The sequence below is a fragment of the Heloderma suspectum genome, chromosome Z, assembly GCF_057233095.1.
Source record: "Heloderma suspectum isolate Gila_16-S chromosome Z, 16-S_ref, whole genome shotgun sequence".
In the NCBI taxonomy this organism is placed as follows: Eukaryota; Metazoa; Chordata; class Lepidosauria; order Squamata; family Helodermatidae; genus Heloderma; species Heloderma suspectum.
The window spans coordinates 8,896,009-9,099,963 of NC_139476.1; the positions used below are offsets into that span (position 1 = coordinate 8,896,009).

Genomic DNA, 203,955 nt, shown 5'->3' on the forward strand with positions numbered 1-203,955 from the left:
ACTGTTTTAACTGTTTTATTTTTCTAGATTTTTAAATTAATGTTTAATGGTTTAATATGCTTTTAGCTGTTTAAATTATTTATTGTTTTATACTGTTTAAATGGATTTTTTCTGGACTGAGATATAGGGCAGGATACAAATGTAATCAATAAATACATAAATAAATAAATGTCTTCTGGGGAACCTCAGAGGCCTCTGGTATAGCCAATAAAGTAAGGAAGAATGTGTCATGTGACTGAGTTTGTGTCTGATGGAACCAGCATAGCAGCCAGCTGATATGTTTCGTAATTAGCTTTACTTTGAATATTTATTTAATTTGTGTCTGTAGCGATCCTGGGGATGGGGAGAGTGCTCCAGGAGCCCCCAAACCCTGCTATTGTTTTTCAATTTTTCCCCTTCTAAAAAAACCTTATTTTCCTATTTTGTTTCCAACTCCCCCCCCCCTTTTTTAACTTGGTGTCCTTAGGGGTCCAGGACTGATTGTGGGGAGTATCTCAGGACCCCCAACCACTTTATTTTTGTTTTATGAGTTCCAATTTATTCAATTTCCCCCTTCATTTTTAGAACATAAGAACAGCCCTGCTGGATCAGGCCCAGGGTCCATCTAGTCCAGCATTCTGTTCACACAGTGGCCAACCAGCTGTCGACCAGGAACCTTCAAGCAGGACATGAGTGCCACAGCACCCTCCCACCCATGTTCCCCAGCAACTGGTATTGGTAATGAAGGTAGCTCATAGCCATCAAGACTAGTGGCCTTGATAGCCTTTTCCTCCAAGAATTTATCTAACCCCCTTTAAAAGCCATTTTTCTATGTGGATCTCTCCCCCCCCCACCCTCAATTGGCACACAGGATCTTGTTCCATTTACTGGTCTGTTTGCCATTTCTGTAAAATCTGTATAGGGGTTGCTGCTGGAGCAGAAAACTTAGAGCCTTTCTACACAAGGCTTTTATTGTGCACTTGTAATTCCTCACTCGAGGGCCGCGGTGGCTTAGCGGTTAAGATGCTGAACTGCAGACTGGAAGGTCGGCAGGTCAGCAGTTCGAGACCCCAGTGCCGCGTGACGGAGTGAGCTCCCATCTTCAGTCCCAGCTCCTGCCAACCGAGCAGTTCGAAAGCAAGAAATTGCAAGCAGATAAATAGGCACCGCCTCGGCGGGGAAGGTAACCGCGTTCCGTGCACCTCGGTGTTCAGTCACGCCGGCCACATGGCCACGGAAGCGTCTTCGGACAGCGCTGGCTCTTCGGCTTAGAAACGGGGATGAGCGCCGCACCCTAGAGTCGGACACGACTGGTTGGGGACACCTTTACCTTTTAATTCCTCACTTACCATAGTTTGAGGGTCCTTTACACGATGTCGTTATCCTCCAGGGCCTTTCGCGTGCTTTGCACCCATTATTGCGTTTTCTTTTTAGCAAGAGAAGTCTGGTAATATTTGTGAACAGCAAGATAAAGCCTAGTGTAATTGAGAATTCTGCTGTACCACAGCGCCCCCTATGTAATGGAACATAAGGAAAGGAGGTGAAAGAAATCCCCCGGGGAAAAAAAAACACATGTAAGGATCTTAATCCTGCAAAGAATCCAGAAACAGAAGCTTTGGTAAAGTGGTGGGTTAAGTCTGTAGTGTAGATATGCGCTTGGTTCAAAGTAGTGCTTTTGCGTGTTGCTGTGTGGATCTGTCGATCCCCATATCCATTTGCTTTGCACTCCTGAAGTTGATGTTAATGCCAATTGGTTTGCCTTTTCTGTCCAATGGATTGTTGCTGTTTCAGAGAAATGTGGGCTCAAAGGATTGCTTTTGTTTTGTTTTATAGGTCAGAGACATTCCCTCCAACCCTCTGTTTTTGATCATGATCTTACAGTTAACTTGTATGCCACGGTATGCCCTTTCTGTGGAATTGGTTGCTGGTGGAACAGACAAATGTGGGCTCAAGGACTGCTTTTGTACAGTTGTATGGCTTAGAGACACCTCTTCCCAACCTTCTGTTTGGCACCCGTGATCTTCAACTTAACGTGCATGCTTTAGTTTGCCCTGATATGGAGCATACTCCTTGACTCTGTGTACTGATAGCTCATACTGATAGCTCTGCTGTCCTCCACACCACGGGACACTTGCTGTCATGGCCTGCTGCCCTCAGGTGTGGTGAAGGGCACTCCTTTTGCCACCTGCCAGTCTCGTCTGCTTCTCTACAAGTTCCTTTGCCTCAGCAGTCATCTGTGCCACGTGGCACAGAGCTTCATCTGTGTCACGTCCCATTTCTACAGAGTTCATTTCAGGAGTGTTGTCTGCTGTTTGTGATCAGGCTGACCTGTCTGCTAAGCAAACTCAAGTGCTTTTGAGGTGAAGGCTTTGTGAGCAATTACCGCAATGCTGGAGAATGATTAAACCATTCCCTGAAAGTCAAGCGATGTACAGATTCTTCAGCAGCCTTGGTGGCACGAGTCAGCAAGGGCTTATTTTCCACAACACATTAGTAACGTGTCCAAACAAGCTCTTGAAGCTTCCTATCTTAGGTGTATAGAGAGGAGCCCCTGTGAATGATCAAGGGCAAAGATGTCAAAGCCCTTTCAGGGCCAAATTCAATTTCAGAGAAGCTCTCGGAGGCTGTGTTCCCAGCGTGGATGGAGCTGAAATGGGCGAGGGCAAAACACCAGCATATTTTACCTTAAAGCTGTTCTTGCCAGTAACTAATTAAAGGCAGCCGCCGGCAAGATCACATCACTCCGCTGCTGAAGGAGTTGCACTGGTTACCAGTTGTTTTCCAGGCCAGATTCAAAGTGTTGGTTCTGACCTTTAAAACCCTATATGGTTCTGGCCCAGCCTATCTTAAGGAGCGCCTCCAGCAACACCAGACAGGCTGCTTAACAAGATCAGCCTCGGATGGCCTTCTCTCTGTCCCATCAGCCAGGGCAGCTAGGCTGGTGGGGACAAGGGAGAGGGCCTTCTCTGTGGTGGCCCCCACTCTGTGGAACTCCCTCCCTAGGGAACTCCGCCATGCCCCCTCTTTTATGAGCTTCCGCCATGCACTGAAAACTTAGTTGTTCAGGCAGGCATTTGGGGTGGGCTAGGGTATTTTTAGAAATATGATGTTTTAATGTAGAATTTTATTGTTTTAAAACTATTTGTATTGTTGTACATTGCCCAGAGTGGCCAGGTGACCCACCAGATGGGTGATTAAGACATTTAATTAATAAATAAACTAACTAACTAAGAGCGCAATCCTATGCATGTTTAGACAGAGAAAAGGCCTACAGCTGTGCTGGCTGGGGCATGCTGGGAGTTGTAGGCCTTTTCTCTGTCTAAACATGCATAGGATTGCACCCTAAGCCTTCAGAGAGCATTTCAACCTTTTAGAAGGGGTGGGGGAGCATACAAAAGCCAGGAAACTACCAAATGATTGGTGATTGGGGAAAGAAAGGGGGTGGTATCTGGGGAAGGGGTGTGGCCATCTGAGAAACCCTGGAGGGCTGGATTTGGCCCAGTGTTCTGAGGTTCTGCACCACTGATTAAGAGGCTGGGGCAGTTTTCCTATGAAGAAAGGTGAAATTGTTTCAGGGCTTTTGTGTTGAGAGAAAGAGAGAGAGAGGGGACTAATGGGGACATGATTGTGGTTAACACATGTTGTGGAGAAAGTGAGGAGAGATTATTTCCCACCCACCTCCATTTCAAAATAATATAAGTTGAGATCCTCCAATAACACCAGTTAGTAGTAGATTCAGGATAGACAGACAGTCTCCATCACACATTGTAGAATCAATGTACGGAACTCCCGCTCAAGATGTAGTGATGGCCACTGCCTTAGATGTAAGGTGTCTCAAACAAGATCAAAAGGTGCAATAATGCCATTTATAAGGTGATTATTGTTGCACAGAGCAGAGCATAAATATGAAATACACAAGATTTGTTCCAAGGTTTTATACAAACTCAAAAAAAGATTCCAAGGTTTACTATTATATCACGCTGTCTCAAGTTAATGATTTCTGGCAAGGATAAAGGCAATTAGGCCTAGTAAAGTCAAAACAATTAATGGTTCAACCAAAATAGTCTAAAGGTGCAATCCCATGGCTGCTAGTCAGCGGCTGGACAGCCATAGGATTGGTCGGTCCCCGGGAACCGACCTCGGAGCCCATGCTCGAAGTTCAGTTCTTGGAGAACTGCCCTCCACCCCCTCCCATGCCGCCTCGTAAGCATCTCAGATTGGCCCTATACTTCACACTCGGAAGAGCAGCACAGAGTGGGGGAAACGGGGCATTCCCAGGGGCGGGGCGGTCGGAAATGCTGGTACAACACTTCTTATGTGTCGTCCGGCTGCCCCTCCCCGCGCTCTGAGGTCCCACAGTGACCTCATCGCCATCGATGACCTCATCAATGGCCTGATGGCGATGTGCTCCCTCCAGTACCAGAGGCAGTGAGCCTGTGTACACCAGTTGCTGGGGAACATGGGCAGGAGTGTGCTGTTGCGCTCATGTCCTGCTTCTGGGTTCCTGGTCGACAGCTGGTTGGCCACTGTGTGAACAGAATGCTGGACTAGATGGACCCTTGATCTGGCCCAGCAGGGCTGCTCTTATAGTACTCAACTAGATTCCCAAATGGGAAACGCATGAGCAAGACATGAAGGCAATAGCCCTTCTCCGTTACATGGTTCCCCAGGTGATGGTAATTCAGTGGCATTCGGAGTAAGGATACTTCATATAGTTATTTCCTTAACTACCTCTTGTGTTCTTGGTAACCTTAAGCGCTGTTGGCCAAATGGTTGCTTAGCTTTGAGGAGAGAGCCACAATAGATGAATTGTTTGGCTTCTTTTCTGTAGGTGATTTAATCCTTTGAGCCGTTAAGAAGAACTTTGGGTATGGCTGTGTCATAAATCTAAACTTGGACTGTTAATGCTTCACTGGGAGATCCTTCACTCTGCTTGAAAGTAAGGAGCACCCTTGGCCTGAGATCGCCAGTATATGAATCCCCTTGCTGACTCCACCTGGCATCCATCTAATCTGGCTTCCCAAAGCTCTCTTGCACCCAAGAACAGCAGGGAGAGTGATTCAGGATTTGTAGCAGATCTACAGGTCCATAAATCCATTCCCATACATCTTCCCAACATTGACAGATTTGGACTGGACAGTCAGGTGTTGTCTTTGGACACACCACACACACACACACACACACCTTTTGAACACACCCACACACTTTTCTAGGTCCCATAGTATGTATTGCTATACTTGTGTCTTTGATTCTTTGTAACTAAATGCAAGACTTCACATTTATCTCTATTGAATCTCGTCCTCTTAGATTCAGCCCAGTGTTCCAACCTGTCTAGATCTTTTTGTATCTTAATCCTATTTTCTATGGTTTTGGCTATCTCACCCAGCTTTGTGACATCTTCAGATTTGATAAGCAACCCTCTACACCCCCATCCAAATCATTTTTAAAAACGTTGAACAGCTTCTCAAAATTTGGGATGGAATTTCTTATGCTTACATGTTCAAGTAGCATCACCTTGGAACAGTCTTAATCCCAACCACCTCCCCTGCCCCATCTTTTTCTAAGAAAAAGAAATTAACCATGTTCGCAAAAAGCCAGAGCTTCCTTCTCCTGCAGGGGCATTAAGATCTGCATCTCAGTGCTCTTTGCTTTTCACTAGATGCTGCTGCTTCCCACCAGGAGGAGGGCCTTTTCTGCTGTGGCACCCAGCTGTAGAATGAGCTCCCTAGAGAGGTTCACCTGGCACCTATGTTGTACTTCTTCCGGCACCAGGTGAAGACCTTTTCATTCTCCAAGTATTTTAGCATTTTAGCTTCCTAGTCTTTTAGCTTTGGGGTTTTAAATCTGTGTTTTAAATCTCTGCATTGCTGCTGGGTTTTTATTCTGGTTGTACTGTTATTTTGTGGTTTTAAGCTTTCATATTTTATATGGTTTTATGCTGCACTCCATGTTTTTTATTTTTGTGAACCGCCCAGAGGGCTTCGGCTATTGTATAGAAATGAAATAAAATAAAAATTCCTGCTGCTAGTTGAGTTGATCATTTGTTGATAATGATGCCGTTTTCCCAAAATATGATTTGTTAACAAGTTCAGATATATACCTCTTCGGAAACAGTCTTGATTTTAAAATGTGCTAGAAATAATTGAAATTAAATAAACTGGTACCCAGAAAGGCCTCTGGGATGTTTTCTGTGGCCAGATTTAAACATGCAGCGATCTGGCTTCATATTTTAAGGTACATCCTTGGCCAGTATGACATATGCCGGGGGAGTATGACCTCAGTCTTTTCCTGGGGTACCAATCCAGCCCTCAGAGGCTCCCCAGATATTTATGCCCCCTTCCCCCAACCACCAATTGTTTGGTGGTTTCCTGGCTTTTCTGCATTTTTTCCTCATTCTAAAGCCTTGAAATGCCTCTCCTAAAGCTTAGTAACTAGTACCAAGGGCTTTCTAGAACTAACACCAAAAGAAGATGTCCTCTTCATCGTAGGGGATTGGGATGCTAAAGTAGGAAGTCAAGAAATCACCGGGATAGCAGGCAGGCATGGCTTTGGTGTACAAAATGAGGCAGGACAAAGGCTAATAGAGCTTTGCCAAGAGAACACGCTGATCATAGCAAACACTCTTTTCCAACAGCGCAAGAGGCGACTCTACACATGGACATCTCCAGATGGTCAATATCGAAATCAGATTGATTATGTCCTTTGCAGCCAAAGATGGAGAAGCTCTATACAGTCAGTAAAAACAAGACCTGGAGCTGACTGTGACCCAGATCATGAGCTGCTTCTTGCAAAATTTCGGGTTAAATTGAAGAACGTAGGGGAAACCACTAAACCATTCAGGTATGACCTAAATCATATCCCTTATGAATATACAGTGGAGGTGAGGAATAGATTTCAGGGATTAGACCTGATAGACAGAGTGCCTGAGGAACTATGGACGGAGGTCCGTAACATTGTTCAAGAGGCAGCAACGAAATCCGTCCCAAAGAAAAAGAAATGCAAGAAAGCAAAGTGGCTGTCTGATGAGGCTTTACAAGTCGCTGAGGAAAGAAGGGAAGCGAAAAGCAAGGGAGAAAGGGGAAGATGTATCCAACTGAATGCAGAGCTCCAGAGAATAGCAAGGAGAGACAAGAAGGCCTTCTTAAATGAACAATGCAAGGAAATCGAGGAAAACAACAGAATGGGAAAGACTAGAGATCTCTTCAAGAAAATCGGAGATCTCAAGGGAACGTTTTGTGCAAAGACGGGCATGATAAAGGACAAAGAAGGCAGGGACCTAACAGAAGCAGATGAGATTAAGAAGTGGTGGAAAGAATACACAGAAGAACTATACAGGAAAGATCTGAATGTCGCTGATAGCCATGATAGTGCGGTCACTGAACTTGAGCCGGACATCCTTGACAGTGAAGTCAAGTGGGTCTTAGGAAGCATTAGTAACAACAAAGCTAGCAGAGATGACAGTATTCCAGCTGAGCTATTTACAATCCTAAAAGATGATGCTGTTAAAGTGCTGCATTCAATATGCCAACAAATCTGGAACACTCAACAGTGGCCACAAGACTGGAAAAGGTCAGTTTACATTCCAATTCCAAAGAAGGGCAACGCCAAAGAGTGTTCAAACTACCGCACAATTGCGCTCATTTCACATGCCAGCAAGGTGATGCTCAAAATCCTACAAGCTAGGCTTCAGCAGTATGCGAACCGAGAACTACCGGAAATACAAGCTGGGTTTCGAAGAGGCAGAGGAACTAGAGATCAAATCCCCAATATTCGCTGCATCATGGAGAAAGCAAGAGAATTCCAGAAAAACGTCTATTTCTGCTTCATTGACTAGGCTAAAGCCTTTGATTATGTGGATCACAACAAACTGTGGCAAATTCTTAAAGTGATGGGAGTACCAGACCACCTTACCTGTCTCCTGAGAAACCTGCACGAGGGTCAAGAAGCAACAGTAAGAACCAGACATGGAACAACCGACTGGTTCAAAATTGGGAAAGGAGTATGACAAGGCTGCATATTGTTGCCCTGCTTATTTAACTTATATGCAGAGTACATCATGAGAAACGCCGGGTTGGATGAATCACAGGTCGGAGTTAAGATTGCTGGGAGAATTATCAACAGCCTCCGATATGCAGACGATACCACCCTAATGGCAGAAAGCGAAGAGGATCTAAAGAGCCTCTTGTTGAGAGTGAAAGTGGAGAGTGCAAAAGCTGGTTTGAAACTCAACATTAAAAAAACTAAGATCATGGCATGTGGCCCCATCACTTCCTGGCATATAGAAGGGGAAGAAATGGAAGCAGTGACAGATTTTATTTTCTTGGGCTCCAAGAAAATAAAATTTGCTCCTTGGGAGGAAAGCTATGGCAAACCTAGGCAGCATAGTAAGAAGCAGAGACATCACCTTGCCGACAAAGGTCCATCTAATCAAAGCTATGGTTTTCCCAGTAGTAATGTACGGCTGTGAGAGCTGGACTATGAGGAAGGCTGAGCGCCGAAGAATTGATGCTTTCGAACTGTGGTGCTGGAGAAGACTCTTACGAGTGCCCTGGACTGCGAGGAGGTCAAATCAGTCCATCCTAAAGGAAATCAACCCTGAGTGCTCATTAGAAGGACAGATACTGAAGCTGAAGCTCAAATATTTTGGCCACCTAATGCGAAGAGAAAACTCTCTGGAAAAGACCCTGATGCTGGGAAAGACTGAAGGCAAAAGGAGAAGGGGACGGCAGAGGATGAGATGGCTAGATAGCATCACCGATGCAATGAATATGAACTTGAGCACACTCCGGGAGGGAGCGCAGGACAGGAAGGCCTGGCGTGCTATGGTCCATGGGGTCACGAAGAGTCGGACACGACTGAACGACTGAACAACAACAACAACAACAACAAAGCAAGGGCTTTAAGCTAAAATATGTTGGTGTGTTTTGTATTTTTGGCTCCATCCTCTTTGCCTTTTGTTCTGCCACCTTTGCCTTGGGCCCTGTTACCTCTGCAATGCGGCCCCCAAGAGCTTCTTCAAGCTTCTTCCCACCGATGTTAGAGGCTATCAAGGGCTACTAGTCCTGATGGCTATGTGCTACCAGTTGCTGGGGAACACACTGGAGGGGCAGTGTGGTGTAGTGGCTAGAGCGCTGGACTGGGAGTCAGGAGATCCGGGTTCTAGTCCCCACTCGGCCGTGGAAGCTCACTGGGTGACTTTGGGCCAGTCACAGACTCTCAGCCCAACCTACCTCACAGGGCTGTTGTTGTGAGGATAAAATGGAGAGGAGGAGGATTATGTAAGCCGCCTTGGGTTCCTTGCAAGAGGAGAAAAGGCGGGGTATAAATGCAATAAAAATAAATAAATAAAACTGCGGGGGGGGGGTGCTGTTGCATTTGTGCCCTGCTTGTGGCCTTCCCACAAAATTATGCTGTTTTCCCCATATGTTATTCTGCCTCTGTATACCAGTTGCTGGGGAACATGGGCGGGAGGGTGCTGTTGCACTCCTGTCCTGCTTCTGGGTTCCTGGTCGACAGCTGGTTGGCCACTGTGTGAACAGAACGCTGGACTAGATGGACCCTTGGCCTGATCCAGCAGGGCTCTTCTGATGTTCTGATGTTCTTTAAAAAAAAACCACCCAAACACAAACACAAACCTGTTTGCCAGTCCTGATTTTAAAAGGAAGAACTATTCTGAGCATGTACAGTTTCGCATTTTAAACTCTCTGAAATCAAAACACAGTCATGATTACAGAAATAAAACAGCATTTGTTTCTGCTGCCATGATTCTGAAGAGATACGCACCAATTTATTGGAAAAGACAAAAAGCTCATATATTTTAAAGTTAAAGAATAATAAAGTGAGCATCGGTAGCTTTGTACACGTCCAGCAGGCTGCCCACAAATATAAAATGTTTTTGAAAATAAGAAATAAGAAGCAAGAGTGCTGATGCTTGCATTAGCTAGCATTCTCTGGGTGGTCATTTGGGGTGGGGTTGGGGGGCTGTGGAGCCCGGGACTTCGAAGTCCAGCCTGAGTTGCGCTGTGGCACAAGGTATATTTTGCATGAGCTCACAGAGGTGTATTTCGAGAAGGCTGACAGAAAGCATGGGCAGCTGGTGCTAAGCCTTGAATGGCAAAAGGAAAAACAAGATTCGTAGCTCACCACTGTTACAATTCCCCCCACCCCAATGTGTTCTTGTACAAATATGTGTGCATATCTTTGCATGGCATGGGAGTGAGAACAGGGCTACGTAAAGAGAATCGAAGGCACCGCTGGTAATGCAGCAGTGGTGTTTTGCAACCACCTCGGAAGTAGAGAAAGTCGCCTGCTGTCACTGTGGGAACTGTTTGAAGGATGTAAATCTCCAAGCAACTTCAGCTGTGAAGGAACAACCTTGTTTGCTCTCCAGCGGGCCTCTCCAGAAATCCCTGAGCTACTGCTGGCTTCCTGGTGTTCTTGCAGCACGTGAAATTCCAGCGGTGTTGAGCTTTGGACTTTTCCCACCCCGCATGTTGATAAAATAGCTGCTAACAAAAGCCGGAGGCCAACGCAGAAAGCTGGTCAGACTGCTGACAGAAAAACTTCCCCAGCAAACAATGGACCAGGACAAACTCTCCGGCGATGCCTCATTGGGAGAACCGACTGAGCCGTAAGTGATTTTGTCTTTGAAGGGCTCTTGATACACATGGTTCTTCACATGGTGCTTAAGGGCATTCGAAGCTGCCTTAGACCAGGTCGGGCTATTGGTCCAGCAAACCCAGGACTGTCTGCTCCGACCAGCCAGAGTCTCTGGAAAGATCCTTCTCTGCCCATCACCTGCTAACAGAGATCCTTTCAACTGGGGATTGAACCTGGGACTTCCTGCACGCAAAGCAGGTGCTCCCACTCAACTGTGGAGGCTCCTGTTGAACACAGGAAGCTGCCTTACGCTGATTCCCACCCATGGTCTATTTAGTCCCAATATTGCCTCCTTTAACTGGTGGGGGCTCTCTCTATCTGGTTTTCTCCAGGCCTGCATAACAAAGATGATTGGGCCATCTGTCCCAGTATTATCTGCTTTGAATGGCAGCCGCTCTCTGGGGCCTCATGCAGAGAAGGACCATCCCATTACTGCTTCGTAAGGTCCTTCTAACTGGAGATATGAGGTTGAACCTGGACCCCTTCTACACAGCAGCGCAGCAAGGTAATTTTAGATCCCGGACTTAACAGTCTGGTGCTGGGAAGCTTTAGATGGCCATGTGTCACGGCTTCAGTTGTGGTGCATGCAATTCATATGTCTCTTTTCTCCCCCTGGCCCCCTGCACCCAGTTCCATGCTTTACAACTGCTTCTACATTCCAGATATATTCGAACGACAACAAAGCAGTTTGCTAGCCCTGTTTAAAAAGGGATTCGCTGGGCATGTGCAGTTTTGCCTTTTAAGCTCCCTTGAATCATAGCACCACAGTGACCAGACAGATAAAATGGAGTCTGTTCCTGCACCTGCCACTCTGGGTAGTCACTGAGGGGTGGGGGTGGATAAGCTGGGGGCCCTGGACTTTGGGGCAGAGCATTCTGTGCCCCACCCCCAGGTATGCTACCCATCAGGGGATGCTCTCTAGAGTTTAGGCAGAGAAGCAGTCTTTCCCATTACCAGGCACTATTTTTAAAAAAGAACTAGAGATGCCAGGGATCAAACTGGAGTCCTTATTTATTTATTTATTTACTTACTTACTTATTTATTTCTATACCGTCCAATAGCTGAAGCTCTCTGTTTATTTTCATTTTTATACTGCCCAATAGCTGAAGGTCTGTGGGTGGTTCACAAAATTAAAACCACAAAGTATTATTATTTTTTTATTTCATTTCTATACCACCCAATAGCTGAAGCTGTCTGGGCAATTCACAAAAATTAAAACCGCAAGGTGCGGCATAAAACCGTGTGAAATATGAAAGCTTAAAACCCCAATATAGAAAGTACAACCAGAATGAAAACCCAGCAGCAAGCAATGCAGAGATTTAAAAAACAGATTTAAAATATCGGAGCCAAAAGACTAGGAAGCTAAAATGCTAAAACACTGAGAGAATAAAAAGGTGTTCACCTGGTGCCAGAATACATGAGAAAATACAATATAAAATATAATAGATTAAAACTACGGAATAAAAATGCAACCAGAGTAAACCTTGCAGCAGTGCAGATATTTAAAACAGAACAGGAGATTTAAGACAGCAAAGCTAAAAAGAACTGGAATGCTAAAAATGCATTTAAATGCCCTTCTGCATTTCAAAAATGCTTTGCCATCTACAATGAGTTGTTTTTTATGTATTCACATGTTATTAAGGTTTTTTCCTCCCAGTGTACTAATGGTTATACACTTCCCACCCACCCCCATACTGCAATGATTATTTATTACCTTTGGGTTGAAAAAGATGTATCAATGTAATGTCACAAAACTGTCAAACACACACACACACACACACACACACACACACAGATAAAACAGGGAGAGAGAAATCGTGCTTCTATTGGAAACAAAGGCCGGGAAAACCCATAAGAGGGGATTTCACATCACAACAGGTAAACCTGTTCACACCTCTAGAATTTGGTCTGTTCCATCAATCTAATGGTGATGCTAATTGGGATAATGGAAGCTGTAGTTCGCCACATCTGAGGGTTCAGGAAGACTGATTCAATCCAATAATGTCAGCCTTTAACTGCAGAAAAATACATAAAATAAGTTCACTTAAAGCTTGATTCTATGAGCCAGTGTCTACTCAGAAGTAAGTTCCACTGAGTTCACTCCTAGGCAAATGAGCATAGCGTTGCAACTTTAATTCTTTTGGACTGCAAACCTAAACACGCTGGACTGGCTCCAAGTTTAGGACTTGCCCATCCGCTCCATCCCACGGCAGCTGCTCTAGCCCCCTGAAAATGCGACGCAGAGACTTGGGGGCTCTTGTTGAATGGGATGCACTCTGGTGTCCGGGAGCGGAGAGTGGCGGGAAGATCAGGCAGAGGTACCTCCCATGCATAGCCCCTTTCTGTCCATTCAGGCAGATCCTGGATCCATCCCACTTACAGAAAGAACTGGGCATGTTCAGCCTTGAGCAGAGAAGACTGAGGGGAGATAGGATAGCGCTCTTCAAGGACTTGAAATGTGGTCTCAGAGAGGAAGGCCAGCATCTCTTCTCGATCATCCCGGAGTGCAGGACACGGAATCATGGGCTCAAGTGACAGGAAGCCAGATTCCGGCTGAACATCAAGAGAAGCTTCCTGACTGTTAGAGCGATACGACAATGGAACCCATGACCTGGGGAGGTGGTGGGCTCTCCCATGCCAGAGGCATTCAAGACGAGGCTGGACAGCCATCTGTCAGGGATGCTCTGACTTGGATTCCTGCATTGAGCAGGGGGTTGGGCTCGATGGTGTTATTGGTCCCTTCCAACCCTACTATTCTATGATTCTATAAAAGCCAAATTTGTTTTCAGCAGTGGTCAGGTAGATGCCTTTGGAAAGTGCACAAGCAGGGCACGAAGGCTATAACCCAAGCATCCAGAAGTAGGTTGCCTTCAAACATGGAGGCTCCATCTATAATAATGCAGATAATTATCATCTTTGACTTTGTGTTCTTTTCGGTGCCAAATTAAAACATTCCCTTTTCCCCAGGCATTTTAGCATTTAAAATTTAATTAATGTTTTGCATTTTTGTTTGTTTTGCTGGTTGAGGAGCTGTTGTTCTTTCGCCTTTCACCTGTATGGTTTTTATATTGGACGTATTTTTTAAATGTTGTGGGATCCCTAATTGTGGCTTATACGCTTCAAAAATAAATAAAACACTACACCACTGTGGTGTAGTGGCTAGAGTGTTCTAGTCCCCGCTCGGCCATTGAAGCTCACTGGGTGACTTTGGGCCAGTCACAGATTCTCAGCTCAGCCTACCTCACAGGGTTGTTGTTGTGAGGCTAAAATGGAGAGGAGGAGGGTAATATATGCCACCTTGGGTTCTCTAAGGAGGAAAAAAGGCAGAATATAAATGTAATAAAATAATAAAATAAATATCAATAAAAACATAAGAACTGCCCTGCTAGATCTGTCCCAAAGTCTATCTAGTTCAGCATCCTGTTTTGTTTAATTTAATTTAAATAAGTTTATATGCTGCCCTTCAGTATAAAATATTCTCAGGACTAAAATAATTAGAAAGTAAAAATAATAACAACACAACACTACAATACAACTACAAGTCACACATGAAAATAATTAAGTCTGATTTCTTTAATCAAGGGAAAGCACTAATTGATCTGTCCTTTTCATTTATTCCTAATGGACATGACTCTGTTCCCTGGTTAACAATGCAGTTTGCTGGTTGACCTTGGGAACGGCACACACGCACACACACACATCACCTTCCTTTGCGCATGCATATATATCAAGGTTCTCTTGAGCTGTAACCACTGTTTTATAGCAGTTAGAAGCAAATCTTTATCTTGGTTGGTCCAGGGATCAAGGTGGAAGAAGTGCAAAAGTGTTAAGGAAGATTGTAAAGAACAATTGCATGAATTGCAGAAAGTGGAGGTTACTTTCTTGCACCTCTTTGCGTGGTGACTGAAAATGAAAACCTTCCATGGGCCATCTCTGAAAAACCACTTTACCCTTTTCTTTTAGCGTGGAAGAGTTAGCTATAGAGGAAACCTGTTGGCGAGTGCCACATCTCCATGCCCCAAGCAAAGCAAATATTCTTGTAAAAAAAAAAACACATGTTCAATAAGGTGAATGATTTTTATTCTATTTTCAGTCCACGCTTCCTCCAAAGTCTTCATACATCCACCTCCCATATTATCCTCATGTGAAGCAGGTTAGGCTCAGATAGTGACAGGCTCAAAGTCACCCAGACAGCCTTGTAGACAAAAAAGGATTTTGAAATGATTTATCTGCTATACTTCACTGCTGCTTCTCAAGGACGTGTGTGTGTGTGTGTATACACCCCAGTTTTTAAAGGCAGAAAAAAACTAGGCAAAGAAGATGTTCAGGAGATAAATGGTCTCATCTGAAACATCAGGTCTGCAGCTTGGGAGTACTCTTGAACTGGGCATTGCTCCTTGGAAGGTCAGATGGGGGCAGCTCCCAGGACTGCCTTTGCCCAGTTTTGTCTGGTGTCCCAGCAGAGCCTTTTCTTGCCTAAATTGCCACTCGTTTAGATTATTGTCATGTGCTTTATTGTCATGCGCTCTACTGGGGACTGCCCTTGAAAAGTTTCCAAACGCAAAATGCAGCGGATAGGTTTTTGTCATTCTATGATTCTATGACCACATTCAGGGCCGGCCCTACCATTAGGCAGAGTGAACCAGTGGCTTCTGATGGCAGAGGGTGGGAGGCAGCAGAAAGGTGTTGAAGGAGAGAGGTGTGTGCTGTGCGGCCGGCCCTGTGCCCCCAAAGCTAACATGCCACCTTCAGGTATGGTGGAGGATGTTATCCGATTGTCACTGTTGAAGAAAGATTCCGCTGCCAGTCCAGTTGGCTTTTGTACATGGAATAGGAGCGTATGCCATCTTGTTCTTCGCCTCAGTGAGCAAAATGCCTTGGGCTGGTCCTAACCACATTTCACCAGTCATGGAACAACTTCACTGGCTTTCAGTTTGTTTTCAAGCCAGGATATCTCAAGGATGGCCTCCTTCCATATGAACCTGCTATAACTTGCTGTCATGCTTGGAGGCCCTGTTAAGCAGGCTAGGTTGGCGCATACTTGAGACAGGGCCTTTCCTGTAGCAGCACCCTGATTGTAGAACTCCCTCTTGAGGCATTTGAGCTTGGCTTCTTCCTTGCCCTGCTTTAGACAGGCAGTAAAAACTGTTCCATGAGGATTTTAATGTTTTACCATGCTTTGATTTTAATGCTGCTTGCAAATTTTATCGTATGGCTTTGTTCCTTTGTTCTTTGGGCTTTCTGTGGAGTTGTAATGTTTGTTTGTACACCGCCCAGGGCTCCTGCTAAGTGGAGGGTGTGACTTGTAGATCTAACACATCATCATCATCTCTAGAGCCAGGAATTCAGAAGTATTTTTAAATTATTGGTTTCACATCGTGCCATATCCTGGCTAAAATTATGACGCCGGATTAGGTGGTTGTGTTTACAGAGAATTTTCTGGGCAGAGTTCAGAATTGTGGGCAGAGTTCTCTCCAGATCAGAGAGGGCCTTTTTTGAGGGAAGGGGAGGAGGAAGAGCACGTGGACTTTGGCTCCAGGACTTCTGGTAGCAATGGGACAATCATCCTTCATCGTATAACATTTTGACCCCGATTATTCTCCACCCAGCATCTCTGAGCATTTCTACACAAGTGATTTAATGCATACTTGTGACCGGCCATTCACAGAAGTTTGCGGGTCCATTATACGACGTGCCAACATCCAGGGCCCCTCTTGTGCTTTTTCCAGTTTACTCTATTGTTTAAAAAAAAAAAAAAAAACACCCTCAAATAATCAGCTTTTAAAAAATACAGTTTAATACAGGGCATACTGCTATTTTTCAGCTGCTGGACAGTGCAGTTTTCATTGAAAAATATAGAACGCCCCGGGAAGCTTGCTAAGAAAGGGAGTTTTGTCACGTTCTTCATCTAAGGAGCCAGTCCTCATTATGCCACGGAAATGGAAGCAAAATGCTCTGGGGGCCCCCGGATTTTCCTTTAATGTAGAGGCACCATGTGTTGTGCTCACATCCTATCCCACAGCACTGGAAGGAGATGTTCTTGTAGAAAAGGTTTGGATCCACACAAAGCTGCAATAGAGAAGGCAGGGATGCTGTCAGTGGGCAGAAAACAGAAGACTTGCAGTAGGGGTTGTGCGGACGTTATGGAGCCACCCCAGCTGCATGCTGGGTTCGGACGACACGGCAACCCGTGCTGCATCGTGGGTAATAATGTAAATCGCAATTGCGCGTCCAGCATGCACTGAGGCGGGGAAAGAATCACGATAGTTTTTTTCACCCCTGCAATCGTGCGAACCCTACCACAGAAAAAGCTCAAAGCTTTGTACTGTCTCCTACAATGTGGCTTGACATAGCTTACCTGCCAAAGTTTTACAGATGAAAATAGGGAGGGGGTCAGATACAGCAAGGGTTACGTTATCATACCTCACTAAAGGCACTCAGTTATGCATCACTAAATTATCATACATTGCTAAAGGTATTTATGGCAAGCAAAATTATCAAGGGACTGGAGCAACTCCCCTATGAGAAAAGGTTATCATATTTTTGGCTTTTTCGCTTAGAAAAAAGACAAGTACGGGGAGATGTGATAGAGGTGTACAAGATTATGCATGGTGTGGAGAAAGTGGATAGGGAGACATTTTTCTCCCTCTCTCATAATGCTGGAACCCAATGGAGTCATCCCATAAAGCTAAAAGGTGGGAGATTCAGGACAGATAAATGGAAGGACTTCTTCACACAGCACATAAACTGTGGAATGTGCTACCAGGAGATTTAGCGATGGACACTAATTTGGGTGGCTTTAGAAGGAGACTAGACAAATTCCTGGAGGAGAAGGCTATCGATGGCTGCTAGTCCTGATGGATATATATAATTTCCAGCATAGGAGGCAGTATGCTTCTCAATACCAGTTGCTGGGGAACATAGGCAGGAGGATGCTATTGCACTCATGTCCTGCTTGTGGGCTTCCCACAGACATCTGTTTGGCTACTGCGTGAATGGAATGCTGGACTAGATGGACTTTTGGTTTGATCCTGCAGGGCTCTTCTTATGTTTTTTTATGTACTCTGCCTGCTGGGTGCTGTGTTCATTTACTCTGGAACAGTCATCCCTCCATTAATTTTAAAGCAAAGATGGCATTTTTATTTGCTTAAAAATAGACTAGAGAAACACAACTGTTCCACAGTACATTATCGACAGTTCAGAATAGACCCCAGCACCTGCAGTGTGACAAGCTGCAGACTGCATGGTGCCTTAGCATTCATGCGCACATATTTAACTATGCTTGCTCTAGAGACAGGATGTATCCACATATCTACTCCTCGAAGATTTAGCTCCTGGGGGTCTTGGAGAAAGAACATGAACCCTGAAGAATGACAAGTTGAGGAACTCTTTTATTATTATTATTATTATTATTATTTTAACCAGGCATTGCCAGAAGGTAAAAATAGAAACAAAACCAGGGCGATTTCCCCAGACAGGAAATTATTCCTGTTAAACTGGGACAGCTAGAGTATATCATATTTTTAAGTGTTTTGTGTACATTGTAAAAACTGGAGCAATGCTCAGATTTATGGCAGTTAAAGTAGGGTGCCCAAGCCACTTTCCCTGACTCTCCCCAGTTTTAGCCAAATATTATCTACCCTTGCTTTCTAAAAACAGTAGTTAAAGGAGCTATCAGAACCAGTGGGGCAAGTTCAGTTCTAAGTGTGGCAAGCCAGACGGGCTGGTGCGTTTGTGGGTTCCCCTGCTGATTTTGCGGAGCGGGGCCCTGGAAGTCCACAGATCAGAACAGGTAAGAAGCCTCAGAAACAGAGAATTTAAGGATAGTTAGATGCCCACCCCCACCCCCACCCCCACCGCACAGGCAAAATAACTTGTGTCTTTTGAAAATATAAGCAGTGAATTACAGATGCTGGGCTGGGATAATGGGCATTGTTGTCCAACGCGTTGGAGATGCCGACTGCTTTGAGTGCTTTCTGGCCAGCGAGCCACAAGGGGGCGCTGCGTTACTGCCTTCTGCTAATCCGGAGTCACTCGCGTTGGATGTAGTGACTCTAACACCTCCAGGTGTTGCCCGGTAAAGCCGATTCGGCTTGTCGGAGAGGACAGAAGGCAGGTCTCCTCCGCTTTCGAGACCCAGCAGCGGCCCAAAAGTCCTCCCCGCCGCACACATCCTTTTGGTCTTTCCCCACGTTGGAGCTGAATCGATTTGCAAAGGAGGGTAAAGGGGAGGAGATGGGATGCGGTGGAGGGCGGGCCAGATGTTGCAGAAGGCTTCTCTCCTTCCCCGCCCATCACCCGGGCATCGGATCTGGCCACTGCCTCCGGGATGGCGAAGGTGGGAGTCGCCACGGGACCCGACAGCCTCACCTTGGCCAAAATCAGGTAGTGCCCCCCCTCCCCCAAAGCTGGAGGGGTCAAGAGAACCCAGGTGTCTTGGTTCCAGACCTCAGAGAGGACTCACGCCTATGGGCTCCTAGACAGATTTTCCGACACCCCCACTTTCTCATTTTCAACACACCCAAAATAAACCAGGGAATAAATGAATCCAGGTGTCCTGGTCTTCAGACCGATTCCCCTCTCCCCTTCCACCAAGAATCCAAACATATCTATTCAGCTCCCCTTCAAGGAAGAGCCCTGGTGACCTAGCTGCACCTCCCCCTCCTCTTTTTATCTCACCCCCACAAAGAGCCCACGCATCCTGGTTGCTCTTTAATAATATCCCTGTTGTTATCCCTTTTATTTCTGCTTCCAGAAGAAACCCAGACGTCCGAGCTCTCAGCCAAAACTTTCCCCCTCTTCCCAAGCCACCCAGTTATTCCAGCAATTTTGTCCTAGTCCCATTCTTGGCTCTCAGGCATACGGTCAGTTGCTACTGAAGAAAATGCACTCTGCATGTGACCAGAGAAGCTAGTAGTAGTAGTAATATTGCTAATACTACTGCATATTTATTTCAGTAAATATGTATATCCCACATTTCTGCCCAGCTACAGTGCCTCTAAGGCAGCTAACAATTCAGGTTTAGAGAGAAACCTGAAATATATGTAAAATTAAATTGATTGTCAATCTAAATGTGGTGGTGCCTGCTGGAATCAGTGGTAGTAATAATAATAATCACAACAACAACAACAACAGCAACATGTTACATTTGTGATGTGTTACATTATGCCTGGTGTGGAGAAAGCTCATAGGGAGACATTTTTCTCCCTCTCTCAAAATACTAGAACCCAGTGGGGTCCTCCCATGAAGCTGATAGGTGGGAGATTCAGGACGGATAAAAGGAAGGACTTCACACAGCACAGAGTTGAACTACGGAACTCACTTCCACAGGACGCCATGATGGCCACCAACTTGGATGGCTTTATAAAAGGGGATGGACAAATTCATGGAGGATGAAGTTATCAATGCCTAGTAGTCCTGATGGCTCTGTGCTACCTCCAGTACCAGAGGCTATGTACACCAGTTGCTGGGGAACATGGCCTCTGTACACCAGTTGCTGGGGAACATGGCCTCTGTACACCAGTTGCTGGGGAACATGGGCAGGAGGGTGCTGTTAGCTCATGTCCTGTTTGTGGGTCTCCCGTGGGCAGCTGGTTGGCCACAGTGTGAACAGAATTTTGGACTAGAGGGACCCTGGGCCTGATCCAGCAGGGCTCTTCTTATCTTCTTATGGTCTTAACTGTTCTTAGCTATTTCTGTACATGTAGATCGTACAATTCAATTGTAAATAGCGGAATGCCTTGATACAAATCTACAGTTGTGGCCACATTTGGAAAAACAGTGTATGGCTCTGAGATTTCTAGCTAAAAAGGATATTATTGAGCTGGAAAAGGTATTGTATTTGTTTTTATTATGTATGTCGCCTTGAAGCCTTCTGCTACAGGGCGACACAGAAATCAAATAAATGAATAAATAAAATAAAAAGTGTAATAAAAGCAACCAAAATGATCAAGGGGCTGGAGCAAATCTCCCATGAGGAAAGGTTGTAACAGCTGCAGCTCTTTAGCCTAGAAAAAAGGTGAGTACTGGGGGATATGACAGACACACGAAAGTATGCATGGTGTGGAGAAAATGGATCAGGAACTGTTTTTCTCCCTCTCTAATAGAAGTCATCCCATAGTAGAAGTTGGGATGACCCAGTGTAATTGATCGGCAGTTGATTAGGACAGATAAAAACGTAATGTGTAATTAACTTATAGAAGTCTCCATCACAAGATGTGTTGATTGCTTCAAAGACAAATTCATGGCAGAGGGGAGGTCGTCTATCAAAGGCTGTTAGCCATGGTGATATGAGGTCTCCATGTCCAAGGGATCAGCCCTTAGTCCTATCTAGCAGAGCTGCTGTTGCAGATCACAGCATTATCTACAGCTGGACAGCTAAATAAAACTTCCATCTGCCAGTGCAGTCTACCTCAGAATACCAGGTTCTAGGGATGAACAGAAGGGGAGCATGTTGCCTTCATGCCCTGTTCATGGGCTTCTTGACACATTTGGCTGTCATCTGTTGGAAATAGGGTGCTGGGTTATTTGGACCTCTGACCTGGCCCAGCAGGGCTCTTCTTATGTTCTCCTCGGAGCCTGGGCTGATGCTTGCTGTGTGCAATTAGGGTGGCCATGTGTCCTACTTTGCAGAGGGCAGTCCTCTATTTGCTGCAAAGAATATATGAGTGGAGAGGCCAGGCCTTGAAGCTGCCCATCAACACAGAGGTCTCCTCACCACAGTTTTCCCCACTATGGTAAGATGTTTCTATTTAAATTATAGTTATTATTTCTTCATTTCCAGCTCTACATCTTAAATAGCATAAGCAAATTTCATGCGGATCTGTGTGCTCTTTTGTCATCAATTTTGATGATGCATTTCCTCTTTTTTTAGCAATGTTTAAGTGGCCACCCTGGGTGGAGTGGAAGTACAGTTCAGACCTAGCACTTGTGTCTATAGAATGTACAAAATCCTTTCGGGACACCACTGAAAAGGAACAAACTGCAAGCAAGCATTCAATGAAACATATTGGAATCCTATTACCCATAAGATTTTGCAGACTGGTCGTCACAAAGCAATCCGTCCAAGAAGCAGCAGTGGGCAAAACCAATATAGTTCTTACAGAGGCACTCATTTGAGATCATAAGAAGCGGTGGACCAAAAACAAGCTAAAAATCACCTTCCTAAGAGGTCCATCCAAAAAGCCACAACTGCAATCAACTGAGAGAAAATGGAGCACCTGGCTGGGGGGTGGGGGGGAGGCTTAAAGAAGTATGGCATCAGTTTTGTCTAGTTTCACTCTTATTTCTTGTTGGTAGTTTTAGGCTGCAATCCTGTGCACGCTTATCCAGAAGTAAGTACCATTGAGCTCAATGGGGCTTACTTCTAAGTGTAGCGTGAAGGTTTGAGGCCTACAGAGGCAAAGGGGAAAAAGGGTCAGGCTTAGAAGCCTGGGTTTGTTTTGTTGGGAGGGGCTATCCTGAGAGGAGCAGTTTCATTTCCTTGTTTAAATTTCAGTTTCATTTCCCCAGTTAAGGTTCCGTTTCATTTCCCCAGTTAAGGTTCCATTTCTTCAGGTTTGCAGTAGTACTTTCAGTTTTGCAGGAGGAGGGAAAACAGAGTCGGAAAGACCAGATCAGGAAGAAGCAGCCTAGAGGGGTCTAAGTGCAGCTAGGGTAAAGAAATTTGCATTTTGCAACTTTTATATTCTCTCAATGCCCTTTATATCACTCAGCTCTACTGTGTAAATACTTTTAAGTTGTGACTGGCTTGCTGTAATTTACCAGTAAACTGTTGTGGTTAAACCCCATGAGTGTCAATCACCCCACACCTACAGCCTCAACCCCACCTTACTAGAAAGGGGAAGTTAAAAGAAGGAAGGTGGGACTCTTAAGGAGGCAAGAGAACCTTAAGGAGCTGCTCAGGGCATCCAAGTCATAAGGGGAACCCTGACAGTACGATTGCACTGTTAGTATTGCAATAGCAGGAGGAAGGATCCAGAAATCATGCTTCATATTTTTGCAATTATTTGATGACTGACTTCATAAATATTACCACACAGTAAAACAGCAATCCTATACATGCTTACTTGAGAGTATGTCCCATTGAATTCAGCAGGCTTGCTTCTGAGTAGACTTATGTAGGATTGTACTGTAAGAGTTTTAAAAACCAATAGATGCCAAACAGAGACCAGGGGCAAAAAGGGTTGGATATTTTTTTTTTAATGCAACACTTACTGTACTTGCAGACTAGTTAGCTGTGTTTTGTGTCCTGCTGTCAGCGCCGCCACCACCCCACTGCCACTTCCTCGTCCTCCTTGGTTCCTCATTTGGGCACACACAGCTGGATGATGTTGGAGGTAGCATAGCCATCAGGACTAGTAGTCACATTGCTGAGAGGTGAGAGAGAGCAATCGTCTCTTGCTTTTATTGCAGGCTGAGCTCAGTCTGGGAGAGAAAGGCCAGATCTACACTATTGCTTTATAGCAGTATTGAAGTGCAACGATAACCGGTGGGGCACATTCCACATTCAGTATACTGCTATTGCCGTGTTCTCTCCTGCTTTTTATTCCACATTATCCAAAATACCAAATGTCGCTGTGTGTCCTACGAGGTATAAATGCACAAAAGGGATATAGCGTTACCGGGATGGGATTGTAACGATACGATGCAAGATTTGAGAGGGAGGCAGCCTTGACAAACTGACAACAGTGACCTTTCCCGCCGGCCCTGGCCCAGGATCAATTGGCAGAAAAAACTAGACTGGTCTGAACATGGAGGTTTCTGCCAGGACCGTGGAAGCGGCCTGACTGAATCAGCCTACACCTGGCATCCTGTCAGGCGAAGAGCCTCGTGAAAAGCTCACCCCAGGTCCTGCCGCTTCCACCAGGGAACCTTCCCGGAGAGAAGCCAGGTCTTTTCCTTTGGATTTCTCCTGCTCCGTTCCTTTAGCACCACTTGCACGTTTATGCATTTATCAATTAATTGGGCACTTACCTTATTTATTGGGCGGGGAAGACTCTCAAGCCATCTTTTTTCTTTTGCGGGTGAAGTTGCACATTTGTGCCCGGGAGGTAGGAGCTATGCTAACATCTGTTTCCCATTGGATTCCCCACCTCTCCTTTGTTGCTTGCTACCCCAGCAGCTGGTATTTAGATGCCAGGTTGGATCCGAGAGATCGGCCTTCCCAGAGATCCCTCCACCCAATTTCAGGTCATCCCCCCACCCCTCATCACAGCTCACCCCATTCAGCAGGTAGCATTTTCAGGGGGCTGCCTTGGGAACATGTGCGTGTGGGAATCCACTTCCATGAGCACAGTTGATCTCCCTGTAGACTGCCCCTGTGCATGGAAGTTCTATTTAGCTAGCTTGGTTAGTAGCCACCCTCCATAGAAAAACATAACAACAGTATTGCTGGATCACACCAAAAGTCAAGTCCCTAATCTTGTTTTCGAGGCCAGATATCCCCACAAGCAGGGCTTGAAGGCCCACAGCGCCCCCCCCCCAGTTCTTTCCTCCCCAAAAGTTGGAATTCGGAGATCATAGAATCATAGAATAGTAGGTTTGGAAGGGGACCACAAGGCCATCGAGTCCAACCCCCTGCTCAATGCAGGAATCCAAGTCAGAGCATCCCTGACAGATGGCTGTCAGGATCCTGGCCAAGATCCTGGCCTTCCTCTCTGAGACCACATTTCAAGTCCTTGAAGAGTGCTATCCCATCTCCCCTCAGTCTTCTCTTCTCAAGGCTAAACATGCCCAGTTCCTTCAGTCTCTCCTCACAGGGCTTTGTTTCCAGTCCCCTGATCATCTTTGTTGCCCTCCTCTGAACCCTCTCCAGTTTGTCTGCGTCCTTCCTAAAGTGTGGTGCCCAGAACTGGACACAGTACTCCAGATGAGGCCTAACCAGTGCTGAGTAGAGGGGAACTTGTACTTCCCGGGATTTGGAAGCTATGCTTCTATTAATGCAGCCCAAAAGAGCATTTGCCTTTTTTGCAGCCATATCACATGGCTGGCTCATATTCAGCTTGTAACCTATAACAATTCCAAGATCTTTCTCGCTTGTAGTGTTGTTGAGCCACGTATCCCTCATCTTGTAACTGTGCATTTGGTTTCTTTTTCCTAGGTGCAGAACTTAGATAGGCTGCTTCAGAAAATGGAGGTTCTCTTATTGAGGGTAGAGGTCACACCAACTGTCCCTAGGACTGTTTTCCCTCCCATGTCACCTGAGCTGTTACATAAAGTGATAGCGATCTCTGGGTTTGTATCTGGGCAGGACTGCTTATTAACAGCAGAAGCTCATTATATTTTGCTAATGACAGGCTGACAGGAGGTTGCTTGGTGCAGCGGATTAGAAAGAACTGAAACCAAGTGGAAAGAAAAGCTATTTCTTCACTCTCCAGGGTTTCTTTCCACATCTGTATTTCAGACACGTGACAAGGTCATTTAATTTTGAACATATCCAAGAGAGGGGGTCTTCGAAAACATAAGTGAGACTCTTACCCTTCTCCCCCTCCCCCCGCTTCCCTGAACCGCTTCACACTGAAATTGTTATTGTACCCTGTGAAGGTTTGACACCCACAGAGGCAAGGAGAAAGGTCAGGCCTAAAGGCCTGGGTTTTTTTGTTGGGGGTGGTGGTGGTATCCCTGTTTCATTTCCCTGGTTAAGTTTCAGTTTCAGTTTCCCAGTTAAGTTTCATTTCTTAAGGTTTGAAACAGTACTTTCAGTTTTGAGGGAAGAGGGTATATAAAAAGAGCAAGATAGCCAGCAAGAGCAGAGTCAGGGAGACCAGATCCTGAGAGTGCAGGAAGAAGCAGCCTGGAGAAGTCTAAGTGCAGCTAGGATAAAGGAACTTGCGTTTTGCAACCTTTCTTTTTAAGGCCTTTTAAAAGACCCAGGTCTATTGTGTAAATATCTTCAGTTGTGATTGCTTGCTTTAATTTACCAGTAAACTGTTGTGGTTAAGCCCTGTGTCTAGAGTGTTAATCACTCTACACCTACTGCCTAAACCCCACATTACTGGGAAGGGGAGGTAAAAGAAGGAAGGTGGGACTCTTAAGGAGGCAAGAGATCCTGAAGGAGTTCCTCAGAGGATCCAGGTCATAAAGGGAACCCTGACACACCCCATTCTCTTCCTTCAGTAAAAGGGGTGTGATGATAATGGCTTTCCTCATTATGGTAATGATGGACTGCTACTTGCCAGAAGGACTGTGTTTGAGGGAGTGCTGGTATCCACCCTGAGGCTTGGGATGAGGGAGGGCAACATGGCATAATTGACCAAGTCTCTCTTCTCCCCAGCTGTGTGTCTGATGTATCAGGAAAACACGGGAAGAGCAAGAAGAAGATGGCAGAGCAGAAAAAATCCCAGAGCTTGGAGGAACCTGCTGTGGGATCCCGCAATTCACACAACCCAGCCTTGTGCCGGTAAGTTTCTGCAAAGGTGGGCTTTCCCCAACCCGGTGCCCTACTATGTATTCCAGCGCTGGCCATGCTGGCTGTGGGTGATGGGAATTGTAGTCCAACACACCGGCATTTACATTTGCCTGTAGGATTCAGATTTCCGTTGTGTTCCTCATCTCTTTTTAGATCCAAAACCTATGATCCGTCTTTCGCCAGAGAGACAGAGAAAGAAGCTGTCTCTGCCCAGCATAGGAACTCTGTCCCCAATGTATCCAATGTAAGTTTGAGGGTGGGGTGGGGGGTAACGTATACTCCCACTGTCCCAATTGACCAAAGCTAGTCCTGATGTTTTTGTCCCTATCTGATCTTTGCTCGATTTGGGAAGCCTTGTTAACATTTTGCTAACGTTATCATTCTTCAGGGTTCAAGTCCCATCCCCGAAGCTAAATCTTTTCAGTTGAAGGTGGATGCATCTTGTCTAAACTGTCTGTTGGCATGTATACTAATACTGCATTCTCTGATTGCCAGTCCTTCCGTAGTTGAAAAGGCACCATCCAAGCACAAGAACCTAGGGCGTTGCAGGCAAAGGTTGCAGAAGTACGAAAAACGTTTGCAGAAATCCAAAAACCTTTAGAGGACAAAACCCCTATGGGAGCATCCCCTCCTCCCCCAAAGCTTGAGAGCTGAGCATACTTGGTGCCCACAGAACTCTGTTTGTCACTGGCGGGGAGAGGGGAATGGGGTGGAACTGCCCAGAAGAGGGCATGGCTGGCCAGCTGGAACCTTGAACAAGAGCACACCATAAGGCAAAATTTTGTTTCAGGTCCAAGTTAAAAGTAGAAAACGTATAAAATGTGACATTTACACCATCAGGGTGTTTACCTTTGCAACTCAGTGCTTCAGCTTATTTGGTTGTGATTTTTGAATTCTGCAATATTTATGAAACTTTTGATAAAACAAGTTCACCTTTGCATCTCAGTGCTTCGTATTATTTGACTGTTATTTTTGAATTCTGCAGTATTTATGACACTTTTGATCAAGCGAGCTCACCTTTGCATCTCAGTGCTTCATCTTATTTGTTATTTTTGAATTCTGCAGTATTTGACACTTAACAAAACGAGCTCACCTTTGCAACTCAGTGCTTCGTCTTATTTGATTGTTATTTTTGAATTCTGCAATATTTATGAAACTTTTGATTAAAAAAATACATTAAAAAATAAATTAAGCACCCCGAGTTTCTCCCCCCGCCCCCAGGCCACTGGCTAATCAGTCTCTTCCTTTCCCCCTTGACAAGCTGATGAAACATGCTGTCAACTTCCACCGAGTGTTTAAAGATCTTCCTGAAGAGGAGGAACTCTTGGAGAGTAAGTAGTTGGCTGCCCACCCCCACGCTCCATCTTCATGCTTTGTTATGCCCCTTCCAGCGGGAGGAGCTGTAATTCAGTTGCAGAGCATCTCTCTGCATGCAGGATTCAATCCCTGCCAACTCCAGTTAAAGATAGTATTAGGGAGCAGGCAGTGAAACAGATACCCTCTCCTGGAGTCACTTGAGACCATCCCATACTGCAGGGGTGCAGAACCTCTTTCCGCATGAGGCCTGAATTCCATTTCTGAGAAGCTCTTGGGCACCACGTTCCAGGGGTGGGCAGGGGCAAATGGCCGAGGCCAAAATACTGAAAAGACTGGCCCATTGTCTCTTAAAGCGCTTTCTGCCAAGCCTTAGGAAAGGCATTTCAACCTTTTAGAATGAGGAAAACCCACACAAAAGCTGGGAAAACTCAAAATGGTTGATGCATGGGGAAAGGGGCATGGGCCAGCAGAAGAGGGGGGGCCATCTGGAGAAGCTCAGAGGGTCAAGTTTCACCCCCGGACCTGAGATTCTGTAACCCTGACATAGTGGACATCTGTCCAGCTAGAGAACTGGGTTTGATTACCCAAAGGAGAGCCCTACTTAGGAGAAGGACTCAGTGGCTGAGCACATGGCTTGCATGGAGAAGGCCCCAGGTTCAGCCCCCATCTAGCCTCTCCCTCTCCAGTTAAAGGACCAGGTAGCACAGCATGGGAAAGACCCTTCTCTGCCCAAGACCCTGGAGAGCCACTGCAAGTGAGGGCAGACCATGGACCTGGCAGAAGGCACCTTCCTATGTTCCTAGGCTTCTCCATCTCCCCCACTCACCCCCATTTCCCTATTTTGTTCCACAGCATTCTCATGTGCCTGGCAACGAGAGGTGCCTTATCATGGCCGCCTGTACATCTCACACAGTCACGTCTGCTTCTACTGCAGTATGCTACGGCGGGAGGTTAAGGTAGGGGGCTCTGGGCTGTGGCAGCTGAACATGGGTCTGCTGCAAATTCGGACTGGGCTTCCTGGGAGAAGGGATGAGCACATGTTGAGCTTTCCGTCCCTTTTTTGTTTCAGAATTTTGCCCTGCCCTGCATTCTCCTAATTCCAGTTTGACTAGGAGAACTGAGATTAATTTCAGGATTGCAGCATATGCAACTTGCCACAGCTTGCAGTTTATTTGCCTCTCTTCCTCCTGCATGCACGTTACTGATCCAAATCAGGCTGAATGTGCTTGTAAGCATGATTGCATTGCAATTCTATTTTGTGCAGAATTGTATTGATGCTACACGCATGTGCTCCTGCGTGTCTGTAAAGCACTGCACGAAAAGGATCTCGATGCAACCGTACGTACCATCACCTCAAGAATTATTTTGGGCGGGCGGTGTTTTTATTCATTCTCATGTGGACGTTGGTAATGTAGAGGACAGGAAAAGACATGAAGAAACTGATAGATATGGCAAGCCACACATGAGCACGGCTCTGTGAAAACTTTGGAACCAAAAAATAAAAAAAGCATGGAACAATGGAATATTTGGGATGCATTGTCTCCTCTTGGGCAGGAGTGCACAATTGGTTTGCCCCCAAGGGCACGTCCAGTGCGAGGGCTTCACATACAGACATGGGCACACAGCACCCACATATGTACACAAATGCACAAAAACACATATGCACTCTCTTCCCTCTATACTCATACACACTCTTCCCCCCCCCCCCGACACACACACAACATAAGAACATAAAAGAGCCCTGCTGGATCAGATCAAGGGTCCATCTAGTCCAGTATTCTGTTCACACAGCTGCCCATGGGAAACCCACAAGCAGGAAACAACTGCAACTGCACCCTCCTGCCCAAATTCCCCAGCAACTGCTGAACACAGGCTCACTGCCTCTGGTACTGGAGGTAGCACAGAGCCATCAGGACTAGTAGCCATTGATAGCCTTCTCCTCCTGGAATTTATCTAACCCCCTTCTAAAGCCATCCAAGTTGGTGGCCATCACTATGTCTTGAGGGAGCGAATTCCATAGTTTAACTCTGCGCTGTGTGTAGAAGTCCTTACTTTGATCTGTCCTGAATCTCCTACCAAGCAGCTTCATGGGGAGACCCCATTGGGTTCTAGTATTTTTAGAGAGGGAGAAAATGTCTCCCTATCCACATTCTCCACACCTGGCATTTTTGTAGACTTCTGTCATGTCTCCCCTTACTCACCTTGCTTCCAAGCTCAACAATCCTAGCTGCTGTAACCTTCTCTCTTAGGGGAGAGGCTCCAGCCCCTTGATCATTTGAGTTGCCCTTTTCTGCACCTTTTCCAGCTGTACAATATCTTTTTTGAGGTGCTAGTGACCAGAACGGTACACAGTATTCGAAGTGTGGTCGCACCATAGATTTATATACGGGCAGTATGATATTGGCAGGTTTATTCTCAATTCCTTTTCTATTCCAAACACACGCACTCTCCCCACAGACATACAGACACACACACTTCCTCCACTCTTCGCACTGTCCCCACATGCACGTGAGACGTCAAACATTTGTTCTCTGCTGCCCCAGAGGGCAAAGGAATCAGTCTATTGGGCTTAAGTTATAGGAGGGTAGATTTCAGCTAGACACTGGGAGAAACTTCTTAAATGTAAGAGCAGTTCAACATTGGAACCGATTATCTGAGCTGGGGACAGTGGAGGAGGGACCCTTTCTCAGTGGAGGTCTTCAAGCAGAGGCTGGGGTTGTTTGAGATGCTCAAGCTCAAGTTTTCCTACTTCAAGCAGGCACAGGGACCAGATGGCCTACTGGGTCCCCTAAATCGGGTCCCAGACAGAGGAGGTAATCCTGTTGTGCCACATCACCCCTGTGACTGACAGACAGTAGAAGCCAGTATGAACACAGGCTTAGACCCACAGACACATTTTCCCGTGGCCTGTCTGACGAAGATCTAGAAGCAGCAATGAGTCCCTAACTTTCTCCTGCCTCCCGTGTTCTTGGATCAGGTCGTCATTCCAGTACCATCCATCAGTGTCCTGAAGAAGGCCAATACAGCCTTGTTGGTACCGAATGCCATCTGCATCCGTACAGCTGAAGGAGAAAAGGTGGGAAGTCCAGAGTGATGTGAAGGGGGAAAGTGTGTGTGTGTGTGTGTGTGTGTGTGTTTGCACAATGGAAACTCAGAATGATTTACTATCCTGAGAAACCCATTTTTAAATTTTAAAAAAAAGCTTCTTGTCTTTAAGGATACAAAGATTACGTTTTGAAAGTGTGTGAGCCAACTCAAGCCAGGTGATGTTTCTGAAGGTGGGGAGAAGGTGGGGTTGGATGCTGGGCGAGATTTCCACTGGCTTAGGGGCTCTGATTCCATGTCGTAGGCTTTTTGTAACATTGAATCTGCTTCTTTTAGTCTTGGGGAGGAGTACATATGTACACATTTGCATAATTTCTATAGATCCTGGAATTCAGCTGTTCTAATTCCTTTTGAAGGAAAAAAAATAAGCTGATCCTACAGCTGAAGCTCAAATATTTTGGCCACCTAATGCGAAGAGAAAAGTCACTGGAAAAGACCCTGATGCTGGGAAAGACTGAAGGCAAACGGAGAAGGGGACGGCAGAGGATGAGATGGCTGGATAGCATCACCGATGCAATGAATATGGACTTGAGCACGCTCCGGGAGAGAGCGCAGGACAGGAAGGCCTGGCGTGCTATGGTCCACGGGGTCATGAAGAGTCGGACACGACTGAACGATTGAACAACAACAGGATTTGGGTCACCAGATATACTAGGCACAGCACAAGAAATTAAAACAGCAATACAGTCCTTGTTTACAGTGTTATAAACAAATAGATATGGCATTAAAGGAAAATGGGCTTGGCAGGGGGAAGGAAAACAAGCAGATTTAGTAGCAGTAGTATTATGGAAATATTGTTGTAAGGGTCATCTGTTTAACCACATTCATCCAATCCCACAGATATTCCTATGAGCCCTGTAGAGCTTGAAAGATTCTGGTTGAGCCCTTAGGGAATGTACTTGGAAGACTGTCTTTTTTGGTGGCAGTAATTTATTTATTTCATTTATATATCACCCCATAGCTGAAGCTCTCTGGGCAGTTCACAGAAATTAAAACCACAAAAGCGCAGCATAAAACAATGTAAAATATCAAAGCTTAACCCTTTTATGTTGTTCAGTCGTTAAGTCGTGTCTGACTCTTCGTGACCCCGTGGACCATAGCACACCAGGCCTTCCTGTCCTCCACTCTCTCCCGGAGTGTGCTCAAGTTCATATTCATTGCATCGGTGATGCTATCTAGCCATCTCATCCTCTGCCATCCCCTTCTCCTTTTGCCTTCGATCTTTCCCAGCATCAGGGTCTTTTCCAGAGAGTTTTCTCTTCGCATTAGGTGGCCAAAATATTTGAGCTTCAGCTTCAGTATCTGTCCTTCCAATGAGCACTCAGGGTTGATTTCCTTTAGGATGGACTGATTTGACCTCCTTGCAGTCCAGGGGACTCGTAAGAGTTTTCTCCAGCACCACAGTTCAAAAGCATCGATTCTTCGGCGCTCAGCCTTCCTTATAGTCCAGCTCTCACAGCCATGCGTTGCTACTGGGAAAACCATAGCTTTGATTATATGAACCTTTGCCGGCAAGGTGATGTCTCTGCTTCTTACTATGCTGTCTAGGTTTGCCATAGCTTTCCTCCCAAGGAGCAAGCATCTTTTAATTTCATGGCTGCAGTCACCATCTGCGGTGATCTTGGAGCCCAAGAAAGTAAAATCTGTCACTGCTTCCATTTCTTCCCCTTCCATATGCCAGGAAGTGATGGGGCCAGATGCCATGATCTTAGTTTTTTAATGTTGAGTTTCAAACCAGCTTTTGCACTCTCCACTAGCTGAGGAAAGAAGGGAAGCGAAAAGGAAGGGAGAAAGGGGAAGATATATCCAACTGAATGCAGAGTTCCAGAGAACAGGAAGGAGAGACAAGAAGGCCTTCTTAAATGAACAATATAACCCTACAACCAGAATAAAATCTAGCAGCAATGCAGAGATTTAAGATGCAGATTTAGAACAGCAGAGCTAAAAGATGAGGAAGCTAAAATGCTAGAATACTGGGAGAATAAAACTTCAGCTAGACAGGTGTCGGTGCTGGGAGCATGGTCCTCAAACCCTGAACTTCATGTGTGTGTGCTTTTTTATAAGAATAAAATCCTGACCAGGCTTTTTTGTCTAAGGTGAATTCCATTTTTCATAGCGCGTGGGTTATCCTGCCTTCATTTTGCCTGGATTCACTGCATGCTCAGGAGAAAGCGTGGTACAGATGAGATGTATGGAGGGTGCTTTGTTTTCATCTGGACGGCCTTGTCCAGAAAGGTGGAATCTCTTTGTTTCTTTTCAGGAAGGATCTTTGGTAAAAGAAGCTTTGTACACCAAGTTGGTCTAGGAGGCTACAACAATGCATTGCAGAGGCAAATAAGGCATGTTGCTTCCTCAGGGGATCATGGCCCATTTGATTAGGGCAACGTCGCTATCTACAGCATTTTGGGGAAGTGCTCCCCAAAAGAAACGTGTCAGGCTGCTACCTGGGCATCAGTCCATCCTTTTACCCACCATTCAGGGGCGTTGCTAGGAACTTAAATAATTTGGGGCCTAGTGCCATAGGAAATAAATCTGCATAAAATTTACATATGCAAATTTAAATCTATGTATAAAAATTAGAAATGGTTGCCAGGATGTATTTAAATCTCAGAGATGACAAAGCTCATTCATTTCTCATCTATCTCCTGCTGAGGGGAGGGGCAGTCCCAAAGTTCTTTGGATGCCCTCCTTACTGATTTATTATAGCGTCGTCCTCAGCTCCCCAGACAGTTTTCAAGAACTGTCTCTTCTGAAAGACAGGTGGACTCCCAGAAGTGCTTCTCTCCTATGGCTTAGTTGCTGGAACTAAGAGCTTTAAGGCACAATCCTGCGCAGGTTTAGACAGAAAAATGCCCTGGCTGGAGCATGCTGGGAGTTGTAGGACGTTTTTCTGTCTCAACCTGCACAGGGTTGCTCTTTAAAGTGGTGAAGTGCGCTGTTTTGTGGCTCAGCACTGCCTTGAAGAGAAAAGGCTCCAGTGTTCTCTGCTCTTGTGTCAAAGGCTGGTGGGCCATCAGAGAAGCCGTCTGAAACCGGGTCAAGACTCGGTGTCCACAGGATCACCTGCTCTGAGCGGGCACAGCTCTCTGTCCTCTGAGGCAGAGAATGGTCCTTTCCAACCCTGGATATCAATTTAACTGCAAAGCTTGAGGGCTCTCTAGAGCAGGCATGCCTCAGGCCTGGAGGCCAAACCTGGAGTTCCCCAGATAAGAACCTCAGAAGAGCCCTGCTGGATCAGACCAAGGGTCCGTCTAGTCCAGCATTCTGTTCACACAGTGGCCAACCAGCTGCCCCAGTGGGAAGCCCACGAGCAGGACATCAGATAGCCAAACCCCCTTCCTTTGGCTCCACCCACATTCCTCCAAACACACATCATTTGGGGGTCTCCCAGCTGTTGTGCCGTTTCTTCCCCATTCCAAAAGGTTGCAATGCTTTTCTTACGGCTTAGTTATTGGCAGTAACAGCTTTAAGCAAAATTATGCTGGTATGTTGGCCGCACCTCTTTGCTTTCGTCCCGCACCCACCATTGGAAACCCCCCCGCTCCCACGCAGCTTCTCCAGAACAGAATTTGGCCGTCGGGCTGAAAGAGGTTCAGCATCTCTGCTCCAGTGGGGTCCATTTCATATCATAGGGTGATGCCACAGTGTGATTTCTGCCCTCTTCTCTCCACCGCAGTTCCTTTTTGGATCGCTACGTTCACGGGAAAGTGCTTACCAGCTGCTGCGTTCGATTTGTAAACACCTACAGGTAATGATGCTATCAGCTGTCCTGATTTGCCCTGGATTACCTGTTACAATGCAAGTCTCCTGGCTTTTCTACCCCAGTGGCTCTCACTTGTACATTCGGTCCTCTTTAACCTCAGAACCTGCACCAAATGGGTCCAAAGCACCCTGGTGGGTAACCAAGCTAATCCCAACAGACAAACATCACTACAGACAAAATTGCAAATTGATATCTATTTCAGGCTTTATTTCAGGAAAATAAAAAATATTTAAAAAGTGGCATGGTGGTGATATGAGCATTAGAAGCTTTATAATTACAGGGGAAGAGAATGCAACAAAAATAGAAGATTAATTAAAAGAATTGCAATTGCCAAAGCTAGTATTATGAGTCTGGGTGATAGGATAACAGTTTGAGTTTCTAACATTGTTATGACTCCTCCTTCCAACTTTCTCCTGTTTACTACTCTGCTGCTGAGACTTCCTTTCCTCCTCCTCCTTGTCCTAGGATAGCAGTCGGAACAGCAGCCCAATCACACCTTATGCCAGCTCGGACCATCTCCTGAAGATATCCTTGGTAAGGGGGGGGGAGGTGCACGCGCTCTGAGATGGGAGGGTGGCAAGTCAACAAACTTCCATTTCCGTGCATTTTTATTCTCGGGGATTATTGAGAAAGTGAATGAAAATAAAGTAGCCAGAATCATAATTAACATCTTTGATGTACTCTATGGTGCATCCACATTTGGAATACAGTGTACAGTTCTGGTGTCTCCATCTCGAAAGAGAATATTGCAGATCTGCAAAAAGATGCAGAAAAGGGCAACCAAAATTATACTGGGGGTGGTGCTTGGAGCACCTTCCCTATGAGACATTATCATTTAAGGGAGAAAAGCTATGAAGGGAGCATGGTAGAAGTTTGCAAAATGATGCATGGGTGGAGAAAATGGGTAAGGGTTGTTATCTACCCCTTTTCATAATAGTAGAACTTGCAGAACAGCCAATAAAATGGTTTGGTAATGCTAATTTATGGAAGTAGTTACTGGAATTGTATTCAAGGCTTGATGGTGACCATTGAGCTGAAATTTGCTAAGGTACCAAAGGGCATTTCTACACCAGCCTAAAATCCTGCATTTGAAACGGGGCTTTCTGCTTCCGTTTTAAATGCAGGATCACAACTGACTCCACTTTACATGCACTTCCTTCCTCCCCCCCGCCCCCCGTATCTGAGCCTTCCACTCTCTTTCATGGATCTCGCTCCTCTTCTTGCTGCTTTTCCTCTTTTCACGGAGGAAACTCAAGCGGAACACAGCGGGGTAATTAGATAGCTCATGATCTGTGATCTATTTAAAGATGGAACAAAGGGCATTTAGTGTAGGAGATGCCCTGGAGGGTCACGGCATCCCGTAAAGAGTCCACAAACTTCCGTGAAGGAGCCGTCTCAATCGCAGGATATAAGCTGCGTGTGAAGGAGCCCACATAGCTCCCCCTTGGCCAAGCAGGTTGTGAGATAAAAACTCACACCTTTAGGGGCACAAACCTAGAGAGAATACCCCTGATCAACATGTTCAACCTCAGCACGATTGTCTTAATGAAGACAAAGGCAGCTATAATTAGTGCAATGCAATCTATGTGAGGTTGCTGTCAGGAATAGCTTAAAGAAGTTGTTTAAAGCTGATTTTAAAGGAACTGGCTGCCAGTACACTTCCAGTCCATATTGAAGGTGTTACTGATGATATTTAAAACCCTCAGCATCTTGGGACTTTGATATTTGTGCCTGTAAAGTATTGCCCAAGTGCTGGGATCTCCCAAGTGACATGTTATGAAGAGATGTGACAACCCTCAAATAACCCACAACACCCAGGTTCGCACGACACAGCAAGCTGCAGCATGCATATTCAAAATTGTGGCCAGCATACGTTTCGGAGCACCGTGGGTTAATTATCCCATGGTGGGTTATCCTAACATGCGAACCAAATCAATAATAAAATGGGGCTGTTCACACAGCACGGCAGCCCACGGTGGGTTATTTAATGTGGGGTGGGGTGAATATGCCACTCCCACTTGGGAGTTGTCGTGTCATGTGAACCCATGCATAACCCATGGTTGCCGGGTTCACACACCACCATGACCGCCCCAGAGTGTGCCTGCATTTGGGGTTGACGGCAGCGAGGGCGCTTCCAGAAGGGCTGTGTGTTTGGTCAAAATGCTTCCAATTGGTGCTGATTGCTCTAAAAACAACACACCCATCTGTCGCGGGCACTGAGGGTCCATACCCCAGCAGGGGCCCTGAGGCTCCTCCTCTTCCCCATTGCAGCCTGCTTGTTCACCTGCCTCAAAATCTGGCCCAGACAACAGTGGTGGTGAAAAGGAGGATGCAACACAGCACCAGGAGAAATGGTACCCAGGTTTTGCATGCCTGGGTACCTGACAGCCCCATCAAGCTGATGTTGGCTTTATGTACACCACAAAGATGATCAGGGGACTGGAAACAAAGCCCTGTGAGGAGAGACTGAAAGAACTGGGCATGTTTAGCCTTGAGGAGAGAAGACTGAGGGGAGATAGGATAGCCCTCTTCAAGGACTTGAAAGGCCGTCTCAGAGAGGAAGGCCAGGATCTCTTCTCGATCATCCCAGAATGCAGGACACGGAATAATGGGCTCAAGTGACAGGAAGCCAGATTCTGGCTGAACATCAGGAAAAACTTCCTGACTGTTAGAGCAATATGACAATGGAACCCATTATCCGGGGAGTTGGTGGGCTCTCCCATGCTGGAGGCATTCAAGATGAAGCTGGACAGCCATCTGTCAGGGATGCTCTGACTTGGATTCCTGCATTGAGCAGGGGGTTGGACTTGATAGCCTACTAGGCCCCTTCCGACCCTACTATTCTATGATTCTATAATGGCAGTGAGAAGGGGGACTCACTGAGGGAGGGGGCCCATGGAGGGGTGTCTTGCCCAAGGACCCTCCAAATCCTGGAGCCAGTATTGTACCCATCTTCACCCTGGCTCAGAAGGTATCGGCATATATAGTCTGTGGCGGTATCGAAAAAATGACGCATTATTTATTTTTGATTCAAGGAAAGACAAAACCGTTAACACTTTATGCAATATGGTGGAGTTTTATTCAACATACAACTCAACCAGATTTACAACAACATATGCCCTTTTCTGCTTTGAGCAGCTGGACATTATAACAACTAAATGAAGATTACACAGCACGTTTACTATTTCTTAAAATTGTATTACTTTTTTGTAACAACTTATGGTAAGATTACCATAAGAAAATAATAAAACCTAAAAAAAATAAAAATCTTCACCCTTTCTCTTTCCTTGTAGCTCTCAAAGGAGTTGGGTTCAAATCATACTCCGCCAGAGCATGAAATCCTTCCAGAGGAGCCAGGTGAGAACTGAGTGGGTTTTTGCTTTTTGCTTTATTTGCAACATTTGCATGCTGCACGATAACATAAACATGAGAATGATTTAAAAAAATTAAAAATAGAACATAAAACTGAAAATCAAAGGCAACATAAAATGTAAGCAACAAAACTCACAGCGACCCCAGAATTAAAAGCAGAGATTTTATAAGAAAGACACCTAAACTCCTTAAGTTATTTCAGGCCTGGGTTAATAGAAAGAATTTCGCCTGGGACGAGAAAGACCACAGGCTTGGCCTGGCTCTGGCTCTCCCCTGCAACATGGCATCTTGTCTCTAAGAACTCTGTCTGTATATATTTGCTCCCAGTGCCAGCCCAAGACCCTTGTCCTGTCCCCCCCAGTCCAGCCCTCATCTGTGTGCTGAATTTAAACTCTCTTCCTTCTGCATGTTGATGCAGCTGCACCAGGCAGGGGAAGAAGTATTAGCAGCAGGGAGCAGTGGTGCAACTGGGTCATCTTAGACCCTGGATGCAATGGTCTTATGCCTCCCTGCTTGAGATAGCTCTATGTATTACTTCAGTTGAGAAACATTTCTCCCCTCCCCGCCATTCCATGCTTCACAACTGCTTCTACATTCCTGACATGTTAGAGCAAAGAAACAAAACAAAGCTATTTGCCAACCCTGATTAAAAAAAAGAAATACTCTGACCATGTGCAGTTTTGCATTTTAAACTCCCTTAAGCCATGGCTCCATCATTACTATAGGAATACAGTGGTATTTGCTTCTGCTGCTCATTTGCTTAGGAACAAGCATGATTTTCTCATAGAAAAGGATAATGCATTTTTTAAAAAGTAAAAATAATAAAGTGAGTATGTGTACCCATGTACGTGCCCAGTTGGCTGCCCACAAACTCTGACATGTTTTTAAAAATAAGAAAAGCAGTGTCAGGCCCGGCAGGCCCCTTCCTTCCCACGCTGATCCAGATGCTGCTGTGGGGCCTGTTCGCCACAACCCCATCCCCTGCCACTCCCTGGAGAGCCAGTTGGGCCATGAGGACCTTGTACCTCATCCCCAAGGTACAGCCTTAATTGCACCTCTGTCAAAGAGCAGGCAGGCACTGAGAGTTTGGGGACCCCCTAATCTGTGATCAAAATGGAAGCATCTTGATAGGTAGATGTTGCCCTGGGAAGAACCACAAACAACCTCAGTATGGTATTGCCCATCAAGAACAGCTGCGCTGAAGCACAAGAGGTGAAGGTTTTTAGCTTGGCAATTGTGACTGGAAAAGAACGGATTCCCCCCACCTCTGCTTCTGTTGATGATCTGCAGATCACCAAATCTCTTCTGGAGTACAGCTTTTTCACACCATGCCGACGACTGTGTGTGTGTCTCATTTCACAGGTGACATGGACGGGGCACAGAAGCTACCCAGAGCGCCATGTGAACAGCCGCAAATGGCAAGAAGCAGAGGTGAGTCGGAATCTTGCGACTTGGACCAGGGGTAGGTTCAAAGGCAGGCTGGATACCTGGGCCCATGGGGATTCCTAACCCAGCCCCCACTCAGTGGGCTACCAAGGGCTTGGGGAAGAGGAGACGAGGGAGAGGGATGCCCTTGTTATCTGCAGTCTGTGATAACAAGAGGATTCTATGCACGCTGCTGCCCTTCCATGTGGACCCCTTGCAAGCACCAGCCAGGTGCACTTCTGTTTCTCGTCCCGAGCAGGAGGGGAGCAGGAACGAATCTGGCAAAGGACGTGCCTGACCCGCTCAACAACAGTGAAATAACAGTAGATCCCCCAGGCCCAAAGTTTGCCCCTGCCACTTGTCAGCTGCCCTGGAATCTCATGTTGAAAGTTGGTATAACTTTTTTTTTTTTAACATCAATCAGTCATGACAGAAATAACTCCAACCTTCCAAGCCTGGCTAAATGACTTGATGCTTTTGAACTGTGGTGCTGGAGGAAAATTCTGAGAGTGCCTCGGACTGCAAGAAAATCAAACCAGTCCATGCTCCAGGAAATCAAGCCAGACTGCTCGCTTGAGGGAATGACATTAAAGGCAAAACTGAAGTACTTTGGCCACATAATGAGAAGACAGGACACCCTGGGGAAGATGCTGATGCTAGGGAAAGTGGAAGGCCAAAGGAAGAGGGGCCGACCAAGGGCAAGGTGGACGGATGATATTCTGGAGGTGACGGACTCGGCCTTGGGGGAGCCGGGGGTTGCCACGGCCAACAGGAAGCTCTGGTGCGGGCTGGTCCATGAAGTCACGAAGAGTCGGAAGCGACTGAGTGAATAAACAACATCCCCTAGGAAATGTTCCATCTTTCCCCACAGCCAGTGCTCTGTCAGGCTCTGGAATAATGGTGCATGTGAATAGTGACTCTTGCTAGCCAAAAGTCTCCCTCTAGCTTTTCAAATGCAATACCCAGCAGAGTTTGGGAAGGTGACCCCCCACATCTAGCTACACATGAAGGTCTCAAATGGACATGGAATTGCAACAGGGTAGCTAAATCAAGGTATGGGAAAGGATGTGTTTGGGGTTTAGGTTTTTAGTTCGGAATATCATTGTGATATTGCTTTTTAAAATTTGTTTTGTTTGCATGAGAGAGCACTTGGAGCCCTATAATGTGTTTTGGGTATTTGCTGTGTGTGTGTGTGTGTGTGTGTGTGTGTGTTGGTGTGTACACACGCACACAAAAACAGCATAGGTAGAGGAAGAACCACAGCTTACAAGGACGCACAGCTTCAAGCCCACAGAGAGCAACTTGTGCATCACCACCACTTCCCAAGGCAACTCCTCCATTTCTTGTTCGTATCAGAGCGAAACTCCCAGCTCTCGCACTTAGATTCAAACAGCAGGACTGATTTTGTGCTCTTTCTCTACCCCATCCTTCTGACTAACTGGTGTCAGCTTGTCAAGCTCTGCTGGGTGTTGCATTCCAAAAGGCAGGAGAGAGATTCCCAGCAATCAGGAGACCTTCCTTTCATTGAAGCCAGCCATTTGACAAAACATCAACCAGTCATCCTGGGTTTACCATCACCTTAACTATGTCAGGACTCTTTCTCTACCCCATTCCCACTGACTAACAGGTATCAGCTTCCCAAGTTCTGCTGGGTGTTGTATTCCAAAAGCTCAAAAAAAGATTGCCAGCAATGAAAGGAAGGTCTCCTGATTGCTGGGAATCTCTCTCCTGCCTTTTGGAATGCTTCTTCAACAGTATTGACATGTTTGGCGTTCAAAAATCAGTTAAACACCTAGGACGCAGTGAATTCTCCAAAATGTAAATCTCTCAGCTCCTCCTTTCAGTCATTGTCAAAACACTTGAATGACTTTCCCTTCTCTTTGCAGGCAGGGAGCAGGCTACAAAGTCATTGAGAAGCTGGGAGGTTCAGCTCTGCCCTCTCAACACAGTCATCCTTATCTATCTCTTCTTGTGAGTGGATCAGTGTTTTATTGGGTGGTGGGGAGACATGCATCGAGGGACTGGGATACATATCTAGTCAGTCCCAAAACTCACTGGGGGAGCCCTGGAGCCAGTGGCCAGCTCTCAGCCTAACAGTGGGTACCTCACAGGGTTGTTGTAGGGATCAAATGGGAAAAAAGAAGCCTATCTGTAAACACCCTAAACTCTGCCAATGAAAGGCAGGATTGAAACATAATATAGCAATGAACAACCCCAACAAAAATGATAGGCAGACTTGGTATACTCAATTTTCTAAATTTTTTAAATAAATTTGAATTCTGGGGTATCTTAAGATATGCGACTATATGGAAAGGTTTGTAAACTGTAAACAAGTTTCCAAAATGTACTTTGATTCTCCTAGCCTTGACAGGCTGCTGAAGCCACCCACCCCCAACACCTGCTGTCATAGTGGTTGTGGGAAAGGCACTGTGCATGCTTAGGGGCACAACTGACATTATCAAAACTCCAGTGTCGAGCTTTGACGCTAACAGTAACTTCTGGGGCTGAACTAAGGGTGGCCTGAAATGTTATCCCTTCCTCTGTGCCAATTATTTTTTAACTTTACATCTTTGTCCATCACTCAGGGTTGTCGTCTTGCTTCTTTCTTCGGGCTACATCGGTTTGCGTATTGTCCAGCTGGAGGAAGAGCTGATTTCCATGGGGGCATGGCCTGAGCTGGACCTACAGCATCGGTGAGTGCTGTTTCCCCACCCAGCTTTGCACAGGTTGTTGCAGCCCTTCATTCGATACAGCGAAGTCTTCAAGCTCATTGATGCAGCTGTCAAGAGTTGGACAGATTTTGCATGTCCCGTCTGAGTGAAGCCAAGGCTCCTGGCACCCCTAGGCACAGACCCTGCCATAGTGCACCCCCAGAGGGAGGGCGCCTAGGTTTCATGTATGTGGTCCTATGGTACTGACAGAAAGACAGGTGTGCAGACATCCTCTTTTATTATTACAGAAGGTATCTACGCATTTCTTCTTTTCCACTGCGAAACAACATATATTAAATCACTGAACCAGAAACCACAGCCTACAGCAGAATGATCTCCCCTTCCCATCAATCCATCAAAGGCTGAATCGTTATAAACCTAGGGGGCTTGTGTGGTTTGAACCTCGTGCATGGTTTGCAACAGGCGTGACGACCTTTTCCAGCCTGCAGGCCAAATTCTGTTTTGGAGAAGCTCTTGGGGCCTGCGTTCTTGTGGTGGGTGGGGATGACAAAGTCCAACCCCCTTCCCCCAAATTCCATGGTTACCCATTTATAGGACGAGGCATGTCTACTCAGAAGGAAGCAGGTGAGCTTTTCCCTCCATAGTGCTGGGTGGTCTCAGGAAGATGAGCTGCCAGGTCCAATGGGGAATCCACGTGAGACAGCGATTCCCCATCTCTAGTCTACAGTTTGGGGTTACCAACACACTCCCTGTCTCCCAGATTGATTTGGGAGACAGCTCTGTCTCCCAAATCATGCTCTGATTTCTCTTTTCAGTTCAGGGGTTCCCCTCCTTCTCCTTTCTATTTTCTTTCCTCAAGGACAATGAGATCTAGCAACTTCACTCTCCTTAAAATAAATTTCAGATCCCCAGTAAGTTGTTAGCATAGTCATACTGATATCAGAACAGTCTCTCATCCCCTCTCTCAACGTTTTGGTTGTTATATAACTGGATGTGCCAGAGCCGGTCTTTCCGCCTGACCTGCATGCCATGGATGCTCTAGGATATTATCTGAGTATCAATTAAACTTGGCTGATGTGCTGAAAACATTGTGCCTCTCTGTCTGCCAGCATCTCTATCCTACACAGACCCATCCTTAATCTTAGGTCAAGAATTCATCTCACATTGCTAAAGGCACTTTTCTCTGACTTACTCCCAGGCAAGTAAGTGTACTAAAACCTTAACCTGCAATAGCATGGCAAAGGCAGGATGAATTAGTAAATTAATCATTACAGGTTTTTAAAACACACCAAAACTTAAAAGAATGTTTAACAGAATGAATGCTTACAGCCATTGGTATTTTGCAGGTTTACTCACAAATGTGCATCAGTTTAAGAGCATGTAAGAGGTGCCCCAGGTATGCTGTTTCTGGCATTCATTCGTAGAATCAGAATTGGAAGATGTCTTGGAGATTATCTAGTCCAACCCCCTGCTCAGTGCAGGAATCTACAAGTATCCCTGAGAGATGACCATCAAGCCTCCAAGCAAAAGGGAGCTCCCTCCCTCCCAAAACCAACAGTTCCATTATTGAAAAGCTCATACAGTTACAAGGTTTCTCCTACCATTTAGCTGAAATCTGCTTCCCTGCCATTTCCACCCATTGGTTCTCAACCTGCCCTTGGGAGGAATGTCTTCTGTGTGATTGCAGTGGTAGACTGCCTCTGAACAGGGAGGTTCCATTGTGCAGAGCCGGGGGACCTGTGGCTGTAAAGATGTTGGACTACAGTCCCCCATCGTCCTTGACCATTGGCCATTCTGGCTGGGATTGACGTGAGTTGGAGGGCCACAGTTCTTGAGGGCCACAGTTTCCCCTGCCCTCCGAGGTAGCCAGCATGGCTGATAGATTTCATTTCCTCTACTACAGATTGGCCGAATCCCTTTTTAAAACCATCCTCTTGGCCAGAGAATTTCATTAATGAATTCTGTGCCATGGGAATAAACTTTTCCTTTTGTCTTTCCTGAATCTCCTGGCAGTCAGCTGTATATAAATACTAAACCCACTGCGGTTTAGTATTTATGCACGGCTACTATTTTAATATAGCTGTTATATCGTTTTACTGACTACTGTAAATTGCTGCTGTGGGAGGATAATTTATGCTGAAAGGTGGCTCAAAAATCCATATAATAATAAAATAATAATCATTATGTACAAAAGGGGCCGCGGTGGCTTAGTGGTTAAGATGCTGAACTGCAGACCGGAACGGACAGCAGTTCGAGACCCGAGTGCCGCGTGACGGAGTGAGCTCCCGTCTTCAGCCCCAGCTCCTGCCAACCTAGCAGTTCGAAAGCAAGAAATTGCAAGTAGATAAATAGGTACCGCCTCTGCGGGAAAGGTAACAGTGCTCCGTGCACCTCGGTGTTCAGTCACGCCGGCCACATGGCCACGGAAGTGTCTTCGGACAGCGCTGGCTCTTCGGCTTAGAAACGGGGATGAGCACCGCACCCTAGAGTCGGACACGACTGGCTGGGGACACCTTTAATAATCATTATGATATGAGACAATCGCTATTAACGTCTGCCTCTCCTCTCTTTCATCCCACAATAGGTAACCGTAGTGGTAAATAGCTCATCTTACTACATTTTTAAACTGTTTCTTCCAAGGAGCTCAAGGTGATGCAGAGTTCTCTTCCCATCCTCACAATAATCTGTGAGGTAGGTTAGACTGAGAGGTAAATGCCTGCTCGTAGGTCATGTAATGACCTTCGTGGTTCATCGTGGCTTTGAACCTGGGTTTCCTCTTTCCTAGTCTGACATGCTAACTCTGCCTTCCCCAACCATGCTGGGGATGATGGGAGATGTAGGCCAACACAACCGGAGGGCACTGCTAATCACTGTGGCCACTTGCCTCTTTTTCTTTGACACAAATCCCACTGAACACAGCAGATGCTTCCCACAAGGTTCAGAAAAAAGGGGTGGTTGGGAATATCCTGTCCTGTTCAGATCCACAAGACAGAATCTCATCCCTAAGGAAGAATTCCAGACATGCATCTTACACAATCTGGCTTTTGTCTTTGCTGCAAAGGTATCTGTTGGCACACACATCACTGTCTTGTTTTGTTCAGGTTCTCGCCAATACTTTAGGACGGCCACACCAAGAAAGAAAGGGCAGGCAATGATTTTAAGCAGGCAGCAGGGTTTGTTTTAGAAAATTCACGCATGCTCGTCCAGCTATATCCACCTTACTGAGGGATCTTTTTCACTCTCTCTGTCTCCCCATCCCCATGGAAATGAATGGAGCAATTTCTCCAGTTGAGAAAAAGAAAAAAAAACCTGCTGAAGACAGGCTGGGGGGCGCAAAGTCAATCCCCGACCAAGGACCCTGTTGCCCCAGGGGTCCTTGGTGTGGGGTGGACTTAACCTACCCCTCCACCCGTTTTTCAGAGAGGATTTCCCCCCTTCCCTATTTAAATGAATGGAGAAACTGCTCCGATGCCTTGTTGAGTGGGGAAGGAAAAAGCCTCCCTGCTGGAAATTGGCTAGTGATGGGGTGATGGTCACATGCACCCATACATACCAAGACCCCGTTGCCTCAAGGGTCCTTGGTGGGGGGTGGACTTCGCCAAGCCCTCCAGCCGTTTTTTGGCATGGAGGCCTTTCTCCCCCGCCCACGCGAGTGAGTGGAGGAATCACTCCATTCCCTTGCAGATGGGGAAAATAGCTTGGTGGGCACCTCATTGGTGGTGTTATGTTGGAGACCTCTGCTGTAAGGTTTAGAGCAGCCTTCTCCAATTGAGTACCCTCCAGATGTTCTGGACCTGAGCTCCCCCATCAGCCTTAGCCAGCATGGCTGATGGTCAGGAGCCCTGGGGGTTGTGGCTGAAAATATCCGGAGGGAACCAGGTTGGGGAAGGCTGCTGGCTTAGAGGCAGCACCAGAATTACTTGGGAGCAGGGACATTACAGCTCTCCTTGCTCCCTCCTGCAAGCCTGATCAAGGTTTGTATTTAAGCAGCATGGATACAGCTACATCGGCTAGAGCTGTGCATAAATGGCTTCTCAACATTCTCCAGCCTATCTGTAGGCAGAGAAATTGGGGGGGGGGGGCAATTTCACCGGATTTCCCCTAGGGAGGAGAAGTTCTCCAACAGCTTCTCACAGATAGGGCTCAGTACTGACAGGGTTGTAACACAGCCCATTTGTGGCTAAGTAGCTTGGTGTGATGTACAGGGTTCTCTCCCTCCTGAATTAATATCCTCACAGCAGCCCTGTTAGGTAGGATAGGCTGGGAGTGCACCAGTGATCCAGACAGCTTTATGGGTAAAGCAGGGCATTTGAACCTGAGGCTGCTGTTTCTACACCCATACTCTTAATCCCTGCATTATGCCTCTGCAACTCTGTTGGTCCACGAGATTCCACACTATCGCCTTTTCTCCTTGGCTAAGTTTACTTTTTACTTTTCTTTCCTGACAGGTAAAAGGCAACCTGAGAGACAGATGGGATCCGGGCCTTAATCAGAGGTGCAGACCAATCCGGCATGGCCTTCTTCATTCCTGCTGGTCAGAAATTTTAAGAGAGACAGAGCAGCTTGGGTTTTCTGTCTCCAAGCATTAGCCTTGTGTGACCAGCCACAGGAGTTCTATTAGAGGCCAGATTTTTAGCATCCTAGTAAAGAGATGTTTTGGTTTTTTGGAGAAGCACTTAACACACACACAGACACACACACACAGACACACATATATCCTAAACTGGTACATGAATCATCCTTCTTGTTATTCATAAATCTTCTCTACAAAAAAAGGCCGGGAGGTGGGGAGAGAGAGAGAGAAATCCTTTTCTCCAATCCTGTTTATGTGTGTGTATGTTTAATCAACTATCATCTTGCACATATGTATTAATTTTTAATTAGAAACTCCTGCGTTTGTTTTCACACATTCTACCTGCCATGTTAATTTTTGTAAATCGCCCAGAGAGCTTTGGCTATGGGGCGGTACAGAAATGCAGATGATGATAATGATGATGATAGAATAGGAAGCCTGGGTGTTTCATTAGATTTTTTAAAGGTATTAAAACAATAATGGCCTCCATGTTGAGAAGTAATTTACCACTGAGTACCAGATGCTGTGGACAAATGGGGGGGGGGGCGCGTGGGGAGGATGAAGCTGGAATCTCCTCCCTGCTTGAGAGATTGTCGAAGCACCGAGGAAAGAACCCATTGGGGGAGAGCAGATGTACTCCTAATGCAGCTTTTGAGTCCAAGATTTGAAATCTGCTGAAAAATCTGTTGCAGACCATTTTTGAAACGCTACACATTTCGCTCCAGTCAGCAGAGGGTCTCCTGACTGTGTAGCATTTTCAGGGGGTTGGAGAGGCTGTCATGGGAAGGAGGGAGCGGGGAGGTCCACTTTTACCGAGGCAGTTGATCCAGCTTCAATCTGGAGCCATTTATTGGGGCTATGGAGCCATTTAAACCTTGCTCTAGTCTACATTAGTAAATATTTTTCAACATGCAGGCCTGATTATCTGCCCAGGGAACTTTTGTTATTAGGCAGATTTGAAATAGAACTTAAGTAAATAAATCACTTAAAGCAAAATAGAAGGGGCAAGTGAGGGTGCTTAGACTTAAGATTCCTCTTGAAACAAATATTTCCATCTAACACATTGGTGGAAGGTTGTCAGTGATCCAAACCTGCATTTCTTAATTCCTGTCCTAGCTTGTATACAATTTCATGCAGACGCTTGTTTGCTTGACATAATTTACTCAGAATGGGGACAGGTATCAACGTGCAGGGTGTTGGCCTATTTCCAGCCCCCACTAAAATGCTCAGACATGGCCTCCTAAGCTTCTCTGAAAGCCCTTAAAGGACTGACTCGCCCCGCCAGGAATTTGTCTAGACCCCTTTGAAAGGCCACCTAAACCAGTGCTCATCATCTCATTGGGTCACAGTGCGTTCTAACAGCCAATCCTGCGCTGTAAAGCAGCACGTGAAGAATCGACGGCCCATCCATTCCCTCAGAGTAAGAACATGCCGCGAAAAGGCTGAAGCTCTCTTTGCTCTCGCTTCCTGGTACAATCACACAACATTATCACACTGGCATGCGACAGGCCTGCACCGCCGCCCGCTGCCACAACACTCCACGCCACAGGGCCCGCCACACTGGCCGTGCAAAGGCCAGCTATCCCACTTTGCACCACGAAGGAGGATTCTCACATCACGCCAAGCAGCAGGAAGAGGTTTTACTGGTTGGTTGAGGGCTGGCGGCTGAACATTCTCCAGGTGCAGTAGTCCTTTGCGGTGAAGATGGGTGTGTGGAAAGACAAGTGGGGCACGTAGCCCGGTTTCCCCTTGAGTTCCTCAGCACAGCGGTTGCGGTTGACAACTGGAGGGGGGGAGAGAGAGAGAGAGATTGATTAAGGGAAGGTCCCAGGTTCAATTCCTCACCAGCATACCCAGTTAAAAGAATCAGGGAGCAGGTAATGGGAAACAGCCTTCATTGCCTGAGACTGGCTGGTTAGCGCTGATAATTCTAAGCAGCTTCCTAGATTCCTTATGTCCTAGTGAAGGTGTATTTATTTATCCAAAGCATTCTGTCCCAGTCTTCAGTCTGAAGACTTCCAGAGCTGCTTACAAGAATCAACGATCAGGTCTCTGCCCTCAGGCTCACAATCTAAAATGACAGCAGAGGCAAGAGGGAGGGAGGGAGGGAGGGGGAACTAGAAAAGCATTGATGGTGATGCTTTATTCAGTTACCCAAATGGATGGGAGTGTATCAGTTTAATTTGGGTTTGCACTGCATCTATTGTGCGGCTGGAGTTGTTCCTCTTCTCTTCTGAAGTTTCTCTTCTTTTAAGGTTCTAATCTGTTTCTTCTCCTCTCCCCTCAGGGCAAGATGTTCCTCAGGACCCCTTCTGGTGGAAGTTGGGAAAGGAAGGGGCCACCTCTGGGAGCGAGATGGGATAGGACAGCCTAGTGCAAAGGGAAAATCCCCCCCTGGCTTTAGCAGGTCTAGCAAAGGCAGAGACGTGCAGCTGGGCCCCTTGTGCCATAAAGGCAACCCAAAATTAAATACAAAAGTATATGCCGACTGGGTTGTGCCTCCAACTGGGCGTGGAGCTATGCAGATAAGGGTCCCCCCTTTAGGGTGCTGACGAGAGCTTAAACAAGCTCCCCATTTGGACTGCCAACTGCCATGTTGGCTTGGGCTGTTGACCAACGGACAGTCAGCATTCAACCTGTCTTTCTGCCAAAGGTGCCTCAGCTCATTTTGGAAAAGCTCTGCTGGACCACAGCAGGGCTTCTGGGCACCACACTTGAAGAAGGATGCAAACAAGCTGGAGAGGGTTCAGAGGAGGGCAACAAACACGATCAGGGGACTGGAAACAAAGCCCTGTGAGGAGAGATGGAAGGAACTGGGCATGTTTAGCCTTGAGGAGAGAAGGCTGAGGGGAGACAGGATTGCGCTCTTCAAGTACTTGGAAGGTTGTCACAGAGAGGAAGGCCAGGATCACTTCTCGATCATCCCAGAGTGCAGGACACGGAATAATGGGCTCAAGCTACAGGAAGCCAGATTCCGGCTGAACATCAGGAAAAACCTCCTGACTGTTAGAGCAATACGACAATGGAACCGATTCTCTAGGGAGGCAGTGGGCTCTCCCACACTGGGAGGCGTTCAAGATGAGGCTGGACAGCCACCTGTCAGGGATGCTCTGACCGGGATTCCTGCATTGAGCAGGGGGTTGGACTCGATGGCCTTGTAGGCCCCTTCCAACTCTACTATTCTATGATTCTATGACTAAACCTAAGCTTGTCCCATCGAGCTCAGCATGCTGCTTCCTACACTAGCCAACCAGAGGCCTGCAGAATGCTCATAAGTAGGGCATAATGGCAACAGTGTTCTCTTGCTGCTGTCCCTCAGCTGCTGGTGTAGAGGTAAACTGCCTTTGAACCTGGAAATTCCATTTATCCATCACAGCTAAGGCTGGTGGATAGACCTGAACTCTCCTCCTCTTCCTCTGTGAATTATTATTTATTTCACTGCAGCTAATCCCCTTCTAAACCCATCTAAACCCGTGGCAATAGGCCATATCTTGTAGCAGCCAGTTCCATAAACCGATTCTGCATGGTGGGAGGAAGTCCTTTCATTTATTTGTCCTGAATCTACTGCTGACCAATTTCACTGGGTGCCCACAAGAGGGGAAAACATCTCTATCCACTTTCTCAACATTACACGTAACTTCATAAGCCTGCTGCCTCGCAAATCCTTCCCTTAGCAGTCTTTAAAGCAGGGGGTGGAACCTGAGGCCTGGGGGTCCCAATCCAGCCCTTCAGGGGTTTCCAGAAGGCCACATCCCCTTCCCTGGTGGTTTCGCTAGGCCTGGCCCATGAGGGCAAAGGCCAGGGCTTTGGGGGCCCCCAGAGTGGCAAGTCCAGAAGCAAACTCCATTTTATTCCTGTAGCCATTGTGATTTAAGGAAGATTTAAGAAACTTGATTTAAGGAAGTTTAAAATGCAAAACTGAATTCCTTTTTTAGTCAGCGTTGGCAAACAGTTTTGTGGTTCTAATGTATCAGGAATGCAGAAGCAGTTTGAAAGCATGGAATGGCAGTGGAGGGGAGAAATGTTGGCTCCGTGCTTCACAACTGAAATAATACACATGGCTGTCTAAAGAGCCTCCCCACGCACATACATTGCCCAAGGTCTAATATTTTGGTGGTGTCCTGGCTTTTGTGCAGTTTCCCTCCACTCTAAAAGGTTGAAATGCCTCTCTTAAGGCTTAGTTACTGGCAGGGAGAGCTTTTAGCTAAAATGTATTGGTATTTTGGAAGAGGTTCTTTAAAGGTTCCCCTGCTTTAAAGCCTCAACAATTTTAGCCTTTCCTCACAGGGATGGTGCTCCAACCTCCCACTTATCTCCTTTCCTCCCCCCACCCCCGACCCCGTCTTCCTCCTTACCGTATTCTTTGCCAGAAATAGGCTTGTCTTTCCAAAGAAATGCACCCCATCGCGTACTAGGTTCCAAGTACTGAGCAGGGACAATAGGATCGTACCAGCTGCTCTCTCGCAAATGCTGGGCATAAGCTGAAGGAAGAAGAGAGAGAATGCAGAGCACAAATGGATGTTGGCCAACTTGGTACTGCTACAGCCAAAAAGGCCAATACATTCCTTAGTTATGTGACTAAAAAATGACCTAGCAGAGTGGGTTTTCAAACTTTTTACCGCCATGTTAGTGCATTACCAAGGAATCCCTGCGCGTCTGTCACAGAACCCCGATGCAACTGCAGAGGGATTCTGGGAGATTTCTAGTGCCACATCAAGTGGGCCAACAGTCCAGGCTGGTCATTCATCACTGTCGCCTTGCCTAATTCAAGCATATGACACAGCCAACGTTCTACGCGCAGCACTGGCAAAAGGACTTTCAAAGAAGCTTCCAGAAAAAACTTGAGTTTCCCCCTAGAAATACTATTTGAAAAACCACTTATGCTAGCAAACAACTAATCTTTTGAGATGGGGCAGAAGGGCTGAAACAGCCAGTGTGTCCAGGCAGCTTAGCTCCCTCACTGTAGGATTCAACGACATTGGTTTATTGGTGTGGACTGGGTGACACAAACCACACTTGAGAGGTCACAGCACTTAACCTTAGAAGTTATAAATCAGTTAACTGGAGAGCACGTGGCTTGAATGTAGGAACAATATAAAGCAGGTGCATAATCATAGAATCATAGAAGAGTAGGGTTGGAAGGGGCCTATAAGACCATCGAGTCCAACCCGCTGCTCAATGCAGGAGTCCAAGTCCAAGCATCCCTGACAGGTGGCTGTCCAACTTCATCTTGGATGCCTCTAGCATGGGAGAGCCCAACACCTTCCTAGGTAATGGGCTCCATTGTCGTATTGCTCTAATATCTACAGCCATGTTAGAGATCAACAAAAGTTTCCAAGTTTGGATTTTTTGTACAAGGCAAGGTCACACACAGCCCAGGCAGGAAAATGAGGGTTTAAATACAAGGTTCACAATAGCCCAGGCAAGAAAACATTCCAGGCAATTCAAGACGTGGTCCAGGAAACTGGTTCAAGGCTAGAAAGTTACACACAGGCAGGGATCAGTCCAAACCACAGATTCTATCCTGGAATCTCTACTGTATGCATGTCAAGGCAAACATCAGTTCAAGACACAGGTTTAAAGAGACAAGGGGCCACTTTTGAAAGAGAAACCAGAAGGTGTTCCACAAGGAAAGACCAGACAAATAATGTCCCGGAGTGGCAGAGGGGTTTCTTTGTGGGACCTCTATGATCAGGAGCTCAGGCAAACACAGTCTTGGCTTAAGGTGAGTCCAGGGTTAATATGCTCCAGGGTAGCAGAGGATGCACAACTGAAGGCAAGAGAAAGAGCTCTAGGCCATAAAAGATGCTGACACCGGCTAGCTTATAAACAGGAGTGGTTTCTAAGCTCATTAATAATTACCCTGTTCCGACCCATAAATACTCATTACGTCAAACCCGGGTGTTTCTGCTCTACCCTCTTGGGCTGATGGTGTGAGCGGAAATACACCTCCTTCCCTCGTGCTTGTTTCCCATGAAAGATTTCTCAGGTAATAAACCAGATCTCGCAGCTGTGTTGGTTAAGACACTTCACTCTTTCAAATCCTACCCTTCCTTTTGCCTGTAATTAGCTGAGACATTGAGCAGAGACGAGCTCCCATGGCTGCGAACTCCCCTGGCTATACTGGATTCTACATTATGCTTATTACATCTGAAGCAGATTTGGGTTCACAGGCTGCAAGGTCTAGAGCAAATCCCAACACAGTGTATTAGAACTGAGCCAATTACAAGGCCTTTAATTGACTAAAAGGCTCCTCAGTTAAACTGGGGAGCACATTTTAATATTTTAACACACGTGTTTATAAAAACCAAAGCCACTAACAACCACCATCTTAAATGAAGCATCATCCACCCCCTTTCCTCTCACATCGGAGACCATGACACATGTATGCATTGTCTAAAAACGGTGGGCAGGTTCCAAGAGGGGTCTTGAACACGTGGCCAGCCCTGCTGGTTGCGGTCCACTTGTGCATGACTCCTACCCCTTGCAGCTGCAATCTCTGTAGATGGAGATGGAGGTCCACAGGCAAAGGCCTCCCTGCTGCTGTGGGGCTTTCCAGTGTCAGTGTCAGGCCTTGGATCCACCAAATGCAAAGCCCCCTTGATCACCCAGAAAGGCAAAAAACATATGCCAGCTTCCATTTTATTTTTCATTAGTGTCAAGGCATGGGGGGAGTCTGAATGGGCAGGGGATAAGAAACTCCTATCCCCCAAGCTTCTGCCCTGTCCATTCTTTGCCATGGAATCTTCCCAAGTCTTATTTATTAAAGAAATCTTAAACCAATTAATGGGTTACCTTGGCAGGAGGCACAGCCCTAAATACAGCAAGGATCCCCTGGACATCAGTGTCTAGGCAGGGGAACATTTTTGTCGTGATCAAGAGAGAGCCGTGGGGAATGGTGAAGAGAACCACAGCTCAGCAGCACCACATCAAACCTTACCAGGCGGTAGAGTCCTCTCCCGTTTAGCATGGGATCTTTGCCAGCGGTGGTAAGCCTCTCGGCCGATGCTGTTGGTGAGGGTGTACCAGGCATCACGGTTGTGGCTGTTGGTCAGCCCTGTGTACCAGGTCTGAGGGATAGCGTCATAGCCCATGGGGGTGAATTTCCAGCGAACTGCCTCCTTTATAATGGGGGCATTCACCGGCCCCCTCAACGACAGGTACTCATCACTGCAGAGATGAAAGAAGCTGTATTAACCAGATGCCACAAGATAAAAGATTAACCAAATAAATAATGGTGCGATCCTATGGCTAGACGGCCATAGGATTTGTCTGTTTCTGGGAACCGACCTTGAAGCCCGTGCTCCGAGGCCAGTTCCCAGAGAGCCATCTCATAGGCGGCACAGATGGTCCCCGCGCTCTGAAGAGCAGCACAGAGCAGGGCAAAAGGGAGTGTTCCCGGGGACGGGAATGTCTCGTGGCTAGACAACCGAAACCGGCCATCTAGCTGCGAATGCAGGGCAGCCGACGCGCGGAGGAGAGGATCCCCTCTGCGCTCCTCCCCCTGTGCATTGGATTGGTGGTCACCTCAGAGTTCGGAGACAGCCGCCTGTCCGCATAGGATTGCTCCCTAAAAGGTTAATACTTATTAACCAAGACACCCTAAGATCCATTACAATGGAGCAGGAAAAGTGAAGTGACTTGAGGGTGAGCTCTACGCCCTGAAACTCAGTTTGACTTTGGGTGAATTGCTCTTTCAAAAGCCTGGCCTGTCACAACAGGGTTGTTGCACGTGGTCCTGAACTCCTCAGAGCAGGGCTGCTGAACCTCTTTCAGCCTGAAGTCCAAATTCATTTTCTGAGAAGCCCAGGGGTGTGGGGCTGCATTCCAGGGATGCACAGGACCAATGGCAAGAGGGTGGGGCTGAAAATGCAAAACAAAAAAATACCAGCACGCTGTAGCTTCAAGCTCTTACTGCCAGGAGCTAAAGCCTTTGGAGAGGCATTTCAACCATTTAGAATGGGGAGAAAACTGCACAAAAGGTGGGAAACCGCCACATGATTGGTGGTTGAAGGAAAGGGGTGGGCCATCTGGGAACCCTGGAGGGCCAGATTGGGAGACCGGGTGGGCTGGACTGGTTCCCTGGGTCTGGGGTTCCACATCCCTGTCTTACAGAAAGTGTAGGAGGTAAAATGAAAACGCTGGGGTGCCAAGGTATGAATGATCCACTTGGGTCAAGAACAAACGAGACAGCAGTTTTCACCTCCATCAGGAACGCACCTTTTGGAAACGTAATGGGTCTTCTTAATTGCCCATTCAAGATTAAGCCACCCCAAAATACTTTACATTAAAACAGGGGTAGCTCACAACAATATACCATTGCTGGGAAAATCCATTTCCCTGTAGCTGCTTGTGAAGATTACAGCTAAACTCAGACGGAGCAGGGAAACACTAGGTGGCAGATATTGACCTGGTTCACACAATCGCAGCACAGTTCACAAGCCACGGTGGCTTGTTAACCCCGGTTTGCATGATCGCAGCATGGTTGACAAGTCATGGTGGCTTGTTAACCCTGGTTCACACAATCGCAGCACAGTTCACAAGCGACGGTGGCTTGTTAACCTTGGTTCGCACGATCTCAGCACAGTTTACAAGCCATGGTGGCTTGTTAACCCTGCTGCACATGCTGGTTATGTGCTGACCAGATTTGCTTAATTACCTTCGCTAGCGCAGCTTGCTGTGTCATCCAAACCCAGGCGGCATGGCTCATCTTGAGCGGGAAACAACCCTCAAATAACCCATGGCCTGTTGCTGGGTTATTTGAGGGTTGTTGCCTACGTCAAACAAGACACCTGGGTTCGGACCCAGCAAGCAGCACAAGCGTGGGTAATTAGGCAAATCCGGCTGGCACTTGCTTGGCAGACACAGCAGGTGCAGTGTGTATCAGCTGCAGCAATTGTGCAAACAAGGGCAATATCATTGTCCCTGGTGATCGAAAAGTCCCACGCTTTGACCCTGTGAGCCCTAGCTCCACTAGAAAAGTGGAGTCGGCAGGGCTCTGGGTACAGTTGTTCCGCTCATAACGTTTCCACAGCTTATGTAATGTAGTAACTCAGGTACAATACAGTAAAACACAAATATAAGGTGTTTTGCAAAACACGAACACATCGTAAGGCGGGAGTTGAAAGTGTGGACGTGCCGAAGTAAGAAAAACGTAAGTGAGCACTAAGTTCAAATACTCCAAGCACAATGGTAATTTTACATCATTCACTGTACCCCAAGTTTGCAGTCTAGGATTAAGTAGAGATTCAAATAAAATTCTCGAAATTTCTGCCAAACGTTTAAAGCCATAGTGACTTGAGACTTCCAGGAGTTAAAACTTGGTTCATTTAGATGGGGCAGGCCGGGGGACAGGCTGGGACATGAGAGAAAACCCCGAACCCATCCCCATCCCCATGACAAATCATGGAAATTGGATTTGGGCGACCATCGAAAATATGCAGATAAAATAAAGTTAGACACTCACCTGTACAATGGAGTGGGGAAGTCGGTCTCTAAGGTGCTTTGAGGAACATACGGACGATTTAACACCAGATCCTGATAATTCAGACCGTGGAAATCCATTGCCCCCCCAGCTCCCAGCACAGGCCACCTTAGGAGACGGAGCTTACCTTGTGCTATCAGGTAAGCGTGGGAAAAGCTGCAAGCATTGTTTGCCATACACCTCTTGGCAACCATCCCCTTAGCAACGAAAGAGGCACCCTGGATAAATGGAGGAGAGAATAAAAGATGGTGCCCTCAAGACACCAAAGATCTTGGGGGATGATGGCATGGAAAGGGGCATGGAGAAGAGATCCCCATTTTCCTAGGAAAGCCACAAAGTGGGTAAGGAGAGGCTCTGGCTGGACTTTTTCAGCGTGAGGCCTTGCAACTTGCCACGTTTTAAAATTTAAGGTCACCTCGGATTTTGTAAGCTGCCTTGAACAGAGGGAGGCATGTACGTGTGTGTATGTAACATAGAAAGACTAACAATGAAATATTAAAAATATATTTTAAGCTGAAACATTGAGCTTACAATATATTTAATACTCTGTTGTATAAGAATGATAGAAAGATTAACATTTTACCGTAAGACAGAGTGCATCCACAGTGCCTCCTTGTTGCTTTGCTGTTGTGCCACTTTACACCAACCTGTGTGCGCGCGCACGTGTAATAAAATTTAAAATTAAGAGGAAAAAAAGAGAAAAGGCTCAATTCGGCCTCATCTTAGCATACAATTTGCCATATAGACAGACCTATCAGTGTCTAGTTTGTTTAGATACTAGCACAGAAAAAAAGGTATGAAAATGTTACACAAGATTATGGAATTGTGCCTAACTTCTGGCACCTTGTTTTGCTACAAGGTTTTGGTTTCTCCAATTGCTTTCCAGTTTTTCAGTAGTGTAGGACACAGCTTCCCATGAAAATATGACAGAAAATATGGCCCGTTTGTCCTGGGTAGCTTGATATGCTCTCTTCTAGTCTTGACAGGCAGTAGCTCAAGGCTTTTGCACCCAGTGGTGCAGCTCGGGCCAGACCTTGGGGCCAAAGTCCAGGGCCACACAGCTCAGCACCCCGCCCCCCAACATACAACCACCCAGAGAGTGGCAGGAGCAGACTTTGTTTTGTCCCTCTAATGGTGCTATGATTTAAGGGAGTATAAAATGCAGAACTGCACATGCTCAGCAAATTCCTTTTTAAACCGGGGCTGGGAAAACAGCTTTGTTGTTGTTCTAACATATCAGGAACACAGAAGCCGTTTTAAAAGAATGGAAGGGAGGGGAAGAGGAATGTTCATTGTTTGCTTCACAACTGAACACATGGCCATTAAAGTGGCTTCCTGTAAGACCATTTAAGTCCAGAGTCTAAAATTTAGCATTCGTGTGCTCCCACCGCTGGCATGGCCATGAAGCGTTCAGAAACTTTTGCTTAGATTAACCGTGGCTTGCTGTGCCATCCAAACCTGGACAAACCGTGGTTAATCTTAACTATGGTTGGTGAAAACAAGCCAACTTCAAACAACTGTTTATGAAGCTGGCTAGATGTCAGGAGTCCTTTAGCCCCCACTTTATTTCAACGCTGAAGACAAACACAGACACAGAGAGGCTTCAGTCTACAGCTTTTAATCCAATTACTTCACAGGGTCATACAGATGCAAATTCTCAGTGATTCTCAGTCTACAAAGGAACGCCTTCAGGGGGATTCAAAAGGTAGTTAAGAGCCCAATTTTAGGGGGGGAGGATCCTCTCTCCCATGAGGCTTCTGAGCACAGCTTCTCACCCAAGGCCAATCGGGTAGACCATCTAAGTTCTGCCCCAGCCTTCTCTCTTTGCTCTGCGCCTGGTGTCTATTAGATCAGACTCTCCAACCTCCCCTCTTCTGTTTCCTGTCTCACGGGGGTGTGTGAAGATGAACCCTCAGCCAGCTGGGTGTTTGTGACCTGAGAAGCCGGGCCAGTCATGTCTGGACTCGCCTGGGAAAACACCTCCCCCATGTCTGGCAGTTCTCCTTTGGAATCTAAACTGCTATCCCACTCCCTGCGCTCAGAAACAACCCTGACACTAGGTTTCACTAACCATAGTTAAGATTAACCACAGTTTAGGGTTTGGACAGCATGCTAAACTGCAATTAAAATAGAAGCAGAAACTGTAATTAAAATTTTGAGCTCCTCAGATTTATAACTAGTGAATTCCTTGGGGGGGGGGTTCGGTGATGAAGATGATGCAGCATGTTCTTTGTGTTGTCTTTATTGTGTTAACCTTGTTTCAAAGCAAAATAAAATGTCACGATTAAGAAGCAGAAGCTTCCTATCTCTTCCTTGCAGCCTCACTGGAGGAGGGGAAGGGGGAGCACACAGGTCCCGCTAGGCTCATTCTCATAATGCTAAGCGACAGGATAGTGCTGTGTGCAAAGAGAAGTGGATCTATATTACAGGTAGCCAACCTGAGCTGCAACTGGCACAAGGTATTGGGAACCAATTCCCTAGGGAGGCGGTGGGCTCTCCCACATTGGAGGCCTTCAAGACGAGGCTGGGCAGACATCTGTCAGGGATGCTTTGACTTGGACTCCTGCATTGAGCAGGGGGTTGGATTCGATGGTCTTATAGGCCCCTCCCAACCCTACTATTCCATGATTCTATGACCAGAGATGTAAAGACCCAGCATTTTTCCCCACCTCCCCTTTTGGACTCCCCGCCCCTCAAATCTTTCCAATTGGATATCCTCTCTTTCAGAATGAACTAAGTGCTTTTTAAGACAAGTTTTTACTCACTAAAATGTCTAGTTCGAAAATTCTTATGCAAGACAGCATTAGAGAATAATTATAGCGTTAGAGAAGAATTCCCATGCGTACTGTAGAGTCCAATGTTGTTAAACATATCCAAAAATAATAGCAGTATTTAATAATGTGACCGAATGAGATGGTTTTTGTCTAAATACACCTCCTTTTGTTTACTACAAAATCTGTGGTTTCTATTTTCAACATTTAATCCCTTTAATTCCCAGATGGCAAAAACTAATATACATATACTTAGGTAGTGCAGCGATTTGAAACTCTCTCTCTAGTATTGGGTATAATTGGCAACTTTGCTTGTAAAAACTAAGCAAAATACTTTTGTGGCTGAATATTCTGTGCACTTATCTGAGAGTAGACTCTACTAAACAGCAGACTAGGTCATACGTCTGAGTAAACATATATAGAATTATTTTATGTAAGCTGCTTTGGGAGGATTTTTACCTGAAAAGGCAGCCTACAAACATTTGGATAAATAAAGCAAATTAAATTACTCTGGAAATTTCATAAATACATGAAATCGTTAGCATGTAAAATTGTACTGATGCATTTTTATGATGTTAAAAGATCAGAATCAAGTTGAGGTTTTTATAAGTAAGTATTGCATATATTTCTCTTTTCCCCCAGATTTGGGGGGGTTTCTCAAGGGGGCGGAAAACTGCTTTTTTCCACGGCTTCAAAATTTCCAGATGTTTTACACTTCTATCGGGACTTTATGGCATCGCTGGAACTAGAATGCAAAGGTGCAGAGACGTGGCCATAGCACAGTTAGGGTTACATGTGGCCAGCATTATGGTGTTTCTCCCCCTGCCTGCTCCCCCCACATTCTACGCCCAGACAATCTAAAATTCTGCAACCTGGATAAGCTTATCCAACTGCACTTATCTATTTCCTGCCTCTCCAGCAGAATATTGATCAAGGCAGCTAAAACAAAATTAATTACAAAATTAAATTAAAAGGTAGTAGATAGCAGAAAACGGATTTTGTTGTCCACTACCACTGGGAAGGGGGCAAAATCTTAAATCTAACAGTTTATCTCGTTTTCTGAAAACCTGCTCTGTAAATTTTAAAAATATCCCAAATAGAACAAGGTTTATAGTGCTCATAAAGCTTTCATTAAGGGTTTGAAACTTGCTTTTTTCTTTAGCTAAAATTTTAAAAATCCTTTGATATAAGCAACTTTCAGTCCTCTAAATCAGGGATGAGGAACTAGATAAGGTTGGGGAGCTGGATGATCCAGCCCTCCATTGGCCAAGTGATTTCAGGGGGCACAGCTATGGTGACCTCGTTTGTTCCCAGCCGACATGCCGGAACCTGGCTTAGGGGGCGCTCACATACAGCCCAGTTGTCCCGACTGAGCTGGCGGCTGGAGGAGTGGTCCAGCTGTCAGCTCAGCACCATAATTAAATTGGCAGCTGGAGGACTGCTTGGCCTGCGCAGCATCTTCCCCCCGTCAAAACGTGCCGCATGGCCAAGTACCTGGGCTTGGCGGCAGCACGCGAAGAGGCTCAGCTGGCACTAGAAACAGCTGTTCCACGCGGTGGACGAGTCCTCCGTCGACTACATCCCCCCCACTACCTTTGATCTGTGACTGGGGTGGGGACTCAAGCAAGGGAACCCCCACCCCCTGGAGGAATCACCAACAGCTCTGCAGGCCGGATGAGCAACTTTTGGGGGCCAGAGGTTCCCCATCCATGCTCTTAATCAAGAAGGTAAGGCAGAGCACAAATGCTTTCTTTTGTTTATGCTGTGCCTTGTTGAATCACAGAGCGTGCACGCACATATACACGCAGGTAATGCATCTCCCCTCCCCCCCAAATGGAGCGGGGCAAATTTCTGGAGCCCAGGAATTTGGAAAACAACAAAACTTAAAATTCATCCCAGCTTTGAAAACACCACACGCTTGCCAAGGTAAAGTTGACATTTACAAGTCCTTTTAATACCAGATACATTGACTTTACATACCAAGTTACAAGGGTTTTTGTATCATACCCCTCCCTCCCTCCCCTTCTGCCTCTTAGAAAACGCACTGCGCACAGAAGAATGCCACACACAGGCATACTGTCCCCCCCAAAAAAAGAACACCCAACCCAAATATACTTAGAATTTTCATAAACATCTGGCCGGAAAGTAACATGTACTCAAATACAAACTTCCAATGATACCCCATCATTTCACCGGCACCCAATTACTCGTTTCTTTGTTTTTGCACAAAGCTAGCCAACAAGCTCTTGTCAACCCCCCTATGAGAACAGGGGAGACAAGACACATGTACACACACATCAAATACTTATTTGGAGGCAGCCACCCACCTCCTTAAGAAGGCCCCTTTCCGCAGGAACTGCTCCACAGAAAGCAGGAGAGGGAGATTCAAATCACTTTTTTTGGGCCGAGGACATGATCTCAAGCTGGAAACCCATAATCGAAGTCAAGACATGGTAGGTCACTTGGCATGTGACAGTCCTTGGGTTACACAAACCATGGGCTGTCATGCATGAGCAGGAAAGAGCGGCCGTGCTGCCTGCCATGCGCCATCCACTTCCATTTTTAATCAACAAGCTATGATGGGCCCATTCGAGGGTTGTTGGGTATGATGTGTGAAGCTGGACTGAGAGGTTGTTTAGGGGCGAAACAACCCAGCAGTTAACCCAACAACAAAACACGGGTTAAGTGCTAGGTTGTTTAGCCCCTAAACAACCCATTGTTCTGGGTTGTCATGTCATGATCCACGATCTACAAAGGAACGGATCATGGCTTACTGAATAAAAGTGGAAGTGGTGGGCTCTCTGGAGGCAGCACGCCCTCTCCCCCCTGCTCCTGCATGATAACCCATGGGTTGTTTAAAGCATGGGCTGTCATTATGTACGAACCAGGTCACGGGGTTTTTAGGCTTGGAGGCAGTCAGTTGACAGCTCTTCTTGTAAAGTGCTGGATGGAGCATGTCAAGGATCACATCACATGGAAACTGTTGGCAGTTCCTGGCAAGGGAATTTCCCCAATTGAGTTCCCTGCCCCGAGATGAAAATACCTGGGTTTTTTAAAAGCAGAAAGGGACTTGGGTAGATCTGGGGGGAAAAAATCCAAGGCCACACTCCCCGTTCTATGAAGATGTGGCTGCTTCCAGCCAAGAATGTTCCAGTCAGTTCAATACCACCCTGCTCTCAAATAGGGTGGGCAACTTATGGCCCTCTAGAATGGCCTACAACCCACATTTTCCCTTGCCACTGACTATGCTGGGTGGGGCTGATGGAAGTTGTAAGCCAAAACATCTGGAGCTGCCCACACCCGATCTAACAGCACCAGGTGATTGTACTTCCACACCAATCTTTCCCAACCTGGTGCCCTCCACCAACTTGTAGGCCAACACAGGGCACCTGGTGCCCTGTGTTGGACTACAACTTCCATCCCCCTCAGCCAGCATGGTCATGTAGCTAAGCAGATCTGGAGGACGACAGGTTGAGGAAGGCTGGTCCACACACAATGCACAAGACAAAAGGTGTGCACGAACAGCCCTGGGTTTCCCCAAACACGTTACCAAGAGCAAAGACACTGCAAATCAAGAAGCCAAAAAATGTACAGCTGGGGCAACTACTCACATACAGAACAGACTGAGACTGGGTGCAGAAAGACAGAGATCTTCAACTTCGAAAGCAACACACAGAACACAAGTGCTTTGGTCTCTCTCTCTCACACACACACACACACACACACACACACACAGTTCAACAAAACAGGCTGCACTCTGACCTGTTCTGCAAAAAGAACTTGAAAAAAGTCCGCTCTGGATCTAATTAAAGCTCTTTAAATGAAAGCAGAAAACCTTCTGTAGCCATTTTTTCCCCTTTTCTAAGACCAAACACAATGAGAACGAAAACATGTATGGCTCACAAGGGCTGAACCACTGCTTGGCCAGCCAGTCCGAGTGTCCTTCTGTATGCTTCCAGTTCTCTCCCTTGCATCTTAGTTTGGAGAAACCATCGTTTGCCAGGACACCCGACTCCTGGAGGCAGAGGAAGGGTGTGCACAAGCCTGACATTCATACGAGATGACCAAATCATGGCTTGGCCTGCTTTGTGTGAAACAAGCCTACTTTTTCTCTCATTTTTGAAAGCATAAACATTCTCCCCACACCCCTAAAAAGGCTGCCCGCCTTTACTTCTGAGACTCTTGAATGCCAGGGCCCCCCGACTCCTTCCAATTTTCAGCCATGATTTTGAGATGACCTCAAATACTTGCTCTCTCTCCTTTTTTCTTTTCCTGTCTGTGCCCCTGCACTTATTTACATTAGAAGGAAATTCCACCCAAATCAACAGAACTTCATCCTTCCCCCACAAGCATGCTCAGGATTTAAGTCTTAAATGTCAAGCTGTTTGGGGACAAGAAGCATCATTCATTTCTGCTTTCCCACAAGAGCTGAAGGATTAAGTCAACTATACCGCAGCCTGGAGGCCTCCGGGGGTGCCGGACTACAACTCCCAGCCACCCCAGCCACCAGGCCCAAATGGACCGGCTGGCTGGGGATGATGGAGGTTGTTGTTCAACATATTTGGAGGGCACCCTGTTGGGGAGGGCTGGCTTCAATAAAAGACTTTCCTCCCTTGCTCCCAACAAGCTGATTCACCCTTCATCTGGTAGTCATCAACTCTCCAATAAAGCTACGCTTGGAGTCAAAAGGAGAAGTGCAGCTTTGCAATGCTTCAGTCGGATCTGGCTTCCTTCTTACACTGCATGCAATTTTTCTTTTCCCCCACTTCTCCCCACAGACTGAAACAATCCCAGTACTGTCATTCTTAGTGGCCCAGCATGCATACCCTCAAGTGTGTGTTCGTTCTCTCTCTCTCTCTCTCTCTCTCTCACTCACACACACACACACACACACACCAGACACTCTCCTCTCTTTGAAGCCCTTCCCCCTTGTTCCCTGGCCTGAAGGATGAGAGTAGAGTCATTTGGCAGTTTCCCATCCCACCCACCCCCTAAATAATGTCCAATAACATTCATACTCGGATATTTAATAAGGATCTCTGAGGCTCCTCTGAAGAGATTGACAGGCCGTGCTCCCATCCACCCACCCCGGTTCCCAAGATCATGGCCTCCGGTTCCATGCATGCAGGTTAGTGGTTCTTGACCCCAAAACACAGTCTTTTGATGGGTTTTACCGTATCCGGGTGAAGAGGTTAAGGACTGAAACGGACTCCTAGGATCAAAAAGAAAGGCGAGGAATTGTTAGCTCTCTTTCATTCCCACTGGCTGGTTACCAAGCATTTGTTCACACAACTGGATGCACCCGTATCATTGATGCACCCGTATCATTGTAAGGGTAGCCCATCTAGCTCAAAACAGACCAATGTCCTGTTTCCAGCAGAGGCCAGCCACATGCCTCCAACAAACCCAAAACCAGGATGCGATGGCAAACCTCTTTCTTTGCTCTTGGCCCCGAACATTTTGTATTCAGAGGTAGACTGAATGGGGCCATTTAGCACCATCCGCCTGTAGGAAGGATCCCAGCATGCTCTCCAGAGGACTACCCCCTAACAGGGCCTTCTATCACCCCCTGCCCTATGGGAAGGATACTTATCTTGTGGTTCCCCCACCCTATCTCACGCCAGTCAAGCCCGCACACGCACAACCATTTTTACCTTGGTGGAGCGCGTTTTGCTGAAGACGTTCCAAAACCTGAGCGTCTCATCTCCTGCTCCCGTTACAATAGCCTCCCCGTCAGGTGACATTGCCTGCAGAAGGGAAGAATGTGAACAGAAGCTGCCAGGGAATGTTTCCTGGGAGAAGGGTGCTGCTGCAAGGGAGACGTGCACCCCCCACCCCCATAGAACATAGTTTTCTACTGCTCTCTCACACACACACACGGTGCATACCGATAAGACGAGGCAGGCCACAGAGGGTGAGGGGAAATGCTCACCAGGTAGAGGACTCTGTATGAATGCCCGGTTAGCTTTGCCACCTGAGTCAAGGACGGGTATTTCCAGACAAGAATCTGGTTCTGCGAGTATCCGTGAGTGCTCACCTGCAGAGAGAAGGCGCTTCAGATCAGAGCTAGGAAAAAAGAGATCTAGCACAGATGTTGTGGTGGGGACCAGCAACAGGCAGCCCACTGGTAGGATCTGGCCCTCCTTAGAGGCCTGACGTATCCCCTTCCAGTTGCAAGTGGATAGGAAGGGGGCTCCAACGATGGATGGAGCTTGCTGCAGTCTACTCGAGAAGAGGGACTTGCAATGCCACCTCCTCAAAACAGCCCTCCTGTACAGGCAGTAGCCAACCTAAGAACACAAGAAGAGCCCTGCTGGATCAGAACAAGGGTCCATCTAGTCTAGCATTCCGTTTACACAGGGGCCAACCAGCTGTCGACCAGGAACCCACAAGTAGGGCATGAGCACAACAGCACCCTCCTGCCCATGTTCCCCAGTAGCTGGTGTACGTAGGCAGACCACCTCTGGTACTGGAGGTAGCACAACCAGGAGAAGGTTAAGCACCATGACCTAGCTCAGCTGAGGGACTCATTTGGAAGGCCATCTATCTGTACAGGGTTGTTGTTGTTGTGAGGATTACAGAATATTAAGTATTTTAAACACCTGAATTATGCTGTATAAATGCTAAATCATGAGGATAAAACCACAACAGCAGAACGGCATTTTTATTCAATGGCGTTTTTACCCAGCCATCCCTGCAAGGAATTCAGGATGTACAAGTACGGTTCTCCCATGATCCTGTTTTACCCTCACAACACCCCAGCAAGGTAGGTCGGGCTGAGGGTGTGTGTGTTCAAATATCGCGGGGGAACGGTAGACAAGCCCATAACGAAATCCACAAGTCTCAGCCCCCTCCAGGCTGATGAAACCAAAGCACGCCCTACTTCCCCTCCAGGACTGCTGGAGTCAACCCATCCAGCTGTGCTCAAATGACTGGGGGAGGGGGTGTTTGTGCACCTGGTTCCCTTAACCTCTGTGATGCCCCACCTTAGCTGGCTTGCAGCATCTGGCTGGCCACTGTGGAAAGCAGGATGCTGGACTAGAGAGTTCTTTATTTATAGATTTGTACCTGCCTTTCTATTAAAAAATGGCACTCAAGGTAGCTGCTTAACTGTTCCAGGTGGCCTACTCTTTCTGTTTTAGAGCAAGAGTAGGCAATCTAGTGCATCCATGAGTTTTGGACTACAACTTGTATCACTCAGCTCTGTTGTGTAAAATACCTTAGTTGTACTTTGCTAGCTTTAAATTTACCAGTAAACTGTTGTGGTTAAACCCTGTTTCTAGAGTGACAGTCACCCCACGTGTACAACCGAAACCCCACGTTATTGGGAAGGGAAGTTTAAAAGAAGGAAGGTGGAGCTCTTAAGGAGGCAAGAGATCCTTAAGGGGTTGCTCAGGGCGTCCAGGTCATAAGGGGAACCCTGACAGTCCCCAAGTTCAATACTTTCTCCATTCTATTACCCTAGTGCTCAGCTGAAAAAAACCACCACCACCACCAGCACACAGGGCCCCCTCTTGGAGGCAGGGTAGCCTAATTTGCTCCGGCCAGAAGTCCTTACCAGCTCATTGGCGTGCTTAGACCAGGCGAGATTGCACACCTGCGACCCAGTGTCAATGCACTGCAAGGGCTGTCCGGTTAACGTGTTCCAGAAACGTATGCAGCGGTCCGCCGTTCCGCCCCCGGAGGCCAGCAGTCCGTGCTGGTGGGGAGACCAAGCAATAGCTTTGACTGCTGCGAGGTGCTCCGTGTATTGCTGGACGGGGCTGAGGCTGGAGTGGTTCCAGACGAGGAGCTGGGGAGGCAGGACAGACTCGTGAGTACCTGGCTTTCAGAGTACAGGGGCTGCAGGAGAAGCAGGTGAGCCAAATGAGTTGCTACTCCAGCATGCCCCTCTCTAACACTGCAAGTTGTGGGCCAGTCCACCTCCCATATTTGAGGGGAGGTGGCTGGGAAGTGAACCTCCTCAGTTCCAGCAGTGCCCCCGCCCCTCCCACCACCCCTGCCCATGGAATGCTCTGCCCAGGCAAACTAGCCTGATGTCTCCCCCCCGCAATACTTTTTATTCTACTTTTATTTTTATAAATGAAATAAAGAAAACCAACAACATAATCACCATCTACAGTTTCCATATTACAGTATTCTTTGGAGGACACAGCAACAACCAAACAACAAAACAAAAAAGGAAATATAAAAAGGAAAGAGAAGGAAAACAGAGAAAGAACAGGAAAACAAAGGGAACAAGAAAAAGTATTTTTTTTAAAAAAGTTACATAAAAGGGTTAAATTTAAACTCCCTTACACATAAACTTCAAGTATCACTCTACTTAAAAGATTATACCATTACCAGTATTACAATTCAGTACAGCCTAGGTAATCCATCTGATTTCAGTAACATATCCGCAGACTTATAGCAAGGAAGCAGGCATATAATTTTTTTCCCCTAGCCATACAGTGCTTTTCAACTAACATATAATGGTAAAGCTTTCTTTTAGCCTCACTAGTTTTGCCTTTTGGGAAGCCTGATGTCTTATTTGATGCCTTTCCAACACCAGGTAAAAAATTCTATATTAACCCAGGATTTTGCATCTGGCTTTAACTATGCTGGATTTTTTAACTGCTTTATTCTAACGGTGGCAATGTACTGTGCTTAAAATTGCATTTTTACCCTGCTTTTCAATTAACAACGATTCAAGGCAACTTTGAACTGTTCACTAATTTTACAGACTGTTTGATATTAGCATAGGCCATCCTCCAGAGTGGAAAGACTGGATGGTGTCCTATACCGCAACTGCACCTCCACTAGTTCTTTTGCACTAGTGGAACGGACCGTTGGCGCAACAGGAACCAGCCGTTCCTAAAATGAGCACTGAAATGAGCGGCGGTGCTCGTTTCCAGAACTGAGCAGGTGAGCAGAACTCCCTTCCGCGAGTTCCTCTGACCTGCCCCATTCCAGAAATCTGCTGATCGTTTCTGGTTTTTCAGGATCTGCGAGTTCCTGTTGTGCTAGCAGTCTATTCCACTAGCATGGGGACAGGATAGGATACTGCCCAAATGAAGGACGGGGTACAATAAAACAAAACACACACAAGATTGGGCTAAGCGTGGCTCCATTATTAATGGAATTCATGCTGTTTTTGCTCTTTCCTTTACTCCAGTGTTTTCTGTACATTTTTTTTGAATGGGTTCTAGTTTCTCTGTTGTTGTTCAGTTGTTAAGTCGTGTTCGACTCTTCGTGACCCCATGGACCATAGCACGCCAGGCCTTCCTGTCTTCATCATGGGTTATTTATTGCATTTAGCATAATATCTGCAAGCTGCTTTTCCCCCCCAAAGCGCCCTCTAAGCAGCATACAACAGTGAACACCATGCTAGAAATAAGCATTAAAACAATACCCTAATCCTTCTCCGAAGAGCAACAGGACGCACAAATGCGTCATCCGCAACAGAGTCAACCTAAAACAACACTGACGGTCCTCTGGAAGGCTTGAGAAATGGCCCGAGCAGCCTCCTAGTTGAGACAGTTCTACAGCCTTAAGCAAGAAAGCCCCATCTCCCGTTCCTCCCAGCCACACTTCTGATGACAGCGGGCGCAGAGCTGAGCCAGATCTCAATGGAGGAACAGGAGCACACGGTATTCGACATTTTGCGTAGATATTGTTTTAAGCAACAACCCGTCAGCTGCCCTGGGTGCCATGCGGTCAAAAGGCAGGGTGGAAATATTTTCAAACAAACGAGATGGAAACAACACATGCACAAACCTCTTGCTTTAGCTCAGCGTGTATTTTTTGCCGCTGCCGCCACCCCCACCCCCCGTTCCGGCTACCCACGCGCCTTACAGCACGGGTGCAGCAGCAGCAGCACCACCAGACCGGGGCCCGCCTGGGGGTCCCAATCCTGCCCTCAGGGCCATACCAGATGCCCCAATAAATTCCCCCTGAACGCTTGGTGCTTTCCTGGTTTTTGCGCAGGGTTTTCCCCCCATTCTAGAAGGTTGAAATGCCTCTCCCAGGGCTTAGTTACTGGCAGTAGGAGCTGCAAGTTAGCTAGCTGGGAGAGGCATATCTAGCTATCTCTCTAGCTATCTATTTATTGCATTTATGCCCCGCCTTTTTTCCTCTTGCACAGAACCCAAGGCGGCTTACATGATCCTCCTCCTCTCCCTTTTATCCTCACAACAACAACCCTGTGAGGTGGGCTGGACTGGCCCAAAGTCGCCCAGTGAGCTTTCATGGCTGAGTGGGGACTAGAACCCGGATCTCTGGGCTCCCAGTCCAACACTCTCACCACTATGCCACACTGGCTAAAACATGCTGGTATTTCCTGGCCTTGTGCATCACTGGAACGTGACCCCTGAGAAGGGCTCTTGGGCTGAAAGAGGTTCAGCGCCCCTACTTTACAGTATTGTGCATGCACAGCACTACGGAGAGGAGATGCCCTGTACAGGCGCGCCTCTAGCCTCTCTGAAGCAGCAGGGGACGGATCAGGTGTCAGCCGCTGTACCTTGTTGTCATTCCCGCCAGATGCCAGGAGCTGGTGGTCTGTGGACCACTTCAGCCCGCACACTTCCTGCCTGTGGCCTTGGAGGCGCCGCTCGGACTGCAAGGGAGGGGTCCGGACGTCTCGCTGGAGGATCATCCGGTCCCGACTGCCTGAGGACAACTGGTCCGCGTTCCACGCCAGGGCACCTGAAACATGGAGTTCAACGCGCATTAGCGTGTGTGTAAAAATGACGCTCCTATGAACAGGGATCCCGCAGAAGTGCCCCTGCTGCCACCGCTGGCCGAGCTGCCGTGAGAGCAGCCTTCCCACACCTGCTGCCCTCTGGATGTGTTGGACTACAGCTCCCAGCATGCCCCAGCCAGGGCTAGAATCATAGAATAGTAAGGCTGGAAGGGGCCTGCAAGGCCATCGAGTCCAACCCCCTGCTCAGTGCAGGAATCCAGGTCAGAGCATCCCTGACAGGTGGCTGTCCAGCCTCGTCTTGAATGCCTCAGGTGTGGGAGAGCCCACCGCCTCCCTCGGTCATAGGTCCCATTGTTGTATTGCTCTAGAGAAGGCTGTCTGAGAGGGAAGCCACCAGTTCTGTGAAGGAAGCGATGTTAGTTTGACGGGTGGAAGGATTCACAGAGGGCTTTTTAGGGACGGCTGTTCTGCTTGGTAAAACAATTCCCTTCCCAGTTAAGAGGGTGGGGCATATGTGTGTGGTGCTGGGAAGATATGTGGCATCCAGTCTGTGAGGACAGCCAGCTCCTAACAGTTAGCAAAAGGAGAAACCTCAGCAAACAGGAGTTGGCTAATGACCATAACGCCGCGCAAAGGTTTTTTATTTATTGTATTTTTATCTCGCTCCTCAGCCAAAACAAGGCTCCTGGAGCGGCTTACAATCAATGAACAAAGAAGACAGTCCCTGCCTGCAGGCTTACAATCTAAAAAAGACACGACAGACAAGGAAAAGGCAATGCGGAGGGAAGAGAGAGAAATTACCAAGGGAGCTGTTCGGCGACTATGAAGATACCAAAATGGAACAACTGGATGCTTGAAAGGCTGAGAACCCCTGCTCCTCAGAACCCACAATCACCAACTAGACTGTGCATCTGTCACAGCTGCTTGAACGCTCTCCAGAAGCCTGGGTGGAACTTTTGCAACTTCATACATCCTACAGCCTTAATTACATAGGAAGCTGCCTTGTACCAGCTCAGAGTCTTTGTCAATCCAGCCCGATAACATCTAATCTGATCAACCTGGAAGCAGCTCTCCAGGGTTGGGGGCAGGAAAGGGTCTTTCCCCTGATCCTTTGAACTGGAGCTATCAGGGACTGGACCTGAGACCTTCCGCATACAGAGCAGATGCTCTACCACTGAGCTACAGCCTCTCTCCCTGGTCTTTTTCATGCTTACTGTCATTATAATCACAATTCTTTGTGGTTCTCTTTTACTCATGGGGTGGACTTGTGTTTCTGTGCAGAATCCACCCTTTCTCCCTGATATAAGACTAACATTTCAGGTTGCTGTGTGGGTCTAGTAGGGGGAAAAACCCCAAAAGCAACGGTAGTGCTAACTGACAGCAGCGCTTTTTCTTTTCTTTCTGTTTAAACAAAACATAGGACCAACTAAAACATCACAAAGCAACGAGCAAGCTTTTCAGTTCCTAACATCCAGCCTGACAGGATTCAACAACACCCTTATTATTTTAATGGGTCCTAATTAAAAAACACCCGCAACAGTTTGTATCCTGCTTTTCAAACCAAAAAACAAAAGCTTAACAAGAATAAAACCATCAACATTCAGAGCATGAAAAAATAATTGAGAAGAACCAACAAAATTGCCAGCAGTTAAACACAAAATAATTCAAATCCTAACAGCCCTGGAATAGAACTATTTTCACGTGACACCTAAAAACTAATAAAGACGGAGAAGGACAGGAGAACCCCCTGAGGGAATGCATTCAATTACCACAGGAGTTTCCACCGAGGTGCCCCTTTTTCAGGTCACCCCATGCTGCTCTTCCAACAGAAGCACAGCATGGAGTGGGGCTGCCATAGATTATCTCAGCATGTGGACAAGTTCATAAACAGGATAATTTATTTATTATTTATTATTAAATTTATTAATCGCCCATCCAGCTGGTCACCCAGCCACTCTGGGCGATGTACAACATACAATAAAAACAATAAAACATTTTTTTAAAAATACCCTAACCCACCCCAAATGCCTGCCTGAACAGCCACGTTTTTAATGCATGACGGAAGCTCATTAAAGAGGGGGCATGACGGAGTTCCCTAGGGAAGGAGTTCCACAGAGCGGAGGCCACCACAGAAAAGGCCCTCTCCCTCGTCCCCACCAGTCTAGCTGTCCTGGCTGATGGGACAGAGAGAAGGCCATCCGAGGCTGATCTTGTTAAGCGGCCTGTCTGGTGCTGCTGGAGGCGCTCCTTAAGATAGGCTGGGCCGGAACCATATAGGGTTTTAAAGGTCAAAACCAACACCTTGAATTTGGCCCGGAAAACAACTGGTAACCAGTGCAACTCCTTCAGCACTGGAGTGATGTGATCTCGCCGGCGGCTGCCTTTAATCAGGCGAGCCACCGCGTTCTGTACCAGCTGCAGCTTCCGAACCGTCTTCAAGGGTAACCCCACGTAGAGCGCATTACAGTAGTCTAAACGAGAGGAGACCAGGGCATGTACTACCGATGGGAGCAGTTGGTCGGGAAGGAAGGGGCGCAGCCGCCGTATCAGATGGAGTTGATACAGCGCTGTCCGGCTCACAGCTGACACCTGAGCCTCCATGGACAGCTGGGAGTCCAAAATGACCCCCGGGCTGCAGACCTGGTCTTTCAAGGGTAGCTGTACCCCATTCAACACCAGGTCAACATCCCCTAGCCTCCTCTTGTCTCCCACCAAAAGTACCTCCATCTTGTCAGGGTTCAGCTTCAGCTTATTCCTCCCCATCCAGCCACTCACCACCTCCAGACATTTGGACAGGGATTCTACGGCCAACCTTGGTGAAGATTTGAATGAGAGGTAGAGCTGCGTGTCATCCGCATATTAATGACACTGCACCCCAAACCTCCTGATGATAGCCCCCAGCGGCTTCACATAGATGTTAAATAGCATTGGGGAGAGGATGGAACCCTGTGGCACCCCACAAGTGGCCATGGGTCCGAAACCTCCTCTCCCAGTGCTACCCTCTGGTACCTGCCGGAGGGGAAGGACCGGAACCACCGCAATACGGTGTCCCCAATGCCCAACCCCTCCAGGCGGTCCAGGAGGATACCGTGGTCAACGGTATCAAAAGCCGCTGAGAGGTCGAAGAGAACAAGGAAGGAGCATTCGCCCCTATCCAGAGCCCTCCTCATATCATCTACCAAGGCGACCAAGGCCGTTTCTGTCCCATGCCCAAGCCTGAAGCCCGACTGAATACGACCTAAGAGGTATTCCAGACAGTTTAACCCAGTATTATGGGAGGATGGGATTTGGAAGTTTGCCGCCATAGTGACATCACATGTGGACGCTGACCAATAGATGCTTGTAATGCCAGCAAAAGAAGAACCCATTACCACATGAAGAAAAACTAGTATTCACGATGGAAAAGGGCCCATGACATCCCTAGAGAGAAGATAGTTTAAGGCTACAGTTTACACTACTGTTGCTTCTGCATTTCCACCCTCCTAGCATTTCATTGCAAACAGCAGTCTGTCCATCTCACCCAGTTTTCCTTACCCACTCTGGCCGTATGACCCTCCAGCATAGAGAGCTTCTTTCCTGCTGCGGCATCCCAGATCTGTACGAAACCTTTGTGGGTCCCAACTGCAACCAAATTGCCCTAAAAAGAAACAGGACGCAAAGTAGAGTTCACAGATAAAGATGCAGTCACAGCCGCAGCATCTGGAACATTCATCTCTGGAATCCACAGCACCACTCCAAACAACCCTGAAGATTTTATTTATATGTATGTATGTATGTATGTATGCATGTTTTCACTCTCCTCTCACCTACCGAGCACTTAAGGTGTTAGAGAACATACGACAGGAATGCATTCACTCTGCGTAATGTTTATGCAGGTCACCAGATCCCGCATTTCTTGACATAGCTTTTTTGTATGCTCAAAATAAAGAAAAAAATAACACATGGTATTTCTTTTAGCAAATTGAGCATCCACAGAAAGTGGGCTTGTGCCAGGTCAGGTGATATTAGTCCACCTGGCCCAGCATCCTCTACTCAAGGCGGAACATGTGAGTTAATATCCTTTAACAGGAGACTGAATTTAACTAGGATTGGAGCTGGGACTTTCTGCTGTCAAAGCATGTGCTCTACAACTGAGCTATGGCCCCAAGAGCAATATACTGCGTCAGCCCAGGGGGTCCATCTGGCAGAGATGTCCAGGAGCAGTGAGAGGACATTCCCAGCCCCGTTACACAAGATCCCTCCAACTAGAAATGCTGGGGCCTGAACCTGGGACCTTCTGCATACAAAAACTTTATTTGGGGAGAGAGCACATATCTGAACCCTCTCCAAATGTAATTGTTTTTGAATACCCCACCTTTCACTCCTAAAGGCACCGTTTCCCCCGTAGCCCTTTTTTTAAAAAACAGATTAAAACAGATTTACTCAGTCTCTCCTTTAGCATAAGTTTAGCCATGAGGAACACGGAGGAATATGAAGGGCGCTGAAAATGTTGCCAAGCTCCTTCTCTGACTGGCGGGTTTTCAGCACCACGTGCTTTCAAGCATACGGTGACAATCATGAGTACGAGCTGTTTGCCTTTTGGTTCTTGTATTAATTTAAAGAAAGAACAGAACTTTGGTCACTGACTGAGAAGGTTCCTTCCAGTTTGGTGTGACAGAGTCATCCAACAATGGGAAGTGACAGATCATTGCTGTAGTTGTGATCCAAAGCTCCTCCTCCCTCCAGCATCAACATAGCCCAATGCCTCTACTCAGCACTTCAAACCATGGAGGACCTCAAGGTGCCAGATGTCCCCATGACAGCTGTCCTTTCTGGGGCCATCATGCCTAAGGGTAGGGAAAAGAAGGGAAAAGATATATGCAGGAAGGAAGATGGGGATCCTTGTTCCTCTCTGAGGAGCATGGCAGCACAGCTTCATCAACCAGCGAGCCAGGGAAGGCTGTAATAGTTAAATCAGCAACTAAGGTGCGGTTTGGATGCCTGTCACACCAAACCACAAGGAACCTTTGCAGCAATTGACCAATGTTCCATTCCCAGTCTGGTGCGAAGAGGCATTCAACACTGGGATATATTTAAGGGATATAGTTAAAAGCAATTAGGGCAGGTAATTTGAAGGCTGAATTGTAACCCAAGGGAACCACCTGTTGTAGTACCCTCCTGTCAAATATCATCTGTGCAGATGCGTAGGCAGCAATCTTATGTCGAATGCTGGGTCTCCAACCTGGTGACGGTGGGTACCAGTGTGCCCATGGACATCTCTCTTTGCACCCACCAGGCTCCCTGCCTGTTCTGATTTCTATTTATTTCTTTAAGGAACACCTAACCGAGAGCCTGGCATGCTGCAAAATGAAGTGCTGCCCTCCAAGGCCATCTTTAATTGGGCTCAAAAGAGTGGTTTTGCATTTTGGAGCTCAGGCCCCACCTCTTCCTTGTACTTGGCTTCTTGGGCAGATGACTTCTCTTTCAGCCTCACTAGTTTTGCCTTTTGGGAAGCAAGTATTTTGTAGCCAGCTGAATGGTAGCCATTTTAGGAACAGGCAAGCCCCTCTACAGCAGCCATTTTGTGGCTAACACTCAATGTTCCAAATGTGCCCACTGACCTAGAAAGGCTGGGGACCCCTGCCTAACCTCACCCCCACTCCGAAGTGCTGGGGAAGGGGTGCAGCCACAAGACTATCATCTGCAGTCCAGTATTAGGAAAGTGGATCCCCACTGGCCCATTCAGAAGAGGTGACTTCTGAGGAGGAAGAGGGAGAACCATCAGACCAGGGCCCAGTCGAGGACGCATTGTGACACCAGATTGTTTTAGCAACAAGGATTTCTCCCCGATGCCAAAAGCCATTGCTAGCCTAGCCTTATGAGCAACAACTCCAGAGAAACTTCAGCCAGCATCCAGAGCAGCCGCAATGTTTCTAGAACCAAAACCAGCTAACAGGGAGGGGCCTTTTCCTTCTTGTATGAAGCTCATGAAAGCGAAGTGACCGTACCGCTCCAGACCATAAGCGGCATCAACACAGGGCGAGGCTAGAAGAAAAGTAACTTGTACAAGAACTTATGTACAAGGCAGAGCTGGAGACTGAGTTCCAAACACAAAACCACGCATTTGGACCCAGGTTTTTGCTCCACAATGCATTTCACAGAAGGCAAAGCGATTGGGCTCAGAGACAAGTAACTTTGCCAAGGAATTCGGTACAAGGCAGAGGCAGCGTCTGAGCTCCAAATGAAAGGTAACACTTTTGCCCCCACAAGATACCCATGAAACAGAATTCAAGCTGGTGATTCTCGGAGATAACCACACACCCAAATTTTCACCAAGCGCACACACACACCACACACAAAACTGAGGCAAAGCACACACCATGCCAACCTCTCGCCCCATAAACCCAGGGAAAACATACATCACACAAATACACACACAGAAACACACCAGTTTGCACACAAACCAGGTAACGAGGCAAAACACATACACCTCTGGCGAAAGACCCCCGTCCCTCGCTTTAGCTGCCTGGATTCTTCCGGCTTACCTTTTCCTTTTTTCTGGGTGGCTGGACAGGTTTCAAGACAAAGTCCTGGGCTGAGGTGACCCACCGTTTTTATTTTCTAAGAACGCCTCAGGTGCCCACTTGGGACCCAGAGACATTTTTGGAAATAAAGATGGTGCTGGAGGCCAGGGCTTTGTAGCATGCCAGCTTCCCATTCAAACAAAGAAACAAAAGGAGGGACAGGAAGCCTGCTGGGTGCCAAGGGAGATATCTCAAAACACAGTGATGCCTACAGTTACCAAATTGGGGACCTCAAGGTTAGTGTGCTTATGGCCCAGCTTGACTCAGTGGCCCTGTTCAGACACACATTAGGCTAACCACGGTGCATGGTGGTTACCGCTAACCAACTGCAAGTGCTACTGCCAAATGTGCAGGTAACCATGTTCCACAATGTGGTTAAACTAAGCATTCTCTAACTGCCCTTCCTCCTGCAGGAGCCTGCAGTTCTCCGGATGGGTGGCCATGCATCCCAGCGGCTTCTGTGCGGTCGCCCATTTTGGTGCTTGTCGTGTTACTCCTTCTTTGGCCATTCTTGCCACGGAGCTCTGTGGCAGCTGACAATGAACCACAGAGGTTGTTCAGACATCACGCTAAGCCATGGTAGAGCCCACTAACCACCTTGCAGCAAGTAGTCAGTGAATGTGGTTAGTCCATGGTTAATAAGCCACCGTGGTTGGGGCAGACGACTGTTCAGACATCATGTTAAGCTAACATGGTTAGCTCAAAACTCCTAACCACCACGGCTTAGCGTGATGTCTGAACAGGGCCATTATGTCTTCTGTCTAGGTCTGGGAACAAGCAAGACGGAGGCAGCTGAAGATGGCACCCATCCAATCCTTTCCCAGGGTTTCCTTGCTCTGCCCTCTTCCTGCTCCTGCTGAAGCTGGCCCGTGAGCTCAGTGAGGACCGCCTGTTTAATCCGTATGCAAGTCATTTCTTCAGCAACTGAATAACTTGGCAGTCTTGGGGAAATGCTGTAGAGTTCTGGGTGCCTGAACTGCAAATGTGAGAATCAGCAAGGCCTGAGCTTCTCCAATTTACACCTCATGAGCATTATTTCTTTCTTTGTTTCCCCTGAACAGGAGAAGTGCACTTTTTTCTTCTTTTTAACAGTGCACCCATACAGATTAATGTGTGAAAATGCATATCCCCCCCCCGCCCCCGTTTTTTAAGTGCCCAATTTTCTAGCAAACGTATCCATCGAAATCGATCACAAAGCTCAGGAATGTGCAAGCTTTGGCTGAGAAATGTGCTCCCATTTGGGGTTGTGAATGGGGCAAGTTTTGACACTGAATGAACGGAAGTGAATTTCTCATACATCCCTAACCTAAACTGCCTTTGGGCTCAAGTAATATTTATTTATTTATTGCATTTATATCCCACCTTTTTTCCTCCAAGGAACTCAAGGCAGTGTACATAATCCTCCTCCTCTCCATTTTATCCTCACAACCACCACCCTGTGAGGTGGGTTGGGCTGAGAGTCTGTGACTGGCCCAAAGTCACCCAGTCAGCTTCCATGGCCAAGTGGGGACTAGAACCCGGCTCTCCGAGCTCCCAGTCCAACACTCTAGCCAACACTCTAAAATATTAATTTTAACATGATGTTTTTATCCTATTATCCTGTCTGCTGTTCACCGCTCCAAGATCTAAATAAATAATCTAGAATAGTGTAGGTCACTAAAGATGGTGCCTGATTTGGGGACAAAAAACGGGAAGAGCTGGGGGGGCTGGCTGAGATGGCTTCCTTGTTCCTGGTCTGACGAGACTGCATCTCCACCTGGGATCTTACGTAGCGGATCGGGAAGATCTTGGGCCTGGGAGGTATTCTGGCAGCTGTGCCAGCGCTGGAGGGGTCTGAAGTCAAAACTTTCCTGGTGCCGGGAGTTGGAAAGCACAATGTCGTCCAACAACTCCAATGCAGTATTGGCCACATAATCTGTAAATAGGCCCTCAGAGCATCTGCATCCAGTGTGATGGTGAGTGGCAAAACTGCCATGAACATGTCCCAGCTCACCAAAGGTTTCCTCTAGAATCTCCCCCTCCGTAGCTGCGTTGTCCACAATAGCGCTACAAGCGAGGTTTTTTTGAGATGTCTGGGAGCGGTTTGGACTCCTCACGACTCTAGTAAGCCTAGCTGCCTGTGTTGTCTACTTGCACATTGCCTTCTGTCCTGTTGGTGCCACATGGATGAAGAGAGGGGGATGGAAGACAGAAAGATGGAGAAGAGGACAAGCTGAAAGAGGTAAATTGTATTTTAAAATAAATGAGGAAAGAACAAGGTTCAGAGGAGATCTAGGTCAAAGTAGGGTATGAAGTTGTAGAGGTTGTGCTGCTAAAAAGCCTGAGCTGCTAGAGGAAGAGACAGCACAGGAGAGGCAGCTTTGTCTTGGGCGATAGGCCAGGACAACCTAAAGGAGGAGCCATGGATCATAACTGCTAGGCAGAAGATCTGTCACGTAATCCCCTGCCGTTCCTGGGCTGTGTGAAGACCCAGTGTGAAGACGTAACCTTCTCACACCGAACTGGGAAACTCTATTTCATGTCTAGCGTTGCAGTATGCACTTTTCCTGTGCTTGGGCAGAACTGAAGAGCTCCAAGCACACTTCTTACAAAGAGTTGGTTCGACCATTACAACGTGGCCCGGAATGTTTTGTCATGTGTCTCAAATAGCAGGATACTGACCCGCTCTGACCATCCCACGGAGGTAACTGAATCGCCTTCCACAGAGAGGTCGCAGAGCCGAGTCACCTTGAGGGAAAAAATGGAGAGACCAGAGAAACAGGAATCAGCAAGGGAGTCCTACAACGGCACTGCTAAAAGGGCACTCGGTATTAACTCGGGAACCTCCCTCATGTAACCTCATGTGCAGCACAAATTCCTTGAGAAGAAGGGGAGATACTTTAAGAAGAAATTCATATCCCTCTCCCCATCCCTGCCCCCACCCCTTTACCTGGCTTGTGCAGGCACTCCAGAGGTAGACGCAAGTCCCAAGGCCGACACTGAGGACATTGAGAGATGACCAGTCCACCAGATTCAAGTAGAAGTCGTCCTGCAGCTCTGGGGCATCCAGAACTTTAAATGGGATCTTGGAGATCTTCCTTGTTGGCTTTCGAGGGGACCGTAGCAACTTTTGGCTGTTGTTTGGGGGTGGGGGGGAGAAGGAGATGTGAAAAAGGAAACGCTGTTCTTTCCACAAACATATCCCAGAGCATGGTAATATCACTTCCTACAGATACAGAGAAAGTGAAAATCATCTTTAAAAAGGTCAAAGGGCCAAAATGTAGGAATACTTTCTGAAACCAGTGTTAAGTGGCATTACTGAAAACAGTTAAATGTTTTGGCATACCTTCTCTCTCTCCCCTCTTGCTCTAGACACACACAGAATAAACACTGCTGGTTAGCTGCAAGTGGTTACATGGAGAGAGGGTTTTCCTCTGTGGCGCAGCTAGGGATGAACCTTGGGGGGCAACGTTCAGGGCCCCATAGCTCAGCCCCCCCCCACCTCCAAATGACCACCCAGAGTGGCAAGTGCAGATGAAACTCCATTTTATTCCTGTAGTCACTGTGGTGTTATTATTTGAGTTTAAAATGCAAAACCGCATGTTCTGGGATAAATCCTTTTTTAATCATTTGGCAAACAGTTTAGTCATTCTAACAGACCAGGAATGTAGAAGCAGCTTGAAAGCATGGAATGGCGGGGGGGGGGGGGGACACGCTTGTTGTATGCTTCAAAAATTAATACATGGCCACCCCCCACACACACACACACACACACCACATCCAGCTCCTAAAATTACCTAGCGGCACCACTGGTTTCCCAGCAATATTCCTAGAAATTTTGTTTCCTGGCTCCCCAAAACACTGCCCTGATTCATAAGTCATATACACCTCCCATGCCAACAAGCCAGCAAGCAACATTTGAAGGGATTTGTGGGGAGGGGAGAGAGAGCAGGCAACCTCTGGCCACCCAACACACCTTGCTAGCACATCCAGCCACTTTTGTCCCATTTCCCCCCTCTTCTGCATTGCCCAAGACAGTGGGGGGGGGGGGGAAGAGAAGACAACAAAATAAAAGACAAAGGTGCACCTCCAAAACCCCAAATATGAATCATGTTTCTGTTTTAGTTTCTTCTCCCTCCAGTCGCCAAGCGAACAGGAAAAAGATGAGGAGAGAATCCCCCCACTTTCTGCTCCCTCAGGTCAATGGGAGGGAGGTGGAACAGGGAGGGGGAATCACAGCATCTCTCAAGGGGGTAGATTTCACTCCAGCCCCTCCTCCACCACCAACCCCCATCTTACAAACACTGGCAGAACTGTAATTCCGATTAGCCTTCCAGTTCCTAATCTGAGGTACAAAAATAGCTCCAGAGAACCCTCGCCCCATATTCTCCCTCTCACTCTCACACACACTCTCACACACACACACACACACACTCTCTCTCTCACACACACTCTCTCTCTCTCTCACACACACACCCCACCCCCCCACCCCCCCCACCCACACCCACAATCACCAGAAGGGTAGCCAACCTTTTGTTGCTGACTGGGGAGAGAGAATATGGCGAGACTTCATTGCTGTCATCTGGGCTGGAGCGTTTCGTGGTGAGGGAGTACTAGACAGACAATGAGGAGGAAAGTAAATCCCCCAAATTAGCAACTAAATTAGTATCACCCCCAAATTCAGGAATTATGTGCTGAACCTCTTGCCCCTCCTCCAAGAAAATATCGGCAAACCCCACCCATCATTTTGGCGACGTGATCCATCCAGTCTGTCTTCCCACCTTTGTAATCCCTATCTCCTGCTGGCCAATCTAGGCTCTTCTAGGGAGTGTCTAGAGAGAAGATAGGGTGTGATCTCAGCATACAGGGGCTGGGTAACTTAACAGTGAGACAAGGGTTGGGTAACTAAATTGGGGTAATGGACCAGATGAAGCCCTAGCCTGCCCTCTACGAGTCAAATGACATCAGACGTTGAAGTTCCGCCCCCTGAACTCACTGGATTCCCAGCCGATGAGCCAGATGGACGATCCACTTGATGCATCGGCCAGGGGAAAGCACCGTGCAGGTAAAGCGGCACCGAGCAAGCTGGTGTCTGGAGGAGTGCTCCAAGCGCCAATTTGGCCAGAACACTCCGCCTGTGCAGCATCCTCCCCAATCAGGAGGTGCCATGTGGGCGAGTCCCTAGGATCCTCTGGAGGGATCCATGAAGGCGCCATGGCCTGGACGGGAAATCTCTCTGGGCTAAATGAGGCCCATAGAACAGAGGCATCTATCTATCTATCTATCTATCTATCTATCTATCTAATTTTTATACCGCCCAATAAGGGCGGTATAAATGACATCAGCGGTTGAGGTTCCCTCAGCTAGACAGATTGACTGACAACGCAGACACCCAAGGTTCTCATTTATCCACACTACTGGGTTCAGTTTACGGGAGTCATTTTAAGCGCTTAAGTCCTGAACGGCCTGGGGATGGAATTAATAGCTTAAGAAGCATCTTCTTCCAGCCTGCTTGACAGCTTTGCTTCTCCAGTGTATGAATGTGGAGTTTGCATGCTTCCTATGCTTTTAAAATTGGACTGGGCACTCTATGGTACCATCAAAAGCTGCATGTGCTGTTTGTGCCATATGTGAATGTTGCAAAATTCCTTAAGGAATGCCTGCTCCTGCATTTTGTTTCTCATCCTTTGATGGGTGCTGCCAAACTCCAGGTTCCCTTAATTACTGTGGTGAGATCTCTGCAGGCATGGAGGAGGGCTTTTTTCTTGGGATGACAGACACATCCTGCTTCCTTCTGCCTCCCCTTTGTCTGTGTTTCCACTGTGCCAAAGTTTAGATTGTAAGCTCCTTGAGGCAGGGACCTCTCCTCTTCTACTCTGTAAAGCACTCTATGCATGTTTTTACTATAACCTGCTAGAAGACATCTTTAGTTTCCATCATTCCATTACTTTTTTTCATTTTACATGCATTCTTATCCCCTGACTAACATGATGTGGTGTTTTTTTGGGGGGGGGGGAGGGGAGCTCCTTTTATCTGATTCAGGGCACAGTACAATATCAGAAGTATGGTGGATGATCCTCAAAGATAAGCCTGTCTTTAGCTTTTGGACATCATAGCTGAATAGGCCCTCAGTTTGCCTGGTTTTCCTATTTTATGTTCCTACTGCTGTGTGGGGTTTGGGTTTTTTTTTTGGTTTTTAAGATTATCTCTGTGGTTGTACGGTTTATTTTTTTGGTCTATTGTGGGTTTTTTAAATATATTTTTGTTCCTTTTTATTATTGTCTATTGCTTTCATTTTACTGTCTTGTCTATTGCTTTCATTTTAATGTAATTTTAATTGTACAATTTCAAAATGGTATTGTATTGTTTTATAGGAAGTCAGAATATAAATCATGAAAATAAATATTACTGTGAAGAGGCTCTTCTTCTCAGGTGTGGAGGGCTGCAGCCTCCTGTCCTCTGTCTGGGGGTCTTGCACTTTCTCAATTCCAGCTCCCAAGAGCTCGTTCTTTAGCAAGGCTGAATAAGCTAGTCCATCTGCATGGTCAAGAAACGTGAAGAAGCCTTATGAAAGATGTTTAATTTTTTTAAACAGAAGTAATAAATTACAAATGAGAAAACATGACATAATATAGATGCAGAATATATACTCATAGGAAGTTTGTAAGACACAGAATAGGTGACGGTAATAAAATGTAAGGTACGGTTAGTAATACAATAATCTAGTCATGAAACATGCCATGTTTTAAAACTTTAAATGTGTAATATTATTAGGAATATTAACATCTTACCAATATTAGAGTTAATATTCTTGGGCTGCAATTCTTCACATTTACTTTGGATTAAGTTTCACTGAACTCAATGGGGCTTACTTCTAAGTAGAGATGTATACAACTCCACTGTTAAGGACCTAACAATATATTCCTCAAGCCGACCAGTAGACAATATTATTTGGAAAACTGTATGCAATATCTGTAAAACCAATATTTCCTATGCAATATTTCACAGAAGAATGCTTATCCTAATAATTGATAAATTGATTCTACCTCTGGTAGAACTTATTAATCTTCCTGCCCTTCTCTAAACAAGGTGTATGGCAAATAATATTAAGATCCTGCTTAGCTATCTCAAGATGATAAACACTGGGAGACCTTCCTCCAAGATAGCACCTTCCACAGGAAACTAGAAGCACCGCGGCTTAACACAAAATAAGAGATGCCTGGATGCAACCTACCAGAATTCACCCTGAGAGAATACAGACATGCAAACAAGAGGCAGGAGTTGATGTCTACCTTTGCCATTGTCCGAGGTGACATCTTTTGCTTTCCTATTTTGACTTGGAGACTTTTCATTTTCCTGAAAGCACAGATAACAGGGACAGATGCATCTGTTTTCAGAATCCCCAGCCTGTTCTGGGCACCCTTTCTTCTTTAGTTCATCTGCCAAAAGCAGGGTGGGCAACTTCCAGGGGTCATTTTTGTCCCCTGAATCCCTGCTGCAGGCTGCATTCCACAGGGCTCCCTTCCCGATATATGGATTGGGAAGACTGTTTCCTTCTGGTACATTTTTATAGGGATTGTTATCTGAATCAACAAGGGAAATACAAGCTCAAACTTGTCTGCCATCATTACCTGGCTACCTATTTGCTACCAGACCAGGTTTAAGGTTCTAGTACTAGTGTACAAAGCCCTAAACAACTTGGAACCAGGATACCTGAGAGAGCACCTTCTCCCTTACCAACCTGCCTGGTCACTGAGGTCATCGGAGGGCATGTTCCTGGTGGTTCCACATGGATCCATGCCCCAGCTGGAGTCCCCCAGGAAAAGAGCCTTCAGTGTGGTGGCACCCTTCCTGAGGAACTCCCTGCCCCTGAAGATCAGGCAGGTGCCAACCCCGTGTTGTTTCCAGCGCCTCCTGAAAACAGCACTGTTCCAGGAGGCATTCTTTAACTGATCAGCCACATTTTTTATTGGCATTCTGTTTTTAAAAAGCCTAAGTTTAATCTGGCATTTTAATCTTTTTATTCCTTTACTATTTTACCTTTTATGTTCATTGCTCTGAAACCTACTTTAGATATGGAGTGGTGTATAAATACTGTAAATAAAATAAATAGTAACTGCTAATTTTGTGACTAGTTGTATTTATAAATATAAATATATAAAATAGGGAATATCTATAATAGAGATATTTTGGACCCTATAGTGGGCTCTCCCACACTGAAGGCATCCAATATGAGGCTGGACAGCCACCTGTCAGGGATGCTCTGACTTGGATTCCTGCACTGAGCAGGGGGTTGGACTCGGTGGTCTTGTAGGCCCCTTCCAACCCTACTATTCTATGATTCTATGATCATTACCAACTTAAGCTTACTTTTGTCTTTAATATTGCTGGATCTCAGTCAGTTTATCATCAGAATTGTAATGGAACGCTCTTTGGGAATCAGAGAGAAATTCTATGGTCTCTGGCCGGGCAAGTGTCCAAGGGACCATACGATGGCTCGGAAAACCCCTTCGAGACCGCAGACAGCACTCCGAACTTGGAAGGGGGAGTCAGAGATCTGACCTCTGCCTGCAAGCCCTTGCAGCCATTATGGAGTGAATTGTGCTGGCTGCCTCTCCAGCCTCAGAAAGTCGGGGGAAAGGGTGTGTTCGCTAGCCCGTCTAGCAAAAATAAAGGATACCAGAGGATAGGGAGGCAAAGTCTGCCTCCTCTGCTTCTCCCGCCCTGTTGGCTTCAGCCAGGTGGGGCATATGAGTCTCAGAAGCTTCCGAGCAATTGCACCTCAAGATGACCTTTCCCATACTTTGATTAATCTTACGCGGTCTACAGAATAGATGTTACTCCGTTCTTATTGACCCTTAGGAAAATATTCCCCTTCAATTATGTACCAGTAGATATTCTGAAATTTTCTTTCACTACCCCTGGGACTTCATATTAGAACCCTGGCTCAACTTTTTGTGCTGCGACAAATTGCCAGATCGCTAAGAAAATTCTGGCTACACTTTCTAGACAACATTCTAAATTGAAAACAGAAGTAGCACCTCTACTAGTTATTAAATTTAGATCCTTCTATAAATGCCTTATTCTTTTTTTAAAAATTAGAATACAGTGGAACCCAGCGGGAGGCCTTGGGTTCAGCTACCACTGAAATTAATGAGTGCACTTTTGGGGATGTTGCTGCCTATGGTTTGACCAAGGTAAAAGGGATTACTGAGACTCAGATTTCTATTGATGATTGGACTAATTATTTTAGTCAGTTACATAGCTCTTCAACACTTTCTTCTCCCTTTGTAGAGCAAGGAGTCGGGATCCAGTAATTTCATCTACGGTCAAATGTTTGATTGGTCTGAAAAGGTCAAAAAAGGCTTTTGCCCCCAGAATGGTTTAAAATGTATTCCAACTGGTGAGGCTCTGTCCTTGCTAAATTATTCACCTACGTTAATTCAACAGACTTCGTTCCTCCAGGATGGAACCTGTCTGTGGTTTACTCTATTTTTTTAAAAAAGGTAATCCCTTTCTTCCTCAGAATTATAGACAATTCAAGCATGCCACAGCAAGCAATGCTGGGGCATGCTGGCAGTGTAGGCCTTTTCTCTGTCTAAACATGCATAGGATTGCGCCCTTAGTCTGTTGGATATGCCTTCCAAAATATATACTACCTATCTTCTTAATAGGTTACAGGAGTGGGTCTATCTTAAGAGTATTTGGTATGAACAGCAAGCTGGCTTTAGGAACTCCTATTCCCCTATTGATCATTGCTACAAGATCTCGTATGGGAGAAGGCAGTTCTGTCCTTCTATTATGCTTCCAAACTTTGGATTTTAGAGTCTGTCTCTAGGCATCTTTCCCTCCCTCTACCCTTACAAGCCAAGTTGTTTTGCGGCAATGCTCACATTTATCCTGTGGAAGCTGATGCTCCAATTTGCTCCAGCTCGGGAGGGAATGAATCTGTCACCATGTTTACTGGGGGAGGAGACAGGGGAGTTCGAAGGCGTCAGAGTTCTCCTCATATCTGCAACCTGGAATTTTGAAAGGGGGCAGGTGGGAGAAAGCAGCCATCACAAACACATAAAGATGACCCACAAAATATCGGGGGGGGGGATGGTTTTTCCACTGGGACAGTATTTTACTTATGCTTAGTGATGTGCAGAAACGAACACAAAGTTCTGTAGCCAGAGAAGAAAAGCTGGATTCCAGAACCTGTATAACAGGATGTCAGCTGGGCACATTTGCATAGTTTTTCTTATTTCGCAGAATTTATCTTTCGTATTATAATTTATATAGCACCATTAACATGATGTTTTACAGAGAAAGGATGCAATCCTATATGCACTGACTGACTTCTGTATAAATGTATGATTGTGCAAAACTATGAGCAAGGGTCCCTTACAGACTGAATGTCAATAGATGAGAGAAAAAACGCAGGGCTGTGCAATAGAGATTTCTCTTACATCTCATATTGCACATTTAATAGTATCATTCCATTAAGCAGCTCACCATTGGAGCACATTTTTTTGTTCCTATGTAAAGCATTTTGTTCTAAAAACCTGTTTAAAGATTCACATTTCCCAGGCTGCTCTTTCTGTAGATAGGATTAACTGAGCCTGAACCTTGTTCATTTTGTACCGATTCATTAAAATGTGTGGATTTGTTAAAGGAAATCCAAGAAATCTACCATTTGTAGATACCTGCATGAAAGCATCTTTCTTCACTGGCGAGAAAGATGACATAGGAGTGGAGATGAGGGACTGCAAAGGCAGTATTAGAGCTGGTTTTGTAACTCAAGTTCACCCACCCCAAATCACCCTCTTATATGGTGCTGCTTATATGGGGAAAATAATTTTGGTTTTATTTGTCTCCCTCTTTTAAAAAATGAGCAACTGCACAGAGAAAGAGAGGGCAAACAACAGCTGGTCAGTACCCCCAACCTTTGGAAACAGCTGAGAAGGGCTTCTGTCAGGGCTGGTGAAATCTGCCCCCCACCCTCCTCTGGAAGGAGAAATGTCTTGAAAATACAGGGCTGTCATTATACTTGAATTATGTAACTCACACATCTGCAGTAGATTAGACCTGTTCTCCACATAAGCAGTAATTTCTACGCAGTGGCAGCGTGACTGCTTCTATCCAGGGATGTGGGGTTTCCGGAAAAATTTGAACTGGAAAAATTTCCAGAAAGTCTTCCAATGCAAATGAAGTTTATTTGCATAGGAAAATTTTCAGTTCACGTCAGAAAATGTTCCGATGCCTTAGAGCAGGTATGAGCAACTTGCGGCCCTCCAGAGGTTTGGTCCTGTAACTCCCATCATCCTTCGCCATTGGTTATGTTGGCTAAAGACTGAGGGGAGATAAGATAACGCTGTTCAAGTACTTGAAAGGTTGTCCCAGAGAGGAAGGCCAGGATCTCTTCTCGATCCTCCCAGCGTGCAGGACACAGAATAATGGGCTCAAGTGACAGGAAGCCAGATACCGGCTGAACATCAGGAGAAGCTTCCTGACTTTTAGAGCAATCCAACAATGGAACCAATTACCTAGGGAGGTGGTGGGCTCTCCCACATGGGAGGCATTCAAGATGAGGCTGGACAGCTGTCAGGGATGCTGTGACTTGGACTCTTGCACTGAGCAGGGGATTGGACTCGATGGTCTTATGGGCCCCTTCCAACCCTACTGTTCTATGATTCTAAAGCTGGGAGTCACAGGTGAGTCACAAGTTACCCATTCCTGCACTAGACAGATCTAATTTAACATGTTTATTTTACTTGTATTCAGTAAACAAAGCTAAAAAAGGGTAAGATGGAGAGGCCAAAATTGCTTCTAATGCTACTCCCGCCCTGCTGGCAGCAGCCTGGCAGGGCATGGGATACTTAGAAGCCTCCGAGATCGCAGGCTTCTGTATAGTGGGTGGCAATCCCATAGAGCTGTACCCTAATGTTAGCTACCCAAACAAATGTGCATGGTATGCTGACAACCACTCCTATTTCAACAGAATTCAACTCTCTTCCACTTCCACTAAGGTTGTTGGAATGCCTTCAGTTTCGCTGTCACTATTTATTAGTTCCATTTCACTCGGAGACATGTATGTACTTCACTGACATATATGTATTGTCTGACATACTTGCTGAGGATGATCACCTGAAAAACGTTAATTGCAACTTTAAAACAGCCAGGCTTGCCTAATACCGTATTTGCAATTGGCACACATTGTTACTAATGAACTTCTGAAATGGAATGCTTTCCAGAGAAATATAAAGCCCTGGAAAATTTTCTGCCCCACATCATTGACTATGGTATCATTTCTGAGATGGGCTACCAGAACAGTGGTGATTCCACCTGGCCATTTGTAAAGCAAACATACATCCAACCCCAAATTGCTAATTTCCTTGCTCCCTCCACTGTCTCTTCCTTCTGCGTCATGCTCCTCTTTTAAAGTTATAAACCATTCTAGAAGGTCACAGTCTTATTTTATTCCTCGTGCAGCACTGTGTACGGTTTCAAATGCTTAAAAATAATAATACACTTACAGAAGGCATCATGTTTTCATTCTGGATATTTATCTGGCGGAGAAGGCGCCTTTCGTAATCTTGATCCATGGCGGATACGTAGGGACAAAGGGAGGAAAAGTCAAGGTGTCTTATAAGTCTCAGGACCTTCTGTTCAGAGATGAGGGTGTAACCAGTATGCTACAACAAAGGGAGAACCAACACATCAAGTACTGAGCAGCTGCTTTTGAAAGACTAAAACAACCACAAGCAATTATTGTGCATTCTCCATCCAACTCCTCTTCAAGAGTTAGGTGACAATCTTTGTAAACTGAGAGAGCCAGCACGGTGTAGTGGTGAGAGTGTTGGACTGGGAGCCGGGAGATCTGGGTTCTAGTCCCCACTTGGCCATGGAAGCTCACTGGGTGACTTTGGGCCAGTCCCAGACTCTCAGCCCAACCTACCTCACAGGGTTGCTGTTGTTAGGATAAAATGGAGGAGGATCACATAAGCCACCTTGGGTTCCTTGCAAGAGGGAAAAAAGGCAGAATATAAATGTGATGTCACACATATATATGTTATGAATCTGTGGTCACATATGTGTATTAATGTTATGATTCGATGTTTTATGGTAAGTAGATCTACAATGAAAGTGGGATGAGTGATAGGAGGTAGAATGTATTTGCATATTGAGATGATTGAGTGGGGGGGAGGTGAAATGGTATGTGATATATAAACAGGGAGCTGTGCTTATATAATTTAGATAGAGATAGGGAATGAACAGGGTTTCGTTACGGTCTGTGAAAAGACAGAGTGTGAAGAGATAGTGCCTAGGATGTGTGCGTATAGGATTAAAGCGGTAGTTAAGTGTGCATGTGTGGGAAAGGAGATAGACAGACAGATAGGCTTTTAAAGTGACTTATTTACTGTTTAACATCTTAATGCTGTAAATAATAAATATTTCTTTGTTTTATAAAAGCCTACAGCTCTTTATTACTTTACAAAAGGGTAAAGTAATAAAGAGAATAATACAGGTCAGAATAAAAGCCAGCGTGTCCTCACATGGACCTGAGCTAAAGGTCCTGGTGGCAGCGTTCCTGTGTGTAGTGAAAGGTGTTGCCTGCTACGGGAAAGGCCTTATTGAAAAGTTATTCTCACTAGTAAATGTGCAGGAACACTAGACCGTACTAGCTGAGGTTATGGGAGTCGTAGTTCAAAACATCTGGAGGGTACCAGGTTACTACCCCTGCTCTGGAAGTAGATTTAGGCAATGTGCAAACTGCAATTTCATATATGTGATTAGCACTGGAGGTCTAGTTATCCCGATGTCTAAGAACGGGAAAGATTTTTTCCCCCACAAGACTGTTGCGCAATCAAACTCCTATAGGAATTAGAGCTGGATCCTGTAGCCCATGAGCAGGCAGAAGGCAGATTTCCAGATGTTTTGATCTTGAACTCCCAGAAGCCCCTGCCAGCACAGCCAATGGTCAGGAATGCTGGGAGCTCAAGTCAAAACATCTGGAGATCGACTTTCTGCCCACTCTTGCCTGGTCCTGCTGTAGGCTTCTTAAAACAAAACTAAACCTTATTTTGCATCATTTATTCCTCTTCTGCTAGATGTGGGGAGGGACAACGAGCTAGGACCAAAAGACCCTGCAAATCTTCCTCAGCAACCCCTTTCTTGTTTCTGAAATGTCAACGTGCCATGTAAAGCTACGCTTACGTACCTTTACTGAAACAGTTGCATATCCACTCCACATTTACCTGTCTCCACTTCCCTTCTTTTGTTGTTTTTCCAATGCTGAATTTTAGATTGTAATTTCAGCAGAGCAGGGATCTGTACTTGTATTTTGTAAAGCTCCATGCACATTGATGGTGCCATAACCACCACCAACATTTCAAGCATGGCCTTACAGCCACAAGGGCCAGACGCTTGGTGTTGCTTTTTAAAAATGAGAACTAAGATTCGTTAAGCCGTGTTCTGCACCCAAACCAGGTTCTGTGGCTGTTGGTGCAAAACCCTCAACACCATCTGCCCCTCTCAGCACACCTCTCCATTTGTGAATGCACTAAGTTACCACAGACCAGCTTGGAAAGTGAGGGAATGAAAAATGTATTTTTTTCCCCTATTACACCCCCACCCCACAGAGGACTTTTTTCATCTTTGCCAATGGAAAACCCAGAAATTTGGGGAAACACTCCAATACTATCTCTTTCAGAATGAGTAAAGCACTTTCCCCTCGCTCAATACATGTAGTATGAAGATTTTTATGCAAAGCAATCTACAGCATTAGAGAATAATAATTCCTTTGTATACCGGAGGCCAGCCTTCCTCAGCCATGTGCTTTCCAGATGTGTTGGACTACAACTCCCAGCATCCTCTAGTCAGCGACTGGTTGAGACATATACAATCTTAAATTCAAGATGCATTTCTGCACCTCGAGGATGCTGCCATCTCCACTCTACCTTGTGACCTGAACGGATGATGCCTGATCTAGCTGGGAGGTCCTGGATGTATTCAGCATCTGCTATTCTTCCCACCTGACCCCGTCATGTAGTTGGTCTTTTCACCTCTCCCCTCAAAGATGATGACACACTATGCATGCTTTCCTGGGAGCGGTGATGTGGGTTTTCTGGAACATTTTGAATTGGAAAAGTCAATTCAATTCTGGGGGGGGAATCCAGAAAAAATTCCCAGGGCAAATTATGTTGATTTGCCTATGGTCATTGGCTTAGGGGGGGCCATAGCTCAGTTTGACAGAGCACATGCTTTGTATGCAGAAGACCCCAGGTTCGATCCTCGGCTTCTCCAGGTAGGGCAGGGAAAGAATCCTGCCTGAAACCCTGGAGAGCCGCTCTCAGTCAGTGTGACAATACTGGGCTAGACGGTCCAATGGTCTGACTCAGTATAAAGCAGCTTCCTATAGAGAAATGTTCAGTTTGTAAAAAAGACTCCATTCCAAAGTACGGTCATCTGCATAGGAAAATGCCCATCCCTGCCCTTTGTTGTTCAGTCGTTCAGTCGTCTCCGACTCTTCGTGACCCCATGGACCATAGCACGCCAGGCCTTCCTGTCCTGCGCTCTCTCCCGGAGCGTGCTCAAGTTCATATTCATTGCGTCGGCGATGCTATCTAGCCATCTCATACTCTTATATTCCAGGTTCCTAAACAATATTGTTCTTTACAGCATCAGATTTTCTTTTCACCACCAGACACATCCACAGCTGAGTGTCCTTTCGGCTTTGGCCCAGCCGCTTCACTCTTTCTGGCGCTACTTGGAAATACCCTCTGCTCTTCCCCAGTAGTATATTGGACACCTTCCGACCTGAGGGGCTCATCTTCCGGCGTCATCTCTTTTAGCCTTGTGATACGTTCCATGGGGTTTTCTTGGCAAGAATACTGGAGTGGATTGCCATTTCCTTCTCCAGTGGACCACATTTTGTCAGATCTCTGCCATGACCTGTCCGTCTTGGGTGGCCCTGCACGGCATAGCTTATGGCTTCAATGAGTTACGCAAGCCCCTTCGCCACAACAAGGCAGTGATCCATGAAGGGGCAGTGATCCATGAAGGGGAAAGGAAAGGTTTCTCCTGTGCAAGCACCGGGTCATTACTGACCCCTAGAGGGACACTGCTTGCGCTAGTGTTTTTGTGGCAGACTATAGCGGGGTGGTTTGCCATGGCCTTCCCCAGTCGTGACTACCTTTCCCCCAGCAAGCTGGGTCCTCACTTTACCGACCTCGGAAGGATGGAAGGCTGAGTCGACCTGAGCCAGCTACCCGCGGCTTCTGCTGGGATCGAACTCAGGTCGTGGGGAGAGCTTCGGTTGCTATATAGCCGCCTACCACTCTGTGCCACATGAGGCTCTAATTCAGCATGTTGTATTTAGTAAACAAAGCTTAAAAAAGGAACCCGTGTTAATTTTTTTGTCCCAATACAAGTATTGGACCTGAAATACTCAAAAAAATGAAAGATATTATATATACATTTTTACTGGAATAATTGTAAAAAAAATTAAAGACAATAACATACACTTCTCTTACACTGTGTAAATTTTAGGGGAAAAAAACAAAGGCACTGAAAACTTATGACACATTAATTTTAGAACCCCCCAAAATGTGCATGATATGCTGACAACCACTGATCTATTTCAATAGAATTCATCTCTCTTCCACTAAGGTTGCCAGGGCACCTTTAGTTTCACTGTCACTATTTATTCATTCCATTTCACTCTGAGCCATACGTGCATTTCAGTGGCATATATATATGCATTGTCTCAAATACATGCTGAGGATAATCATGTGAAAAGCATCAATTACAACTTTGAAACGGCCTAGCTTGCCTGATGCTGTGCTTGCAATTGGCATACATTCATTTTTATTAATGAACTTATGAAATAGAAAAATTTCTCTGGGAAAAGATGAAGTACCAAAAAATTTCCCAGAAAGTTTTCTGCCCCCGCCACAGCCTGGGAGTAAGGTCTGCTAACCAGGGTGTGTTTTACTTCTGAGTAAACATGCACAGAATTGCTCTTCATAAACATGCCAAATAATACAGTTTTATATGCTAAGTTAGAAACGCTGTTAAAGCTTAGGTTTAATAAGAAATTAAGTGCTGCATGGGTTGGACCCAGCATCTGCCCCCTTGAGATCAAAGACTCTGTTCAGAGAAGGTCCCTTCACCTGAATTTTAGGGAATCCACCACACCCCATTCAGCAGGGTCTCCTGAGTTTATGAAGCATTTGAGGCTGCCATGGGAAGGAGGGGTTGAGGAAGTCCTACCAGCTTAAACTGGATCCAGTTTAGATTCAGATGGATCCAGATCTAAGCTGATCCAGCTTAGATCTGGATCCAACCCCACATCTTTCCATTTCCCTCCAAATTCTCTTTTTTTCCCTGAAAAAAGCTGAATAAGAAAAGTCCCATTCCCCTGCCACCCTGGCTTCAAAACTTCCAGAAATATTTCATCTATATCTTGAGAACCCTAATCAACCATCCTTCAAATACACCCCAAGCCAAAAGAATGATCTCCTCTCTTAATACCTCCCATCTTCAGTTGCGGCAATGCCTCACCGTCCTCCGCCCCAGCCACCCTTGCTTTCAAATATAGTTCCCATGAAATTATACATTTCTCAACCATATAAAATCCCCGAGAACAGATTCAAAATGTAATTCAATGAAAACTACATCCCATAATCTACCCACGAAAACAAACACCCACAGCTGACTGCCTACCCACAAAAATGAGGTATACGGTTCCTCCAACCCACACTAAAAAGAATTCCACATACACACACTACACTCTTCAAATGTATTCGAGAACCTACGCATTAATCAATATCCCTAAGCTTATATCTGCCAACTCAGGTAGCCACCAAGTATCAACCTTTCCACATCTATTCAGTTGTAAATACCCCCATAACTAGGCTGACCATATTTCCTTGAGACAAAAATGGGATATTGGGATGACAAAAACGAGACAGGGTTTTTATTACAGCAGAGTGTTCCGCCGTAATAAAAAAATAGCTAACAGCCTGTTGAACCGAAATACGAGTCTGAAAAGTCCGAATCAAACTGAATGTAGGGCAGAAAGAATCTCTATGGGCGGAATGATGGTAGAAATAACAGCAAGACTCGCCCTCCTGGCTCCCACACGCTGAAGGGGGCTTAGCGACCGCCTCTCGAATTCCCCACCACTGCAGACAAGCAAGGGGGCGGCGTCTGATCGTCACTAGCTCAAGAAGCCTGGCCCTGACTGGATAAAGTAAATTGACCTTCCTCTTTCGTCAGGCTAGTAGTTTTACTGCATGCATTGATTAGCATAGACTCTTGTGATAAACGCGTTCAGGTTTTTTTTTTACAAAAAATTAAAAATGGGACAAAATTGACATTTATATTAAAACGACGGGACGGTCGGGAAATATGAAAAACCGGTACTGTCCCATTTAAAACTGTATGTATGGTAAGCCTACCCATAACCCACCCTTCCAGTAGCGCATTTCTTCAATTCGACAATCCCCCCCTTACTACCCACTTATTCAATTGCAACACACACACCCACATACAAATTTTCACTCTTACAACCAAGAAGTCACTTTGCTATGAATAAGCAGCCCTCCCTTATAACTTGTTCCCCCCTCAAAAAAGTCAAAATAAAATCCATGTCTCCAAATTAAGGGCTCCCCTATGCTTCATCCATTCCAATTGTCCAGCCCCGCAGTTTGGGGTCCCATAACCTATCCCTTCCCACCTAAAGTTCCCTTTCTATAAGAGCACACTGGTCCCTGACTCCTGTCTCTGCCAATACATACCTGCCTCCTGCAATGTGCATCTCCCTGACCCCTCACTGAAACAGGGGTCAACTCAGCTGACCCAGGGCAAAAAAAGCCGTCTCCATAACCTGCTCCCAGTAACTAAGATCTCAAAATGAGAAGCACTGCTCTTCTCATTACAATTACTCACCCAATTGCAGTACAATTTCACATCCCAAAATGCTGCCCCAATAGTCCTCACTGCATTAAAGCAATGCTACATACCTCCAAATTCCTCACAATTTGATTTTCTCAAATTTAGGAAGGGGTCCCCTCCTGGTCACCCCCTCCCAGAATTCCTACTTTCACCTGCACTAGGAGGAGGATAAATGGGAACACCAACCTCTTACCCACCCAAATACTGTTTACATGTTCTGTTGCCCCCAAATATTGTCTCTTCTCCAATGAGCACCCTAATCATTCAAACACCAACTGCTCCCTCCCCATAGCACCCTCTCCCTTGAAGATCTCCCCCAAAAGGGAAGATTCCCCCTCCCCCAGCCTCCTCTAAAACCCAAACCCCACCTTCACCTGGATGGTGGGGAGAAACAGAGAGGGGTCATCTCCCCACCTCCCTCTCAACCATCCAATTCCGTCCTGCGTTAGCCACCCTTGCGCCTTCCCACTGCAGTAAAGCAAGGGTCTCTCTCTCTACAGCCCCTCTGTTACAGGAAAGGAAGGACCCCTCCCTCAACCCCCACTCCTGCTTGCTCCTTCTCCTAATTTGGTCCCCCTCCAAATGAACACCTCCAGAGAACTCTCTCCCACTGCGTTAACGCATGGATGGGGGACATGAGGCCCTCCTCCAGATGTTGCTGGACTGCAACTCCCATCATGCCTTGCGATTTGCTATGCTGACAAGGGCTGATGGGAGTTGCAGTCCAACACCATCCGGAGGAGGGCCACATGCTCCCCGTCCATGCATGAAAGCACAGATCCCCCTGCTTTGTTGCAGGATGGGGAGGGGCTCTCCTTCCGCCCCCCCCAATGCCCTGTTGCAAGACGGGGGGGCTCTCCTTCCGCCCCCCCAATGCCCTGTTGCAAGACGGGGGGGGCTCTCCTTCCGCCCGCCCCCATGCCCTGTTGCAAGACGGGGGGGGGGCTCTCCTTCCGCCCGCCCCCAATGCCCTGTTGCAAGACGGGGGGGGGCTCTCCTTCCGCCCGCCCCCATGCCCTGTTGCAAGACGGGGGGGGGCTCCCCTTCCGCCCGCCCCCATGCCCTGTTGCAAGACGGGGGGGGGCTCCCCTTCCGCCCGCCCCCATGCCCTGTTGCAAGACGGGGGGGGGCTCCCCTTCCGCCCGCCCCCATGCCCTGTTGCAAGACGGGGGGGGGCTCCCCTTCCGCCCGCCCCCATGCCCTGTTGCAAGACGGGGGGGGGGCCTCCCCTTCCGCCCGCCCCCATGCCCTGTTGCAAGACGGGGGGGGGCCTCCCCTTCCGCCCGCCCCCATGCCCTGTTGCAAGACGGGGGGGGCCTCCCCTTCCGCCCGCCCCCATGCCCTGTTGCAAGATGGGGGGGGGGCCTCCCCTTCCGCCCGCCCCCATGCCCTGTTGCAAGACGGGGGGGGCCTCCCCTTCCGCCCGCCCCCATGCCCTGTTGCAAGACGGGGGGGGGCCTCCCCTTCCGCCCGCCCCCATGCCCTGTTGCAAGACGGGGGGGGCTCCCCTTCCGCCCGCCCCCATGCCCTGTTGCAAGACGGGGGGGGCTCCCCTTCCGCCCGCCCCCATGCCCTGTTGCAAGACGGGGGGGGCTCCCCTTCCGCCCGCCCCCATGCCCTGTTGCAAGACGGGGGGGCTCCCCTTCCGCCCGCTCCCATGCCCTGTTGCAAGACGGGGGGGGCTCCCCTTCCGCCCGCCCCCATGCCCTGTTGCAAGACGGGGGGGGCTCCCCTTCCGCCCACCCCCATGCCCTGTTGCAAGACGGGGGGGGCTCCCCTTCCGCCCGCCCCCATGCCCTGTTGCAAGACGGGGGGGGCTCCCCTTCAGCCCACCCCCATGCCCTGTTGCAAGACGGGGGGGCTCCCCTTCAGCCCGCCCCCATGCCCTGTTGCAAGACGGGGGGGCTCCCCTTCAGCCCCCCCAATGCCCTGTTGCAAGACGGGGGGGCTCCCCTTCAGCCCCCCCAATGCCCTGTTGCAAGACGGGGGGGCTCCCCTTCAGTCCCCCCAATGCCCTGTTGCAAGACGGGGGGGCTCCCCTTCAGCCCCCCCAATGCCCTGTTGCAAGACAGGGGGGCTCCCCTTCAGCCCCCCCAATGCCCTGTTGCAAGATGCAGAGGGTCCCTCAACCTTCCCTATGCCTTGTTGCAGGACAGAGGGCTCCTTCAACCCTCCCTATGCCCTGCTGCAGGATTGGGGGTCTCCTTCAACCCTCCCCATGTCAAAAACAGAGTCCCTGCTTCCTACCCTGTAAGTGGCCTATGGCTGGGTAAATAAATGGGAAGGGGGCATTTCCTTCTTCCCCTCCCTCCCCCCCTCCTCTCCACTTCCCAATTTTTCTGTCCCACGTCTGCTTCCCTCCCATACAACGACCCCTCCCCACTACAGTAAAGCAAGCCACCCCCGCCACCCCCATAGGAAACAGGGCCTTCCCATCCCCCTCCCTCCCTCCCTCCCTCCCTCCCTCCCTCCCTCCCTCCACTGCAGGGTGTTCCAAGACCCCCACCCAGAAGACCCCTCCTTTGGGCCTGAAAAGCGGAGGGGGAGGGAGAAGAAAAAACGCTGCTCTCTCTCACCTGCCCTGAGCCACAGCCATCCAATATGGCGCCGGCCCCACGCCCCGCCCACTCCCCACGCCCCGCCCACTCCCCACGCCCCGCCCACTACCCCAGTCTCTCTCACGCTCGCTCTCACACACACACATTTATATACACCCACCAACCCCACCCGCGCGCGGGGCATCACGGGAGGAGCCCCGCAGCCCCTCCCTCCTCGCGCTCTGATTCGTCCCGTTCGAAACAATACAACCCGAGGGAGGGAGGCAGCGACCGTGGCCGTTGCCCCTAGCAACCGCCCGGGGCCTAGCAGCGCCCGTGAAGCCTGCCTGGGAAAGCCAAACAAATAACACGGAAACCCGAACGCGAACAAGGGCATGGAGAGCGGGGACGTAGGTCGTGGGAGCGCGGAGGCCTCCCCTTCTCCTCCCAGGCGCTCTTCCCCCCATAAATAGAAGTTTATTTATTTTATTTCTATACCCCCCCCGCCCCCAGCAGCCGAAGCCCTCTGGGCGGCTCTCAGAAATTAAAAGCCGAGAAGCACACAGTAAAACAATATAAAAGCATTACAGCCCCCCTGTAACGCTACAACCAGGGTGAAGCCAGAGTGAAATAGGGGTGTGTGTGTGGGGGGGCGATAGCTAATGAATATGGGAGGCTGCTGGGGAGAGTGCCGGGGAAAAAATATTTATTTGTTTATTCACAGGATGCTTATCCCTTCTTTCAGGCGATGATGGTCCTCAAAAGCAAAGAAATGAGAGGCAGGCTTTGAAAATGGGGCCACCTGCAAGGGAAGAGGACTGGAGGAGAATGGAAGAAAGCATGCAACACAATGAATAATAATAATCATAATGATATAAATAGAAGTTAAATAAATAAAATGCAAATGAAGTAAATACATGGAGAGATGGCGACAGCTTTTAATATTGGGGGCTGTTGGGGAGAGTGCTGGAAAAAAAATATTTGTTTATTTACAGGATTTTTATCCCTTCTTTCAGGTGATGAAGATGTTCAAAAGCGATGATGATGGTGATGATGATGCAAATAGAAGTAAATAAATGGAGAGATGGCGATAGCTTTCAATACTGGGGGGCTGTTGGGGAAGAGTGCCGATTTATTTATTTACAGGATTTTTATCCCTTCTTTCAGGCGATGATGGTCCTCAAAAGCAAAGAAATGAGAGGCAGGCTTTGAAAATGGGGCCACCGGCAAGGGAAGAGGACTGGAGGGGCAAGGAAGAAAGCATGCAACACAATGAATAATAATAATCATAATGTAAATAGAAGGTAAATAAATAAAATGCAAATGAAGTAGATAAATGGAGAGATGGCGACAGCTTTCAATATTGGGGGCTGTTGGGGAAGAGTGCCGTTTTATTTATATATATATATATATATATATATATATATATGATTTTTATCCCTTCTTTCAGGCGATGAAGGTCCTCAAAAGCATGAAAAAGAGAGGCAGGCTTTGAAAATGGGGCCACCTGCAAGGGAAGAGGACTGGAGGAGAAAGGAAGAAAGCATGCAACACAATGAATAATAATAATCATAATGTAAATAGAAGGTAAATAAATAAAATGCAGATAGAAGTAAATAAATGGAGAGATGGCGACAGCTTTTAATATTGGGGGCTGTTGGGGAGAGTGCCGGGGGGAAAATATTTATTTATTTACAGGATTTTTATCCCTTTCAGGCGATGACGATCTTCAAAAGCAATGATGCAAATAGAAGTAAATAAATGGAGAGATGGCGATAGCTTTCAATACTGGGGGGCTGTTGGGGAAGAGTGCCGATTTATTTATTTACAGGATTTTTATCCCTTCTTTCAGGCGATGATGGTCCTCAAAAGCAATGAAATGAGAGGCAGGCTTTGAAAATGGGGCCACCGGCAAGGGAAGAGGACTGGAGGAGAAAGGAAGAAAGCATGCAACACAATGAATAATAATAATCATAATGTAAATAGAAGGTAAATAAATAAAATGCAGATAGAAGTAAATAAATGGAGAGATGGCGACAGCTTTTAATATTGGGGGCTGTTGGGGAGAGTGCCGGGGGGAAAATATTTATTTATTTACAGGATTTTTATCCCTTTCAGGCGATGACGATCTTCAAAAGCAATGATGATGATGCAAATAGAAGTAAATAAAGGGAGAGATGGCGACAGCTTTCAGTACTGGGGGGGCTGTTGGGGAAGAGTGCCGATTTATTTATTTATTTACAGGATTTTTATCCCTTCTTTCAGGCGATGAAGGTCCTCAAAAGCAATGAAGAGAGGCAGGCTTTTAAAATGGGACTACATGCAAGGGAAGAGGACTGGAGGAGAAAGGAAGTAAATAAATGGAGAGATGGCAATAGCTTTCAATACTGGTGGGCTGTTGGGAAGAGTGCCGATTTATTTATTTACAGGATTTTTATCCCTTCTTTCAGGTGATGATGGTCTTCAAAAGCAATGAAAAAGAGAGGCAGGCTTTGACATCAGGCTGAGAAATTAAAAGGAACTGCATACGAGGGGAAGGAAGAAACCATGCAACATAAAAATAATAATAAAAATACAAACAAGTTAAATAAATAAAATGTAAATAGAAGTAAATAAATGGAGAGATGACGATAGCTTTCAGTACTGGGGGCTGCTGGGAAGAGTGCTGGAAAAAATATTTATTTATTTACAGGATTTTTATCCCTTCTTTCAGGTGATGAAGGTCCTCAAAAGCAATGAAAAAGAGAGGCAGGCTTTGACATCAGGCTGAGAAATTAAAAGGAACTGCATATGAGGGAAAGGAAGAAACCATGCAACATAAAAATAATAATAAAAATACAAACAAGTTAAATAAATAAAATGTAAATAGAAGTAAATAAATGGAGAGATGACGATAGCTTTCAATACTGGGGGCTGTTGGGAAGAGTGCTGGAAAAAATATTTATTTATTTACAGGATTTTTATCCCGCTTTTCAGGGGATGATGGTCTTCAAAAGCAATGAAGAGAGGCAGGATTTGAAAATGGGACTACATACAAGGGAAGAGGACTGGAGGAGAAAGGAAGAAAGCATGCAACATTAATAATAATAATAATGTAAATAGAAGTTAAATAACTAAAATGTAAATCAAAGTAAATAAATGGGGAGATGGCGATAGCTTTTAATACTGGGGGCTGTTGGGGAGAGTGCTGGAAAATTTATTTACAGGATTTTTATCCTGCTTTTCAGGCGATGATGGTCTTCAAAAGCAATGAAGAGAGGCAGGCTTTGAAAATGGAACTACATACAAGGGAAGAGGACTTGGAGGAGAAAGGAAGAAACAATGCAACATAATAAATAAATAATACAAATGTAAATAGAAGTAAATAAATGGACGTGGAGGGGGCTCCAAGGTCGGTTCCTGAAAAATTAAAAATCCTATGGCCGTCTAGCTGCATCTAGTGGCCATGGGATTGCACCCTTAGCCTCTGTGGAAGGATAATATCTGATGACCAGGATATAAATCTCTTAAAATAAAATAAACTTAAATTTAAAAAAAAAACCACAAAGAGTCTTCTAGCACCTGAGAGACTAACAAATTTATTATGGCTTGAGCTTTTGTGAGGCTTCTGCCACAATAAATTTGTTAGTCTTTAAGGTGCTTTTGCTGCAAAGGACCAACGTGGCTACCCACCCACCCCGTGCTGCCAAAAATTATTTAAATAAAAGTTCCTCTGAGCCAGTGCAGAGTGTTTCTCACATACCACCAAGCAGCACAGCCTGTCTTCACACAAGTGTTAGGAACAGGTTCTCCTTCCAAGGCAAAAGGCATGAATCCCACACAAGCCTAAGCCCCTTATTTTTGAAAACATTAAGTACCTGCCCCCATCTCCCTGGCCACATTCTGGGAATGCAGCCAAATTTTGATTTTGATTTTTTTAAAAGCTTCATAATGCCATATCATATTTACCATGTTCACTTATTTCACAACTGCTTATTAATTCAAGAAAATGTACACCGCATGCTTCCAAAACGTGGAAGGAAATGCCAAGTAGGCTGCTCCGGAAGCTGGAGTTGGTGCAAAATGCCCCTTTCCATCATGCATCTCCTTTGGTGAGGGAACTGCACTGGCTGCCTGTTCGCTACCAGGCCAGGTTTAAGGTTCTAGTACTCATGTACAAAGCCCTAAACAACTTGGGACCAGGATACCTGAGAGAGCGCCTCCTCCCTTACCAACCTGCCTGGTCACTGAGGTCATGCTCCTGGTGATTCCACCTGGACTCATTGCCCTGCTGGAGTCCACAAGGAGCAGAGCCTTCAGTGTGGTGGCCCCCTTCCTGTGGAACTCCCTGCCTCTGGAGGTCAGGCAGGCAGGCACCAACACTGGATTGTTTTCAGCACCTCCCGAAAACAGCTCTTTTCCAGGAAGCCTTCCTTGGTTAACCAGCCTTGGTTTTATTGGCACTCTGTTTTTTTAAAGAATAATCTTAGTATCATGTTTCTTCTTTTTATCTTTTGTTCATTTAATCTCTTGTTGTTCATCGCTCTGTAATCTGTTTAGATGTGGAGCAGTATAAAAATGTTGTAAATAAATATAATATTTTTAAATTACCAAGTGTGAAACCTGTTTTTTCACTCAATACAAAATCTTTTTAGGCCACAATCTTAAAAACACCTAGAAGGGCCCTCAGATTTCCCATTTTGATAACTTTTGCAGGCCAAGGTTCTCCAGCTTCTGTGACTCCAAAATTTGGGGGCATGATATATATTCCTGACCATTTAAGAGCAATACTAGGGTACACCCAAAACACCAGATGGAGTCTAGTTTAATGTATTCCACTATAGTGATGGCAATTTGCTGAAGATTAAGCAAATGACAAATTCCCAAAACTATGCAAGGTGGAAGAAAAGAACAGTCCAGGGTTGTCTGGGATTGCTTCCAGACAGTCAAATGGCATTGTGCAGCTATTTTTGTCTTTTCCTCCTCAACAGATTTTCTGTGGTACGAAAAAAAAAAGCAACGGTGAGAAAACATGGGAGAGTTATAAATGGAAGACAACATCTGGACCCTCCATCAAATTCCATGTTTGAGGCAGGGAATTGCAGAATAAAAGCCTTATTCTAACTTGGAGGAACTAGTTAATCAATTTGGCTTATTTTAGGGATCACCCTATAGAAGATCTCCCTTTAAATAAAGGGCCCAACATATACTCAAGACAGAATTTGAAATGGCAGCTGAATATTCAACATTGCTCCAATATGTCAGACTTAAAATGATTGGGAATCCTATTTAACCTTGGCACATTTTCTCTGAGCAATTCAACAGGCATGACAGCCATTTTTAAAAAGTAGGTAAGAGAAAGTCCCTTATGTTAGTCATAAGTTTATTTCTTGAAGTGAGGAAATAAAGGATTATTTTATTGTTCTGTCATGAAGGACAGCGGACTGTCCTTTTAAAAGGAAAAATCAGTTTCTCAGAAACTTAAAAAAAACACCTCTGATCAAAGCTTAATCATTTGCAAGGTGGCACCTTTAATATACATGATTTGTTTGCAAGAAAAAGTTTTTTAAGGATCATACTGTGAATTGTCAAGGCAATATTAATCTATATTCACCACAATTCCTTTTAATTTTCAATTATAAATTTAAAATAACTTTTTTGTTTAATCTATTTAATGGATATTATCTAATTTCATCCAATTTGTAATCAGATTCATTTTATTAAATTGATGCAATTTGTTTTATATAAGTGTTTAATCATTTCATATTGTTACACTCTGTGGTCCCATAATAAAAATTATTCTATACCAGTGTATGAACTTGCTAGTGACTAAGCATCACGGAATGCAGCGCAACATCCAAGTAACTTGTATGGGATTCTGCTGTTAGCCCATAACAGATATAACTCACCCACCATTCCCTCAGGTTTTCTCCATACCAGGTAAACCTCATCCCCATGTCAAAAAGACAGCCAGTTATTCAAGTAAGATGGTGTATTTTTGAAGTATTTTATTTTGTTGTTTTAAAAAGAATTCCTGCATCCACAGAAGCAACATAACCACTTCCCTCATTGCTAAAATAACCTTTCCCCCCGTTTAGTACACAACACTAAGAAAATAAAGAGATTCTCAAAGTCTATGAGTCAGAACTAATTCACCATGAGGCAAAAGACAGACAGACTGGATTTTCTAAATCATGAGAAAGGAGACTGGAGTATGCTAATAAATAGAGAAATCCATATTTTATGCCAAGTGAGCTCAGATTGTCCACTGACAAACTGGGTCTTGCAGCCAACAATCATTACGCAAATATCAGTTTCCCCATATGTTGTTCTGCCTATGTATACCACTTGCTGGGGAACATGGGTGGGAGAGTGTGATTGCACTCATGTCCTGCTTGTGGCCTTCCCACAGGCAACTGGTTGGCCACTGTGTGAACAGAATACTGGACTAGATGGACCTCGTGGTCTGATCCGGCATGGCTATGTTGTTCTCTTCTTTCCATGGGAAAGGGTAAGAAGCTTTGAAATCCTCTCCTTCACTTCCTCTTCTGGCTTTGGCAGTTGCACCAACTGCAGTCTTGAGGGCTGGAAACTTTATTTTTCAAAAAGCACAAAGCCTGGATTCTCAGGCCATTGAATTCAGCATCCCAACTAGAGATGTGAAGGCCTAGAAAAAAAACTGGAAAAATTGTGGGGGACGACACTCCCCCCCCCCCGAGGACCATTTTTGTTTTTTTCTGTAAAATTTAACAGTTTAGGATTATGAAATAGTTCCTTTTAGAATGTAAGACAGAGTATTTATATATTGTTACCCAGCCTTTACTAACCCCAAAATGATTTCTTAAAAACTATGTAATAAAAACAGTTTTACATACTAGAGATGTAAAATGTCTGGAAATAATGAAGCCATGGGGGAAAATGTTTTTTTTAATCCTCTCTGTAACATTCCCAGCATAGTTAGTTCTTTCATTCCTTATTAAAATTATTAATCTAAAGTGTATTTTACTGACAGATATTTATACTCAGTTTCCCAACATGTGAGTCGTGATTGTGCATTCTTGACCACTTGGGTTTTCTTCTATAGAGTCCTGTGTTTCTGATGCTGTAGCAGTCATTTAATGTAGTTCTAATCTATTCAGACAATAATTACTCATTTACTAAGTTTACTTTTAAAAGTTCTAAAATATAATGATTTTATGAGCAAACTAAGTCATACATAAAATAACTTTAGGAACAGAAAGGCTGCTTTCTGTTCCTAAAGCAGCCTTGCTCAACCTGGTGCCCTCCGGATGTCTTGGACTAGAGTGCCCAGCATTCCTGACCATTGGCCATGCTGCCTGAGGCTGATGGGAGCTGGAGTCCAAACTATCTGGAGGGCACCAGATTGAGGGAGGCTGTCTTAAAGCAACAAAGTGACTTTAGATCTGTAAAGAGTGCTAAAAAAGTAAGTATTGCTTATTTTTCCATTTTTTCAAAATTTCCAAGTCCCCGTCCCCCCCCAAACCACCCCCAGGGAAAAAACTTTTTCCCCCATGGCCTCAAAATTTCCAGACATTTGACATCTCTAGTCCTAACTGCCAGATTTTTCACCATACACAGTGCAACTGTGGACATACTACATCTAGATATAGATATAAAGAAAATAGAAAGACTAGCAACAAAGTATTCAAAAATATATATTTAAGCTAAACATTTTGGCTTCCGCCCTCATCAGTAGCGCCTGAGTATCCCCATCCACTTCATCTGTAATCTTAGGAGGTTTATTTTCTTCCTAGTCTTTTCTTTGCTGCTCATCTGTGTGTTTAGATCTCTCTAAACATAGACGTACTAGTACCAAAACCCTATCTCTTTCTTTATCTTTTAATCTCTCCGTTTCTAAAATGTGTTGGAATTCTCTATCCTTTCCTATTTAATTCCCTCCAGTTTCAGAACTTTTTGTTGTTGTCATTTTAAAAGCTCTATTTCTCTGTCCTTTTCTCTTTATAGCACCTCAGCCTGCCATTTCTCACACTGAAAGGATAAGAATTATTATTCTTATAATAACAGGGCAATTATTCCAGTTGTTACTTCACCAGCCCCGCTAAATTTTGGATGCTTTATCAACAAAATCTGTAGTTCATTCACAGTCTTCCCCCTCAGGGAGGATTCCCAGTAACTGGCAGTACTCCGCTAAAGCCTCTTTCCCCATAGCAAGGACTTTCATCTTCATGAGGTCACTTTGTAACACGTCTCGTTGGGCTAGAGAACAAAATGTCAGATGTCAACCTGCTCACAACACACACTCAAAGCATTTTCTCTATTGAGTTTTCTTTCATTATTGTTTATTTTGTTCAGCTCTCTCTTACTGCAGCTCCAACTGTTTGAGGCACGCACCGCGCACTTTTAGGCACGCATCCCGCCACTGAGGCCGGAAGCCGAAACGTTTAGCTTAAAATAAATTTTTTCAAAAACCCTGTAGGTAGTCTTTCGATCTTGCTTATACATTTTGCCTTCAGACTGACTGCATCCACAGTGGGTCCAGAGCCTCCGTGTTGTTTTGCTGTTACACCACTTTACATCAACCTCTCTCTGGCTCTCTCCCTCTGGGTTAACCTTAATTAACCTTAAAAGGGCTGGACATGTAGATCAGTGCAAGGCATAGTGCATGCCTTTGCATGCAGAAGGTCCCAGCTTCAATTCTTGGCATCTCCAGTTAAAATGATGTAAAGCAGCAGTGCTGGTCGCCTACTACTCCATCTACTCGCCTACTATAGCATCGCCTACTACTCCAACAATTCTCGACTGAATGGACCAATCTACTCGCCTACTATAGCATCGCCTACTACTCCAACAATTCTCGACTGAATATCTGTTGGGTCTGTTCAGCTTTGCAGGCAAGTCCCAGGTCTAATCTAGGCATCTCCAGTTAAAAAGGAAACTTCTCTGGCCCACAGACTTGGGGCACCTGCCATCAGTTCTGAGCTAGCTGGACCTTCAAAATGACTTGCTGTAAAGCAGCTTGCTAGAGATGCTTGAGGAATTCTTTATGGATTGTGATGCAAATTCATTTGATCCACATCTCCCAGACTAGCGTGTAGATTGGGACATAATTATCAGTTGAACTTTGCACTTCTCTCAATTTTCCAGTGCACTTTTCGGCTCAAAAAACACCAAAGTGCATTTAAAAATACATATTTTAGGGTAAAATACGTTTCGATAGATGTGCTCAAATAAGTTTAGGAACTCATATTTTGTGCGAATATGCATTCAAATATACAGATTCTAAGTGAGGTTTTTGTGCAGATTTTTTAAAATTGCAAGTTAATGTGGAATGGGATGGAACTGACTTATGAATGGACCCATATGAAATGGATACAGGCTGAAAATAAGTCTAATCTATCCATCCTTAAGATATTCTTGTGTGATCTGGTTGATTGAAAGACAGCATTCCATCCCTCCAACATTGGCTAGCCACATATGCAGTGGCAGTGATACCCATCTGATGGCAAAGGAATCCACTGTCTCTCTTCTATGAGGCTGTTTGGCTACTATGGCTAATAGCCGCTAGCATCCTGTTATTTGTAGGCAGCTGCTCCCCTCCCCTTGCAAAAAAATTCGGTGGCAAAACTGGATTCTCTCACCACTACCACCCCTGTCCCAGATCTCCAGAATCCAGCAACCTTAGAATAAACACACTGATTTTGTAGCGTTCTACCATCTACTGTCCTACCAGGCAACTTTGGGGTGTAGGGCAGGGAACAAAGAAGGAAAAGGATAGAGTTGTTCCTACAAGTTGCAGGAACAGAGAAGGTAAGGCCCTTTGACGAGAAGAAGCACAGAAAGAAGATCTGGAAGATTAAGGCAGCTGCGTGAGGAGGCGCATCCAGTGACACAGCAGATCTTAGTCGAGACATTTTCAAGTTGCACCAGGGGATCCACAGCGGCTCACAAGTGCTCACTAGATGCAAGGAAGAGAGAGTACAATCAACCCATTATGTGCTTAATTGTCATGCTAAGATTTCTAATGCCCTGGGTGTGACATACTGAAAGTCCTCCTCTTTCCCTAAACACCTGTGCAGTCCCTCACTCTTCATTTACATGCGCGCGCACACACAAAGCTGGCTATCCTTTGCTTCTGTTCGCACACACACGAAGCCTTAGTGCATGTGTGTAAACAGAAGAGAAGCTAAGCATAGCCAGATAACAAGGGGACTCCCTTTTGGGCTGCTCACGTGTGCAGGGGAATCTCCTTGTTATCCCTGAGATAACATGGGGATTCCTTATTTTATATTTATTTATTTAAAACATTACTTGGCCACCTTTCAGGGCACAAGCCCTCCCAAGGTGGCTTACAGCAATAAAATACATAAAAACAGTTAAAACATTAAAAGCGATAAAAACACAAACAACAATAAAACCAGCAACAACGGCAATAACAGCAACAACAGCACTCATATCAAGAAAAGGCCATGGTAAATTAATATATTTTCAAGGCCTTCTTAAAAGCCTGCATGGTGGACCTCCAATGGCAACTCATTCCAAAGGTGTGGGGCCACTGCAGAGAAGGCCCTATCACGTGTGATCACCCACTGACTCCTGCCCAAACCCGCAGGAGCATCCAGGCCAGGGGATGACGTGATAGGGTGGGGGCCGGGGAGGGCGCCCAATGCTCCAAAAGCTAGACTGGGAACCTCCATGGGCTAGATTAGGCCTGCAGGCCAAAGGTTTCCTGCCACTGCACGAAGGAGTACGTGCTACTTGTCCTGATTAACACGACCCATTAATTTCAATGGGTCTGCTCTAAGTAGGACTAACGTTGGATACTACCCAATGTACTAAGGAAAAATGACAATCTGTGTATAAATCTTGATTATAATTATTTGCTGAACTATCATTAAAGGAATGATAAGAATGATAAGAAGCTTTGAAGAAGAATGTTGAATGTTCATAAGAAGAATGTTGAGAAGAAGGCCAGGATCTCTTCTTGATCATCCCAGAGTGCAGGACACGGAATAATGGGCTCAAGTTACAGGAAGCCAGATTCCGGCTGAACATCAGGAAAAACTTCCTGAGTGTCAGAGCAATACGGCAATGGAACCAATTACCTGGGGAGGTGGTGGGCTCTCCCACACTGGAGGCCTTTAAGACGAGGCTGGACAGCCATTTGTCAGGGATGCTCTGACTTGGATTCCTGCATTGAGCAGGGGGTTGGACTCGATGGCCTTGTAGGCCCCTTCCAACCCTACTATTCTATGATTCTATGATTCTATGAATATTTAAAATGCTATCATCGCTCCACATGCTTTGCAGAAACAGTGGATCCCATCTGACCCATGGAGGAAACATGGGCACAGGGGAACCGCCACCCCTCGACACAATAGCCCTTTTTTGCAAAAGTCCTGCCTCCCAAGGCCACAGCAGCTCCCTCCCCCGTTTCATCATGGGACACATGCTCACACTCACCTGGCAATGCGGGACAGGATCTCCTTGACACGGATAACCAGCCTCTCGTGTTGCACAGGGTTGCTCTCGATGGCGCTGTGTAGCTTTGCCATGTAAAAATCCAGGGTGGTCAGTGTGGGAGTCTCACCTGTGCCTGTCAGAGTGATACATATTAGCTACCCACCTGTCTCCATCATGCTATGTGAATTTAACAGCTCTTATTTATTTATTGCATTTATATCCTGCCTTTTTTCCTCTTGCAAGGAACCCAAAGCGGCGTACATTATCCTCCTCCTCCTCTCCATTTTATCCTCACAACAACAACCTTGTGAGGTAGGCTGGGCTGAGAGTCTATGACTGGCCCAAAGTCACCCTGTGAGCTTCCATGGCCGAGCAGGGACTAGAATGTGCCCAGAGTCATATGCAGTATTTAATGCAGCGTTTAATAGCAAAAGTACACTAATTTGCTAGAGTCATCGGCAATTTTCATGATCTTAGAGCGGGTTCTCATAGCTTTATTCACACACAGTGAAGGCCACACTTTTTGCTACTAACAGAAGCTAAAACAATGCACAGTCATTGCTTTGCACAGTAGCTGTTTGGTTTGTAGCTTCTAGATGATAAGGATGCGTTTTCTGTAGTGTGAGAAACTTATTTTGCTGCCAAGAGAGAACACCCCCCCGCCCGCCTTTCTTTTCTCCTTTTGGGTGAAAGAAGGGGTGAGTGTGTGTGTTTTTTGGCAGTTTGAACTAAATGATGGGACCGGGCCCTATAAAACCCTGAGCAGGTTGGCCTGCTACCTCTTCTTGTCTGAGGGAGAAGGCACTCCACCTGCTCAGATAACCAGCCCCTTCGGACAATGCATGTTACTTTCAAGGGAACTGGAGAACCTGTAGCTGATCGCTGAGTCAGGCGCGCGTGTGTGTAAGCTTATATTTTATGATCTGCATCCGTTTTCCATCAATAAACTATAATGTTCTTTCACACAAGTGGACTTGAGTCATACTGGTACCTTCAAATCTGGTTAGCGTCCTAAGCGCACCAGGCCCTAGTTTAAGGCAGCATAATTCATGCTACTTCCAGGAGTGGCAAAGAACAAATCCCCACTCTCTGGCAGCCTGGAAATCTTCTGCCACACAGTTTCAAGCTTGCCTTAAGGGCTAGAAACTTGCTTCTTTAAAAAAAAGAAAACAAAGAAAACAAAGTGGAGATGCGGAATTCTGTCCTGAACAGTGAGTTCTGTATTCACGCAGTACAGATACAGAATATGCACAGACACATTCTCCCTCTCTGTCTTGGTTCTGGAATATGTTGATAGATGTATGAGGCTGTTTTAAATTTTTATTGTTAGGTTTGCAATTTATAACCTGACACAGGACAATACCTAGTTTTATCTTCGCTGCTTTTCAATTAGAAAAGCGTTTTAAGCGTTTCTTTTTTTTTTATGTTAGCTACCCATAACAGTGTTTCTATTACAAGGCAGGGCAGGGGGAGCTAATTCCATTACTTTTTGGGATGGCTTGCTTAACTATTATTTTTAGAAAGCTTTGGAGGAGCATGAATTGGCTAAAATTGGCAGGAATAAAGGTGGGGCTTGGGGACTTCATTAAAGGCCTCCCTGTTTATCTCTCCTCCATAATCTGAGCACGGTCTAACAGCCCTCAGGCTGACGGTAAACACAAGTTCAGTTTTTAAAATTGTGTTAATGCATTTTTAGATCTTTTCGCGGCTGCTGGTTTTTATTTTGGTTTTATTCTGCTTTTAACGTAAGGTTTTTAGATTATGTTTTACTACATTCTTGCATCGTATAGTTTTTAACCAACTCTTTGTTTTGTGAACCGACTCTTATAAAATGTAATCTATAATAATAAAGAAGGATGTGTCTGCCTGTCTATCCATCAGCACCATAGCACAAAGACCGTGGGACATAGACACCTGAACCTTGGCATGCATGTTAAGGAAACCGCAGGTGCGCGCACCTTGAGATTATTTTTTAAAATAATGTCTTATGCTTATGTTTTTTTGTTTTTGAGATTGTTTGTTTGAAGTTGGTTTAGATACAGGTTTCTTTTGTGTATATTGTCTGTGCATGTGTTTTTTATGTAAGTGGTTTTTAATCTCTGTATATTGTATTTTTAATGTTTTTAATCTTTGTAAACCACCCAGACAGCTCCGGCTATTGGGTGGTATAGAAATGTAAATAATAATACTAATAATAACAATAATACTAATAATAAATATAATAAATATAATAAATATAATAATAATAATAATAATAATAATAACAACAACAACAACAATTTGAATGCGTTCATGTTTCTGAAGCCATCTTCAGTCACTAAGCGGGAGGCTTCCATAACCAGCACACAGCTTTGCAGTCAATACAGTCTGAAGCCAGGAGGGAGTGTTTCAAGTTATATGGCTTCCCCCTCTCCCCTGCTGTGGGGCAGCCCCACCCTACCCCCAGGAGAATGGAGTAGACAGACTCCTCGCTCTGGGGGCTACAGGGGTACACCATGGCAGGGGCTGTGCCTAGGGGTGCCAGCAGGTGTGGCTTCACACAGGAGGGGCGGGAAAGTTGCATAACTTTGCTGGAAGGCTTCACTGCATCAAACTAATGGCTATTCCAACCTGTGCAAAGCCAGGTCCGGTCACTCGTAAATAAATGAAATAAACGTGAATCGACAATCTCCAAGCAAAGAACACACACTCCCGCTGAGCGACAGCCCCTCTAAGATTAAAGGCCACGTTGGCAAGGGTTGCTATGCCACCACACCTCAGCCAAAGTCCTCCAGTTTCGGACAGTCTCTGCCTGTCAGGGTTGGATCTGAGCCTATAGAGTCCCAAAGCAGCTCTAATTCTGAGGAAGAGACACAATCCGTGGGAGAGGAACCTACTTGTTTTTCAGAGGCGCAGCTGGAGGGAGAGCCCCCCCGCCCCGCTCACATTCCTGGGAGCGACAGTGACCCTGGTGTGGAGAGGGAGGGACAACCTGAGCTTCTAGACACGAGGCGCAGGCGAAGAGACAAGCGAGAGGTGGCGGACGCCGAGAGGAGGTGCTCAGCCGGATTGGCGTGACGACAACAGCTGCGCCCCGAGGCCCCACAGGAAAGGGGGAGAAGTTCCCCTCCTACTCCTTAAGTTCAGAGAGTTGCCGCGCTTTTCTCCAAATGGAGACCAACTGATGTCCTAATTCTTAGAATCCCCTGCTAGGCTGCTCCTTTGTATTTCCACTTAGTCTCAGGCAATTAGCATCTGTAAGCGTCATTAGGTTGAATGGAAATAAAGCCTTGGAAAGGAGCCCTTTTGTCTGCGTGCTGATTCTGGCTACTTGAGGATTTCAGAAGGTAGCAGGGGCATTCCTGACACTGCCTCCTCATTGTACCTGGAACGGGGAGGCTGGCAAAACTGGCCGTGAGGGCCTGGCGCACGGTCTGGAGCTGCTGCTGGAGCGCCATCGTCTGCCTCTCCTCCAGCGCGAGCTCCTGCTCCAAGCGGTCCTTGGCACAGCTCATGCTCTCCGTGTGCTTCTGCAAGATGGCGTTCTGCTCCTCGAACTCCGTGTTCACCTTCCGCAGGCGCCGCAGCTCAGCTTCCCGTGCTACTCCAGGAAAAAAAGAAGAGGGCAGGATGAAAGCAAAGTGTAGGGCCGTCGGTGCGGCATCCATGCTGTCCTGCCCAGCGGCGTACCAGAGCTGGGGCTCACAGGGACACAGCACCAGCACGTTTCCGTTCACGGGGACGCTGCCATCCTGTGCCCCCTACCCCTGGATTCCCTGTTCCCTCTGAGCTTAGCTATAATCCTCACAATAGCTGGAGGGAAACATATTGTCCCAGCAACAATATATCATTCCTCATTGTAATGTGAAGTATTTACCAGTGCAGCATACTGGCGAGAGTGTTGGACTGGGAGTCGGGAGATCCGGCTTCTAGTCCCCACTCGGCCATGCAAGCTCACTGGGTGAGTTTGGGCCCGTCGCAGACTCTCAGCCCAACCTACCTCACAGGGTTGTTGTTGTGAGGCTAAAATGGAGAGGAGGAGGATAATGTATGCCGCCTTGGGTTCCTTGCAAGAGGACAAAGATGGGATATAAATGCAACAAATAAATAAATAAATATTTTGGAGTGGCTTGGTCCCATTAGCTTTACAAGGGACCTGATCCCGGTATCGATCCACAATGCAGAGTTAAATTATGGAACTCACTACCACATGGATGTAGTGATAGCCACCCATTTGGATGGCTTTAAAAGGGGCTTAGACAAATTCATGAAGGCCATCAATGGCTACTAGTCCTGATGGTACGTGTTTCCACACCCGTGCTATATGGTCTGAGATGCAGGACCAGAGTTTCTAGGCAAACTTGAGCACTGCGACTTTTCTGTAGAAATGAATTGCTGGTTTGAGGTGCCCAATATGAGGCCATCCTCTCTCAATACTGGTTACATTTCACTGGCCTGGTTTGTACCTTTATTCTGGTCCAAGAATTCCTCTGTAAATATGGGGACATCAAATGTCGAGAAGCCGTCACTGCAGCCCTCTCCAGCCTGGTGGGAAAGGAAATAGGAAAACTAAGGAAACAATGGGGAATGAACAAAGGGCGACATCTTTTCCCCTAGTCCAGTATGGAAAAATGGGAAATTTGGGAAGAAACTGTGTGCGTATCTGTGTAGAGTCTGAGAAAACAATTTCATTTCCCTTTTGGAATCATCAGTGAAATTCTGTTTATTGCAATATAGTTATGCTCAATAAACTACACTTTCTCGCGACACACGTTTGTTATAAATGTTTACACTGTATTTCTGCTATCAAGACAGAATAATGGGCTCAAGTTACAGGAAGTCAGATTCTGGCTGAACGTCAGGAAAAACTTCCTGACTGTTAGAGCAAGATGACAGTGGAACCCATGACCTAGGGAGGTGGTGGGCTCTCCGACACTGGAGGCGTTCAAGATGAGGCTGGACAGCCGCCTGTCAGGGATGCTTTGACTTGGACTCCTGCACTGAGCAGGGGGTTGGACTCAATGGTCTTATAGGCCCCTTCCAACCCTACTGTTCTGATTCTATAATTCTATGACTTCAAAGCAGGACTGACAAAGGATAAAACAGAACAGAGCAATCCTACCTCCAAGATTCAGAGTGCTCCAACATCAAAGTCTCCAACACATCCTAAATTACATCTTTTTCCCTAAAAAGCGGTCCCCTCCCCACCTTCTTCCTTCTTTGTTAAACCATTTTCCCATGTCAGGGCCAGGTCTGGAGATCTCCTGGTATATCCAGGGACTGTCCATCAATCCATCCCTGTTCCCCTGCTCTCCAGCATCGGACCTTTGCCGTTGAAGGGGTACAGGGTGCAGAATTTCTGCAGGAGCTGGGGGAGGGGTTTTTTCCAAGGTCAGATCTCCCCTCTCTGGGGTCAGTCCCCCTTGGAGGGGGAGATCCAATCTATTCTATGGCCCAAAGGACATCATCCCAGAGACCAGAGGATTGCACTGTAAAAGCTAGACAATTCAATTACACTTCCTAAAAAAACCCAACTAAACAAAAATATAACATTTATTATTTAAAAAGAAGAGATTAGCAGCACCAGGCAATCACAAGGAGCAAGAAAACGACCCTCCATTAAATGTTCAAAAGACTAAGGATGCAATCCTATGCTTGTCTAGACAGAAAAAAAAAGTCCTACAACTGCTGGGGAATGCTCAAAGTTGTAGGACTTTTTCCTGTCCAAACAGGCATTAGATTGCACCCTAAAATGGTTTTAACTTGGCACCTAAAAGACTAAAAACAAAAAGAGGCAGCGTAAAATGGGTATTTCTGATGAAGGCTCTTACCTTAATTTCTGCATGATCAATTTTGACATCTACAGGAATTTCCGAAGCCTAAACAGAGCTCTGCTTTTTGGAGGCCTATGTGTGATTTCTAGGCCCAAATTACAGAGCCATCCTTTTTTCCCCGTTACCAGAGCGTTGGTGACTTTTTACCCTCCAATGTTCCTCCCCAGACTCATTTGCCAGCTGCCAAAAAGATATACAGAGGAACTTTCTGGTACTGCAACTCGCTAACATTTGCAATTGTCACCTGAATAAACACTTAAATAAATACTATATCACGCATACTTTTTTTGCTTCATAATGTAGACCACATTTTATGCGCTAAGTGAAAATGCAGGCTGATTGGAGTGGGGAAGGTCTTAAGTGGAGGACTCTGGCAGCTGGACACATCCACCCACCCACTCCAGCCCATTTCCCACTCCCATATGAGGGAAGTCTTCCTAAGCCAATATCTAAGAGGTGTTTCCTCAAACCCTGTCAAGCCGCTCACCTTGTACCCATTCAGTAGTATATTCACTGCTCCAGAACCAGCATCCTCTAGAGGAAATGATAAGAAAGTCAGCCAAAGTGGAAAGACCAAACTTGACCAAAGTCACATCGTGCGTGATGTGGTGCAGGTAGGACTCAAATGCAGGCCCTCCACATTGGAGCCTAGCTCTCTATCCCCCCTGATTTCCAAACTTTTGATTCCTACGGTACATTTTTTTTTTTTTTTTACTCATTTAAAATCGGAGGCAAGGCTTCATCCTTGCACTCCCCCACACACAGAAAGTTTAATTTTCGAGCGTTATAATGGTGAGAACGGCCTGCCCTTGAAGCAGGCCAGACCTGCTTCCTCGGCATGCTGCTGTTTCAGGACATGCTTCCTGAATGGAAAGAGGCAATCCCAGAGCAGAGATAGAACAGCCAGCCTCCTTTAGCTCTTGCTGTGTTTGTGCACAGAAGAAGTGACTGGATCTTTCCGTCCTCCCCAACACAGCAGGTGCACCCACCCGTAGAGATGGCCGATCAGGAGAAGAGACCACAGCAGAGAATCATCCAGAGGTATGGCAGGCAGCCTGCCACCTACATGAAACTCACCTGTGGAATATGGCTGGATTCTCAGCCATCCTCTCAGCCCTTTGCCAACCATCTACCTCCCCAGTTACATTACCCTCTTCCTCTTGCCCCAAAGACAAGGAGCTGGTATTAACCTCATGGGTGCAGAACGTCAGGCCTGGGGGCCAAATCTGAGCTACCCAGATGGCCCTGGCCCTTCCCCTCAACTAACTATCGTTTGGTGTTATCTAGGTTGCCCTCATGACCTGGACCCCCTGAGCAACTCCTTCAGGATCTCTTCTTGCCTCCTTAAGAGTCCCACCTTCCTTCTTTTAAACTTCCCCTTCCCAGTAATGTAGGGTTTAGGCTGTAGACGTGGGGTGATCGACACTCCAGACACAGAGTTTAACCACAACAGTTTACTGGTAAATTGATAGCAAGCAAATTCCACATAAAGGTATTTACACAATAGAGCTGAGTGATACAAAAGGGCTTCAGAGAAAATAAAAGTTGCAAAACCTAAGTTCCTTTACCCTAGCTGTACTTAAGACTTCTCCAGGCTGCTTCTTCCTGCTCCCTGTTCAGGCTCTGCTCTTCCTGGCTCTCTTGCTCTCTTTATAAACCCTCCTCCCCCAAAACCGAAAGTACTGCTTCAAACTTGAAGAAATGAAACCTAACTGGGGAAATGAAACTGAAACTTAACCAGGGAAATGAACTACTCCTCTCGGGGATACCCGCTCCCAACAAAAAAAATCTCAGGCCTCTAAGCCTGACCGTTTTTCCCTTTGCCTCTGTAGGCCTCAAACCATTACAAGTAGGATTTTGTGCAGTCCCCCCCCACACACACATTCTAAAAGGTTGAAGTGCCTCTCCTAAGGCTTAGTTACTGGCAGTAGAAGCTTTAAGCTAAAACATGGTGCTATTTTGGCCCCACTTCCATTTGCCTTTGACCCTGCTCACCACTGGAATTCAGCCCTCAGGCTGAAAAAGATTCTGCACCCATGCCCTACAATAGCCCCATGTCTACTGGATGCTCTCCTCAAGGAAGGTCACCTGGCATCAATACTGCCATCTTTCCAGCATCAAGGAAAGACATACTTATTTCCCCAGGCATTTGGGCAGTAGTTATGGCCCAGTTGTTGTGGGTTGCTTTCGTGGTGCTCGTTCTAGGCTGTGGGAATAGGGGTGGGGGGAGACTGCATATTGTGGATCAACATTTTAAATCGTATTATTTTTAGATTATGCCTTTATGGTGTTTATTTATTTATTGTGCTGATTATGGATTTATTGTAGTTGCTTGTGCAAGTTGCTTCCGGAACAGCTCAGAGAAGCAACAGATATAGCATACCTTTCTTGATTTTTTTTTCCTGCATCTTCTCGGCACACATCTTGTAGGCTTCTGACTGCTGATACTCCCTCAGCTCCTTCATATATTGCTGTTTCTCCCGTTCAGCCTCATCCAGATAGCGCTGAAATCAGAGGGTTACCACTTCCAGCCTTAGCTCTTCTTTCTCTTCTTATGTAGATGGTAGTGTCAGGGTACACTACACTCTAACAGAACTTGACACTCACAAAAAATATCTAACTGGTCCCTGACCTCAAGGAGCTTCCAATCTAGTCTCATAGATAACGGGGGAGATAGCAGAGAGAGAGAGAGAGAGAGAAGGGAAGGGAAGGGAGAGTGCACAGAAAAGGAAGGTTTCACATTCACTCGGACCAGTGCTGCATACATTAATAGTGCTGTGAAAATAATAATTTATAGGGAGAAACTGAAACACACACACACCATTTTTGTCAGGAACTATGCAAGAAAAGATGAAGGAGCCTCTGGGCATACACAGAGTGCCTTCACATCTTTGCAAAATGGCAGCCACACTGAGGGTCAGAGGAGAAAGAGGTCAGAGGGTGAGCAGGCAGGTGATCTCCCTTTCCCTTCTCCTGCCACTGCCTTACCTAAAAATAATTGTTTCTGCCTCACCTGCTTGTCTGTGGGCTGCAGTTTACTCCATTCCGCTCCCAACATCTTTGTGATCTCTGGAAAGGGCAAGTCTGGGTGTTGCATCCGAATTTGCTCCCGCCGTTCATTCAGAAAACGGACGTAGCCCGTCACTGGGGCCTTGGGACCATTGGGGAGAACCTTCTTCCTCTTCTTGCCTTTTGGCCAGCCCCTTTTCTTCACTGGCTGCCCGGTCCAGGACAGACAGAAATAAGAGGTGACTAAACAACCCAGACTAAAGCTCATTGGATTTCTCCTTATTGTGTTCAGTGCTACGGTCTCCGGCAATTCAGCACAAGCTCACACACAGAATGTGACCCTGGGCGCAGCATTCAGCTCCCTGAGAAACTCCAGTTAAAAATGAAACCAAGTTCCTAGCCTTCATGGATGTGAAGACATGCTTGAAAGGCTGTGGGTAACACCTGCTGAGCTTTCCCAAGCCAGAGGGGTAGCTGAATAAGAGCCCCAGTGGCTGGGTGAAACGGCGGAGGCAAGTTTTAATCAAATAACCTGGCCTCGCCCCATGATTCGCCAACCCAGAACGATGCAAAATAGTAAAAACAAATGGCAGAATTATGCAAAATAGGAAAATAGTCCTGATTTAGAATAATTTGTAAGGGTCACCGAATCCAGCTTTGCTCGATGTAGTTTGAATTGCCTGGGCACAAAATCTGGGCATAGTTTTGTTTTGTTTTTTAAGTGCAGAGCACACTCTGATTACGTCAAGAAATGCACCCGTCCCAAGTCATCAGCCTTTCCTGCGGTTGCTCCCTTTCCTTGCAACACTTCCCACTAGGTCTAATCAGACCTTTGCAACAGAACCAGGAGTGGAGACAGAAGATTCTATTTTTGAACCACCAAGGACGACTTTGGTGAGAGGAAGGCACACAGCCTGGCCATACAAATGCACCAAAGGGCTCACCTCCTCTTCGTTGTGGGGCTTCTCCCCAATTAACCGAGGGGTCTCGCCCTTCTCTTGCTTAATAGCCACCAGGAAACTTCCATGTTGAGTTTTACCAGCAGGATTCCTGCAGTCAAAGATTACAAACAAAGATTCCAGCGGCAGCAAAGTCAAACCCCAAACCACCCCAAACTTCCGTTGTTTTGTTTTTGAAAAAGGAATATACCTAAATTGACATAGACAGGAGAGAAAAGGGCGCAAAAATTCGTAAGATTTAGGCTGCTCTCCTATACACACTTACATGGGAGTAAGCCCTATAGAACTCAAGGGGACTTACCTCCCTGGCTGTTTCCGGGTAGGCTGCTTCTAGCATTATTAGTAAAAAGGCATTGTGTAGCTACGCCACCTTTCCCTCCTCAATGGATTTTTTGTGGCAAGAAAAAGAAGACACAAGTGGTGGGAAAATATGGGTGATGATGTCTAGATGCCCTGTGAAATCCCGTGAAATAAGCAATACCATTGCAGGATAAAAGCCTCATCTAGAAACCCTTTGTGTAGCCTTGTATAAGGTTGCACTGTTATTTATTTAAAACATTTTTGTTTTAAAGATTGGGAATAGCTTCATATTATTTTGGGTAGGCAGTCAGAAGTTAAAAACAAGTCCCCATAGTGGTTTTTTTTTTTAAGTGCTTTAACACGAATAGGACATTGTGCTCATTCACACATAAGCAGCCAGGAATCCTGGTTTACTAAACCACAATAAATGCGTGGTGTGCATGTGCAGCCAGCTTGTTCCTCCCACTTGTGTGAGCTGGTAAACAAACTAGGCAAGGATAAGCTTTGTGTGATGTCCGAACCAAGCATTATGGTTTAACTGTGGCCAAACAAGACAGGATTGTAAACCAGCTTTAAACCAGAGCTGCTTGTTGACTTCTGAATATTGGCTTGAGTGCAATGAACCATAATCTCAGGTTCAGACATCACGCTATGGTGTGGTTTAATAAACTGGGATTCCTGGCTTAAAGTGGCATGCAAATGCAGCTGATACCTGGTGAACCTCAGATGCCAAAGGGGAGGCTGAATAAGATATTCAGAGACTAGAAAAATGTGTTTCATCTGTTCTTCTGGATGCAAAGCTTGGATTACCCTGATGCAGACTTTTAATTTAATTCAAAATGCCTTCAGCAATACACTATTTCAGGTGAAAGCATCTAAAATACAGATTGGAATAATAAAGGGTAGGCTGTGTGTGTGTGTGTGTGTGTGTGTGTGAAGCCCACTGAAGACCCCCTATTCTTAAGACATTCAACACTTACAGGAGCCCAGTAGATTGCGGTTTGGAACTGTGTGACATTGAGCTTTCCTGCCAACAAAACCATAGACAGCTGCTTACGCCGAGGGACCTAGAAAGGACAATTCGGAAAGTATTACAAACCACGCAGAGCCTTGCATGTGTGAATATGCAATCCTCCCATACCATGCCGCCATTCAACAAAGCGGAACAAGGAGTCCACGTAGCCCAGAGTCCTGTTTCCAACACATCATCAGATGCCTCCGGGAACCTCGCAAGGAAGGCATGAGGGTGGCAGCAGCTGTCCCGTCTCATTTGCTCAGGAGTAACACATCTTCACAGGTCGACTGGCCTACTACAAGCAGGCTCCATTTAGCTAGAAGAACATAATAGACGGACAGGGAATCTGTGGCCCCGCAGATGCTGCTGGTCAACACCCATCATCCCTGATAATTGACCACGCTGTCCAGGGCTGATGAGAGGTGAAGCCCAAGAACACCTGCAGGGTCACAGGTCCCCCCACCCCTTGATGTCATGGGACAAGAACAGAAGAAGAATCCCGCTGAATCAGACCAAGGTCCGACTAGTCCAGGTTGCTGCGTCACACTGTGGCATGATACATGCTTCTGGTGCGCTTAGAAGCACACAGCCAGGGTGTGAAGGCCACAGCCCTGTCCTGGTGTTACCCCCAAGCAGCAGAGGTAGATTTGCCCTATACAGGGGGCCGCCATTTGCCCTATACATTTAGCTAACATTCCATGGATTTGTTTGAGCCTTTGGGAAGCTGTGTATTATTTATTTATTTTTATTCGTTCAAGTCATAACCCGCTGATATACAAATACTCTGGGCAACATACCAAGTTAAAAACAATTTAACAAAAAATCCAACGATAAAAAGAATACAAGCATCAAAACTGTATATAACAGTCAACAAAGAGGAGTGGGAGTTCTCAAAAGGGAAGGCCTGCCAGAATAACAGGGTCTTTAATTCCCACTTTAAAACCTTCAAAGAGGTCAGCAGGTGCATTTCAACTGGCAGGTCATCCGACAACTGAGGGGCGGCAAAGGAAAAGGTCCTCTTATTTTACTATTTATTTAAAACATGTATCCCGCCCTATATTATTAAGATCTCAGGGTGGCATACAGATAAAATCATTTTTTAAAGTATAAAACAATAAATAACATAAACGGCTAAACACGTATTAACCCACTAAAGCTAATACCAATTTTTAAAAATAACACAGTTAAACTGTGTGCGACTTTAGGGAATTCATTTGGCCCTCAAAGGCATTGGTGAAAAGCCATGTTTTAACTTGGCACCGAAATGAAACCAGCGTCTGCGCCAATTGGGCCTCCAAGGGGAGGGCATTCCACAGCCAGGGGGCCACAGCAGAGGAGGTGTGTGGCTGCTAATCTCACATGAGACAGCTGCAGCACATAGCCCTCGGGGGACCTTAAGTGGAGGACTGGGACGTAGGGGAGAAGGTGCTCCCTGAGGTACCTCGGACCTAGACCATGCACGGCCTTAAAGGTAAGAACCAGCACTTTATATTTTGCCCGGAAACCAACTGGCTGCCAGTGTAAGGATTTTGAACCCGGTTTAATATGGTCTGCACAGGGTGCCCCGGAGACCGACCTGGCTGCTGTATTTTGTGCCAGTCGGAGTTTCCGAACAAGATATACAGGCTGCCCCAAGTACAGCGCATTGTAGAAATCAGGCCTAGAGGTTACCAGCACGTGCGCCACTATTACCACGTCCACATCTGTCGGGGATGCTCTGACTTGGATTCCTGCATTGAGCAGGGGGTTGGACTCGATGGCCTTGTAGGCCCCTTCCAGCCCTACTATTCCATGATTCTATGATCTATGGGAGCATCCACCACCACACCTTGTGCAGTGACTTCCGTAAGCAGCTGTTACTATTCAAGCCATTTCAAAACCACCAGCACCCTCCTTAGCCAGGGAAGCAGGAGACACCTCAGAACAGAGGTGGAGAACCTTGGCCCTCCAGATCCAACTCCAGGCAGCAGAGGGCCCTCGGTGAAGGAGGACGGGACAATGCTGTTGGCCATTTGGGGGGCTGCCGCTTGCCTGCTCTGCCGTGAAGGATTCCGACGGATGTGAGAAAGACCCTCGCAAGAGGAGGGAACCACAAATGCCTTTTGCGCAAAAGGCGGACAGAGATAATTTTTGCTCTCCCTCTCTCATGATATTTCGGTAACTTTCCCGTTATTTGGGGTAGGTAGTCTGAAGTTAAAACGCTATACAGCCATCATGAAATGGGTTCGCAGCAGATTCAGGGCAGACCACAGAAAATCCCGCTTCAAATTAAAAATGCCTTAAGGAATTCGCTGCATGGGATGCAGTGATGGCTGCTGGGTTAGGCCGCTTTTGAAAAGGGATTAGAACCATTCCTAGAGGACGGAGGGAAGTCTAGAGAGGCCCATTAGCCAAGACAGGGGAAATGGAACCTCCATGTTCAAGAGCAGCCTACTAGTTCGTTGCTGAAGGAGCTGGCAATGGGTGGGTGCTGCCTTCACACCTTACTGGTGGGCTTCCCAGAGGCCCCTAGCCAGGCACAGGACGAGGGGAGGAATGCCCCTCTCTTGGTCTGATCTTGCAGAACTTGTTATGTTCTCATGCTCTGAAATCGAGAGCAGGAACGGATCCTTAAAAAGAGTTTGGAGATCGGAATGCAGATCTGGGGAACCCCCTTCCATTCGCATTTATCGCCTTCTTGATAAAAGGAGAGGGGAGAGGTTCGAATTGGAGGCTAATTCCCACCCCTCCCTCCCAGGCACTTCCCCAAAATGTTGGGATTCTTCCTGTATCACCCTGCCTTGCAGATCCGGATCTCGCCCCAGCCCCCCAGCCCCCCAGCCCCCCAGCCCCCCAGCCCCCCAGCCCCCCACATCTCGCCCCTGCCCAACAGCAGAGCAAACCATCCAGAATCCTCTCCAAAACTTTCCTGCTCTTTTTCTTTGGCTCTTTTCTTTTCTTTTCTTTTCTTTCTCGTCTCTCTCGCCAGCAGAAGCGCCGCCCCCTTTCCTTTCTCCCCCCCACCTCCCAGCTGTATCATTATACTAATAAGCTTCTTCTCTGAAGGTACTGATTGGATGAGAACCGCCCCCTCCCTCACTGGGCAGCTCCCCCGCCCCACCTACATCCCTACCACCGCGCGTAATGGCGCATCACGACTCGGAGGCGCGCGGGTTGGCTACAGGTGTGACGAATCAGCGGCGGGGTTTGAGGCTGTTGGGGTTTTTTAATAGGATTAATACAAAGGGACTTAAAAGGGCTAGGGACAAATTTCTTAGCCCTCCCCATATGCAAGACCAGGATTGGGTTTTATTGTCTTAATTGCTGGTCTATCCATTGTTGTAAATGCGTTTGGGCAGAAATTAGTTAATTGCGTTGCGCAGAAATCAGCCGGGGACTCCAGAAGATCAACAGCAAGTATGGAAAGCAGGGGTGGGCCCCACCACCCCTTCCAGAAAATGGGGCTCAAGCCCCCTCTGGGGCTCCAGCGGCAAGGAATTGCCTTCTCGGGAAGATATTATCTCGTCTCCTTTTCGTCCCCTGTCAGGGCCGTTTTGGCAATCATCTGACAGGAAGAAATCCAACAGGAGAAGTGGAACTCTGCCACCAGCCAGCCAGTTGTGATGGCACAGGAAGCTGCCTCCTCTTGAATCAGGCCATTGGTGTATCTAAGGCAGTGCTCTGCTAGATCGACCTTCCTCAACCTGGTGACCTCCAGATGTGTGGGTTGACACCTCCCTATGCTGGCTGGGGGGCGCTGGGAGTCCAACACATCTAGGAGGCACCAGGTTGGGGAAGGTGGATCTAGACTGGCAGCTGCCATCCAGGGTTTCAGCATTCAGATGGGAGCCTTTTCCAGCCTTACCTGTCCTGGACACACCAGGGCGTGAACCTGAAGACGTTATGCATGCAAATCATCGTCCACTAAGCTACAGCCCCTGTCTTAACGCTTTGCTGAACTGAGCGATTATCCATCATGCAGTCAGTTAATCTGTTTGCTGCCTCTTCACAGAAGTTTGCCCAAGGCACCTCAGAGCAAATAAATTCAAAATTAATTCAATTTTTAAAAACCCAAACCCAAGGATACACAGCAAAGAAGAAATGACATCAGCATCAGTTTATCAAGCTGTGCATTATTTCCTTTCATTTATGTCTTGATATTTTATACCAAACATTCATAGTAGGTTACAACCAGAATAAAAATAAAATAATTTTTAAAACAGTATAAGTGAAATCAACAAAAACAGCCCAAAAACTAATAGGGGGAAATACAGCAACAACATGTTTTCAGTTCAACTGTATAAACAAAAATCTTTTTGATGCCAGCTAAGACTGCCCTCTTCTCTCAGGCATCTGGCAGCATATAAGGAGTCTCTTTGATTGTCTCTGGATGATTGTTTTAAATTGTTTTAGATATATGTTGTTGTGTGTGCTATTTGTTCTGTGTCATTATGTGAATGGTTTTATACTTTATAGAAAGTATTTTAATGTTTGTTTTTAAAATTGTGAACCACACAAAGAGCTTCCGCTATGGGGCAGAATAGAAATGTAATGAAAAAAAAAAAGATGTCAAAAGTAGCAATAGTTCTCACCCCAACATCTCATACACCATTCTGCTTATTTTGCATAATTTATTCTGCTTTTGAACAATTAATTCAAGTTTTGCATATGAATAGACGGTCAAAGGCACAAAAAACAACCCTACACCCAGCTGGTGGAAATCTCATTCTGAAACCTCTTTGGCTTCTGAGATTTCAGAAGGTGGTTGTTGTTCAGTCGTGTCCGACTCTTCGTGACCCTGTGGACCATAGCACGCCAGGCCTTCCTGTCCTGCGCTCTCTCCCGGAGCGTGCTCAAGTCCATATTCATTGCATCCGTGATGCTATCCAGCCATCTCATCCTCTGCCGCCCCCTTCTCCTGTTGCCTTCAGTCTTTCCCAGCATCAGGGTCTTTTCCAGGGAGTTTTCTCTTCGCACTAGGTGGCCAAAATATTGGAGCTTCAGCTTCAGTATCTGTCCTTCCAATGAGCACTCAGGGTTGATTTCCTTTAGGATGGACTGATTTGACCTCCTTGCAGTCCAGGGGACTCGTAAGAGTCTTCTCCAGCACCACAGTTCGAAAGCATCAATTCTTCGGCTCTCAGCCTTCCTTATAGTCCAGCTCTCACAGCCATAAATTACTACTGGGAAATTTCAGAAGGTACTGCCTGCATATTTTGAGGCCATATTAAGAACTAGAAACTTGACTTTTAAAAAAGTGAACAGAGATTCTCAGGACTTAAAACTGCAGGCAACAGCCTTCCCTGCTTCTGAGGACTTGGGTAACTGTTCGAGGTAGTCAGGAAGGAAAATCCAGCCTTTGGAAAAGCCCAACCGTTCCCATCCCGCACAGCTATAAACAGGCAAAGGGCAAAGACAACCACTGCAGACAGCTGGTATGGTGTCGTAGTTAAAGTGTCAGGCCAAAAGCAGAGAGTTCAGATTTCAAAACCCTATTCAGCCATGAAGCTCACCGGAAATGTTAGGCCTCGGAGGCCTAAGATTTCCAGTGAGAGAGAGATCAGCCTAACCTACCTCGCAGGGTTGTTGTAAGGTAAAGGGTGAGGAAGGACAACCTGTGTTGCCCTGATCTCCTTGCAGGAAGGTCAGGATAAAAAATGTTTTAAATTGTAAGTTCCTCAGGGCAGGGACTTCTACCCTGTCAAGTGCCATGCCCATGTGGCATGTACATGGCCTTTATAAAGAGCAAGGGTTGGCAGGTTCTGACCCCAAGGGGCTTACAATCTAAAAATCATAAACAAGGTCCTGAATTTTTATTTTTAAATTACAAAAGATACAAAAACTACCTAGAAATTGAGAGAGAGAGTAGTACATTTAACATTCCTCCCTTTACAGAGAAAAATACTGGTGGAACCCATTTGCTGCTTGGGGGCTTTCTTTCTCGTTCAGCATTATAACAAACTGTATTTACAGACCCATCTTCTGCATGTCTACTCAGAAGTAAGCTCCACTGAGTTCAATGGGACTTACTTCCAGGTAAATGGGTATAGGATCGCAGCCTTATAGCGCAATCCTATATATGTCCACTCAGACACAAGCCCCGTTTTCAGTGGGACTTACTCCCAGGTAAGCAGCGATAGAACTGCAGCCTTAGTCTCATGCCATATTTTATTTAAAAAATCCGTTATTTTGACTTTGCATTCAGTTGGTATGTCAATTTTTCTGCCATGGCTATTCGCAACCATGGCCTGAATTTGATGGCACCATCCTGGTTCTGATGTTAGGTTGTGCTGGCGTTGAGATTTTGTATTAACGGTCTATTGCTGCTTTTAAAAAATCTTGATTGATATATATTTTGCTGACATCTTATTTCATATATACACTGTTTGGTTGTGGTTCTGTTATTTAGCTATACTTGATGAAATGTTCGTATCAATTGTTATGCAATGTCTTAATATTTAAATATGAACTCCTCGTTATATACTATTTTGTTTACTGTTATTATTCACTATATATTGAAGGAACATGCTGATAGATTCATTACTGTATTAGCTACACTTTGATGAGAAGTTGTAATGAAATTGCTTTTTTAAATGACTTGATATTATTTAGTGCTGCTGGATCCCATCAGTTCGTTTCGAGCCATTTTATCTTGATATTTGTGGCTTGTGCTGTACAGCTCTGAATCTACTTATCATAATAGATGTTTTCCCATTGTTAAAAAAATATAAACCACTTTGAACATGATACATATGGAAAGGCAGCCTATAAATAAAATGACAATAACAACGAAGCTGAGAAAGCCAGGTCGAAATAAATGTTTTTCCAAAATAAAATAGCAAGTAACCAGGTCTCATGTGCGCCAGATACAGCAGCAAAACATCCACATTCCCAGGAGACGCTGGCAGCATCTAGAAAAGAATCTGAGGCACAGATCCTTTGCAGGCTTGTATGCCGTTGGCCTGCCCATCCTTCCACCACACCCTCCTGCATCTGTGACCTGTTAGGCCGTGGTACCTTGGGAAGACAAGTGCAGTTCACCTAATTGAATTATCCTGTGGCAGATTGGGTTTCTGGGTACTGTGCCAGGCCTGGGATCACCTTACGCCTCTGCCTTTCTACCTACCAGCAGCATCAATAATTCAACAGGGGCCCTGGTTGCCCATTGTTCGAAAGCTGGGCAGCCCGATGCTGCGCAGCTCTGGACAGCAGTGCAGGAAACGAGACATAGGGCAGCAGAAGGGGACGCCCATGGAGAACGGTGTGTCCCAGGAGGCGGAAGGCTCCCAGGCATCTTCAGAAGGGGGCCCCAGGACTGCCCCAGGACAGGGCAATGCTGGACCAGCACAAGCCCCTGGCCCGGTCCGCGTGCGTCCCCGGCTCGTCTTCCACACCCAGCTGGCCCACGGGAGCCCCACCGGCAAGATCGAGGGGTTCACCAACGTTAAAGAGCTGTACACCAAAATTGCAGAGGTTTTTGACATCTCCCCGACAGAGGTGAGAAGACTGGGAAGTTTGGTCAGCTTAAGCTATTTGAGGAAGGGCTTAACTCCCAGGGCTTTGGTCCCGTGGAGACTTGGCAGTATGGATGGAGAACTGGGAGGGGGTTATTCCCTTGAAACCATTTAAATACTTCACTGAAGTAGCAGTTAGAAGGGCAGGCTAGGACAGCCGGGTTCAAATTCTCACACTCAGCTGTTAAGCTTTTGAGGCGGCCTTGGTCCTAATCTACCTCAAAAGGTTGTTGTGAGGATGAAAAGCGAGGGGAGCGGGAGAGAGAGAGCCATATACACACCACTCTGAGGTCCTCGGAGGAAGGGCGGAATAAAGACTTAATTGGAAAATAAAAATAAACTCAGCATCATGCCAGGAGAGAGGCAACATCACACAGCTGTTCTGGAAGATGGCTCCAGGCATAAGAGGCAGCAAGGGAGAAAGGGCAGAGAAAGGAGATCTTCAGGGGGACTGGAGGAGAAAAGGTCACAGGAAAGGATGTATCAGGATCTAAGAGCAGAGAGATGGTGGGGGTGGGGAGCAGCTTGAAGGTAAGGCCAAGGTGCTTGTACTGGGTCCAGGAGGAGACAGGAAGCCAGTGCAGGGATTTAAGGGGGGACTGCTGGGACAAAGGGGAACTCCAGCATTGACTGAAATTGGGTTATGGGGAAGGAAGGATTTAAAAGGGACCTTGAAAAATGATCTAATTTTTGGAAGGAGCGAGTGCCAGGGCTGTGCATGGAACATTAAAGAGTGACCTAAGCATTGTCAGCAATGGCTCTTCAGGGTCATTTCCAACCCTACCTGGAGATCGCAGAGACTGAACCTGGGGCTTCCTGCACGCAAAGCAGATGCTCTTCTGTCAAGACACAACACTTTTCTATGTTGTCCGTTATTCGGTGAAAAACTGCATAACTATGGTATCCACATGCTCAGAGGCTCTCTGTGCTTGATAAAGACCTCATGTAGGGAATCCATAACAGAATACTGGGTGGATTCTGGGAACACATTATGCCCTCTCTGCTCAAATTGTGTGTGTGTGTGAGAGAGAGAGAGAGCGGGGGTGGGGTAAGCAGGGAGGCCTTTAATTAAATCCATATGCCCCAAGCTCTGATCCACCCTTGAGAGGGATCTACCCCTCAAGGCAGCCTTGAAACAATTGTAGATAGATCCTCCCTCCACACCCCAGTTTTAGTGAAAACGACTCCTGCTGTAGGCTTCTAAAAACAGCAGCTATAGGGGCCCTCACAAAAGATAAATAGGGGCCCTCACAAAAGCTCACAAAAGCTATAGGGGCCCTCACAAAAGCTATAGGGGCCCTCACAAAAGATAAATAGGTCATACCCCCCGCTCCATAATTCCCACGCTGCCCTCCCCACAACCATCAGCATCAGCTTTCCTGTGGCTGACTTCTCAGCTCAGCATGCCAAAAAGGAGACAGGCTCTTTCCCCCAAATTCTTCCTGCGCTACTGGGTAAGAAGCCCGTAATAACACTGTTGATGTCTCATGTGCTCAGATCCTGTTCTGCACCCTGAACACTCACAAAGTGGACATGCAGAAGCTTCTCGGAGGCCAGATCGGTTTGGAAGATTTCATCTTTGCTCACATCCGCGGCGAGACCAAGGAGGTGGAGGTGACCAAGACGGAGGATGCTCTGGGGTTGACGATCACAGATAACGGGGCTGGATATGCCTTCATCAAGGTAGGGGAGGACCAGTAAATGTTGACATGCAAGTGTTCATCATGGCAGCCCCTCGTAACCACGCCCCCAAGGAGAATCCAAAATGGAGACAGCAGCGTTCGTTTATAGCTAGCTATGTATATATGTATACAAAGAGAGCCAGTGTGGTGTAGTGGTGAGACGGTTGGACTGGGAGCCAGGAGATCTGGGTTCTAGTCCCTACTCAGCCATGGAAGCTCACTGGGTGCCTCTGGGCCAGTCACAGACTCTCAGCCCAACCTACCTCACAGGGTTGTTGTTTTGAGGATAAAATGGAGAGGAGGAGGATAATGTCAGCTGCCTTGGGTTCCTTGCAAGAGGAAAAAAGGCGAGATATAAATGCAATCAATCAATCAATAATAGAAAGAGCAGCAGTACATACCATGATAGCAAATTTAGTAGGATGAGCTGACAGTCCTAAGACCGTGAGCTGGCAAAGAGCATCGTAGTGCATGTTCAGCAGGAGAGATCCGAGATTGCATGAGAAAGGGAAAGAGAGGGATACAACGTGTCTCCCAACAACATAAGACTCCAAACAGCTCAAGATTTTCCAGGAGTTTCTTTTCTCAGCCACAGGAACAAATCCATTTCCTTCCAGCTACTATGAGCATTACAGCTAAACTCAGGGCTTCTCCACACGGGGCTTTTATCCCGCTCTTGGGATTGGTCACTCGCAGAAATTTGTGGGTCCTTTACATGATGTCATCAGCCTCCAGGGCATCTCCTGGGCTAAATGGCCTTTACTCCGTTTTTTAAAAGATCGCAGATAATGAGCTCTCAAATTACAGGGAGGTGAGTTCACTCCTAAAAAGAGGGAAATCCCACAATAACAGCTAGACCACAGCGCCATCTAGTGGCTGTATAATGAAACATATGGAACATGTAGATAAGGGGGAAAAGGAGGGGAGTGAAGTGTGTGTAAAGGGAGCCCGTTGTGATCTTGCATTTAAAACGGAAGCAGAAAGCCCCAGTAAAGTTGTGGGATTTTAGGCTGCGTAGAAATGCTCTCAGAGAGAACAGGGAAGTCTGGGGGGTGGGGGTGGATGACGTCAGCATCTCTGCTAATCAAAAACTCCCATGCTTGGACCCTGTGAGTTTTGGCCCCATTGGGGAGCAGGCTTGCAACATTATATGGGCCCAGAGGTAAAAAGAAACGTAGGGGTGCTGCCAGAATTCTCATCATCTGAATTTCTCCCTGGATTTTGGAACAGGGATAGCTGGAATGGCCTCTTAGTCCCACAGCCAATGCTCCTCTCCTATGCTCATGTTTGAGCTCAGAACAGTTGCTTTCATTTCAGAAATGGGACCAAATCAGGCACTTGAAAAAGTTTTGGTATACCCTACAACATTTAACAGCCTCAGCTTCCTGGCAGGGGGAAGGTATTAGAGGTTTGGGGAATATCTCTTCCCCCACCCTGCCATATACAAGTTGCGCAAGGATGCAGCAGTGCTAACCTTTGAAGCAGGGATCGTTCCTCACCCCCACACCACAAAGTGACAGCATATCCGTGAAGCTCCTATTTGCCAGGCAGCGTAAAACACACACACACATACATGCTTGTACCTCAGACTTGACTCTCCTTAGCCAACTGCATTGGACTTGCTGATCAGCTCCTCTCTATCCCCCACCCAAACAAGTAGGGTGTGGGCAAAAGCTAGTAGCCACCAGCCATCAAAGGCCATTCAACAGCAACCTTCAATTATCCGAAAGCACTTTGCATAACTAAAGAGGAAGCTTGCAATATTCTCTGGGCACAGAGGTTAAAACTGGGGATGGTTCCAAAAGTCTGTTCTTATGTTTTCTAATATTTGGTCATTTCTCTGGCTTCCTCTAAGAATAGACAGTATCATAGGAATTAAATTAAACTATTCATGTGAGTATAAAACACAACAAAAGCCTAGAATCTGTAAGCACAATTGATCATCTTGTCAGCATCAGCCAACAAAGCTTCCACCCCCGCCCCTCTGCCCCCACATTGCCTCTGGGAAGAAGATGACCCACACGTATTAACTCTTTATTCATCACAGTTTTTTTCATGCACTACACCACATTATGAATTCCTCCCGGGATTTTGAATTGCTCGCTCTTCTTTTTTGACATGAAAACGCCGTATTAGGCGTATTCCCACCCACTCACAAATTTTGTATTAAGTGCTGTGTGTGTGTGCAGTTTACCACCACTTTCCGTTCATGTGTTCGCGTTTTCCGTAGCAATGCTCATGTAGCACTGATAGAACACTAACCAAAAAATGTGAATACAGATGCATCAACTTTCTTTTTGGGTGGTAGATCATAGAATCCTAGGGTTGGAAGGGGCCTACAAGGCCACTGAGTCCAACCCCCTGCTCCATGCAGGAAGCCTGATTCGCAGGCGGTCTCCCATCCAAGTACTAACCAGGGCCGACCCAGCTTGGCTTCCGAGATCAGATGAGATCGGACACATCCAGCCCTGTTTTATCAGTGTGCACATATGTAAACTATATGTAAATTTCAGCCAGCAATTTTTTGACCATTCATTGGTTGCTTGGAGGCTCCACGCACCCACCCACCCACCCCAAATCATGCATGGAGAAAAAGAAATTTCCCCGAAATTCTTTTGAGGAGTGGTTCCCACTTACCTTCACCTTACAAGGTGGCCAAGTGTTTTTTTCTTTTTCTAGCTGGGAAAAGGAGCCCTGCACCACCGCTCAAAGCATCACATCACATTGCTTCCAAGGAATTCCCAGGAAGTACTGGCAGAAAGCAGCAGAAAAAGCATTGCACCACTGTGATCTGCTCGGGGGGGGGGGGGGGCTTTCTCCAGTTAAAAAGGCAAGAAAGAAATGCCACTGGGAACATTTCTACATGAGGCTTTTATTGCACGCTCATGATTGGTCATTCACGGAAGTTTGCAGGTCCTTTACATGGCATCATCAACCTCCAGGGCATCTCCTGCACTAAATGGCCTTTATCCCACTTTTAAAAAGATCGGAGATAACCCAATGAAGAACGTTAATCTGATATATTGGCAGTGTGTAACGACAGAGTTGCGCCATAACAACAGTACCATCTAGTGGCTGTAAAATGAAACATATAGAACTTGTCGAGAAAGACAGCCCCCCGCCCCACACTCACACAGCACGGGTCAGCCCATGAAAGGAGCCGATCTTAATCCCACAAAGAATCCAGAACCAGAAGCCCCAGTAAATTGCAAGATAAAAAGCCTGGTGTGGGGAAGCCTGGGTAAGGTTAAGGTAAACAGCATCTCCACCCCTGAAGATGTCAATGAAAATTATTTCCCCCCCCAAGGAAAGCAACAAAATATTTCACCTTGTTTTTGGAGGGTGCATGAGATATTTCCTGGAAACTTGTGGGAAGATTTTGGCTTACTATCATACTGATCCCCACCCCACAAGCAGGAGCCCAGAGGGAAGCTTGAGGGTGGCCCATTCAGGCAGCTGAGTTCGGGCCTGACTGCAAGACCTTGATGTTGTGGGAGCGCAGCCTCTGGCTTTTGAGTCTAATCCGGCCTATGGAGGCCTGGGTTCCCTCTGTGGGCTCTGTCCCCTCCCCTCCACAAGCAGTGCCCCCTCCCAAACTCTGCCCCCTGCCCTGGAGGCCACTAAAGTCTTTGTGAGGAGGTGGGGAGAGGAATTCCCTTCTTACCTCCAATCTGTGATCTGACTACCAAGGGGATTCCAGCCGTGCGTTGCTTCCCTCTCCCAATAGGTTGGAGATAAGAAGGGGGCTGGGGGGACTGCCGGCTGTGCACTGCACCAGACGAATGGCCTTTGCTTGTCCTTTGTCGCTTTGCCTCCTCAAGAGGCAGGCAAAGCGACTGCGCTTGGATGGAGCTTCTCCAATTTCTGGCGAATGCACTAAGAGAATCGGCCTTCCGGCATGCCCACCAAGGACCAAATTCAACTTATGCCAGTGGCCTTCCTCTGTTGGAGACATGACACAGCATAAAAGGAACCTCTGTGCGATTGTATCTGCAGTCAAGATTACATTTGGGAGGAGGCAATGTTTTATCCATGCGTACATGTGCATCAGTAACATGAGATTTGGGAGAGAGATGGCAGACATGCCGATTAGCTAAAAGCTGTGGGCAACTCTAGCTCCAAATATGGAATTTGGAACTCCTTTTAGAACATTTCCAAGTGCAACCAGAGGAGAAGCGGTTCATAGCAGAGAGTGAAATCCCTGAACAGTAAAAGGGACGGAATCTGGGAAATCCATTCATCCCGAATAAAAATGGGATTGTTTTATGGTTACATGAACCCTGAGGGCTGCAGGGAGGGATAGAGCTTTGCCTTATGTGTTCCTTACATTCCCCTCCCCGCATACACGCACGTACACATCACCTTACAGCGCATCAAGGAAGGCAGCATCATCAACCGTATCCCAATTGTGTGCGTTGGCGACAGCATCGAGGCCATCAACGACCAAACGATCGTGGGATGCCGCCACTACGAAGTTGCCAAGATGTTGCGCGAGATGCCCAAGGCTCAGCCATTCACCTTGCGCCTGGTGCAGCCCAAACGAGCCTTCGGTGAGTGGACACCAGCGTAGGAGAAAGAGGCAGGAACATGAGTTAGAAGTGTACAAAATTATGCATGGTGTGGAGAATGTGGATAGGGAGACATTTTTCTCCTTCTCTCAAAATAACCCAAAGGGGTCCTCCCATGGAGCTGATTGGTGGGAGATTCAGGACAGATAAAAGGACACCCTTCTTCACACAGCGCATAGTTAAACTATGGAATTCACTACCACAGGGTGTAGTGATGGCCACCCATTTGGATGGCTTTAAAAAGGGGTTGGACAAATTCCTGGAGGAAAAGGCTATCCATGGCTACTAGTCCTGATGTCTCTGTTCTGCCTCCAGGGTCAGAGGCACTGAGCCTCTCTACACCAGTTGCTGGGGAACATGGGTGGGAGAGTGCTGTTGCGCTCATGCCCTGCTTGTGGGCTCCCGGCTGACAGCTGGTTGGCCACTGTGTGGACAGGATGCTGGACAAGATGGACCCCTGGTCTGATCCAGCAGGGCTCTTCTTGTGTTCTTAGGTTCTTATGAGTCAGTCCTTTGGGAGGATCCAGTTTGGGCTGCTGCAGCAACTGCTAATACACTTCCTGGTGGACAGCATCCACCAGTACTGCTCCTGCTGCAGGCTGGGAAGGCCTGGCAGCAGTGGTGCTGAGCAGAGTTCCAAGCCCACAGGCCTACATTCACTGGCACTGCTGTGTTAGTTCTACTGGGCCAACTCCAACATGCAGACATTGGAGGCGGGGCTGGAGGAGTTAAAATGGTGGCACTAGGCATGCGGGTCCGTCACGCCTTCAGCGTTACGCCTGGGCTGCTACTGATGAACGCATCACCATCTCAGGGCCAGCATCAAGGGTTGGCATACTCAGGCACCTGCTCAGGGCTCACACCCTCACAGGAGCCCACTAACAAGAGCCCCCTGGACGTCCCCCTCTTCACCCTTGCAAGCCGCTTGTTCACCTGCCCTTTGCTCTGGCCCAGACAACCGTGGCGATGTGAAGGAGAACATGTGGAAGGCACTAAGCTTGGGGAAGGATCTTCTGGAGGTATCAGAGCAATGGTGCACAGGATTGCTCCCTGAGATCACCTGGTTCCCAGGAAAAGGCAGATCTTGGGTAATGGTGCTAGTGCCCAGGGACTTAAACATAGATTATTATTTTTTTTTAAGATTAGCATGTGTCAGGGTTCCCCTTATGACCTGGACCCCCTAAAGGTATTTACACAACAGAGATGAGTGATACAAAAGGCCTTAGGAGAAAATAAAAGTGGCAAAATACAAGTTCCTCTACCCTAGCTGCATTTAGCCTTCTCCAGGCTGCTTCTTCCTGCTCCCTCTTCAGGCTCTGGTTTCCTCAACTCTTACTAGCTCTTACTAGCTCTCTTTATATACCCTCCTCCCTCAAAACCAAAAGTACTGTTCCAAATCTGAAGAACTGAAACTTAACTGGGGAAATGAAAATGAACCTTAACCAGGGAAATGAAACTACTCCTTTGAGGGATACCTCCTCCCAACAAAAAAACCTCCAGACCTCACTAGGCCTGACCTTTTTCTTTTCCTTGTCTCTGTAGGCCTCAAACTTTCACAGCATGACACACTGTCCAGCGTTTGGGCTGATGAAATTTTCATTAAATGAATTCTGGCTGCAACCCAGCTGCTTGCAAGTCAACAGTGCATGAGCCTTCTTCATGCAACTAAGTGCTGCATTTGTGCTGTGAGGTGGTGGTGGGGGTTTCAGCGGGCAACTTTAAATAGATCAATCTTGTCTTCAACATGAAATATGTTTTCTGTGCAGGCGTGTGGGTGGATGTGAGTTAATTTTTGCCCACGAACTCCACCTCGCCTCTGACTTGCGATATTAGCAGTAGAGTACTCGTGAGGGCTATTGTGGCCATGGCCAAGAAAGGAAAGCTTACTTCAGAGGTGTTTTGTTTGTCCTGGGATTTGGGGATGGGAATCCTGCATGATGGCTACATTTCTGCATGGGGCTTTTTCTGTGTTCCTTCTCCCCCCTCCCTGCATTTCTATTTTAAGGTGCTGGCTACTTCAAAAGTTTGAAGCCATATGGCTTTCTTATATAGTAACTCGATGGCCTTGTAGGCCCCTTCCAACCCTACTATTCTATGATTCTTCTATGATTCTATAACTCCATCACTCGAGGACACCCCCCACCCCAAATGTGGATTGTGTTGTTAAAGCCTGTTCTACAATACCCCTTTTCCTCCTCCCTTTGTTTATATGTATCATTGCTCAAAATGTCAAATCAAGGGAATATATCATATGTCACGGATTCCCTGCTCTTTCCACTGTTTTACAAGCCAGTATGCTGTGTCTTGGAAATTCTGAATTGTACCAACTCTCATGAGATCTAGCCCAAGCAGCAGCTGATTCACATTGCGGCCATATAGGAAGAAATAGTGATAAAAAGAAGGACTCCAAGATAATGTAATTGGGGACATTCTATAACCCAGGAATTCCCTAACTATGTCCCAGGACACATTGCAGAATGGTTTATGTCCCACAAGAAAGAAAGAAATTAAATTTAGGGGCAGGAAGAATATAGACTGGGATCTTCCGGTCGATTGCCAGTTGATAATGGATCAGCAAAGTTTTTTCAATTCCCCATAGCAACAACAAAAAAATATTGGTTTTGTTTGTAATGTAGGTTGCTGAAATGAAGAAAGCCTGGGAGAACTATGAATAAGCCAGACGTGGGTTTATTGGGCAATTGCCTCATTCACAGAATTTTATTGGGATCGGGTGGTCCAGATGACGTCATTGTCTTCCATTTGTTTGTTTGTTTATTTTCCCACCACTTCTTCCATTTTTTTCCTTACCCCAGAAAATCTGTTAAGGAGGGGAAGGTGGAATAACTGCGCCATGCCTTTAGATTTGTAGAATTAGCAGCAGTCTGTGAGGAAGCAGCCTTTCTCTGAGATCAGTGAGACTGGATGCTTTGGTGCGAGCGCTGACACAAAAGGAATTGGTGCTCCTTTTTAAAAAAATGGCATTTAAAAACAACAACAACACCTTGGCATAGCAGGCCTTTTACTGCTTGTTGCTTCTCTCTCTCTGCTCATTCATTGATTGCATTCAACCAGGCAGTGGAAGCTGCAAAAAAATGGGGGGGGGGCATGTGTCACCCACCCCTGCATGGACCTCAGGGGGTTCTAGCAAAAAACATGATTCGAAAAGCCTGAAGTCTACTTGCTAAAATGTACAACTCAGTTGAGTCCAAACTACAGCTTTCCCTCAAAGGAGGTTTTCCACTACATCTCAGTATGAGTCACAGTTCAGTCCTTACGTCCTGCCAATCAGCATCCACTGGGAAGTATGTAAATCTGGACATTCAATCTCTCCCACTGCAGAGGTGAAGCAGAATTATCTGCTCTCACAGGTGGGGGTCCGGTGTAACTGCATAATTAATTGCTCTGGACATACCCAGGGTTGAATCCAGATTTAAGATGGATTAAGCGCACTGGTGGAAATAATCAGGAGGAATTTTTTGAGCCCTAACGAATGTGGGAACATGTCTGCAAACTTTGTTTTTCATTCTCCCCCCCCCTAGGGTCTTGCACTCTTGCGCAAGACCACAAGGGTGCCTGTCCCCTATCTAGCTAAGCATACCCCTATCCCTTTCTTGTCAATGTCCTCCGCTTCAGTGCTTCTCTCGCTAGAGAACACTTTTAAACAAAAAAAGGCTGCTTCACTTTACACTGAAGCAATAATACCCACCTCTACAGCTCATTCTCTCCTGCGGCCGCCAACCACTTTTGGCTCCGTGGCCCCATTCCATGCTTGTCTCTTCCTTCCACTGTTCTCCATTGCTAGCTGTCAGATATACATGAGGGTTACAGAGTAGTGAGTGAGATTGCAAAAATTATGCGAAATGTATGGCTGAACTGTAGGACAGAGGGAAATTGCACAAATCTTTTGTTTTTTCCCCCTGTTGTTCGCACTTGCTGTGACAGCTGAACCCGATGGAGCTATGGGGGTGGGGGGAAGGTGTAATTACTGTGCAAATGAATTCATTTTTTCTTTCTTTCTGTTGTTCGCACTTGCAAACAACAGAAAGAAAGAAAAAATGAACTCATTTGCGCAGTAATTACACCTTCCCCTCACCCCCATAGTTCCATCAGGTTCAGCTGTCACTTTCGGAGTTTGTCTTAAGGGAAGCCCTGAAGTGGGGGAGGAAACTGACAAGTGTCAATTCAAGAGGTAATAAGGTGAGAGGATGAAATTGACAAGTGGGATTTCAACACATACCGAAGGGATATTGATCTGCACCGCTGAAGAAATAGCAAACTAATGTGTGCAACTGTGCACTTGCGAATGACAGAAAACAAAGGGAAAAAACCCCAAACCCACTGATGTACTTCCAAAGCACCATATATATATATATATATATATGTACGTATGTATGTATATATATATGTGTGTGTATATATATATATATATGTGTGTGTATATATATATATATATATATATGTGTGTGTGTGTGTGTATATATATATGTATGTCATATATATATATATATATATATATATATGAATTATATATATATATGAATTATATATATATATATATATCATATCATATATATATATATATATATATTGTTGTTGTTGTTCAGTCGTGTCCAACTCTTCGTGACCCCATGGACCATAGCACGCCAGGCCTTCCTGTCCTCGGCTCTCTCCCGGAGTGTGCTCAAGTCCATATTCATTGCATCGGTGATGCTATCCAGCCATCTCATCCTCTGCCGTCCCCTTCTCCTTTTGCCTTCAGTCTTTCCCAGCATCAGGGTCTTTTCCAGGGAGTTTTCTCTTCGCATCAGGTGGCCAAAATATTTGAGCTTCAGCTTCAGTATCTGTCCTTCCAATGAGCACTCAGGGTTGATTTCCTTTAGTATGGACTGGTTTGACCTCCTTGCAGTCCAGGGGATTCGTAAGAGTCTTCTCCAGCATGACCGTGAACAAAATAATTGCACAGAAAAGGGGTAGCAATCACAGCAAGGCAGGAAGCCAGAAAAGTTTCCCTCCGTAGTGATGAGGGTACGAGAGGGGTTGTGCTGCAAAGGCCCATGGGACAGGTGCTGTGAGTAGGCGGGAGGACTAAGAGGGAAACAAACCATGGTAAGCGCAGAGCGTCCAATTGACAGGAATAATGCGGGATAGTGAGCAAGCAACCAGCCCACTGTGGCTTATTTTTAGGGTGGCTTATCGTGACGTGCGAACTCGCCCTCTGTGAACCCTATGCTACAGTTAACAGAGGCTTGTTAGCCACCCCTGCACATGCTGATTGCGTGCTGGCTCATTTCTCTAATTACCCTGGCTGGACACAGGGTGTCATGACGTCCGAACCTGGTGAGAGAGCGTGGGTAGCTGGGGCGGGGTGGTTTGGCATGCTGTTTCGCCCACAGAGGCTGCCATTGCTGGGCGTGCCACCTGGGATTCTCAGGAAATGCAAGGCAAGAAGGAACATACAGAGGCCATGGTTCGCCTGCCCCCCTGGAACACAAACCGTGGTTTGCCGTTAAGTCTGAACCAAGCTTTATGTGGTCTTCCCCGAATCTGACTTCGTCTGCTCCCTCCCCCTAGACATGATCAGCCAGCGGACACGGAGCAACAAGAGTCCTTGTGAGGGGAAAGTGGCGAGTGGAAGGGAGACGCTACGGCTGCGTGCCCAGGGCAGTGCCACTGTGGAGGAGGCGGTGAGTCAGGCCTGGGGAGGCTGGAAGGGGAGGAGGAGCTCGGATTGATCAGGTTCCTCGTGGGGATTCGATCTCTGTGAGGAAATGGGAAACATGCCAACCGGGACCAGCACTTGGGCACAGATGATCTGACTGGAGCACAGTGGACTTGAGAGTATTTATACCGGATGCCTGGCTCGTCAGGGCTTGAGAGGCCCTTAAAGCCGGGGGTGCACAACCTCCAGCACGTGGAGGTGCCGCATCCGGCCCACAGAGCCTTCTTGGGCTCCTCCAGAGGATGGGGAAATTGGCCTTCTTCGCCGTGGAGGAATCCCCACTCGTCTCCAGTCTGAGATCAGAGATAACAGTGGGGAACTCAGGACGTGCTGGGAATCGCCACCCAGTGGCTTCCCATGGGAAGCCAGGGTCTCGGGCATTGCTGGGAGGAGAAGCCCCTCTTATCCTCCTTTGGGCACCTCTCTCCTCCACCCCTGATAGAGGCAACAAGTGGCGCACAGAGTCAGGGACTCAGCCAACACCAAGAGGAGTCACTCCTCCCAGCACCAGCCAAGTCCCTTTCTCCGTGCTGAGAGAGGCAAAATGGCAGACGGCGATGACGTCAGTGGCCCTGGCCACACCAACTAATGTCATCTGGCCCACGGGGGGTCTGGCAGGAGGCAATTCAGCTCCCCACCCTATCTTTGTGCCGCACCCCTGCCCTAAAGGATCGTGAGGAAGCGCAAATGTCCTGTTGCTTCCCAGGCATTCTATTCTGGCTGACGTTCCTGCCTGTAGAAAGCGGTTCTGCAAGGGGCTGACAGCTGCTATATGCAGCTTCATAGCTGAGATTTGAACCCATGCTTCTCAAGTCTCGATAGTCAAGCCCACATCACACATCAAGCCCACACCACACATGGAAAGAGGCCCACATTTTCCTCAAGCCCACACCACACATCGAAGAGGCCCACATTTTCCTCAAGCCCACACCACCCATCGAAGAGGCCCACATTTTCCTCAAGCCCACACCACCCATCGAAGAGGCCCACATTTTCCTCGAGCCCACACCACCCATCGAAGAGGCCCACATTTTCCTCAAGCCCACACTGCACGTCAAAGAGGCCCACATTTTCCTCAAGCCCACACCACCCATCGAAAAGGCCCACATTTTCCTCAAGCCCACACTGTACGTCAAAAAGGCCCTCATTTTCCTCAAGCCCACACCACCCATCAAAGAGGCCCACATTTTCCTCAAGCCCACACTGCATGTCAAAGAGGCCTACATTTTCCTCAAGCCCACACCACCCATTGAAGAGGCCCACATTTTTACAGTCCAGAGTTGTCAACTCTGCAGGGAGATATCTCTAAGTTGAGGTGTCTTAGCACTAATTGACCTCCATCCCTCACCTGTTTACAGCCAAACGAGTTTGAAGAAGAAGCTGCGGGAAAGGTGGATGACCTGCTGGAGAGCTACATGGGCATTCGTGACGTGGAACTCGGTGAGTGGAGAGTGAAGGTTGCTCCCATGGTTTTAATGGTTGAAATTCATGAAGCTCCCCTCTCCCCCCAACCCACCCTACTATTGCATCAACATACCTGGATGAGAACTTCCACGTTCAGAGGTAGTCTACCTCAGACCAGGGAGCAAACAACAGGAGAGGGCTGCTGCATCTGGCCAGTGACTGTGGGAAGCAGGATCCTGGCCTAGATGGAGCTTTGGTCTGGTTAAGTAATGCAGTTCCGGTGCTGGGTCGACCTTTTGCGGGGCCCTTCGGGAAGGGCCCCTCCCTCGGTGAGCCTACCTTCTCACCACCGTTGTCACCAGCGGCTATTCCTCATCATTGTTGCCACCTGCTTGCCGGGTGGAGAGCCAGGGTGGCGAGCCAGGGAGCAAGCAGGTCCTGGCATCTCCTGCTCCTCCTTCTCACCTCCTCCGTTGCCTGGGCCGGAGCGAGAGGCAGGGGAGCAAGCCGGTTGCGGCGGGGAAGAGGGGGAGCAACTCCAGGGGGCTCTTGTCAGGGGGCCCCCTCTGGGGTGTGTGCCCTCAGCAGCTGCCCAGCCGCGCCTACCCTTGACGCCAGGCCTGGGCAGTTCTTACATGTTCATATGGAAGGTGAATCTGTCGACTAAAGATAACTGTGTACCCTTTAACTGTATACTAAAGATACCCTTTGCCCTACAAAGGGTATTTGGTGTGGGGGGGACTGATTAGTTTTGTACACAAGCTAAGCCCTAATGGCGGACCCACCCTCTCCAGCATCGACAATGGTTGAAATGGCCAAGGAATGCGAGAGCCCTGAAGACTTTGCTCACGGCCTGGATTTGCTACTGGGTGAATTCGCTTTTCCAGAAGAGTTTGTGGCAGAAGTCTGGAGAGAAACCTGCGAGGCCGGGAGCTGCTCGAAGTAGCAGGCGGGAAAGAGCAGGCTGCTTTCCTCTGTATCACCTCACTCACCCCTTCCCCATTTCCTTCTTCTGGTGTTCCTGGTGTCCCCACTGGCCAGAAGCATTTCCCAATCTGCAATTTCCATCCAGAGTCATTTTTTTAAAACACACACACACACACACACACACACACACACTGCTCAAGGCTGAAAGTGCTAGAAATTCATCAAGGCAAATTTGAATTCGGCAGATTTTGCTCTGTTTTCAAATCTGGGCAGAATTTCATTTTCTCTGTAGCCTGCCCTTTCCTTTTCAAGTATGCCAGGGGTCCCAGCTTCTCATGGGAAGGAAGAAAGGCTTGGAGGGAGTGCACCTTCAATGGGAGAAGTCCTGCAGCAGGTAAGAGAGCAGGGAGCAGTCTCAGGCCGCTCCCCAAAGAGACAGATGTTGCCCCCAGCTATGACCTGCGTTCAGCTGAGCACCTAATCAGCCAAGAGCATAACGTGTGCTGAAATCTGGCCCTTTATCTAGCAGGAGTTAGCAAGAATTTAAAGAGGACTTAAGCTGTGAACCCTTCCGAGCTCAATTCAAGGTGCTGGTTTTAACCTATAATTAAGCCCAACATGGCTTGGGACTGCAATACCTGATGGCACACCTCACCCGAAATGAACCCACCCCTACTCTACATTCAGCACCTGAGGTCCTCCTTAGGTGCCTCCCGCGAAGGAAGCTCAGAAGGCGGCAACTAGGGAGAGGGCCTTCTTGGTGTTGGCCCCCCATCTGTGGCTGTGGAACAAGCTCCCTGACGAGGTTCTCCTGGCACCAACGTTGTTATCTTTTTGGCACCAGGTTAAGACCTTTCTCTTCTCCCAGGCATCTGGCAGAACCTGATGAGTTCTAATCGGTCCCAGGTGGGTCTTTAGTTATGACTGACTGTTCATCGTTGTTTTTGCGTATAAGTTGTTTGTGTATATTGTCTGTGTGCTTTTATGTAAATGGCTTTTAAACTTTTTATATTGTATTCAATGCTTTAACTTCTGTAAACCGCCCAGAGAGCTTCGGCTATGGGGCAGTATAGAAGTGTAATAAATAATAACAACAACAACAACAACAACAACGAGTGACACAAATATATATGCACATCAGGACCTGCTGCAATCCCCCTGTCCCCAGCTTGAACAGGGCTTCTCCTTCTCCTTTGCAATGCATTTGACAGACATACCAACCAGCCAAACAAATGTATTCCCCAGCACCATCTTTAAATTGATGCATGTACCTTTACACAGCTGACTTCAGCTGTAAACACACAGACCTGGTTTCCCCTCCACTTGAGCGAGGTGGGAAGACGATGTGTCTAAACAAAGCCACCATTAAACTTTGGGCTCAGGTTCTGGACATTTATATCAGGGATGCAAAACCTCTTTCAGCCCACGGGCCAAACTGTGCTCAGAGAAGCTCTCGGGGGCTGCAATCCAGGGGTGGGCGAGGCCAAAATCCCCCCAAACACCAGCTTAATTTAGCTTAAAGCTCTTGCTGCCAGTAAATATGCCTTAGGAGAGGCATTTCAACCTTTTAGAATAGGGAAAGAATTGCACAAACGCTGGGAAACTACCAGATGATTGGCTATGGGGAGAAAAAAAGGTGGGGCCACCTGGAGACCCCTGGAGGGCTGGAGGGGCACCCCTGGAGGGCCGGATTTGGTCCCCAGGTCTGAGGTTCTGCATCCTTGATCTATATGGACCCTGAGTGGTCTTCTCAGCAGAGAGTTTATGGAGTAGTGAGAGGCTGCTGGTTATCGCTTAGACAGATGCAACCAACATCTGGGCTCCTTCACATGGAGCTTTTATCCTGCTATTGAGATTGCTCACTCACGGAAGTTTGCAGGTCCTTCAGATGACGTCATGAACCTCCAGGGCACATCCAGAGGTATTTCCTGGTTATTTCATTTCAAAAATATCCGGAACTAATGAACTATCTATTTAAAGTCAGAATGTTGCGCCACTAAAACAGCCGCTAGATGGCACTGCTTCATTGCGTTCTATGGAAACTTGAAAATTGAAAGCTTCCCCTCTCAGCGATCACGTGGTCGCCTTCTGGGAGCCCGCAGTAAAGGCGGAAAGGCTCCAGAACAGGAGGCCTGTGGGGGTTTTCTTGAGTGTAAAGGCAGCCCTGGGTTCCTCACGTGAGGAGGCAGCAATCCTGGGCTTAGGGCTCAACAATTCCACTTGCCAACCCCAGCCTGGCGAGTGTCGTGAGCCATCAGCTGTCCTCCCAGCTTGGAAGTTGGAGAGGTGGGCAGAGATTCACCTGGCAGTCACCCCCCCACCCTCCAGTTCCAAAGTGAGGAGAGAGGTGGCGGGTTGTTGGGCAGCTGTGTGGCCAAGGGACAGGGCAATACCACACCCTGCCAGCCTTTCCCATTCCGGAGTAGGAAAAGCAGGTGAAGGAGGGGTGGCTGCCCCTCCTGGAAGGTGCCCAGAGCACTGTGCAGTGGCGGCACTCGACCAGCTACTCTCCCGGCCTTCCGGGTTTGGGGTGCTGCCACCCCACGCAGGCTTCCCTGTCCCTCCTGAGTTTAGCTGCAAATCTCACAGAAGCTGGGCTGAGGGGGAATGAATTTCCCTAGCCACAATGACTGGGTTCAGACGACCGTGGATTGTTGCTGAGACGTGGGTTATCATGTTGCCTGAACCCAGCTGTGCTAACAAACCATGGTTTGCTAACCATGAACAAACCATTGACTGGGTTCAGGCAACAGGATAACCCACACTCAAGGGTTGAGTATGGGTTGAGTGTAGGTTGTTGTTGAAACGTGGGTTATTATGTTGCCTGAATCCAGCTGCGCTAACAAACCATGGTTTGTTAACCATGAACAACCCATTGACTGGGTTCAGACAACAAGATAACCCACACTCAAGGGTTGAGTATGGGTTAAGTGTAGGTTGTTGTTGAAACATGGGTTATTGTGTTGCCTGAACCCAGCTGTGCTAACAAACCATGGTTTGTTAACCATGAACAACCCATTGACTGGGTTCAGGCAACAGGATAACTCAAACTCAAGGGTTGAGTATGGGTTGAGTGTAGGTTGCTGTTGAAACGTGGGTTATTGTGTTGCCTGAACCCAGCTGTGCTAAGAAACCATGGTTTGCTAACCATGAACAACCCATTGACTGTGTTCAGACAACAGGATAACCCACACTCAAGGATTGAGTATGGGTTGAGTGTAGGTTGTTGTTGAAATGTGGGTTATTGTGTTGCCTGAACCGAATCATGCTAACAAACCATAGTTAGTTAACCATGAACAAACTATGGCTTCTTGTGGGGTCATGAACTGTGGGTTGTTCGTGATTAATAAACCATGGTTTGTTATCGTGGCTGGGTTCAAACAACATGATAACCCACGTTTCAACAACAACCCATGGTTCAGCAACAACCCACACTCAACACATACTCAACCCTTGAGTGTGGGTTATGGTGTTGTCCAAACCCAGCTACGTATGCTAAGAAACCATGGTTTGTTAACCCTGAATAACCCATTGACTAGGTTCATACAACACGTTGTCATAGAACAGTGGGTTGTTGTTGAAATGTGGGTTATCGTGTTGCCTGAACCCAGTCACACTAACTATAGTTTGTTAACCACAAACAAACCATGGCTTGTTGTGGGGTTGTGAACTGTGGGGTTGTTCGTGATTAGCAAACCATGGCTTGTTATCGCGGCTGGGTTCAGACAACACAATAACCCATGTTTCAACAACAACCCATGGTTCAGCGACAACCCACACTAAACCCATACTCAACCCTTGAGTGTGGGTTATCCTGTTGTCTGAACCTAGGCAATATACTGTTGTGATGCAAAGTATTTTGGGCTGGCTTGGTCTTGAATGGGCTTTACACTTTAGACAAGACCTGCTCCTGGTAGAGATGAAAACTGCTAGAACTGGTGTGCTGATGTGGATCAACACAGGTGCCTACAAACTTTGGCCTCTCCTTGGGGGTGTGGCTCTGGGGGCTGGATTTTCCTCTACACCACTGTTGAATTCTGGGCTGCTGCCTTAGGTTTCCCCAGGTTTTTTGACAGCCTGTTTGCAAGAGGCAAAGGTGGGCCAAGGGTCCACATTGCAAGCAGCAAAACATTTTTTCAAGCCTCCTACAACCCTTGGAAGAAATCTGTCATCAGACGCTACCCTAAAAAGGAAAGAGTTCTTTTGTATTTACCTTCAGAGACACCAGATTATAAAGCATGAAAAATGACCTCTCTTGGCCTGCAACTTCCATCTCTGGAAAGAAATAAATGATCACAAAGTTTCCACAGCAATCAGGTAAGAGCCTCCCAAACTCTCCCACCATAGTAGACCTTTTAGCCCAGAATCTAAAACTGTCAACTGCACCATTGGAAGGAGACTTCTGCTTCCAAAATTTTCCTCACTTGAATTTCTATCCCTGGATGTTGGAGCTGCTAATTATCCAATTTCCCACCCTTCACCCCCCAAATGCAAACTGATGCATCAGGGATCTTCGGTTGTTCTGATTTTGTAATTATCCCCACCACCACCCTCCACACACACCCCTTTTATACAAAATGCTATGCACGCACGGCTTGCCACAGCCTGGTTCCTTAGTACATTTGTGTATTTTCCCCTTCTCCACATTATCAATGCACGTATGCAGAATAATAAAAGACCGCCCCCCCAAACGAATCTCAATACAATTGTGTCTACAGTTGAATCACATTTTTCTTTTCTTTCTTGCAATGTTTTACCAGTGGTTACGAGCGCGCTTATGCATGCATAAAACACCACACCAAAAGAATCTTGACACAATTATACATGTGACCCTATCGAGATCCTTCTCCTTTGTTTTTGTTTTTGCCAACAAAGCTGTGCATTCAATTAAGAACAATTAAGAATTATTTTTAATAATTATATTATTTGTATTGGAAGAACAAATCTCACCAATCCGAAAAGAATGACCATGTGTTTGACTTGTTATGAGGTATATATAAAACACTTGTTTATGTCTGTCAGTTTGTTTCTGAAATAATTAAAAATTATTGTAAAAAACCTATATTTTGTCTTTTGCAGTGTGTTATCCATGCCCATGCATAAATGGGCAATGCAGGTCAGGGTGGGGCGGGTGGATGATGCAAATGGACTGAAGTGGCTGAAAGCTGCTTCCCTCCCTTTGTTGACACCCTGTGGTGAATTATACATGGCATGCTCCTCGGGGCAGGGACCTTTCCTCCAGAACTAGGCAACCTGGTGCCCTCCGGATGTTCTGCACTTCAACTCCCATCAGCCTTAGCCAGAATGACCAGTTGTCAGGGTGGATTATGGGAGTTGTGGTCCAAAACACCTGGAGGGTAACAGGTTGCCTACCCCACCTTATATTTTGTAAAGCTGGTAGCATCGTTTTCATCATTCTCAGCATCCCCTCAAACCAGATTGGAGTGAATTCAAAGCATTAAGTGCTCTTCCCACATTCGGAGCCTCTGGAGCAAACACCAAATTCGGGGCAGAAGTCCTAAAACAGGGCTGCTGCTGAACGTCTTTCCTCCCCAAAGGCTGAATTCAGTTTTGGAGAAGCCCGCAGGAGCCACATTCCAGTGTTGGGTGGGGCAAAACGGGGCAGAGCCAAAGGCGAAAGGGGAAGGGTTAAAAAATTTTTAAATGCCAGCTATGTCATCTATCCCTAACGACCTCAACATGTAGCCAGCTCAGAGTAAATCGCTGGTGGAAACACCCCCAGGTAAGATCTGGCCAAAGCAGAATACAGTGGAACAATTTCTTGTTAGTGCTGTGCAGAAAATTTCATTTTTTCCAACCATTCTCGTTCCATTTGATAGAAAAGAAATGGCTTTCAGAAATAAATTAAAAGGAGAAAATTTGGAGAAATTCTCATGGGTTGGGTTTGGGGTTCTTGTGCTGACTTTACTTATGAGGTGGCTTAGAAGTGAGCACACGTGTCCTGTCTTTTGTCGTACAGTCATCTCTGTGGCAGCCTGCAGCCTCCTTGGCTTCCCGCACTTCAGTTAAAGCCAACATGAGGAAGACATCAGGAGGCAATGCCTCCCATGGGGCTTTTTCCGTTGAGGAAATGCAGGCCGCCTGGGAGGCTGCAGAGCAACAGAAAGATATGTAACAGAGAGAGAAAACACATACCACCCCTTCAGCCACCGCGCAGTGATTAGATAAGCTCAAAAATGAAACAAAATTCAAAATTCTGTCTCAGAAAAGTGGAAGCCTCAACACGGTTGATGCTGTTGCCACTTGCAGGAGCAGTGCAAGAAACCAAAAAAGAAACCAAAAACCCTCAGGAGAAAAGAAAGACGCTGTGCTACAACCCCCTGCTAGTAGTGAGCCCTATTTGTGAAAAACTGTTGGAGAATTTCTCCTCTCCTAGGAGAAATTTGGTGAAATTGTCCCCCCTCCCCACCAATTTCTCTGCCCACAAATAGGCTAGAGAATTTTGAGAGGTCATTCGTGCACAGCTCTGCTTCTCGTGTTCTGGACACTATCCTTCTGGTAATGAGCCTAAGATCGCATTAGCTTTTTTAGCGAGTGCATCACGCTGCTGGCTCATATCCAGCTTGTGATCCACTAAGACACCTTTCCCCTTCCCTTTAAATCCCATTTGCTTGGCTGGTAAAAGGTCCGCAGCCCCTCTCAGAAAGACAACAGTCACAGGCAGGAAACATACCACAGGATTTATTACTGCCACAATTGTGCGTACAGCCTCTCCATACCCATTGCATTGCCCTGGCCATCCTGCACTTTCTCTTTCCATTCGTAGTCCAGGGACCCGGGTGATCAATCCACTCTGTGCTTTCGGACAAGCTTCAGGCAGGCGTCTGTTCCTCTGTGCCAAGATAAACTGACTGCAAAATACAGAGTGTCCAACATACACCTCTTAATGCCTCTTCCTCAATCGTGGGGAAGGGTCCTTTCTACACTCAGTCGGGGTTTCTTGAGAGGCCAGTTTTAAACAGCTCATGCTACATTAGGGACAATTGGTATGACCAACACAGGGACCTCTGGGGCCAAGGGGTCAGGTCTGGGGGGCACGGAACGTGGTGGAGCTGACACAGGGAGGGGCATTGGGGTATGTTCCCAGTGCCTTCACCCTGTTACAAAGGCCAGGTTAAAGCAGTGAGCGGTGTAGCGAAACAAAGGTGCTTCCCCGTTCCTATAACCAATAGGCCTCGGCGCCTTGAGGAGGGATCCTCTAATCTGGACACCCCCGGCCCTTCCATTTTGGATGCTTTCTATTGGAGCACAGACTCCTGGGTAAACTTCCGTCGCAGTGATGGGTTGAGCATAGGGTACAGAGAGATGATGGAGGGCCTAGGTTTGAAGCTGGGATAGATGCGCTTCAGCACTGCCCGGCGGAACAGGATGTAGACCCAGGGGTCGAGAATCTGGTTCCAAGTTGCCACCCGGAGGGAGATGAGCAGCATCTTCTCCGTCTCCCGGGGAATTTGATTGGCGGCCAACCCAGCAGGGGGCTCTTGAAGGGCCTTCTGTGCAATGAGAATCTGAAGCACAGCGGGGCGGGGAGGGGGGAGAAAAGAAGATATTCATTCACTTTTTTAAATAAATAAGGCACCAAGTTATTTAACAAAGGAACATTTCTTTTTCTTATTGTTTGTTTCTGAACTAAAATTGGAGTCCTACTTCAGTCATACATGGAGGCAGAGGGGAAAGTTGACTCTGAGACCACTAGAGGTAATGTGGTTGCAACTAGCCCTTAGGGGAGTCCCTCAGCCTATGGCTATGGCACAGGGACTCGTGTAGAAACACAACGGGAAGCCTTCTCTAAGGGCAGGTCATGCTCCGGCATGGAATTATCCAAAAGGATCTGATGGAGAGACACGGTAGAATGATCCATCATCAGAGAAGGCTCTTTGTTATTTCTCTGTATGAGTTCGCAACTCTGTTGGAGGCTTGACTGGAAGGAGGCGGAACAGTCAATCATGCAGGGTCACGTGAACAACCTCATCTGCAGGTGGCTATTTCAGGCTTACCTTTCTGTTTAAATCAATGTGTTTCTTAAACTCCAGGGAATTCTTTCTTTAAGGGAGGAATTATATAACTAATGCCCTAACAGCACAGTCCTATTTCTTCTTGCTTTTGTGCTTTCTTCTTCTTCTTATTAATAATAATTCTTAACCTTTGCATAGGGCAGGAGTGAAGGACCTCTTTCAGCCCAAAGGTCGAATACCATTTTGGAGAAGCTTGGTGGGGGGAGAGGGGACACATTCCAGTCGTAGTCAGGACCAAAGGCAGAAGAGGGGTGGGACGAAAATACCAGCCTATTTTAGCTTAAAGTTTTTAACTGCAAATAACTAAGCATTAGGAAAAGCATCTCAACTGTTCAGAATGCACAAAAACCAGGACTCCACTGAACGATCAACCCTGGGGAGAAAGGGGAAGTGAGCATGGCCATTTGGGGTACCCTGGAGGATTGTATTAAGCCCCTGGGGCTTGAAGTTCTGCGACTCCTGGTATAGGAAACCAAAACAAAAAAGGAACAGCTGCACCAATTGAATTCCCCTACGCATTTCGACACGGGTCTTTATCAAGGGAATTACAGACCCTTAGAGACTTTTCTGGGGGATTCCCTCTCCCTTTCTTCTTCCAAAGACTGAAAAGTATTCTACCATCTCCTGATGTTCAGCTCAAATCTGCTTCCCTGCAATTTCCACCTGTTAGTTATAGCCCTGCCCTCCGGAGCAGCGGAGAACAAGTTTGCTTCATCTTTTGCATGACAGGCTCAATCAGGGGACTTTGCCGCTCAGTCCCTTCACCGCTAAGCTGCAGCTGCTCTCGGTCAATGTGCACAGGGCTGCAAGCTTAGGCTGTGATCCTAAGTACAATTACTAGAGAGTAACCTCCATTGACACAATCCTATGCATGTTTAGACAGAGAAAGGCTGGCTGGGGAATGCTGGGAGTTGTAGGCCTTTTCTCTGTCTAAACATGCATAGGATTGCACCCTAACTTATGAATAAGCATGTATAGGATTGCAGTACAAGAGACACTTTTGAAATCGCTTCAAGTCAGTTAAAATAATTTCTAATCTTTTAATAATTAGCTTGCACATTTCCAGAGAGGAGATGTTAGGAACATAGGAAGCTGCCTTATCCTGAATCAGATTTTCAATCCATCTAGCCTACTATTATCGACCCTGACCATCAGCAAAGGCTCTGCAGGGTTTCAGCGAACCAATTCAGGAAGCACAAGGAACCCAAGAGGTATTGTTAAGGAGTTTCACAAAAATATTGGTGAGGAAGAATATATATTGGTGAGGATGTATGTGTGTGGGTGAGGATGTATGTGTGTGGGTGACGATGAACACATTGAAACCCAATATACTAAATGCACAGAAAAAACAGGAACAAAGAAGTAAATATGGGATTTAACCCGATATGCAAAATGCACAGAAAAAACAGGAACAGAGAAGTAAATATGGGATTTAACCCGATATGCAAAATGCACAGAAAAACAGGAATAGAGAAGTAAATATGGGATTTAACCCAATATGCAAAATGCACAGAAAAACAGGAATAGAGAAGTAAATATGGGATTTTACAAGTATACCAGTTTATAACCTGTTTCAAAACTTCTTCAGAAAAACATTATTCAAACACTTCTTTGAACAAATATTACATAACATTTTTCTTCCTTCAGAAAAACACTTCTTTACGGTTTTCTCATTGCAGTTCTTGTTCCGATCAGTCTCAGTTGGTTCAAGTGAACTCAGGGTTGATTTTTTATTAACTACACACTCAAAATTTACAGAAATGTATATGAATTTTTAATGAAAATTTTATATAAGACAGTATTTACTTGAATTAAGCAAAAAATCTCTTCCCATGTCAGATTAAATCCCACATTTAATTCTCTATTCCGATTTTTCTATGTATTTTGCATATCGGGTTTCAAATGTATTCATCCCTATTTTAGTGAAACTCCTTAACAATATCTCTTGGGTTCCCTGTGCTTCACGCATTGGTTGGCTTTTCCTTCATCTTGTGGAATGTTTTCCTGGTGGGTTTTTCTCCAGGGTTTCAGGCAGGAGTTTTCCCAGCCCTACCTGGATATGCGGGGATCAAACCTGGGACTTTCTGCAAGCAAAGCAAGGGCTCTACCGCCGAGCTACGGCACCCCCACATTTGGAGATACTGAAGCAAGTACAAGATCACTTACAATTTAATAGCCCCAAAGTAACATGCTTAACATAAGTCCTTCCCATTTCATTAAAGCCTTTCATTGATTAATCTACCGGCTGAACCTACTTAAGAGTGAGTAGCCATAATATTTGTGGAAGGAGGGGGGCTGTTTCAAGATTACCGCTCTTCTGTTGTTTTTCTTTTGAGAACTGGGTTAAGTTCTGGGGGTTGGACTCGATGGTCTTATAGGCCCCTTCCAACCCTGCTATTCTATGAATCGAAGTCTGAATAGGGATCATTCAGAACGGGTCATCATTCTTTTAAAATATTGTAGAGATTCTGTGTTGCGAACCACGCAACCCTATACGTGTCTTCTCAGAAGCACCAAGACCGTGAAATCTAGACACCTGAGACTTGGCATGCATACTAAGGGGATCCCAGGGCTGTGCACCTCGGGGTTATTTTGTTTTTAAAACACATCAATTAATTTAAATGTGCCAGAGTGGTTGAAGCCTGCAGTACATCTTCAGCTACTAGGGACAGACTTTTCTAACCGGCATATCGCTTTGTCGGAGGGGATTAGTAGGCTGAGGGACAGAGTTATAGGCCTGCCCCTTATCCCCCTGCTGTAAGGCAGCCACTCCCTCCTGGGAATAGACTGGACAGTGGGGATTAGGGGCTATCGGGCTGCACCATGGCAGGGGCCATGCCTAGGGGTGCCTGGAGCGTGGCTTCACTCAGACAGGGAAGGCAAAATTCGACCAACCCTGACAACAGTGCACATTTGGTTGAAGACTTCAGGGTATCAAACAGAGGGCTGTTCCATCCCGTGCACAGCCAGGTCCGCTCGCTAGTCTGCAATAATAACGCTGGCCTGCCTTGCAGGGTTGTTGTAAGCATTACAACAACACAGCGGACACGAAACTCTTGGAAAGCGCTATAGAAATGGTACTTAATCCCCACCGTCATCATCGTGGCCGCTCTTGCGGGAACAAAATAAAAGCCAGGGGGAAGGAGGTTGAACCACTCACCAACAAGGGGAGCCAGCAAACGCTCGCAATAACCATGATCCCTACAAGCTGGACCATCATCTCGACCTCGCTATCCCGCCGGCGTTGCACCGACTCAGAGTCGTGATAGACTCGGCAGAGAGTCACCACGCTGACTGTGTTGAGGAGAAAAGACAGGCCCACGGAGAAAAGGCCCAGCAGGGCAAAAATGAGGCAGAAAGCCCTGTTCCGGGCATCATGGAGCAAAGTGAGGAAACACCAGGAATTGGGGTACTGCAGGCTATAGTCCCCCAGGCCGAAAATTGGCAGGAGGCCAAAGAAAAGCCCCAAGGCCCACACCAACCCCACCAAGGTCCAGGCCCGGCGCTTCGGCATGCTGGTGGAACGGGAAAAGGGCCGGTTGATGCCCAGGAAGCGTTCCCCGGCCATGGTGGCCCCCAGCAGCAGAGGGCACTGCCCGAAGAAGACCATAACAAAGCCCATGAAGTTGCAGAGGTGGCAGTCCGGGTCGACGTCCCTCCAGTTGAAGCGGATGAAGTGATAGGGGATGACGATGGAGAACGTCACCAGCAGGCCCATGAAATCCGTCACCACCAGGCCACAGAGGAAGACCAGGAAGGACGACCGCGACCGGCTGTGCATCTTCCGCGAGGAGTTAACCAGCACGCAGAAGGCAAAGAGGTTGGAGCACAGGCCGATGATGCCAAAGACCGTGGAGAACCACGGTGAGGCAATCTGCTCGCCTTGCTCCTTGCTGACGTTGACCCCACGGAAGCAGGAGCCCAGACGGCTGGCGGAGCTGAAGTTCCCCGGTTCCATGGCCGGGAAGTGTGGGATCCCGTCCCAAATCCTCGCCCCATGCAACTGCTACTACCCTCGGTACGGGCCCAGGGCCCAGGGCCTGGAAAGGTCTTCTCCCAAAGGTGAGATGCTGCCCCACTGGGGCCTGGCTCCTTCCATCTTGTGCAGCAGGATTAGTCTAGATTGCTGTACAGGTTCTTCACAGAGAGGGGCCGGGGAGGGAGGGGGGAAGAGAGGAATAAATAGTTAACACCAGGGCTGCGCATACATAACGAACATAAGAACATCCGAAGAGCCCTGCTGGATCAGACCAAGGCTCCATCCAGTCCAGCATTCTGTTCACACAGTGGACCACCAGCTGTCGATGGGAAACCCACAAGCAGGACACGCGCGCAACAGCACCCTCCCACCCATGTTCCCCAGCAACTGGTGTACATAGGCTCACTGCTTTTTAACAAATGAGAATTCACCACCACAATTCTGAGCAGTTCGTCATCACTCATGCAAAATAGCTTGAGTTTCCTAGGACTCTGCACAATTTATTTTAGTTCGGCAAGCTCTGGGGAGGAGAAAGGTGACTGGGCACCAGCGTTGCAGCTAGGTAATTTTAGACCCTGGACTTAATGGCGGGGGGGGGGGGGGGGGGGCTTTAGATGGCCAGGTGTATTCCTTCAACTGTGAAGTCCACCACGAACATTTCTATCCCCCACCCCTCCACAGCCATTCCATGCTTTACAACCACTTCTCCATTCCTGACATGTTAGAGCAACAAAACTGCTTGCCAACGTGAATAAAAATACTCTGAGCATGTGCGGTTTTCCATTTTAAACTCACTTAAATCAGAGAACCATTATGACTACAGGAACAAATTGATGTTTGTTTCAACTCCCCTGATGCCCACATCACCTGCTGCTCTCTGAGTGGTCACTTGGGCCACTCCGGAGCTCTGGACCTGGGCTTAACATGCTTTCAGAGCATTCAGAGCATTTAACATGCATCATCTTGTATTATCTTACAAACCCTGTGAAACAAGCTGGTGTTATATTATCAACTCATCATTTATGGAATTCACTGCCACTAACTCGGATGGCGGAAAGCTGTGGCAGACGGTGCACGCTCCGATTTTGGAATTAATTTTGGATGTTCTCCTAGTGAAACTGGGATTGCAAAGGAGTGGGATGCTGTGTAAAGCAAAATCCCCAAACAATAACGGAACAGAACGGGGAGGGAGAATTTTCTCTTCACTACAGAAAGGACGCTTCCAATGAAAATAAAAAATTAGAACAGTGGAAGTCTACTGCAGGGGTGGGCAAATCACAGCCCTCCAGATGTTTTGTCCTACAACTTCCATCAGCCCTAGCCAGCATAGCCAAGATACTGGGAGCTGTAAGTCAAAACATCTACAAGGCCACAATTTGCTTACCCCTGGTCTACCAGAAGCAGTGGGAGAGGGACCAAGCCAGCACGGAAATCAGTATTCACCACAAAGGCAGGTGTGATATTCGGAAGAACAAAGGCAGAGGAAGCCATCCCTCAGGGGAAAACACCATCCTGGCCCCTATTTATATGTACCTCTGTACGTACCCTCAACAGACCTGGAATGGGTTTAAATCTGTGGTGTGGCCACCGTAAGAGCATCCCCGCCTGTGTAGTCCATCATCCTGCTTCACAGGGCGGACAACCAGATGCATTTGGGAAGCCCACAAGCAGGCCTTGCGATAGCGCCCTCTCACAAGTGTGACCCTAGCAACTGGTACTGAGAGGCATACTGCCTCCAATACTGGGGGCAGCATATAGCCATGACCAGTAGTCTTTGATAGCCTTGACCTCCATGAATTTAATTCCCTTTTAAAAGCATCGAAGTTGGTGGCCATCACTCCATCCTGCGTTACTGGATGCCGCAGTTTAACTCTCCATAGGATGATTCTGGGTCCCATTATTATGAGAGAGGGAGAGATCCCTCTTTCATAGTAATGTGAGATCCCTCATAATAATCCCATTATTAGGAGGGATAATAATGAGAGAAATCCCTCATTATTAGGAGAGGTAATAATCCCATTATTTTGAGGGATAATAACGAGGGAATCCCTCATTATTATGCAGGATAATAATCAGGGAAATCCCTCATTATTATGCAGGATAATAATCCCATTATTATGAGAGATAATAATGCAGGAAATCCCTCATTATTAGGAGGGATAATAATGCGGGAAATCCTTCATTATTAGGAGGGATAATAGTCCCTCCTTCATTATTAGGAGGGATAATAGTCCCTCCATAATAGTTATGAGGGATAATAATGCGGGAAATCCCTCATTATTATGTGGGATAATAATCCTGTTATTATGAGGGATAATAATGCGGGAAATCCCTCATTATTATGAGGGATAGTAATCCCATTATTATGAGGGATAATAACGAGGGAAATCCCTCATTATTAGGAGGGATAATAATCCCATTATTATGAAGGATAATAATGCAGGAAATCCTTCATTATTACGAGGGATAATAATCCTATTATGAGGGATTACAATGCGGGAAATCCCTCATTATTATGAGAGAGGGAGAAATCCCTATCCACATTCTCTACGCCATGCATCATTTTATACACCTCGATCATGTCCTCCCTTATAAGAGCATAATAAAAGGCAGATATAGTGCCTCCGTTGCTCTGGAGAGAAAAAAACTGATTGCACAACTGAAAATTGGGATCAGGGCCAACCCAATTGGCTCCAACGCAGTTGCCAGAGCACAGCCATTTGGGGAAAGTTATGCCCGAATGATAATTCCCCTTTCATTGTTTAAAGAAACTTATTTTCTGTTTCTCAGCCGTCAAATGAACCCAAAGTCACCCCAGGCACTCCGAGAGAGATGCTCTTATTTTTATGTATCTTTCTGCCATTCCATCTTTTTTCTTTTCTTATCATGCAAGACAGCTTGGAGTCAATCTCCTTGGGGTTTTTTTGGCTGAAATTTTTTTAAAAAATAAATCGAAAGCATAGGGATAATTAACCAAGGGAGAACAGATTCCCCCAATCTCTTCCCATATTCAGACCAACCTTTCACAGAGAATGCTTCCAAAATTCTCGACATCTGAACTTCTCCATGGATTTTAAACTCTGAATTAAGCTCTGAAGCGGGACTGATGCATTTTGGGATCCTCCACCAAATTCTGTTACATAGCACCATTTACAACAGCTTTCAGTTCCTTGGTATCTTTTCCTCTTCCCTACATTAATGATGAACATGTGTGCATGGTAAAAGTCGACAGAAAAATAGTGTTTATAGGATCGTATGTCTGAGTGCATCAGGATTCTTTTTTGTGTGGTGTTTTACCAATGCTCAGGAGTGCATGTGCACATCAGTAAAACAACAGCACAGAAAGAAAATTATTCCTTTATTTAAAGTAGTTTTATCCCACTCCTCAGCCTCCTGGAAAAGTGTACAAAGAAACAGTTAAATAAGATGTTCCCTGACCACAGGCATACAGTCTGAAAAGACACAGCAAACAAGGAAAAAGGGTTGGGAAGGGGAGAGGAAAAAATTTAAGTTGTCTTTCAGCAAGGTTGGTGGAATATTACCTTTTTTGTAGTGTTTTATCCGTGCATATAGCTAATGGGGGGGAGATGCAAATGAAGTGTGGTATAGTAGTTAGAGTGTTGGACTGGGACTCAGGAGATCTGGGTTCTAGTCCCCACTTGGCTGTGAAGCTCACTGGGTGACTTTGGGCCAGTCACTGACTCTCAGCCTAACCTACCTCACAGGATTGTTGTGATGATAAAATGGAGAGGAGGCGGTAATGTAAGCCGCCTTGGGTTCCTTGGAAGAGAAAACAGTGGGATATAAACGTAATAATAACAACAACAACAGAAAGTTGTCATAAACTGTGCGCGCTCTCATTCTGGAATGTTCCCAGCTTAACTGGAATTCAGGACAAGTGGACTTCCGAGCAGGGTGAACCCAAGAAACAATCCAGGAACACAATGGATAAAACATTTGGGCCAATGGAAAATAAATTCTGAATTTACCAAACAAGCTAAGGAATGGCCTGGTCGCAGTCTGTTTCTGCCACCTACACAAGATGTGAGCACTTTTGCCGGCCAAAAGAATAAGAAACTGGCATGGGGCCAGTGACAACAGCCACCCTCAGAGACACAGCACTCTTTAAGTGAAGAGTGTAGTACTGGGCTGGGATCAAGGAAGTGAAGCTGTACAGTAACAGTTTAGAATAGGAAAGAGAAGAATGTTTGCAATTTGGATTAGTAGCAAAAGCTTTGACTTCACAGGACTCCAATAACTGTGAACAAAATGGCAAACCTCTCTAGGGAGTTTATTCCACAACTGGAGTGCCACAGCAGAAAAGGCCTTTTTCCTGGTAGCCACCTGCCTTACTTCTTTTGGCTGGGGCCCTGGAGAAGACATATCATCTTCCCTCTGCCGTGCTACCAAAGTGCTCTTGAGCATGGATGAAACACTGCAAAAAAGCAATTTCAATGGGATAATATGGATGATTGTATCAAGATTCTTTTTGTGCTGGGTTTTACTGGTGCACACATATGCTGTTGCACATTGATAAACACCATCCAAGATGACAAATGATACAGATCTATGTAGGATTGCATCAAGATAGCCTTTTTCTTGCTATGTTTTACCAAGTGTGCACTGGTGATGACACGGTGGTGGAAAGACACCTGGAATTGAAAGCTGTGGAGAACTGTACATGCTCCGTGCATTGTCCAAACTTTGGAAATGTTAAGAAGGGAAACAATTTTCAAATGCATCGCTTCTATTTCCAGTGCCCTGGCTTGCGAGAATGGGTTGCGCCCGGTACGTCAGGAGAAAAATTGAGCACTGAACACCCTAGCTCCTACCAAGCTTTTCCCAAATATCTATGCCAATCAAGAATTGTGACCACAGCTCTTTGGAGACTGCAAATGGAGTTTAATGGCCATGGCAGAGAAGCCACTCCAGCTGTGGAGGGAGCTCTTTATCCATCTATTAAGCTCAATTAGTCTCAAGAGCAAAAATGAGAGTTGTTCTGAGCCTGCAGGGTACTAAAACACTTTGGTGCAAAGGGAAGGGGGGGGGGACATTCCTCTCCCATTCCTTGCTTATTACTCCAAGCTGCTTCTTTTCTCATGATGCTTTACACTGACAAAGCAGGCTATTGGGCTTGAATTGCATCCATTTTAACAGGGTTTGTATGATCCAAAGGGTACCTACACTATTAAGTGGGGAGGGAGAAATAAAACATTGCACTTCCAAGCTAACAGGGTCGTAAATTACTCCAATGTGATGAAAACTCAGGCACATTATTTTTATTTATTTATTCCATTTCGGTACTGCCCAATAGCTGAAACTGTCTGGGCAGTTCACAAAAATGAAAACCACAAGGTGCAGCATAAAACAGTAGAAAAGATGAAAGCTTAAACCCACAATGTAACAGTACAACCAGAATAAAACCTAGCAGCAGAGATTTAAAATACAGATTTAAAACAACGGCGCTAAAAGACTAGGAAGCTAAAATACTGGGAGAATAAAAAGGACTTCACCTGGCACCGAAAGGAGTACAACATAGGTGCTAGACGAACCTTTCTAGGGAGTTCATTTCACAGTCAGGGTGCCACAGCAGAAAAGGCCCTCTTCTTGCTAGCCACCTGCCCCACTTCCTTTGGCAGGGGCTCACAGAGAAGGAAACCAGAAGATGATCTTAGGGTCTGGGCAGGCACATATCCTCTAGAAGTGAGGGGGAGCAAAAGGGAGATCTGCCTAAGAATCATGGGGGCGGGGGGGGCGGGGCTGAGTCCTCAAAGATGATCACACAAAAAAGACTGCTGTTGTAGTCCAGGTAATACCTGACCCTTAAGGGCTTGGGATATGAGCTACAGCTCGAGGCCTTCCCCACCCTGGTGCCCTGATGGGAGTTTAGTCCAAGACATTTGGAGGGTATCAGGTTTCAAGAAGGCTGGATTACTGTAATACACTCCAAGTGGGGTTGCCCTTGAAGGCAATCAAGACACTTCACTTGGTTCAGAATGCTTTGGCCAGACTTATGTTTGGGGTCAGCAAGACAGATGTTCCCCTCGCCACCCCCTTAAAAATATTTCTGGGATCCCTGTGATTAATACCACAATAGGTACTTTAGGTTGATGCTGCTGTTCAGTTAAAGTGATGTGAACTATTTGGTTTTTTAATTTTAAAGAATTTCATAGCTCCATTCAGGACGTTTTGTGTCAAAGGAAAAAATGCTCAAGAAAAGTATCAAGGTCTCCAACACACCAGAGAAATTAAAATGGGGGAGTCATTACAGAACCTTCTCCATATAGTTGTACTATATACAATAATCTATAACGCAATTTGCATTTTTATTTTATATTGTGTTTGAGTCATTATCAAATAGATCACATTTTTAACTTTTAAACCATGAGTCAGGTTGGTATAATGCTTTTCGCCAGCCTGGAAGGGCTGAATCTGGACAGCTGGAGGGGATGAGTTTATAGAGAAAGAGGCAGATGATGCCATGTGCCACCAATAAAGCAGATAATAAATCATGGAGCAAAATTCAAGGGAATCGTCACCCCATTAATTCAGCGCTCATCAATTCCATGGCTCCAATCCCAGGATGCCTTCTCCTAAATAGTCTGGAAATAGGATATGGCATTTTTAGCTTGCAAAATGTCACATATGTTTTGCAGCTGGGAAAGGAAAGGAATGTGAGAGGGGTGGAGAAGATTTCCAACCCCCCCCCCCCCATACACATTGGGGCAATCTGCACTAGCATTTTATCCCTTGAATTATAACGTCTGGCTTGCCCATACGGCACACAACATATTCCCCAACCCATTGTCCTGATGCCATTTCTCCTTCAAGATTCAGTGACTTTTTTCCACATTACTTTTATGATGACTTTTTGGGTGATTACAGTTTCTGTGCAATACTAAGTCATTAGTATTGTGTTCCAGTCTAGCAGTATTATAACTCTTACTGATGGGAGTGGTTTTAAAATTGTAGAACTTATTTTATAAGATTCCACCCCCCACACACACACACTTCTCCTTGTTCCCTTCCCCACTTGTTCCTCACATGGATTTTGATTGGATCTGCGGGCAGAAATCCATTTTTTAGGTTCTTTTTCACTGTGAACTTACAGACCTGCACAGCTGTGAATAAGCACTGAAAAATGCAACTTGGAACAGCAGTATGACATAGAATCACAGGGTTGGAAGGGGCCTACAGGAACATCGAGTGCTGTTGTTGTTGTTGTTGTTGTTGTTGTTATTATTATTATTATTATTATTATTATTATTGGACTTCTTAGTTGCCTTTCTTAAAAAAAAACCTCAAGGCAAATTACAACGAGATTAAAACACACAGAATTTAAAACACCTAAAAACAATTTCTACTAAAATAGTGTGACCTCATAAACAAATAAAACATCAGTGCCAACCAAACAGTTCAACTGAAGCATTAAAAAGCTCCAGCTATTGGGTGGTACAGAAATGTAATAGCTTATCATATGCCAGAGGAAAATCTTAACCTCTCCCCAAAACGATGACAATGTTGGAGCCAGGTGGACCTCACATGGAAAGGCAATTCACGATTGGGGGGCCACCACCAAAAAGGCCCTCTCTCTTTTCACCACCCTCTGAATTTCCCTCGGAGGAAGTACTCAAAGGAGGGCTTCCGATGTTGAACGTAGTGGACAGGTAGGTTCATATTTCTCCCGCAACTACAACACCATGAGTTGGTATGTGGTGCTTGATGGCATTATAAACACTGCAGATACTGCACCATGTTAAATAACGTGGGCCTCTAGAGCACCAATTGCATTTGGGGGAAAATATCAGCACAGCAGTGCCGCACAAATGACAGGGACTCTGGTGTAGATCCTACCACAACTGGTTTCAGGCCTTGGTGTGGAAACACTGAAAACGTCTGCCATTGACAGCCAGCTACCAAATACCCCCCAACTTTTCACCTATGAAAAATAGGGGCATCCTTGTAACGCCCTTCTACTGTACCACACTGTTGAAGGCTCTTAACTGCCTGCTGTATTCCTCTCCTTCTGCAATAGGCACCTCTCTGCCGATTTAAAAACAAGGTATTTTATATACTTCTTTTGCTTCACACCAGTCTAGAAAGAACACACTGTTGTACAAGAGGTTATCAAGAGCTCAGAATAGACCTGAGCAACTTCAGGATGTGAAATGGGCAGCTGCACATGAGTGTGCACTAGAAATAGGATACTTCCACTCACCCACTTGGAAATTTAATGTCTAGAGATGCCATAATTTAAGTTCTACTGCTGGGAGCTTCAGCGTGGTGTCCGTGGGCACCAATGTGCCCACAGATACCACTCTTAAGACCTGCCAGGCTCCCTGCTGCTCCTGGTTTTTTTTATTTCTAAAGAACCATATTGCAAACTCTGACTCTCCAGGGCTTCAAGCAGAGAAGGATCCTTCCTGTCCTAACTGAAGAAGCCAGGGCCTGCAACTGGAGTGTTGTGGGCACTCTCCCAAAATGGCTACCATGCCAGAGGCTTGCCCATTCATAAAACAGCTGCCACAGATGGTCAGAAAACACTCATTTTCCAGAAGGCAAATTGGTGAGACTAAAAGAAAAGTAACTTGCCCAAGAATCTAAGTACGAGGCAGAGGTTGGGTCTGAGCACCAAAACACGAAACTGTTCTTGAGCTGGACTATAAGGAAGGCTGAGTGTCGAAGAATTGATGCTTTCGAACTGTGGTGCTGGAGAAGACTCTTACGAGTCCCCTGGCCTGCAAGGAGGTCCAATCAGTCCATCCTAAAGGAAATCAACCCTGAGTGCTCATTGGGAGGACAGATACTGAAGCTCAAATATTTTGGCCACCTAATGCGAAGAGAAAACTCTCTGGAAAAGACCCTGATGCTGGGAAAGACTGAAGGCAAAAGGAGAAGGGGACGGCAGAGGATGAGATGGCTGGATAGCATCACTGATGCAATGAATATGGACTTCAGCACGCTCCGGGAGAGAGTGCAGGACAGGAAGGCCTGGCGTGCTATGGTCCATGGGGTCACGAAGAGTCGGACACGACTGAACAACAAGAACAACAAAGATGGTACTGGAGGGCAGCACTTTGCTTTGCAACATGCATGCCGCCCTCCCAGTTAAAAGCAAAATCAATTTTAAGAAACCTAGATGGAGAAATAATTTGACCTCGTATAAGGCGGCTTCTTTGTTTGCTCTTTCCTCCATTCCCCTCCCTTTCCTCTGTTGTTTTCTAGATTGTACACCTCTCATGGCAGGGATGTGCATCAGCATTGTCATCACCAATATCCAGGGGAGGAGCTGAACCCTCAAGAACAGACCGCTAGCAATTCACACTAACGTCATTTTAACCAGACATCTCCAAAACAGAAGAAGAGGGAGAAAATGGGACAAATGATTTCCAAAAAATAGGGTCTGACCCTGGTAAATAAGGAGCAATTGGAAAATATACTAGCCATTCTTGAATTAAGAAATGAATGATGTGCGCAGGCTCAAATCTCTCAGGAGAAATCCTGGCATCTTGTGTTTCACATGCCCATTTGCGTATTGGGGGACGTGGGCGTCAGGCTGCCATTAAGAAAAATCTGTTCAAGATATGCTGAGTGGTTCTCTGGTCTTCAAGCATTCCAGGGCTATAGACTGACATTAAAAACTTGCAAGGGCATCTGTGGGAAATGCTTAGGTTTCCCCACCCCACATCATCAACTTGGAGTAGCTGTAACTGCACCCAGGAGTTAAAGAAGATGGCAGCATCAGAATAGAGGCAAATTAATGGAAACTTCTCATTCACAGAACATCAGTGATGGAAGGCAGTCACTCCACCAGCAGCCAATTGGAAGAAGTGAAGCCCAGAAAAACAAGTTATTTCCCCTTGTTCTGTGTCTTAAACCTGCTGCTTTATTACTGGTTCTATTATAGAATCATAGGATTGGAAGGGACTTCAGAGGTCATCTGGTAGAACCCCTACTAAATGCAGGAATCTTGCAAAAGCAGCATCCCTGGCAGATGGCTGTCCAGTGTCTGCTTAAATATTTCCAGCAAAGGAGAGCCTACCATCAAGGCAGCCTCTCCCACTGTCAGGCAGCTGTTACTGTTAGGACATTTGTCCTCATGTTTAGCCAAGATCTGCTTTCTTTTAATTTGCACCCATTGGTTCTATTCCTTCTCCCTGGAGCAACAGAAAACAAGTCTCCTCCATCTTCTGCAGGGCAGGCATTCAGATACTAGAAGACCGCTATCATGTCTCCCCTTAATCTTCTCTTCTCCATACTAAACATATCCAGCTCTTTCTGCCATTCCTCATACGGCTTGGTTTCTTCATAAGACTCTGTACTGGATGACTTTGGAAGACACCAACATCACCCCCGAAAGCAGAGTTTTGCCCTGTGGACAAATGGAAGAATTCTGGGGAGATTCTTCCTGAAAAAATGAGTGGAAGCTTATACTGCTTGCATTCCTGTCTTCTGGACTTGTACTAGCAGGCCCAAGGGAAGATCTTGAGCTGATCTGAAAAGGCATTAACATCCCCGGTGATCTGGCTTCGAGGAGGATTTAGTCCAGGTTGCCAGTTTACCAGGAAAACCCATCCCTGGTCTGCTTCCATGCCATTAACCCACACACTGGAGAGAAAAAAGGGGGGGGAGTTTTTCACAGCGCGGAAAATTGGTGCCAATTTTCAATCACGCAACTGCTGTCAAGCTAAAGCATCTGTTAAAGTCAAAAGCGCATGGGCCAGTACAAAAATTGGCAACCCTATATTTAGGGGCACAGCCTTATCCCAGAACATCCTCCCTGCAAACATTTCGCAGAAGGGAACTTGTGACTCCCTCCCAGCCCTGGTTTTTGCACGAGGAACCTAAGACAGACAGACACAGCGAGATACAGACACAGTCACACGTTGCTGAATAGCTAGCTAGCCTTGGACTAAATGCTTTCTCCAAGCAAGGGCTGACTTCTGCACTCCCAGTTACTCAGTGTTCAAATAACTTGTTCTTTAATTGCATTTGTAGCCCTTTTCACAACTTCGGTGTACATTTTGCCTGCATGATTTATCCCTGTCATATAAGATTATAAACGTGGACTTACTGATCTGATCTGAAGTCCTGTGAGGAACAATGGAAGGAACTGAATACGTTTAGCCTAGAGAAAAGAGAAAGCTGATACATATTTGAAGGGCTGTCACATGGTCTCAGAATCGATGCCTTTGAACTGTGGTGCTAGAGAAGACTCTTACGAGTCCCCTGAACTGCAAGGAGGTCAAATCAGTCCATCCTAAAGGAAATCAACCCTGAGTGCTCATTGGAAGGACAGATAATGAAGCTGAAGCTCCAATATTTTGGCCACCTAATGCGAAGAGAAAACTCCCTGGAAAAGACCCTGATGCTGGGAAAGACTGAAGGCAAAAGGAGAAGGGGGCGGCAGAGGATGAGATGGCTGGATAGCATCACCAATGCAGTGAATATGGACTTGAGCACGCTCCGGGAGAGAGCGCAGGACAGGAAGGCCTGGCATGCTGTGGTCCATGGGGTCACGAAGATTCGGACACAACTGAACAACAACAACACATGGACGATGGAGCAAATTTGTATTCTTTTGCTCCAGAGGGCAGGAGCCAAACCAGCAGATTCAAATGACAAGAAAGGAAGAGCTTCCTGACTGTACAAGGAGTTCTGCAGCAGAAGGGACTGTCTCAGAAGCCGGTGGACTCTCCCTTGTTAAAATTAAAGACAATCATGCTCGTTCATGAGAAAACATTCCAAAATCCACAGTAGGGCAATACCTTTGTTAGGATGCCCACCTATCAGGGATGTTGTAGCTGCGGATGTACTACACTGGCAGGAGGTTGGACTAGATGACTCTTGAGGGACCGCCCAGCTCCATGATTCTGTGATTGCACATTCACATGCAGATCGTTTTTGGACTTGGCACCAATGTTGTAAGTTTTCCCACGAATTTAAAAATAACCCACAACATTAACACAACACTGGGCGTGCAGGTCACTGCCTCCAGCTTTACCAAGGGAACTGTTTGTGCTATTTGCTTCAGTTGAGAAGTCTCCCTGCCCTGGCAAAGCCATTGCTGGAAACTAAATCCGGCCCTGTCTGAAAACCCTACCTCCTATAAACCACTTTCATTTACTTTGCAAACGCCTGTTCTGCTCCAGCTTAAAAATGAAGACGGTGCCTGTTCTTTCTGGTTCATGCTCTTCTAGAAAAACATCTTACAAAGTGAGACTCAAGAACTGGGGCAAGCAAAATGAAACTGCGTCACACCGCCACTTCATGACCGAACATACAGCTGTTCATGCTCTGATCGGCAGCAACTCTTCATTCAGCACCCTGGGCAGACAGAGGTCTTTTACATTTCTGCCACCCCAATCCTTTTAATTGGAGACTGAGACTGAACCTGGGACCTTTTGTGTATGCAAAGCGGGAGCTCTACCACTAAACTACAGCTTTTAAAAATACTTTAAAAAATAAAGAAAGATCCCAGTCCTTGGGGTTCTGAATAAAGGGTTGCTTTAAACAGGAACATTGGAAGCTGCTTTATACCAAGTCAGATTACTGAACCTTCTAGCTCGGTGTTGTCTAAACCGAGTGGTGCTGCTTCTCTGGCATTTCAGACAGAGTTTCTCCCAGCCTACCTTGTAGGCCCCTTCTAACCCTACTGTTCTATGACTTGCTGCCCTGCATGCTCTGCCACTGAACGACAGGCTTTCATCTTTTTAATTCAGACAAAAAACTAGTAAGGAAGAATGGTCTAGGGAGTTATACAATTATGAACAGCAACTTGAACCTGAATACAGAGGAACAGCTCACTCTAAAAGCACTAAAATGTGAGTTCATCCAGTTAAGTTGATTTGCAAGAAAAGGAACCCCCCCACACACACACACATATGTAGAGGAAGCCATAAACACGAAGAATTCATTGTGATTGATTTTTTTAAACAGCACAGAAGATTTTTAACAGAATCGCCATATGGATGGACAGTTTATCTTTGACTAAGAGACTCTGCACAAACAACGGGTGTGTCTGCACGTTTTGAACACAGTCGCTGTAACGAAAAGCTGAAGAGAGAACCCAGAAACTGGCTTTTCTATTGAGGTTTATTTTGTTTTATTTAGTTAGATTTCTACGCCACCCTTCAATATAAAACTCTTAGGGCACTGTACATTAAAATTATAATAATGACAGCAACAAATAAAATTCACTGTCATTGTATTATGGTTATTATCCCGCCTTCCTCCAATCTGGGTCAGGTCCCAAGTTCACATTCATCCAACGTCTCGTTTTATAAATATTATTGTAGTGTGCACCTATACCCTGCTTTGCGAAATCTTCAATAAATAAAGCAGGGTGGTGGGCAGGCGGTGGATCTGCTCGTAAAAACCAAAGTCAGGTCCTCTCCGATGTGATGCCTAGAGAGGCAGTGTTGCGCATTGAGGAGAGAGGGAAAGAGAGAAGTTTTGAGGCCTTTTTGCTAGCTTTTTGTTACAAGGTCATTGGTGTGTCTGTTCCCAGGGTGGGTTGTCTGTTGGCATTGCAAAAGAAAACAGTAAATTCCTTGCGTTCAGCAAGCTGCGTAAGGGATCTCAGAGCCGAGGGGATTTTTATTCTTGCTGTCTAACTGTTCCTGAGGGGAGGAACAGGACTGGATGGGAAAGGGCGAGGCATCTGCTGGAACGCCTGCCCTTGTTTGATTTACTAACCATCTGTCTCAGAGCAATTGGGAGTGGGGGGAGACACAGGGGAAATTCCTTGGCCACGAGCGTGCTGGTCGAGGCTGGGAAGGGATGTTGCAGGGATCACCCTGTGAAACTGTCTGATAAGGTGGAGCTCGGTGCCTGCATTGGGACTTCAATGGAAATGCAGCCCACACACCCGAAAGCAAAGGTTCTGGTAACAGGGATTCAAAGATCTGGTGTTGAATTTCCCACTTCTCCGCATTGTAGGGCATTTTGTGGAGAAGGAATTGCCTTTTATGGGGTCCATTTCATCGTGAGGAAAAAAATCTGAAGACATGTGGTTCTTCACACACACACAGACACACACACACACACAGCTGCTTATTAAAAGGACACAAGCACATAGACTGTGTTCGCCTTTTTTAAAAGCAGCAAACGGCAGGTCCTTTGACACCCACTCCATCCCACCAACTTGCAAAAACCCAGGGTTCAGAGTCCTGGTCTGGTTACATGCCAGCTCCTAATTCTTCCTTTCTTGGCATGGATATATCCAAGGCCAACCCAAGAACCTTTTGCAACCATGCCCTCCACCCAGTAAGGTGTAATAGTACCCAAGAATGACCAAATAGGATGGCCATATGCCCTCTTTTACACTGGGCAGTCCTCTATTTTGAAGGGCTGTCCGGTTCAAGTCTGGTATAAAGATAAAAAACCATCAGAAGAAATTGCTGGGCCTTGAAGTTGCTTATCAACAGCACCTGGACCACAGATTGAGCAAGGACACACAGGTCACAGTCTTCCACATTAGGGCGAGATGTACTATATTTCTATTTAAAATTATAAGAAATATTTCTAAACTTGTATCTATATATATAAATTAGCATATGCACATTTTATGCAAATCAGTGTTCTCTTTTTGAGGGAGATGATGCATGCCTGCTACTTATGGAGATTCACAAGTGGCCACCCTACTCTCAAAACAGCTGCCTTAGGTAACCACTGCACTAGCCCTAACAGTAACATCAGAAATGAAAAATGTACATGACGGCTCCCAGGTAATTTTGATTGGCCTTTTCTGCACCTTTTCTGAACGCGCATGTGCACACCGCCATGAATAGGTCTTACTATTCTTACTATTCTTAATTATAGGTCTTACTATTACTTAGGGATGCTTACTCAAGCATCCCTAATTTTGTCTGCGGGATGTTGGAGGTTATGAAAATGGAATTGTTGGGGAAAAAATCATAGAGGTGGAAGGGACCACAGAGATCATCTAGTCCAACTCCCTGCTCAGTGCAGGAGTCTTGCAACGACTGCATCTCTGAAAACCTCTGCAAAAATATTTCTGGAGAAAGAAAATGAATGACCTCCTGAGGCAGTCTGTTCCACTATTCAACATCTCATTCCGTTAGAATGTTTAGCCAAAATCTGCCTCCCTGAAATTCCCACCCCTTGATTCTAGTCCTGCCTGCTGCAACGGAAGCTGCAGGTGTCTGACAATCATCAGGATTCCATCAGGCAGAGAGGGGAAATGTAACTTTCTTCCTCTGCTGCGTTCCCTGACGAAATTGCTCCTCTGAACCCGTTCCTCTGAAATTGGTGCCAATGGAGGATTTGCTCCAAATACAAATAGCAACTCGGGAAGAACAGATTTTCACCGGGACCACTGCAGGGCAGGAGAAGGTTAAAACTGACCCTCCTAACCCGTTGTGATACTAGTTATAATTATTTTAGAACTCTACCACACAGCGGCTGCTACTTGCATTTTAAAAACCAAGCACATTCAGAGCAAAGGCACATTGAAAGTCACATCTAGTCTGGCCGTCTGAAGGAGGCAGGGAGCGAAAAACTAATTTGCATATTTTAAAAAATTCCGCTTCTTTGTGTTGAGGGCACAGGCGAAAAGCTGCCCTGGGTGCCCATGTTCTATCACTTCGACCACAGGAAAGCTTCCTCTTCTTCTTTCCCGACATTGCCGTTGGCAAAATGGCCCGTCAGAAAGCAATATGGTAATGGTACACTTAAAACAGAAGACATCCTTCACGCTCCCAGTAAAAATAAACAAAACAGCTGCTTTGAGGGAAAAGGGTTAAGACTCTTCATAAGAACAGGGCTTCCCAAAGAAGTGGAGCTGCGGTGGTCACTAGCAGTTGACAGGCCCACCCTCCGTAAGAGCTTGCAAGAGCAGCCCTGCTGGATCAGACCAAAGGTCCACCCAGTCCACAGCGGCCAGATCCTGTTGGGAAGGTCTAGAGCAGGGCATGACAGCAACAGTTCTTCCACCGTTTGCTCCCCTGCTCCAGCAACTGTTCCACCCAGCTAGACTGCCCCTGAACACGGACGTTCAATTTCGCTATCATAGCCGACAGCTGTTGATCCTCCTCCTCCAGGGATTTGCCTACCCCCCTTTTAAAGCCCTCTCGGCCAGGGGCCATCTTCTGACAGCAACGTCCGAGAATTAATCATGCACCGAGGAGATGCACGTTCCCTGCTGTCTTGCTTACCGTGGTGCTGGGACTGAGCTCCAGGGTTCCAGACAGGGTCAGTCCAAAGTCAAACACCAGGAGAGCCCGAGGAGAGCTGGGAATAGCGGGGAAATTCAACCCATGAGTCAGGAAGCTGGTACTCAGACGTTGCTTCAGCAACTGGTGTCTGGAACTGAAGGCTTTTAAGCCTGAACCTTCAGGGCCCCACCCAGAGCACAGCTGCAGCAGCCCATAATGCCACCAGAGGAACAGTCTACTTGCGAGCAGAGCCTTGCTCACGAGTATACATTTACTCACGAGAAGGCCTTATTCCTCAGGTTGGCCCTTCTGCATTTGGCAGCAGACTCAGCCTTGGCCTTTAAAGGCTTGTGCTCCCTGGGGCTCGGTGGCCACTTGACGTCTGTCTCTGAGTCCGAGAGGGGGGTAACTATGTTGTGAGGGGAACAGCCAACGCCCTTCTCCCCTGAGGGTCTAGGATCCCCGTGATTTGCCTCACGTTCCCTCAACGCAGGCCGCTCCTCCACGATATTTGGCTGGGAGTGTCGGGTGGGGGAGTTCTGGGTCATCCTTCAAAGAGGAGTCCGGCAGAGCGGGCAGGACACTTGCCTTCCCAGATTCTGGGAACATGAAGATTTATTCATTATTTACATTTATGCACTGTCTATCATCCTCATCCTCCAAGCAACGCACAAATAAAATCAAGCACACCCGAAAAACATCTTCCATATTGTTTGCATTATTATCATCAGTGGTCGGGCGATGACCCGATCACTGGAAAAGAATGTTGATGAGCTGGAAACTATTCTGCCAGAGCCACAGAGGTGATAACTGGTCTCCGAGGGAAACCATATGAGGGAAAAGTTGTGGATGGGGATTTAATTTTGCTATCATGCAGCATGCACAGGATACCCACAGACACAGCTGAGCCTTAAATTACTTTTTCTAACACCCCAACCTTTTTCAGGTCGCTCTCGGCCTCCTTTTGCTTTGCCCCCTCCCCAAGCACCACCACCTCTTCCTCCTCCATCTTCTCCTTCTCCTCCTCCTCCTCTAGCAGCCGATAAATGCCTTTAAGACAGAACCTGCGCACAGCACATACTCACAATACCATCTTGGAGGCTCACTGCTTAAGATGGCCTCTTACGTATTGCCAAAAAGAAGAAATGCATCACGCACACACACACACCCCGGGCCAAAAGAGGCCACCAATTTGCATAACACTGACATACGCTAATGTATATGTATAAATGCAAATTTAGAAATAATAACTGTAATTTAAATAGAACTGCAATATAGAGGCGGACTGACCAGGTTCCTGTGTGTTTGTTCGGTCTGCTGTGGTCCAGGAGCTGCTAACAGCTTGTTTTAGGGTTAAGGATTATCTAACCCTCAAGCAACCCCGCCACCTGGGTTCACACAACGCAGCAAGCCATGACAAGCTAGGTACCCATGGGCGCGTGGCACAACACAACAGACCCATGGGTAATTAAGTCACAGTGGGCTGCCGTTTCGTGCAAACCAGATCACTGACTTCTGAAAGTGAGAAGTCCCCATTGCATGAGTTTTAGCTGATTAATCAGTTAATTAATCTATTAATCTACAGAGACTTAGATATTAGAAAATCCATTCAAAAGGAGAAAATATACTTTGTATGCATGTGCTGCAGGAGACTTCAGCTATGAAAATGGCACTTACCGTCTTCACTTTTTCTATGGACTTGCATTAGAATTATTTTTCTTAAAAAATCTAAATTTGCTGCCTGATTAACCAGGGCACTTTGTAGCTGACTAAAATGTTTTTCTTCAATTAATCTAAGCAATTAATTGGCTAACTGTTGCAGCCCCTAGCTTTCGGATTGTGTAAAAATGTTTTCAGCGTTTGGAAGCGACGTAACCCAAACAACTGAGAGCTCATTATCCAGGCACAAGACGTCTGGCCCTGGAGTTTTATGTTCCTTTCTACCCACAGCTCTGAAGGGTGACGAAACTTAAGACTTTCTGGTCACCAACCCAAGTTTGCAGCAAGGACTTGGGACCTGGTCAGCAGGTACATCAGTGAGGAAAGAACTGGGGAGGATGGCAGGCACACACGCAGACACATATAATCACACACACACACACACACACACACACCATGCTGACAAGCTAAAGTTCCTTGATTGATGTAGAAACACACTTTGTTCTCTTTGGAGAATAACATCCTTCCATGAGCTCAGCTAAACTTTGCATTGGAAGCTGGAAGGTTTTGGCAGAGGGGTGTGTGTGTGTGTGTGTGTGTGTGTGTGTCTAAGGTTCTGCACCCCTGCTTTACAGGTTCCTGGGTGATCATTCGTATGGAAGATTACTTGATAATAGCATAGGATGGTTGGTTGATGTTTTCTCAATGGTAGCCAGTGGTCAGGAAGAGAGGCTATTGAACTTTAGGGTGCTTGAGACAGGAGGGCTCCTACAACACCCAGTTGAACAGCATTGTGCAGCTTCTCCATCTTTACCTCCTTAACAGACTTTTGATGCTAAGAGAAAAGTAGTGGTGGGAAAACACGGGGCAGGGGGGTTAGTAATGGAAGATGATGGCGATGTCTGGACCTGCTGTAAAATTTCACGAATGAAGGAAAACACCCAGCTGGAGGGGGCTCAGCCTGTTCTGGGTGGCGTTGCACTCCCCCTGAGGGAGGAGGTTCGTAGCATGGTGGATCTCCTGAAGCCATCCTTGCCGCTTGAGGCTCAGGTGGCCTCGGCAGCACAGAATGCCTTCTACCTGCCTTGGCTGGTGGCCCAACTACGCTCCTATCTGGGCAGGGATAATCTGGCTTCAGTAGTCTATTTTTTGGCAACCTCCAAGTTGGATTACTGCAACGCACTCTATGTGGGGCTGCCCTTGAAGACTGTTCGGAAGCTGCACCTTGTGCAAAACATGGCAGCCAGATCGTTAGCAGGGGACACTTCCAAGTCCATTTCAAGATGCTGGTTTTAACCTATAAAGCCTTATACAGCTTGGGGTGGCAGTACCTGACAGAGTGCCTCTCCCGACATGAACCTACCCAGACACTACAGTCAACATCTGAGACCTTCCTCCGAATGCCTCCTCCAAGGAAGACTCGGAAGGTGGTAAGAAGGGAGAGAACCTTGTCAGTGGTGGCTCCCTGAATATAGAATGCTGCCTGGTACCTACAATGTCATCTTTTCAGCACCAGGCTACAAGTTTCCTCTACTCCCAGCATTTGATGGCATATGATGAGGTTTCTAAAGTCTGAGTTTTATCGTGTCCTGCTTTTTTTTGTAATTGTTTTTTTAGCTGTTTTAAACTGCTTTTGCATTTTTGTATGTTAAAGATTTTATATTATGTTTCTATGTTTTGGTGGCTTGCAATTTTTGTGAACCACTTGGGCTTACTGTACGATAGAGAAGTGAAACGAATGAATGAAATGAACGAGGAAGGATGATTACACAATAAAGCCTTCTCCAGAAGCACCCTTAGTAATTGGAGAAGATAGCAACAGCCCCCCTCCACCACCTCCCAGCCCATGCCTACCTGAATTATTCTGGGTTTGGGATGTAGCACCGCCTTCTCCCACATTAACCTGCCCAACTATTAAGATCACCTTTGAAGGCCCTTCACCAGATCCCCCAACTTTCAGAAACAGGGAAAGTTTCTACTGCAGAGCAAGGCCTTCTCTGTGGTGGCTCCTGCACTGTTTTTCTCTTGGTGTTGTCACTACTACCATTTCAATGCCAGGCTCAGCACTACAGCACATGGCTTACATACTTTTTTATTTTCCCAGGCATTTTTAGCATTTTAGCATTCCAGTTTTTTTTAAGCTCTGCTGTCTTAAATCTGCTACTGTGTTTTAAATGTCTGCACTGCTGCTAGGCTCTACTCTGGTTGTATTGTTATGCTGTAGTTTGAATTTATTCTATTTTATATTACATTTTCTGTTTTATTTTTGCACTTTGAGATGATCAAGAAGAGATCCTGGCCTTCTTCTCTGTGACAACCTTTCAAGTACTTGAAGGGTGCTATCCTATCTCCTCTCGGTCTTCTCTCCTCAAGGCTAAACATGCCCAGTTCTTTCAGTCTCTCTTCACAGGGCTTTGTTTCCAGTCCCCTGATCATCTTTGTTGCCCTCCTCTGAACCCTCTCCAGTTTGTCTGCATCCTTCTTAAAGTGTGGTGCCCAGAACTGGACACAGTACTCCAGATGAGGCCTAACCAGTGCTGAGTAGAGGGGAACTAGTACTTCCCGGGATTTGGAAGCTATGCTTCTATTAATGCAGCCCAAAATAGCCTTTGCCTTTTTTGCAGTCACATCACATCATTGGCTCATATTCTCCCGCACTGGGTGTTGTGATATTTCGAAGGTAGGGAAAATGTGTAACTTTAACACACATAACCTGAAGTCAATGGTGGCAGGGCAGGGATTCTTCAGTGATTATTAAAACACTTGAAAAATTAACCTGCCATTTTTAGCTGGCACAGTTCCCCGTGTGTCTGCCTGGGCCACTGTTCTGGGTGTTCCTAGAAGGAGCACAAGCAGGCAACACCAGCTCGTTCAGAGAGGCAACTTACAACCTCCTTAGAGCAGATAATTGTGCTCAAATCCCTGAAGGGCTGCCATGTGGAGGATGGAACAGGCTTGTTCTCTGTCACTCTAGAGGACAGAACTAGGACCGATGGGTAGAAATAGCAAGGAAGACGATTTTGGGCTAAACATGAGGACAATCTTCCTATGGGCAAGAGCAGTGGAACAGATTGCAGCAGGAGGTGCTGGGCTCTCCTCCACTACAGCTATTTAAGCAGAGGCTGGACGGTCGTCTGTCAGGGAGTTGCAAGATTCCTGCACCAGCAGAGGCTTGGACTAGATGATCTCTAAGGTAACCCTTTGGGCTTCACCACACCAGGCTTTTTCTCCTGCAGTTTACCAGGGTTTCTGCTTGCAGATTCTTTGTGGGATTCAGGTCGGCTCCTTTACACGGCTTTTAATCAAAGACTTCCTTTCTCGGTAAATTCTATTTGTTTCATTATATAGCCACTAGATGGCGCTGCCAGTATATCACATTAATGTCCCTTATCGCTTTATCTCGGATCCTTTTGAAAGCGGGATAAAGGGGGAAAAGGCGTGAGAGACGTCCTGGAGGTTGACGACGTTGTGTAAAAGACCCGCAAACTTCCATGAGCCGTCCATCACGAGCATGCAATACATCACTGGTGTAGAGAAGCTCTTTTGTCTCCTGGGATGACTGAATCATGCCCAGAGCTGAGATGGGTCAGACATGGCATTCAAAGGAGGCCAACCAGAAGGAGGCAATTCCAAAAACAATTGTTAATTTAGAGATACTGCTTTTTCTGAGGAGGAGCTATTTCCCCCCTGGTTTTTATTTATTTTTTGTTTAAAAGTAATGGTATTTGGTTTACTCTTCTATATGTGTCTTTTCCCAGTATATTTAAAACCAACATTATGATCAACTCTTGGTGCATGGTGTTCGACATGTATGTTCAGCACACACAAAACCATGGTTGGATCCTGACAGCCCTCATGAACACCTAAGTCCTGAGAATGGACTGCTTTTTATTAACTCACCGCCTTCTAAAGCCATTCCAAGCTGTAGCATTTATTCCCGAAGAACACGTACCCCAAAAAATTAGAGTGGGAAGAAGGGCCATTCTGCCAGTCCTGGTGAAAAGCTTTTTTCCCTCCCCTCTTCCCTCTCCATTCCTTCTTCCTTGTGTGTCATGCCTTTTTAGATTGTAGGCTTGCGGGCAAGGACTGTCTTGTTTTACGCAATGTAAACTGCTCCGGGAGTCCTTTTTGCCTGAGGAACAGGATAACAATGCTTTAAATAAATAAACTGAATGGACTGATGAATGTGGGAAGATTTTTTATTTTTTAAATGGAATATTTAGTGTTTAAGGGCCTCCCAAATATTTGGAGGCTCAAAAGCTGTATGGATGTAGAGAGATTTATTTTTTGGCTGGGAGGGGGAAAATGGAAAATGGTCTTCAAGAATCAAGATCAGAACAGCCATCTCTAAGGTAAAGGGGAAATAATATATTAAGGCACAGTGTATTAATGCACAAGATTTCAAACTAGAAGAAAATCTGGGAGGGCCAGGTTATTAAAAAAGATGCTTTAGAACAATGGGATACATTTATTCAATATTATTTATCAATAATAAATATAAACAATAATTACAGGAACAGAAGGAGAGAAGTGAAGCATGTGGAATGAAAGGTGTGGAGATATGTTTTAGAAGGATCAAGGGATGATTAATTATAGGAAGAAAGATAAACATTAGCATGACCGATAAAAAAGAGAAATAATAAATGGATAATTTTGGTTTAAAAATGCAAGATGAAATGTACTTAATCTTGATTGAATTTGCACTTTACTTTTCCCCTCTTGGAATTTGATTGGATTTTTTTTTCTTTTATAACTTGGTTTTTTTAAAAAGAATCAGGTAAGAGGAAGAGGAAGGAAGAAAAAACACAGATCTGAGGACAAGAGAAATCGGGCGGGGGGGAGTGGATGACCACAATAAGGATATTTTTCAAGGGTGTTGCACCCCCCAACAGCCTTCCCCACCCAGTTCCCTCCAGATGTGCTGTACCACAGCTCCCATCACCCCCAGTCAGCATGCCTAATGGCAGGGGATGATGGGTATTCACCGCATCTTGAGAGAATCAGGTTAGAGAAGGCTGCCCTAAAGAAATGTCCATGTGGACAGATATACAACACTTATAGTGCAAACCTCTGCATGTTTATTCAAAATTAAGTCCCATTGGGTTTAGTGGAGCTGACTCCCAGGAAATTGCTACAGGACTGCAGTCTTAGGTACAACTACATGGGAACAAGTCCTATTGAACTCAATAAAATGTATGTTTGAATAGACATACATAGGATCACACTGCTAAATTTCTTTTAATGGAGAATGGGCTCCCAATCCATAAACCTTGCTTCTTTTAGGCTGGAGAAGGGAATAAATGTACTCTGGATATGCTCAGAGGCAAGTCTCATTGCTGTGCTGCATGTTTAAGAACTGAATGCACTCTGTGTGTGCTCAGAGGCACACTGCTATTGCTGTGATGCATGTCCAAACACAGCTGGAGCCAGAACCAAGTTCTGGAGCTATCAGGAAAACCAAGTTCTTTTTAGGTTACGCTTAAATGCTTCCTGTCCTGCTCAAAGCATTCAGCAATAAGTGAAGTCAGTAGCTTAGAGAGGGAGAAAATGTTTATGGATAAACATGGGCTGGACTGGGCACTGAAGTCCTGTTCACAAAGGGGTGGGGTGGGGGTCCATTCCTGCTTCTCACCTCTCATACACAAATCTGTCGCTCAATGTGCAAAATGTATACAGAAGGGAACCACAGAGAGGCACAGTGGACAGGAAACACTCTTGCAGACCGCACCGTGTGTGGCATTCAAAGGAGACTAGAAATGCTTCCTCTCCTGCTCAAAGCATTGTTTACTCGGGGGGGGGGGGTGTATGCACTGTTTACTATTTTGGCAATTGCTATGCCTTTTTTTTTTTTTCTGTAGACCGCCGTGGGATCTCTCTCAACAAGTGTCTGTATAATTTTTTTAAATAAATAAGTACATAAAATGTATCCATAAAATAAATTCTGAGTTGCCTTTTGGCCCAAAAAGGGCCCCCAGGGCAACCTACATTTTAAAATACATTAGAGACATAAAAACATAACACACAACGCAATTCAGAACGGGAAAACAGTATGCTGAAACAAAGAGCGGACCATGGCACAAAAACATTTTAACAGCCTGCCTGCTACCTAAAAGTTTCAGGCATATCTGAAAGCCACACGAGGCTGGAGCCCTGCTGCTCTTTTGCATAATTCTATCTGACTGCCTCACAAGCTGCAGCATCTCGCCAAGACGTACAGCACAATCCGATGTATGTCTACTCAGAAGCGAGCTCCATTGAGTTCAATGGGGCTTGCTGTCTCTGGTAAGTGTGCGCAGCCTTCCTTTCTAAGGAAAGACACGCCAGGGCTTTAAGTGTGTCTGGGAAACACATACTGCTAAGTTTATTTTCCCCGGAATTCTTAATGTTCAGGGACAGAAATGTACTCTGCACTCACTCAGAGGCACTTCCATCTATTCATAGGTTGCCAGATTTGTGCTGTAGCACAAATGAATCTGTCTGTTTCTCCCATGAAAGAGAAGCATTGCAAGGCTTACATTTTTGTGTAAGACACAGACCCTGGGAAATAAAGATCTGCTTCCAAAAGGGCTGAATTTCTAGGTTGCTTCACAAATCAATGAATGAAGCTAGTCGCTTAAAAGAAAGGGAGAAAATGTTTACAGATAAACACAGGCTGGACAGGGCACTGAAGTCCTGTTCACCCAGGGGTGGGGTGGGGGTCCATTCCTGCTTCTCTCCTCTCACCCAAATCCATTGCTCAGTGTGCAAAATGTATACAGAAGGGAACCACAGAGAGGCACAATGAACAGGAAACCCTCCTGTAGACCACCCTGGGCGTGGCATTCAAAGGAGACTAGAAACAGAACCAAATCGCTACGAGCGACAGAAGCCAACAATTGCACTACAGTCTCTAAAATGAATCAAAGGTCTGGAACTCATGTCCTCCAGGACCCTGGATGAGTAAGGGGCCAGCTGTGATTGCTCAGTTGTGACCAGATGGCCAAAGGCACACTGTTCTTAATCACTTCATATTCTGTAAGCCACAAATCATATTATTCCCTATAGCTCATTCGCACCGTCCACTTGGATTTCAACAGAAGGTGGTGGCAAATGGATTGGACCAAAAGTTCAACTAGCCCAGCATCCTGTTTCTGAGAGTGGGCAGCCCTTATGGTCATAAGCAGGCTGTGATGGAAATGTCCCTTCGCTGTTGTTTATTATAGTCACACACTGTGGTGGGAAGTGGGAGAGGGCCTTCTCCGCAGTGGCACCCGGGTTGTGGCACACGCATTGGTTTCATTTCAGCACCAAGTTAAAACATGGCTTCTTATCAAAGCCTTTGAAGGCTAAATGCATTCCCTAAAGTAGCACACTGTTTTAACAGTTTTATTGTTTTAGACTTTAAATTGGTATTAGCTTATGTAATGGTTTAATATGTTTTCAGCTGTTTAAATTATGTATTGTTTTATACTGTCTAAATTGATTTTATCTGTATGTTGCCCTGAGATCCTAATGATATAGGGCAGGATATGAATGTTTTAAATAAATAAATAAATAATTCCCAACATTGGTGTTCCAGGGTAGACTGCCTCTGGACAGGGAGATTCCTTTGAGCTATCTGAGCTAACAGCTGTTAATAAATAGACCTCGTCTGTGCATTTGTGTCATCCAGCGTCCCCCAACCTGGTGCCATCTGGATGTTGTTGGACTACAATTCCCATCATCCCAGACCATTGGCCACGCTGGCTGGGGCTGATGAGAGTCATTGTCTAAAACATATTGACGGCACCAGGTTGCGTGAGGCTGGTGGAAGCTATTAGCCTCACCACACCGTGCAGTGGTGATGTGGCTGCAAAAAAGGCAAATGCTATTTTGAGCTGCAGTACTAGAAGTCTAGCTTCCAAATCCCAGGAAATACTAGTTCCCCTCTACTCAGCACTGCTTAGGCCTCATCTGGAGTACTGTGTCCAGTTCTGGGCACCACACTTTAAGAAGGATGCAGACAAACTGGAAAGGGTTCAGAGAAGGGCAACGAAGATGATCAGGGGACTGGAAACAAAGCCCTATGAAGAGAGACTGAAAGAACTGGGCATGCTTAGCCTTGAGAAGACTGAGGGGAGATAGGAAAGCGCTCTTCAGGTACTTGAAAGGCTGTCCCAGAGGGGAAGGCCGGGATCTCTTCTCGATCCTCCCAGAGTGCAGGACACGGAATAATGGGCTCAAGTGACAGGAAGCCAGATTCCGGCTGAACATCAGGAGAAACATCCTAACTGTCAGAGCAATACGGCAATGGAACCCATGACCTCGGGAGGTGGTGGGCTCTCCCACATCGGAGGCCTTCAAGATGAGGCTGGACAGCCATCTGTCGGGGATGCTGTGACTTGGGTTCCTGCACTTAGCAGGGGGCTGGACTCGATGGTCTTATCGGCCCCTTCCAACCCCACTATTCTATGATTCTATGAATAAGAGAACATGCAAATAGCCCTGCAGAATCAAGACCCAGGGCTCATGTTGTTGGACGTCCTGCTTGCACACAGGATCCAGCTGGATTCCTCCAGGAAGCCCACAAGCAGGGGGTGAAAGCAATGGCCCTCTCCAGTTGCTGCTTCTCAACTGTTTGGCTTCTGGGACACCCTGCCTCTGAGCATGGCAGCCCCTAATAGCCATATCAGCTAACAGCCATTGATAGTTCTCCCCCTCCTCCTCGGTGAATTAATCCCTTTTAAGGCCATTGTCACATATTGTGGCACTGAGTTCCATCAGTCAAAGTGTGCATTGTGTGAAGATTATTTCTGGCGGTGTTGACAGACAGAACCCAGTTGGAACACATCAGACATGACCTCCAGGGCGCATCTTGAATATCAGTAGGAGACTCAGCTCTCGAGAACTGAGGGTTAATGTATTGTATCACTTGCCCTGCCTTCTACAAGAGCTGTCAAGGCCTCTAGTACCTCTGATCATGGGCAAAGTATATCTCCCTTGCCATTAAGCTATGACTCCGAGACCCCAAACAACTGGAATTAGAATCAGAAGCTTCTCGGTTAGAAAATGTAGCTTGCAGGCTGGTTTTGATCTTTGGCATGTCTCTTTTTTAAAAAGATACAAGCCACAGTTCGAAGACGGCAATAACAATTATAATGCAAATATCACAACAGACAAGTAGGTGGCATGATAATGAAATTCCTCCAAAATGTAGTGATTAGTAAAGTCTGGGGCATTTTTTTAATTGAGAAATTGAAAAGCCAAAGGCATTTCTGGGAACTTGGTTCCAGTTTGTGACTAGTGTAGATTAAGCTAGATTCACACCTTGAGAGGTTGTTCAGCTATTCTTTGTTGATTGACCACTGGTAATGCTATCATAATTTTGTGTTGTTACTTTGCTGGCTGGATCTCTTTGAAATTTCCCTCTGTGTTAAACCTAGTTGGACTGGTATTGGGTTTGTTTTGTAAATAATTATTTTGGAGTTAGACAGACAGACAGAAACTTTTCCTTCTCCCACTCTGCTTCTTTTCCTTTCTTTTTCTCTCACCCTCCCACCCTCTGCCTCTTCTCTTTTCCTCTCCACCATCCCCCTCTTCCTTCCATCCTTCTTGTTACCATTTTATTGTGTTGGAGAGGATAATATTTCTTCTTGAACATTTCATGAAACTGCTGATGTCTGTCAGTTGCACATGTCAAATACGCCCCTTGCTAAAATTATCATAAATACAGTACGGCAAAAAAATAAGCAGGCAATTATATGGGTTACACATACCTTTCAGCCTGGGTTCTGAAAAGCTGGGTTGTGCTGCAGAGGCAGCGAGCGGTTCTGTCCTGTGGCTTTTCCTGCTGCAACTGTACAAAGAAGAGAGAGAAGAGACACTTAAGAAAAGAGGTGGGTGGGAAGGAGGAGGGACCCAGAGCAGAGAGGCTGGCTGCTTTTTTAAGCTGCTATCTCCCCCCACCCCACCGCCCCCTGCAGAGAAAGGATCACACATGGAAGGCAGGAAAAGGAGGAACACTTTGACTGGTGACCTTTAGGGAAGGCAGTTCTGGAGGGTCTTCCCAGGCAGCTAGGAGAGAACACACGTGCACACATGTGCACCCCACGGAGCATGGAAAAAGGCCACAGTGCTCACCCCATTCCAAAGGCCTGGGACCGGAATTGAGGATGGGGCTAAGGAAATGAGTCATTCTAAAGAAGTAGGAGTGAGAAAGCGACTTAACAGCTGTTGAGAGACCCTGGAACGTGCCGGCACCATGAGGGTTTTCCTGCTGATGCCTCATGCGTTTTATTGGGAGGGCGGGGGGGGGGGGGATCCTTCTGATCTAGAACTTTCCCAAGCTCCTTCCACTGAGGAGGATCCCTTGGCCTGCCTAGCCAAGCGCTGTTCAAACATTTTGACCAACCTTTGGCTATCCACACTTCTAAATGCTCAGCCCTCTGGCTGTTCACAGAAACCTTCCCTGTCCCTTCCCAGAATTGGCACGAGATCCTCAGAGCAGTTACGGGAAGACCATCGAGGCGATGAGGTTACCATTGGTGGCTTATCATACACAGCAAGCAGCGTAATATTACTTATCATGACTGTGTGCATGTGTGTGTGCATATATACACAGACACGTGTACACACACAAACACACTGCTGAGGAACGTGGGCCGGAGGGTGCTGTTGCGCTTGTGTCCTGCTTGTGGGTTCCCGGTCGACAGCTGGTTGGCCACTGTGTGAACAGGATGCTGGACTAGACGGACCCTTGGTCTGATCCAGCAGGGCTCTTCGGATGTTCTTAAGTTCTTATGTCAGGCACACACACACACACACACACACCAGGAGTGCATAGCATAACTCCCAATTTATTAAGATCAGCATGTCTGCAATTTTAAGCAGAGCTACCTGGGCGTAAGCTCCACTGAACCCAGTGGTGCTTACTTATGACTGCAGAAGTTCAACTTGTAAAAGACAATGAGCTTTAACGAAAGATCTTCAGCCAACCTTTAGACTGCAGTCCTATGCTCCCTCACTTGAGAGTAAACCCCATTGCATTGAATGGAACTTACATCAGGGTACATATGTGTTGGATCGCACAGACGGCGTTTAACTAGAAATGCAAAGAAACCTGCAGAGGAGTGTTTAAACTGCTAGGGTGAAGTAGGAACTGCTTTAAAGAAAAGGAAGGAAAGACCTGGCCCCTGCTTGATTCTTTTGCTCATTCTCTGACTTCCTCTGTGGTAAGCTGTCACAGGCAATAGTAAGACTTGAAACCCTCGTTATCACCTCGCTCGCGTGCCAGAGCAAGGCGAGTCCAGCAGGGACCCTGGTGCTTCAACATTGCTCCTGCTGTGAAAAAGCCTGGAGCAGTGTTCCTGCCACTCTGCCATGCCTTTAAGCAGCCTTTCAGGTACTCTGGAGTGTACCATCATCCGCAGACACCACAGACCTTAGGCACGCTGGTTGGTGATGGTGGGACATGCAGACCAACACACCCGGAGGGAACAGGTTAGGGAAAGGCTGCCTTTAAGCTCCAAAGGTTTTGCTTTGAGTGATGGCGTCCTCTCAGGCCTCCCTTCCCTGTACTTCTGAGGAAGGCACAATGCACCTTAAACACATTAAAACAAATTTTATTTTCCTGCAAATTAGATAGAAGATGATAGCTAAGAGGACAATTTTTAAAGATTCAGAAGAATAATAAATACAAAAATTATTATTGTAAGGAAAGGCTACTGTTTCAATTAAGTATCAATTAAAAACCAATCAAGTATCAATTAAATGAGGTCTGCGGGTAGGGAAACAAGAAAAAGGAGTCGGTAAACTATGATAACTGTAACAGATTAAAAATGGTTGTCTTGACAGCTGCATTGACACCCTGTTCCATAGAAGCCAAGAAACAGGTGATAATGGCTAAACAGATCAACTTTCTCCAACCTGACACCTTCTGGATTTGTTGGACTACAACTCCCCCCACCCCAAACCAGCATGGCCAATCTAGTTGGGGATGCCTGGTGTTGTAGTCCAACACATCCAGAGGGCAACAGATTGGGGAAGGCTAGAGGAGAACCACTGAATTAGTCATGAGTAAGTCATGAATTAGTCATGACTTTCAGTTAGTCATGCGTAACTTAAGTATCATGGGTTTCAATGGGTCTACTCTTAGTATGACTTAAGTATGGATCCAACCAACTATCGTTTCCTCCAAGAGTTAAGCCCCACAAGGAAAAACACTTACCTAGGGAGGTATTTACCTAGGGAGGCAGTGGGCTCTCCCACACTGGAGGCCTTCAAGATGAGGCTGGACAGTCACCTGTCAGGGATGCTCTGACTTGGATTCCTGCACTGAGCAGGGGGCTGAACTCGATGGTCTCACAGGCCCCCTCCAACCCTAGTATTCTAGGATTCTATAGAGATGCTCTGACTTGGACTCCTGCACTGAGCAGGGGGTTGGACGTGATGGTCTTATAGGCCCCTTCCAACCCTACTATTCTATGATTCTATTACTTTCTGCGCTGATATTTAAAGCCTAGCGGCTATACGGTTAGGAAGGGTCCAGAGCTCAGAGGGGCCGAACACAGTCTTCACATGCGGAGTCTCCCTGCCATCTCTGGGGCTTTTTGTTTTGTTTTAAAGGATCAGGGCACAGCCAGTGATGGGAGAGACCCTTCTCTGCCCGGGACCCTCGGGAGCTGCTGCCAATCAAAAGAGGCCACATTTGGCTAGCTCAGGGGTGGGTGACTGTGGAGGGTCCAGGGCTAACTTCTACACACGGACCCTGCCAAAATCGCCAGCACAAGTCAGTGAGAACAACACCACAGGCGCACTTTAAAACCAGGGCACGGGCCCCTCATTTGAGTGCAAAGCCGTGCTTCTAGAAGCCCAGCTGCCTTGTTTTAGAGCAAAAATACGGTTTTTTCCTCGCCACCACAGTGGACTGCCAAAATTCAGCCGTGAGGCAGCAGCCCTTGGGGGATCACAATAAAGGCAGGGTTGGGGGTAGACGACAACCAGCCCAAGTGTTGCCTAAGTGCTGGGCTAGATGTACGAATGGTCTGATTCGATGCGTGCCAGCTTCCTAGCTTCACATGAGCCCAGGATGCATACGTGCCATGGGACACTTGTGTGTTGCAAAGCATTGTGGGAAGGGCCCCAGGCCAGTGTGTGTGTTCAGTACATCCAGGGTGCTGGATGACACCGTTGCTTGGCATGAATTGGGAGCACAGCCTAGAACACGGCCAAAGATCCCCTGCAGCTGCACATCGGAAGAGAAGATTGCCAGAGGTGGGTGCGGCGAGATTCAAGGAAGCAACAGTGGGGAAGGGGAGTTTGCCTCCTCATCTCGTGGGCAATAGAGGCATCTGGTTGGCTACTTGTGCTTGTCAGGCATTCCCAGGGCCTTCGCACGCATTGAACAGAGATCTGGAATGGAGAAAGGCTGACTTCTTAGGAAGATTCCAGCCTCCATTCTTTTCCTGGCACCTCCATAAGTAAAGAGGACTGGAACCATTACTTTCTAGTATCTTTAATTCAAGCTGAACTTTAATTCGGGGAATATTCCAGAGGGGCCAGCACACCTTCCATCCCCTAATGTACCTACGGCCCTGTGTTCTGTGGAGCTACGATACGATGAAATAAACGAAGAGCCCTGTCCAAAGCAAGCTATTGCATACCACCATGTGCGCCAACAGGAATACCCTGAATGCATCCGACTGTGTATCTATCCAGCCACATGACGAAGAATCTGTGCTTTTACAGTGGCCTGTCAAATCCATCCCCAAGGCTGTGGTGACCTAGAGGGTTTCTCCCCCCCCCCCTTCCATCTACAAGTAAGGGATCGTTCCTCTACAATGCACCTGCAGACGACTCCCATTCTCTCAGCACACCATTAGACCGACTGTCACGGTCCTCCTTGGGGACCCCCCATCCGATGAGGAGCAGTCCTTACCTGACAAAGAACCCAGGAACAGCCCTGCCAGACTGACCCCGAGGAACCAGGGCCCTCTCATGTTTCACCAGAACACTCAGAGTCAAAACCGGAGGGAGGTCGTCCAATAAGCCCCAGGGAGAGGAGTTGTTTGAAAAGGCTCACTCAGCATCCTCCTCTCAGATGCAGCTCCCAGCCGCAGGCAAAGTCCTTGATCGGTTGCAGCCGGGGGTCCAGGTGGGTACAGCCTTCATAAGACTTCCAGTACCTCTGCTTCCTTGCTAGATACAAAACCTGTTCTAGCTTAATGTCTTTGTCTGCTAGACTCCTTGCTTTCTTGCTTCAGACTGAACTCCTGATTTACAACCTGAACTGCTGGCGATCCCATTTACTGCCTCTTCCCTGCTGCTTCTGACACTGCTTCTTCTTGGCTTTTGACCTTGGCTCATTTCTCCATTCAAGTGTCTGTTTCATTTCTCCACTTAAGGTTCATTTGTTCAGGTTTGAAGCACTACTTTCGGTTTTGAGGGAAGAGGGTATATAAAGAGAGGGAGAGAGCCAGTAAGGGCAGAGACAGCCAGAGCCTGAAGTGAGAGCAGAGCCTGAAGTGTGAGCAAGAAGAAGCAGCCGAGAAAAATCTAAGGACAGCTAGGGTAAAGGAACTCGCATTTTGCAACTTTATTTTCTTTTAATGCCTTTTGTATCACTCAGCTCTATCGTGTAAATACCTTTAGTTGTAATTTGTTTGCTTTAAATTTACCAGTAAACTGTTGTGGTTAAATCCTGTGTCTAGAGTGCCAGTCACCCTACGCCTACAGCCTAATCCCCACATTACTGGGAAGGGGAAGTTGAAAAGAAGGAAGGTGGAATTCTTAAGGAGGCAAGTGATCCTTAAGGAGTTGCTCAGGGGGTCCAGGTCATAAGGGGAACCGTGACATCCTACAGTCTTCACTATCAGAGGGATAACACTCTGAACTTAATGAAGCGGACTCCAAACCACAAAAGTTTGTGCGGTAAGGAATGTATTCATCATTGTTGTTTTCCCCATATTATAACGAAAGCTGCCAAAACATGCAACAGTGGAAAGTACGCAAAGATGTGTGATGCATTTTGCACACACACCCAGAAGGGCAAATCTTGCACCAACACAATTGAGTTGGTATGGTGTAGTGGTTAGAGCAGCCTTTCCCAACATGATACCTTCCGGTTGTTTTGTACTACAACATTCATCATCCCCAGTCTGCATAGACAAGGGTCAGGGATGATGGGGGCTGTAGAACAACAGCAAGCAGAGGTCACCAGGTTGGGGAAGGCTGGAGTGCTGGATTAGGATTGAGAAGATCCAGGTTCAAATCCAGTCTCAGCCATGAAGCTCACTGAGTAATTTTAGGCCTCTCGCTACCACTTAGTCCAACTTACCTCACAGGGTCACAGTGAGGCTAAAATATGGGGGGTTTGGAGAGAACCATGTATACCACCTGGAACTCCCTGGGCGAAAAAGGCATTCAAGACAAGGCTGGACAGCCACCTGTCAGGGATGCTCTGACTTGGATACCCGCATTGAGTAGGGGGTTGGACTCGATGGCCTTGTAGGCCCCTTCCAACCCTACTCTTCTATGATTCTAAGATGAAACATAAATGTATAAATAATAAAAATAGGTCCGCACACACTAGAAATGGCAACTTTCACAGTGAAAACAGCCTCCCCATGGCACTAGGACCTCTGGTGAACTCTGTCTCTTCACCTCGCGCTGCCCATGGGAGGCTTGGCTCAGCCCTGTGTGCGATTCCTTCATGGCCCCGTCCAAGCCGAGATGGAGGCAACCCCAGCCTCTCTGGATGCAGCTGTCTGTCTTTGCAGTCCCGGCAGTGCTGTAGGCTCCTCTCCTCATGTATTCAGTCTGAGCCTCGGCAAACTTTTCTGCCTGGCCTGGGTGAGGATAAGAACCACAGACATTGACAAGAAGCAGGCAAGCAAAAGCCCTTTGATCACTGGGCACAGCTTTCATCATCCAGCCTGACGGTTCTTCAGAAGAGGGAGGGAGGGAGGGAGGGAGCGAGAGCAGAGCTATGTGGCCTGGAGAAGCACGGAGAACAGTGATCAAGATTTGGCTGCGGGCTAAATGCTCCTTCTACCAGGAGAGGCAGGCTACGGAGGCAGGAGGTGGGTTTTCAAATGGGTGGCATCCTTCACTCTTGTCCTCAAGACTGTTCAGAAGCTGCAGCTTCCGCAAAATGTGGCAGCCGAACTGATAGACGGGAACAGAACATTTGAGCATATAATTCTGGCCTGCTTGCACTGGCTGCCTGTAGGTTTCAGAGCCTTGATTCAAGTTGCTAGTTTTAACCTAGACAGCCTTACACGGCTCAGGAGTTCCATACCTGACGGAGTGCCTCTCCCGACACAAACCTCATCGGGCGGCTGCGTCTTGCATAAGCTGCAGCTCCCAAACAGTCTCCAAGGGCAGCCCCACATAGAGTGCGTTGCAGTAATCCAACTTGGAGGTTGCCAGAAAATAGACGACTGAAGCCAGATTATCCCTGCCCAGATAGGAGCGTAGCTGGGCCACCAGCCAAGGCTGGTAGAAGGCATTCCGTGCCACCAAAGCCACCCCAAGCTGTATAAGGCTTTATAGGTTAAAACCAGCATCTTGAAATGGACTTGGAAGTGTCCCCTGCTAACGATCTGGCTGCCATGTTTTGCACAAGGTGCAGCTTCCGAACAGTCTTCAAGGGCAGCCCCACATAGAGTGTGTTGCAGTAATCCAACTTGGAGGTTGCCAAAAAATATACTACTGAAGCCGGATTATCCCTGCCAAGATAGGAGCGTAGCTGGGCCACCAGCCAAGGCAGGTAGAAGGCATTCTGTGCCACCGAGGCCACCTCAGCCTCAAGCAGCAAGGATGGCTTCAGGAGATCCACCAAGCTACAAACCTCCTCCCTCAGGGGGAGTGCAACCCCACCCAGAACAGGCTGAGCCCCCTGCAGCTGGGTGTTTTCCTTCATTCGTGAAATTTTACAGCAGGTCCAGACATCGTTGAGTACCCTCCACCCAGTCAGGAGAAACACCCACTAACAGCATCTCAGTCTTGGCTGGATTGAGCTTCAGTTTATTGGTCCTCATCCAGTCCATTGTCACAGCCAGGCACAGATTCAGCACATCCACACCTGATGAGGATGAAAAGAAGAAGCAAAGTCGCCTGTCATCAGCATGCTGATGGCAACACACTCCAAAACTCCGGATGACCACACTCAACCGTTTCATGTGGATATTTTTATTTATTCATTTATTTAATTTCTATGCGGTCCAATAGCTGAAGCTCTCTGGGCTGTTCACAAAAATTAAAACCGCAAGATGCAGCATAAAACCAGATAAAATATGAAAGTTTAAAACCACAATTTAGAAAGTACAACCAGAATGAAAACCTAGCAGCAATGCAGAGATTTAAAATACAGATTTAAAACACCAGAGCTGAAAGACTAGGAAGCTAAAATGCTAAAATACTGGGAGAATAAAAAGGTCTTCACCTGGTGCCAGAAGGAGTACAACTAGGTGCCAGGCGAACTTCTCTAGGGAGCTCATTCCACAGCCGGGAGGCCACAGCAGAAAAGGCCCTCCTCCTGGTAGCCACCCACCTCACGTCCTTTGGCAGGGGCTCACGGAGAAGGACCCCAGAAGATGATCTTAGGGTCCGGGCAGGCACATATAGGAGGAGGCGATCCTTCAGATATCATGTCAGATGTTAAATAGCATAGGGAATAAAACTGACCCCTCAGTTCCCATCAGCCGCAGGCAGCATGGCCAAAAATCAGGAATTTCAGGAATTGTGGCCCAAAACAGCATAATGAAATTTAATAGGGATAAATGCCAAGTTCTGCACCTAGGAAAAAGAAACCAAATGCACAGTTACCAGACGGGGGATAATTGGCTCAACAATACTACAAGTGAGAAGGATCTTGGAATTGTTGTAGATCACAAGCTGAATACGAGCCAACACTGTGATGTGGCTGCAGAAAAGGCCAATGCTCTTTTGGGCTGCATTAATAGAAGCATAGCTTGCAAATCCCGGGAAGTGCTAGTTCCCCTCTATTCTGCACTGATTAGGCCTCATCTGGAGTACTGTGTCCAGTTCTGGGCACCACAGTTTAAGAAGGGTGCAGACAAACTGGAGAGGGTTCAAAGGAGGGCGATGGAGATGATCCGGGGACTGGAAACAAAGCCCTATGAGGAGAGACTGAAAGAACTGGGCATGTTTAGCCTTGAGAAGACTGAGGGGAGACAGGATTGCACTCTTCAGCTGCCGAGGTCTGTTCCGTAGGGCAGTGCTTTTCTTTTTAGTACATGTTTTACCACATTTTCCCTCTTTGTGTTTTAGATCGGTGGAGGACAGGATATTACAGAGTGAACGAACGCAGTGTGTGGTTTTCCCCAAGGCATCATCGTGAAAGTAGGAGGGAGTGTTCTGACACAGCCCTCGTTTCATTCGTGAAAGGCTGAAAAGCGTGGAGGCTCAGGGGGTGGGGGTGGGAAGATGCCTTCAGTGCCCAGCCTCAGAGTGACCATGACTCCTCCTGGCCATTACAGATGCACATGCACTCATCCAGACTGCCAGTGCTGGAGGAGGAGGAGGAGGATGAGCCAAAGGCTGGCCAAACCAAAAATTGTAGCTGCCAGTCTCCCTCCTCCTAAGCAAGTCCCCACCCTGCAGCCTTGCCCGGCGAAAGGGTGCAGGAAGCATGCCAAGTTGGGCACCATTGGTTGGAGCCCCAAATGCCTCCAAGCAACGTCCCCTAAGCCGACTTTTCCCCAAAGAAGGGTTGGTGGGAGAGCGGCCAGTTGGTGCTTTCAGGGAGCAGCGTGCAACTTTCCCTGCCGACCTTTTCTGCTCCACAACCGCCAAACAACTCCTGGCCTTCTGCTCAGTTTTGGAGCCGGGGAGGTGGTGCGGGCTTCACTGCAATGGCCGATCTCCCTCCCCCTTTCGGTTATAAGGTGGGCAAGTGACGCCCATGTCAAGGAAAGGGGCTCATTACCTATTCTAGATGGCGTTGCGTCCCCCCCGGAGCAGGTTCATAGCTTGGGGTACTCCCGGATCTATCATTGTTGCTGGAGGTCCTAGTGACCCCAGAGGCTCAGCGTGCCTTTTTCCAGCTTCAGTTGATACCCCAGCTACAACCACTCCTGGATGGGGATAGTTTGCCCACGATGGCAACCTCAAGCCTTGACTACTGCAATGCGCTCCATATGGGGCTGCCCTTGAGGCTGGTCCAGAAGCTGCAGCCAGAGCAGAACACAGCAGCTGCCTGGCAGTTGCCAGGTGCTACTCCATATCAGCATGTACACTTCTGTTGAAGGCTGTGCACCTGCTCGTCGGGACGAGGATATTTGAGGACGCAGCTTCTCCCTTCTCATCCCGCCTGACCCCTGAGGTCTTCTGAAGAGGCAGTCTTGGTGGTCCCTGTATGCCCTGGCCATGGGTTGCTAAGGTTTGGAGGCGCCGAGATAATAAGCCAGACCTAGGTTTGTTTACAAGGAGTCTTTATTGAGTACTTACAGCACACAGGCGTACCAAAGGGTTGGATCACACAGCTTCTCTGAACCCAGAGCCAAGGGGTACGATGGGTCTTATACCATACATGTCAGCAGTGAGGCAGCATGGCAGCAGCAAGCGTTAATTCGTGTTCATCTGCAACTCTCCCAGCACAGGCTAACAGCGCTTGTTCAGAAGGGAAACCATCAGAACTTTCCCAGCACAGACACCTGTAGCACGGCATAAACCGAGCCTCACTTCTCAGGCCCATCCTAGGCCCTGATCAGATACTAGCCTTCATTAGTGTGGAGTGTGCTGAGGCCGTGCTATTGACCTTTGAGTCATCTCACATGCTCAGAGGCCCACTAGCAAGGAAATTGCACCAATGATGAACCTAAGCCAAGCATTATGGACCTCTAGGCCTCTCTAAAACTACAGGTGACTTGGTTACAGGCCTGGGGCCATTGAATCTCCAACGTGGGTCGGAGATTCACTTGCAAAGTACCAGGAGCAGGGCCTTTAGTGTGCTGACTCCCACCATATGGAATGCCTTCCCAGCTGAGATTAGGAACTGATCTCAGTTTTCAGCTTTTGCCAAAAAGTTTTCAGCGTTTGCCGAAGACTTTTCTGAGGAATGAATTCCAGCCACCATCTTACCGATCTACTTGTTTTACTATTAACGTTTGTATTTTGTGTTTTAATTTATTGTACACTGGTCTGATATTTCATGATGTAGAGCAGTGTATAAATTTTAGAATAAATAAATAAGATGGCAGGTTTTTCATCATGCTTGCCGGAGGGCAGCACCACACCCTCCACGCAACCAATCTGTCCAAGCCCAGGAAGAGCAGTCACTGCTGTTGCCACCTATTCAGAGGAAATACTAGCAGGTGAGCAAGCAGCTAGTCCTCACTGTTGCTGGCACTTGCTTGTGCCACTGAGCAGCTGGACAAACAACCAGTGATGGCAGAGAGGAGCAGCTGCTTGGAGCTTGAGGTGGCTGTGTGCCCTAAGATATCACTCCCCTCATGCTAATATGAGTCAAAATGAAAGAAGTTCTTCTGATGGGATTTGAGCCGGGACAGTTCATTCACATACACACAAGTCACTGTTTTCTGCTGCAGTTGGTCATCAATGGATGAGAACAGAGCCTTCCTGCTCTTGTCCCTTTTCTCCTTGAGGGAAAAGCTTGGTTCCCTGTCCCTCCCTCCCCTGCCCCGTCACTCCTGTGAAGCACAGTTTGGAAAAAGAGAAAAGATGTTTCAGGCCTGGGAGGCAGATGACTTCTCGGTGTGAAAAATGGATGGTTCCTGGCATTGCTGCCTTGGGTTGCTCTAAGGGGGGCTCTGGCATCAAGGCTGTGGAGCCACCCGTTCCCTGGAGAGGGAATGATGCGTCTGGGAGCGTGCCAACGCAAAATGGAACAACTTGGCTCCAGAAGGATAGCTGAAGACAGCCCTGGCAGATCACAGAGAAGGAAAGCTGCTGGGGGCCCTGTGCAAAGAACACTATGGCTTACATGAGAGGAGCAAGAGAAGAAAACTTGCAAGAAGGTGGAGAGCTGGAAGCAAGAGAACTGGCCTCAAAGCTAGGGATGGTGGAGAGATTCGGGATGGACTAAAATGAGCTCAGATTTCGAAGAATATGACCTGTGAAATCTGCTGCAGGGCGACGCCCACAGGCTCTGTGGAGTCTGTGGACTTTTGGATGTTTTTTTTTTTACTTTCCCCAAATTTATGCATATAAATTTGTAGGAAAATACGTAAGTTTCTGCTGAGGAAACGTGGAATGGAATGGGGGACAATACGCTAGAATAGTAGGGTTGGGAGGGGCCTACAAGACCATTGAGTCCAACCCCCTGCTCAATGCAGGAATCCAAGTCAGAGCATCCCTGACAGATGGCTGTCCAGCCTCGTCTTGAACGCCTCCAGTGTGGGAGAGCCCACCGCCTCCCTAGGTCATGGGTTCCATTGTCGTATTGCTCCGACAGTCAGAAAGTTTTTCCTGATGTTCAGCCGGAATCTGGCTTCCTGTCACCTGAGCCCATTATTCTGTGTCCTGCCCTCAGGGATGATCGAGAAGAGATCCTGGCCTTCAAGTACTGCATGATGAAAAAATTTGCATCTCTCTGAGGGCAGACGATGGAACAAAAGGCACCTGACAATCCATGAAACACAGACGGAGTGGATTTTACACAGTCCATACATCCCATAGACGTATTGTGGGCCTTGTGGGATCAGACCAAAAGGTCCATCTAACCAAGCATCCCGTTTCCAACCATAGCCAGCCAGCAGCTTCTGAAGCACCACAAAGCAGGGCATGAAGACAACAGCCCTTCCCATTCTACAAGGAGGGCCTACCTTCTAGGCGGGTAGTAAGGATTCATCAATCCCACTTGTGCAAGTCATGGATTTCCCTCATTTTGTCCTGTTATTGTTTTGGGACTTTTGCTGCGTTCTGCAGTTCACGCTCCTCCTCAGTCCTGGCACAGCAAGGGGAAGTTCTAAACTTAATTGCAGAACAGGGGAATGTGGTCTGCCGAAGGCTGTGGCAGACCATGCACGCTCCACTTCCAAAATGCGCACACCAGTAAAACACAGCACAGAAAGAACGTTTGTGCAGTTGGAGCTGTATGCACACCAACATAGCTATTCGGCGGCATTTTCTCAAAGTGCTTGCACAGGCCCCACTGCCTCAAAGGTCTGGCTACCACTGAAGCCCTGTTGCAACTGCTTGGGTGATGGGCAGCGCCATGTGACCAGTGAGCTTTGTATGGCTGCCCTCAAACTCTCCTTCCTGCTGGTCCAGACGGGAAGGATTTAGTTGTCTATCTTGCGGAAGCAGAGGGACACAACTGCTATGTCTTTCGTTCCAGGAGAAAGCGTGCGCATAGAAGTTTTTATGCTGGGTCTCTCCCACCCCACCCCTCTGCCCCCAAGCCTGGCAGAGTTGTCAGAACTTAAGAGGAAAACCACAGCATCGAGATCAGCGTGCAACTGCTCTCTCGCGCATGCTCTTGCAATCAGCCAGGGGGAACTGAAGGTCTCCGGAACACCCGAGACATTGGGGATTGCAGCCTGGTGTTTGAGGATAGCAAAGATTGTGGAATAATGGGACCCTACTAACTGCTTGAGGCCAAGCATGAGGCAGAAAAGGGGATCGTCCCTGGTAAACAGGGCCTGTTGGGAGCATTTGGGAATGTGGAAGAGAGACTGAAAGAACTGGGCATGTTTAGCCTTGAGAAGAGAAGTCTGAGGGGAGATATGATAGCACTCTTCAAGTACTTGAAAGGTTGTCACAGAGAAGAAGGCCAGGATCTCTTCTTGATCATCTCAGAGTGCAGGACACGGAATAATGGGCTCAAGGTACAGGAAGCCAGATTTCGGCTGAACATCAGGAAAACCTTCCTGACTGTCGGAGCAATACGACAGTGGAACCAATTACCTGGGGAGGCGGTGGGCTCTCCCACACTGGAGGCGTCCAAGATGAGGCTGGATGGCCACCTGTCAGGGATGCTCTGACTTGGATTCCTGCATTGAGCAGGGGGTTGGACTCGATGGCCTTGTAGGCCCCTTCCAACCCTACTATCCTATGGTCATATCTATCAGCCTGCCAGCTGACAAGGAGAATATTATTGCATCCCAAGTCCGTAAGATTACTTTAATGCCCACAGTGTATGTGGGTTGGGGCGGGGGTCCGAAAACCGTTCAGCTGCTCCAATACGTGGTGGCCATCTTGTTTCCTGATCGCTATCGCCCATTTTGCTTCCTCTGCACTGGCTTTCTGAGTACAATCCAAAGTGTTCGTCCTTACCTAAGAAACAGTTTGGGACCCGGGCATTTGAAGGACCGTCTCTTCCCGTAATGTGCCAGCTTGTCCACTGCATTCAACATCAGAGGCCCTGCTATGCGTCCCACCACTTTCAATGAGCACTTGCAGTCAAGGCACAAGTCAGCAGGGCCTTTTCTAGTGTGGTGGCCAGGTTATGGAACTCCTTCTCTAGAGATTCAGTGGGCCCCCTCTCTCATGCTTCAGGCCAGCGGCGAAGTCCTTTTTCTAGTCAGTTGTGTGTTAGAATGATCAACAGGATGGGCTCAAACAAACACACATAAAACCCACTTGATTCTAGTGAATATATAAAAACCGACTAACCACAGCAACGTGGGAGTTGGGGGTCCAGAAAACAAGAGGGAGATGAGAGGGGGAGCAGGGCCATTCTTCCAGCCCCGCTGAAAGACCTCCCCAATGAAGGCTCCTTCAGTGGTCACCAGCATTTCCAGCAGGCTGTGCTGAGGGAGAGAAGGGGAAGCCATGCTGATAAGACTTTTCTTCTTCCCTCCCCATTTCTTTTTCCTTGTGTGTCTTGTCATTTTAGATTGTAAGCCTCTAGGCAGGGCACCGTCTTGCTTTACTGATTGCATGTCCACTGCTCCAGTAGCCTTTCTGGCTGAGGAGGGTGATAAAAAAATACTTTTAAATGCATAAGCAATCTATGCCTGTGGGATGCAAGGCAGGCCATGAAGCTAAAGAGCTGTTAACTGGAGCCTCACCAGGCCTCTCAGCCTTTGCCTTCCTTACCCATGAGATGCTGTTACATTTCTGTGGCTTGGATCCAGATTTACGGTGGGACAACGGCACTGGCAGAAGTGGACTTCCCCGCCTCCTCCTTCCCACAGCAGCCCCTTCAGCCCCCTCAAAATGCTACTCAAGAGTCAGGAGACCTTGCTGGAAGCAGGGAACGGTGATGTGTGTGGACGAGCCCCAAAAATTGGATGGAGGGATCTTGCACAAGCGGAGCCCTTCCTCTCACAAAAGGCAGATTCTGGATTCAACCCAAGGAGAGGAAATGCCAGGAGAGGCTTAGACTTACGGGAACTCATTGGAAAATCTTCTACGTCCCGTTACTTCATCAGAGCGTTAAATTTTTTAAATGTAGAAACCCAATGTGAATTACATTTGGAAACCAGTTCCAGTAAATCCATTAAGCAATTATGAAGGCTGCATACTCATTTGTCTGTTTATTAAGAGGAGCCAATGGATTTTTGCTCCCAGCACACAGCTGATGAATTCAAGCCTCATTCACTTGAGCCAGGACATCTGCTACCATTTGACAGGAGGTGCAAACGTGATGCTGGTGGCGGAATCCAGGTTTCGGACAAACCTCACCACTCATTAAGACAAACTCCCAAGTTTGGGATGGGGGAACCACTGGCCTGTGTCGTTTCCCCATCAAGCCACAGAGGCTTGGACTCCCTTTGTGGGGACACCCTTCCCAACCCCATCAAGGCTACTGGAAGTGTGGGGAGGAGGTGGGAAGAGGAATCCTCGCTGTTATCTCTGATCTGTGCTCGGAGAGAACAGGGGGATGCCCCTCATTCAGCGCACTGCTCCCTCTCCCATCTGGGAGATCTGCCACCACTCAAGGAGAGACAACACTGAGCTAGAAGGACCAGTGGTCCGAGACTTTGCGCGTGGCAGCTCCAAACGGTCAGAGAGATCAAAGCCCCATCTAGTCAAGGATTTGCAGTCCACAAGCAGCCCATCAGATGCCTCCAAGAAGCTCACAGCCAGGGAGGGTGCTGTACTTGGACAGTAACTGCTTTTGAACATGGAGGATCTGTTCAGCGATCATGGGGAGTAGCCACTGAGAGTCCCACTCTCCATAAGAGTGTAAGACATGGGGTACTGGATCAGGCCAAAGTGAGTTTGCCTCGCCCAGCATCTTGTTTTCAGTTCCAACCAACCACATTCAGGGCAGCAGGAAGGCTATAGCCCTCCCTTGCTGCTGGTCTCCGCAGTCCCTTAGCAACTGGTATTTTGAAGCACACTGCCTCCAAACATGGAAGTTTCATCACACTAGCAAACACAGCTGAAAGAACTCCACTGAATCTGAATCCTGGCAAGACGGAGGCTCTGTGGGCGTGTGGCTCCCCTGTCCGGGAACTGGGTCAGTGTCCTGCTCTGGATGGGGTTACTCCCCCCCTAATGGAGCAGGTGCGTCATCTGGGGTGTTCACTGTGCTGTGATACCTTTTCCCAGCTCCAGTGGGTAGGACAGCTATGGCCATTCCTTGACAGGGATAGCGTGACCTATGTGGCCCACGCATTGGCAACCTCAAAAGTGGATTGCTGCAGCGTGCTTTGCGTGGGGCTGCCCTTGAGACTGGCCTGGAAGCTGCAGTGTCGGTGTAGAACGGCACAGCCAAGCTGGTAACGGCAGCAGCTTATCGCCAGCATATTACACCTGTGCGGAGGGAATTCCGCAGCCTGCCTGTATGCTTCCAGGCCACGTTTTTGGCTCCTGTTTACAAACCCCCAAACAACTCAGGACCAGGATATTTAAGAAATCACCTGACATCCTACGTGCCTGTTTGGTTGCTGCGCTCAGCGGGACTCACCCTCCTGGTAGCGCCCAACATTTCAGAGATTCAGTCGATGACGATTCGGAATACAGCCTTTAGTATCGTAGCACCTGCTCCCTGGAACCTCCCTCTACAAATTAGACAGGTGCCAACTCTTTCTATAATCCCCTTTAAAGCCACCTAAGCTAGTGGGAATCACTGCCTCCTGTGGCAGTGAGTTCCACAAATTAGTTCTGTAACATACACCCTCCTGTTTGTGGATTTACTTGTGCGGCTGGGCCTTCTTACTATCCCTCGCCTACTGGCCTTCCCCCTTGCTGCAATCCGCCCACGCCCATGCTGGTTCAAGGGACACCAGACCACTTCAACCATCTAAACGTTTATTACGACTGGATGCCTTTCCCAGGAGAGAGTCACCCGATGATCTAGATTAATACAATCTCAGGAAACAATGATGAAATCCCATCAGGATAGTTTAGTACCATCATGGGAATATACAAGTGAAGGCCGCCCCCAGAGGCACACTGTTGAGGTGAGAGAGCAGCACAACCTGATGTCAGGGAAAGGAATTACACCCCACAGAGTCAGAACAGGGAAGTGGCTGGTTGGGGCAACGGAGAACACTTGCAGGGTGCAAAGAAAATGGGGATCAGTTGCCCAGTAACTTCAGGGGCACAGTACTACATTCTTTGCAAAGCCAATTCCCCTATACGTTCACATTCTTCGCAGCCCCAGTTTTGGTCCAACATCACAGGTGCCGATCCCCAACCGCTTCCCTGCAAGGGCCATTGCCTAGTAAAATCAGCCCATGCCCCGACACACGTCACCGCCGGTAACGGTAGCGCTTGAAGTGAAACCAGAGCTGGAAGATGCCGTTGGCAAACTGGCACCGAAACCCGTGGCGGTGGGAGTACTCCCACTCACGGTTGACAATCTTGAAGGCGATGTCCTCGTACGGTGGGCCAGCATGGAAACGCAGGGTGGCGAAGTCCTTGTTGTCCGGGCAGGCCTCCAAGAAGTACTCGGGCGTAGAACGCTTGTCAATCAGATCCGGGTAGAAGATGTTGAACTTGTAGCCCTGCACGATCTTGGGCGGTGGGTTGTCGAAGTCATAGTGGGTCTGGTTGTATTTGTTCCACTCGAAGCCCGTGTGGACCCGGTTGAAGAAGCGGGGCTTGCGGGGACGGTACTTGTCAGCCCACAGGTAGGCCTTGCCGGTCAGGGGCATCTCCACGCTGAATTGCGCCTCGTCGGCCCCCATCCCCTCCTTGGCGCGGCGGAAGAAAATGTCCTCGGCGCTCTCACTGGCATCACCTGAGGGGAGAGAAGAACAGGATTGGAGGGGCCTCCTTATGCATACTGACCAAAGAACGCCTAAAAATCTCTGCTTCTTATAAGAACATAAGGAGAGCCCTGCTGGATCAGGCCAAGAGTCTGTCTAGTCCAGCACTGAGTTCACGCAGTGGCCAACCAGCTGTTGACGGGAAACCCACAAGCAGGACATGAGAGCAACAGCACCCTCCTGCCCATATTCCCCAGCAACTGGTGTACATAGGCTCTCTGCCTCTGGTACTGGAGGCAGCATGTATATCATCAGGACTAATAGCCATTGATAGCCTTCTCTTCCAGGTATTTATTCAACCCCCTTTTAAAGCCATCCAAATGGGTGGCCATCACTACATCTTGTGGTAGTGAGTTCCACAGTTTAACCATGCACCGTGTAAAGAAGTCCTTCTTTTTATCTGTCCTAAGTCTCCCACCCCTTCATGGATCACTGCCTTGTTGTGGCAAAGGGGCTTGCGTAACTCAGTGAAGCCATAAGCTATGCCGTGCGGGGCCACCCAAGACGGACAGGTCATGGTGGAGAGTTCTGACAAAATGTGGTCCACTAGAGAAGGAAATGGCAACCCACTCCAGTATTCCTGCCAAGAAAACCCCATGGAACATATCACAAGGCTAAAAGAGATGACGCCGGAAGATGAGCCCCTCAGGTCGGAAGGTGTCCAATATACTCCTGGGGAAGAGCAGAGGGAATTTCCAAGTAGCGCCAGAAAGAGTGAAGCGGCTGGGCCAAACCCGAAAGGACACTCAGCTGTGGATGTGTCTGGTGGTGAAAAGAAAGTCTGATGCTATAAAGAACAACATTGTTTAGGAACCTGGAATGTCAGATCAATGAATCAAGGTAAGCTGGAGGTGGTCAAGCATGAGATGGCAAGATTGAACATCGACATCTTGGGAATCAGCGAACGAAAATGGACAAGCACGGGTGAATTTAATTCAGGTGACCATCATATCTACTACTGTGGGCAAGAATCCCGTAGAAGAAATGGAGTAGCACTCATAGTCAACAAAAGTGTGGGAAAAGCAGTACTTGGGTATAATCTCAAAAATTACAGAATGATCTCAGTACGAATCCAAGGCAAACCATTCAACATCACAGTAATTCAAGTCTATGCCCCAACCACTGAGGCCAAAGAAGCTGAGGTTGATCAGTTCTATGAAGACCTACAACACCTTCTAGAACTAACACCAAAAAAAGATGTCCTCTTCATCATAGGAGATTGGAATGCTAAAGTAGGAAGTCAAGAAATCACCGGGATAGCAGGCAAGCATGGCCTTAGTGTACAAAAGGAAGCAGGACAAAGGCGAGAACATGCTGATTGTAGCAAACACTCTTTTCCAACAGCACAAGAGGCGACTCTACACATGGACATCGCCAGATGGTCAACATCGAAATCAGACTGGTTATGTACTTTGCAGCCAAAGATGGAGAAGCTCCATACAGTCAGTAAAAACAAGACCTGGAGCTGACTGTGGCTCAGATCATGAGCTGCTTCTTGCAAAATTTCGGCTTAAATTGAAGAACGTAGGAAAAACCACTAAACCATTCAGGTATGACCTAAATCATATCCCTTATGAATATACAGTGGAGGTGAGGAATAGATTTCAGGGATTATACCTGATAGTGTGCCTGAAGAAGTGCCTGAGGAAGTATGGACTGAGGTCCGTAACACTGTTCAGGAGGCAGCAACTAAATCCATCCCAAAGAAAAAGAAATGCAAGAAAGCAAAGTGGCTGTCTGATGAGGCTTTACAAGTAGCTCACGAAAGAAGGGAAGCGAAAAGCAAGGGAGAAAGGGGAAGATGTATCCAACTGAATGCAGAGTTCCAGAGAATAGCAAGGAGAGACAAGAAGGCCTTCTTAAATGAACAATGCAAAGGAATCAAGGAAAACAATAGAATGGGAAAGACTAGAGATCTTTTCAAGAAAATCAGAGACATCAAGGGAACGTTTTGTGCAAAGACGGGCATGATAAAGGACAAAGAAGGCAGGGACCTAACAGAAGCAGATGAGATTAAGAGGTGGCAAGAATCCACAGAAGAACTATACTGGGAAAACCTTAATGTCCCTGATAGCCATGATAGTGTGGTCACTGAACTTGAGCCGGACATCCTCGAGAGTGAAGTCAAGTGGGCCTTAGGAAGCATTACTAACAACAAAGCTAGCAGACATGACAGTATTCCAGCTGAGCTATTTAAAATCCTAAAAGATGATGCTGTTAAAAGTGCTGCACTCAATATGCCAACAAATTTGGAACACTCAGCAGTGGCCACAAGACTGGAAAAGGTCAGTTTACATTCCAATTCCAAAGAAGGGCAAAACCAAAGAGTGTACAAACTACCGCACAATTGCGCTCATTTCACATGCCAGCAAGGTGATGCTCAAAATCCTACAAGCTAGGCTTCAGCAGCATGTGAACCGAGAACTACTGGAAGTACAAGCTGGGTTTCGAAGAGGCAGAGGAACTAGAGATCAAATCGCCAACGTTCGCTGGATCATGGAGAAAGCAAGAGAATTCCAGAAAAATGTCTATTTCTGTTCCATTGACTACGCTAAAACCTTTGATTGTGTGGATCACAACAAACTGTGGCGAATTCTTAAAGAGATGGGAGTACCAGACCACCTTACCTGTCTCCTGAGAAACCTGTACGAGGGTCAAGAAGCAACAGTAAGAATGGGACATGGAACAACCGATTGGTTCCAAATTGGGAAAGGAGTACTACAAGGCTGCATATTGTCGCCCTGCTTATTTAACTTATATAAAGAGTACATCATGAGAAACGCCGGGTTGCATTGTTGAGGGTGAAAGTGGAGAGTGCAAAAGCTGGTTTGAAACTCAACATTAAAAAAACTAAGATCATGGCATCTGGCCCCATCACTTCCTGGCATATAGAAGGGGAAGAAATGGAAGCAGTGACAGATTTTATTTTCTTGGGCTCCAAGATCACCACAGACGGTGACTGTAGCCATGAAATTAAAAGACGCTTGCTCCTTGGGAGGAAAGGTATGGCAAGCCTAGACAGCATAGTAAGAAGCAGAGACATCACCTTGCCGACAAAGGTTCGTAGAATCAGAGCTGTGGTTTTCCCAGTAGTAACGTATGGCTGTGAGAGCTGGACTATAAGGAAGGCTGAGCACCGAAGAATTGATGCTTTCGAACTGTGGTGCTGGAGAAGATTCTTACGAGTCCCCTGGACTGCAAGGAGGTCAAATCAGTCCATCCTAAAGGAAATCAACCCTGACTGCTCACTGGAAGGACAGATACTGAAGCTCAAATACTTTGGCCACCTAATGCGAACAGAAAACTCCCTGGAAAAGACCCTGATGCTGGGAAAGACTGAAGGCAAAAGGAGAAGGGGAAGGCAGAGGATGAGATGGCTAGACAGCATCACCGATGCAATGAATATGGACTTGAGCACGCTCCGGGAGAGAGCGCAGAACAGGAAGGCCTGGCGTGCTCTGGTCCATGGGGTCACGAAGAGTCGGACACGACTTAACGACTGAACAACAACAAAGTCTCCCACCCACCAGCTTCATGGGATGACCCCACCGGGTTCTAGTATTTTGAGAGAGAGAGAAAAATGTCTCCCTATCCACATTCTCCACATGGTGAATAAATCATGTAGACCTCTATCATGTCTCCCCTGACACTGCTTTTTTCCAAGCGAAACAATCCCAGCTGTTGTAACCTTTCCTCATAGGCGAGAGGCTCCAGCCCCTTGATCATTTTAGTTGCCCCTTTTCCAGATTTTTATATCCATCCATCCATCCATCCATCCATCCATCTTTCTATCTATTAAAAACCAACAAGTTCCTAGTCTGTTATTTGCAAAAAGAGAAATGCTCAAGAAGGGACAGCAGGCAATTTAAAACATACATGGAAATATCTCCCACTGAGGGAATATATTGCAGTTTAAAAGGGAGAGTCCCTCCAATTTCAATCCAGCATGAAATGGCTGAACTATTAGGAAAGTTTGATTCTACTTGTTTAGGATTCAATCACAACCACAGCTAGCACAGATTAGTTAAGTGCAGGCCTGCTTTAGGGGTTCGATCAGTTTAAGCTCCTGCAACGTTTTTAAAAAGGGAAGGGGACTCCACTATGACTGGCGACCCACCTCCCCCTTATCTGACCCCCCCCCCCACATACACACTCTTTTGTCGAGACACAGACCAAATGGGCAGCGATACAGAGACTCATTATAAACGATTGTAGGAAAGGACAACGGTGTGAAGAGAGCCATTTTTTAAATCATTACATTATGTATTTGTGATATTTTAGATATTTACAAGAGAAGAAAAGAAACAGTTCTATTCTGAAAACATACAATAGCACAATCTTACAAACTACCTTGCTATGTCAGGTGTCTTCTATTATTTGAACCTTCCTTAACCGAACAGATACAGCGCAATGCTTAAATTACCCCCCCAAGAGGAAGGTTGTACCACATCTTAGACTCCTATATTTCAATACATAAGAAAAGGCTCCACTTCTCTATGGATCAGTTGACGCTGCCTCCCCTCCCTCCCTCTTATCATATTAATAAGCTTGATCATATAGCCAAAAGTCTTGTACATCATTCCATCAACAGATGGTGGATTTTTTTTCCACCTGTAACTTATTAACATGCATGCAAATGTCAATAAATGTACTATCATTTTGTTATCTTCTGCCAAAACTATATCTTTAACACGGTCAAATAATTACTGGTCCCAAAGGATATTTGTATCCAGTTATGTTTTTAGTTTCAGATTTTATGGAAATCCTGTCTTTTCTGATCTGATGAAAATAAGTTTGTTTGAAGTCCCAATCAGGCCCTCTTAGGGGTGGCCTCAACATGGATACTGAAACCCCCCGGGACAAGTGTCCTGGGGTTTCCTAGCACCACCATACTCAAAACCACCACTACTATTCCCTGTCTGTTTGGCCCCATGCCAGGTACAAACACTGAAACCCAGAACTCAACTGCAGTGGTCTCCTGGTGAGTGAGACAGAACCCTTATAAATAATAGTGACACCCCCTCCCCAGCCTCTGTAGCTTGGGGTCCCCAACGTTTTTGGGTCAGTGGGCACATTTGGAGCATTGAGAGAGGGCGTTGTCTATGCTAGTGGTGAGAGTATTTGACTGGAAGCTGGGCGATCCATGGCCGAGAGGGGACTAGAACCCGGAAGCTCACTGGGTGACTTTGGGCCAGCCACAGGCTCTCAGCCCAACCTACCTCACAGGGTTGTTGTTGTGAGAATAAAATGGAGAGGAGGAGGATTATGTAAGATGCCTTGGGTTCCTTGCAACAGGAAAAAGGCAGGATATAAAGGCAATAAAAATAAATAAATAAATGCGTGCGTGCATGCCATGGGGGGGTTCCTCGTTCCGCCATGGCAGACACAAACCACTCATTTTCCAGTAGGCAAACTGGTAAGAGTAAAAGAAAAGTAACTTGCCCAAGAACCTAAG

The 203,955-nt window shown here is 46.7% G+C and overlaps 7 protein-coding genes and 1 long non-coding RNA gene across 17 annotated transcripts in view; 3 read left to right on the forward strand and 5 right to left on the reverse strand.

Annotated features, from left to right (window-relative positions):
* The first annotated feature begins 18,710 nt into the window (after positions 1-18,710).
* LOC146333618 (GRAM domain-containing protein 2A-like) lies at positions 18,711-46,944 on the forward strand. 5 transcript variants are annotated; one of them, XM_084825983.1, is made up of 13 exons: positions 18,711-19,023; positions 25,913-26,038; positions 26,201-26,291; positions 27,309-27,378; positions 28,217-28,320; positions 30,342-30,440; positions 34,146-34,217; positions 34,698-34,766; positions 37,526-37,589; positions 38,967-39,035; positions 40,916-41,000; positions 41,615-41,722; positions 46,150-46,944. In XM_084825983.1, exons 1-13 carry the CDS (start codon positions 18,968-18,970, stop codon positions 46,151-46,153), a joined length of 1,017 nt encoding a protein of 338 aa, XP_084682109.1. In that variant the 5' UTR covers positions 18,711-18,967; the 3' UTR covers positions 46,154-46,944. The 5 variants fall into 5 exon arrangements, with proteins under 5 accessions (XP_084682109.1, XP_084682110.1, XP_084682112.1 ...); XM_084825986.1 differs by lacking the exon at positions 18,711-19,023 and adding an exon at positions 22,204-22,293; XM_084825988.1 differs by lacking the exon at positions 18,711-19,023 and adding an exon at positions 23,364-23,530.
* TEKTIP1 (tektin bundle interacting protein 1) lies at positions 41,964-56,055 on the reverse strand. The gene is made up of 4 exons (XM_084825989.1): positions 55,741-56,055; positions 53,215-53,444; positions 50,630-50,755; positions 41,964-48,057 (listed from the first exon to the last, which is right to left on the reverse strand). The coding sequence occupies exons 1-4, from the start codon at positions 55,950-55,952 to the stop codon at positions 47,915-47,917; spliced, it is 711 nt and encodes a 236-aa protein (XP_084682115.1). The 5' UTR covers positions 55,953-56,055; the 3' UTR covers positions 41,964-47,914.
* Positions 56,056-62,800: 6,745 nt separating this feature from the next.
* On the reverse strand, positions 62,801-97,374 carry FZR1 (fizzy and cell division cycle 20 related 1). Of its 2 annotated transcripts, none has more exons than XM_084825981.1 (14): positions 97,271-97,374; positions 88,271-88,429; positions 85,646-85,771; positions 83,045-83,108; positions 82,162-82,289; positions 80,283-80,365; positions 78,703-78,886; positions 78,435-78,500; positions 72,745-72,847; positions 69,028-69,212; positions 66,088-66,321; positions 64,462-64,566; positions 64,184-64,276; positions 62,801-63,741 (listed from the first exon to the last, which is right to left on the reverse strand). In XM_084825981.1, the coding sequence occupies exons 2-14, from the start codon at positions 88,337-88,339 to the stop codon at positions 63,700-63,702; spliced, it is 1,482 nt and encodes a 493-aa protein (XP_084682107.1). In that variant the 5' UTR covers positions 88,340-88,429; positions 97,271-97,374; the 3' UTR covers positions 62,801-63,699. The 2 variants fall into 2 exon arrangements, with proteins under 2 accessions (XP_084682107.1, XP_084682108.1); XM_084825982.1 differs by lacking the exon at positions 97,271-97,374 and adding an exon at positions 90,695-91,217.
* Positions 97,375-97,563: 189 nt separating this feature from the next.
* Positions 97,564-101,818, forward strand: LOC146333621 (uncharacterized). The gene is made up of 13 exons (XR_014786492.1): positions 97,564-97,641; positions 97,977-98,140; positions 98,248-98,299; positions 98,399-98,535; positions 98,682-98,843; positions 98,948-98,984; positions 99,084-99,220; positions 99,350-99,392; positions 99,497-99,583; positions 99,682-99,829; positions 99,945-100,092; positions 100,208-100,325; positions 100,459-101,818. It is a non-coding gene; the product is annotated as an uncharacterized LOC146333621 (long non-coding RNA).
* A 1,383-nt stretch (positions 101,819-103,201) lies between these two features.
* Positions 103,202-122,749, reverse strand: HMG20B (high mobility group 20B). Of its 5 annotated transcripts, XR_014786491.1 has the most exons (11): positions 122,653-122,749; positions 119,714-119,800; positions 118,419-118,524; positions 117,479-117,682; positions 116,849-116,969; positions 114,953-114,999; positions 113,098-113,176; positions 112,017-112,232; positions 108,653-108,785; positions 104,771-107,147; positions 103,202-104,101 (listed from the first exon to the last, which is right to left on the reverse strand). XR_014786491.1 is itself a non-coding variant. In XM_084825993.1 (10 exons), exons 2-10 carry the CDS (start codon positions 119,749-119,751, stop codon positions 107,135-107,137), a joined length of 957 nt encoding a protein of 318 aa, XP_084682119.1. In that variant the 5' UTR covers positions 119,752-119,799; positions 122,656-122,749; the 3' UTR covers positions 103,202-107,134. The 5 variants fall into 5 exon arrangements, 4 of the variants coding, with proteins under 4 accessions (XP_084682119.1, XP_084682118.1, XP_084682116.1 ...); XM_084825993.1 differs by having other exon boundaries at positions 103,202-107,147; positions 119,714-119,799; positions 122,656-122,749; XM_084825992.1 differs by having other exon boundaries at positions 103,202-107,147.
* Positions 122,750-126,915: 4,166 nt separating this feature from the next.
* Positions 126,916-141,560, forward strand: GIPC3 (GIPC PDZ domain containing family member 3). The gene is made up of 6 exons (XM_084825660.1): positions 126,916-127,224; positions 128,739-128,924; positions 133,293-133,473; positions 139,063-139,175; positions 140,569-140,650; positions 141,409-141,560. The coding sequence occupies exons 1-6, from the start codon at positions 126,916-126,918 to the stop codon at positions 141,558-141,560; spliced, it is 1,023 nt and encodes a 340-aa protein (XP_084681786.1).
* A 6,660-nt stretch (positions 141,561-148,220) lies between these two features.
* TBXA2R (thromboxane A2 receptor) lies at positions 148,221-181,213 on the reverse strand. The gene is made up of 3 exons (XM_084826054.1): positions 181,128-181,213; positions 152,738-153,714; positions 148,221-149,070 (listed from the first exon to the last, which is right to left on the reverse strand). The coding sequence occupies exons 2-3, from the start codon at positions 153,533-153,535 to the stop codon at positions 148,801-148,803; spliced, it is 1,068 nt and encodes a 355-aa protein (XP_084682180.1). The 5' UTR covers positions 153,536-153,714; positions 181,128-181,213; the 3' UTR covers positions 148,221-148,800.
* Positions 181,214-197,521: 16,308 nt separating this feature from the next.
* The window catches only part of CACTIN (cactin, spliceosome C complex subunit), a 25,258-nt gene continuing 18,824 nt past the window's right edge, over positions 197,522-203,955 (reverse strand). The window contains exon 10 of the mRNA XM_084826159.1: positions 197,522-198,472. Within this exon, the coding sequence (XP_084682285.1) occupies positions 197,982-198,472 (491 nt within the window). The 3' untranslated portion in view covers positions 197,522-197,981. The remainder of the gene's footprint in view (positions 198,473-203,955) is intronic.

What these genes read in the sequence shown, in the direction of transcription:
- TBXA2R (XM_084826054.1), bottom strand. Translation starts at nt 153,535, where the DNA reads ATGGAACCGGGGAACTTCAGCTCCGCCAGCCGTCTGGGCTCCTGCTTC. An exon ending in TTTGCTGGCTCCCCTTGTTG is followed by an intron (nt 149,071 to 152,737) that starts GTGAGTGGTTCA and finishes GCTGTGCTTCAG; the next exon opens with ATTCTCATTGCACAGAAGGC.
- TEKTIP1 (XM_084825989.1), bottom strand. Translation starts at nt 55,952, where the DNA reads ATGGTTGCCAAGAGGTGTATGGCAAACAATGCTTGCAGCTTTTCCCAC. An exon ending in TTCCCCACTCCATTGTACAG is followed by an intron (nt 53,445 to 55,740) that starts GTGAGTGTCTAA and finishes TCATCTCTGCAG; the next exon opens with TGATGAGTACCTGTCGTTGA. An exon ending in GGAGAGGACTCTACCGCCTG is followed by an intron (nt 50,756 to 53,214) that starts GTAAGGTTTGAT and finishes TTCTTCCTTCAG; the next exon opens with CTTATGCCCAGCATTTGCGA.
- HMG20B (XM_084825990.1), bottom strand. Translation starts at nt 120,003, where the DNA reads ATGAGACGGGACAGCTGCTGCCACCCTCATGCCTTCCTTGCGAGGTTC. An exon ending in ATTCTTGGACCAGAATAAAG is followed by an intron (nt 112,233 to 113,097) that starts GTACAAACCAGG and finishes TTCCTGGAGTAG; the next exon opens with CACGGGAAGCTGAGCTGCGG. An exon ending in TGCCAGCCTCCCCGTTCCAG is followed by an intron (nt 108,786 to 112,016) that starts GTACAATGAGGA and finishes TCACTCTGACAG; the next exon opens with GCACAGGTGAGACTCCCACA.
- LOC146333618 (XM_084825983.1), top strand. Translation starts at nt 18,968, where the DNA reads ATGGCGAAGGTGGGAGTCGCCACGGGACCCGACAGCCTCACCTTGGCC. An exon ending in CTGTCCCCAATGTATCCAAT is followed by an intron (nt 26,292 to 27,308) that starts GTAAGTTTGAGG and finishes CCCCTTGACAAG; the next exon opens with CTGATGAAACATGCTGTCAA. An exon ending in GCAAATGGCAAGAAGCAGAG is followed by an intron (nt 39,036 to 40,915) that starts GTGAGTCGGAAT and finishes TTCTCTTTGCAG; the next exon opens with GCAGGGAGCAGGCTACAAAG.
- GIPC3 (XM_084825660.1), top strand. Translation starts at nt 126,916, where the DNA reads ATGCTGCGCAGCTCTGGACAGCAGTGCAGGAAACGAGACATAGGGCAG. An exon ending in TTGACATCTCCCCGACAGAG is followed by an intron (nt 127,225 to 128,738) that starts GTGAGAAGACTG and finishes TCATGTGCTCAG; the next exon opens with ATCCTGTTCTGCACCCTGAA. An exon ending in CTGGATATGCCTTCATCAAG is followed by an intron (nt 128,925 to 133,292) that starts GTAGGGGAGGAC and finishes ATCACCTTACAG; the next exon opens with CGCATCAAGGAAGGCAGCAT.
- FZR1 (XM_084825981.1), bottom strand. Translation starts at nt 88,339, where the DNA reads ATGGATCAAGATTACGAAAGGCGCCTTCTCCGCCAGATAAATATCCAG. An exon ending in CTAAGCACGCCAATGAGCTG is followed by an intron (nt 64,567 to 66,087) that starts GTAAGGACTTCT and finishes TTCTCTCTGCAG; the next exon opens with GTGAGCACTCACGGATACTC. An exon ending in GCAAAACGCGCTCCACCAAG is followed by an intron (nt 63,742 to 64,183) that starts GTAAAAATGGTT and finishes TTTTGATCCTAG; the next exon opens with GAGTCCGTTTCAGTCCTTAA.